The sequence below is a fragment of the Aethalodelphis obliquidens genome, unplaced genomic scaffold (genome assembly GCF_003676395.1).
Source record: "Aethalodelphis obliquidens isolate GAN/ISIS:26980383/991018 unplaced genomic scaffold, ASM367639v1 scaffold75, whole genome shotgun sequence".
Classification (NCBI taxonomy): domain Eukaryota; kingdom Metazoa; phylum Chordata; class Mammalia; order Artiodactyla; family Delphinidae; genus Aethalodelphis; species Aethalodelphis obliquidens.
Genome location: NW_020838019.1, coordinates 6,314,856 through 6,568,948, shown reverse-complemented (window position 1 = coordinate 6,568,948; position 254,093 = coordinate 6,314,856). Strand labels below are relative to the sequence as shown.

Genomic DNA, 254,093 nt, shown 5'->3' with positions numbered 1-254,093 from the left:
CTGGAGGCATCACACTTCCTGATTTCAAACTATATCACAATATTACAAAGCTATAGTAATCAAAACAGTATGCTATTGGCATAAAACAGACACACAGATCAATGGAACAGGATGGAGAGCCCAGAAATAAACTCACACGTATATGGTCAATTAATTTACAACAAAGGAGCCAAGAATATACAATGGGAAAAAGATAGTCTCTTCAATAAATTGTGTTGAGAAAACTAGACAGCCACATGCAAAAGAATGAAACTGGACCACTATTTTACACCATACACAAACATGATTTCAAAATAGATTAAAAACTTGAACATAAGACCTGAAACCATAAAGCTCCTAGAAGAAAACACAGGTGGTAAGCTCCTTAACAATGAATTTTTTGGATTTGACACCAAGAGCAAAAGCAACAAAATCAAAACAAACATGAAGAACTACATCAAGGGACTTCCCTGGTGGAGCAGTGGTTAAGAATCTGCCTGCCAATGCAGGGGACATGGGTTCAATTCCTGGTCTGGGAAGATCCCACATGCCGCGGGGCAACTAGCCCCGTACACCACAACTACTGAGCCTGTGCTCTAGAGCCTGCGACATAAATCATAGCAATATTTTTCTGGCTCTGTCTCTTAAGGTAAAGGAAACAAAAGCAAAAGTAAACAAATGGGGTCTGATTTAACTGTAAAGATTTTACACTGCAAAGGAAACCACTGACAAAATGAAAGGACAATCTACCGAATGGGACATGACTGATAAGTGGTTAATATCAAAACCACATAAACAGCTCATGCAACTCAATATCAAAAAAACAAGCAACCCAGGAATTCCCTGGCAGTCCAGTGGTTAGGATTCAGAGCTTTCACTGCCGTGGGCCCAGGTTCAATCCCTGTTTGAGGAACTAAGTACCCACAAGAAGCACCATGCAGCCAAAAAACAAAACAAAACAAAAACGAATACAAACAAAAACAAGCAACCTGATTTAAAAAATCAGCAGAAGACCTGAATAGACATTTTTCCAAAGAAGACATACAAATGGCCAAGAGGCACATGAAAAGATGCTCAGCATTGCTAATCATCAGGGAAATGCAAATCAAAACCACAGTAAGCTCTCACCTCACACCTGTCAGAAAAGCTGTCATCAAAAAGACTACAAATAACAAATGTTGGCAAGGATGTGGAGAAAAGGAAAACCTAGTACACTGTTGATGGGAACGTAAATTGGTGCAGCCATTATGGAAAACAGTATGGAGTTTCCTCAAAAACAGCAACAACAACAACAACAATAACAACAACAAAAACAAATAGAACTACCATATCATCCAGCAATTCCACTTCTGGGTATTTACTGGAAGGAAATGAAATCACTAACTCAAAAAGATATCTGCACCTCTATATTCATAGCAGCATTACTTACAGTATCCAAGACATGGAAATAACCTAAGTGCTCATTGATAGATGAGTGGATAAAGACATTTGTATATAATTGAATATTATTCAGCCATAAAAGAAGGAAAGCCTGCCATTTGTGACGACATGGATGGAACTTGAGGGTATTATGCTAAGTGAAATAAGTCAGACAAAGAAAGACAAATACTGTATGATATCACTAATATGTGAAATCTAAAAAAAAAAACCCACCAAAAACCAAACTCCTAGATACAGAGAACAGACTGGTGGTTGCCAGATGTGGGCAATAGTGGGTAGGTGAAATGGGTGAAAAAAATGGGTGGACAAACGGTACAAACGTCCAGTTATAAAATAGATAAGTTATGGGATATAATGCACAACATGGTGACTATAGTTAACTATACCATATTGTGTATTTGAAAGTTGCCAAGAGAATAAATCTTAAAATTTCATGTCACACACACAAAAAATTTGTACCCATGTGTGGTTGTAGATGTTAACTAAACTTCTTGTGATAATTATATATATATATATATACACACACACACACACACAACACATATATTAAATCACTATGTTGTCCACCTAAAACTAATACAATGTTGTATATCAATTTTATCTCAATTTTAAAAAGAATTTTAAAAAAAGAGAAATCAATCTCGGTTATTCCAGAGGTTTGGTTCTTGGGGTCTGATTACTCTTTCACTCATTTATTCATTAATTCATTTAGCCAGAGATCTTGTCATCCATCCACTCAAATATTCAGCAAATGTTTAGTGAGTGCCTACTATGTGTCAAGTACTTTGCCAAACACTGAAGATATAGTAGTGAATGGTATATGCATGGTCTCTGCCCTCAAGAGCTTATGATCTCATGGGAAAAACAGACCTAGAACAAGTAATTATCAAGTGTGAATATATTACAAAAAAAAAGAAAGTCAGGGAACTATAGGATTGCATCCCAGAAGACCTTTCTCAGGCACAGGGGCAGGAGTGCCTGGGTGGTTGGAGGTGGACAAAGGCTTTCCCTTCTTCCCCTTCACTTCCCCGAGGAGAAGTCTAAAAGTCATAACTAGAAGAAGGAAAGGGTTCATTTCAGGTAGAGGAAAAAGCTTTTTCAAAGACCTCGAATTGGGAAAAAGCATGGGTGGTTCAGGGAGTTGTAGGAATATGAATGTGGTTGAAGTGTAAAAAGCAAGAGGAACAGGAGGTATGGATAGAGATGAGGTCAAAGCTCTGGTTAAGATTTTGGACTTGATGCTAAAGGTGATTGGATGCCACTTAAGGTTTTAGGGTAAGGAGAACAGTGTCACTCTGTCTCCAAAACCTAGAACAGTGTTTATCACTTAACAGTAGTTCAATTAATATTCATTTAACTAAACACCTAGTTTGACTTCAAGGCCACCACTGAATTCTGTGAGGCCCAGTGTTCCTGAGATGAAATTGACCAGGCGGATCAGACTGATTTCCTCAGTTTTCATTAAAAAAATGCAAACCCTTGCACAGTACAGGGAACTATACTAAATATTTTGTAATAATCTGTAAGGGAAAAGAATCTGAAAAAGAACATATATATATATATATATGTGTGTGTGTGTATATGTGTGTGTGTGTGTGTGTATAAAAAAACTTAATCACTTTGTTGTACACATGAAACTACCACAATATTGTAAATCAACTATACTTCAATTTAAAAAAAGAAAAAAAATAAAAACCCTTCCAGTCATTTCTCTCCTGAGTTACTGTGGTCAGGATGAAATATCCTTCTCCTCCATGACCACCGAATCCTTGTGTGCTCTGGAACTCCCAGCATTTCCTCATATCCCCCAGGCTTCAAGGCCAGGAGCAGGAGCTGTGTCCTCTCTGCTACCCCCTGTGCCCACTGAACCCTTACTCTTCCATCCTCAGGTCATCAAAGCCCATCCCCTAACCCCATGGTCTCCATTTTTCCCCTCTCAGGAAAAGGCAACATCATTCTTCCAGTTGACTAGGCCAAAAAACTTTGGAGTCATCCCTGATTCCTCTTTCTCTCACCTTCTCCATCCAATCCACCAGCTCAGTCTTCACTTACTCAAAATCCATCCACCTCTCAGCTCCTCCATTGCCAGTCCTCTGATCCAAGCTTCCATCTTCTCTTACCAGCATCCTTGCAATGTCCTTCCATCTGGCCTTCCTGCTTCTGTCTTTCCTTTTACCACAATTTCTTCTTAACATAGAAGCTGTGATGGTTAAGTTTATGTGTTAACGTGGCTGGGCCACTGTGCCTAGATATTTGGTCAAACACTATTTAGGATGATTCTGTGAGGGTGTTTATGAATGAGATTTACATTTAAATTGGTGGACTTTAGGTAAAGCAGATTGCTCTCCATAAGAAAACCACATTTCCAAAAGATACCTGCACCCCAATGTTCATTGCAGCACTATCTACAATAGCCAAGATATGGAAGCAACCGAAATGGCCACTGACAGATGAACAGATAAAGAAGACGTGGTATGTACATACAATGGAATGTTACTCAGCCCTAAAAAAGAATGAAATAATGCCATTTGTAGCAACATGGATGGACGTAGAGATTTTCATACTAAGTAAAGTAAGTTAGACAGAGAAAGACAAATATCATGATATCACTTACATGTGGAATCTAAAAATAAAAGATGATACAAACGAACTTATACACAAAACAGAAATAGATCCACAGACATAGAAAACAAATTTATGGTTACCAAAGGGGAAGGGGGAGGGAGGGATAAATTATGAGTTTGGGATTAACATATACACACTACTCCATGTAAAACAGATAATCAGTAAGGACCTACTGTATAGCACAGGGAACTGTACTCAATATTTTATAATAACCTATAAGGGAAAAGAATCTGAAAAAGAACTTATATACAAAACTTATATAACTAAATCACTTTGCTGTACACCTGAAACTAACACAACATTGTAAATCAACTATATTTCAACAAAAATTTTTTTAAAAAGGAAAAAAATAATTTAAAAAAAGACTGGATGAGATCACTTTGGGAGTAAATGCACAGAGGAGGAGAAGAGGTTCCAGAACTCTTGCTTTTCCTCTTGGTCCCCAGGGAGTGCTCTTAGTAGCAGGAGCTGCTAGCTAGTTTGAGCCTCATGGATCAGCAAAAGGGGTAGGTGGAGGGGGGCAGAGGTTTCCACATGTCAGTAGGAGCTCCAGTAGAGGGACAAAGTGGGTACTTATTAAGGATAAAAATTTAAAGATTTTACATTGAGTTTGTACATTTTACTTTCTGTCAGTTTTTAAAAGCAACTTTATTGAGATACAATCCATATACCATACAATTCACCCATTTAAAGTATACAGTTCAGTTGTTTTCAGTATATTCACAGTTATGCAACAAACCAAAATCTGTTTAGAGCATTTTCATCATCCCACGAAGAAACCCCATACCCAGGAGCAGTCCAACGCCTCCAGCCCTAGGCAACAACTAATTTACTTTCTTTTTTTTAAAAAATTATTTAATTAATTTATTTTTGACTGCATTGGGTCTTTGTTGATGCATGCAGGCTTTCTCTAGTTGTGGTGAGTGGGGGCTACTCTTTGTTGCAGTGCACGGGCTCTAGGTGCACGGGCTCAGTAGTTGTGGCGCACGGGCTTCATTGCTCTGCAGCATGTGGGATCTTCCTAGACCAGGGCTCGAACCCATGTCCCCTGCATTGACAAGCGGATTCTTAACCATTGCACCACCAAGGAAGTCCCTCTATTTCTTCTTGATTCAGTTTCACTAGTTTGTGTCTTTCTTGAAATTTGTCCACTTCATCTAATTTATTGGCATAAAATTATTCATAATATTCCCTTATAATGATTTTTATTTCTGTAATATTGGTAGGAATGATGTTCCCTTTTGATTCTAGTAATTTTTTTTTTTTTTTGGCTGCACTACTCAGCTTGCAGGATCTCAATTCTCCAGTCAGGGATTGAACCCAGGCCCTCGGCAGTGAAAGCATAGAATTCCAACCACTGGACCACCAGTGAATTCCCTGGTTCTAGAAATTTGAGTCTTCTCTTTTTTTGTTGATCAGTCTAGCTAAAGGTTTGTCAGTTTTGTTGATCTTTTTAAAGAATTACCTTTTGGTTTCATTCATTTTCTCTATTTTCTATTTCAGTAATTATGCTCTAATCTTTATTTCCTTACTTCTTGCTTTGGGTTTAGTTTGAGATTTTCCTAGTTTCTTAAAGTGCAAAGTTAGGTTGATTTGTGATTTTTTTTTCTTAATGTAGATATTTACAGCTATACATTTCCCTTTGTGCACTGCTTTGGTTATATCTCATATGTTTTGGTATATTACTTGTTTGTTTCCATTCATCACAAAATATTTTTTAACTTCTTTTGAGATTTCTTCTTTGACTACTTATTTATGAGTATGTTGTTTAATTTTCACATATTTGTAAATTTCCAAGCTTTGTTACTGATTTCTAATTTCATTCCTTTGTGGTTGCAGAACATACTTTGTATGATTGAATCTTTTTAAATTTGAGACTTGTTTTATGACCTACCATGTGGTCTATCCTGCAGAATGGTCCTTGTGTGCTTTAAGAATGTGCATTCTGCTACTGTTGGGTGGTGTCCAATAGATGTTTCTTAGGTCTAGTTGATTTATAGTGTTGTTCAAATCTGTTTTCTTGTTGACCTTTGGCCTGCTTGCTCTATTCATTATTGAAAGTGAGCTATTATTCTCCAAATATTAGTGTTGAATTATATATTTTTCCTTTCAATTTTGTTAGGTTTTGCTTCATGTATTTTGTGGCCCTGTTGTTAGATGCACATATGTCTATAATTGTTATATTTTCCTGATAGATTGACCCTTTAATCATTGTAAAATGTTCTCCTTTATTTCTAGTAACACTTTTTTTCTGGTTTTTTCTAAAGTCTATTACTCTTTTATTAGCATAGCTACTTCACTTTTCTTATGGTTACTCCTTACATGATATATTACTGATATATCATGTGTATCTATGATAGATATGGTCTATATCAAAAATACCTAAATAATTCACATATACATATACATGTATGAATTACTTAGATTATGACTAATGCAGGCATGTCAAATCAGTGGAGAGATTATATACTACATGATGCTGGGACATTGCATAACTCTTTGGAAAAATTCAAATTAAGATTCCTATTTTATACTATATGTTACCAAAATAGACTAAAAAAAGAGTCTATTTTTTTATCTATCAAATTGACAGAGACTTTTAAAAAGTTATAATGCCCAGTACTGCTAAGGAGACATAGAGAAGAAAGTAGTTTTATACTCTACTGTTGGGGAATAAAATGATAACAATCAAACTGGTCTTAAAATTTGAACATTATTATATCATGCCTAGGTATTTATTCTAATGAAAAAAATCATTAGTGTATGCAAAGATTTGATTACAAACACATTACTGTTTAAATAGCCCCAAACTGAAAAAAAAAAAAAATAGCCCCAAACTGAAAAATATCTAAATGCTCAATAATTGGGTATTAAATAAATTATGATGCATCTACATATATATAAATGTGGAATGAGAAACCCCTTGAAAATGTGAAAGAGAGGGCAGACAGCAGAAGCAAGAAGAACTACAATCCTTCAGCCTGTGGATCAAAAACCACATTCACAGAGATACACAAGATGAAAAGGCAGACGGCTATGTACCAGATGAAGGAACAAGATAAATCCCCTGAAAAACAACTAAATGAAGTGGAGATAGTCAACCTTCCACATAAAGAATTCAGAATAATGATAGTGAAGATGATCCAGGACCTCGGAAAAAGAATGGAGGCAAAGATCAAGAAGATGCAAGAAATGTTTAACAAAGACCTAGAAGAATTAAAGAACAAACAAACAGAGATGAACAATACAATAACTGAAATGAAAACTACACTAGAAGGAATCAATAGCAGAATAACTGAGGCAGAAGAACGGATAAGTGACCTGGAAGACAGAATGGTGGAATTCACTGCTGCGGAACAGAATAAAGAAAAAAGAATGAAAAGAAATGAAGACAGCCTAAGAGACCTCTGGGACAACATTAAACGCAACAACATTCACATTATAGGGGTCCCAGAAGGAGAAGAGAGAAAGGACCTGAGAAAATATTTGAAGAGATTATAGTCGAAAACTTCCCTAACATGGGAAAGGAAATAGCCACCGAAGTCCAGGAAGCACAGCGAGTCCCATACAGGAGAAACCCAAGGAGAAACATGCAGAGACACACAGTAATCAAACTGGCAAAAATTAAAAACAAAGAAAAAATATTGAAAGCAGCAAGGGAAAAATGACAACATACAAGGGAACTCCCATAAGGTTAACAGCTGATTTCTCAGCAGAAACTCTACAAGTCAGAAGGATTGGCATGATATACTTAAAGTGATGAAAGGGAAGAACCGACAACCAAGATTACTCTACCTGGCAAGGATCTCATTGAGATTCGATAGAGAAATCAAAAGCTTTACAGACAAGCAAAAGCTAAGAGAATTCAGCACCACCAAACCAGTTCTACAACAAATGCTAAAGGAACTTCTCTAAGTGGGAAACACAAGAGAAGAAAAAGAAAGACCTACAAAAACAAACCCAAAACAATTAAGAAAATGGTCATAAGAACATACATATCAATAATTACCTTAAACGTGAATGGATTAAATGCTCCAACCAAAAGACACAGGCTTGCTGAATGGATACAAAAACAAGACCCATATATATGCTGTCTAAAAGAGACCATTTCAGACCTAGGGACACATATAGACTGAAAGTGAGGGGATGGAAAAAGATATTCCATGCACATGGAAACCAAAAGAAAGCTGGAGTAGCAATACTCATATCTGATAAAATAGACTTTAAAATAAAGAATGTTACAAGAGATAAGGAAGGACACTACATAATGATCAATGGATCAATCCAAGAAGAAGATATAACAATTATAAATATATATGCACCCAACATAGGAGCACCTCAATACATAAGGCAACTGCTAACAGCTATAAAACAGGAAATCGACAGTAACACAATAATGGTGGGGGACTTAAACACCTCACTTACACCAATGGACAGATCATCCAAACTGAAAATAAATAAGGAAACAGAAGCTTTAAATGACACAATAGACCAGATAGATTTAATTGATATTTATAGGACATTCCATCCAAAAACAGCAGATTACACTTTCTTCTCAAGTGCGCACGGAACATTCTCCAGGATAGACCACATCTTGGGTCACAAATCAAGACTCAGTAAATTTAAGAAAATTGAAATCATATCCAGCATCTTTTCTGACCACAATGCTATGAGATTAGAAATGAATTACAGGGAAAAATACATAAAAAACACAAACACATGGAGGCTAAACAATACATTACTAAATAACCAAGAGATCACTGAAGAAATCAAAGAGGAAATCAAAAAATACCTGGAGACAAATGACAATGAAAACACGATGATCCAAAACCTATGGGATGCAACAAAAGCAGTTCTAAGAGGGAGGTATATAGCTATACAAGCCTACCTCAAGAAACAAGAAAAATCTCAAATAAACAATCTAACCTTACACCTAAGGGAACTAGAGAAAGAAGAACAAACAAAACCCAAAGTTAGTAGAAGGAAAGAAATCATAAAGACCAGAGCAGAAATAAATGAAATAGAAACAAAGAAAACAATAGCAAAGATCAATGAAACTAAAATCTGGTTCTTTGAGAAGATAAACAAAATTGATAAACCATTAGCCAGACTCATAAAGAAAAAGAGGGAGAGGACTCAATAAAATTAGAAATGAAAAAGGAAAAGTTGCAACAGACACCACAGAAATACAAAGCATCCTAAGAGACTACTACAAGCAACTCTATGGCAATAAAATGGACAACCTGGAAGACATGGACAAATTCTTAGAAAGGTATAACGTTCCAAGACTGAACCAGGAAGAAATAGAAAATATGAACAGACCAATCACAAGTAATGAAATTGAAAATGTGATTAAAAATCTTCCAACAAACAAAGTCCAGGACCAGATGGCTTCACAGGTGAATTCTATCAAACACCCATCCTTCTCAAACTCTTCCAAAAAACTGCAGAGGAAGGAACACTCCCAAACTCATTCTACGAGGCCACCATCACCCTGATACCAAAACCAGACAAAGGTACTACAAAAGAGAAAATTACAGACCAATATCACTGATGAATATAGATGCAAAAATCCTCAACAAAATACTAGCAAACAGAATCGAACAACACATTAAAAGGATCATACACCATGATGAAGTGGGATTTATCCCAGGGAGGCAAGGATTTTTCAATGTACGCAAATCAATCAATGTTATACACCATAATAACAAATTGAAGAATAAAAACCATATGATCATCTCAATAGATGCAGAAAAAGCTTTTGACAAAATTCAACACCCATTTATGATAAAAACTCTCCAGAAAGTGGGCATAGAGGGAACCTACTTCAACATAATAATGGCCATATATGACAAACCCACTGCAAACATCATTCTCAATGGTGAAAAACTGAAAGCATTTCCTCTAAGATCAGGAAAAAGACAAGGATGTCCACTCTTGACACTATTATTCAACATAGTTTTGGAAGTCCTAGACACGGCAATCAGAGAAGAAAAAGAAATAAAAGGAATACAAATTGGAAAAGAAGAAGTAAAACTGTCACTGTTTGCAGATGACATGATACTATACATAGAGAATCCTAAGGATGCCACCAGAAAACTACTAGAGCTAATCAATGAATTTGGTAAAGTTGCAGGATACTAAATTAATGCACAAAAATCTCTTGCATTCCTGTACACTAATGATGAAAAATCTGAAAGAGACATTAAGGAAACACTCCCATTTACCATTGCAACAAAAAGAATAAAATACCTAGGAATAAACTTACCTAGGGAGACAAAAGACCTGTGTGCAGAAAACTATAAGACACTGATGAAAGAAATTAAAGATGATACCAACACATGGAGAGATATACCATGTTCTTGGATTGGAAGAATCAATATTGTGAAAATGACTATACTATCCAAAGCAATCTATAGATTCAATGCAATCCCTATCAAATTATCAATGGCATTTTTTATGGAACTAGAACAAAAAATTTTAAAATCTGTATGGAGATACAAAAGACCCCGAATAGCCAAAGCAGTCTTGAGGGAAAAAAACGGAGCTGGAGGAATCACACTCTGACTTCAGACTATACTACAAAGCTACAGTAATCAAGACAATATGGTACTGACACAAAAACAGAAACATAGATCAATGGAACAAGATAGAAAGCCCAGAGATAAACCCATGCACCTATGATCAACTAATCTATGACAAAGGAGGAAGGATATACAATGGAGAAAAGACAGTCTCTTCAATAAGTGGTGCTGGGAAAACTGGACAGCTACATGTGAAAGAATGAAATTAGAACACTCCCTAACACCATACACAAAAATAAACTCAAAATGGATTCGAGACCTAAATGTAAGACTGGACACTATAAAACTCTTAGAGGAAAACACAGGAAGAACACTCTTTGACATAAATCACAGCAAAATCTTTTTTGATCCACCTCCTAGAGTAATGGAAATCAAAACAAAAATAAACAAATGGGACCTAATGAAACTTCAAAGCTTTTGCACAGCAAAGGAAACCATAAACAAGACGAAAAGACAACCCTCAGAATGGGAGAAAATATTTGCAAACGAATCAACGGACAAAGGATTAATCTTCAAAATATATAAACAGCTCATGCAGCTCAATATTAAAGAAACAAACAACCCAATCCAAAAATGGGCGTTAGACCTAAATAGACATTCCTCCAAAGAAGACATACAGATGGCCAAGAAGCACATGAAAAGCTGCTCAACATCACTAATTACTAGAGAAATGCAAATCAAAACTACAATGAAGTATCACCTCACACCAGTTAGAATGGGCATCATCAGAAAATCTACAAACAACAAATACTGGAGAGGATGTCGAGAAAAGGAACCCTATTGCACTGTTGGTGGGAATGTAAATTGATACAGCCACTATGGAGAACAGTATGGAGGTTCCTTAAAAAACTAAAAATAGAATTACCATATGATCCAGCAATCCCACTCCTGGGCATATACCCAGAGAAAACCATAATTCAAAAAGACACATGCACCCCAATATTCATTGCAGCACTATTTACAATAGCCAGGTCATGGAAGCAACCTAAATGCCCATCGACAGATGAATGGATAAAGAAGTTGTGGTACATATATACAATGTAATATTACTCAGCCATAAAAAGGAACGAAACTGGGTCATTTGTTGAGACGTGGATGGATCTAGAGACTGTCATACAGAGTGAAGTAAGTCAGAAACAGAAAAACAAATACCGTATATTAACACATGTATGTGGAACCTAGAAAAATGGTACAGATGAACTGGTTTGCAGGGCTGAAGTTGAGACACAGATGTAGAGAACAAACTTATGGACACCAAAGGGGGAAAGCCACGGGGGTGGGGTGGGGTGAGGATGGTGGTGTGATGAATTGGGCGATTGGAATTGACATGTATACACTGATGTGTATAAAATTGAGGACTAATAAGAACCTGCTGTATAAAAAAAATTGTGAAAGATTCTTTAATGGTATGGGAAGATTATTATGATATAGTAAATGAAAAGAAGGTTACAAAATGGTATGTACAGTTTAACTTCACTCTTATTAAGATAATACATAATATGTATATGCAAAAAAAAATGACCCAAAAGTTAAAAATTATGTCTGAGTATTCAACATTATGGGTTGTTTATTTTGTGCTTCTCCTCCTCTCTTCTTCCCCATGATTTTCTATAACATCCTGTCTTATTTTTTACTAAGAAAAAGGAAGAATGATTTAAAAATTCATTAAGATGTTAAGATGTGGACACACACACACACACACACACACAGGAATACTACTCAGCCATAAAAAAGTATGGAATCTTGCCATTTGCAGCAATGCAGATGGCCTTGGAGGGTATTATGCTAAGTGAAATAAGTCAAAGACAAATACTGTATGATACCACTTATATGTGAAATCTAAAAAAATAGAACGAACTAGTGAATTTAACAAAAATGCAGACTCAAAAGTATGGAGAACTAGTGGTTAACAGTGGGGAAAGGGAAAGGAGGAGGGGAAATATAGGGGGAGGGGATTAAGAGGTACAAACTACTGTGTATGAAGTATGCTACAAGGATATATTGTACAACATGGGGAATATAGCCAATATTTTATAATAACTATAAGTGGAGTATAACCTTTAAAAATTGTGAATCACTATATTGCACACCTGTAACATACATAATATTGTATATCAACTATACTTCAGTTTTTTAAAAAGATGTTATTTTTGCCTGTTAGTAAAGGCAAAGATGATTTCAAATGCAATACACAGTATTGGTAAGAATTTGGGGTAAATGAGCATGCACAAAATGTATGCTGCTAATAGTAGAAATTGTTACTAATGTCATTGGCACTGGCAACACAAATCAAAAGCCTTAAAAACAGAAGTATTTTCACTTCTAGGGGTTAAGGAAATCATTAGGGATGGATACAAAAAATGCATATATAAACTCAAATGTCCATTTTTAGGTTCCTGGTTAAATAAATTACACCTGTATGGGCAATATATGTATTAAAAATCACATTGCAAGATACTTACTGACATAGAGGCCAGTATATTAAAGGCAAAACAGCCAATATTGTCCCATATAGTACTGATTTAATATGAAAATGTATGTTTCCTAAAGCTAACGTAACAAATTACCACAAACTGGATGGCTTAAAACAGCTGAAATTTATTCTACCACAGTTCAGGCCAGAAGTCCAAAATCAAGGTGTTGGCAAGGCTGGTTCCTTCTGGAGGCTGTGGAGGAGAATCTGTTCATGCTTCTCTCCTAGCTTCTGGTGGTTGCTGGTAATCCTTGGTGTTCCTTGGCTTGTAGCTGCACAGCACCAATCTCTGCTTATTGCCTCGTGGCCCTAACCCTTGTGTTTCTTATGTCCTCTCCTCTTCTTATAAGGACAACAGTCATTGGATTTAGGGCCCACCCTATCTAGTATGACTGCATCTTAACTAATTTTATCTGCCAAGATCCTATTTCCAATTAAGGCCACATTCTGAGATTCTGGGTTGACATGCATTTTTGTAGGACACATTCAACCCACTACATGTATATAACATACATATAAAAAGATTGGATAGCTACATGAACAGTATTTCAGGGTGGGTTTATGGATGATTTAAATATTTTTTTGTTTTTCTGCATTTTAAAATAAATAGCTTACTGTACTGAAGTTGCATTTATGTAGAGATTAAGTTCTTAATTTATTGAATGAGGTGAACATTACTTGTAGTCAAAAATTACTCTCCCCCCAAACCACTTTTTTCCCTCCTACAGCTCAAAATATACAGAATACATCATTTTATACATAGTGTATCTTCTCTCAAAATCATCCAACACAGCCAATTCTTCCTCCAGCAGTGGAACATATTACTGATCCTCTGGGTGAGCACCAGATGAAGCTGTTGACTTAGTTTAGTATATTTTACAAAAAAGAAAGGTTTTCTAAAGCATGGCAGTATAGTTGAATGTGTTCAAGTTAAATGAGGGGTGATGAGACTCCACTGTTCTACTTTTGTAGTTTGAGGAAAAACAAATTTCTTTCATATTTATTAAAAAAACACTGCAAACAACAGTGATGAATTAGGAAGGTCTCTAAGACCAAGGGAAAAAAATAATTACTGATCTTCAAAATGGACTTCTTTAAGAGGTTAGGTATATCTCTGGGTCTTTCGGGATTTTTAAAGGTCCAGGGGAAGAAAACTTCGGGAAATAATAATATTGTGGATATAATTATAGCCAACTTCTGTCTCTTAAAAATTCTTCCACCTTCCTTTTAAAGATTTATGACTATGGTTTCCTTCATAACTGGAATAAGATAAATTATATATAAAAATAAAAAAACATTGTCATGTACAGAGGCTGACATCATGGGTAGTCAAAGAATATGTTTAATAAAAAATAATTAAACTTCCATTTGCTCTATAGAACATCATAGAAAGTAATTTAATAAATTACAAATGACTTTTTAAGACGTTTGCTCAACTACAGAAAGCAAATTCAGACTACACAAAACACAACTGGTAAATATTGCAATGTCCAAAAGAAAAATTGGACTAAGACTTGAATCATGAAACCTGAAACAAGGGCTATAAATACAAGGCAATAACAGCTATAATTCTTTTAGTAACTACCAACACATACTTGGATATCCTTTCAACTGCAACTTTAGTATTATGTAATTCTACTGATTTCTTTTCTTATAACCCTTAACTTTACACAACCATGTTTGCATGTTTTTTTAAGCTGATAGCTGGACAACTTTTCCCCAATCAGTACTAGATAGAAGTGTCTTGAAACCCAAGAGAATGTTTAAAGTTAATACTAGCCTTAATGCTTTGAAAACTGCAACTGCCTTATTACATAGAAAGAGAATCACTAAGATGTTAACCAAATTCATTTGATCATAATTAGGAAAATACTTTATCTCATAAATTTGATATAAATTAGATTTTAGTGACAAGATCTAGGGCTTTTTTCCCCTTTATTTTAAATTGGAGACAGAAAGGAATGAAGATCATGTGGGTATAACTAGGGGGAGAGAAGGGAAATGTGGATGGTGCTGAAATACTTTACCGGCAAACTAAGTTAACTGTGTTTGAAAAACTTTGGCTATCTCATAGGTGTATTCTAGTTAAACAAAGGTGCAATACTGCAAAGGGAAGATACTAAATATGTAATATATCATTTTCATGATGAAGAATTACTACCCACTTCTCCTGGAAGGGCATTATAGTGACTATTGCTAAGACATTGCATAAAGGACTATCAATTCAAAGTACTATTTTGGGAAAATACAAAAATCAATACAATCCCAATGGAACTTATATAATTTTGTAAATACATATAACACTGTCTCTCTAATAAGGGGTTAGTTATTTTACATACAGAAACATAATTTACTGGTAAAGGTCTTGGAAAATCCAATATACTTGCTTAATTCATGACAAAGCAATAGAGTTCCATCAAAACATACTAAAAGTTATTTTTTCTCTGGGAGAGAAGTGGGGTACTTTTCCCCTCGCAAACTTTATCACTGACTTATTTTTAAGTACCAGAAAAACGCTAACACTTGTCTCTCCTTAGGATGTAAATGATATTTTATTTCCAATTCAGTTCTAATTGCTTTAAATGTATATGAAGGTGAACCTGGACCTCTACCTTGTCAGAATAATAGCAGCTTTAGCAGGAGAAATTGTATCACAAATCAAACAGACAAATTTTACATGGTAAAGGGTTCTAAGAAATTGATCAGAAGCCTTTGGCTTCATTTTTTGTGGTTCATAGGAGTAACGTATATTTTTTTGAGATTATTCAAAGTGCATTTTCAAAATGGGCAACTCAGTATATTTAATATAAACTGATAACCCAACACTGATTCTGGGCAACATTTAGTTTGCTTATACGTAGAAACTCAAAATGAATTGAGACTATCTGCATATTACTTTACCCTATTATCTGTTAATTCCGGAATATTTCCATGACGTAAAACACAAATAGAAATCTACACAAATAAAGCAAACAAACAATTTCTTTTACATGAAGTATGCTGTGTTGAAAGTTCTTTTCAGTGGCATTTCATGAGTTTGCCTTTTCTGAACCCTGGAAACAGACATTACTCATCTGAGACAATTATTTCTAATAGGAGGCCAAACTTTGAAGAGCTGAAACTAAATATGTCTAGAGGGTGCCAAAGTTACATGACACAGGATTATTTCATGACTTTACTGATTTTAAGAGTTAAGCTCAGCAAAAAGCAAGTCATATTTCTTGCCAGATTAACATGATATATAGGATGTGTTTAAAAAACCCCTGAAAACAAGTATAGAATTAGAAACGAATGTAAACTTCCTAAACTAACTCAGCTGAGGTAACAGGTAGCCAGTTAAATTGGCTGATTGGGAAACTTATTTCTTCTTTAAAACACACTTGTACCTGAATTGGAAATATCAGCAGTGCATCACAACACTAGAGCATTTTCATGTAATTAAAGCAATGGATGGTGATGTAGATTCTACAGCTTTCATGACATTCATTAGCTGCCCAAATTATTGCTGAGTTTTGATCTGTAAATTATAGGTGTCAAGGAGGCTGTAAAACTATATTCAAATTAAATCAGTAATATGCATAAAGTATTCTGTGTTCACTGCAAATATATTAAATATACAACTCTTATTGAGCATAATTTTCATAAAATTAACCCCCAACAAAATTATAATGCCTTTTGTTGTAATTTTACACCTTTATGTATTTGATAGTACATACGAGTTCAGAAACTTATGAATCTTAAGAAATATTACATGCAAAACGTCTCTGAAAGCAGTTTGCACTTCTAAACAAATAACTGAAATGTTCAGTCAGTAAGTTATTGATGCACTCAACACTGGGGTATTTACAATTAATAATTAAAGAAAAAAAATCCAAAATCAGTTCATAATTTAAGTGCAGTCTGGGAATCAGTCTTCATTACTAGAATCTGAATCCTCAGATGACGATGGTGTACTATCAGATCCAGATGAAGCATCAGCTTTCTCTGAACCCTCATCTGTGCTGTTTTCATTGAGAGGACTCGGTTCAGTTCCCCCTTTGTCTTCCTGATCTCCAACTCTGGAATCTTCTTCCTTTACTTCTACAGACTTAGATGAGCCTAAGTCACTGTTTTTATTTTTCTGTACATCAAAAGTATTGGACTGGGACAAAGTTGGAATATGAAGATTAAGGCCTGGAGTGAGAAGCATCCCTGGATAAAGTATATTAGATAGTAATAGTGGGTTAAGAGCTAACGGGTTGGCAGCTGCAGCTGCACTTAATGCAGCAGTAGAGGATGTTGAAGGAGAACTTGACACAGAGCTTTCACCACCATTCTCTGAATTTTGGCTCTCTGTCCTTTCTTTTTTTCCTTCTAGCTCCGTAGAGTCATTTCCCTTTTTTTCTTCTGTTCCAGATTCTGTAGGCTTTGTCAGGAGTCCTCCCATGCCCAACAGATTTGGCAATCCAGTCATTCCTGACAGCAGCATGGGGAACATGGCAGCCACGTTTTTAGCTTCTCCTCCAGAAGAAAGGCCAGCAGGCATTCCCATCAGCCCTGCAGTTACTTGCAGTGACTGCAAGTTTTGTAGGTTTTGTTGTAAGGCCTGAAGAGTTGTGAGGTCCACACCTGGAAGTAATCCATTGGCTAATAAAGGATTGCCTGAAATACTGGTGGCAGTTGCAGCTGCTGCTGCCGCAGTGGCCTTTGCAATTCCACTTTTAGGCCGTCTCCCTCGCCTGCTTACTTCCTCTCTCACAACGGGACCAGTGAGAATACGTTCATACATACTTTCTGGAAGAAATCCCTAAAAAAAAAAATCCATCAATAATAACCATTTTCAAATAAAATCAATAGCTATTAGTTTGTGATACAAATAAGCTATTAAAAATAGGTAATCATTCATAAACTTATTCTGTATTGATATAACCAATTACGAGAGAGATAACCCAATTTCATCTTAGTATAAGTAGTGGCTTGAAACAGCTCTTTTTCTCATTTTATCTTAAGAGGGCAGAAAGAGGTCTCTGGCCCTCTTTTACACTGTGAGGCATAAGTTAGTAGAATAGTTCTGGAAAACAGAAGGTCCGAAGAAATTTTTTCATGAGGGTTACTACTGCCATGCCCTTACATTTTTCACATCACCCATTGCTCTAGAAGACTAAAGGAGTGTCCCTCTTCTAATCTGGAAGAACAATAAGCAAAGGACAGAAGAAGTAAGTAAAGATTAAAATGAGATGCTTCATATGACTCTTTCCTGACTATCACTTTGGGAGTAAAGGAGACAGAGCCAAACTGAAAAAGATAATCGACAGGGGGGAAAAATCACTTGGCTCAGAACAGCAGTAGCACCTGCAGACTGGGAAGCACCAAGTCCAGGGCAATGGAGGGCAACCTATGCTACTTTCTTGAAATTCTCCCATGATTTTCTCAGGCTCAAAACTCCTAGAAGTAAAAAACAAACAAATGAACGAAAATTCCTAAAAGTTTTAGGAGTTTAGAACCACTAGACCAGCACTGTCTAATAGAAATAATGTAAGCCACGTATGTAATTTAAAATTTTCTAGTAGCCACAATTAAAAAAAGGTAAAATACGTGACACAAATTTTAGCAATATAGTCTATTTAACATAACAAAAACACTGCCATTTCAATATGTCATCTATGAATATTACTGAGATATTTTATATTCATTTTTCCAAACTAAGCCTTCAAAATCCAGAAACAGTGCTTCACACTTACAACACCTCCTACTTCAGACTAGCCAAATTTCAAGTGCTCAATAGCCACATGTGCCCGGTGGCTACCATTTGTGACACTGTAGCTCTAGACAGTGGTTTAAAAGACTCTCATGGGACTATTTTAAAATTTTGTTTTGAACTGATCAACTTATTTGTTCTCTTTACAAAAGCATTAGGGTTCACTACAGAAAACACGACAACAAAAAAATACAAATAAAAATATCATCCATAGTTTCACTGTTCAGAGATAACCACTGCTAACATTTCAGGATGTGTGCTTCCATCTTCCCCTTGTGCATATAAACAGATTTTACAATTCTCTTCACCTCTTTTCTAAAATAAAAAAAAAAAAAAATAGAATCATACTGAACATAGGTTTACTGCCTGTCTTTTTTATTTAGACACCTGTAGACATAATAGCTATTATTTATTCAGCACTTACCACATGGTTAGGCTTTGATACTACAAGAGCTTAACTACTACCCCATTTAACAACACTGTGAACTTTTTCTCCCTTGTCATTAGATGTTCTTTTAAGATATAATTTTTAAAATAGTTGCAGTTTTTCAATATACTGATGGACCATTGGTATATTCCCAATTTTTATTACTGTATTATGATGAATAACCTTACATATATATATCTTTCCCCATCTTTGTTTTCTTAATATGCCTTTTAATCAATCAATCAATCAATTAATTAGGCCACGCTGTGCAGCACATGGGATCTTAATTTCCCAACCAGGGATTGAACACATGCCCCATGCAATGGAAGCACAGAGTTCTAACCACTGGACCGCCAGAGAATCCCGCCCGTGCCGCCCAGTATCTTTGACTATTCATTGTGGTATTGCTCAAATAGTATCTTAGAGATTAAAATAAACACAAATCAGCATATATTGATTCTGCATTCTAACTCAACAGCATCTGAGAAATCTGTAACATATTCTGCAAAACAAAAATTATGAACTAAAAAATACCTTCACATATTCTTGGAATATTTTGTTAATTTTTAAAAATAAATTTATTTTTGGCTGTGTTGGGTCTTCGTTGCTGCACATGGGCTTCTCACTGTCGCCTCCCTTGTTGCAGAACATCGGCTCTAGGCGCGTGGGCCTCAGTAGTTGTGGCACATGGGCTCAGTAGTTGTGGCACATGGGCTTAGTTGCTCCATGGCATGTGGGATCTTCCTGGGCCAGGGATCGAACCTGTGTCCCTTGCATTGGCAGGCAGATTCCTAGCCACTGCGCCACCAGGGAAGCCCTATTTTGTTAATTCTTAACTTAAAATTTAATCTAAGTTATAATTAAATGGCATCTAATTTTAAAAATGATGTCTGAATTATTATTTATGAAATACTCACAGACTGCTTAACAACATCTCCCCATTCAGGAGCTACTCCATATTCTGTATTTTCTTTCAGGAACCGACATAAATCTTTCAGAGGGGGAGCAAAGGCACCTCCAACCTATAAATGAAAAACAGATCGTTAGACACTTAAAAGCACTATTAAATATGAAGACATTTCTTGCTTTTATTCTGTGCTGTACAGAGTTTATTTATTTATTTATTTATTTTTGCAGCACGCGGGCCTCTCCCTGTTGTGGCCTCTCCCGTTGCGGAGCACAGGCTCTGGACGCGCAGGCTCAGTGGCCATGGCTCACGGGCCCAGCCTCTCCGTGGCATGTGGGATCTTCCCGGTCCGGGGCACGAACCCGCGTCCCCTGCATCGGCAGGCGGACTCTCAACCACTGTGCCACCAGGGAAGCCCCAGAGTTTATTTTTTTAAAACACATGTATTCGTTGAACCACTTTTGACAATCTTTATTACATTAAAAAGGACTACCACAATCCACAAGAACTATTAATATACTATATAAACATGTGCTAATGTAAATTTTAAATGTCTTTCTTTCTTTAAAATTAATTAATTAATTTTGGCTGCATTGGGTCTTTGTTGCTGCGGGCAGGCTTTCTCTAGTTGCGGCGAGCGGGGGCTACTCTTCGTTGCGGTGCGCAGGCTTCTTACTGTGGTGGCTTCTCTTGTTGCGGAGCACGGGCTCTAGGTGTGCGGGCTTCAGTAGTTGTGGCATGTGGGCTCAGTCGTTGTGGCTCATGGGCTCTAGAGCGCAGGCTCAGTAGTTGTGGTACATAGGCTTAGTTGCTCCGCAGCATGTGGGATCTTCCTGGACCAGAGATCGAACCTGTGTCCCCTGCATTGGCAGGCGGATTCTTAACCACTGTGCCACCAGGGAAGTCCCTTAAATGTTTTTGAGTTACTGGAACAGTAAAATAAATAACTACCGTTTACTGTGAAATTACTATGTTGGGTAGGCAGTGTAGCCTAGTTAAGAGTATACCCTTCGGAGTCAGACTTACCACCTACATGAACTAGGGTATATCAGTAAATCTCTTTGAACCTCAGTTTTCTGATCTGCAAAATGGAGATAACAACACCTCCCTCATAGGGTTTTATGAAGATAATTCAAGTGCCTCAGCAAAGGTTCTGGCACATAATAAATATAAGCTATTATTATTATTATCATATTACCAACTATTGTGCTAAGGACTTTAGAGTACATAATTTATTTTAGTACTCGCTACATCCATTTGAGAAAGTATTATTTCTATTTTTCAAATGAAGGAACTAAGCCTCAGAGAAGTTATACAAGTTGCCTAAAGCTAGCTAGTAAGTGTTAGGATCAGCTTTCAAACTCAGGTCTCAAAAGCCCATGCACTTATCTATTATGTAAACTGATACCCTAAAAGTATAAAAATATACATATCCCTTTAAATGTTTAAATGATTTGAACCTACCAATTTAATGTTCCTTTGGAGTCTAAAGACACTTCTTGAATAATTCCTTTTTCCACATCTTTTTGAATGAATACATACTATATCTTGTTAGGATATAGACAGGGTTTAATATGGCTAGTTATAATACCTATAGGTATTCTTATCTAGTATTTCCTATAATCTTTACTTAGCCTCTCAAGTTTCTGTTGCCATCTCCTTTTTATTATGACCTTCATTAAGCTCCAGTTTAAACTGGAGGCCCTCTGTATGGTTTATGGGGATTCAGCAAGTGGATCTTTTCCTTAGTAACTGATCAATCCTCAAGTCTGCACTCTAGAAACTCAGAACAATAAAGAAATCTACAAAGTAAAGGAAATGAACAGGACTTTTATCAGGTTACCAACAATGAAAAATAAAATTTAGGGTGTTTAATGTTAAACATAACAAGTAAAAATTTAAAAAATGGTTCCATTTCCTTAAAACTGGCTAAGAGAAATTTATTCATATCTAGAAATGCTAATTTCATTATAAGATGAAGTGCAAAGATTTGTAACACAATCTATGCAAGCATAAAATTAAGTAAAATGCAACTAAAATGTCATCTTGTTCTTCCCCTAATACATCTATGACATCACTTTAAAGCACTAACAAAAGCTGAATAAGCTATCTCTACAAAATTGGGGAAAAATCAGTATTAATTTTAATGAGTTAGTGCATACGATAATATTAAGACAATTGTTATTTTAAAAGTAGTTTTCTTCCAATTTCAATATTTCTTCTGAGAAAGTCAAATGAGTTCATGTATTTTTTTTTTTTAATTTTATTTTATTTATTTATTTTTGGCTGTGTTGGTTCTTCGTTTCTGTGCGAGGGCTTTCTCTAATTGCGGCAAGTGGGAGCCACTCCTCATCGCGGTGCGCGGGCCTCTCACTATCGCGGCCTCTCCCATTGCGGAGCACAGGCTCCAGACGCGCAGGCTCAGTAATTGTGACTCACGGGGCTAGTTGCTCCGCGGCATGTGGGATCTTCCCAGACCAGGGCTCGAACCTGTGTCCTCTGCATTGGCAGGCGGATTCTTAACCACCGCGCCACCAGGGAAGCCCGAGTTCATGTATTTTTATACTAGCAGTGAGGTCATTTAATAGAGAGCAAGACAGAACTAGGGAATTAATGTGACCTATGTAGGGTAATTTAATTTGTGAGTGAAGGAACTCAATGAGAAATTTGCTGTTTTTACTCTGAGGCCATTTCTTCTTTCTTACTTATTTTGTTGCTTGCTCATCAGAATAGAAAACAATAAAAATGTCAAAGCTATGAACTTACAAAAGGGTGCCACAAGTGTTCTATCATTTACTTTAGGAGGTAAAAGAGACATATACCAATCCAAACATAAAACAGACACAATTTGGGAAAACAAATGTTGAGCCACATTTGGTTCAGAAATAGACTTTGGAAAAACCTGACTGTTACCATTCATCAATCAATAAAGCAAGAAGGTAAACACAGGGATACTATTAGTGTATAAGGTACCTTTGTTTAAGACATTTTATTTCCATCTATCAGAAAATTATGTAATATGCCCATTTTGATAGAACGAGGCACTTAACAGCCAAATGATGGAAAATCACGTGATAAATATATAAATCTATAATGGCCATGATGAGAATAGTGTCCCCTTTTCAACAGAGTTTCTCGACTTTTGCACTACAGACATTTTGGACTGGTGTTGTAGGGGTTGGCCCCTGTGCTGCAGGAGGTGTAGCAGCATTCCGGGCCTCTATCCACTAGATGCCATTAGCATCCTTCCCCTGCTCACCACCTCCCCAACACCCACCTCCTTACTCCAAAGTTGTGACTACCGAAGATGTTTCCAGACGTTGCTAAACGTCCCCTGGAGGACAAAGTACCCCCTTTTGAGAACCACTGACTTACATGTAGTGCTCTTGCTCAGGGCCACTGCTTAGGCACAGATAATGTAAACTAACTTGCTTATTTCATTCAACAGCTTAGACAAAGATGTGGGATTTGAAATTAGACTGCATAAAATTGTAGTCCATGTCTTTTCCCGCAAATCTTCTACACTTAACCCAACCAGGTCTGTTAGAAAATACTGCATAATGAAGTAGTGTTCTAGAGATCTCTTAAGCAGTGAATCAACATGAAAAATTAACAACAAATATATAAATACCTTTCTGGCATTTCTTCTGTTAATCAGCTGAACACGTTCTTCTCCAGTGAGACTATTCACATCTAGTTTATTGGGGTTTCTGCAACGATGCCTTTTTTGCTTGGGTCTCCCCTCATGGAGCTGCATTCTCTAAAATACATGGACAAAGGAATGGCTTGAAAATCTAACTGTGCAACTAATACAAATAAGCTGATCCAAGAAATTTAGTCATATAAAATTGAAGATACGTTATAGATAAGATATATTAATACAGTTGACCCTTGAATAGCATGGGTCTGAAATGTGCAGGCTCACTCATATGTGGATTTTCTTCAATAAATACGTACTACAGGACTACACGATCCATGGCTGACTGCACCCAGGGATGCGGAACTGAGGACACGGAGGGCTAACTGTAAAGTCATACTCAAATTTTTGGCTGTGGGGGTGGCATGCATCAGTACTTCTGACAACCATACTGTCCAAGGGTCAACTGTTTATATTATATATTGAAGATTTATATTATATCATATATATTCTATCACATATCTTCAATATATCATATTAAAGAATTTACCCCATAGCTATATGTTAAAAATATTTAAGGTTTAAATATTTTTATATTTATTAATAAAAATGCTGAATAAGACAATGTTACATGAACCTTTTCCTCAAATTATATATTTGAAAAATTATTCAAGGCAATTATTAATAATGATCAGTATTATCTTTCTGTATAAAAGTAGGCTCCTGAAATGAGGAGGACATTGCTAGTTCTTTCCTTAAATGCCCTCAAAGATCACTGTATTTCTAGAGTGTTATTTGAAGGAGTTATCAATAATGCTGGAAGAGCTTCCTCTTTACATTTTCTCCTGATGAATTTCACGTGAAACATCAGATTTTCTCAGTGCTCTGATAGCATTTATATGTGTACTAGTGGCTTTCATTTCTCTTCATCTCACTAATAAACTTTCTTATCTCTTTTCACATAATCCTCACAATACTCAAAGATATTATTCTTTTCTAAAAAAATGTATTCATTTATTTTGGCTGCTCTGGGTCTTCATTGCGGCGTGCAGGCTCTAGAGTGCGCGGGTGGGCTGTACAGCACGCGGGCTCAGTAGCTGCGGTACGCAGGCTCTCTAGTTGCGGTATGTGGGATCTTAGTTCCCCGACCAGGGATCAAACGCGGGCCGCCCTGCGTTGGGAGCACAGAGTCTTCACCACTCGACCACCAGGGAAGTCCCCCAAAGATATTATTCTTATTTTACAAATGGGAATCAAGGCTCAGAGAAGATACCTTCCTCAAGGTCATGCAGCTAGCAGGTGGCAATAAAAACTCTATCAAACCATGCTGCTTACCTCTGTTAACAACTGTTAACAAAGTAAGGCTTGATGTCTGTAGTCATTTCTAAACAATTACAAATTCCAACAGACTAAAGCTCAAACTCTTCAGCATGGCATACCAGTCCCATCACAGCCTGGACTGAATTCATCTTTTCTATCCAATTACTATTACCCCACTCATTCCCTCACATACTCTGGAATATCAGACTAGTCACTGTTTTATGACTATATCCTTTTTAGACTCTCTTCATAATTGTTCTATAATGCCTAGAGTATCCTCCTCTTATCCTGCCTAGAATAAGTAGGCATTTGACCAGTATTAACCTGGTCAAATGCCTACTTATTCTTTTATCATCCACCAGTCATGTCAGCTCTATTTTCTATCTTTTCCCAGATACTCTGCTTGGGCAGAGTAATTATTCTTTTATCAGTTTCCATGGCAGTTTATACATACCACTGGTATAGTACATATACCACGTTATGATCATTTTGTTGTAGAGATACCACAGCAAAGTGTGAGATCCAATATACCATTAATGTAAAGTGCCCTTGGAAATCATACCAGTTGTTATCTTGTATTCTGTACTCCAACAAATGCTACTTATAACAATGTTTTAAAATCTTAATAATAAAGTTATATAAAAAATTAGGACAAAAGGTTTATTTGCAGGGAAAATGATGAACTCCTATAAGTTAAAAAAAAAGTAATAAAGATTCCTTTGCAGTGGAAAGAGAAAGGTATGACAATCTTCAGAGACTAGAGTATAACTGCCATGAGGGCAAGAACTTTATATTGTTCACTGTTTTATCCTAAATCCCTTTAAATAGTAACTAGAACATAATAGTTGCTCAATAAAAATTTACTGACTGAATAAGTGGTATTTTCTAACATGTTAATAAGTATAGGGTTAAACTAACAATTCTCATTATTTTTAGAATTGCAATACTCATTTTATGATTGCTCACCTTACTGACAACCCTTCCCCTCATAATTACAAGAGCTTTATTTGGTGCTTTTTTTTTAAAATCGAAAGAATTAACAGAAAGTTTATTTGAGAATTTGTGGCATCTTTTGAGAAAATTAGGGATATGAAAGGCATTCAAAAGCTAAGACTGAGGCTCCCTATTTTAGACTACCAGGTTATCTCTTGAGGACGAGAATAGCAATGTAAAATATTAAACTAAATATATATTACAGATACAAGTATATAAAAATATATATTACAGTCACATTCTAGGGACTGGAGCTTCTGTGGTTCTTTTGCATGAAAAAATAAGGTAATGAATTTTTTTGTTAATAAAATAACAATCACTTTACCTTTATATAGCACTTTTTAGTCTCCAAAAGACTTTCATTTTTAATTTTTTAAATCACTGACTCAGTAAATATTTACAAGGAGCTAGATACCATCCCCTGTAGCAGGAATTACGTGCTAAGTCCTGGGGATACAAGGTGAATAGGACAGCCCTTAAGAAGTTCATGGGGTAGGGGACGACTTCAATGGGTTATCCAATTAATCTTCATAATGGAAGCAGATAGAACAAACCCACTAACTTCATTGTATAGAGGATATGCCATTACTCTTTTACCTTCTAAAATATATAGAAACATCAAGGGAGACTGATACAAAATTTGGTACATCAGCATCTGACAGTAAAGCATTACAAACTTAAATAATAGATTTCTATGAGTAAGAAAGACATACGCCCGTAAGGTAGTGAGTAGAAAGTATTTCAGAGGATAAGAAAAATGCATATTAATATATCTGTTCTCCTCTTTGACTAATATAAACCATGCATCTGACAAGAACCAGAAGGTGTATTCTTATGAGATCTTAAGTGTAGCAGTTTGAACAGTGGATTTAAGACTTATTAGCTGTGTGGCCTTGCACTATTTATTGGGTTGGTCAAAAGGTTCATTTGGTGTTTTCCATAAGATGGCTCTAGTAGCACTTAGTTGTCTTTAACTTCATTCGAAACAATTTCGTTAGACTGTATTGTGACAGCTGTCATATCAGCGTGCATTTAAAAAAAAAACTTATCAAAATTGGTGAATTTTTGCGTAGCCATTTTAATACTGAAGGTGGAAGAAAAAAAGCAACATTTTCGGCATATTAAGCTTTATTATTTCAAGAAAGGTAAAAACACAACCGAAACACAAAAACGTATTTGTGCAGTATATGGAGAAAGGGCTGTGAGTGATCGAACGTGTCAAAAGTGGTTTGCAAAGTTTCATGCCGGAGATTTCTCGCTGGATGGTGCTCCATGGTCAGGTAGACCAGTTGAAATTGATAGTGATCAAATTGAGACATTAACTGAGAACAATCAACATTATACCACGCGGGAGACAGCGGACATACTCAAAATATCCAAATCAAGTGTTGAAAATCATTTACACCAGCTTGGTTATGTGAATCGCTTTGATGTTTGGGTTCCATGTAAGTTAAGCAGAAAAAACCCTTCTTGATCGTATTTCCGCATGTGATTCTCTACTTAAACATAATGAAAACGTTCCGTTTTTAAAACAAATTGTGACAGGAGATGAAAAATGGATACTGTACAACAATGTGGAACAGAAGAGATCGTAGGGCAAGCGAAATGAACCACCACTAACCACACCAAAGGCTGGTCTTCATCCAAAGAAGGTGATGCTGTGTATATGGTGGGATTGGAAGGGAGTCCTCTATTATGAGCTCCTTCTGGAAAACCAAACGATTAATTCCAACAAGTACTGCTCCCAGTTAGACCAACTGAAAGCAGCACTCAATGAAAAGTGTTCGGAATTAGTCAACAGAAAGCACATAATCTTCCATCAGGATAACGCAAGACCGCATGTTTCTTTGATGACCAGGCAAAAACTGTTGCAGCTTGGCTGGGAAGTTCTGATTCATCCACCATATTCACCAGACATTGCATCTTCAGATTGCCATTTATTTTGGTCTTTACAAAATTCTCTTAATGGAAAAAATTTCAATTCCTTGGAAGACTATAAAAGGCACCTGGAAGAGTTCTTTGCTCAACAAGATAAAAAGTTTTGGGAAGATGGAATTATGAAGTTGCCTGAAAAATGGCAGAAGGTAGTGGAACAAAATGGTGAATATGTTGTTAAATAAAGTTCTTGGTGAAAATGAAAAATGTGTCTTTTATTTTTACTTAAGAACCGAAGGTACTTTTTGGCCAACCCAATATTTAAAATTTCAGTATTTCCATTTCTTTATAAAGTTATAATGATGCCATTCTGATAAAGTTAGGGGGTGTTAAATTAGGTAATCCATGCTAAGTATAAAGCCAAGCACACAGCTAAGTCTCAATAAATGTTTACTATTATTATTTTTATTATTTTAAAACAAACTATTTGTGGGAAAAGATTGCAAGTTTTGTAACTTTACAATATTCATTGGGTCTATGATAGTACTCTGTATATGAGAGGTGATTTTTATTACTTAAACACTTATTGAATGCAGAATGGAAAAATGGAAAATGATATTGTATTGTATCGAAAGATAGTCATTATTTTTTTCTGCTAACTTTCCTAAATCTTGGGCAGAACACATAAGTGGGTGAGAATTTATGCTTCATCATTATAGGTGTGACCAATCATAGAAGTAAAATATACCAAGTTTTATAAGGCATCACCTACAGGAATAAAAGCTCCTAAATCTTCCACATAACCTGGGTGCTCCTTAAGCCATTTTTCCAAATCCTTTCTCTTCGGTGCATCATCGCCTGCAAGTCTTGTCCCATCTTTAAGATTAATAACTGGAACGGGACTTTCTGTATCAGGAATTCCTTGAGGTTGAGTATAGGATAGTGCTGGATTTATCCCTGTAGAAATCTGTGAGGTGGTTAAGCCTAAAGTAACCTGTAGAAAAACATCAAATGACAATTTTATTTCCATGCTTTAGCATTCTGATTTTGGTCCAATGAAGCAATTCTTTTTGAAGAGGAAAAAAAAAGTTGTTTAAAGGTCAGCTAAATCTTTCAAATTTAAAATTTTCATGAATCTCAGCCAGTGCTGGATTCTACTGAGATACAATCTAAAGCTATATACTCCTAATTTTCTAATTATCTTTATTATTCTACAAAACATTCACAAACAGCAATATGTATATTTACTAGAATTGAATTTTGGACTCAAGGATCAGTAGTTTTTAAGCATTACTTTACTTACATGATTAGGTGGTTTATTTCTGTTGAAAAAGAGGATGTCAACACCTTCTACATTCTTCCTCCTTCCCCGCCTTTTTTTGACTACAGGCTGGTTGTCTAATAAAACTCCATTGGCACCAAGGGTTGATTGAATGGGAGTACCTAACAAATTAAAAATGCAAAAGAGTGATAAAAATCTAGTTCTTAAATTAAACGTAATTACTTTTCTAAATACATAGACATTTTGCGGGGGTTGGGGAGGGATGGAGTGGGAGTTTGAGATTAGCAGATACAAACTATTATATAGAGAATGGATAAACAACAAGGTCCTACTGTATAGCACAGGGAACTATATTCAGTATGCTGTGATAAACCATAATGGAAAAGAATATGAAAAAGAATGTATATATAATATATGTATAACTGAATCACTTTGTTGTATAGAAGAAATTAATATAACATTGTAAATTAACTATACTCCAATAAAATAGAATAAAATAAATAATTAATGCTTGTAATGATACTCATGATCAAAGAAAAAGTTTATTTAAAAAAATACATAGAAATTTAGTTCTTATTTTACAAGCAGTCAGACAAAATCAAGCAATTCTTGGATTAAAAATACCACCTCATTTCTCATTTAAAAACCAGGAGAATTGTAATCTAGGTCTCTTTCAAGTTTTGACTTGTCTCCTCAAATTTTTCCCCTGGATAGTCACACATCTTTTCTTTTGTCCCCTTTTCGAGGAAGAACCATGCCTTTCTCATGTACAAGACAAACCTTTCCCCCTTTTTTGAACCCATTAATCCCTACTTTTTCTAAAAGTTTGTTTTATCATTTATCTTTGTTTTTTTGTGCCAAAATATCTTACTCTACATTAGATTCTTATCAACTTAAAAACATGGCCCAACTCAAATAAAAAATAAACTTCTTTCGGCTTTTTCATAACTTTCAAAACTTTTGAAAAGTTGGTTGCTATTATGCTCCCCTTTCTCATGACAACCTCACTCCTCAATTCCCACAGTCCACTCCTGCCCCAGCCTATTTAAGGTATTTTCTTTAAGACCACCACTGTTTCTTGCCAAATTAAACTGACCCTTCTCACTCTTCATTTCAGTAGGCACTCACTAAAAAATGTTTGTAAGAGGTATGAATGAAACAGTACCACGCATTCATTTTTTCCCTAATAAATAAATACACATTTATCAAACAGCTATGTACAAAGCACTATGATGATTCAAAGGTAAGACACAGTTCCTGTCCTTAAAGAGTACGTAATCTAGAACACTCTTATAAAAGAAAATATTAATAATGAGATGTTTGCTTAAAATGGTTCACAGTTTGTAGCGAGAAATGCATTTTCAATCATTCAAGGAGAATTTTTGACCAAGTCCTGTGTGTCCCTAAAAGACATTTCCCTTTGGTTGGCTGTGTAATCTTACGGAAATCACTCTCCTCACATCTCAGTTACAAAAAATACCTTAATTCATAATTAGTAAGGAATAACTAATTACAATGAGTAAAAATTATTTTTGCATATGAAAGCACTGAGGAATGTGACATAACATTATTAAAAAAGAACAGCTTTCATTATTTCATTAAAATCAGATTAACAAAATATTATGAATATTTGAAAATACTTTCACTATAGTACATTTTAACTGTAATAATAGAATAACTTTCCTAAAATATTACTTTTAAAAGTACTATTCTGTTTTATAAGAACTTCTCATGGCTTCCTATTCTAGTATGAATGAAATGCCTTACATCAAGCCTCATTCCTGCCTGACCACCAACCCAATCCCCTCCCCAGCTCACTTTTTGATGCTGCCCATAATCTAGATTTACTTTTGCTAAGCAGTCTCTGACCTTATACAAATATCTCTCCAGTAAGAATTTAAACAGTAGCTAGGTCAGTCTTATCCTAAAACCATACAATTTTCCCAACATCAAGTCTCTGGTTCACGCTATTCCCTGACTCTCTCTCAATGTCATTTTCCAGAAAAACCATTATCTAATCTTCCTCTTATAAATTCTGTTCAATTCTGCCTCTTCCACAGGACTCTGCCTAAGTCTCTAGACAGCAGTGACTTCTCTCTTTTCCAATATTTATTAACTATAATGCTGTGTAGCAAGATATATTATCTTGTTTTTAACGTATTGTCTAATATTTTAACATGTGGGTCTAGTCTACCAAGCAACTGAAAGGCAGAGACTGTCTTAAGTTTCTTTCACTTTCCCTTTACTGCTATCCCAGTGCTATATAAAAAGAAAAGTACTTAATACAATTATCTATGGAAAAACATTAGTATAACACACCAAATTATGTATTTATAAAGAAATCCTACTTGATCATTTGTAAACATACCCAATTTGGCAAATTATATACTCCCTTGACTTCTTTCATTTTTTAAATCAACAACAAACCCAGCTACCTTGACTTCTTTTTGAGAGTGATTTTAATAAACATTACTGATTTATTTTAACCTAGAATCCAAAATGGAAAATTTAACCTAGTCTACTCTATAAAGCCTGTGTTGTCTTTATCTTAGATTTGTAATTACAACAATATTAAAAATACCTTCTTTCTATTGAATGCCTACTAGGTGCCATATTCTGGACTAGGTTTTACAAATGTTTTCTTAAATTACCAAAAACAAAACAAACAAAACACAGAGGTATTAAGCCCATTTTATAAATGTGATCAGAAACATTATGTCTCAGGCCCAATGTCACAACAGTGTTAAATGACAGAATTCAAATCCAGGCTGTTTGGCTCTACCATCTTTTGTGTACTATTCCAGGTGATTTCTGGAATAGGCTCTTTAGTTTTGTCCTCTTATAATTTATGCTATTTTACTGTCCTTCATTAATTAATTTACATTATATGACGTATCTTCACTCAAAGCTTTTAGATAAAATTCGGGGGTGCCCATACAAACATAAAAAGGGCTTAATATGAAGAATTATAATACCAGTTGTTGAGCATCTAATTCTAAAACCTAATTTTAACATCTGTTTAGCATCTAATTATGTGCCAATTTCCATACTAGTCACTTTACATATATTATTTAATCCACCTAACAATGCTACCTCTCCGTTGACCCCAACTCCTCACTTCGCGAACAAGAAAAGGTTAAAAAATGTTAGCAGGTTTCCTAAGAGTCATGTAGGAAGACAGAGCTAGATTTCACATTTACAGGGACTTCTCTGGTGGTCCAGTGGTTAAGACTCGGATCTCCCAATGCAGGGGGCAAGGGATCAATCCCCCACTGGGGAACTAAGATCCCACATGCCACATGGCACGGCCAAAAACAAAAACAGATTTCACATTTGCAATTATCAAGATGGATGAGATACAATTCTAAGATAATTCTATCTAGTTTTAATGTTTTTGAGGCTTTTTAATATTTGGTATAGGTGCAAATTAGTGTTATAATTACTATTGATACTATTAAAACAGTATTATTTACCAAAGAATTACTTATAGGCAAAGACTGTAAAATCTTCAGCTGCAATAGCAGTAAAACGTTCAGATGATAGATGTATCAATCCCACTTTATAGAGTTACGGACTTATCAAGGTACAAGCAGTGGTATTATTAAACCCACTTAGGTTGGGCAAAAAAGCCCAGAGCTTATCTTCCCCATCTCTTCCCATTTTCTCACGAAAAAAAGAGCTCCTTGCCATTGTAAATCACAATTTGGGGGATTTATACTTCAGTAAGAGAACTGTGGCTCATTCATACGTGTCTGAAAGTCCAGTAATTGGAGACTTACACTGAATGGTTAATGAAACCATAAGAGACAAAAGTAAGTCTGATGACTCTAATTTATAATTTAATTATAATTTATAATTAGAAAGCGGTAAGAGCAGCAACTGGAAACAGCAATCAATTTAACACCTATAATAAAGCACTATTTTCCCAAACTTCAGCAATTCCACACATTGTACACAGGCACAGGAGTTCTGAAATGTTTACAAGTTATTGTATGGCAAACGAATTTAGTAGAATACTGAAATAGAGTCCTTAGCCTTATGTATATGGAGGTATAAAGGAAATTCCAGTCACTTACCTGCTTTTAATTGAAAAGTTACATTTTTTACGATTAGTATGCTGTGGTCCATACATTTTAAGACTCAGCTGCTCTTAACTAGAATTATCAGTTCTTGACAGCATACTTTAAGAGGGACACAGAAAGAATTAAAGTACAACTAGATACATCAACAAAATAAAAAAACTGCTTATGGATGGATTCCTCAGTGCCTAGAGAGCACAGAACACAGGGCACCAGTTCAGTATTCAATAAATACTTGTTGATTCAAATAGTCAAAAGGTTAGTACAAAATATCGTCCCAAGGGGAGATATGATCATTGTTTTCTGAATGTTAAGATTATCATGCAGACATAGGACTAGGTTAATTCTCTGAGGCCTTTGAAGACAGAACTCAGTCACTGAGAAGAACCAATTGCAGGCAAAGTTTGCTTCCAAATAAGAAGAAATTTTGTGATAATTAGAGCTTTCTAATAATAGGAGGGCTGTTTAAAGTAGTAACAATCTGGTTCTCGTAAGTATCCTATGAGTAAGTAAAAAAGGATTTGCAAATGATTTTGCATGCTGAGGCAATGATTACTAGCATATTCACCTGATATTGGCATGGATTTTGGAAAACTGGCGAGGCTGGTCTCTGACGCACCTTGAAGGTCCCGAAGTCGAGTGAGGTACTGCTGCTGCCCTAGAGCACCATCTTCACTGTCCAATGGCCTTCTCTGAGCAAGCCCTTGCTTCTGAAATGTCAACTTCAAACCACCTTCCTGTTAAACAAACACCATTAATAAGAAAGAAATGATTAAAAAAAAACTCGTAGTATATTGAGAGAAATCTTTTACTTAGAAAAAGTGAGGTTAAAAACCCTGAAAAGTTAATCATGTTCTCTTATTCATACATCAATTGGAGAAAAACATTTAATCAATTTCTATAATGAATATTAAAATTTCTATCTTAAATGAAAAACATCCAGGTATTACATATACTTTTCTGAGCAAAACAGAGCTTTTCATGTGACTAGCACATTGTAACCCTTTCAGCTTCTGACCTATGTCTCTGTGTACACTATTCACATGACATATTAGAAGATATTACCCATGTTTTAGACACTGAGTAATCAATTTAGCTTCAAAAATCATACTGAACAATAAAATGTTACTGATAACAGGGCATGCTAAATGTTTAAAACAGGAAGTGCACTGACATACCATGTGAATACTATATAAAAGAACCAAACAATAAGAAATTGTCAGACTGTTTAAGAAAGCATCTTGATCTGCAGAAGGACTATTTTCAGAAGTATAGGTAGAAAAACATATTTAATGATGATTCCTCTAGTAGAATATTCAAGTTTAATAACCTGGATATCTAAAAGAAAACAATCCAAATGCCAGAAAACAAGTATGTGAAGGAAGTAAGAGTAAGAGCAGGCAGCCATTTGCAGGAAAAGCATGCTGCACACCGCAATCGCAATCAGGTCCTAGGGCAATAAAAATAAACATACGTCTTTGATTTTCACTGTAAACTCCTTTTCTCGTACATGCTTCTTCACCTTTGACATCTGTGTTGACTGATCGTGTTCTTCTTTAACGCCAGCACCTGCAGGAGTGGGCACGCTGGGCTCACTATATTCTGTAGCTGCGCCAGAGCTGTCCAGCAGCTTTGTGGTATAGAAAGAAGCCACTGCATTGGCATCATAACTTCTTCTAGCTGAAGGCCACTTCCCTTTCAGGACTGTTTGACAAATACTGTCCAACCGGTTGATCATCACACGGTCCTGGAAAAGCATGAACATCAAAGGATAATTTTAATAACTGAGTCAGAACTTTGGGGATCACAGCCTTGATGGATTTAACCCTGGTACAACATATGTGTATTTGGTATGCATACATATTCTCACATACATTTACAATTCTATACAAATTCCCATTGGTGACATTAAAAAATATTATACTATAAAGATATTTTTCTGTTCTTTTGTTTTTATAAGAGTAACACAGGTTCCTTGTACAAAGTTCAAACAACTCAGAAGTATACATAAGAGTAAAGAGTTCTCTCCTCTCCCATTTATTTCCCAACCTCACTCCTAAAGGTAAGTACTCTTCTACTAGCCTAGTCACATACTGGAAGAAGAACTGTCTTAATCCAATCTGAACTTCCACCACTATATGTACATGTACTTAAATGAACCTTTTTTCTAGGTCACAACTGGCTTGGTAAATTTCTTCAAGAACACCCACTTAAAAGCACTTAATTCATAAAGTAGCACCTGAATACTAACTTGTATGTGAACATAAGCATTCATTATCTTTTCTTCTAAATATTCTAGGATTATATTGAGAAACACATACATTTAAGTAGACCTAATTTACTTGATAGAAATATTTGATACTTTTAATGCTAACACCAAAATGTCATTGTACATATAAGTGACTTTTACTACATAATATCTATCATTAAAGAAATATAGAAAAATACTCAAAAAATGACCTATTCCAGCAAGAAATTACTCATTTACCTTTGGCCAGTACGAAGCTGCCAGCATGTATCCACCTTGCAGGATGTAAGCAGACTCTGGGGTCCCGTTGTTCATCTGGAAACTATCCTGGGTCTCATCCTGGGTAGTGCTCAGTGATGCAACGCTTTCTTCATCATAGGCTTTCACGTGAGGGGTACCTTCTGCTAAGAATAATCATAACCAATTATAACTGTTTTAAAAAGACTGCATAACACAATTTTACATATACTTTTCAAATCCTATATAATTATTCAGATATATTTGAAAATGAAAAGTTAGAAGTAAAAAAAAATTCACCTAGAATACAATAAAGTACTCATTATTTTTAAAATTGAAATAAAAGCACAATAAGTGGCATAAAGGAGTTTGAGGAAAAAAAGGTTAACAAAACATCCCTTTCTGCATGAAAATTTGAATCATGGTTAACACTCTAGGTCTGTTTCCCTGGAAATACATAAACTCCTGATTGGTAAACTGTATCTGGACTGGGAGGTCACAAATATTGCTGGGGAGGCTATCATTCTCTAAAGAGGGGACTCTCATAATTGGGCATGTCCCTTGTGGTAACCCTGAAAGTCATGCTTCTGGAGTTGTTACAGGAGATTCTCACTCTTGTGGGTATCACAGTGGCTCCTGTGTCCACTTGATGTTGACTCATTTCCTGAGCTGTTAGACCGCTATAAGGACACCCGCAGAAGAGGACCACCTAACACTACCGACAGGCTGAAGTTCCTATGCTAGATCTTTCTAAGTAGGGCCAAGTAGGGCCTATGATACTCTTGTAAGTCGGACTGGTGGCTGTTATAAAATATTACCTTTATTTGTTCACTGATCAACTTGTTCCAGGCAAGATGTAATACTAAATTTAAGGCAATCACAAAGTGATAAAATTACTGTGCCAAGTCGCTAATCCGGTTTGACTAACCCATTTTGCAACGTGAATACTGAATACGGAGTAAGAACCAGGAATTTAGTTGCGTTTTCAGTAGTCCTTCTCTAAGAAAATCTGTACACATAAAATTTAAATATGCTTAAGTGATCCAAATCAATTCTTTTCATTTTCATGTGAAATGCTGTCTTAAAATAGAAAAAGCACTTTATGCATATACCTCGCTTTTGGACTTCCTCTTCTTCACTGTCACTTTCTTCTGATGAAGATGAGGAGGAGGATGAGGAAGAGGAGGACGAGGATGAGGATGAAGATGATGCTGAAGAACAAGAGGAGGAAGAAGAAGAGCTAGAGCCTGATCGAGAGTGGGAACAAGAAGAAGAGGAAGACGAAGAAGAAGATGATCTGGAAGAACAGGACGATCTCTCAGAATCAGAGTCAGAATCAGAACTAGACTCTGATCCTCTTTTGTGGACTCGCTGCTTCTTAGAAGCTGGGTTTGGAGTTAGAGGCTCTGTTCTGGCTGCAACCATGCGTCTGTCTGTTTCACCTTTTCCACCAGATTTCTGGTCTCCAGTAGCCTGTGGTAAAACACCATTCTTTGGACTTACAGGCTCAGACTTTATTAGTGTCCTGGTTTCCTCAGAAGTCATAGATTCTTCTTCAGAAAACTGAGGCTCCTCTTTAAGGTTTTCACTTTTAACTTTCACATCCTCTAGAATAATACCTTTAGGATCTAGGAGCCTAGGTAGAGAGGTAAGAGGAGAAGCAGAAAGTGCTACTTGATATTGCTGTAAAAGTGGGGTAGAAGTCCTTGAATGAGCCATCTTACTTTGACTGTAGTTCCTTTGAGCTGCCATAAATGAGAGTTCAGGATCACGAAGAATGTGATAGTCTGTTCGGCTCACCCCGTGTTTAGCAGCTCCAATGAGCAAGTCCCTATCATGAGGGCCACACTCCCACCAGACTGGTAAGTCTGGATTTGGATGGCAAAGCTTCAAGCGCTCAAACAACTGTGGATGTCGGAGGGCCTGTTCCCTTACTTTCCTTAGAAGTTCAATGCGATATAAAGTCCTAGAAGCACGTTCTTCTGTGATTGGCTGGATAAAAATATTTGGATCCACCAATTCTACATTGAAACAAGAACAAACATATTACACTCAAAGATACTTCATTATATTATAACAAATAAAGCAACTTCTAAAATGCACCTCTACTCAATATCATTGTATACTTTCCAGAATTTCTTTTTAACGTTTTTAAATGAGGAGAAATATAAATTTTAGAAAGAAGTACTAAAAATCATGTAACATATAACACTGGATCTACAGAAAGTTAAGTAAAATATTAAAGTTATTTTGGAGGTGTGTTAATGTAACTAGGAAGTTACTTTTAAGAAATTCCCTATGAGCTAATGTCATACTATTATGTGTTTTAAAGAGAAAAGCACTCAAATTCATTTATAAATACAAATTAAATCTGTTAAATTAACACCCCATAAGCAAACCTAAGTCCACATATCCTTAACTGCACCGAGGTAACTCAGGGCATTACAGTGAACTCACAGGGACAACAAAGGCTTTTTTAAAATTTGATGGAAACATGGGAATAATCGTCAAACAGTGTATGAACTACCAGCCTGAGATAGTTCAGTTTTAACATCAGACCATACTCTGTTCCTTTTGATGAGGTCTTATCTTTGTGAGCAGAGCTACTGGCAGTTGAGAAGTACTCAAAAAGAGATAGAGGCTTGTTGAAATAATGTAGAGACCACCTGAAGGAGTTACTAATGGCCAAATGTGGAACAATTTGAACATCAAAATGAATTCTGATAGTACTGGATTATAACCTATAGAATAAAAAATAAATACCCACATGAAAAAATACTAATATGAATAAATAATTAAGTAGACTAGGGAGAAGGAACAGCTTTTCCTTGCAGGAGAACTGCATAGTAAAAACTGTTGCAGACAAGATCTACTGATGGTTACTGAAATCAATGGGTGAAAGTTTGAGTAGAACAGGATCTGTGTTGTCTCAAAGTATCTTCTTAAGATATCTGTTAACTACAGAGGAGAAGATAACCATTTTACACTGGAAAAATGCAGCATAAACTAGCTAATCCAAAGAATCAAGGGCAACATCATCAGTAATAAGACATAATGACATCATGAACCCCTTGACATTACATTCCAAGAAAGACACAACATCATTTCTGAGGTATTCTTGCAAAAAAAGGCATAACCTCAATCCAATTGTGTGAAAACACAAGACAAATCCAAATTGAGGGGTTTATGGCAAAACTGATCAAAGGTATCAAGGTCATTAAAGAAAACAACAACTACAACAACAACCCCAAAACTGAGGAACTGTTACAGACTGCAGGAGGCTAAGGAGAAAGAACACCAAATACAATGTGGGCTCCTGGAACAGAAAAGGACATCAGTAGAAAAACTAGTAAGATTTGAATAGGTATTTAGTATGGTATTGTACTGATTGGGCTAATAATTATACTATAACTATAGTCATGTAAGATTTTAACATTAGGGAAGAGTGAGGGATATATGGAAAATCCCTACATGGGCTTCAAAAACAATAAATTCACCCCAGAATAGTCCCTTAGCTGAGCATTAGCAGCTCTGATTGTTTTCGTTTCGTTTTGTTTTTTTGAAGGCCCTGGGTGTTTTTTTCCTACTAAAACTCTTTAAAATGTCTTTTGAGTGGAGGCCTCACTTCTTGCAAAATTACTTGTGTAAATAAGCCCTCTAAGCACAGTTCCTATAAGATGGACTAAAAACACACGTTAGTTCTGTTTACCAAAAGCTATCCTTTATCTTCCACCTCCCACAATCATAAATCTAAATCTAATAAAAACACTATTTTCTCAAAATTAAATGTGTACCTTTATTCTCTTTAGATCTCATTTCAATAGTAGAATTAAGGAGTAAAGGATCTTTGAGCAGAGTTTATTTACAATTCAGAAAAACTGGTGAAATGTTGAATTAGACAGTACTAAAATAAAATAGCTGGAAATTTCTGAATTTTACTAATTTTGCTTCTTTGATTGAAACGAGGAAAAAAAGAAATTTTATACATACCATCTTTGGAAGGAAGACGACAAACCCTCCGACACATAGACATGAATGCATACAAATATTTCTCCAAACTATTATCAGTTTTCTTATGTAGCCTAGCCATAGCTCTAAATTTTGTCCAATCAAATTGGCCTCTGTCAGGATCAAACACCACTCCAAATGTAGATACAACTCTATAAAAGTCAGCTTCTTCTCTTCTTGTCCATCTATTTTGAATAGATTAAAGAAAAAGTCACATTTCTCACGGAAGTAAATAAATATTAATGCAAAATACAATGACTATAATAAAAATTTAAAACCATTTCAAGTACCTAACACTTCAAAGGATTAAATCCAGGGCTATTTCCTTAGAAATAGATTTTAAAATGCCAGCTGACTCATCTATCCAACTGTGCTTCTTTTCCTTCAGACAATAATAGTTTTTTGCATACTTACTGTGCAAAAAAATATGCATGGGATACAAGATTGTATAGGATATGACGACCCTCCCTTTGGGAAAAAGATAAAACATTTCAAACATATTTACAGTATAAGGTAGCATTTTACAGTTGTATGTATTATAGAAACCATGAATTTTAGGACAGCACAGAAGATGGAAGGATCTGTTCAAACTTGAGTGATGAAGAAGGGCATCACAGAGTAAGTGGCATTTAAGATGGAACACGGTTAAGATTAAGGGAGGGAACTAGAAAGAGGGCACAGAATAAGCAAAGTAGGAAGTAATTTACATTTTAAGGGGATGATGACTATTCCAGATTGAAAAGGAGAAGGCTCATATTGGGGACAGAGGAAGATAGCCTTGGGGTCAGTTTATAAAACACTCTAAATGTCTGGCTAAAAATAGTCTCTATTCAGTTGCAAGTTCCTGAAGATACTTTAAGAGGGTAATATCCTCACACACCATAGATCTCCAAACACAGTAGAATCTTTTCCCTGGTTAACAATCACAAGTTTGTTGTGTAATGAGAAAAAGCATATGAGAAAGACCTTTGAAAAACATTAACAGGCCATTTTTATCATGATGATACATTAAGAAGGTTAATGATGATGTAAAAATAGTCATTCTGGGAAACGAACCAATCAAGTCATATGAACCTTGTACCTGAGTGATAAAGTAGGAATGGAAAAGAAAGGATAAATTCAAGGATTACATAGGACACAAAAAAATATGACACCTACCTTCAAAGAATTTACAAGTTAGAAAGGTAAGACATGGAAAGGAAAAGATGAATGCCATTACAGTATCTTTTATTATTTTGAAAATGACTAGTTTTATTTAGATAAGTGCTATATGAGTGCAGAAAGCAGGGAGAATACTGTGAGCTAGTCTGGTTGAGAAAAAAACTAATAGAGGAGATAGAACATGTGTTGAACTCCGAAGGAGTAGTAGGGCAAGGTATGGACTAAAAAGTAGGAAGAAGGGTGTTCTGGGTGATAGCAACAACTTAAGTAGAATACTGAGTCAAGACTCAGTGGGGCATTCAGGCAGAGGGAATAGGAGAGAATAAAATTAGTAATGCATGCTGAGGCCTAAATTGAAGAGACTCGAATTAATTAAGAAGTTAGATTTTATCCCTATACTAAATAAAGAGCCACTGAATATCATGATAAAACTAGTACTTTAGGAAGATTATCCAGATCTGCCAGAGCAAGGGAAAATGTATGCAGTAGATTAAAGATGGTCACAGTCTTTGCCACAGTTCGCTTTGAGAGATGCAACCTATTTTCCTTTCCCTTAAATTCTGGTTGGCCCTGTGATTTTTTTTGACCAACAGTAGGTGGCAGAAGTGACACTCTGTAACTGCAGAGGCTGGGTCTTAAGAAATCTGCAGCTTCTGCCTTTGCCACTTGGAATGCTCCCTCTTAGAATCTGAGCTCCCAGCTGGCAGTCAACACCAACTGCCAACCATGTGAGTGAGGCCATTATGGACCTTCCAGCCCTCACCTCCCTCCAGCCAACACCATGGGAAGCAGAAGAACCATCTGGTCAACCCACAGAATAGTGACAAACAAAAAACTGATGTTGTTTTTACGTCACTATGTTTTGGGGTGGGTTGTTATGCAACGATAGATAACTGAAACAGTAAATTTACATAGGTAGGAGTATTTGAAGATTACGTCTAGGATAGCGAAAATCTTAAGTGTCAGACTAAATTCTGGTTACAATGAATGTGTTGCAAATGAAACAACGGAACAATGATTTATCTTTCAGAAAAAAATTCAAAGATCCAGGTTTAATAAGGACGCCAGGTTATTGTTAAACTTTCTTATTCTTTTCCATATATTCTATCCTTTTTAAGAAGTTAAAGCTTTTGGGATGAGAGAAGTTTGCTTGTCTTCCTAACAAGCCTCTTGAAGAAGTTCTACTACTATTTGTTCCCTTTGACATCAGTAGTTTTAAGGGTTCATCCTCTGTAAAAAGCATAGATGAACTTCTCTTCCATACATTCTTATATTTCATTAATGTCATCATGTAAAGTAAGATACAGTGGAATTTATTTCATATAATTTAAACATACGTTTCATTGATAATTTAATTCTTGAGTTTGCACCTTCATTTTTCCCCATACCTCACTGTTCATAAACATGACAAAAGAATGATTAAATATCAAGTATGGACTAATAACTATAAAATGCAATAATCTGTATTAGCTTAACCATATTTGTGTGTACATATATTTATATACATGTGTAGGTATGCATAAAGCATTTTGCTTTGACCAACTTCTCTACCTACATACGTTTTTCACAACGTGAGATAATCGTACCCTAACAGACTTCAGAATGAACACTATATTTAGATACTATATATTAAAAATTTAGTGCTATTGTCTTACCTCTGCTGTCTTTCTATCTTGGCTGCCATTTTAGGATTAAGAGTGGCTTCTTCATAAAGAGGCTGCATAACACTGGCAGGCACTGAGAAAGTAGGTTGTATCTGCTGGATTTGTCTGTTTTTATTAGTACGCTGATATGCAGTGATGAGACGCCTCAAACGTGTGGTTAAAGCTGACTGAGTAGGCCAATAAATTTTATCACCCTCCATCAGTTGACCATCTACATTTAAAGAAACTCATGTCAATTAAAAAAAAAAAACTAAAACCCAAAAACTACACAGATACTGTCATGAAGTTCACAAAAGCAGCAAAATTTCCCTACTTAAAATTTTTTCTTCCAATCTGATTATATGAAAAACAAAAACAAAACAAACCTCTCAAAAAAGTTTTAACTATAGCTCTAAAAATTACAACAAACTTTAAGAGCAAGCTCAAAGAGTAGGTCACGGTGGAATAAAGAACTACAATGTTATATATTGAAAGAGAACTTCATCTGCACAGAAAATACAACTCTTGCATTTCCAGGTCTAATATATCTTACTGGAAGGCAAATACTCAATGCCTTAACTTAAATAAATTAAAAGTCCAACTGAAATCCATTGAGAAGTTGAACACTATAAACTCTTCAAATTAAAGCTTTCTGTATTAAGTTTATCTCAATTTAATTAGAATGAAACAGGTAAAAAGTCATCAGGGAAGAACATATATTTTAAAAAATTCAATATGACAATGTTATAACTTTTAAGTTTTCATTCACCTAATAAAAGTGCAAGATCTAACTCTCTATTTCTACAGTGTAATATAACCATATATACCATAATCAAGTGGTAATCATTCATGCGAAGGAAAAACTACTCCTTTATTCCTAGTTGAATTACAGGAAGGTGAGGCACTATTCCCCTTGGGTACCAGCTGGGAATGAATGTACTCTAGTGACAGTACGTTTCTATCTTGATATCAGAAGGAAGGAGAAGCAAGACCGTGTACAGAAAAGCCTGTAGAAACTGAGTGATAAAAGAATGTTTCTCAATGTGTGTATGAACAAATAAGAAACGGATTATTAAATTAACACTAATGGTGTGTTTAATGGTGAAATGTCACATACCAGTGTAATAATCAAGCCACAAAAGCATCAAAACTCCTATTCTATAAAAATTCAGTGAGTCACTGCGTAAAGATTTACAACTAAAAATATTGTTAAATTTCCAATCAACTATGTTCTATAATGATTGCAACTGTCTTCAATAAATTTCACATACATTTGAGACATACAGAAGTGTATTAGTTTACTGATCTCATGGTATCATGGGAATGTTAATTTACAATAATACTAAGTAAAGAAATAAATGCTATTTACCTCCATCTGCTATAACAAGATCTCCTGGTGAGGAAACATCATCCTTTTAAAAGAAAACAGAAATTTGTCACAGGGTAACTGGGTCAAGATATAATAAGAGAATCGATTTTCTTTATAATAGAATACTTTCTTTTGCAATAGAATTTTAAAAATTCAATTTATTTAAACTAAAAAAACCCAAACCAAAAACATTTCACCCATTTCCATCCTGCCTCTAACCTCAAGCCTCTGGCAACCACAATCTATTCTCTTTATCTATCAACTTAGTTAAAAAAAATTTCTTTTTAGATTCCACATATAAGAGACATCACACAATATTTGTGTTTTTCTGACTTATTTTACTTAGTACAATGCTCTCAAGGTCCATCCATGTTGTTGCAAATGGCAACATTTCATTCTTTTTAAAGACTGAATAATATTCCATTGTGTATATATACACACACACATATATATGAATATACGTGTATGTGTGTGTGTGTGTGTGTGTGTATATATATATATATATCACAATCTCTCTATCCATTTGTCTATCGATGGACACCTAGGTTGTTTCCACATCTTGGCTACTGTAAATAAAACTTCAAACCACATGTGATCAGGCTGCATGTATCTTTCAAATGAGTGTTTTCATTTTTGGGGGATAAATACCCATAAGTGTGATTGCTGGGTCATATGACAGCTCTATTTTTAATTTTTTGAGGAACCTCCATACTGTTTTCCACAGTGGCTGCACCAATTTACATTCCCACCAACAATATACAAGGTTCACTTTTCTCCACATCCTAGCCAATACTTGTTATTTCTAGTCTTTTTGATAATAGTCATTCTAACCGGTGTGAGGTGATATCTCATTGTTTTTTTGACTGGCATTTCCCTGATGATTAATGATGTAGAGACTTTTCATGTACCTGTTGGCCATCTATATGTCTTCTTTTAAAAAATGTCTATTCACATCTTCTGCCTATATTTTAATCAGATCGTTTGGGTTTTTTTGCTATTGAGTTGTATGAGTTCTTTATATATTTTGGATATTAGCCCCTTATAAGATGTATGATTTGCAAATATTTTCTCATATTGAGTAGGTTGCCTTTTTCTTTTATTGATGATTTCCTTTGCTGTGCAGCTTTTTAGTTTGACGTAGTTGCACTTGTTTATTTTTGCTTTTGTTTTTGGTGTCAGATTCAAAAAACTCATCACCAAGACCTATGTCAAGGAGCTTACCAACTAAGTTTTTATTCCAATGACTACTAGTTTCTACTTTTGTTTTAGAAAGCCCTAAGTTAGAATTATCATCATTCCTTTGTAGGTGGGTCTTTTTCCTGTGGTTGTTTTAAAAAACATCTTCTCTTTGTTTGGTATATCTGTAATTGCACCAGGATGTTTCTTGAAGTGGATTTAGTTTCATTTATCCCTGCAAGATTCACTTTACTTCTTGAATCTGAGGATTCATGTATTTCATCAAGTCTGAAGAATTCTCAGCTGTTAACTCTTAAAATAGGGCTTCTCCCTTATGCTCTCTAGTCTGTCCCTCTGGAATGCCTATTAGACATACACCGGACATTATCATGCTATATATACTCTTCGTATCTAAAAAGATTTTTTATATACTCCATTGTACTGGTTTTCGGTTTGTTGCCTCTCAACTCTAAATTTACTGCCTCTCATACCTTTTGCCAGCTCTAAGAAAAAAAAAAAAAACGGATCTAGGCTCTTTATTTTTTCTTAGCCAGCCAATGTGATATTAAGCTTTGTCAGTAGTGGGAGCTGGAGAAGAAAGGCATTTTACTTCCTGGTTGCTGTGAGCTCCTCCACTGCTCAGCTCCTACAGCACATGCAGCTTCCTCAGTGCCCAGCTCTTGCAGTTCATGCAGTTTCTTTAGCACCTCTTGCCTGGCAGCTTCTCCTGAGCAACCTCCCCCTGGGTGGTTTTGTAGTGGAATGCCTCCGGTGTGACACTTCCCCAAGAAAAGCTTGGCAACCCTAGAGGGTGGATTTCCAGCAAGTTGCTCAGGTGTGGCAGCACAACAACTTTTCTTCCATCTAGTGAGCTGTGGTCATACCCTCCCCAAAAGGTCAGAACCTCAGCCCTGGTGGGCACAGGACCCTTCCTTGGCTGCTGTATCTCAGCCTTAGGAATAGTGGCTATTCCTATATTCTTTCAAGTTCTTGCCACTCAGTATTTCAACCCCCCTATTATAGTCAATAGCTCTTTACATTAAACTTTCCTGTTCAAATTACTATGTGGTTTTTCTCTCCTGATTGGCTCAAACTGATTCATCACGCTACATTATGGATAACTTCCTCTATTTTCTAAATAATTTCTTCTCTCGTGAGCTGTGTCTAATCTGTTTCTCCAGCAGGATGTTTAACTTATTTGTTGAGTTTTAAATTTCAACGACAGTATTTTCCACCTTTAAAGTTACATATAATTCTCTTTCATATGTCCATCGTCATTTAAAATCTTGTCTTTCTTTTTTTCCTAGTTCTTTCTTTAATGTCTTTAATCATTTAAAATTTTATTTATTTTCTATTTCAGGAGATATATTAACAGAAATTCTTAAAGATCTAATCTTGTTCTTTGTTATAGTGCTAACATTCACTCATGGTAAATTGCTCCTCATAAATTAAAAATTTTTGGATTTTGACCTCATTTTATGGAGGGCTTTATCTTCAAGACTCAAGTGTAATCTAGATTGAAGTCGTTTCTTCTAACTGTTCTTTTTACCAAGTACCTCAAGGGTATTACCAGCTTGGGATCTCTCTTTATATTACATTTTTGCCTTGAGAGTTCCTGGACCATGCAGATTAAGTAAAAGAAATCAAACCATAAACTCAAGCGAAGGCAGGCCTATGGCTATGAATTCTCAGGGGAAACAATTTTCTCCCTACCCAGAAACCATGCTGAGATAAATTTACTTGTTTCCCTGTGCTGTTTGGCAGAAGGTACTACCCTTTAAGGGTTCTGACTTTACTGGATTTCATTCTCACTGCTACACACTGGCCTAAGCCTCATCTTTCTTCCTCAATATCCAATTCCCTTGGCAACCAAGACCAACAAACCCTACCTGACAGCCATAGCACTGTCTAGTCTTTACTATATTCTCACAAATATTATAGAAATTCTTCTCCTCTTTTAACATCATTTTCCCAACCCAACAGATTATATTCTGTACTTTCAACCAACTCTTTTTCTTCCTTTTGACTTTCTATAAACAGAACACTTAGAACTATGCTTTAGCAGCTCAGAATTCCTCTGGGCTCCACCTCTACTTCAGATCGCTTTATCTGTTGCTGTGTACTTTTAGTATCTAGCTCTTATTCTGCTTTGAGATTTTGCCCCTGAACACTGTGTTTCTCTGGTTCCTAGCAGTGTAGCATGTTGGGAATCCCCATTTCATTCATATGTCCAAACCAGCCTCCAGCTTGTCTAGAAGACGAGATCAAGCAAATTCTGAATGGTTATTTGTGATGTCTGGCAACCTAAGTTAGTCACTAACTTAGCTAATGTTCTAAGAAATGATGCATAATGAAAATGTATGAAGGAAAAACATACAAAAGAAATAGCAAGCAAAAGAAAACATGGATAACTAGATTCGAGGATTTAAAATCATGATCCAAAGCATACCTCTATATCATCTTTAAAGATAGCTGGGGCAGGTTTGTATTCTGGATCTTCCACATCCCTGTTAAATACCAACAAATGCTATAATTATCGTACTGAACTTCAAATTTCTCGTGGTAGGATAAACAAATGGGGTATTGTTGGAAGGACTTCTTCGTATGTTTTAATGGTCCGACTGAAGTCTCTTCTTCAGCCAGAGGAGCCCAAGCCTAATAGCGTGAAGGTTATTTACATGGCAAGTCAGAAGAAAGCTAGTTCTAATTTACTCTTACTCCCAAGTTCACTTATAAATGTGGTATTAACCTTAACATAGTCTCTTACTTTTCTCTTTTGGTAAGAAAAGAAAGGTAATAAAAAAGGCCTCATAATAGGTATAATGAACATCATCATATTTCTCTTCAGTTGTAATATGCTTAGCTTTCTTCTTCCCTCCTAGGTCCCTAAAATTTTGGTCTTAATTGCCATGACAATTAAGAATGGAAAAACGAAGGACTCATCAAAAGAATGGGTGTGGGGAAGGTCCGGTCTCTTCCTTCATTGCACTCTGTTAGACAAGTGCTAACTTATTAGAGTATCATTAGCTCTTTTGAATTGTAAACTCCAATTCTCGTACTGCTACATTATTTAAAGAGAAACATCACCGACACAGAATATGCTGATGTTGATAGAGCTATATGGAGAATTCATGACTCTGAAATCCACGTACCCATCCATATAATCGTTCGCCCTCTGTTCTGCAGCAACTGCTTTCTCATCAGGTTTTCCCACTCTTTCCAAGAAGCATAATGCCGGGTCTGCTCGGATAGTGTTATATTTTTCATAACCTAGAGGGATGACCAATTATGAAAGTAAAAAGGATAAAAAGAAGAAAAAAATATAAATGTAAGCATTCCTCATATTTATGATGAGTGATATTTCTGGACTGAAGGGACCATATATTAAAATGACATAGGTTAAACATGTTTTCTAGAAATTATCACAAACATTACATGGTCTGGCAATATGTATATTTAAAAATCTAGATTAAATATATCAGTTAAAAGGAAAAGAGGAAAAACTGACCACACATAACATATTTCACATAAAAACTCTTCTTGAGAGGGGACGTTATGTGAGACTTACGTCCAAGAGAAGCAGTTCACATATGCCACCCATTCATGAGGAAATGTAGTGACTGACAAACATAGCTTGGGAGTGTATGCTTTATATGATGTATATAATAATATGGGTGTTACTGGAATAAAGCTGTAAGTGGAAATCAATAAATTGAGAAGTAGCTGAATTACACTATACGTAGATGAAGACTCTACCTATCTTACTTCTCACTTACCATGTTTAAAAACTCCAATAAGGAGTGACTTATCAGCATCAAAATCCCACCATTCAGCAGGAACTTCTGAGTGGTCTGGTTCTGGGACCCAAACATCAATGTCACTTAAAAAAAAATCATGATATGACTTTATGAGTTACTATAAACAAGTCTAAGAGGGGGCAAAATTTTACATAGCTTCTAAAAAGCATTGTGGTTTTTAAGAAAAAGAGGATACAATTTTATTTCATTTAAAAAAATTTTCCACAACTACCACATATTAAAATTATAAAACTGCACAATAACAACAAAGGTACCATAAAATGAATTGATATTCTTAAGTGCAACAGAAGAAATAAGTTTCAACAGGTTTACTTTATTCTTAAGGAATCATATTCTTTCCACTAATTTCCTTCAGATATAGACAAAAGGTTCTATCAGAAAGCAGAGTCTTATGTCAGCAAACAACTTGGCAAAAATCATCTGGGTCAAAAATATCACTTTGTATATGAGGAGACTGAGGCCCTAAAAAAGCAAATGAATGGCTCTAGGCTGTAAAACAAGTTATGTCTCTTTTAGACCACTATTGCTAGGAAAGTCACACTGAAAAATTAAGCACTGCTTACCAGTGAAGGAAGCCTAGCAAAGAGTTAATAATGTTTGACAAGGATTAGCAAATAAGTATCATTAATTTTGATATAAATACACGTCATTCTTATATTGTATTCAACAGTCAAAGAGATTGGATAGGGTAAATTACCTCAGGGAATCAAATATTCTACTTGAGATTTTCCCTATGACATTAATGTATTATCAATTTCCAAAGAATCAGAGATATAATAAAAAACTTAACACAAATTATATTAAGTAGAATTTCATCTCATCGTGGCACCATAAATTTTATAAATTAAGAAAGGACTATAGGTGTGAAGAAATGGAGCGTTTCTTATAACTAAGTTGTGTGGCAAAAGTTCATCTGTAAGTCGGTTGTCTTTGGGAATGCAAATAAATTTTCATACAGATATAAACTGATAAATGGTCAATATGTTCCTGGGCTAGTCCACAAGAACCCAACAGTTAACCACTAATATAGTTGAAATCAAAGATACTGACAATTAAAAAGTTTTAAGTTTTATAAGTAAATAAAACATAAAAAATGGATTAAAAAATTACTTTTTATTTTTCCTAAGTGCTTTGCCAGGAGACAAAAAGAAAATTTTCAATACTCTAAACGCACACCTCATTATACTTTATTTTGCTTAAAAACAGAAGTGTCACAATCACAATATTTCTTAGCTTAGTGCAGAAACAGAGAAAGAGGAAGAGAGATTTTCCGGTGATATGGCAAAAGCTGAAAAATAGATGAGGAAAAATACAGTTAAAGAAGATATTTATTTTTTATTGCATTCCTGGTCAGGATTAAACAAAGCAGAAGCACAGAATGACAAAAGAAAGAGGAAAGAACACCAGAGACAGGATGCCAAACAGGGAAAAATAAAGTGGGTCAGATACTGTACTTCCTCTTACCAATCATCAGGTAGCACTCTAAAGCTCAAAATATTGTGACTGTCATCTGAGGTGGAAGGTTTTTCCTGTTTTTAGAGAGTAAAAGGCACTAAATATATACCTCATGGGTTTTAAAAAATATATATTTATTTATTTTAACATCTTTATTGGAGTATCATTGCTTTACAATGCTGTGTTAGTTTCTCCTGTATAACAAAGTGAATCAGCTATACATATACACATATCCCTCCGTCTTGCGTCTCCCTCCCACCCTCCATTATCCCACCACTCTAGTTAGACACAAAGCACCGAGCTGATCTCCCTGTGCTATGTGGCTGCTTCCCACTAGCTATCTATTTTACATTTGGTAGTGTATATATGTCTATGCCACTCTCTCACTTCCTCCCAGCTTACCCTTCCCCCTCCCCGTGTCCTCAAGTCCATTCTCTACATCATCTGTGTCTTTATTCCTGTCCTGCCCCTAGGTTCTTCAAAACCATTGTTTTTTTTTTTTAGATTCCATATATATGTGTTAGCGTACAGTATTTGATTTTCTCTTTCGACTTACTTAACTCTGTATGACAGACTCTGGGTCCATCCATCTCACTACAAATAACTCAATTTCATTTCTTTTTATGGCTGAGTAATATTCCATTGTATATACGTGCCACATCTTTCTCAATTCATCTGTCGATGGACACTTAGGGTGCTTCCATGTCCTGGCTATTGTAAATAGAGCTGTAATGAACATTGTGGTACATGACTCTTTTTGAATTACAGTTTTCTCTGGGTATACGCCCAGGAGTGGGATTGCTGAGTTGTAGGGTAGTTCTATTGTAGTTTTTTAAGGAACCGCCATACTGTTCTCCATAGTGGCTGTATCAATTTACATTCCCACCAACAGTGCAAGAGGGTTCCCTTTTCTCCACACCCTCTCCAGCATTTATTGTTTGTAGATTTTTTGATGATGGCCATTCAGACTGGTGGGAGGTGATACCTCATTGTAGTTTTGATTTGCATTTCTCTAATGATTAATGATGTTGAGCATCCTTTCATCTGTTTGTTGGCAATCTGTATATCTTCTTTAGAGAAATGTCTACTTAGGTCTTCTGCTCATTTTTGGATTGGATTGTTTGCATTTTTGATAGTGAGATGCATGAAATGCTTGTATATTTTGGAGATTAATCCTTTGTCAGTTGCTTTGTTTGCAAATATTTTCTCCCATTCTGAGGGTTGGCTTTTCGTCTTGTTTATGGTTTCCTTTCCTGTGCAAAAGCTTTTAAGTTTCACTAGGTCCCATTTGTTTATTTTTGCTTTTATTTCCCTTTCTCTGGGACGTGGGTCAAAAAGGATCTTGCTGTGATTTACGTCATAGAGTGCTCTGCCTATGTTTTCCTCTAAGAGATTGATAGTGTCTGGCCTTACATTTAGGTCTTTAATCCATTTTGAGCTTACTTTTGTGTATGGTGTTAGGGAGTATTCTAATTTCATTCTTTTACATGTAGCTGTCCAGTTTTCCCACTACCATTTATTGAAGAGGCTATCTTCTCTTCATTGTATATTCTTGCCTCCTTTGTCAAAGATAAGGTGACCATATGTGCGTGGGTTTATCTCTGGGCTTTCTATCCTGTTCCATTGATCTGTATTTCTGTTTTTGTGCCAGCGCCATACTGTTTTGATTACTGTAGCTTTGTAGTATAGTCTGAAGTCAGGGAGCGTGATTCCTCCAGCTCCGTTTTTCTTTCTCAAGATTGCTTTGGCTATTCAGGTCTTTTGTGTTTCCATACAAATTGTGAAATTTTCTGTTCTAGTTCTGTGAAAAATGCCAGTGGTAGTTTGATAGGGATTGCACTGAATCTGTAGATTGCTTTGTATAGTAATTTTCATGATGTTGATTCTTCCAATCCAAGAACTTGGTATATCTCTTCATCTGTATGTATCATCTTTAATTTCTTTCATTGGTGTCTTATAGTTGTCCGCATACACGTCTTTTGTCTCCTTAGGTAGGTTTATTCCTAGGTATTTTCTTTTTGTTGCAATGGTAAATGGGAGTGTTTCCTTAATTTCTCTTTCAGAGTTTTCATCATTAGTGTGTAGGAATGCAAGAGATTTCTGTGAATTAATTTTGTATCCTACTACTTTACCAAATTCATTGATTAGCTCTAGTAGTTTTCTGGTAGCATCTTTAGGATTCTCTATGTATAGTTTCATATCATCTGCAAAGTGACAGTTTTACTTCTTTTCCAATTTGGATTCCTCTTATTTCTTTTTCTTCTCTGATTGCTGTGGCTAAAACTTCCAAAACTATGTTAAATAATAGTGGTGAGAGTGGGCAACCTTGTCTTGTTCCTAATCTAGGTGGAAATGGTTTCAGTTTTTCCCCATTCAGAACGATGTTGGTTGTGGGTTTGTCACATATGGCCTTTATTATGTTGAGGTTAAGTTCCCTCTATGCTTACTTTCTGGAGGCTTTTTATCATAAATATGGGTGTTGAATTTTGTTGAAAGCTTTTTCTGAATCTATTGAGATGATCATATGGTTTTTCTCCTTCAATATTCAAAATGGTTTATCACATTGATTTGCGTATATTGAAGAATCCTTGCATTCCTCAGATAAACCCCACTTGATCAGGGTGTATGATCCTATTAATGTGCTGCTGGATTCTGTCTGCTAGTATTGTTTTGAAATTTTGGCATCTATGTTCATCAGTGATATTGGCCTGTAGTTTACTTTCTTTGTGACATCTTTCTTTCTTTGTGATACCACCCTGTCGTATCAGGGTGATGGTGGCCTCGTAGAATGAGTTTGGGAGTGTTCCTCCCTCTAATATATTTTTGAAGAGTTTAAGAAGGATAGGTGTTAGCTCTTCTCTAAATGTTTGATAGAATTTGCCTGTGAAGCCATCTGGTCCTGGGCTTTTGTTTGTTGGAAGATTTTTAATCACAGTTTCATTTTCAGTGTTTGTGACCGGTCTGTTTATATTTTCTATTTCTTCCTGGTTCAGTCCCAGAAGGTTGTGCTTTTCTAAGAATTTGTCCATTTCTTCCAGGTTATCCATTTTATTGGCATATAGTTGCTTGTAGCAATCTCTCATGATCCTTTATATTTCTGCAGTGTCAGCTGTTACGTCTCCGTTTTCACTTCTAATTCTATTGATTTGAGTCTTCTCCCTTTTTTTTCTTGATGAATCTAATGGTTTATCAATTTTGTTTATCTTCACAAAGAAACAGCTTTTACTTTTATTAATCTTTGCTATTGTTTCCATCACTTCTTTTCCATTTATTTCTGATCTGATCTTTATGATTTCTTTCCTTCTGCAAACTTTGGGGGTTTTTTGGTTCTTCTTTCTCTAATTGCTTTAGGTGTAAGGTTTGGTTGTTCATTTGAGATGTTTCTTGTTTCTTGACATAGGACTGTATTTCTATAAATTTCCCTCTGAGAACTGCTTTTGCTGCATCCCATAGGTTTTGGGTCATCATGTTCTCATTGTCATTTGTTTCTAGGTATTTTTTGATTTCCTCTTTGATTTCTTCAATGATCTCCTGGTTATTTAGTAGCATATAGTTTAGCCTCCATGTGTTTGTATTTTTTACAGGTTTTTTTTCTGTAACCAAGTCTTACAGAGTTGTGGTTGGAAAAGACACTTGATATGATATCAATTTTCTTAAATTTACCAAGGCTTGATTTGTGACCCAAGATATGGTCTATCCTGGAGAAAGTTCCATGAGCACTTGAGAAGAAAGTGTATTCTGTTGTTTTTGCATGGAAGGTCCTATAAATATCAATTAAGTCCATCTTGTCTGATGTGTCATTTAAAGCTTATGTTTCCTTATTTATTTTCATTTTGGATGATCTGTCCATTGGTAAAAGTGGGCTGTTAAAGTCCCCTACTACGAATGTGTTACTGTCGATTTCCCCTTTTATGGCGGTTAGCATTTGCCTTGTGTATTGAGGTGCTTCTATGTTGGGTGTATAAATATTTACAACTGTTATATCTTCTTCTTGGATCGATCCCTTGATCATTATGTAGTGTCCTTGTTTGTCTCTTGTAATAGTCTTTATTTTAAAGTCTACTTTGTCTGATATGAGAATTGCTACTCCAGCTTTCTTCTGATTTCCATTTGCATGGAATATCTTTTTCCATCCCCTCACTTTCAGTCTGTATGTGTCCCTAGGTCTGAAGTGGGTCTCCTGTAGATAGCATATATACAGGTCTTGTGTTTGTATTCATTCAGCCAGTCTATGTCTTTTGGTTGGAACATTTAATCCATTTACATTTAAGGAAATTATCGATATATATGATCCTATTACCATTTTCTTAATTGTTTGGGTTCGTTATTGTAGGTCTTTTCCTTCTCTTATGTTTCCTGCCTAGAGAAGTTCCTTTAGCATTTGTTTAAAAGCTCGTTTCGTGGTGCTGAATTCTCTTACCTTTTGCTTGTCTGTAAAGCTTTTAATTTCTGTCAAATCTGAATGAGATCCTTGCTGGGTAGAGTAATTTTGGTTGTAGGTTTTTCCCTTTCATCACTTTAAATATGTCCTGACACACCCTTCCTGCTCACAGAGTTTCTGCTGAGAAATCAGCTGTTAACCTTATGGGGATTCCCTTGTATGTTATTGTTGCTTTTCACTTGCTGTTTTTAATATGTTTTCTTTGTATTTAGTTTTTGATAGTTTGATTAATATGTGTCTTGGTGGATTTCTCCTTGGATTTATCCTGTATGGGACTCTGTGCTTCCTGGACCTGTTTGACTATATCCTTTCCCATATTAGGGAAGCTTTCAAGTATAATCTCTTCAAATATTTTCTCAGTCCCTTTCTTTTTCTCTTCTTCTTCTGGGACTCCTATAGTTCGAAGGTTGGAACATTTAATGTGGTCCCAGAGGTCTCTGAGACTGTCCTCAATTCTTTTCATTCTTTATTCTTTATTCTGCTCTGTGGTAGTTATTTCCAGTATTTTATCTTCCAGGTCACTTATCCATTCTTTTGCCTCATTTTTTCTGTTACTGATTCCTTCTAAAGAATTTTAAATTTCATTTATTGTGTCGTTCATCATTGTTTGTTTGCTCCTTAGGTCCTTGTTAAACGTTTCTTGTATTTTCTCCATTCTATTTCTAAGACTTTGGATCATCTTTACTATCATTACTCTGAATTCTTTTCCAGGTAGACTGCCTATTTCCTCCTCATTTATTTGGTCTGGTGGGTTTTTACTTTGCTCCATCATCTGCTGTTTATTTCTCTGTCTTGTCATGTTGCTTAACTTACTGCATTTGGGGTCTCCTTTTCACAGGCTGCAGGTTCGTAGTTCCCGTTGTTTTTGGTGTCTGCCCCCAGTGGGTAAGGTTGGTTCAGTGGATTGTGTAGGCTTCCCGGTGGAGGGGACTGGTGCTTGTGTTCTGGTGGCTGAGGGTGGATCTTGTCTTTCTGGTGGGCAGGACCATGCCTGGTGGTGTGTTTTGGGGTGTCTGTGAACTTATTATGATTTTAGGCAGCCTCTCTGCTAATGGCTGGAGTTGTTTTCCTGTCTTGCTAGTTGTTTGGCATGCGCTGTGCAGCACTTTACCTTGCTGGTCGTTGAGTGGAGCTGGGTGTTAGCATTGAGATGTAAATCTCTGGGAGAGCTTTCGCCGTTCGATATTATGTGGGGCCGGGAGGTGTCTGGTGGACCAATGTCGTGAACTCGGCTCTCCCACATACAAGTCTTAGGCCTGACACCCAGCCGGAGCACCAACACCCGGACAGCCGGCTGGAGCACCAAGACCCTGTCAGCCACATGGCTCTTACATGAGTACTTGGCACACAGAAAGCACTTGATAACTGTGAACTAATATTGCTATAACTGTAATTACAGGCACAAGCTGGGGGAGCGATTCATCTTCCTGCTAGTGTTAGATGGTCTCCTGCAGAGGTGGGGGCTGGCTGTGGCTCATCATGGGGACAAAGACACTGGCAGCAGAAGTTCTGGGAAGTACTCATTGGTGTGAGCTCTCCCAGAGTCTGCCGTTAGTCCCACCAAAGAGCTACCTCACGGTTTAAATGTGCCATATGCATGTTAAGTGTTAAGTGTTCCTTAACTGCTAGGGAAAGGAATACAATAAGGTGCATGTACTCCTATTGTTGATTTCTGCTTTGAGAGATTCAGTTCATGTGCTATCTCTTGCATAAAGCCTCTAACTTCCCCAGGCTAGATCATCCATTCAAAATAGATTTTTTAATCTATTTTGATTTAAATATTCATTTTGATTTAAATATTCACAGTATTCACAATGTGCCAACAATGGCAATAGTAAGACAGACATATCCTTGCCCTTTTGAAGAGGTATCTGCAAAACCTCTTCAATGCCTGTGATGAGTGCTGTGACAGGGCACTCTGGGTATGTGCTTTACCCAGACATGAGAGGACAGGGAGGCTGAGTTGATGCTGGCTGAGCAGTAAGAGAGGGAAAATGAAAGAAAATGGGAAAGAGAATGTTCCTGCAAGAATGCAAAGGCCTGGAGGCATTAGTAACCATGGCATATTTGATAAATGCAGATCTAAAGTTCAGAAAAGAGATGTGGGCTAGAATTAGGTTCGGAAGTCATCAGTATGGAAATATAAATTGATGCTGCAGAAAAGATGTGAAAACCCAAGAGTAAGTGATGAGAGGGCCTATGTGAACACATTTAAGGGACAGGTGGAAGAGAAGACTGAAAATGAAAAGTGGCAAGCAGAAAGCTAAAAAGAAAGTCTACAGGAGAATGGCATCACAGACACATTCTAATAATATGGAAGTGATCAATAAAGGTAAATAAGATAAACACTATGATATATCCATCAAATTTAGCAGTGAGAATGTGGGTGAAGAACTTCTTAAAGTAGGTGATGGAGTGAGGGGGTAGAAGCTGAATTGTAGTGGAATGTACAGTGAATGCGAGAAAAGAAAAAGAGGACAGCACATACAGATACTTCTTTAAAATAAGTTTGGCTGTGAAACCAAGGAGAGTAATAATATGGTAGTCTGAGGAGAACTGGGTGCAAAAGTGGTGTGTGTGTGTCTGTGTGTGTGTGCATGTGTATGTGTGTTGAGAGAGATGTAAATATCTTAAAATCCAAATGAGAAGCCAGAGAGGGTAAGAATAATGAAAGAGGATAATTCATAGATCACAGTACAGTTCCTGGGAAATCACAAGGGGATTGAATGCAGTCAGACCAAGGAAAAAGAGGAGCCAATTAGTCAACAAGTATTTACTGGGTGTTACTATTTCCCAGATTCTAGGGGCTGGGAACACAATGATCAATAAGACAGATAGCATACTTCACCTTCAACCAGCTTAAATTGTAATGATAGGGGAAATACAATTTAAAAAATAAATATAATTTTTAATACTAGTAGGCAACATGAATGAGATAAAATAAGGTTAAGTAATAGTGGGTGACTGGTGGGCTGCTTTAGCTAGCGTGGGCAGGGAAGGCCTATCTGAAGAGGTGAAACTTAAGCTGAGACCTGCATGATATGAAGGGGCAGTTCTGTGGAAGATTAAGGGAAAGAATATTTGTAGTAGGGGGAACAGCACAGAATGAGCCTGACATGTTGGAGGAACATCGTGGATGAGGGACAGAATGGAGGAAGAGATCCCAGAGTTATGTAGGGCACTGTAGGATTGGGCTTTATTCTAAGAGAAATGAGAAGCAACTGGAAGGTTTTAAGAAGTGCCTTGGCCTGATTTTTGCTTTAGAAAGATCACTCTGGCTGCTGTGTGAAGGTCCAACTGTAGAGAGGCAAAATAAGAGGCAAAGATGGGAAATCCCTGGTGGTCCAGTAGTGGTTAGGACTCTGTTCTTCCACTGCAGGGGGCCTGGGTTTGATCCCTTGTCCGGGAACTAAGATCTTGTATGCTGCGTAGTGCAGCCAAAAAAATACCCAACAACTCTTGAAAAAGAAGAGGCAAAGAGACTCACTTAGGAGGCCACTGAAAAAGTCTAAACACGAGATAATGGTGGCTTGGACCAGGGAGTTAGCAGAGGAGAGTGAAAAGTGCTCAGGTTTGGCATATACTTTGTCAAGCTAACAAGTCTTCCTGTAGGGTTTGAGGGGAAGAGAAGAATCAAGAATGATACCAGAGCAACTGGGTGGTACATTTAGTAGGATGGAGAAGGCTTGTATGTGCGAAGGTGGGGAGGAAGGAATAGGAGACAGATTTGGGAGATACACGGGAAGTTTGAGCTGTTAATTAGATTTTTCAAGTGGAAATGTTTAGAAGCAGCTAACTCAGAGCTTAGAGCTGAGGGGAAACGTCTGGGATGAATATGTAAATCTGACTGTCACCTGTGTAAAGATCATATTTAATATGATGAGGTTGCATTAGTTTACTGAAAGGGAAAGTACAGATAAAAAAGAAAGCTGAGGACACACGTCTTGGTCAATCCAACATCTAGAGATCTATTAGAGGAATAAGAGCTAGCAAAGGAAAATGCAAAGGAAAGACCAATATGGAAAAAAGGACAACCAGGTGGTAGCAGCAAGGATGTGTACTGAAGACATCACTTCAAGAAGGGAGAAGTAGAATAAGTTGAGAGAGTGATCTCATGGTAGGTTATTAGTGGCCTGATTAAAAATCATTTCAGCGGGAGAGTGGAGATGAAAGATTAATTGGAATAGATTGAAGAGAAGATGCAAGGTAAAGAAGTAGAGACTGTCAACACAGACAACTCTTTATTTTCATGAAGGGGAGTGGAGAAATGGAGTAGTACGATGTATGTATGATACATGATATTAAGGAATGTATATACGCCAAGAGAATGATTCAGAAGGTGATTACAGGCGTAAAGTCCTTAAAAGGTAAGAAACAAGTTCCAAGCATAAGGGTTGCTCTTAGGAGGAGGAGGATTTCTACTTCATCCCAAGGGAAGGAATAAATAGGGGGACACATACAACAAGTAGAACTGAAGGTAGCTCTTGTCTGATTGTTTCTGTTTTCTCTGTGAAATATATAGCAAAGTCATTACTGGAGGGTGATGCTGGTGGGACAGGAAGATGGCTTGAGGAGAGAGGTGTGGAATGGTCCTCTTGAAGAGTAGGTAAGTGAACTTCCTAGTCATGGTGGTTAAACAGCTTACTTGTGTTTAATTTTGCTTGAGATCAATGCTCATCAATTTGAAGTTAGTTATTCGGCAGGGTTTGTGTGATTTTCTCCAGCCATGTTCAACTGCTTAGGTATAGGCAAGGGGTAAAACGATTTTTCGGTTTAACATGAGTTGGGGTTGTGCCACGAATGTAGAACAGAGGGGAAATCAGGCAAAGAATCTCAGTTAGTGAGTACACTGCTGGACTACAGAATGCAGGTTTATAATGAGGAGAGAGGGGCATGAAGGTGGAGATGGATAAGATGGGGGACATCGTGATGAAATTAGAGAATGAGAGTGAAAAGTACCCAAGTTAAGTGAGTCTGAAGGAAATAAGTGACAGCTGAAATGCAGATTGAAGAGGTAATGCTGTTACTGGTGATAGTAAGATTAAGTATATGATTGTGTGCGTGTGTGGCTGTGGTGGAGAGGAAAGAAGACGATTGTAGATAAAGGTCAAGGAACTGAGAGACTAAGGTGCTGGATGGATCATATGAGGATGTAAAAGTCACTGCAGTAAGAGGGTGGAAGGTTAAGTTTTAGATTTGGTAGCAGGAAGCTATTACTAATGCTAATGTTATTATTCTTATGATAACTTTCAGCGACAGAGCCAACGATGAGATTAATAGACGAAAGGCAACAAAATGGCAAGGGTCACTCTAAGTTTGGTAGATTTTTCTTCCTGTGAATTTCACTGAATAAGCATTCACTTAATATACAATTTTCTGGTCATTTAACTTTTGCCTCATTACGTTGCTGAAGAATAAACATGCTATTTAATTTACCTTGCATCAACTCCATCAAACACTTTCTGGCACTCATTTCCAATGACTTCTTGCTTTAGATAATACAGCATTCTTACACGAAGCAAAACTCTAAAAATGAGGGGGAAAAAAAAATCAAAAGACACAAAGACATTAATCATTAAAGAAAATTCATCCATGGGGTTAAAATTAGAAAAGAATTTGTATACAAAATTTTTATAATGAAATAATGATAATTACTTCTGATTAAATAAACCTCATTACTATCATATATATAAAATAGGTTTCTTCAAAATCTTTACAATCATCATTATTTAATATCCAAGTAAGATATAATGAGATCACTTGGAGGCCAGTTTTTTTTCTCTCTCTGCTGATGAAAAGTGACACAAGAGGTACCATGATTTGCTGAAGGATACCCTGGTAAGAATAAGATTAGGATTGGTCCTAGACCACACTGTCTCTGTACTCAGAATCAGCATGCTTTAAGATTGTTAATAAATTCAGAAGTAAACTTGCAATGGGTTGTGTTAAAAATACCCTACTACCTACTTATTACAGTGGTGTTTTATATGTTTTTTGTAGCCTTCATCTTGAAGTAGCTGCTCAGGATTGTATTTTCGAAGCCATTCTGCTTTTTGTATATCAAATGAGCTTGTTTGAGTCTTTACTTTCTTCCCTTTTCGACCTCTGGGTACAGGGGCTGACAGACCTGTTAAAATGAGAAGGACAAATGAAATCAGGGATAATTTGTATAAAGACGGTCAATTTAAAACATTTTTTCAATGGAAGAAATTTCTGGAGACTTTCAGAGGTCTGTGTAGGCTATACAGAGATCTTTGAAAAATTAATGGTAAAAATATAAACTCAATCACAAGATAAGTCCACGATACCACACACATATTAACACAATTTCTGCCAACCACCCAATTTCATATCCCCAATTAATCATTCTGATTACCTCTATGTTGCAAAACATTTTTTTTCCAAATGTAAAAACTGAAAGATCAAACCTTTCCCTCTGCTTTACTTTTTGCTTCCTTAGTTACAAAAATACAAGTTGTGGCCTCTTGATTTTCAAAACTGATTGTTACTAATAACATGGATTAGGTTTTGTGGGGTTCCTGTTTAAGAGAGCTAAATTCATTTGATTTCACTCTTAATCTTAACATATTCCATATTTGGTCAGTTTTTAAAAAAAATTTATTTATTTATTTATTTATTTTTGGCTGTGGTGGGTCTTTGTTTCTGTGCGAGGGCTTTCTCTAGTTGTGGCAAACGGGGGCCACTCTTCTTCACGGTGCGCGGGCCACTCTTCACCACGGCGCACGGGCCTCTCACTGTCGTGGCCTCTCTTGTTGCGGAGCACAGGCTCCAGACGCGCAGGCTCAGTAGTTGTGGCTCATGGGCCCAGTTGCTCCGCGGCATGTGGGATCTTCCCAGACCAGGGCTCGAACCCGTGTCCCCTGCATCGGCAGGCAGATTCTCAACCATTGCGCCACCAGGGAAGCCCTGGTCAGTTTCTTATTAAAGGAAATAATACATAAAGTCCAATTCACTCTTTCCTTCCCAGACATAGTCACTACCCTGAATTTGATTTTCATTTCATACACGTTTATACTTGTGTGTTGGAGAAATATTCAGTATTTAAGCTTTCATTACATTATACATGCAATTCTGTAACTTATTTATTATATTTAATTTTTTTCTGAGATTTATAAATACTTGCTGATTCATGGAGGCTCTAATTCATCCATTTTAACTGCTGTGTAAAAATCTATTCTATGACTATATCACCTGCATATTATTCTTCAACTATGCTGGAGTTGTTTCACTTACAAGTTTTCACGATTACAAATAATACAGCTGTGCTTCTTCCTTTCAATTCTTGTCTATCTTTTCCCTGCCATATTCTACCAGCTAGGAGTTTCATCACAATGGTAAATAGAAGCACTATGTAGGTTTGTCCCATTTCTCCTTAGGATTTTGGTGGGTTTTGCCTTTATATTTTGATACTATTTTGTTCAGTGCATACAAGTTCATTTTGTTATATCTTCTTTTATGGATTAGTTTTTTTTTATTATGTAGTATCCTTTTTTAATCTCAATTAATGCTTCCATCTTAAATTGCATTTTAGTCTATGTTAATAATGCTCTGTATTCTAGTCCTCCTGACCCTTGTTGGTTTGGAAACTAAACAGTGCATATTTAAAAATACACATATTGAAATTTTCCTAATAAAATATGGAGATGTTTTATATTTTTAAATTTCTCCAAAAAAAAAAAATTTCTCCCTACCATAATTTCCTCAGATTCATCATTTAATCCTATTTTCTTTTTAATGTAACTGCATGTTAATTTTTACATGTTAATTTGTAATTTTTAAGAGGTCTGTGTCTTGAATGTTTCTACAGTACTTTCGTCTTTTTTCAAAATCATAGTATATCTGAAGTATCTTTGCAGATATTAATGATATTTTTTAAAAAGTTGTCTTCTCCTTTCACAGTCTTTGTTTCCTACAAGTTCATTTTAGTGGTTTGTTTTTAGTCTCTCTCTCATGTTGGAGATGTTCCTCAGATGCCTGATACCCTTGGTTATTTGCTCATATTTAAGAATGACAGAAAAGTTGATAGACAGGCTGAATGAGTGGAGGTGACTGTCGACTCTTTGAAGGGTAATCCAGCTGGTTTTTTCCTGTCATTATCTTTAGGTTTTGGTCTGGTCAATTCACCAAGGACAATTCCTTAGTTTTCTTCCTTGAGTATGACACTGTCCAGTATACATATTCATTTAACAGCCATTTAGTAGCTCCATGTTGCAAATACCAATGAAATGCAGACATTCTCTATTTTATCTTCTCCAGAGAATAAACATTCAGTCAGTCTTCGCCATGGATACATGGAGTTGAAAAGGGTATTTAGGGATCTGATCCCCCTTTTAAACAACTTTTAATCAAAGCCCCTGTCCTTTATATCCACTTTCAGAGGTCACGGATGTCACAAACTCCTGAAACTTTTAGATAATCTATGAAGCAAATCAGTTGGTTGTTGCCCTTTCCTACTGTTGACCTAAGTTTCAGCTCTCTCTGGTTGGTTAAGTTAGTCATCACTAATCTAATGCTTCTAGGTTCCAAAATTCCTTTTCCATTCTCTCTACTTTTAAGGGTTTATCCTTATTTATTTTAAAATTATAGAATTAAGCATATACAAAAATAAATGGAATAATATGATGGATCACAGATCCTATCATCCAACTTCATTAATTATGAATTCATAGCCAATTTGGCTTCATCTATATCCTGTTTGTTCCCCAACCTCCAACACTATTTTGAAATAAATCGAAGACAACCACCACTTCATTAATAAATGTCTGAGTATCTTTTAACATATGTAAAATATAAGGCTTCCTTAAAAACAAAACAAAAAACTACAATACCATCATCAGCCCTAAGAAATGCAATAACACGTACTTAATATTTACTATTCAAATTTAGAATTATCTAATAAAGATAATAGACAAATTTCTTCTGGGTTGTTTGCTTCAATCAGGATCCAAATAAGGCCCACACACTGCAACTGGCTGAGGACTCATAAACATCTTTCAGGTTATAGCAGGGTTTTCAATCTTGGCACTATTGCTATTTTGAGCTGCACAGTTTTTCACTGTAGGGGCAGTCTGTGCTCTTGTGGCCTCTACAAACTAGATGCCATTAACATGCTCAAAGCTGTGACAACCCAGGGTGGGAGCAAGATTGGGGCACAAGATCATGTCTGGTGTGAGCCAATGGTTTATAGATACCCTCCCCATTTTCCTCCCCTTCCACTATTTACTTGTTAAAGAAACTAAAATTTATACCTGTACAATTTATAAAGCTTGATGCCTTGAATTTTTTTCCCTTTATTGACATATAAGTTGGGTTTCAAGGAAGAGTGAAATTATATTTGTGTGAATCTTCCATCTTTACCAGAAATCAGCTCTTCACATTAATAATTTCATTGTCTCCTATTAAGATAGACCTCCAGTGACCACCCTAATCTAAACTAGGTACTTTCTGTTGTTCTCAATCTCAGTACTTAGTTTATTTACTTCACAGTACTCATCATAATCTATAATTATTTAGGTAATTTATCTGCCTTCTTATTATGTCTGTCTGCCTGACCAGGTTCACGAGCTCAGGGATCTTGTCTGTGTTGTTCCTTCTCATCTTCCCAGTACTTTGCACAAGAAGCGCAGAACAGGCACTTTAACAGGTATTTGTTGATTAAATAGAATAAAATTGTAACACCAATTTAAGGGCACAGTAATCTTTTTATCTTTATAGAAAATTCAATTATTTTATGCAAAAAAGAATGTTCGTAGGGTTATGGAGCAAATGCTACTTGTATATATCTCTGATGGGACTATAAATTGACACAGCCACATTTGACAGCAAATTAAAACAGTTATAACAATTTTAAATGTATATACCACAGTGTTCCAAATTTTAATATACATACTAATTGCTGAGGAACTTGTTAAAATGTAGATTCTGATGTAGTAAGTCTGAGGTCTAAGATTCTGCATTTCTAAGAAGCTCCTGGGAGATGCTGATGCTGTTAACACACAGACCACATTTTAGGTCCTAAGGACGTATATATGCTGTACCTCAACAATTCCATTTCTTGATATTTACTTTAGTGGAAGATTTATTCCTGTGCACAAGGAGGAATGTAAAAGGATCTTCACTAAAACCTGTTTTTCAATTATCTAAAATTGGAAACATCCTAAATGCGCATCATCAAAGGAGATGCTAAATGAATTAAGAAATATCCATACTATGGACTACTAAGCAGGAGTTTAAAAAATAAAATAGATCTACATGAATACAGATGGGATGACCTCTAGGACATACTACTGGGTCAACAACTTGTAAACAAATACACGTTTGATAACAGTATATAAAACCCAACCAAACTGATAACACTAGTCCTTTCCAACATGGAACTTGAATTAAGAGTGAAGCTTAAGGGTTCTTTACTATTATCTGAAATGCTTCAATATTTTATAGGGTACTATGTTAAGTGCTACTTACATAACTAAAACTAAATTTAAAAAGGAAATAAAAGAATGTTCTTACCTAGATGATTTTGTAGCTCTCGTGTCTGCCCATCTTCGGTTGGAGTAATGAGATCCCATATGAAGCCTTTAATTTTCTCATCTCCTCGGTAGTGAACAAGGCAATAAGCTAAGAGGGCTCGGCAAATTATTTCCACATCGTGCTCATTTAGCTGCCTTTTAAAACGGCCATGAGACAGAATCTCTCGCCATCGGCCCCACCTAGTTAAAAAAAGGTATATTTATATTAATATTGGGTGAAATCCTAGAGAAAACATAACTCATGGATAAAAGGCCTGAAACCTGCAAAAAACACACTTTGTCAATGATAGAATTTACCTACTAAAGTTTTTTCCCCCATAGAATAAACTGCAGAGTCATGGTATAGTAATTTCTAGTATATTTTATTCAATAATGGATAAAAACATTATCCATTTTGTGTTACTGAATATGCAAATCTAAGAACAAGGAGTTTGATATTAGCAATACATTTATAATATTAAAATTTAAAGATATCTCATCAATTGCTATTAAGTATATGTTAAATATATAAATTCATGGTACTTAAAAAATACATTTTATTGATTCTAACAAGATAAAAAGCATATTAGAATATAGTATATGTTTCCCATAAATTTGTACACCAGACTACTAACAGTAAACATTAAAAATAATATTTTACCCATAAACTAGCAGATTTTTCTCTACTCTAAAGCATTCAGTTCTTCCATAGCCATTCGAACGCTCACAGGGTCTCCGGAGTTTGGGCTTTTCATCTCCTTCACTTTCAGCTTCAGATAATTCAGCCAATTCATCTTTTGTAGCACTGAAGGGTCTTGTTTGCTTCCTAATTCTTGGAGTGTCAATAACCAAGCTGTTCTGTAAAATTTAACAGCTATTACTTGAAGGTCCTTTTATTATTTTGCTTATAACAATATTTTACATTTTTACCTTTCAAACTGTACAAACAATAATTTTATAAAACCAGAACAAATTACTAACAATTCCACTGACCTACCAAATCAACATAAAATTTTTTTATTCCTTTAAAATCCTTATTACCATTTGTCATAATTTCATATTACAATCATAGGATAAAAAAATTTGGTATATGGCTTTATTAATATGAAAGTTACTGTATTGTGCTTCTACAACAACTATAAACTATATTTTAAACTGAATTTATGCATCATAATTTTCTTTACCTAATTAATTCATAATGCAATTTGAATTAATACAAATAGATTGTTTTAAATTTTTAAAATATATAATGCTAAAAAGTAAATCTTTGTAATCTAAGTTTATCCTAAAGATAAGTCCAAAGGAAGTGAAATATCCAAAAATGGAAATATTGGTCAAAGGGCATAATTATTTTATGGATCCAGAATCATGTTTCAGTGCTTTCCAAAAGACTTACACTAATCTACAACAAGCAAAGTAATAAGTATATGAACCTCACTATGGTCAATGAAGTCTAATTCATTCAAAACAACGTAAGTTGACAAACTTTAATCTTTATTGACCAATTTATCTAAGTTAGGTACTATGTTATGGGCTATGACTAAGATAGCTTTCTGCTCATGAGAAATTCACAGTCTTGAGGCTCAGTTTAATGTGTAAACAAATAAATGCTATTCAGGATGCAATATTTTATAAGATGAGTGCCATAAAAGAAAGATTTACAAAGTAGTGATACTAGAAAGAGATCTTCAAGAATGAGAAGTAGTTTGCTAGGCATCCAAGGAGGAGATGGCATTATAAGTGAAGAAAACAGTAATGGACCTGAAAAGGTATTCTATGTTCAAGTCCTAGAGCAGGAGATGGTAAACGCTAGGAGGGGAAGCAGGGACCAGACCATGTAGGTTCTGCTGTCCCACAGTAGTATGACCACAGTGCACTGAACTTAAAGGGGTACATAATGTTAATATGTCTTAATACTGGTGACATTAGCCTTCTCTATTAAGTTTTTCCACTGTAAACTTACTAGTTTTCCTTTTGTAATTAATAAATATTTTGGAAGATATACTTTGAAGATATATAAAAATTCTGTTTCTCCTTATATTCTACACACTAATTTTAGAATTCATCAATGGGGTGGATTGAGATTTTCTATTTCTCTTATTCCTTCTACATTTATTAATTGGCACCTTCTATATAAGAAAGAGTTGACAAGGACCTACTGTATAACACAGGGAACTATACTCAGTATTCTGTAATAAGCTTAAAAGAATCTGAAAAAAAATTATGTATTTATAACACTTTGTTGTACACCTGAGACTAAAACATCGTAAATCAACCTACTTCAAAAAAAATAATTACTTAATTAAAAAAAAGAAAGAGTTGTCCCTTTCCCTGGTCCCAACTTAAAAAAAAAACAACCATAATTGTATTTTCTCTTGAGTAAATTTTCAAGTGTTTTTTGCCCATAATCTTTTAAGATTTTGATTTATTTCTACTTGTGATCAATTTACATTAGCTTTTATATAATAAAAATATTAACTTTCATATATACTTCTGCTACAAATAGTCACCAGTCTGATTGCAATTTTATTTTTCCATTACATAATTTTTAGTCATATATTTGAATATGCCAATTATTTCCCTTTGTGGTTTGTTTCTAATTTAGAATGTTTTCCCACCAAATATTTGATAAAATAGAAATCTATTTTTACTATTTTTTCATGCTTTGTTTCAAAAATAAATTTTTTATCACAAATTGGAGTTTACTTGGCATAGAGTATATTATTAAAATGCTTCCCCAATGCTAACTCAAATTTTAATCATGATTATTAAATAACCCCTTTTTCTCTAATGCTATTTCTTTATTTATATCCTATAATTTGACCTTCTCCTGTTCTTATTCTATTCTTTGCTCTGTATACATTTCTCTCAGTATCATGGTTCCTTTATAATATGTTAATATGCTTTTATGTTTTAACATATAGTAAGTAATGCCAATCTGTCTTCATGGTACTTCTTGTCAGAAAATTATAAAATTTTTGAGAAGTACAAATTAGAAAACATAGCTGCAAAGTATTACATGACTATATGCTTATATAAGTTTATTTATAAAATCCATAACTCCTTAGGATAATCTATAAGACCCTATTGAAATGAGCCATACCTATCATCTTTGACCTAACCTGTCACCACTCTCACTATCCCCCTCCATTCTGACACAATGCCATTTCTATTTCTGGAACACTGTAAGCTTATTTCAAACAATGGCTCACTGCCATTCCCTCTACCTTGAAAGCTTTTATCTCATGTCTTTACACTGTTGGCTGGTTCTCATCATTCAAGTCTCAGCACAGATGTCCCCTCAGAGTGACCTCCCTTGACCACTTTTCCTAATGCTATCTACACTCCTCCAGGCATTCTCTACCATCTTAACATTTTATTTTCTTCAGTCTCAGAAATTATCTTATATATTTGTTTACTTACCCACCAGAATTTGTAAGCTCTATTAAGCAGTGCTTCATCTGTCTTGTTCATTTTAGCCCTAATGTGAGAATGGTACTTGGCTCACAGTGTGCTCTAGTTGGATTCAGCACAAATGTACGAGTGTCTGCGTATTACCATTATAATACTTTTGAAAAATCATAAACAAACATCACACTGTAAGTATTGTTCTATTTCTCTCTCTTTTTTTTTTTTATTGTGGTACACGGGCCTCTCACTGTTGTGGCCTCTCCCGTTGCGGAGCACAGGCTCCGGATGCGCAGGCCCAGCGGCCATGGCTCACGGGCCCAGCTGCCCCACGGCATGTGGGATCTTCCTGGACCAGGGCACGAACCCATGTCCCCTGCATCAGCAGGCGGACTCTCAACCACTGTGCCACTAGGGAAGGCCTCTCTCTTTTTAAAGTTAACTGTCTTGTCTTAGAGCTCTATGTGAGTACATAGGGATCTACATGATTATTTTTACTTACTGCATTAGACAGTATAAAAGTACCAATTAGTTTCTAATTTTTTTCTAAAATGAAAAATGTTGCGATGTACATCACTGTACTACATTATCATTGTACATGTGTGATTATTGCTGTAAGACAGATTCCTAAAAGTGGATTTAATATTGTTGAGTATTTATTCTTCCAGGGTAATTTTAGATTTTGTCTGGTTATATGAACAAATTCTTAACATTTTGATTGGGGCTGCATTTCTATGTTTATTAACTCAACCTACAAATGTTTAAAATATGTAGTTTTTCTTCCCAATTGACAAATCTCACAATTAAGTTTGGTAATTTACTTTACTGAAATCATATACGTCCAGTAGGTATTCCCCTAAGTGTTCTAAATCTTTTTTTCTACTACGAAGTAGACTTCCTCTTCCATATATTTTTCTACTGCTGTTAGTACTGATATTTAAGAAGGCTAAATGGCATATTTATCTTCTATCAGTTAATTCACTAATTCATCTATTAATTTATAGTGGTTTGCAAATTCCATTGACTTTTTAAGGCATATAAACATGCCAATATGAAAATAGTAATATTTTAATAAATATCTCTTTCTAATTTACTTTTTTATAATGTTTCATACAGAATTATACATATTTCCAAAATATATTAAATAATAATTATTATTGGGCAGTGGCATTATTCCTCATTGTAAAGTTTTACATCTTATAAGGTTATCTATTAAAATAGATCCCATGCATCAATGCTTAATATAAATTTCTTTTAATCATTTAGCAGTTATTTTGGAAGTAGGTAAGGCTCACAAACATTGATTCCTATAAATTATCAGACAGGTAGATGTCTTTTGAAGTGAACAGTTACGTTATTATCAGTTCCATGAATTCTGTGCTAGCTTTTTGGCCCTTTCTTCCTTAACTCCAAGGGATGTTATAAAAGAAACAGTTTAAAAATGCCACTTTATTTTTTAAATTTCATAATATTTACTAAGCATAGCTAGATCTATGTACGTAAGTAGGACTGGATCTTAAATTTTTTATAGTTCTTTGTCAGATTTTGAAGATGCCACTTTCTTGACTGCTTTTTTTTTCTCCTTTTGTATTTGACTAGATCATTAATGGTATCTGACACCAAAATAACAAAAAGAAGGTTAAAAAGCGAAATAAAAGTAATCCGTTATAAGACATTTTAAAAATTAAAAAACATATTATAATTTTAAGAACACAAACACCCTCCAAAATTAAACTTTAACCGTATTACAACCTATCACAACAAATATCAGAAGAATTAAACAGAAGCAGTGCCTGACTCAATGTTATCATTCTACAGCCCTGTATCAATTTATTTATGCAGATTAATTTATTTCAGTCAGTACACAGTGGAACACCTTAAAATATTATAATAATATTACCAAAGTATTCCCACAGGTAATATTTTTTAAACGGAAATAAATACTTACTCTACCACTGATGGCATCTATATCTATTTCTGCCTTTTTCGCCCATTTTTGCCAGAAGTTGGGATCATCTAAGGAAATATCTGTTCGATTTCCAGATGCCACAAAACTTGCCTGAAATACATAATGGTAGTTTTTCAAAATGTTTTGAAACGTAGAGGAAAAATCTATCAAAGTATATCTAAAACCTTATCTCTTCACATTTAGTGTGGATAGAATTTGAATTCAGCATATACACACATGCACTCAAAGTACGTTTCAAACTACAATGGTCTGAAACATAGCACAGCATCTGCTTAAGGCAAAAGGCTTAATACCAACACAGGCTGGAGTTTTAGGAGCAAAATTAAAGAAGTTATTATTGTTGTTTGACTTTTAAACTTTGGGTAAGCAGGGATCAAATCGTTTTAGTCAAAAAACCATACAGGATACAATACTGCATTTTAGAAATACTATACAACAACACAGCAATCCCACTACTGGGCATATACCCTGAGAAAATCATAATTCAAAAAGAGTCATGTATCACAATGTTCACTGCAGCACTATTTACAACAGCCAGCACATGGAAGCAACCTAAGTGTCCATCGACAAGTGAATAAAGAAGATGTGGCACATATATACAATGGAATATTACTCAGCTATAAAAAGAAATGAAATTGAGTTATTTGTAGTGAGGTGGATGGACCCAGAGTCTGTCATACGGAGTGAAGTAAGACAGAAAGGGAAAAACAAATACCGTATGCTGACACATATATATGGAATCTAAAAAAAAAAATGGTTCTGAAGAACCTAGGGGCAGGACAGGAATAAAGACGCAGACGTAGAGAATGGACTTGAGGACATGGTTGGGGGGAGGCTAAGCTGGGACGAAGTGAGAGAGTGGCATGGACATATATACACTACCCAAATGTAAAATCAATAGCTAGTGGGAAGCAGCTGCATAGCACAGAGAGATCACTCAGTGCTTTGTGAGCACCTAGAGGGGTGGGATAGGGAGGGTGGGAGGGAGATGCAAGAGGGAGGAGATATGGGGATATATGTATATGTATAGCTGATTCACTTTGTTATAAAGCAGAAACTGACATACCATTGTAAAGCAATTATACTCTGATAAAGATGTTAAAAAAAAAAAGAAAGAAAGGAAATACTACATGAATAGGGATTTCCCAGGTAGTCCAGTGGTTACACCTCCGCACTCCCAACGCAGGGGGCCTGGGTTCAATCTATGGTGGGGCAACTAAGATCCCACATAACGCAACTAAGCTCGTGCACTACGAGTACTGAACTCGCATGCTTTAGAGCCCTCACGTCACAAGCCCGTGTGCCACAACTAGAGAGCCTGTGTGCTACAATAAAGATCCAGTGTAGCTAAAACAAATAATTTAATTTTTAAAAAAATGAATATTAAGAAATTAGGTTACAAGAAGAATTTCAAACCTATTTGCCCTAGACAGTTCATTTTCTGGTATTCTCCTACTTTATTTCCATCCCATTTTTACATAGATATGTCTCCTAAAAAAATGCAATACAGAATATAAGAAATACAGAAAAATGAGTCATTGCCTATCTTTATTTATTTTTTTGCGGTATGCGGGCCTCTCACTGTTGTGGCCTCTCCCATTGCGGAGCACAGGCTCCGGACACGCAGGCTCAGCGGCCATGGCTCACGGGCCCAGCCACTCCGCAGCATGTGGGATCCTCCCGGACCGGGGCACGAACCCACGTCCCCTGCATCAGCAGGCGGACTCTGAACCACTGCGCCACCAGGGAAGCCCCCTGCCTAACTTTATTTTGAAAACTTTTTTCCTTACAAAAAAAATACTGCATAAGCATTGTAAAAACTTAAGAAATTACAGAGGAATAAAAGAAAATATAAATGATTTATTTTCTTAAATGTTGCAGAAATTATAAAATCTTTTCATTGGACCTAATTTTAGACATTACAGTTCAACACTGTGATTCATAAATAACCATTATTTGCAACTTAAGTTCCTAAAAATAGATACGCTGCTTCAAAGAAAATTTATCAAAGTGCTTTATAAAAATGAAATACACAGAGAAGATATATAATGCTTTAACAAAAGGGCTTGAAAGATGCATGCTAAACTTCTATAGGGATAAATGGAAGGAGCTTCCAGGTGTCCACTCCTCTGGTGAGATGGAGTCGGGAGATGCTCTCCTCAGCTCCTTGCCTGGGTGGAGAAGTCAGGCTATAGGGCTGGCAGAAATCCTTGTTTGAGGGCCCCACCAAATTCCCCAGTCAGAGTGTTGCAGCTGAGCGGAGCGGCTGCTTGGGACTACTGCTCGGGTGCTGCAGAAACCCGTCTTGGAATCTGACATGTAATCAGTTTGGGACCGTTGGCCAGCTGCTCCTAACCTGGCCACATGAAGGCTCAGACTGTTCCAGTCTCTGAACTGAAGAGAACCAACACTATCAGCATATCTCTCACCACCATGAATGCAAGGTATTTCAATGAAGAGTATCAGGAGGACATATACAAATCCCAGACTGGCATGTGCAAGTTCTGAGGAATGGTGGAATAACCCAATGTATCTGGGTGACCTTTGGAGACAGCTGAGACAGAGCTACAACAGGCAGTGGCTGACACCCAACTCATAGCCCAGTTTCGCCAGCCTTGTGGCTGACAAGGTCTTGGTGCTCCAAGCGGCTGTGAGGCCTGAGCCTCTGAGGTGGGAGAGCTGAATTCAGGACACTGGTCCAGCAGAGACCTCCCGGCCCCACGTAATATCAATTGGGGAGAGCTCTCCCAGAGATCTCCATCTCAACGCTAACACCCAGCTCCACTCAACGACCAGCAAGGTAAAGTGCTGGACACCCCATGCCAAACAACTAGCAAGACAGGAAAACAACCCCACCCATCAGCAGAGAGGCTGCCTAAAATCATAATAAGCTCACAGACACCCCAAAACACAGCACTGGACACAGTCCTGCCCACCAGGAAGACAAGATCCAGCCTCATCCACCAGAACACAGGCACCAGTCCCCTCCACCAGGAAACCTACACAACCCACTGAACCAACCTTACCCACTGGGGGCAGATACCAAAAACAACGGGAACTATGAACCTGCAGCCTGTGAAAAGGAGACCCCAAATGCAGTAAGTTAGGCAAAATGAGAAGACAGAGAAATAAACAGCAGAAGAAGAAGCAAAGTAAGAACTCACCAGACCAAACAAATGAGGAGGAAATAGGCAGTCTACCTGAAAAAGAATTCAGAGTAATGATAGTAAAGATGATCCAACGTCTTAGAAATAGAATGGAGAAAATATGAGAAACGTTTAACAAGGACCTAGAAAAACTAAAGAGCAAACAATGATGACCAACACAATAAATGAAATTTAAAATTCTCTACAAGGAATCAAGAGCAGAATAACTGCAGCAGAAGAACAGATAAGTGACCGGGAAGATAAAATAGTGTAAATAACTACCACAGAGCAGAAAAAAGGAAAAAGAGTGAAAAGAATTCAGGACAGTCTCAGAGACCTCTGGGACAACATTAAACACACCAACACTCGAATTATAGGGGTCCTAGGAGAAGAAGAGAAAAAGGGACTGAGAAAATATTTGAAGAGATTATAGTTGAAAGCTTCCCTAACATGGGAAAAGCAATAGTCAATCAAGTCCAGGAAGCACAGAGTCCCATACGGGATAAAGACAAGGAGAAACATGCCAAGACACATATTAACCAAACTATCAAAAATTAAATACAAAGAAAAAATATTAAAAGCAGCAAGTGAAAAGCAATAAATAACATACATACAATGGAATTCCCATAAGGTTAACAGCTTATCTTTCAGCAGAAACTCTGCAAGCCAGAAGGGCGTGGCAGGACATATTTAAAGTGATGAAAGGGAAAAACCTACAACTAAGATTACTCTACCCAGCAAGGATCTCATTCAGATTCAATGGAGAAATTAAAACCTTTACAGACAAGCAAGAATTCAGCACCACGAAACCAGCTTTAAAACAAATGCTAAAGGAACTTCTCTAGGCAGGAAAACAAAGAAGAAGGAAAAGATCTACAATAATAAACCCCAAACAATTAAGAAAATGGTAATAGGAACATAAATATCGATAATTTCCTTAAATGTATATGGATTAAGTGCTCCAACCAAAAGACACAGACTGGCTGAATGGATACGATAACAAGACCCGTATATATGCCATATACAAGAGACCCACCTAAGACCTAGGGACACATACAGACTGAAAGTGAGGGGATGGAAAAAGATATTCCATGCAAATGGAAATCAAAAGAAAGCCGGAGTAGCAATTCTCTTACCAGACAAAACAGAATTTAAAATAAAGACTATTACAAGAGAAAAGAAGGACACTACATAATGATCAAGGGATCAATCCAAGAAGATATAACAATTGTAAATATTTATGTACCCAATACAGGAGTACCTCAGTACATAAGGCAAATGTTAACAGCCATAAAAGGGGAAATTGACAGCAACACAATAATAGTAGGGGACCTTTAACACCCCACTTTCACCAATGGACAGATCATCCAAACTGAAAAGAAGTAAGGAAACACAAGCTTTAAATGATACATTAAACAAGATGGACGTAAATGATAATTAGAGGCCACTCCATCCAAAAACAACAGAATACATTATCTTCTCAAGTGCTCATGGAACATTTTCCAGGATGGATCATATCTTGGGTCACAAATCAAGCCTTGGTAAATTTAAGAAAACTGAAATCATATCAAGTATCTATTCCAACCACAACGCTATAAGACTAGATATAAATTACAGGAAAAAAACTGTAAAAAAACACAAACCCATAGAGGCTAAACAACACACTACTAAATAATCAAGAGATCACTGAAGAAATCAAAGAGGAAATAAAAAAATACCTAGACACAAATGACAATGAAAACACGACGACCCAAAACCTATGGGATGCAGCAAAAGCAGTTCTAAGAGGGAAGTTTACAGCAATACAATCCTAGCTTAAGAAACAGGAAACATCTCGAATAAACAACCTAAACTTGCACCTAAAGCAATTAGACAAAGAAGAACAAAAAACCCCAAAGATAGCAGAAGGAAAGAAATCATAAAGATCAGATCAGAAATAAATGAAAAAGAAATGAAGGAAACGATAGCAAAGATCAATAAAACTAAAAGCTGGTTCTTTGAGAAGATAAACAAAATTGATAAACCATTAGCCAACTCATCAAGAAAGAAAGGGAGAAGACTCAAATCAATAGAATTAGAAATGAAAAAGAAGTAACAACTGACACTGCAGAAACACAAAAGATCAGGAGAGATTACTACAAGCAACTCTATGCCAATAAAATGAACCACCTGAAGGAAACTGACAAATTCTTAGAAATGCACAACCTGCCAAGACTGAATCAGGAAGAAATAGAAAATAGGAAAACACCAATCACAAGCACTGAAATTGAAACTGTGATTAAAAATCTTCCAACAAACAAAAGCCCAGGACCCAGGCTTCACAGGCGAATTCTACCAAACATTTAGAGAATAGCTAACACCTATCCTTCTCAAACTCTTCCAAAACATAGCAGAGGGAGGAACACTCCCAAACTCATTCTACGAGGCCACCATCCCCCTGATACCAAAACCAGACAAGGATGTCACAAAGAAAGAAAACTACAGGCCAATATCACTGATGAACATAGATGCAAAAATCCTCAACATAATACTAGCAAACAGAATACAATAGCACATTAAAAGGATGATACACCATGATCAAGTGGGGTTTATCCCAGGAATACAAGGAGTCTTCAATATATGCAAATCAATCAACATGATACACCATATTAACAAACTGAAGGAGAAAAACCATATGATCATCTCAGAAGATGCAGCGAAAGCTTTCGACAAAATTCAACACCCATTTATGATACAAACCCTGCAGAAAGTAGGCATAGAGGGAACTTTCCTCAACATAATAAAGGCCATATGTGACAAACCCACAGCCAACATCGTCCTCAATGGTGAAAAAGAGAAAGCATTTCCACTAAGATCAGGAACAAGACAAGGTTGCCCACTCTCACCACTCTTATTCAACACAGTTTTGGAAGTTTTAGCCACAGTGATCAGAGAAGAAAAGGAAATAAAAGGAATCGAAATCAGAAAAGAAGAAGTAAAGCTGTCACTGTTTGCAGATGACATGATACTATACATAGAGAATCCTAAAGATGCTACCAGAAAACTACTAGAGCTAATCAATGAATTTGGTAAAGTAGCAGGATAGAAAATTAATGCACAGAAATCTCTGGCATTCGTATACACTAATGATGAAAAATCTGAAAGTGAAATCAAGAAAACACTCCCATTTACCATCGCAACAAAAAGAATAAAATATCTAGGAATAAACCTACCTAAGGAGACAAAAGACCTGTATGCAGAAAATTATAAGACACTGATGAAAGAAATTAATGATACAAATAGATGGAGAGATATACCATGTTCTTGGATCGGAAAAATCAACATTGTGAAAATGACTCTACTACACAAAGCAAATACAGATTCAATGAAATCCCTATCAAACTACCACTCGCATTTTTCACAGAACTAGAACAGAAAATTTCACAATTTGTATGGAAACACAAAAGACCCCGAATAGCCAAAGCAATCTTGAGAATGAAAAGCGGAGCTGGAGGAATCAGGCTCCCTGACTTCAGACTATACTACAAAGCTACAGTAATCAAGACAGTATGGTACTGGCACCAAAACAGAAAGATAGATCAATGGAACAGGAGAGAAAGCCCAGAGATAAAGCCACACACATATGGTCACCTTATCTTTGATAAAGGAGGCAAGAATGTACAGTGGAGAAAGGACAGCCTCTTCAATAAGTGGTGCTGGGAAAACTGGACAGGTACATGTAAAAGTATGAGATTAGACTACTCCCTAACACCATACACAAAAATAAGCTCAAAATGGATTAAAGATCTAAATGTAAGGCCAAAAACTATCAAACTCTTAGAGGAAAACACAGGCAGAACACTCTATGACATAAATCACAGCAAGATCCTTTTGACCCACCTCCTAGAGAAATGGAAATCAAAACAAAAATAAACAAATGGAACCTAATGAAACTTCAAAGCTTTTCCACAGCAAAGGAAACCATAAACAAGACCAAAAGACAACCCTCAGAATGGGAGAAAATATTTGCAAATGAAGCAACTGACAAAGGATTAATCTCCAAAATTGATAAGCAGCTCATGCAGCTCAATATCAGAAAAACAAACAACCCAATCCAAAAATGGGCAGAAGACCTAAATAGACATTTCTCCAAAGAAGAGATACAGACTGCCAACAAACACATGAAAGAATGCTCAACATCATTAATCATTAGAGAAATGCAAATCAAACCTACAATGAGATATCATCTCACACCTGTCAGAACGGCCATCATCAAAAAATCTAGAAACAGTAAATGCTGGAGAGGGTGTGGAGAAAAGGGAACACTCTTGCACTGCTGGTGGGAATGTGAATTGGTACAGCCACCAAGGAGGTTCCTTAAAAAACTACAAATAGAACTACCATATGACCCAGCAATCCCACTACTGGGCATATACCCTGAGAAAACCAAAATTCAAAAAGAGTCATGTACCAAAATGTTCACTGCAGCTCTATTTACAAAAGCCCGGAGATGGAAACTACCTAAGTGTCCATCATCGGATGAATGGATAAAGAAGATGGGGCACATATATACAATGGAATATTACTCAGCCATAAAAAGAAACGAGATTGAGCTATTTGTAATGAGGTGGATGGACCTAGAGTCTGTCATACAGAGTGAAGTAAGTCAGAAAGAGAAAGACAAATACCGTATGCTAACATATACATATGGAATTTAAGAAAAGAAAAAAGTCATGAAGAACCTAGGGGTAAGACAGGAATAAAGACACAGACCTACTAGAGAATGGACTTGAGGATATGGGGAGGGGGAAGGGTGAGCTGTGACAAAGTGAGAGAGTGGCATGGACATATATACACTACCAAACGTAAAATAGATAGCTAGTGGGAAGCAGCCGCATAGCACAGGGAGATCAGCTTGGTGCTTTGTGACCACCCAGAGGGGTGGGATAGGGAGGGTGGGAGGGAGGGAGACGCAAGAGGGAAGAGATATGGGAACATATGTATATGTATAACTGTTTCACTTTTTATAAAGCAGAAACTAACATACCACTGTAAAGCAATTATACTCCAATAAAGATGTTAAAAAAAAAAAAGAACCCATTTTGATGGAACTTTAAAATGCAGAAAATTACACATAGGAAAGGTAATAAAACTATTACAAGCAAAGAAGCCATTTATGACATTCAAGATAACTGAAAGTTTTAACACTGGGAAATTGATGATATCAGGAATTAGTGTTGGGAATTCCCTGGCGGTCCTGTGGTTAGGACTCTGTGCTCTCACTGCCAAGGGTGTGGGTTCAATCCCTGGTCAGGGAACTATGATCCCAGAAGCTGCCTGTTGCGGCCAAAAAAAAGAAAAAAAAGGAATTAGTGTTAATTTTATGTTAAAACGTGATTAATAGTATCGTGGTTGTGTTAAAGAAATCTTTATCTTTAGAGGTACAGATGGGAACATTTATAGAAGTTGTGATACTGTGCCTGGGGCTTGCTTTAAATTAATATGATATGCAAACTATTATATATAGAATGGATAAACAGCAAGGTTCTACTGTATAGCACAGGGAAGTATATTCAATATCCCATAATAAACCAAAATGGAGAAGGTTATGTGTGTGTGTGTGTGTGTATATATATATATACACATATATATATATGTATATATATATAAGTGAATTACATTACTGTACAGCAGAAATTAACACAACATTGTAAACCAACTATATTTCAATAAAATAAATTTTAAAAAATAAAAAGTAAAATAATATGAAAGATGGGTAGGGTGGTGATGAAAGTTTAGTATGAGTAAATAATTGTTGAAGCTGGGTGATAAATACACAGGTCTCATTATACTATTCTGCCTATATTTGTAGTTTCAATGTTTATAAAACATCTAAAAAATTAGTAGGACAGGACTTCCCTGGTGATACAGTGTTTAAGACTCTGTGCTTCCATTTCAGGGGGAGCGGGTTCGACCCCTGGTCAGGGAACTAAGATCCCACATGCCATGCGGCACGGCAAAAATAAATAAATAAATAAAATAAAAAAGGAGTAGGAAAAAAACTAAAATCCTAAATGCTTCTTGCTGAACTTTGCAATGTCTGTTCATGACATTGCTTACCAAGTAATAAATACATTCATTCCATCATTCTTTTGAGACTGGGTTAGTAAGATGCTTGTTTATAGGAAGTATTTAACTATTATAAATGTTTAAAAATATTCATTTTCCTGGCATATTTTTGAAACAAGTCACAGAAATAAATGCTTTAACAAAATGAATTTAAATTCTGTTTTTTTGTTTGTTCTAAACTATAGCTTTATTATTATGAAACTACTAAAAAAAGCAATTTTTTATTTCTTTGAAATGATCAGTGTGGTAGGCTGAATAATGGCTTGCAAAGATATTTACGTCTTAATTTCTGGAACCTTGTGAATGTTAGTTTATATGGCAAAAGAGCCTTGGCAGATGTGCTTAAGTTAGGGATCCTGAAATGGGGAGATTAGCCTATATTATCAAGGCAGGCCCTAAATTCAATCACAGCTGTCCTGAATGCAAGAGGAAAGAAGAGGAGATTTCACTACAGAAGAGGAAAAGCCTGTGTGACAGCAGAAGCTGAGACTGGAATAATGTGGTCACAAGCAAGAAATGCAGGCACTCTTAAAAGCTGGAAGACATTAGAAACTGATCCTCTCCTAAAGCTTCCAGAAGAAATCAGCCCTGCTGACATCTTAATTTTAGCCCTGTAAGACTCATTTTGGAGTTCTGGCACCCAGAACTATAAAAGAATAAATTTGTGTTGTTTTAAGCCACTAAATTTGTGGTAATTTGTTACAGTAGCAACAGAAAATAATACAGTGAGATACCTCTTAATGACAAACCACATAATTCTAAAAACTCATCATCAACTTAAAAGAGTAAAGGTTAACTAGTTTGATAAAATGAAAAGTAGATAGCCATCATCACCTGCATAAAAGTATATGATGACAATTCATCAACATGGTATGAATATGAGTAACAGACATCTTAACTATACCCAAGTAATTCCAAATCTAAGAGGGGACTTCATTTTGTTAATTCAGAAATGAATTTCTCCTAATTGAGGACAAACAATATCCACATTTTCAAATCTTCATTAATAGAAGCTCATGAATTCTCAGGAACAATGAAAAGTTCACTGAAGTTCACAGGGTTTTATTTTGTCCTACAGTTTCATTGATATATGCCTCTTGAGAAGCCATTAAATATGAAAAGTCACTAAAAGGAAATAATTAGATTTTTGAAACATACTACTTTATGGTTGCTTACCTTAAAAAAATGTTCTATGTTACAGTAGAGAATCAATTTTGTGCTGCTACCTTATAACTGTTGATAATTAAAATAACTTGTGCAGAAGAAACTATACTTCACAATTAAATGGCTTTTAAAATATATATTCATTATAAGAAAAATGATAAATTCATTTTTCAATCTTAAAAATTTTTAATATTTGTAGATAATTCCAGATGCTCTTGTTAACTGACATATAACCTACTTTCAAGATGACATATAAAATTCTCAAAGTTCTTTTTTTGGGGGGGTCGCGCTGCACGGCATGTGGGATCCTAGTTCCCTCTGCAGTGGAAGCACGGAGTCTTAACCACTGGACCTCCAGGGAAGTCCCTCTCAAGGTTTCTAACGATGGATTAATGCCTACAGAAATGAAATGCCTGTTGTAGAAGTCCATCAAGTACTGGTTTACTGCCTACTTTCAAATGTTAAATCTTAATATCCCAGTTCCCCTCAAAATATTTTTCTTAAAATGTATTCGTTTAATCATTAAATTCCTTTATTATTTGCAAGGGAAATTTTAAATGGTGAAGTCTATCTTCCTATATCGGAAAGTAGCAGAAGATCTTAGGCACCAAAGAAGGGCCCTTATAAGTAAGCAATCCAACTGAAGCTTCATTTAGACCACTTTGTTTTCTTTTTGTAAATTAAGCAACTCAAAGCCTTTTGTTCTACACCAAATTTAACATCAGACCAGAAACTTTTCTGTTTCTAGGATCCACCTAACTGCCCTTATGAAAATCTCTCAAAACAAGATTTACGTGATATAACCACTTGTAAATGAGGTTACCAATAATGAGTTAATCGATGGATATATTTATTAATTCTAATTAGTCTTATTATGCACCCTACTCCATAAATGTAGCTTCTTATCAAAAACTCTTTGATAATACGTAGAAACATGGATTGGAATGACATTTACCAAAACCACTGAAAATAACTGCTCAGCTGAAGTTTCTGGACATTCCAAGGAAAAGCAAAAAATAGTATCAACTTTATTCCTTTGGTGCTACTATATAGTAGTGCCATATTCCACTATGCCAAATGCCCACCATGTAGTGGCATTCCCACACAATTATGGAAATGAAAAAATTATAATACAAGTACAGGTTTATGTGGTACCTCTTCAGCTACTGCGGTACCTTTTCAGTAAGCTCTCTTTTCAAATGCAACAATTACTCCCTGGTCTGAGGGTTTAAAATAGATACTTAAGTGCTTAAGTATTCACATTCTTAGAGTATAGCTGATTATGATTAGAGCATACCTGAGTAAAATAATACTCACATAGCACTTTATAGTAAAGTAGGAAAGGTCAAGCATGATTATCATGCTCTCCTTTTTCAGGACAAGAAAGACTCATAAAGGTTAAGTTAACTGTCCAAGGTCACTAAGCTCATGAGTCAGAATTCAAACCCTGAAGTTCTGACTTTCCATGATTATTATCATTAACATTGTAAATGAGGATATGCCTTCATTAATTAAAAAAAAAAAAAACTTTAAGGAGACTATCCCTATACTTGGCCTAATCAACAAAGGTGATTTCTGTGACTAATACCTTTTGGTTAAATTAAATTTCGGATAATTTCAGGCATGAGGGGAAAAGTATCTGTACATAGTGTGTTGACAACTTGAGTAAGACCAAGGAATCCAAAGGAAACAAGATTTCTCAGGAAAGAAGATAGAGCCAGGGTGTATCTATCCAATCGTGACTAGTTTTAGTTCTCAACCTTATACTTTACTTCTGCAGTATTCCTTTTGTTTCCACAATACTACTTTCTTCTGCTTTTTTATTAACTCCCAAATCTGTATCTAGCCAACTCTCCTGGACATCTCCACTTGGATGCCCTGTAAATGCCACAAATATAACAGCTCCAATATTTTATTTTCTCCATATAAACTTCCTTCTCCTCAATTCTCTATCTTACTTAATGACACCATGACCCTCCTAGCTACTTGGGCCAGAAATCTATCTTCAAGTTATTTTTGACTCCTCCTTCCACAAATTTCTAACTGGTCATCAATTCCTGTTAATTCAAGTGGGTCTCCAGTGCCCTGGTTTGCCTATCGTCACAGCCTATAGAAGCCTCTTATCTGGTCTCTATGCCTCTAGTCTTTCTCATTTCAATCTCATTCTCTACACTGCTGCTAGAGTTAAATTTCTAAACCAGAACACATTATGCCCATTTTCTGCTTGAAGGGATTTCAGAGCTTTTTAATTGCCTCAGGATCAAGTTCAAATTCCTCACAATGGAATTTTTTGAGCCCTTCACAATTTGGGTCCAACCTCCCTAACCTTCATATTCATCTCCATTTAATTTACACTGTGCATCCATACACGCCTACACCATAGTTCTTGAAATCTTCCTTGTAGGTTAGTAACATATAATTCATTTATGTGGCTTTCTCTTTTTGTAACACAACGAAATTCAAACTTCCTTCAAGACTCAGCTCAAATGTTATCTTCTCTGAAAAGGCTTTCTTGATTTGCTGTCCTCCCATTTTACGCAGAATTAATACTTTCTTTACTTTTTTCAGCGACTAGAATCCTTTCATTTTAGTGTTCCCAACACTTAGTAAAGTACCTAACACAAGATTACATTACTTTCCTGAATGAATGCGAGAAAAAAATTTCATATTAAGATTGGTATCATTACTTTTGGTGTAGCACCTGGACTACCTGCTCTATACTACAGTGCTCTCCATAAAGATGAAGAAAGACTTCTGGGTTGGAAGTGGAGAGGGGATGAATGAAGAAAATGTAGAAAGGAAGTAAAGTGGAAAGGAGAAAACCTGTATGAATCAGTGCAGGTGGGACAGAATACTGCAATAAAAAAACTCTTCAGATGAATGCAAGATATAGGTTTACCATGTCTCTATTGGGGGTTGGGGGGAAGAACATACAGGCAGTTAGTAAACTTTTAAAATGTTTTCCCCAAATAGGGGTGATACAATTATTAATATTTCTTTTCAAGACAAAAATTTCATTTTATCCTCCCCAAACTTGATTTAAATATTTAAAATTAGATTAGAAGTACTTTCCTTGAAGTACTTTAAATTATTATAAGTTAAGGTAAGATGATTTAACCTCCTACATTATATTACTTATATTTTGCTCTGACTTTGGCATATATGTTCTTTTTTAAAATATTTATTTATTTATTTATTTATTTTTGACTGTGTTGGGTCTTTGTTGCTGTGCCTCGGCTTTCTCTAGTTGTGCTGAGCGGGGGCTACTCTTTGTTGTGGCGCACGGGCTTCTCATTGCTGTGGCTTCTCTTGTTGTGGGGCACAGACTCTAGGCACATGGGCTTCAGTAGTTGTGGCACGTGGGCTCAGTAGTTGTGGTGCAACGGGCTTAGTTCCTCCGCAGCATGTGGGATCTTCCCGAGACAGGGCTCGAACCCATGTCACTTGCATTGGCAGGCAGATTCTTAACCACTGCACCCCCAGGGAAGTCTGGCATGTATGTTCTTTGATTTCTAAATTTGACTTCAAATGTTCTACTCTGATTAATACTTAGAACCATTTCTAGTTATTACTCCTACTCCATTTCACTAGCATCAGAAGAGTACATGTGAAATTTGATGTGAGAGATCAGAAATAAATGAAGGAAAAGAATATATTACCTACTTCTTTTGAGTAATTCAGTTTATTTAAACATTAAGTAGATGCTCCTCAAATAATTAGTAGAGTAAGAGACAGTTAAATTTTTTTTACGAGAGAACATTACAGGGTTTTTTTTTGTTTTTTTTTTAATAAAATATCACTCACTGTTACCTTGGCAAATGTTGACCCACGTCCTTCTGATTCAATTGTAATGGTTTTTGTACGACGTAGTAAAATCTGATCAATATCTTCTTCACAGAATTTAGAGCCTTCATCTTCTTCTTCCATAATGGCACCATAAGCACCTCTTCGAAGCAGATCTTCTATTTCCTTTTTGGAAAGCTGTTGAATCTAAAGAGACAAAATTTTGGTAATAGTTTTTTCAAGTTCATAAAATGAGAAAGTATCCCTAAAGAATGTTAAAGAACACAGAAGTCATGTTTAAATTGCATTTGGGGCTTGGGATGTACCTGAGAGAATTCTCTAAAAGAATATATTGAGGTTGTTGACTCTTTACTATCTTTAAAGTACGATTTGCCATTTGCCTAAAGTAACTCCAGTTAAAACAAAACCTCTGGGGCAGGTAACCTCTCAAGGTTCTTTTTAGTACTAGGATTCGAGAATTGTTATAAGCACAAGATATAAATAAGATTTTGAGGGGAAAAAATGCCAAAAACATCATTTATAGCAAGAGAAAGCCAACGTTAATAGTTTGGCCCTAAAAAAACAATTTGAAAAACTGTTTATAGAAAAAATGCAGAAAAACACAAATTCTACTTTGCTGTGCCATGGAACAAATGTCCTGCAAGGAAGAATTTCTATTTGAAAACACAATCTTAGAATTTACAAGCATTGACATTATATAGACAGAACAGTTTCCAAAAGTACTAACTAAATGTAGCTCTATTCTGACATTCCTCCTTACATAAAAGTATCTATCTACTGCTTAGTATGGATCAAAATTAAATAATATGCTATCTGAGGTTTAAACTAAATGTAAACAAAAACAGAAAAACTCTAGGTGAAGAAGAAAATATACATACACCACCAACATTACTTTCTCTTCCACTCATGCTCTGTAATACAGCCTTATCTAGACCCAGTTTCAGACTGGCTCGGTCAAACATCTCTCTTTCATATGAGTTACGAGTTACTAGTCGGTAGACTTTAACTGCTTTATTCTGACCGATTCTGTGGCAACGAGCTTGGGCCTATAAAAAATGAGAAATTATAGGTTAAATTAATTTATAAAATAGCACAAAAGGCATTACGCATTAAACTATCTTGATGGAATATAAAAGTATGTGCAAGAATTTTTAGACACTCTTGCTGTTGAATTGCATATAACCTTTCTCTGGAAATGAAGGTAGAACTTATTAAAATGAGACATGATTCCACAATCAGAAATAAATTAAAATTTAAACATATTTCAGAGACTATAAATCCATGAAGAAATACTATTTTTTAAAGAGGGTGTCATCAGCATAATTCTAGACAGGAACATAAACTCTGTGAACAGACTTTTTTTAGCCTCTGGCTTTAAACTTAAAATCTAACCCTAAATTTCTAATTTTTTTTCTACATTATCAACAATCTTTTCAATATATTTTAGTTAAGCTGGGTAATTCTGAGGGGAGTAAAAACCTAAGGTGGACAACTCTGGAGGCCTAAATTTTATTTAAACAAAGGAAGAACTAATTATCTAATATGCAGACATGTTGGAAGTAGAGACATCAGAGATTACATAAGAGCTTCACATTTTATCTTGGGTTCCTAAACTTAAAATTTGTCTGATAAATTTTGAACTAGATTATACACATGAGAGGTTAAAACATTATCTTTTATTAAGCCAGGTATATTCTCAAGAATAATATCAATTACAGTACTACTGAGACTATCATGAACAATAAAAGAAAAATTTCTCCAATACTTTGTTCTCTTCTCATATCCTTCCTAGAAACACATTTTCTGTAAACTTTGACTCACTCTAATCACTAATTAATATTCCTATGTTCCAACGAAGTTCAAGTAGTCTTAATTTATATGTGTACATTAATTTTCTACAGAATTTCATAAAAAGGCAATATGTCTCAATTCCATGCATACTCTATTATGTAATGATTAAGAAGATGATATCAGGATAAGCAAGTACTTATTTTTTTTTTTTTTTTTTTTGCGGTATGCGGGCCTCTCACTGTTGTGGCCTCTCCCGTGTGGAGCACAGGCTCCGGACACGCAGGCTCAGCATCCATGTCTCACGGGCCCAGCTCAGCGGCATGTGGGATCTTCCCGGACCGGGGCACGAACCCACGTCCCCTGCATCGGCAGGCGGACTCTCAACCACTGCGCCACCAGGGAAGCCCACAAGTACTTATTTTTAAGGAAGTAAAGTAAGTTATTCTTAAAGTGTAGGCCTTTCTCAAATTTACATGATATACTTTGAACAATACTGTACTTGAGTAGGTAAACCTTTTTTAGAAGTATGATACGTAACCTAAACAAGTATTTTTTATTTTATTGTCATTAAATTAAAATAAAAATAATTTCACCTATTTTATTTGGCATAGATATTTCTTAGGGAAACATACATGTTAGTTTGTCCGTATAAAAGTAAAACAGGTGGATTATCAAAGATAGCTATGGGAATTAAAAAAAAAATTCTCTTAGCCAAGGAATCTGTTTACCTGAAGGTCGTTTTGAGGATTCCAATCAGAATCAAAAATTATACATGTATCAGCTGCAGTTAAGTTGATGCCCAAACCACCAGCTCGGGTACACAGAAGAAAGACAAATCGATCTGAATCAGGTTTACTAAATCGATCTATAGCAGCTTGTCGAAGATTCCCTCTGACTCTTCCATCAATTCGCTCATATAAATATCTATCAAATGAAATGCAATAAATTTAGATAGATGAGTATAATGAAAATGAAGGCATTCTATCAAATGTGACAGACACATATCTGTTTTCCAGCAACATTATGTTTTCTACAAAATTAAGAAGTGATATTACCCCAACTAGTTTCTATGGTTTTATTCTTCTCAGTGTTGGTGCTAAGTAAGAAACACAAAGTAACACAAAGTTACAAAATCTCTGCATTCCTGGATGTATAGGTAAAATAGCTTTATAATTAATATACTTTATTGATCTCATTGTAACAAATGATTTTTTTTTTTGGCAAGAAGTAAAGACTTTCATAAAACTCGATATAAGAAGCTTAAAAACATTTCTCTCAACTGATATACTATTCTCTCAACTGATATACTATTCTCTCAACTGATATACTTGCTTGTAAACTATAATTTATTAAGGGCAAACTATAATGCTAATCCTTTATAGTCATCACTGCCAAGCAATTGAATTTTAACTTCTTGTATTCTTCCTCATTTAACATCAATAAAAATAAAATACATAAAAATTTAGGAACTAGAAGAGGAATACACATGACACTTGCCACACCTCTTCAAGACACTGGTTCAAGACACTTCTTTCCACCTATAATTTACTAGAGTCTCAGCAGCAGCTCCACTGTTATCTCTAGTACCTGTGAAACAGGGGTGTGACTTCTAATAATGTTACTTTTGACATTACTTTTGACATTAAAGAAATTTGAGGTTTTCCATGAAATTCATAAGTCAAATTTATCTTTAGCTTACAAAGTTCTTCGTGTAAAGACATCAAGAAAATGCAAGAATGGCTATTTTAGGAATACTGCAATTTAATCTACTTATGTGGTATAAAACTGAGAATAATACACATTTTGGAATAAGACTAAATGAAAGGAACACTGACACTAAAAGTAGAACTAAAAACAAAATGAAAAATAAAAATCAACTACAAAATCTCTGATAATATAAAGTAGTATAGACAGATCTTTTACTTATTAATAAGGATCAAAATATAGTAAACTACAATTACAGCTGAATCTTCAGATTCTCTCTTGCATTAATGTGCTGATTTCTAATTGGCCCACAAAGTGCTCTGATAAATATCTTATGATAAATATTCTATTTATCCAAATACCGATTAGACATTATTTAAGACTATCTTACTGTCATGCACCAAAAAACCAAACCAAAACAAAAAACCTACATTAAACACATCAGAAAAAATTAAAACATGAGCAAGTATTATATAGTGTACAATAAGTTAAAGTGCAGCAAGTTCAGGTTCTAATTTTAACAATGAAAAAGATCTGAAAAGGATCTTGAATCATTTTAATTTTGAAGATAGTTATAAATCCCTTTAAAATGTTGCTACTACAAGGCTAAAAAAATCAAATAAAATGTACACTAAAAAACCTATTTGTAGGTCAACAAATACCTGTCAATTTGCAAAATTTTCTTAATCAGTCTCCTTAGCCCTGTTTACTATTGCAACATATATAGGTTAGGAAAACACCTGACACATAATCTTAAACAATCTTTATGCAGAGATTTAAATGGATTCTTACCTAGATAAAGAGGAAGATGTGACTAAAGTTGGGTTACAGTACAGTGCTGTAATAAACTTAACAACATATACTTAGCATAATTCAGTGGTGAATTATATGCCTTACCTTTTATGTATAAGATAGTCCTCCAGGATATCAAGGCAGCGTACCATCTGAGAGAAGATGAGCACTTTATGACCTCCTGCTTTCATTTTAGGAAGCAATTTATCAATAAGGACCAATTTACCAGCAGACTGGATCATTGCTTGAAGATGAAAATCAGAAGCAGCTGGATTATATGTATCTCTAAATTCTCCAAGTATTTTCTCCTCAGCACCTGTCAAAGAAATATAAGACAGCATCAGTGCACAAATGCAGATGACTCCCAACTACTTTCTTTTTAAATAGTGCTCCTCTGTGCTTCTGTAACATTAAAATTTTCTAATGGTAGGTACACTGCTTTTATTAGAATTATTTATGTTTGTGGCTAAATCCCCACCAACACCAGCCTGTAATTGAGGATATGGACAGTGTCTTAAGCATTTTTTATCTCCCAAGACACTGGGCATAATGTCTTATATAAATTTTATGTTTGCTAAATGTTTAATGAATGCTATTAGGAAAAGTATTAATGAAAATGTGGTTCTAACTTAGGTGAGTAAACACATATTTTTAAATAAACATCTAGTATTTAAACACCAATATAACAGTGATCATGATTGAAAGGTGATCATACTTAATCTGGATGGGCATCTTGCTTGCCATCAAAGCAAACAGACAAGAAAAATTAAAGGGGAAGTCAAGTTACAGGTCTTTGACCATACTTCTTCCAGAGTCTAGATTAGCATTAGAGGCTCTCTGCTTTCCTTCAGCCTGTCTAGCTATAGGAGTACCAGGATTGCAAGTGAGTTAGTTACTAGTCTAAGAAATGGCTTGTCTTGGATAAAGTTAAGAGTATATTCCCAGGAATAAGTGAAAATACCCAAATGTTGTACAGAGAGACTATTAGCAGAGAAGCTGACAAAACCTTAAAAAGTAATGTTACTAGAACACAAAAATTGAGAGACAATAACTAGGGTATCCAGACTGAAAAGAAACCAGGAAGAAATATGTAAATTCGGAGGTTCAAAGACAGGCTTTGCTGTCTTTGTCCATAAGGAGGATTAAACTGGAGGAAGAATTACAGCCCACGTTAGACTGAACACAACTCCTGCTTTTGTAATCTGGTGATGCTAACATGGGACACTGTAATGAAGTAGCTCACACTGCCCCTAACTCCAGAACACTTGTAATCCCTCAGAACACCAGGGTGGAGAGTTATAGGATCACCGCCTCTCTTTATAACAGCCACTACAGCTGTAGTGGTGGTGTGTTATTTTTTCATGAGTATTTGTTGAAAGAAGAGAATTTGTTTGCAATCCTTTTAAGCTACCTTTGATAAGATATGGGTGATTACAGCACTTCCTGAGCTCCATCATGGTATTGACCAAGTTGGGTACATTAGTCTGCCCTGCTCCTTTGGATAAAAACGAAAAGTTCTTCTCCAGAATAGCCCGGTAGTATTTCTTCTGAATGTTAGTAAGTTCCACTTCAATGATGGTTTCTTCCTTAGGTGCCAACTTCTTTTCCACGTCTTCTTTCAATCGTCTCAACATCATTGGTTTCAAGATAGCCTGAAGTTTCTGCACCTGCATAAAAAATGATGAAAATATATGTAGCATACATATACATAAGTACAATGAGAAGAGATTTGATGTGCTTATTTACAAAGACCAATAGGATACCTGTTCCTCTGTTTTCAGATCCCCAAATTCTTGCATGAACGTTGATTCAGAAGGAAACCTTAAGGGTTCCAGAAAGTGAAGAAGACTGAATAGTTCTTCAACTGTATTTTGGAGAGGTGTGCCAGTCAAAAGCACCTTGTGCTCCTATATAAAACAAGAATAACATGTCAATAACATGTACTAAGTGTTCATGTCAAACACCACAGTACTAAAATTATACGAAAGCTGACATAGGTTATCAAATGTTTCAGTGTCTGAAAAGCAAATCTTTTTCCGACCATAATTTTCAAGAGTCAACCCAATACATCTCTACCCATACATCATCATTAATTTACTTTCTCAATCACTTTTTAAAAACTCTGTATCATTCTCATAATAGTTTACTTTGTCTGCTATTAATTCTTACCTATTGCTTTTGAAAGAAAAATTCTAAATAATTAAGAAGCATATTTTAGGTTTTTTTTCAAGGAAACAGACATTTTAAAGAACAAAGAGGGCATTTTGGGGGTTACTCAACCATTCTTGGTATGGTAATTTGTATAGAGAACAGCGTTCATTCTTTATAATTTGGCAGATCATCACTTGACTTCTTACACACGAACAAATTCTTAAATCATTAAAACTACAAACCAACAATGTGAAGGGCTGATTGGAATATACTTCTGAACTAGAATTGCATTACAAATTAAACATAATAGTAACAACAGGAAATAAAATATTTTTAATGATAATAGCACAAAGTATTTGAAATTTGATTTGACAGTACCTCTAAATTCCTAACCTGAATATTTGTATATGTATCTGTATGTCTGCATAAGTATTTAATATTAGGAAACAGTCTAGACAGATATATACCAATCTGCAAATATTGGAGTAAGGAGGGGAAGAGAATGGGTGGGCGTGGATGAAGAGTAAGAAGGAGCACTTTAGTGTTTTACTGTATGTAGTCCTTATATCTTTGAGTCATTTGTTCAAGTGCTCATGTACTAATTATGTGATGTTAATTAAATCAAAATATTAAAAAACACAAAATGCTTTGATTTTAAAGCAAACACACTAATGACTTTCAAAAATCCCATTAATTATAATAAATATATGCTAAGTATGTAGAATTGTGTAGAAACTTTATCCCTCTATCACAAATGATCTGAATAATATAACTTTGGTGAAAGGGCTTTTTATTGAGGAATTTCTGCCTTAAAACTTGTAGTTTTATTTCTTTCAATAGGACACTCTACAGAGGTTTCTCTCTCTCTTTTTTTTAATTCCAGCAGTTAATTACTAAAGCTTTTTGGAGGAAAGAACTAAAAAATTTAAGTCTTAGAGAACAGATGAGATTCTTTCCCCCTTACTAATTAATTAAAGCAAAATAATCTTAATTATCACAGATAGAAATCAGAAATCTGTTATTTTAAAATAAAAAAAGGAATAAGTTTTTGGCATTAGCTCTTTTTACTATGTAGCTAAGAAACAGAAGTCATAAAAATGACATTAAGTTACTTACCAGATTCATGAGTTTCAGACCTTCTAGAAGTTTACAATTTTTATTTTTTAACCTATGTGCTTCATCAATAATCACACATCGCCATTCAATTGCATTAAGCTCTCCACAGCCTCCAAGAATCATTTCAAAAGTGGTGATGATGGCTTGGAATCTGTAAGCTCCTCGAATGATTCGCCCCTAGAAATTTATTACCAAATACAATAATTTGCTAGAATGTCTTGATCATAATTTTTAATTCCTGTCAAGCAGCATAAAAATCATTTAATGACATCTGCTATAAAACATTTTCCACTGGAACTTTTATGTATGCACAGACACTCCCTTAAAATGAGGAACTTTAGCATTAAAACTGTATTAGATTGCTGTCTTCAAGAATGTTAAAAATTATACAATTAATAACTATATCCAAATAAGTATTCCTTGATAAAACATTTTATAATTTTTAAGAGTTGTAATAACAATGTTAAGTCAAAAAAGAAATGGTTATTATAAAATCTAGCCAATGAAATTTCAGTATTAATGCTTATTACTTATATCCGTGACTCCACACATATAATGGCAGATAAGTAGTTAATATAAAAATTGGCCACTTATGTCATTTATTCAGCAAGTATTTATTGAGTGTCTCTGATCTAGTTGTTGGAGATATAGTAGTAAACAAGACAGACAAAAATAATTATCCAAGTGGAACTTACATTCCAATGACTCAAATATAGGACATAGCCACTAAGAAAAACAAAGAAAAAACCCACCAAAAATTAAAAAAAAAACTAAGAAAGTAACAGAAGTCATAGACTAAAATAAAACAGGGATGGGGAGTAGGAAGTATGGGGTTGGAGGTGACCATTCCCATTTTATTTAGAGTGACTGGGAGGCCATCATTAAGAAGTGACATTTGAGCAAAGTCCTGAAGATGAGGGAGGAAGCCATGTTAGTATCTAGAGATCTGCAAGAGAAAGAATTCTTGGTAGAAATAGAGAGTGTGAATGCTGTAATGTGGGAGTACCTTTGGCAGTATTCAAATAATAGCAAGAAACCCAGAGTGATTGAAATCCAGTGAGAATGGAGGGGATGAGGCTATATACGGCCTTAAAAGCTGTGGTAAGGACTCTGGCTCTTACTGTGAGCAAGAAGCTATAGGAGGGTTTTGAGACAAGAGTATCATGATTTGACATATATTTAAAAAGAATCCCTTGGCTGTTCTGGTAAAAATAGTCTGACAAAGGCCAAGGACAGGATCATAGAAACCAGTTAAGAGGCTGCTGTAGTAATCCAAGCAAGAGATCTTCAATGGAGGTCATGAGAAGTGCTCAGTTCTGGATTTAACTGGAAGGTAGAACCAACAGGATTTACTAATGGATAGGAGTGGAGTGAGATAAAGAGAGGATTCAAGTTTGACTAAACTTTTTCACTCAACTAGAAGTTGGTGTTGCCATTGACTACAATGAAAAAATGCAGGATTTTGGTTTTGGACATGTTATGTTTGAGATTAGATATTGTCTATTAGATATTCAAGTGGAGTAATTGAGTAGGCATTTGCATATGACTCTGGAATTTAGGAAAGAGGTTAGAGTTGGTGATATAGATTTAGGAGTTTCCAGCAGTACAGACAGTAATTAAGTTGTGTGACTGAATGAAATCTCTGATGGAATGAGTATGGATATAAAAAGTCTGAAGACTGAGCCCTGGGTCACCCCCAAGATTAGATATGGGAAGACAAGAAGAAATTGGTTAAAGAGGGCTTCAGAAGGAATAGGTGGTGACATAGGACAGTATAAAGTACTGGAATCCAAGTGAAGAGAATGTTTAAATGCGACTGAAAATTATAAACTATTAGGGATTAGAAGAAATGAATGGTTAAGAAGGATCATGTGATCTGATTTAGATTTTAATTCCTATCAACTTAATTACACTAATTTTAGAATAATTCACATTGATTGCATATGCTGGCCATTAAGATGAACAATAGCTCCAGTAGAATATTATTAAAATATTGACAGTTATAAAGTATAAGTCTATGGTATTTACACAGCTCTAAAAACCTGGGATACAATGCATTCAGTTAGAGTAATATTGCAGTGTTTAAGAACAACGGCTTGAGTCTAACTGATTTGGGTTTATTAATCCCAGTTTTGCTCTGTGATTTTAGGGGAAACTACATCACTTCTTTTTGCCTTGGTTTCCTCATTTGTAAATAAGTATGATATTATCACCTATTTACAAGGTGATAAATTAATCTTTGATATTACAAACATTAAGTGAAATACTACATGCAAACTGTTTAGCATAATGCCCGGCACATGGTAAATACTCAATAAATGCCTGTGGATATTAGTGTTACTATCTGTTACTTTTTCCAAGGCAATTGAGAAAATTACAACATAATTTTACTACTTATGTGATTTCAAGCTTATTTAATAACTTGGAAAAAGCAGAAGTTAAATGTTCATTTAATTTATATTAAAATATATTTGAAAGAATTAACTGAAAATTATTTCTATGTTTGAAGTATAGAGCTACTTAGCTCATTACAAGACATCTTTACCTCTTGAAATTTTAAACCCTTCACATAATATTCTTCTAGAATGCGTAACATTTAGCATAAAAATATAATTTAATATATACTATTCAGTTTACAACACATCAAGAATCTTTCAGCTTCTGGCTCACATTTATACCAATCTCATACAAGACATATATTAAAACTGTAACCTTGTTAAAAATCCTTAAACTTCCAATATTTTAACGTACCTTTAAAAAATGAGATTGAACTAAATGATTTTAATGATATCATAGAGCTCTAAAATTCTATAAATGTACAATTAAGAATAATAAAACACTATGGAAGGAAATGAAACTATAACTTAACTAAGATGTCATAGGCTCCAAAGGTGCAAGGGTAATTAATTTTCAGTACAACTGATTGTAGACATACTTAATTTCATAGAAATCTAATTATTTCAACCATAGAAGGGAAATGAGGTTAAAGGAAAATATCAATTAATTTTATTGATATTCAGCCTCAAATAAGTAGAAAATCAGTTGTAATTGGGAGGCAAAAGTAGAAGGCTATGCACTTTACCTTACCTTAACCTGTATCATATCCCATGACCTGGCCATATGTTATAATGGTCCTTATAAAACAGAAGAATCAGTGAAAGAAAATAAAATATTAAGGTGCTATATTGAGGCAGAGTGCCATAACCTTTTCCAATGAAAAAGTACAATTTTGTGTGAGTTGTTTTAATTAATTTTGTTTCTTATTTCTTAATAAAAGTTTTACCTAAGAGTCAAACTACCACTCAAAACTGCAACTCGGAACTTCATGTTTTCTAGTCTTAACCTTCTGCTAGGGAATTCTTTCTTATAATGTCATCTCAATTTTATGATCTGTGCATTTAGCAGAAAAATAGGTATTCCTTCCTAAAGAGTAATTGGCCAAAGTAAAATGGAAAATGTGCCCCTAGGATATAGGGAAGAAGAAAACCATCAAAGCAATAGAGTAATGAAATAACCAATCCAAAGGGTAGAAAAATACAGACGTATGCTTGTACCAATATACAAAACAAACCAAATTTTTAAAAACCGTCTAAAATCAAAATTCATTGAACACACAAGAGAACCTATGGTTTCACCTCAAAGGGCATTCAAACCCATGGTGGTCACTGAAGATGTAAATTTTAAAATGGAGGAAAAAAACTGGAGGATGATCAAAGAGACACATTATTTTTAAAATAAATTTAATGTGTAGTTGAAAACAATTAGTAAAACAATTATTCTAGTTGAAAAATTACGTATACAATCAAATTTGTACATTTGTATAAATCAGCATACTTCCAGTGAACTAGAGCATGAACTTGGCTACTTCTGTCATTTTTCTCTTCAGCTACTAAAATTTATTGTAAAATAAATATGATGAATAAAGAGATCAGATTAAGATTTAAGTAGGCAATTAAAATCTATCATAAATTTGAAAGTAATTAATATGTAATGCTTATCTTTTGCAAACCTGACCTTTCAAACAACAAAAAACATCACCAATAACACACCTGTGAGTCCCTGAAGTACATCTCATATTGCTGTATCATTTGTCTGCTAATCAGGCTCCCATGATAAACCACAACATTAATATCAGTCCACGTACGAAATTCTCTCTCCCAGTTTGCAATAGTAGAAAGTGGAGCAATAATCAGGAAAGGTCCTCTTATACCAGTCAGAAGGATTTCGTAGAGGAATGTAATTGATTGAATGGTTTTGCCAAGACCCATTTCATCTGCTAAAATGCAGTTTCGTCTGAAATAAACAAATATATTACCCATGTAGATTTTGGGGTTTTCTGTATACTACAATGTTTTAAAAGATAAATATTAAAAAAAATAACCAGTGATCAAGTTAAAATACTTGCATTTATAACGTAGAAGTTGCTGAAGTGCAGATTTGGCTAAAGATTATAATTTTATTATAATATTGCAAAGGGACAACTATAGGTTTTTGTAGCTCCAAAATAAAGATACCACCTGTTAGATACCTGAGTTTTTAAAAGAACGAAATGGCAAGAGCAAGGCAAACTAAATATGTTATTTATTCAGGAAACATTTATTAAATGCTTTCTGTATCTCACGGATAGTATGAGAAGATGGGATACAAAAGAAATAGAACATGTTCTCTGCCTTCCAGGGGCTTGTATCTATTAGAAAAGCAGACATATGAATAAATAAATAAATAGTCATGCAATGTGCTATCACAGAAGCACAAATAAAGAACTGGTTTTTGACTCTAGCTATACATTGGAACAGCCTAAGAAACAGATACCCATGGCCTTCTCCTTTACATTCCAATTCAATGTGCATGGAGTAGGATAAAAGCAACTGTAATTTTTAAAATAAGCTGCACAGATGATTATGATATATGGCCAGTTAAGAATTATCAGTGTTTATTATGGAACCTCAGAGGAGTAAGCATCTAACCCTGGCTAGAAGAGATGAGAGAAGATAAGACTGCCTTCAAAGAGAAGGACAGTAATGAGTAGGATTTTGCCAGAGGGCAGAGCAAAGGAACATAAGTGTAAAGAACATGATCAACTGGGAGGCCACAAGTTATTTAATATGGTTTTGAGGGAAGAGTAAAGGGAAGGGATCTTACTAAGATAAGCAGGGGTCACAAATAAAGGTTAGAAATCATTCTACAATATTATGAATGAGAGTCACTGAACATTTTTAAAGAAACCTGATGAGATTAGGTTTGTACTTGAAATTTACTCTGGTGCCACTGTGAATATTAGAAGGTGAAGTGACTTAAGTTTGGACAGTAATTGGGAAAGTACCGCAATAATGCAGGAAAGAATGGGTGGACATTTGGACTAAGGTAGGAGGAATCAAGAGGAGAAAACTGATCCCAAAGTTAATTACATGTTAGAATGATTTGGACTTAGTGACCAATCCGATATATGGAGTGTAGGATGGCAGTCAGATTTCAGTTTGGGTGACTAAATAAGTTGTGTTATTATTAACCAAGATGTAAAATATTTGAATAAGTTTGATATGCAAGAAACAGGAAATAATAAGGTTAATTTTGAATATGCTGCGTTTAAAGAATCATTGAGATAGACATTAAGGTAGCCAGAAGTAAACAAATATGGGCTTGGAGTTCAAGGCCTCAGTTAAAGATGTTACTGATAAGTGAAGACACGGGGGAGTAGAGTTTGGCTTACGGAGAACAATGTAATATGAGAAGAAAGTAAAAAACAGAACTTTGGGAAAGAAAAAAACCAACAACACTGAAAGGGTAGGCAAGGAAGAAGAACCAGCAAAGACTATTGAAAGGAATAGTTACAGAGGTTCTGGAGAGCTAAGAGTCACACTGTGGAAGCTGTTGGGAGAATGGGGGAAAAGTTTAAAAAAGGAAGGACTAGCAACTACTATCTAACACAGCAGAGACAGCAAATTAGGGCTAAAAAATATCTTGTGGATTGGAAAATTAAGAGTTTCAGAGATGATACAGAATCAAAAGTCAAACGACAGGTTTAAGGAGAATTGGAGATGAGAAAATGGGAAGAGTTCATGCAGGCTATACTTCCTAGACCTTTGCCTAGGAAGTTACAAAGAGGGATCAATGTAGCTTGAAGGAAAAAAGAGAGCCAAGAGAAGGTTTACCCTTTCCTTTCCTCACTTTTATATATAAGTTAAACCCAAATTTGTTCACAGACTGAAGGGATGGCACTAGTCTTAAGAGATAATTTGAAGATATAACAGAGAAGGATAATAAGTGATTGAAGTGAGGTTCTGAAAAGATTGGATTAGATGCCTGTCAAGAGTTGAGGTGGTAGCATTAGTCTTGGTTCTGAGGAGGCACCTTTTCACTTCTGATATGAGGACAGAGGTAAGAATGGCTAAGGATGGAGATACATTTGTAGGCTTGGGTGTGAGGACAGGCAAGAACCTGAATGAATTCACCGACTGGCCCTAGGCTTCTCTATGAAGCAGTCATATACAGAGAGTGAAGGGGATAGGGTTGTGATAAAGTGCTTGAGGAAAGTGGTACAAGTTTGAAACAAGTAACTGGGAAAGGGTATTGATAAAAGACAATTAAAATAAAATTTTGTTAACTATTTTACCAGGAAGATTCTCTTGGGAAAAATGATTAACATTTAGAAAATAGAAACCAGGGGAAAGAGCACTGTGTGGAATAACAGGTTTTTCCTAACTCCACCTGATTGAGTTTCATGACTCACCATTACTTAGTGAAACAGAAGAATCATGTGACAAGTAAAAACACAGAAAAATGATTTTGAATACGTCATAAAATTTTGCTATTATTAATAACAGTACCTTCGTTTGCTCTTTTATATACACTATCAGACTTCTTTCTCAATCAAGATACCATTTTTTACTTCTTTTGCAATTAATTTTCCATCTCACTAAAAAAAGGTGAGATAATATTCCAAAAAGCATTTTGAACAACTTGGAAAATTAATAATAAATGGGGGTAATTCATTACTAGGTTCTTATATTTAGTATTCTATTCCTTATCAATTGCTGACAATCTGCTTCCTTGAAGACGTACATGACAGACCTATCTAATTCTTATAGATGGAACTGCTGATATCTTACTAACTAGATTCAACTATTGGCAGACAGTAGTGTAAGTTGAAAAACATTCTGTAACATAGCTGACGTTTGATGATGTTAACAAAGGTATTTCAAATTTAATTATGAATTAACATATCAACTTTCTTCTATTCTCATTGGTACACATTAAAAGGAAGCAACTATATTCAAAATCCTAAATTATAATGTACGTATCTTCTTGAGCTAACCACAACTTCATTTTCAATAATGAACACTCCATGACGGTAATAATGTAGCAACATCAGTACCAATTTTACTTAATGTATTTTGGAACACATAAAAAAACACACATTAAATTTTTTTCTATTAATACATACTACATACCTATTGTACCAGTTGAATAAGAGCCAGTTGAGTCCTTCCAGTTGATATTCCCTGAGTTGATTGCCATTTTTATAATCCCTGGATTGATCTATTTTTTTCCAAATATTAGAAGGAGGACGGTCCTTTGTGGAAAAACAAAGAATGAATGATGTATTTTAGATTTTTTGATCTTCCCTATATCTCATACATGGTAAAAGCATTGCTTTTAAAATAATCAGAAGAATAACATTATATGACATTATGATGAAATTTTACAAACATCTGAACACCAAGTAAGTTCTACACGAACTCTTCCAGAAAACTGAAGAGGAAAGCATACGTCCCAACTCATTCTATGAAACTGATACCAAAATCAGACAATGGCATTACAGGAAAACTAGAGACCAATATCCCACATGAACAGAGATGAAAAATTCATAACAAAATTTTAGCAGATTGAATCTAAAAATATATAAAAAGGGTAATACAGCATGACCAAGTGGTTTTTCCCAGGTATGGAAGGTGGATTAACTTTGAAAATTAATCAATGTTGATCAACAGACTAAAAAACAAAAATATGATAATCTCAGCAGATGCAGAAAATGGAAGAACTAAATGCTTTCTCCCTAGGATCAGAAAAAGGCAAGGATGTCCACTGTCATCACTTCTATTCAACATTGTACTACAGGTTCTAACAGGAGCAATCAAGCAAGAACAAGAAATAAAAGTCATTAAGATTGGAAAGGAAGAAGTAAAACTTTCTTAATTTACAGAAGACATGATTTGTCTACATGGAAAATCCTGTGGAATCTAGAAAAAAGATAAAGAAGTGATTTTACTAACATTGCATGATATAAGATCAATATACAGAAAACTGTATTCTATATTGTAGAAACAATTATAAATACATTTTAAAAATACTATCTTATAATGGCATCCAAATATGAAAAATTTAGGGTTTACTAAAAAAAAATATTTCTTAAATGGTAGCCAATGAACTTTAAAATAATTAACATATACTATTGCTCTAATTATTGTTTAAAATAATTTCCACATTAATTAATATTCTCCATAATTTTCTTTTTAGCAATCCAATCACTGTTTCCTTAGTTTAGGCCAGGAACAAATTTCATTTGATCAAAGATACTTTACATGTTTTATATGTTATTTTATTTAATAATAATAGACTGGCAAAAAAAATCACTTACCTCCTACATTATTTGACTTTGATAAACCAGCACTGTTGTCAAGTTGATTTTACATTAACTGAGGGGATTAATTTTATTGGCTGAGTCCCCTTTACCAAGGACTACATTACATATCTAAGGCACTGGCTCTTCCCACCATGTGCTTCAAAATCACCTTTTTAATGACACCTGGGGTCCACTCTCAGATATTCTGATTCTGGAGCCAGGATATAGAAACTAGGAATCCCTAATTTTTTAAAAGTTCCAAAAGTGATTCTGATAAGCATCTCTGACTGAGAACCACTGATCTAAAAAAATAGCTTACTTAATGAGGCTAAAGATCAGGTTACTACTGAAGCATGGTCCCCACCCCAAAAACAATACCTTTCCCTTTCATAATATCCTTTAGACTACTCCTCCCTGAATTAGTTAATTAACACTTTTGTTTCCTGGCTCAAGGAAAGGTACTTAGAAGTCAAAAGGAATGGAGGTGAGCTGCTGTGTTTTTGGTAATAGATGGTGGGTATTATTGGGAGATAAACTAAGAAGACCAGAAAATAAGAAGACAACCAGAAAAAAAAACTGTTATAAAAACAATATGATCTCTTCCATGGAACAATTCATTCATTTCCTTCTCTTACATCACATCTCCACATTTTTCATGGCAGCTAATCATTAGCTCTGGTGCTAATCAAAAAGTGATCTGTTCTTGTCTTTTCATGCATAAACTCCCTCTTTAGTGAAGTAAGAAATTTCTATGACCAAATTATATTTGAAAGAGGACTGGCCAAGGGCTTCCCTAGTGGCACAGTGGTTAAGAGTCCGCCTGCCTATGCAGGGGACACGGGTTCGTGCCCCAGTCCAGGAAGATCCCACATGCCGTGGAGTGGCTAGGCCCGTGAGCCATGGCCACTGGGCCTGCGCGTCCGCAGCCTGTGCTCCACAAAGGGAGAGGCCGCAACAGTGAGAGGCCCGCATACCGCAAAAAAAAAAAAAAAAGAGAGAACTGGCTAAAATATTTAATAAAATCATAATATGTCTCTTTAAAGTGAATTTCTTTTGGTTGGCTCCCCAAATTGGATTCACATGAAAATAAAAAAATATATAATTATTAAAATATCACAACTTGCCATCGCCTTCCAGAATTCTACAGTCTTTGTACTAGAAAAAACAACTGACTCAAGTTTTTTTTTTGAGCAGGGAAGAGACAGATGTATCAATAAAAAAATCAGTGTACTTAACTTATCTAGGCCTTTTTTTTTATTGGAGTATAATTGCTTTATGATGTTGTGTTAGTTTCTGCTGTACAATGAAGTGAATCAGCTATATGTATACCTATATCCCCTCCCTCTTGGACCGCCCTCCCACCTCCCCCCGTCCTACCCATCTAGGTCGTCACAGAGCACCGAGCTGAGCTCCCTGTGCTATACAGCAGGTTCCCACTAGCCATCTATTGTACACATGGTAGTGTATTTATGTCAAATCTAAGCTCCCAATTCATACCACCCTCCTCTGCTCCTCTGTGTCCACATGTCCATTCTCTACATCTATGTCTCGATTCTTGCCCTGCAAATAGGTTCATCTATGCCATTTTTCGAGATTCCACATATATGTGTTAATATACAATATTTGTTTTTCTCTTTCTGGCTTACTTCACTCTGTATGACAGGCTCTAGGTCCATCCACATCTCTACAAAAGACCTAATTTCATTCCTTTTTTATGGCTGAGTAATATTCCATTGTATATACGTACCACACCTTCTTTATCTAGTCATCTGTCGTGGACATTTAGATTGTTTCCATATCCTGGCTACTGTAAATAGTGCAGCAATGAACATTGGGGTACATGTGTCTTTTTGAATTATGGTTTTCTCAGGGTATATGCCCAGTATTGGGATTGCTGGGTCATATGGTAGTTCTACTTTTAGTTTTTTAAGGAACCTCCATAGTGGCTGTATCAATTTACATTCCCACTAACAGTGCAAAAGGGATCCCTTTTCTCTACACCCTTTCCAGCATTTATTGTTTGTAGACTTTTTGATGATGGCCATTCTGACTGGTGTGAGGTAATACCTCATTGTGGTTTTGATTTGCATCTCTATAATGATTAGTGATGTTGAGCATCTTTTCATGTGTTTGCTGGCAATGTGTATGACTTCTTCGGTGAAATGTCTATTTAGGTCTTCTGCCCATTTGTTAATTGGGTTGTTTGTTTCTGGATATTGAGCTCCATAAGCTGTTTGTATATTTTGGAGATTAATCCTTTGTCCATTACTTCATTTGCAAATATTTTCTCACATTCCGAGGGTTGTCTTTTTGTCTTGTTTATGGTTTCCTTTGCTGTGCAAAAGCTTTTACGTTTAATTAGGTCCCATTTGCTTATTGTTTTTATTTTCATTACTCTAAGAGGTGGGTCAAAAAAGATCTTGCTGTGATTTATGTCAAAGAGTGTTCTTCCTATGTTTTCCTCTAAGGGTTTGATAGTGTCCCGTCTTACATTTAGGTCTTTAATCCATTTTGAGTTTACTTTTGTGTATTGTGTTAGAGAGTGTTCTAATTTCATTCTTTTACATGTAGCTGTCCAGTTTTCCCAGCACCACTTACTGAAGAGGCTGTCTTTTCTCCATTGTACATTTTTGCCTCCTTTGTCAAAGATAAGGTGACCATATGTGCGTGGGTTTACCTCTGGGCTTTGTATCCTGTACCACTGATCTATATTTCTGTTTTTGTGCCAGTACCATACTGTCTGATTACTGTAGATTTGTGGTATAGTTTGAAGTCGGGGAGCCTGATTCCTCCAGCTCTGTTTTTCTTTCTCAGGGTCTTTTGTGTTTCCATACAAATTGTAAAATTTTTTGTTCTAATTCTGTGAAGAATGCCATTGGTAGTCTGATAGGGATTACACTGAATCTGTAGATTGCTGTGGGTAGTATAGTCATGTTCACAATGTTGATTCTTCCAATTCAAGAACATGGTATATTTCTCCATCTGTTTGTGTCATGTTTGATTTCTTTCATCAGTGTTTTATTGTTTTCTGAGTAAAAGTCTTTTGCTTCCTTTGGTAGGTTTATTCCTAGGTATTTTATTCTTTTTGTTGAGAAGGTAAATGGGATTGTTTCCTTAATTTCTCTTTCTGTTTTTCAATTGTTAGTGTATAGGAATACAAGACATTTCTATGCATTAATTTTGTAACCTGCAAGCTTACCAAATTCACTGATTAGTTCTGGTAGCTTTCTGGCAGCATCTTTAGGATGTTCTATGTATAGTATCATGTCATCTGCAAACAGTGACAGTTTTACTACCTCTTTTCAAATTTGGATTCCTTTTATTTCTTTTTCTTCTCTGACTGCTGTGACTAGGACTTCCAAAACTATGTTGGATAAGAGTGGTGAGAGTGGACATCCTTGTCTTGTTCCTGATCTTAGTGGAAATGCTTTCAGTTTTTCACCATTGAGAATAATGTTTGTTGTGGGTTTTTCGTATATGGCCTTTATTACGTTGAGATAGGTTCCCTCTATGCCCATTTTCTGGAGAGTTTTTATCATAAATCGGTGTTGAATTTTGTCAAAAGCTTTTTCTGCATCTATTGAGATGATCATATGGTTCTTATTCCTTAATTTGTTAATATGGTGTATCACACTGATTGTTTGCATATATTGAAGAATCAATGCATTCCTGCGATAAGTCCCACTTGATCACGGTGTATGATCCTTTTAATGTGTTGTTGGATTCTGTTTGCCAGCATTTTGTTCAGGATTTTTGCGTCTATGCTCATCAGTGATATTGGTCTGTAATTTTCTTTTTTGTGATATCTTTGTCTGGTTTTAGTATCAGGGTGATGGTGACCTTGTAGAACGAATTTGGGAGTGTTCCTCCCTCTGCAATTTTTTGGAAGAGTGTGAGAAGGGTAAGTGTTAGCTATTCTCTAAATGTTTGATAGAATTCACCTGTGAAGCCATCTAGTCCTGGGCTTTTGTTTGTTGGAAGATTTTTAATTCCAGTTTCAATTTCATTACTTGTGATAGGTCTGTTTATATTTTCTAATTCTTCCTGGTTCAGTCTTGGAAAATTGTACCTTTCCAAGAATTTGTCCATTTCTTCGTGGTTGTCCATTTTATTGCCATATAGTTGTTTGTAGTAGTTTCTTATAATCCTTTGTATTTCTGTGGTGTCAGCTGTGATTTCTCCTTCTTCATTTCTAATTTTATTGATTTGCGTCCTCTCCCTTTTTTTTTTTTTTGATGAGTCTGGCTAAAGGTTTATCAATTTTGTTTACCTTCTCAAAGAACCAACTTCTAGTATTAATGATCTTTGCTATTGTTTCCTTCATTTCTATTTCATTTATTTCTGCTCTGATCTTTATGATTTCTTTCCTTCTACTGACTTTAGGTTTTCTTTTTTCTTCTTTATCTAGCTGCTTTAGGTGTAAGGTTAGATTGTTTATTTGAGATTTTTCTGGTTTCTTGAGGTGACACTGAATTACTATTAACTTCCCTGTTAGAAATGCTTTTGCTGCATCCCATAGATTTAGGGCTTTCCTTGTCATTTGTTTCCATGTATTTTTTAATTTCTTCTTTGATTTCTTCAGTGATCTCTTGGTTGTTTAGTAGTGCATTGTTTAGCCACCATGTATTTTTGTTTTTTACAGTTTTTTCCTGTAATTGAATTCTAATCTCATAGTGTTGCGGTCAGAAAGGATGCTTGATACAATTTCAATTTTCTTAAATTTTCTGAGGCTTGATTTGTGACCCAAGATGTGATCTATCCTGGAGAATGTTCCATGTGCACTTGAGAAGAAAGTGTATTCTGCCACTTGCGGGTGGAATGCCCTATAAATATCAATTAAATCTATCTGGTCTACTGTGTCATTTTACACTTGTGTTTCCTTATTTATTTTCTATTTGGATGATCTGTCCATTGTTGTAAGTGGGGGGTTAAAGTCCCCCTATTACTGTGTTGCAATCTATCTCCCTTTTTATGGTTGTTAGCATTTGCCTTATGTATTCAGGTGCTCCTGTGTTGGGTGCATATATATTTATAATTGTTATGTCTTCTTCTTGGATTGATCCCTTGATCATTATGTAGTGTCCTTCCTTATCTCTTGTAACAGTCTTAAAGTCTATTTTATCTGATATGAGTATTGCTACTCGGGCTTTCTTCTGATTTCCATTTGCATGGAATATCTTTTTCCACCCTTCACTTTCAGTCTGTATGTATCCTTAGGTCTGAAGTGGGTCTCTTATAGACAGTGTACATAGAGGCCTTGTTTTTGTATCCATTTAGCCAGTCTGTGTCTTTAGGCTGGAGCATTTAATCCATTTTCATTCAAGCTTATTATTGATATGTATTTTCCTATTACCATTTTCTTAATTGTTTTGGGTTTGTTTTTGTGGGTCTTTTTCTTCTCTTATATTTCCCGCCTAGAGAAGTTCCTTTAGCATTTGTTGTAGAGCTGGTTTAGTGGTGCTGAATTCTCTTAGCTTTTGCTTGTCTGTAAAGCTTTTGATTTCTCCATCGAATCTGAATGAGATCCTTGCTGGGTAGAGTAATCTTGGTTGTAGGTTTTTCTCTTTCATCACTTTAAGTAAATCTCCTGCCACTCCCTTCTGGCCTGCAGAGTTTGTGCTGAAAAATCAGCTGATAACCTTATGGGCATTCCTTTGTATGTTATTTTTTGCTTTTCCCTTGTTGCTTTTAATATTTTTCGTTTGAATTTAATTTTTGTTAGTTTGATTAATATGTCTTGGTGTGTTTCTCCTAGGGTTTATCCTGTATGGGACTATCTGCCCTTCCTGGAGTTGGGTGACTATTTCCTTTCCCAAATTAGGGAAGTTTTCCACTATAATGTCTTCAAATATTTTCTCAGGCCCATTCTTTTTCTCTTCTTCTTCTGGGACCCCTATAATTTGAATGCTGGTTTATAGTTGTCCCAGAGGTCTCTGAGATTGTCTTCAATTCTTTTCATTCTTTTTTGTTGATTCTGTTCCTAGGCAGTTATTTCCACCATTCTGTCTTCCAGCTCACTTATTCGTTCTTCTGCCTCAGTTATTCTGTTATTCATTCCTTTTAGTGTATTTTTCATTTCAGTTATCGTGTTGTTCATCTCTGTTTGTTTGTTCTTTAGTTCTTCTAGATCTTTGTTAGACATTTCTTGTACTTTCTCAATCCGTGCCTCCATTCTATTTCTGAGATTCTGGATTATCTTTACTATCATTACTCTGAATTCTTTTTCAGGTAGGTTGCCTATTTCCTCTTCATTTATTTGGTCTTGTAGGTTTTTACCTTGCTCCTTCCTCTGTGACATGTACTTTTGTCATTTCACTTTTTTTGGTTTTTTTTTTTTGATGGGTGGGATTGTTTCCTATCTTACTGGTTGTTTGGCCTGAGGATTCCAGCACTGGAGTTCGTAGGCTGCTGGGTAGACCTGGGTCTTGATGCCAAGATGAGGATCTCTGGGAGATCTCACTCCAATGAATATTCCCTGGGGTCTGAGGTTCTCTGTTAGTCCAGTGGTTTGGACTCAGAGTTCCCACTGTAGGAGCTCAGGCCTGATCCCCAGCTTGTGAACCAAGATCCTGTAAGCTGTGCAGGGCAGCAGGGGGAAAAAAAAAGCCAGAAAAGGCCTTGGCTGTGGGGGGCAGGGCTTAGGCAGGGGCAGGGTTTAGGTGGTGGGCGGGCCTATTCTTAGGACCCACAGGGCTGGAAAAGGCCATGGTGGGTGATCAGGCTTAGGTTCAACCACAGCAGGAGGGGCCCAGGAGTGCCTCTGGCCTTGGAGGGTGGAGGACCAGGTCTGGGACCCCAGCAGGCTCCCTGGGCCCGAGTAGGCAGAGGAAATAATAGGCACGTTCCCCCTGATCCTCCAATCACAGGTGGTGCTCTCCCTGTTGGCCTCTCTTCTTCTTCCCCACCCATGCCCCTAGGACCCACACGGCCAGAGGGGGCCCCCAGAAGGCAGGGGACCAGACCGGGAAGCCTAACAGGCTTACTGTGGCTGAGCGCAGGGGAAACACCCAAGGCACTTCCCCTGATCCCATGGTCCTGGAGGGTCCCTCCCACTGCCTCTCCTCCTCCCTCCCTCCTACATCCCTAGGACCCACGTTGTCTGGAGGGGGCCTTGTAGGGCCGGAACCAGCCCAGGAGACCAGCAGGCTTCCTGGGGCCCGATTGGGAAGGGGAAACGCTAGGCGCACTCTTCTGATCCTCCAAGCCTCTGAGGGTCCCTCCAGGCATGGGAACCCCTCCCCTCTCCTAGCCACCCCTCAGGGGCCCCAGTCCTGTCCGGCTTCCACTTCTCCTCCCCCCTCACAATCCCTCACATCCTACCCAGTCACTTGGGGGTTCCTCCCGTCTCCTTGGGTGTTGAGGTCCCCCGCCAGCGTCTGGCAGGTGCCCTAGTTGTGGGGAGACGCAAACTCCATGTCCTCCCACGCCGCCATTTTGACTGTGCCCCACTATGTAGGCATTTAACAATATTCTATACAAAAGGTTTTTCTAAAAATAAAGCTACTATGGAAGTAGAAGAACTATTTAGTTATGAAGAAATAACTGGTTTACAGAAAACAAAGGAAAGGTGGATATAATAAGGATTTTTCTTTGATAGAGAATTCATAACTCTGCTTAGAGCTGAAACTGGTATTCTTGACATTTTTATAAATGACCTGAGAGAAAAAGCAGTGGGAAAGTTTTAAATTCAAGATGAGGTAGAAGTATTTGCAACTTTTCCGGAGGGAAATTTAAAAGGAAATACTTATCAAACTTTTGAATGCATGTATGTTCTGACCAAACAATTATACTTCTGATTTATCTTACAAGGGCTCAATGTTCAATGTAACATTGTTTATAAGAGCAAAACACTGGAGTATCCACTAATGGAGGAACAGTTAAATTAATATATATAAGATATTATGTAGTAATTTTTAAAATACAATATTAATTGCATACCAGACTAAATTAAAATTTCAAAAATTAAAATAAATCTGTTGAATAAAGAAGTGCTAAGATTTTATGATGCTAAGGCATGTTCTTACCAAATGTCTTGTGTCAGGCCGTGAAGCTTGCAACTGTTCAAACTCTTCTATTTTTGCAAGATCTACATCTTCTTTTAGTTCCCAAGTACTATCTTCATATGGTAATGAGCACCACTTTACTAAGTAGTAAATAACAGGCTGTAAAAAATTTTTTTTTCATTTTACCATTTTGAAAAAGAATAGTAAGAAATAGTTTAAATTGAGAATCCCCAGAAATAGTTTAAATATATTAACCTACATTGGTAAAAACTTATGAAACTTTTTTGGTGTTTTTAGGTCATTAACTTTAAAAAAGTAATGCTTTATGCCCCGGTCCGGGAAGATCCCACATGCCGTGGAGCGGCTGGGCCCGTGAGCTATGGGCGCTGAGCCTGCGCGTCCGGAGACTGTGCTCCGCAACGGGAGACGCCCCAACAGTGAGAGGCCCGCGTACCGCAAAAAAAATAATAAATAAAAATAAAAAAGTAATGCTTTAATATTTGGAAGTCTTTAGGTTTTTCTTACTTACTTAGAAAATATTTCTATCAAATATTTACTTACCTCACCAGTATCTTTATCTTCGCAAAAAGAGACTTCTAATACTCTGTCTACTTCAACGTAGTCTGGGTTAAATGGTTCTTCTTCCATCTAAAATTAAAAAGTAACTTAGTTGATATATGATAAAGAAGTAGAAAGATGAAAGTGAAATAAAGACAAATTTACTAGCTATTCACTATAGAACAAACACATAAGTTTGATTTTAATTAAATTTCCAAAAAATGGAATCCTTCCATTTTAATTCCAAAAAGATTGCTAGGATATTTGTCTATATTATGAATCACCATGTTATATATAAAAAACTCAACTAAACAACACTAAAAAATAGGTACTCCAGACAAGTAAGTTACTCTAGAAGATGTGTTATTTAAAAATGTCCGAAAGGTAGCCTCTTTTGGAAAGAGGCTCTCCTTTACCTCTGTAAAGGTACTACTTTCCTCAAGTCCAAGAGTTGAAGACTAATCACCCGACCTGGAGGCTCCTGTCTCATCTGTATCAAACACTCTATCTACTGATGGTTCTTGTGCTCAAGACCCTCTTACCTAACTAAACGCAAACTCTCTGAGCTACCTCACATTCGACTGCGCTCATTTACTCTTCAACCTACACTTCTTCCTATAGTTTCTAACTGGGTTAACAGTAACACAGCACCAACTTCACACCCTACTCCCAGTTACACAAGCCAGCAATGGAGAAGTCATCTTAGATTCCTTCTCTTTTTTAATCTCCCACATCCCTTAACTCATCAATTCACACAGATCCTACTTTTATCTGTAACTCAAATTGGTTCCTCCTTCCTCATTCTCACTGCTTCATCACTCCTTACTTGGATCTTTACAAATAACTTCCTAACTAGTCACCAACTACTGTCTTGCCTCCCTTTAATTTATTTTCACACTGTCCCCATAGTACTCTTTCTCAAATATAAATCATATATTGCTCCCTGGCTTCAAATCCTTCAATGACTCTCCCAGATTTCATGCTTTAGAGTACAAAAACAGATGCTTTTCAAACTCCATGTTCTGTCACACCTTCATGGTTTTATACTAATTTTTCTCTCTTCTGAATAGATTGCTGTTCCTTCTCTTGTCTGCTTGGCTAATTCCTACCCATTCCTCAAAGTCTTACTTCCAAAAACCCATCTCAGCTATCTTTGCTGCCTCTCCTCCTCTGTTTAACCTCTAAATGTTATAGTACTCCATGGCTCTGCCTTTAGTTCTCCTCACTATCTTAATCCTTTCCTGAGCAATACTATCATCTCCATGTACAGGACACACTTGTTAAAGAGCACTGCCCAACACCAGAATGGTAATAAGGTATTCTAAGAAAATCTGCACAGCTCCAGTTTATCTTGTACCTGAGTCATGAATGTACCTAATCTTCATGAAAAATTAGAAGATTATTAGTTAAGTACTTCTAAAATCTTCAGCTCATTAGAAACTTCTATATCAGAGTGAGGTAGTGAGAAATTTTTGAGGACCTCCCAGCATCCATAAACTGATAGGTCATTTCAGAGTCATCAAATTTTTGAAGTAGATTTTATAATTACAAAGAAATAACAATAGCTTCATGGTGAAAAAATCTGCCATAAGATATCAACCATTATCTAGTGATTAAAGTTAACACCACCAGTAATTGGGCAAATAGGTATCGTGTACCTCCTGATATGATACACTGAGAATGCTGCTGCATCATCTCTGTATGTAGTGTTCTTTTAAATAATGCATGACCTGAAGCTGAGGAAACATCAGATAACCCCAAACTGAGGGATGTGCTACAAAATAAACCACCTAAATTCTTTAAAAAGTGTCCAAGTAATGAAAAACAAAGAAATATTGATAAAGGAGACATGACAACTAAATGCATTATATGCTGCAGGATTGGATTCTAGACCAGAATAAGCATACACACTCACACTTTTTTTTTTGCTATAAAAATACTAGTGGAACAATTAGTGAAGTATGAATAAAGTCTATAGGTGAGATAACAGTACTACATCAATGTTAATTATACTATTATTATGTAAGACTGTTTCTAGAAAATACTGAAATTGAGACTTAATTTTCAAATGGTTTAGAAAAAAATGTATGTGCATGGGAGAAAGGCAGAGGCAGAAAGAGAGAGGGGTGCATAGTGACAAAAGGAGAATTAATGTTAATGACAAAGCAAACATGGTAAAATGTTAACATTTACGGAATCTAGTTAAAATATATGTGGGAATTTGTTGTACTAAATTTTTCAAATAAAAAGTTAAAAAAATTTACATGAATCTAAAACTGCTCTAAAAAAGTCTATTAAGGGACTTCTCTGGTGGTCCAGTGGTTAAGACTCCGCGCTTCAAATGAAGGGGGTGCAGGTTCGATCCCTGGTCAGGGAACTAAGATCCCACATGCTGTGCTATGCAGCAAAAAACTTAAAAAAATAAAAAGTAAAATAAAAAAATTCTAGTCTATTAAAAGAAAAATGAAAAAAAAATTTAGAGCAGGAAAGGACATCGGACTTTTTAGCGAGGCCTGGAAAGGTTAATGAATTTTTCCAATGAGGTTCTGTTCATGCATACACAAAGATGATACAGAAAATATGCAATATATTTCACATACTGGAAAATCTTCTTTTCCATTTATTTGCTATGCTACCATTTCCATTTCCTGAAGAACTCTACTGATAAAATACTTTAAGATATTAACACACTCACATTCAACTCTAAAAAGTATTGAAATATATGCTAATTTAAAAATACAAGAGTTAGCTACCATTCTGAATTATCACTGTTCCTGTTTTAGCTATTTTCCAAGCTAAATTTAGGGAAAGAAAAAATATGTAGATAGCATTTATATTCAAATATCGTAAGAGGAAGCCTAAGAATTAAAATTAATAATACTTAAATTTTTGATACATAATACTACATGTGTTCAGAGTTCAACACATAATAGTCTTTTTTTTTTCCTTACGTCTGCAAAAAAATGTGCTCTTTGTGCTTGTCTCAATTTGAATCGTTTGATTTTCTGCTGGATCCTTTTATCTTTCAGAAGCTGCTGTTCTGTGGCCCACTCACAGTGAAGATAGGAGCTAAAATTTTTATAAAAGCAATATATTAGAATGATATAGAAAACGATGTTTTGAGTTTTTATAGATTTATTTTTAATCACAGCCTCTAAAACAAAATATTATCTTCAACTTTACAAATAGGTAGTTCATCATTTCATTTAATGTCAATAGACTCCATATAATTACTAAAATAAAGCCACTGTGATCTAAAGGTCTGCAATTTGCCATATGGAAGCAGAATGGTAAACTGAATCATAAGGGTAACAAAATATGACTTTTAGTTTATTTCTTCATTATAATCATTTTGTCACGATCAGAAAGCTAACTTGTTTTGAAACCAATGTTATTTAAAATACCTCCCTTCACCAAAATGTTAGAAAAAGTTGAACAAAATCTGAAAGTTCGACAATATAAATATGATGGATAATGTCTGTAATTTGTAAAAGTGTAATGTATAAATATTACTGCATTTTGATGTTTATAAGTAATGTTTTCTGGGAAAAAAATAAAACACTCAATTTTAACATGAAATGTTTTCAAAATCTTTTCGCTTTTTAATAATTTTTAAGTTTATGAAATAATAAGTAAAAAAATATTTTAAAATGCAGATAAAATAAAAATCATAATTTAACTTAATATACTTAAAATATTAATTCATATTTAAACACCTTTCTCTTATTTTTCTAACTCAAATACTTACTAATTCTTGTATTTTACAAAAAATTCTTCTGTATCAATCATCACTCCAGGTGATATCTAAGAAAATAAATTCAATAATTATGACTTTTATGATCAGGCCACGGAATATAAAGTGTAAAATGTAATATATCATTACTTACTTCCTTTTTTATAATTCTAGAAGATAGTATTTTGTCCACAATTGCAGCATCTTCTTCACTCGGATTCTCCTATGTGAGGGAAGAAAAATGTATAATGACACATTCTGAAAACACTTTAGTTGCCACTGTTTATGAATATACTAAAATTCAACAAACATTTATTTAACACGTTCCAGGGACCATGTTAAATGTTAGGAATACGAAAATGAAAAATATCAATTGTTGTTACTGTCCTCGTCATCATTGGCATCATCATCATAGTAAACATATGGTGCTTTTTAATGTGTTAGGCACTATTCTAACCATTTTACATATATTAACTAATTTAATCCTTACAAATACACTATAAAGTAGGTACTATCTCCATTTTGCAGATTAGGAAGCTCAGGTATAGAGAAGATAAGTTCTTGTTTAAGGTGCCAGATCCCTCAGCTGGCAGGTGAGTGGTTGGTTTACAACCCAGACAAGGGAGAGTGAAAGAACTTTACAAAGAGGAAAATGCATATGCAAAGACACAAAGGTGTCAAAACATGGCATTTAGACAACTATGTTCATAAAACCAGAAGACTGAGTGGAGAGAAGTGGAAGGACATAAGGCTAGAAAATCCATACAAAAGGCTTTATAAGTTATGCTGAAAAGTGTATTTTCATTTTTTTCTGACTTAGGACACCGTTAGAGGAATTTTCAGTGGAAAAGTACTGTGATTAGGCTTGTAACTTAGAAATATATTGCGAGAAGGATAGAGCTTGGAGGAGTTTTAGGAATATATATCTAGGAGGTGAAAAATGTAAAAAATTGGATGAAGAAGCAAAGATAAAAAAAAGAGAGAACAAATCCCTAGGTTTCTGATCTGAATAACTAATGGTTCTATTAACTACAGTACAGAATCTAGGAGGAAAAGCTGGAGCAGGTTTTAGGAAGAAAGATAATGAAGATATTTTTTAAAATTTACATGGGTTTAAAATGTTTTTTGTCATAATTCAAAATCTGTCTTACCACAAATAACTGTAAAGGCTGTTCACCAGGTAAAGGAGCTGAATGCTTTTTTATTTTTATAGAGCCTTTAACCTCTTCTTCAGATTGTTTCCCTTCTGCATCTTCTGCATATTTTTTTCTTTTAATTTGTCGATTTGATCTTCTTTTCTGTAATGAACGATAAGGAGCATATATATGATTATATTAAAGGAAAAAAATTATTTCTAGTGTGGCAATTTTGTACATTAAATTTTCAAAACTGTATTCAACATTCATCTTTTCTAATTTTTCCTTTTAATTAAAGGAAGATTATAATTTGCCCTTTGCCAAAGGTTTACAACCTTTAGTTTTACTTCCTAAAGTGTCAAATAACAATGATTAACAATAATACCTTTATTACTTTTCTTTAGAAATTGTTAAGAATAAAAAGGTTTCTTTTTACTTAACTATTTCACAGCTTGGGAAACATATTTTAAACTATTAATACTTGCACAGTTTTTGCCCCCAAACCTAAAAAGTACATATCAGATGAATGTTGGTTAAATAATTAATCAGGGGCATAAACTAAAAGAAGAAATTAAATAATATTTGACACAAAACCCATGAACTTGTGTTTAAAACAGATTTTAAAAAACCCAAAATAATATTAAATGTTTTAAAAAAGATACAGAAAATAAAGTATGAAATCTACCAAAAAATTAAACGTGAATGGAGGAACCAGTGTTTTACTACCTTTACTAGCTTCCCTTAAAAATAAAGAACACCACTATCATAAAAACAGAGGTAAGCTTTTCAGATAGTATTATGTGTAGCAACGTAATTTTAATAATAATCTGAATGATTTAAAATCAGGTATCAAATGCGCATGGCTTTACTTACCTCCCTAAATATCAAATATTTGATGTTCCCACTATAAAGACAAATCTCACAATGGCTTGAAAATCCCAAAGGACTTAGGTTTTGCTTTTGCTCACCTCCCTAGAATCTCGTGGATGGAGGCATCTCAGCCAACTGTTCTACTGCTCAATATTCCTTCTTCCTTTTACTATTCTTCTGTGTATTTAGTAACTCCCATGACATTCCCCCCAGATGCAACCAAAAGAATAACCCATGTGTTCTCCTTTTGGTTTCTGCCAATGTCTTCAATTTGGGAGGTCTTTCATACTTCCGTTGCCATGACAAAACTGAATCAGTGCAGCAGTGTGGGTACACAGTTATTTGCATCCAGAAAGGATGCAGTGCCTCTTTCTCTTGAGAGTAGTGGAATATTGAGAGAAAGAAAGGCACTACTGTGGTGAGGTAGCTCAGCCAAATGTAGTAGAAAAATTCCATGCCTCAATTAGGATGGGTCACCATCTCTTAGCCATGAAGATATTTACATTTTCAAAACTCAAGGTAACAATTTTGTCATTATGGGAGACAGGAAGGTGGCATACAAAAGTTATAAAAAAGGACTTCTTAAGAAACCCAATTTTCCCACATCCTATTTTGGAAAAGATATGAAATATTTATTATTCCCTGGGAGGGAAAATTCTATGGATCTTGAATCTAATACTAGGCTAAAGGAATGTTTGGAGTTCGATTACAGGAGTCATATAGTTCTTAATGCTCAAGAACAGTTTAAATTAATAACCATTCATGATATTTATTATTCTAACAATAACCTATATAACAAATGTTATGTCTCACTAGGCACAAATCTTTTAAATAATGAAGTTTGGGAATAATTCAGTACACTTTTAGAAGATTCTGTAGATGATTTCAGCATTAAAGTTTCCTTTCTGGTCACTTAGGCATCTACTGGAACTTTGAAATGCCACACAGTTCTTAGTAAGTAGTAAACAAGTGGCCTGAAAGAATCCTTTCAACTCACAAAAGTGCACATTCAGGTAATTTTTCACAAGACAGAATGAGAGCTACTTACTGTAAACTGCTCCCTCATTCTATGAAGACTTTATCTGTCTCTGAGTAATTAAACAAACTCTGAGTTTTTCAACTCTATGAGCTGATTTCATCATAACTTACATTCCACTAGAGCATACAGTTACATATTAGGCAAAGCCAAGTAAGGTACCACTCTCACCAATTAACTTTCTCTGTCATACAATAGTTCTACTACTTTAAAAATACAAAGCTAATTTGAATGTCCGCATTTTAGGCTAATGTGGATATTTTTGGCTTTCTTTCTTCATAATGTTTTTCGAAGGACAATTTAAAACAGTGACAAATTCTTTCTTCATATTTCCTTTTTCTAGCTTTATTCTTCTTATGTCTTAAAGGCTTTAATAGATCAGTCAACAGCACTTCACATAAGAGGTCAGAAACATTATGCTTTTAAATGACTGAATAGTTCGTTATGATATCACTTGTTTCCTATAATAATCCTAATAAAATGTGCTCTAGGGGCTTTTTAAAATAACTTAAGTCTCTAAATATAGTTAGACTACCGCATTACTCTCTATTAGGTAAAAAATTAAGTATGATAATCATGTTTTCAGATTTCCACCTGACTCTAAACCTTACATTACTTTTCAAGCCTTCAAATTTTGACAATCCATTGTGGTTGAAAGCTACTTTTATATATTTATACAGCATTTATATAGTAATATATTTAAATATATCAATAATATAGATTTATAATTGTTTATGAGAAAATTCTTTTTTCCTTCCCCATTAAATTTTTTGTGTTAAAGCAACACATCTGTCAAAGCAACCTAATTAACTACAGTGAAAAGTATGGAAAAAATGTGCATGTTAACCTATTCTACCATTTCATTGTTTGTTAATTACATAATGGAAAAATGGCCAGCATTATTTTAGTAAAAATTTAACTTAATTTTCTCATGTTGAATAATTATAAGTTTGCCTAAGTTAAGGATAACATATGAAGAAAAAGCCAGGCCATATAATATTAGGAGCTTTAGTCACTGCCCTTACCTCAACTCTTGCAGCAGCCCAGGAGCCTTGAGCCACTACTCTCCCATTGGATAAGAAGCTGCATAAGGAAGAAGAAAGGCCATTCAGGGGCTTTCTGGCCCCATAATGCAACAAATGCCACCACCCCTACGGCCTATAGTTGTACTTTAATTATTAGAAAGCAGAGGGTGGCCTGAATTATTATGACCTTCACTATATATATATATATTTATATATATAGTTTTTTAACTTCACAAGGTTATTTTGAATATATAGCTATTCAAAAACAAAAAGAAAGAAAAAGGAAAATGCACAGTATTTTTGTCTACATTAGGGGATTTTTAATATAGTTGTTTATCTTTTCTTCAATAGAAGCAGACCAAAGGAATTATTTCTAGGAATGATTCAACCCATTTGCTTTATCATTTGTATGTGACTTTTAAAATTAATATCTCCAGCATTAAATTCATTCAAAAGTACTCTATAAGTATAGGATAATATCACTGGATACTTCTCCATGTTAAAAGCCACGAGGGACTTTGGACTGTTACTTAAACTCTCTGGGCTTCAGTTTCATTATCTGAAAACTGAGAGGGTTTGGAGAGGATGTGTAAGTTTCCTCCCAGGTCTAACATTCTATGGGAATACTACTAGGACCATATTGTAATAATGCTGTCATACAAGTTCTACCATACAATAAAATGTATTTTTACCACTAAACTATAGTATAAATACCCATAAAACAATATTATGCTATCTAAATAATTCTGCCAGTGCTTCATTTCTCAGAAAAAATTTTAATACTCACTTGAGAGTCTTCCTCTTTGAATGCATGCTGTGGCACCTGCTCTGCATCAGATATTTCATCTGAAGACTCATTCTTTCTTTTTTGTTTCTTACCCAATGTAATAATGAGTTTGCTGTTTCAAGAGAAAGAGAGCAAACAGTAAGATCTCTTTGTACTTTTCCATTTTGGGGCAAATTAAGATTCCCATGATAAACTTTTTTCCATTTTATATCACTTGAATGTCCAACCAAAGATGCTATTTATCATGAAATCCATAATGACATTTTCACACGATAAACTCTATTCCAATGGAACAAATACAAACCAGTACTACAGTTAACATATTTCTAAGCAAAGAAAGGCAGACAAATTCTATCACTTGTTTCTTTAGGCTCAAGATTATTTTTCATAAGAAAAATATCAGGTGATATAACTATTTAATAATTAAAGTAATCCATTTATTTTATTATCTTGTAGGTTTGGAATGAGGGATTTTTTTCCTTCTACCTATTTATTTCAAATTCCGCTCAATTCCTTTGAATCCCGCCTATTCTCCAAAAGCCTCTATACTTCTTTCTACCCTATAGTAGTTTCTACCTTACTTAAAACACTTTACCAATTGATTGTTCTTTGATTATTTCACTTACGTTAAGGCTTTTCTTAGCTATACTGTATGTTCCTAAAGAGTAAGAACTTTCTTTTATTTTTTTATATTTCTATAGTATGTACATGTTTACATTCTCTAATATATACATGTATATATATGTATGTTAACACACACTGACTCTAAATGTCTAAAAAAAAAATGTGTTTTCTATGTTTTTTCCTGATCAAAGATAGAAGTACATCCCACATTTCCATATCTGGTTCAACAGATGAGATGGAATGATTGTCAAGCGCCATCAGGAAAATTCTATTTTATTTTATTTTTTTTAAAAGATTTTTTTTAATGTGGACTATTTTTTTAAAGTCTTTATTGAACTTGTTACAATACTGATTCTGTTTTATGTTTTGGTTTTTTGGCCCCGAGGCATGTGGGATCTTAGTTGCCGACCAGGGATTGACCCTGCACCCTCTGCACTGGAAGGTGAAGTTTTAACCACTGGACTGCCAGGGAAGTCCCTGGAAAATTCTACTTTAGATTTCTGTATTTCAAACATAGAAAACTCCCCAAATATTTACTTTCAGGTATGATATATCAGAAATATATCAAAATTTTTTTCAATAATTATTTACTAATGTTGGAGAACTTGAAGGTTAAGAGCATGCACTTTGAAATCGTAGTTTCAAAGATTTAAAGCTTGATTTCATCATTTACCTATCTGTGGGACACTAGGCAAATTATTTGATAGCTTCCTTGCCTGTGAAATAGGGATATTACAATAGCTAGTTCTATTGTTGTTGAGAATTAAATGGGATAATACATGTCTGAGCACAGCCTTTAACACACAGTAATTTCTCAACTAATCTAACTGTATAACTATATCTAACTGTGATATGCCAGGCACTTTCCTAGGTTCTAGGATTTGAAGATAGAGTGGACATGGTTCCCAACCTTAACACATCATTGTTAGAATATGATCCCAGCTAAAATGCTAAAGAGGAAGTTAGCACAAGATGTAATGTGAAGACAAAGGGAGAAATCCTTATGTTTACTGAAGAGTAAAGGAGGCTTTACAGAAAAGGTAAAGTTTGAGATAGGGAACTGAATGATGAAAGAGAGTCCAACAAGTAATGAAAAGAAAAGGCAGGGTACATTGCAGAAGAATGAGAATAAGCAATGATAAGAGCATGTCAGTAACACACAAAGTACTACAGGAGGAGATGGGTCAAGATCACAGAAGACCTTATATTACATGCAAGGACTTAATGTTTTAGTTTAAGCTCAGCTTTAAGCTCCACATGGCAGGAATTTAAAAGAAATCTGTCTAGTTCACGACTGACAACAAATGGCACTGAGATATTTTTGAATGAATGAAAAAAATAAACCAATTGGAAGATGTAAGAATTTTAAACATTCTAGGGATGTAAACAGCATGGTGACTATAGTTAATAATACTGAATTATATATTTGAAAGTTGCTGAGTACATCTTAAAAAGTTCTCATCACAAGAAAAAAATATATAACTATGTGAGGTGATAAGATGTTAACTAAACTTATTGTGGTAATAGTTTCACAATATATACACACAACAAATCATTATGTTGTATACCTTAATCTAAGACACTGTGATATGTCAATTACATCGCAATAAAATTGGGGGAAAAAAAGAATTTTAAACAAGGGAGCAATGCAACCAGAAGGAAGTGAAATGCAAGTCAGGGAAACCAGCGATAAGACTGACAATTCAGGTGAGAGAGATGAAGAGTGAAATATAGGGCCATGGTAGTATGGGTGAAGAGGGAAAGAAAGATACAATTTTTCATTTTGGAAGCAGAAACAACAGGACTTGGTTATTGACTGGATGATGAGAGGTGAGGAAAAAATCCTAGAATGATTTATCCCCAGGGTATTCTCATATTGGTTTGATAGCCACCTTCAACAGTATAATGGTAACTCTTACTTGGTATCTCACTTGCACTTTTCTGAGTATGTGAAATAAATACGAGCAAACATATAGCTTATGTTGGAACCGGGAAATCAGAGGAAGTACAAAAAGATACTCTGAAACAACATTAAGGAACCAACCATAGTTATACGCTATTCCCTCTCCCTGCTTTCAATGGTCATTTCCTCAGTCTTCTGGTCCCTTTTCCTTTACTCTGGTTTCCCTACTAAAATAAAAATCTCCCTTGAGGTCATATCTACTATTAGATACCACATGATGGTCCTCCTCCTTACCCACAGTTCTCAAAGAAGTCATCTATACCGTTTCTTTCATTCTTCAACCCACTATAATCTGAAGTCTTAAAACTACTTTTCATATTCATAGCTTCCATTTATTCAGTGTTTACTGGGTCAGCCTCTGCTGGTTTTATATGTGTTCTCTCACTTCATGGTCATACAACTCTGACAGGCAAATTTTATAAGAAGAGGAAATTGAGGCTTAGAGAAATTAAATTACTTGTTTAAAGTCATACCATAGTAAGAATTGAAATAGAAATTAAATATGCCTCACTAAACTCCTAATATGTTTCTGAACTCCTAATGTCTAAGGCCACAAATGACCCCTGTGATGCCAAATCCGACGGAAATTCTAAAAATTTTATCTACCAACACATAACTAATCACTTTTTCCTTATCTGCACCCTTGGATTCATGACACAACATTCTTCTGGTTCTCACTAAACTTCTTTGGCTCTTCTTCTCTTAGTATGTTGATTTTCAGCAAGATTCACTTTGTTCTGCCAGTCCCTTAAACTTTGGTATTTCTCAAATTTCTGTCTTCAGCCTTCTTCCCTCTCTATATACTATTCCAGGAAATTTAATTTAATCTATTCTTAACAACCACTTAGAAGTTGAAGATTTTCAAATCTCTTATCTCCAGTTCAGACCGTTCCCCAAATTTCAGATTCATTCAATAAACCAGCTGTTTATTGGACACATCAGTATGGATATCTCAGACATTAAAATCTCTAAATGGCCCCAAATGCAATCCCTCACTTCTCCTAAACTAATAGTATACTAATATTACAGTATAATGTAAATTCAGAAACGTGCACACATCAAAAGAGTACATACAGCTCAGTGAATTTTCTCAAACTGAACATAAATAGATAGCCAGATCCTAGATCAAGAAACAAGACATTACTGGTTTCCCAGAAGTCTCCTGTCATGCTTTCTCTTCAAGTAACAACCTCCTCCTTAGGGTAACCATTATGCTACTTGTGGTTATTTAATATAACCTAAAGTACTTGTGCAGATGATTTTCAGTGGCAAGGTAAGGGATAACTCAAAGTAAAATGATAGGTAAAAAAGTTTTCATGCACTCCCCCATTTGCTATCCATCTCCAAACCTAAATGCATATTTTAGACTAGTTTGCAGATGAGGATAACACTAGTGACAGGAAAGTTCAGTTACTTAGATAACAATTTCCTATGAAATACAGATCAAGGTTTGTTAAAACCCATCAATATACTGATTAAAAAGGAATTTTCTCAGTGTCTGGTAAGCTAAATAAATTCTGTATACATATTCTGATATGGTATCTGTGTGGCTGCTTCAAGACTCAAATCCTACTGATAAAACTTCAATGAAATCAGGAGCAGAGATATTTAATTTTTTGTATTTATGACTATGAAGAGGTTGTACTTTTTCTTTCTAGTAGTATAAAGTAATTAAATGAAAACTCTCTAAGGACAGTGGACTAAGCTGCTTAAACAATATTTTTATAAATAAACATTGCCTAAATACTAGGTTCTACCAAAGCAATCTTAAACACTCACCCTTTTTGGTAGAGGTGGGTAGGTTAGATATAAACGTTTCCTATAATACCTTAGATAAACCTTCATTATATTATTTGAAAATTGTACTTAAAACAAAAAAAGATGGACTTCCCTGGTGGCGCAGTAGTTAAGAATCTGCCTGCTAATGCAGGGGACACGGGTTCGAGCCCTGGTCCGGGAAGATCCCACATGCTGTGGAGCAACTAAGCCTGTGTGCCACAACTACTGAGGCTGTGCTCTAGAGCCTGTGAGCCACAACTACTGAGCCTGCATGCCACAACTACTGAAGCCCGCCTGCCTAGAGCCCGTGCTCCGCAACAAGAGAAGCCACCACAATGGGAAGCCCATGCACCACAACGTAGAGTAGCACTCACTCGCCACAACTAGAGAAAGCCCGTGCGCAGCAACGAAGACCCAACGCAACCAAAAATAAATAAATTTTTTAAAAAGACCTCAAATCTTATTTTTCATATATTCTGTATTTTCTTCCAATATTTTCCTATAGACCTGGAGTAGCATCTTATTTCATAAACTCATTAACTATCCTTAACCCATGCAAAAATATTTTTCAAATTGTAACTTTGTAAGAGCTATTTCAAATGTAACAGTTTCCTACTAAACTTCTGAAATCCAAAATATTTACATATGCCCATTCTGTTCAAAAAGGCACATTTCCATTATAGGAAAAAAGTTGATTCTAAAACTTGAAGTCATTCTTGATTGACATAATTCTGAGTTAAAAAAAACCAATATATCTATACACACACACACACATACATACATACATATACACATACTATGGTTACTTACACAGAACATTGATTCTTGGAAACAATGAAGTCATATCAGTTTATTATATGTTCTAAAATGGTATATAAGTGAAACTACAAATAAGAACAAACATTTGGTTGGTATTGATCAGTAATTCCTAAATCTGTGAGGCAGGCTTCATTAGAAGCTTGTTTGTTAAAAATACAGATTCCAGATGAGAAACATAAGACAAACTCAAATTGAGAGACATTCTACAAAATAACTGGCTAGAATGCTTCAAAGTTGAAAGTGTCGGGCTTCCCTGGTGGCGCTGTGGTTGAGAGTCCGCCTGCCGATGCAGGGGACACGGGTTTGTGCCCCGGTCTGGGAAGATCCCACATGCCGCGGAGCGGCTGGGCCCGTGAGCCATGGCCACCGAGCCTGTGCGTCCAGAGCCTGCGCTCCGCAACAGGAGAGGCCACAACAGTGAGAGGCCCACGTACCGCAAAAAAAAATAAATAAATAAAAAATAAAATAAAAAAGTTGAAAGTGTCATTAAAGACAAAGACTGAAGAATTATTCCAAAATGGAGGAGTGTAAGGAGATATGACAACAAAATGAAATGCAGGATCCTTAACTGGATCCTGGCTCCCAAAAATGGAACAACTGACACAATTTGCATGAGGTCTGTAAATCAGTTAATAGAATTGTGTTAAGTGTTTACTTCCTGATTTTGATCATTGTGCTTAGGTTACATAAGATATTAACATTTGAGGAAGCTGGGTGAAGAGCCTAAAGGAACTCTGACCTATTTTTGCAAGTGTGAGACTAGTTCAAAATAGAAACTAATAAAACCAAACCAAATCCCAAATTTGTAGGTTCCAACTCCAGAATTCTGATCTAGTAAGTGGGATCCCAATCAGACTGTAAAAAAATTCTCACCAGGTTTGGGAACCACTGGCTCAAAATAATTAGTGAAGAAAACTCTAGGAACAAATATTTAGGATAATAAAACTATTCTATACTTATAGAACACTTAAAATTTCAAAGTGCTTTTGTCTATAATATTGTTGATCCTCATAGGCGAGGCAGACATTGGTCCCACCAAACTAATAGGGAAACTTTAGCCCTGAAAGATAGAACAAACTGCTAAAATCACAAGTCCAGTAAAAGACAATAAAGGTCTCTCTACTCCTGCTCTACTATTTCCAACATATCTTATTGATTTTAAAATAAAATGACACTATACTTCAACCAGTCAATAGATATTTAATATCAATAAATATAGTTTAATGAATAAAGAGAATTATGAAACTACATTATCTTTAGAAAATCATTAAGGTTAAAGTTTATTGACTTTTGAACAACCAGAAATTTCTATTGCCTCTACAATGACAACTGAGAGCCATAAATGTTATCTGAAGGAAATCAGATGATCCAAAAGTAGAAGAAATAAGATAATTTCAGCTCAGTAAAATACCCAATTACCAAAGAGCATTTCATTCTTCCATCATGAATTACAAGTTTACTATATTAAACTAAAATAAAATTCTAAAATAAAATTTCATTATATGTACATTCTACAAATAAATTGATCGTTTGCTATTCTTAGAAATATCACAGAGAAAGGAACAAAATAATACAGACTGTATTAATAATAAAGGCTTTATGCAAGTTTTGTTTTTTAAAACATGAAAGGGATCTGTTATCAATGTTAGTGAACTGCAGCAACAGATATTCAGGCATATAAATGAACTAAATATTAAAACATAACTTATTTCAGACAGCCAAGGGCAATTTCAAACTAAGTATAAATATAAATTTGAAATGTTAATTCATTTGACAAGTACAGGCACTAGAAAACTTCAGTGTTTATACTTGACGTTTATATTTGATTTTCAGATGCAATTTATGCCCTCATCTAAATCCTGCCCACATGTTACTCATGGAGGCTGTGTAACAAGCTGCATCCTACAGTGTCAATCCGCAGTTGCCCCCTGTAGATTCTCTCACTGCAATATCCAGACAAACAATGAATCTTATCCAATTAGTCCATTTGTTGTAATTAATACATCCAATTCATCATAAGTAAAGGAAACAAGCAAAAATACTATTTTACACTATAATTTTTTTTCTCTTTGCAAGCCCAGTGGAAGGCACTGAGGTTATTTTTAAAGCCATCAAATATATGTGTGTGTATTTTTTTTTTTTAGAAGAAGAAACACATTTAACTTGATGCAATCACTCCAGTTTAAAGTTCAATTCAAGACTCTAGCTTAAACTCATCTGGAAAAAACAAGTTTTAAAGTGGTTCTTTATTTTAGTTAATCCTTAAATTTGTGAAAGCAGCATTGTATTGTAAATTTTTGGTAACTTGGATTATAAATCACTTCCTGTTTAGCAAATTCCTTGGTGGTCCAGTGGTTATGTCTCCTGTGCTTCCACTGCAGGGGGCACGGGTTCAGTCCCTGGTCGGGGAACTAAGATCCCGCATGCCGGGTGGCACAGCCAAAAAATAAAATAAAATAAAGTAAAATCAATCAATCAATCACTTCCTGTTTAAGACTGGACATCATGTTTTTCAAAAAGTTTAATTCACTGAGTTGTTTCATATAGCCACTAAGGTGAAGTATTAGCTAAGTATTAATCATAGGCAGTATATTTATCAGCACAGTTTAATTTTTATTCTTTAAAAAACTTATTTCTTCTTTCTTAAAAAAGAAAATGACATTTAAGCTTGAAAATACTGACAAAATAGGAACATTAAAATCAAATACTTTACTTCAGTGTCCTAAGATACACATTTTACCCACATGTTAACATCTATGAAACAAACGTTCACCTAATAAACAAAGATATGCCATAGTTTTAACTGGCAATATATTTTTTTCTTTCTTACTGACATATAATGGTGTGTCTTATAATCAATGACATTTTAGATTCAATGAAATAACAGCACATCATTTATTAATGATAAACCTTACTAATACATCTTATGTAAAGGTATACATCTTAAAAATGGACCTGTAAATCTTAATTAAATTCATAATAATACATAATGTATATATCAATTCTCTCTGCAGATGAATATGTTTCAGATTTTCACTGACTTTAAGTTTAGACGTAAGGAATGAAATCAATAAAACATTTTATCTTCTTGGCATTTAAAAATTATAGAACTTACATAGAGACTACTAATGGCATGATTAATAATTAAAATATATATAATAAATTTATACCATATATTTTTCAAAGTGCTTTTTTATCATATGCCAAAAACAATTAATTAATACATTTATATTTTATCCAAACAGATACTAAATTCTTATTATTTTGAATACTTGCAATCAGGGTCTCATCTGTTACTTTATTAACATGGACTATAAAGGGATTATTCCCAATTTCTGATGATTCATCTTATTTTCCCTTCAGACTTTGTTCACATTATTTTTCCCTTACATTATTATTTAGATGTGTCTCTCTAGACATACATGTGGACATACATGTTTGTTCTGTTTAAAAATACACATGTACATATCTATGTATACACATGATGGTAGGTAATTAACAAATGTTATTTTGCTTCTTCCTTCTTGGGGGTTCAGAATGACTATCGCAAAGAAGGGCACAATATAAGTTCCAGATCTAATTTAATGTCTTACTGTTTTTCTTTATAACATGACACCCTTAATTCCAACTTGATTTGATATTTCCTAACTTAGATGTTTTCTGCTTTAACTAAAGAGAAAAGCTACTTCTAGCACCTGATAACTCCCATTCTTGTAACAAACAGAAAGAATAATTATGAATAATACAAAAAAGTATTTTTTTACTTTTAATCATGAAGTACCTTTACTGATTAAATTTACAGGGCCACAAGAGCATTTTAAAGTGTCAAAGGCATTCTACTTGTCAGTCTGATAATCTAATGCAAGAAGTAAATTATAACTGACAACATGGAAACATAGTTTAAATGTCAAAGTTATAAAACATAAATCTAAAAATGCTTCAATCAAATCATGTGATATTTTATTATATAATCTAAAACAGAAGAGAGCCAAATAAGAAAATTCTACCAGAAGTCTTAGAATGAATTTATTTTAGAATTTAACTCTCTACTATTACTAAACCATTAGTTTTGTCCCTGTAATTTAATGAAGGATTACCTTGCCACTTCTAATCTTGATTTAACAAATCAAACACAACCATTTGGCATCATTTAATATTTAATCTTCCATTCATTCATTCATTCCATAAAATTCATTCCCTCCCATTCATGGAGCATCTATTACGTACCAACCATTATTAAAGAAATACCTGCTCTTCTACTTGAAAGGCAGCTTGTTAGAACCTGACTGCCAAGACCATGAAAAACATCAAAATAGAAGAAGGTTGTTTCCAGTCCTACCTCACTCTTCATTTTACACCGGCCATTTCCATTTCAACTTACACTCTTCCACATAACCATGTAATTCCTTTCAAACTCCAAGCATATTTCAAAACAAAATTTACCTGTCCTAAATGCTACTCTAGCTAACCTGATAAACAGAGGCATTCTCATATAAAAAAAACAAAAACATTAATAGGTTAACCTATTATCCTTCTTACCAGGTAGCAACTGTTTGTTTTCATTTGTCTGCTTGATTTTTAAATTCATCTTATTAGGAACAGGGCCTTAATGGAAAGAGAACCTAGGCAGATAGGTGAGAGTTTAGGCTTGAAAGAAGGGGCATGGCTCCTGGCCTTGGCTTTTTCCTTAAATAGCTATATGTTATTTATATTTTCAGAAAATAATGGCTAACATTATTAACAGGTATTGTTATATATGCTTTAAGTGTTATTAAATCATTTCATCCTCAAAATAACACTATAAGGCAAGCGCTATCATTATCCTCATTTTAGGTCTGAGGAAACTAAAATTTGGAGAGGTTAAGTATTTGTCCAAGGTCACACTGCTTGTGACAAAGGGGGAATTTGAATAAGTGCAACTGGTTCCAAAGTCAAAGAACTTAACCACATTATCATACTGCATGCCCAATTTAACTCACAGAATTGTTGTAAAGATTAAATGAGACTATATTAAAGCCTCTGAAAAGGACACTCTATTCCTTGTATTAAAAAAAATTAATCTATGAAAGTGACAGAAAAACTGAAAAGGTTTCAAGCACACTAGCAAGCAGAGGCAAGGCAGTATTGGTTTTCTTCAGATTAGTATTCCTAGATTATATCACATCACATACGTGGATTAAATAAACACCAACTCTGACTATATATCAACCATAACTTATTGTCTACAAATCTAGTTACTTTTGAAATTTATATTTCACATTGCTCATGGTTAAGTTCCAACACACACTCTCTTTAATTTTATCTGATATAAATCATCTGATATTAGCAAAAGTTCAATTCTTCTAAAACTCACAGAAAAACAAAATCTTTACAAGAAAACATTTAATACATCATGAAATATTATTAATTAAAATGATGCAAGTTGGGCTTCCTTGGTGGCGCAGTGGTTGAGAGTCCGCCTGCCGATGCAGGGGACACAGGTTCGTGCCCCGGTCCGGGAGGATCCCTCATACCCCGGAGCGGCTGGGCCTATGAGCCATGGCCGCTGAGCCTGCGCGTCCGGAGCCTGTGCTCCGCAACGGGAGAGGCCACAACAGTGAGAGGCCCGCATACCGCAAAAAAAAAAAAAAAAATGATGCAAGTAAACTTAATATTTAAATGATGCTTCTTCGCTGAAAAATTAAAAATGGTCAATTCAAAAATGTAGTGGCTTATTGGAAAGCACAGTAATGAAATATTTCAAGTGACCAATATAGAACTCTAGACTGTATATGAATTTCATTTCCAACCATACTTTTTCCTCCAACATGTTAATAATCTTTGGTTGTCTGATAAAGATGATCAAGAAACTGTTTCACTCCAACAGCTTAATAATATATGGCAAGCTTCACTTTTACTTGCCTGCAACTTATAAATTCCTCTATCAAAAAGTCATCCACTCTCAGCAAGTTTTTTTTCTGTCAATTACTTAATACCTCGCCATGGAAATATGTTTCCAATACAATTCTCACCTCTTTTCTCAAGAATGCTATCTCTAAAACCAAATACTAAATTGATCATGCTGTGCAATATTAAAATAATTTACTGTTAATAATCTACCTATTTCTAACAAAAATACAAATATCACAGAATACGTCAGATACTCTACTGTATTACTATTCCCTACATATTAATCCACATTTTTCAAAAATCCATGTTTCTCTATTACAATTTAATTATTTCTAATTTCCCCTTATATATTGTTTTTTCTTGAACCAGGTTCACTTCTGTTATCTTTTGCCTCTAGTTATCTCCCCCCCACCAATTTAAACTTACTGTTAACTCTTGAGGGTTCTCTACCTATTTTCTCTTATTTTATGCATTATTTTTAAATACCCTTTCAAATGGTACCACTACTCTGCCTGTATTTCTGTATAAGTTAAAGCTGGAAAATTTTAATAACAGTAACTTTTAATACATTAAAGGATTAAATATGGGGTTTCCTAAATTAAAACTAGACAAAATATTGAAAAAATAAGATACTTTCATACCAAAACGTTTAACTAAAAAAGGAGAAATCTAACTTTCAAATTTTATCTTAGCTGTCTGCAAATGAAATGCAAAATCAATAATATTAATTATTTTCCCATTATAGCAAGAGAGCCCATGTTATTTAATGGTTTGGAGTGAAAGGCATCAGGACCTAATGATATAACTCAGTTTGGTGGCTGCATTGAAAATGCTGTGAATTGTTTACAAATTTGTGTTAGTTCTAAATATATGTATAATACATACATAATTTTATAAGCAAATGAAGATTTTTATAATAAGGGAATTTTTCCTAAAACAGATTAAATACTTGATCTAAAATTTCATATAAAGCCTTCAAAAATAACCAAATATTCCTGCAAAACCGATTCTAAACTATGTTGGCCTTAGATTATTTTTACCCTTGCATGCAAAACAAACATACATATAAAACAAATAATAACACTTATTATATTCTATTTTTTGAAAATGTATTAGGTATGTAGTCAAATAAAAATACCTAGGATTAATATACCCTCCTAAAGCAATTCTTTGTCCTTATAATTCTCTTGGAGCATTAATCCTCACCTGGCCTCTTTATTACATAAAGTAAATCAGAAAGACTGTAAGGGAGGAAGTCTGTAAGAGCCGAGAGCTGCTTATTGTTGATTTAAATGGTCTTAGTTTTCTTGCCATTCCATTTAGTTCAATGTTGTGGGTTTATGAGAAAATATGGTATTTCATGTTTCCAAACTATAAGGTGCCCAGTGAAGTACAACTAAGAGGTAAAGAAATCTTATAAAAAATTTCAAGGCATTTTTTTAATAAAGAAAGTACATTAGGAACTGGCACAGCAATATGGGTTTTGTTTTGTTTTTCCTTTTCCTGTTTTATATATAAAATGTTCTCCTATTTTAAATTCCTTTTACTAACATTAATATACAAAAAAGTATGTTCATAGACTAGTAACATTTAGTAAATTCTGGAATATTATCTAATTCATTCAAAAAGGCAGTAAGATACACACAGTATCTAACAACTTAAAACTCCAAAGTGGGAGTAAACACATCATACGCAAATCAAAAGTAGATTAGACAGACTGAACTTTACAAAAACTTCAAAGGAAGAAGATTTAATTCTTAACCAACTTACCCAATTTTTGTCTTCTCTTTTAACTTAGAACAAGTTTTTGTTTTTTTGCTCTCTTTGTCCTTTGGCTTAGATTTCATCCTTCTACCTTTCTTTTCCTCTTTTCCTTCAACTGAAGCACTAGGAAAGTTTTCAGGGCTCATTACTCGTGGAATATTGCGTTCCCCACGCTCCTTTGCTTTTGCTATGGCCTCTGATATTATACGATTAGCCTTTTCTTGCTTGCTTTCTGATTCCACCTTTTTTCTCTGCTTCTTCTCAGACATGATCCTCACCTGGGTATTCTGCAACTTAGTATATGTCCCAGGACCATCACTCTTCTTGGAAGATGGAGGCTAGAGAAATCAAAATAATTTTTATACAACATACCAAAGTACATTTAAACAATTAACATAAATAACCAAAAATTTAGAATTAAACTTTAAGAAGTAAAATACATAAGCAAATATGAGTGCTACAAACAAATTTAAAATTAAAACATTTTGCTGATCTAGAAATTAGTGTAGGTATAAAATAAAAAGTTCAACTACTGCTTTTAAAAGTGAAAGTTAAAGGAGGATAATATACATTCATTGATATTTTCATAGCATTCTTGATTAGTTGATTCAAATTTTGTCCTATAAATATAGCTAATTCAAATTTAGTCATGTAAATATGCTGGGCATTTGGAATAAGTCTCTTCTTTCCTCTTCATTCCGGAACTCTGAAAATTATTAATAAATTTTAAATAGCAATTTTAATTTAGAATGACTACTCCCCATAGTTTATTATGATTTTTAGAAAAACAAAGCCTCTCTGCTTTATAAGAAAGTGGAATGAGAACCTGAATTCATTTAAATCATTTTAATGTGCAATCTATGCAGCAATGTAGCTAGTCAACAGACATTCCCATACTTAAAATTAGAGAAAGTTTTAGTTTTTCTGTGAAAGAGTTAAATGAGGATTTTTTTTCTCTTTCTATATCATAATATTTTGCTCAAGCAATTCTGGAAAAAAACAAGTTCTAGTTTTACGTTAAAATTATTAATATTTTAGCAATATCACAGGAAGCAGATCAACAGCATTTTAAAAAGAATATTCTCTTTAAACACGCATTCATCCCATATTCTTAGATCACAGTTTTGTTACGTTCTTACCCGTAAACATGCCTCTGACTACAGCAAGGGAAAAAACCACCAGGAATTTCCAAACACATTTTCATGCTGGTTCCAGTGTGCTTCACTGGATATCTTTTCTATACCTGCCTCATCAAAGGTTTCGTAGCAGTGCTACAGCACTGGGAAAGGAGGGAGGGCTTAGAATCGCTTACTAAAATGCCACCTTAAGGCCTACAGGCTATAACAAATAACCAAGACGCGAGAAAACAGCAACAAGCTCAAGATGGCGATGCAGTACGACTCCGCAGCAGCAGCCAGTAATAAGGAAGGTTATTCAATCCCATTAGCCTTTTAGCCCAAAGAACCCCTCCTCCTCCCACTCATTCAGGCTTTCACTTACCCTTCCTCTTGGCCTCTTCACTGAAGACATTTTTGGCGTCAGACAAAGGCTTGCCCTCTGCTTTTTCACCACCCCAGGCAGTGCTCAAGAAAAAAGCATTGAAAGAAGATTCCTAAATGGCCTATTTAGCAAGCTGCAACCAAGAGATGCACAACCCTCCACAAATACACATTGTGATGTATCAACACATTTCTGCCTTGGCAAGTTTATATCCACTGTTCATTCTATTTAGATATGAAAAAGACTGTAAACCCGTCCTAAAAAGCTGAGTTTCCTCAATAGCTGTAAGCAGATAGCCAGATTCCAACAAAGCACAGAAAGAAATGAATGCACAAAGCATCAAAATGCATCAGCATGAATATTAGAGATGTCGTTAAAAATACTGACTCCTTCTGAGGAAGTAGGCCAGCAGATGGTGCTACCAGTTATTATTCCATTAGACTCTGCAATTTAACCCCCAATGGACTGTTCTTCCCTCCATGTAACACATTAACTCTCACTCTACCATTTCCTGTAGTAAAGTTTTAAAAAATATACGTAAAAACCTGATTTAAAAAAATCATCTGAAAATGAAAACTGTAGTTAAACGGCTTTATGTAGCTATCAATATTAAAAAACAAAGTCCAATGCAATTTCTACCAGAGAAAAATACTTTTCTCCGTGATACTCTAAAATATTTAAAACATAAACACATCTGAAGACGAGCAAAGGGTTAAAGAGGAGGTCATGCAAATGAACCCATAACAAGTGACTTCTCTTTAAGAAATTAGATAAGGTCTCTTATTATTCTTCTAACAAAAAGCTAACAGTGTCATTTTTAAAATTGAGAAATGAAGCTATTTTCATTTAAATTCCAAAAAGCTTAAGATTTTGAAATGAACACAAAAGAGCTGTCTATAAAAAAATAACTAGCCGTAGTTAAATTATTGCCTTACTTAAACCTGAATAAATACATTAATTTATTTTCCTAACATAAAAAAACTCCTAAACATTCCTGACCTTTACTCCTCACATTCTATTTCAACTCAACTGTTGTTTTTAAGATAAAATTTTAGTTTTAGTCCCTTGCTAAAAATAACTAAGTAGCAAGTCCTCCTGAATTTGATCATTATATACCTATACTTTTCATCTATAAAATATTGAGACTATTTTAGTAAGCAACGACCTTAAGTACCTAAAACAAAATTTTCACTGCCTCAAAATTCACGTTTACCTCTTTCATTAATACCATTTTTAAAAAATTGGTCTTGGCAAGTCATCTGATATCTGTATTAAAGAACCTGTTTTTAGTTTTTTCCTTTCAGGCATCAAAGGTCTTGAAATGGAGCAACATTATATAAACAGTGTCCTAGAAAGACCAATCTAAAGAACAGGAGAGGAAATTAAAGGCATAGGACCACTAATGCAAGAAAAGGATCTTACTGACCTGGAGGTCATCTATATAAAAATCATAATAACCAATAATAAGGGCTAACACTTACCAAGTGCTTATTAGGTGACAGGCACTATTCTAAGCATTTTACATGTAATAATTAATTTAATCCTGAATAATAGGGTAACAGTGATAATGGAGAGGAGTAACAAATGGGAGAGATATTCTTACAGCAGAACTGCAAAACGATAGAACAGACCTAAGCACATAAGTTTTTAAAATCATAATATAATAATAATAGCTAACACTTATTCCCTACTATATTCTAGGCACTATTCCTATTATGACACATACATGAACAACATGGACTGTGTGGGTCTACTTACATGCAGATTTCTTTCAATAATAAATATTACAGTGCTACATAATTCACAGTTGGTTTCATCCAAGGATGTGGAACCACAGATATGGTGGAATCAAGAACTACAAATATGGAAGAATCACATATATCGAAAACTGACTATAAATTATACTTGGATCTTTCAAGTAATCTCTAATCCGGCATTGTTCAAGGGTCAACTGTATATTAACTCAATTAATCTTAAAAACCCTGTGAGATATGTACTACTGTTACCCTCATTTTATAGCTAAGGATACTAAGGCATAGAAAAATAACTTGCCCAAGATCACATGGCTACTGAAAGATGGGGTAGGGATTAAGAGGCAGAGAGCCTCATAATGGAAACCGTGCTCTTAACCACTGTATTATACCATATTTGTTTCAAATATCATAACTTACAGAGATTAATTTGAACACAAAACAAATTAAATGACTTTCTCAAAATCTCAGAGATACTAGTAAGGAAGCAAGAACAAAATTTAGTTTTTTTCAGTGCCCTTTCCAAGAGGTAGAAATCAACTAGATATGGGTGGGTTTGGGCTGAAGAGCAGGAAGAGTCAATACTTGCTTTCTAGACCAAGTACTGGTACAGGAGGAGATAAAAGAAATGTTGAGAAAGGGTATGTATGTGTGCATAAGATTAATTCTTTCCACACTGAGTTTGAAATGAAAAGTTTTGAGTAACTGGAAATTTTGGACTCGATCCTTGGAGAGGTCAGGGCTGGAATATAAGATGTGGATTCTCTTGCTGTTTTCTTTGAATACCCTTAACTCACTGATACTATCCACAGAAACTAGGGTGATTTCCAAAATATCTCACTTCTCCTTAAAGCTTTTCAATAGATTCTATTACTTGATTCAAAAATCCCAATTATTTAACAATAAATCTTAACAGTAGACAACCAAATATTTGTGATCAAACATTTCTGTGATCAAATATTTCTTCTACTCTTAGGATATAGTATTTTAACTCTATATTCCCACAAAACATCAACACTGAGGTGTTAACTAACTAATCATTTTTAATGTAGGTGATTTCCCAATTTACACAGACACAAACATACAAAAAGGTAGTTAAAAGTAACTTTTCTCAATGTTACAATTTTTCTCTTTTTCACCTACATAAGCAGTCAACAAATTCTGTCCAATCTACTTGTGTTTTATTTTGTTTTCTTCCTCTCAGTCCCAACAGCTCCTGCTGTATTAATTTCCCACTTGTTATGGTTACATTACAGTGATGTAGGAAAATATCTTTATCTGTAGGAAATATATCAAGTCATTTGGGGTGATGGAACATCCGGTTTGCAATCTGCTCTCCAATTTTTTACAAAGTAAAAGACTTTCTTTGTATTTCATTTGTGATTTCTCTGTAGGGTTTGTCAAAATTTCAAAACTCAATTTTTAAAATAAAGGCAGGGACTTCCCAGGCAGCCCAGTGGTTAAGACTCCCCCTTTCAATGCAGGGGGTGCAGGTTCAATCCCTGGTCGAGGAGCTAAGATCCCACATGCCTCATGGCCAAAAAACCAGAACAAAACAGAAGCAATGTTGTAACAAATTCAATAAAGACTTTAAAAATGGTCCACATCAAAAAAATCTTTAAACAAATAAATACATAAAGGCAAAGGCCTTGCGCCCCAAGGACCTGTATGCTAAATGAGAAAAAAAAAGTGAAAGAAAAGAAGGCACATATATTAATAACATATCCAAATATTTATAAGAAAAACAAGTCACAGCAAAACATAAAGATGGTATCATATGTGATATATCAATTATTTTGATAGCAACTAGAAGAATATATGAAAGACCCTGGATGTCATATTTCAATACTAGGGAAACTCAAGGATTTATGGTATGCGTGTTTTTCAAACCAAAGGTCATGATCTAATAACAAGTCATGATATAAATTTAGTGGGTTCAGACCAGCACTAAAGAAATGAAATATAACAGAATGAAAAAGAGTGGTACCTAACCTGTATGAATGCTACCTCTTAAAAATTAGATAGTTTTAATACCATGGTCACTACTCCTCTTTTCCTTCATGAGAGAAAGAAGCAGAGATTTGAGTAAGAAATTAGAGGTGTTAAAACAGGAGTGGGGACTCAGTTCTTCCTCCTCTTGGTGGAATAATTTTCCCACATACCTACCCACTCACACTGGGGAATTCATCCATTTCAAATATTTTAGTTGCATACAAATAATTAAAAAATTTGAATCACCAGTGTGTAGACCTGAGTGGAAATCATAAATTTTCAAAAAGAAGGGGAGAATGATCTCATGGCTACCATACATCTACTATAGAGCACAGGTTCTACTATTAGGGAAAATTATAAAAAATTTAAAGTTCTACTTCACACATTTTAAAAACAATATGAAGGAATAAAAAGTCTCAAATAATAAAACAGATATAATTCCTTAGTAATAATAAAACACAGAACAAAGAATTTTCAACAACATATATAAAACTGTATTATAGCTAAAAAAAATCTTCCAACTTTTCTCAGGAGAGATGACTCTCAGGCTTCAGACCTGGGGGACTAGGTGAATGGAACTTGCAATGGAAGAGAATACAAAACAGAATAGAGATAGCAAGCCTTGATCAAGAATGAGTTTTACTGCCTAGAGAGACAATGCTGAATAAGAGAAAAGAACCATTAGTGAAAACCCAAAACACCAAGTTCTAAAGAGCTAGCAGATGAAGAGGAATTAAAGAAGGAAAACAAAAAGAAACTACAAAAATGGTAAGATGAGCATCAGGAAAGAGTGGTGTCATGGAAGCCAAGCGGAAAGAATAAAAAGATCTGCCATCAAAAGGAAAGTAAATATCTGAGAGTAATTTGATATTATAAAGCTAACTTAGAAAGCATTTTAGTTCTGTTGAATTGTTTATAGTAAGCCAGTATGCTAGTTTTTAACATTTTTATTTTAGGAAGAATCATATAATTATGTACTTAAATATTCAAATTAGATAGCTAGTGGGAAGCAGCCGCATAGCACAGGGAGATCAGCTCGGTGCTTTGTGACCACCTAGAAGGGTGGGATAGGGAGGGTGGGAGGGAGAGGCAAGAGGGAGGAGATATGGGGATATATGTATATTTATAGCTGATTCACTTTGTTATACAGCAGAAACTAACACACCATTGTAAAGCAATTATACTCCAATAATGATATTTTTTAAATATTCAAATTAAACCAACCTCTAAAAACAAATTTGTAGTTAATTTTAGTAATACGTGTCAAACATTAGTGGTAACTTCTTTTGCATTTATTGCATATAACATTTTTTTCCACAAGGTACCAATAAAGACTTGCTTTTAAAGAGAAGAAAAGGAGGAAAAACTGATCCAAATTATTACCTGTCAAATCCTCTGAGTTTTACCCTTAGATTTGTTTTCAGAGTTTTTGATGTATCTGAAGCAATTATTTTATTTCACTTTCTTCACATTTGTGAACTCACATGTTCACAAATTAAAAGGCTTATTTTCATTTTGTGACTTGTACTAGTATCCAGGTTTCCACTTTTAGCTAATGATGACATTCCTTCTTTTTTTCTAAATCTTGAATTTTACACTGATACGGTAATACTATTAAAAGTATTCCCTCTATTTTAATCGTCCACATAGCAGTTCAGGCAAATAGTACATATTCATAAAAGTTGTTTTTTTAAAAAATAAACATTTATTATGTGACTTACAGGAAATACAGAGAGAGAAGAATATGCTAGAGGATACCATGGGAATGTAATCAGCAAAATCCAGAATGTGGGAAATTCTAAAGAAAAATGACTGTTTCTTCAGCAAAGAAACAATAAGAAACAAAACAAAGAAGGGTAATCATAGATCAAAAGAGGTTTAAGACTAAATGTAATGCCAAAAAAAAAAAAAAAAACAGAAAAAAGTAAGGACACACACTTAAAATTCGTATCAAATGAATGCAATACATGGCCCTTGTTTTGACATAGACCTGAACAAGTCTGTAAGACTACATTTATTAATACTAGGGAACTTTAACTTTGATTGGGTATTTGATTATGAAGGAATTACAGTTATTTTTTTAAGTGTGAAACTAATTTTGCAATTGTGTCTTAAAGCTAAAACCTTTGTCTTTTAGATACACAAATTGAAATATTTACAGATAAAGTGATATCTGAAATATTTACAGATAAAGTGATATGATTAAGGTGTGTTTCAAAATAGTCCCTGAAGGGACTAATAGTCTCTGTATGATAGTCAGAGGGTCGTATAGATGAAAAACAATTGCCTATAAACTGATGGCTGTCGTAGCTGGGTGATGTCTACTCTACTTCTGTGTACACTTGAAATATTATATAATAAAGAAATTCAAACCGTTATATTCTGGGTATAACAGGTAATTTGGCATGACAAGAAAACTGGATTCATGTGGAAGAATGATAAGCAATAAAGACAGAAAGGTAGTGGGTCAGATTATCAAGTGTTATAAGTTATGCTAAAATATCTGGACTTTACACTAAAGTGAATTGGGGAATCAATAAGTGATTACATACAGAGAGGTAACAGGATCAGATTTTTAGATTTAGGGCTGCTAACTGGTTTCAATAAAAATACCCAAATACTTCATGGAAACTTTTGTATTTACAAAAAGGCCATATATGATATAAAAACAAGTAATATTTAACCTTCTATTTTATATTAGTTTGTGTTGCTTTCTCAATGCTGTATTTTCAAAACTTCATCTTTTGTTTCCAAACAAATCAAAAGTGTATTTTAAAAACATTAAACCACAAAATCTCACGAAGTTCCTTACTTACTGACAACATTAAATATACTGAATTCATCAGTCCATAAATTACTAATGATACTAAAAACTGTTCTCAGCATAATGTTGTGATTAAAGGAAAGGGCTTTGGACTCAGCCAGCCCTGGGTTTCATCATCTGTAAAATGGAGATAATAATAGTGTCTACCTTCTAGGGCTGTTGTGAGACCTAACAGATAAAGCTTGTAAAGTGCTTAGTACAGTGTCTGGCATACAAATACTCAGAAGTGCTAGGTACTATTGTTATTGCTGTAATGTGATATTGTGCCCACCTCTATGCATCATCATATCAGGGGATACAATGATGTCAGTATGTCTTATAACTGGTACTGTTATCTTGAAAAAAATTTATTTTATTTTTGGCTGTGTTGGGTCTTCGTTGCTGTGCACGGACTTTCTCTAGTTGCATCGAGCGGGGGTTGCTCTTTGTTCTCGTGTGCAGGCTTCTCACTGAGGTGGCTTCTCTTGTTGCAGAGCACCGACTCTAGGCCCGCAGACTTCAGTAGTTGTGGCTCGCGGGCTCTAGAGCGCAGGCTCAGTAGTTGTGGCGCACGGGCTTAGTTGCTCCGTGGCATGTGGGATCTTCCCGGACCAGGGCTCAAACCCGTGTCCCCTGCATTTGAACGTGGATTCCTAACCACTGTGCCACCAGGGAAGCTGGGTACTGTTATCTTTGATCCTTTGGTTACAGTAATGTCTGCCATTACTCTCTGCTATAAATTTCTCCTTTTATAATTAACAAGTATCTTATCAGACTATGCAAATATCTTGTTCTCATATATATTTGCCTAGTAATTTTAGCATGCATTGATGGTTCCTGCCTATAACAATTATTATTTGGTTATTCACCTAATGGAAATTTTTTATTTCCATCATTCCTTCCACATTTTCTACTGGAATTCTACTATAAACAAAAGTTGCCTATTCTCCTTATTTATTTATTCATTCAGTCATTCATTTATTCATTCAATTATTGATACTGGTATAGAGTTACAGATATTTATTTTATTCTATGGGTTATAATCTGATACTATGATTATGTGTTATTCAAATTGTCCCAGCTTTCACCATATAGAGCTCCTTCAAGTTGGTTCCTGAACCTTGTTTACCACCATCATATTTTGAACACTTCCTTACTTTCTGGCACTGTAAGATATTCCAGGTTCATGGTAAGAATAGTTTAACGGAGTGGTTGAGGCGGAAGCCATATTATAGTACATTAAGAAGTAAATTGGAAGAAAGGAAGTAGATACAGTGTTAAACACTTTTCCTAAATAAATGAAGGGAAAATGGCAGGCTACCGTGGAATTAGAAACTTGAGTATGTTTATTGGCTATAGAAAAGAAGTCAGTAGACTGCTTGAACATATGAGAGAGAAAGAAAAGCTAGAGAGTGAGTTTTATCACAAGTAGAAAATTTAAAGCATCTTCCATATAACAATTCAAAATTATCACACCACCAATAAAAAAATTTAAATATTATATATAAATATCACCTTAGTAAATAATATGAACTTCCCATAGCACCTTTTCTAAAATGCTTCTTAGGGGAAAAAAATTTTTTTAAAGACTTCTTGAATATGTTAATTCAAAAACCATTTTCCTTCACAAAAGTTTTCACAATTTCTGGTGTATTTTTAAATTTGACTTCACAATATTCCTATTAATCAAATTATTAAAATTAATCAAATATTAATTATTCCTAACTGCAGATGAAAGAGTTGCTATTATCCATTTTCTCCAGATTAAGAGAGAGACTGGAGTGTGGCAGTGACAGTGTGACAAAACCAATAGGTGAAATACACTCTTAAAGTCTTGAGAAGACCTGATAGAGTAGAAGGGCAACAGTGTAAGCAAATTAACCAAACAGTTGCATAATTCGGTGGACAACGCTAACCATCATATTCTAAATTCTTTTCGCAATGTTTCCAAAAGTATTAATAAAACAAATACAAAGGAAAAAACCTCTTTCAAGTCTTTTAAAGGGGAGATTGAGAGTTGGTTCTGTTGAAAGACACTGTTTTTTTGTATACAATGCATTATGAAAAATCAATTTTAATTTTCAGAATTCTGAGATTATATATAAAAAACTATTTGAACACTCAAGTAATTACTAACATAAATAAAAATGATGTTAAGGGAAGGCTAACATAAATACATTTGCAATAAGGAAAAAATTTAAAATAAGGTATTTGAACTTGATTTACAGTTTTAGGCAAAAGAAAATCAAATGCTGAAAAGTATCTATATATAAAAAGTCAAAAGCGTTTTAGAAATCACAAAATATACTTAATTTCATCATATTAAAATTTCATCTTGGGGCTTCCCTGGTGGCGCAGTGGTTGTCAATCTGCCTGCTAATGCAGGGGACACGGGTTCGAGCCCTGGTATGGGAGGATCCCATGTGCCGCGGAGCGACTAGGCCCGTGAGCCACAACTACTGAGCCTGCGCGTCTGGAGCCTGTGCTCCTCAATAAGAGAGGCCGCAATGGTGAGAGGCCCGCGCACCACAATGAAGAGTGGCCCCCGCTTGCCACAACTAGAGAAAGCCCTCGCACAGAAACAAAGACGCAACACAGTAAAAATTAATTAATTAATTAATAAACTCCTACCCCCAACATCTACAAAAAAAAAAAAAAATTGGTTGAAAAAATAAATGCTTAAAAAAAAAATTTCATCTTGCAGAATGCAAAGGAAGTAATGAGAGTCACTGCATCTCTGGATGTAACTCTGACCATAAGAAAAAAAGTTATTTGTGGAAGTAGAAATGATGGGAATTACATGAAAAAACTAAACATGACCTTTTGGTGTCCATGACAGGTCTAGGCATAGTAGCTGTGTGTCAATAAATGTACGCCTTTTGAAGTTAAAGAAAAAAAAGTATCATCATATGGCCTGAAACTTACAAAAGCATAGACAGATCAATAAACTCAGGAAATATAGTTCAACAAGTCAGGACTCAAAAATAAAATTCCAACAATTCAATAAGAAATGATTCTAACAACAAATGTAGTGTATCTAAAAATATTGGGTGCAGCCTTACAGATTTCAAAAAGTAGAATACAAAAGACAGATTTAAGAAGAATATGAGAGGGGCACTGACCTGTAACAATAGTGCTGGGAAGTCCACAATGAGTTAAGGAGGGTGTAACTCCAATGGTGGGTATGCACCTGGGGGAAGTCATGCTACATTTTTTTTAAGAATAGGAAGAGGCAAACCTACGCATGTCAACTGAGCTCTTCCAAAATTTGTACAACAGAATCTACTTCCTCAGCTTGTGCTAAACTGCTCCAAATGAATATTTTCAGTTTAAATTTGTGAACTGGTGCCATCTGGTCAATCTTCTGGGTTCCTACTAGCCTTTCACTTGAGCTTAAAATCTCTTCAGCAACCCTACCATTAGTTCTTAATTAGCATCCCTCTTAGATCATACACAAAAATGCTGATTAAAAAAAAAATCTTATGAGGCTGAATCTATAAATGGGTATTCTTGTGTGCAGGCGTGGACACACACACACACACACTCCTACCTACTTAAAAAAAAAAAAGTACATGCCTTAACAGCAGCTCATGTGAAAAATACCAGGGAATTTTAGCTCACTGTAAACTAAATGAGTGTATGGTGTAATGAGCTTGCCAAAAAACAAATGCAATCTTACATTGCACAAACAGAAATGTGGTCATAAGGAACAAGGGAGGTGATAATTACAGTATACTCTAGTCTCACCAAAAGAAATGTATTCTGTTTTGGGTTTAAGAGGAATACAAACTAGATCACTCATTCAAGACTTATTATTTGAGTACATACTACCTGCCAGACAGATTGTTATAAGTACTGGGAATAAAACAGTAAACAAGACAAAGTCCCTGCTTTAATGGAGCTAACATTTTAGAGAAGGAGATAAACAAGAAGGAAAAAAACAATAAACCCATCAGGTAAGGGTAATGGCTATGCAGAGAATGAAAATAGGATGACGTGATTAAAAGTGATAGGGTGACTATTTTAAAATGGACTCAATGAAAGTCTAACTGAGGAGGCCACTTACACTGAAATCTGCATGAAAAGAAAGAACTAGCAATGTAAAGATGTGATGAAAGATGAATCAAATTATTCTCAGCAGCCTAGAGAGATAAGCAACAAAGCACAAAGACCAACATACTGGGTTTTATATCTTAATAAGAAGTTTCCCTACTGGATAACATTTGCACCAACTACGCTATACATCTGGAGACTACTCCATGGAAGTGCACCTCAATTCCTCTTCAGATCTTATCTGTTCAGGTCCTACAGTTTTTAAGCTGGTTCCTTCTAGTAATGAGCCATCACTATTCTCGATGGTCTGATTTTCTAGGTCAGTGTTTTTTAACTATGAACTAAAATCTCACTACAAGCCATCAATTCAGTGGATAGCCATTAACATTCTTTATAAATGAAGTAGACTAGTGTTTTGAGAAGCACTGGTTACATCTTAATACATAATGCCCCTACATATATACATTCATAAACATTTAAAAACACGTCTATGCTGGGTCCCAGATAAAAACTTTGAAAAACACTGTTCTAAGAGGTTAATGAATACTTCCATGTCATTTCATAGGAGAGTTCAATCCAGACTCTTATTTAGGGTTGGAGGGCTTTGAGTCACCTGGTATTAGTCAACCTGGAGGATGGGATCAACCACATTGGGCAATCAATTAATCAATCAGTTACATCTATTTAATGGAGCACCAATAAAAACTCTGACACTGAAGCTCAAGTGACATCCCTGATTAACAATACCCCATGCATACTGTCATGCATCAATGCTGGGACCTGATTCCAAGGAGAGAGCTTTGTGTTGAAACCCTCTGAGACTGCCCTATGCATCCCTTCTTTGGCTAATTTTAACCTGTAACCTCCTCTGTAATAATCTGTAACCACAAGTATAATAGTTTTCAGTGAGTTCTGCTAGCCTATTATTGAAACTAAGGGTGGTTCTGGGAACCTCCAGAATTTGTAGTTGGTGTCAGAAGTGAGGAGAGTCTTGGGACTGTGTTAGCTTTGCAGTTTGGCTATCTCTTGAGTAATACTCTCCAATGAAAACAAAAAGTTTAATGAGAAAATGAGAGATCTTGATCTGATAACTATCTTCAAATGTTAGCCAACTGCTAAGATTTTCAAGTTTTTGTAAGATGAATAAAACTAAGACTGCAATGATTCCATTCTACTGAAGGCCTATCTATAGGAAATCTGGACTGAGAAAACTGCTTCCTTAAATATTCCTATGCAAAATCTTAAAAAAAAAAATCTGTATACAGGAAAATATCCATATAACAAGAAACTGGGTAAAGAATACACTAGACCTAGCTGTACTATTTTTCACAATTGCATACAAATCTGCAATTATCTCAAAATAAAAAGGTTTAATTTTTTAAAAAAAGAAGAGAGCTTAGGCCTTTCCTGAGCTCAGAGACAGTCTCCTTCTGGCCTTGAAGAAACGAGCTCCTATGAGTTCTACAGCTACAAGGAAATGAATTCTGCTGACGATCCCATTAGCCTAGATGAGGGCTGTGAGTCTCTGATGAGGTCACAGCCCCACTGGACTCGCTGGATGCAGTCTTGTGAGACCCCAAGCAGAGAATCCAGCTAAGCTGTGCCTAGACCCTTGACCCAAGGAAACTATGAGATAATAAATGGATACTGTTTTAAGCTACTAAATATATGGTTAATTTGGCACTACATTCACATACCCTACAATTGAACAATTTCACTCCTGGGTACATACTCAACATAAATACATATAAAGTTCAATAACAGGTAAAACTAATCTATGAGGGTAGAAGTCAAAATGGTGATTACCCTTAGGGTGAGAGCAAGCAGGGACTAGTAGGAGGCCCAAGGAGATTTCTAGGATTGTGATAATGTTCTATTTCTTGATCTGGATTGGTGAAATAGATGATGTTTACTCTGTGAAAATTTATCAAACTACTTATAATTTGTGTACTTTTCTGTATGTATGTTATACATCAACAAAACTTACATTAACAGAAGTTACATTACATAACCCTCAAACTGAAGACTATTATTTAACTGTATTATCATTAATCTAAGTAAACAATTCATTACAACCAGATTTTAAGGAAAAAACCATCTGTTCTAATGCAATGATGTCTTGACACTAAAATTATTTTTCTTTATTGTGTTAGCATGATATTTCATGCTTTTCATCCAGAAAAATAATTTTTAAAAGGGAAATATGATATTATATGTTCCCTCAATAAGAAGAGAAATCTACAAAATGCTGAAAGACAACTGAGAGCTAATTCAACCAATATTATTAGGGGAAGGTAGGAGCTAGAGGAAAAGGAAGTTTTTTAAAACCCACAATCAAAATGTGAAGATTTTAAACAGAAATAGAATGTTTAAGTCTATACTCATTTTAGGTTGTTACGCTTCTGAATAACATGATCATCTTCTCTCTTTCCAGTTATACCTCCAATTTTTTGTTTTACTTTATATTCTAGCAACACTGAAACAATTTTTTTTAAAAAAACAAGTTATAATAACTTTGAATTTACTGTTCTAGTTGTCTAGAGTGTCCTTTCTCTAAAAGGTAGCCTAGCAAATGTCTATTCAAAACTAGGGACTTCCCTGGTGGCACACTGGTTAAGAATTCGCCTGCCAATGCAGGGGACACGGGTTCAATCCCTGGTCCAAGAAGATCCCACATGCTGTGGAGCAACTAAGCCCGTGTGCTACAACTACTGAGCCTGTGCTCTAGAGCCCGTGGGCTGCAACTACTGCAGCCCGCGTGTCGAGAACCCATGCTCCGCAACAAGAGAAGCCACTGCAATGAGAAGCCCACGTACCGCAAAGAAGAGTAGCCCCAGCTCGCCACAACCAGAGAAAGCCTGCGCGCAGCAACGAAGACCCAATGTAGCCAAAAATAAAAATAAATAAATAATTAATAAAAAAACAAACTCAGTGTAGATATCACTTCCTTTTTACAATATGTAATTTTACTGCTATATTTGCCATAGCATATTTTAGTTATTTATAAGTCAAGGTCATATTTGATTTGTACCTCTAAAATCTATCCAGTGTTTGGTACAGTTGCATCATCTATGCAACGAGGATAATCATAGTATCTAAAGGTTCTTAGAACAGTATCTGACACATAATAAGCACTCAATAAACATTAGTATTAATTATTATGATAAAGATTAATGTTCCTTATATAAAGAAGTCTCAGAACTCCATAATATGAAAACAACTATTCCAATTTTAAAAATGGGCAAAATTTTTGGCAGACACTGCCAAAGATGATAAATGCATGGCAAATAAACACAAGAAAAGATGCTCACATTATTAGACATAAGGGAAATGCAAATTCAAACCACGAGATACCACTACACATCTATTTGAATGGTTAAAAATAAAACATGAACAATACTAAGTAGGAAGAGGAAGAGAGGATATTGAGAAACAAACTCCTACACTGCTGATGGAAATGCAAAATGATACTGCCATTTTGGAAAACAGGTGGTAGTTTTTTACAAAGTTAAACATACATTTAATATATGACCCCTGGCAATCCCACTCTGATACCTTTACCCAAGAGAAATGAAAACATATGGTAACATAAACACCGGTACACAAATGTTTAAAAAGGCTTTTATTCATAAATGCCAAAACCCGGAAACAATCCAAATGTCCTTTATCTGATAAATACATATACAATCTTTGGTTCATTCATATGATGGACTACTACTCAGTACCATGAAGGAACACACTACTGATACATGCAACAAAAAATACATTATGCTAAGTGAAGAAGTCAGACTAATAAGGCAACAAGATATATGATTCCATTTATACAACATTCTCAAAAATGCAAAACTATAAGGAAAGAAAATTAATCACTGTTTACCAGGATCTGGGGTTGAGGGAAAGGCTGAGTACAAAGAAGCACCAGAGGATGTTTTGGGATGATGGCAAAATTCTTTATCTTGATTGCGGTGTGTTTATACAATGTACATGTTTGTCAAAACTCACAGAAATGTACACTAAAAAAGGTGAATTTTACTAGATATAAGTTATATCTCAATAAACTTGAATTTAAAAAACGATTAATGTTCTTTAGGTCTCAATTCCCATATTAAGAAGTTAATACCACTAGATTCTAAATCTAGGTTAATGTCTTGATATCCCTTTTCCTTAATCCCAGCACCTGTCCCTGAAGCCTTATGCTATGATAATTATCTAAATCTCTAGACATTGCCTATTCCTAGATTTCTAGATGCTATTTTCTCACTTATCTGCTTTGAGGAGTCTGTGTTATATGTGGCTAGACCTCCTTAATCCCACAAAATTGCCTAGTTAGACTTCTTTCTATAAATGACCGGGTCTTACAACACAAACACACATGCGCACATGCACGCACGCACACACACACACACACCTCTTTACCAGGTCTTAGCAACATTAGAGAAATTGATCTCTTCCATGTCTGGCTGTGCAAAAGACTTCAACAGACTCTTCACAGAAGAAGATATGCATTTTTGGACAATAAGTCCATGAAAAGATGCACAGTATCATTATCCATTAGGAAAATACAAATTAAAACTATAATGAGATACAGTATACAGCCAATCAAGTGGCTAAAATTAAAAAGACTAACACCACTAAAGACTGAAGAAGAGGGAGCACCTGGAACTCTCATACACTGCTGGTGGGAGTGTAAAATGGTGCAACCCCACTTTTGAAAACAGTTTGGCAGTTTTTTATTAAGTTAAACATACATTCAACATATGACCCAGCAACCGCATTACCTTTGTATGTATCCAAAGAAATGAAAACATATGTACACAAAAAGACTGAACTTAAATGTTCACTGAAGCATTATTAAAAATAGCCAAGGTCTTCCCTGGTGGCGCAGTGGTTGAGAGTCCACCTGCCGATGCAGGAGACACGGATTCGTGCCCTGGTCCGGGAGGATCCCACATGCCGCGGAGCAGCTGGGCCCATGAGCCATGGCTGCTGAGCCTGCGCATCCGGAGCTTGTGCTCCGCAACGGGAGAGGCCACAACAGTGAGAGGCCCACGTACCACAAAAAAAAAAAAAAAAGCCCAAAACAAGAAACAACCCAAATGTCTTATCAATAGGTAAAATGGGCAATTGTGGTGTACTCATAAAGTAGAATGCTAGCCAGCCATAAAAAGGAGCAAACTACTGACTCACCCAACAACATAAATGAATCACATACGCATTGTGCTGAGTAAATAAAGCCAGACTCAAAAGGCTACCTACTGTATGATTTCATTTATATCACATTCTCAAAAAACACAACAAAAATATAAGGGCAAAAATCAGTGGTTGCCAGCAGCTGGTGGCTGGGGGAGGGACTACTACAAAAGAATATGAGGGAATTTTGAAGGGATAGGGAATCATTCTGTATCTTGATTAGTGGTGGTACTTACATATATTTGTCAGAACTGTGCACTAAAAAGAGTAATTTTTTACTGTACTTAAATTATATCTAAAAAACAAAACTACTGATACATGATATAACATGGATAAATCCCAAAAATATCATGTAGAATGAAAAAAGCCTGACACAAAAGAGTACATAACATATGCTTCCATTTATAGGTAATCTGAAACAAGCAAAACAAATCTATAGTGACAGAAAGTAGATCACCGATTGCCTGGGGACCAGGGATGAGAGGATAACTGCCTACACAGGAAAAAAGGAAAATTTGGGGGCTTATGGAAATGTTCTATACTTTGATTGTGATAATGATTATATAGGGTATACATTGTCAAAAATCATCAAATTACACTCAAAATGGGTATATTTTATCGTATGAAATTATGCCTGAATAAAATCAATTTTGTAATGTACTTACCCAGTGAACATAAACGTTAACAGGATAAATTTTACCCTGACTTATCTATTTAACAATTCCTCTTCTTTTATTAGGTTTAATTATGTCACTATAAACTAAAGTTAGATTATATTATCTTAATTTCTATAATTTATGTTCGTCCATTGGCTGGTGATAACAAATTTAGAAATATTTGCTAAGAACATATTACATACAGGTAATATGTTCAACAACAGACTCCTTGGAGAACAAATAAGAAATATGAGCGGGTGATGATGGTGGGATGAATTGGAAGATTGGGATTGATGTATGTATATACACTAATATGTATAAAATAGATAACTAATAAGAACCTGCTGTATAAAAATATTAAAATTCAAAAAAAAAGAAAAAAGAAACGCTGTCTACAAAAAAAGTTAATATTTTTATTGCAGAGATGTATCTCTGCTTTTACTGCAGAGATTACATAGCTATATCTATACCACATTTCATGTATGACAAAAGGAAGAAAACAGTAAATAATCAGTTTTTTGAGGGAACAGCTAAATCAATATGGATCACAGAGGAAAAAGAGACGTGATCTGTGTTGCCTAAGAATAAGTTAATTTTTAAATGAAAAGATAATGAGAGGGCTTCCCTGGTGGCGCAGTGGTTGAGAGTCCGCCTGCTGATGCAGCGGACACGGGTTCGTGCCCCAGTCCGGGAGGATCCCACATACCGCGGAGCGGCTGGGCCCGTGAGCCATGGCTGCTGGGCCTGCGCGTCCGGAGCCTGTGCTCCGCAACGGGAGAGGCCACAACAGTGAGAGGCCCGCATACCGGAAAAAAAAAAAAAAAATGAGAAGATATTCAAGGGAGTGAGCTAAGCACGAGTAAAAGCATAACAACTGAAATAAAGATTTACAAAGACCAGCATTTCACAAGCTATATTCTAAGAAATTGTGGATATTAAACCATTCATATTCCTATAAAATTCTGAGAAGCTGCCTTGTATTTACCTTTCTTGGAGCATTACAATAAAGTGTAATTTATTAAAAGCTCACTCTGAGAAGTCCATAGAGAACTAGTAGTAAATGACCTTGCATAGAATCGATAGGGCAAAATTAAGAAATACCTTTGATTCTTAGTATAGATAACAACTCTTTTGTATCTTTTAAAGGCATCATTTTTAAAGTACAAAATGTTGGAGGGGGAAGGGTAAGCTGGGACGAAGTGAGAGAGTGACATGGACATATATACACTACCAAATGTAAAACAGATAGCTAGTGGGAAGCAGCTGCAAAGCACAGGGTGATCAGCTCGGTGCTTGTGACCACCTAGAGGGGTGGATAGGGAGGGAGATGCAAGAGGGAAGAGATATAGGAACATATGTGTACGTATAACTGATTCACTTTGTTATAAAGCAGAAACTAACACACCATTGTAAAGCAATTATACTCCAATAAAGATGTTAAAAAAAAAGTACAAAATGTTTTTAAGAATTGAGAAATCAGGTTTGTCACCACCTATCTCCACCAGACCACACCCCTCCAGACAGAAAGCCATATTATAAACTGCTATAATTTTTGGCAGCAAGAGAGGGATTTAATCAGCAATTTATCTTTCCATATTGAAAGGAAGCCTTAAGAAAGAGTTTGGGGGGACTTCTCTGGTGGCGCAGTGGTTAAGAATCCACCTGCCAATGCAGGAGACACAGTTCTGTCCCTGGTCTGAGAAGATCTCATATGACGCAGAGCAACTAAGCCCGTGCGCCACAACTACTGAGCCTGCACTCTAGTGCCTGCGAGCCGCAACTACTGAGCCCACGTGCCACAACTACCGAAGCCCATGTACTTAGAGCCCGTGCTCCACAACAAGAGAAGCCACTGCAATGAAAAGCCCACACACCACAATGAAGAGTAGACCCTGCCTGCTGCAACTAGAGAAAGCACGAACACAGCAACAAAGACCCAACGCAGCCATAAATAAATAAATACATAATTTTTTTTTTAAAACAGTTTGGGGATCAATGTGTACCAGAAGTTTGTTGGTTCTATTCTAATTGCATCTGTGTGTGTGTGTGTGTGTGTGTGTGTGTGTGTGTGTGTGCGCGCGTGAATGTGCATATGGGGATGAGGGAATATAAACCACAGTTCAATATGGCATTTTGAGAATAGGCAAGAGTATTTTAAATAAGAGGGTGAGAGAATAAAAAATTTAATGTTAAAGTATATCCCTGTAATACAAATACAAAAATAAAAGTACATAACTGAGTCTATACCACAACACAATATACCATCAACATTAATTTTTAATCTATTTTATTGATCCTAAGTGTTTAAAAGAAAAATTAATTTATCTTTACTTACACCTCTTCTATACGTCATCCTTTAAGACATGGAATAAACTGTAGTGACTACAAATGCACTATATTCTAACAAAAGCTGTAAAAATATTTTACTAATTGTTCAGTTTAATGCAATCATCCATGATGACCTATTAAAGCCAAAAAATAAACAAAAAAACAAACACTGGTATAAATAATGAATTAAACTACAGACCAATATCCTTATCAATATAGACACATATATCAATGAAATGATATACAAAAATATAAACATCATTTATATTATCAATGCAAGGTTATTTTAATATCTGAAAATCAATTAATGTAACAATATCAATAAGGAATTAAAACCACATGATCATATTAAGTGACACAGAAAAAGCATCTGACAAAGATGATCATCTCTTCATGATAAAAATCACTCAACAAACTGGGAATAGAAAGGAACCTGATAATGGGCATCTACAAAAAATCCACAGCCAACATCATACTTAATAGTAAAAGATGGAACGCTTTCCCTAAGATCAGCAACAAGAGAAGGATGTTTGCTCTTGCCATTTCTATTCAACATTATGCTAGAGAGCCTAACCAGGCAATTAGGAAAGAAAAAGAAATAAAAAGCATATGGGCTTCCCTGGTGGCGCAGTGGTTGGGAGTCCTCCTGCCGATGTGGGGGACGCAGGTTCGTGCCCCGGTCTGGGAGGATCCCACATGCCGCAGAGCGGCTGGGCCTGTGGGCCATGGCCGCTGGGCCTGTGCATCCGGAGCCTGTGCTCCGCAGTGGGAGAGGCCACGGCAGTGGGGGGCCCACGTACCACAAAAAAAAACAAAAAAAAGAAATAAAAAGCATAGATTGAAAAGCAAGAAACAAAACTATATTTATATGCAGAATACATATACATGACATGATTAATTTTTTAAAATCCTAAGAAAAGATTTGTAAGTGGTATCTATAAGGGATTTATAATAGATAAAGAATTCCTACAACTCAATAATAAAATGACTACATAATCCAATTTAGGGTCTTCCGTGGTGGCGCAGTGGTTAAGAATCCACCTGCCAATGCAAGCGACACGGGTTTGATCCCTAGTCTGGGAAGATCCCACATGCCACAGAGCAACTAAGCCCGTGCGCCACACCTACTGAGCCTGCACTCTACAGCCCACAAGCCGCAACTACTGAGCCCGTGTGCTGCAGCTACTGAAGCCCGCGTGCCTAAAGCCCATGCTCTGCAACAAGAGAAGCCACCACAGTGAGAAGCCCGTGCACTGCAATGAAGAGTAGCTCCCGCTTGCTGCAACTACAGAAAGCCCACGTGCAGCAATGAAAACCCAACACAGCCAAAAATAAATAAATTTATTTAAAAATAATCCAATTTAAAAATTGGCAAAAGAACTGAATAAGCATTTCTCCATAAGAATGGCCAATAAGCCCATGAAAGATGTTCAGCATCTTTAGCCATTAGGGAAATGCAAATCACAACCACAATGAGGTACCACTACACATCCACAAGGATGACTATAATCAAAGACAGATAATAACAAGAATTGGCAAGTATAGAGAAATGTAAACTCTTGTAATAGTTCCACAGTTCTGTGAATTTACTAAAATTTATTGACTTGTATACCTTAAATGGGTGGACTGTACAAAATGTAATTACATCAACAGAGCTATTATTTTTTTAAAATAATGAACTCTATAGAAGTAAAATAACTTTATTCTCATTGCTTTCTTGCGGATTACAAAGTTTCACTGAATTTACATTGTGACTCTTGTAAAATATTGTTATGGTCATTTAAATAACCATTTTCTTTTTCCTAATACATTCTTTTACTTAGTTAATCACTTAAATGTCAAGCAATTCCCCTGTTAATTAAAAGAAACTGTTTCACCCACAGGGCCTTTCTACATAAACTTTATCTCAAATTAAAAGTTGTAACTTACTCAAGCATATGGTAAAATCAGGCAGACTATACAAAACATGGAGATTAATTTCTTCTGTATAAATATTATCATTATATATTTTCTAAGTTTGCCAAAATAGTAATCAGAAGCTTACTGAAGCTTCAGATTCAGTAATCAGAAGCTCAGAATGTGATATATTTAGTAAACGATGTATCACATTCCTGAGTTGATTATATATTAACATTTAAAATACTCATTTCTATTTTTCTCATCTTTTCAACCTTCAGAAATACTTTTATTTTTCCTCTCATATCTAGACATCTCAAGATGAACATCATTGTGTATTTATGAATGATATGGTTATTGAAACATGGGTATCTGTAATGAGTATGAGAGCCACAATTTCTCAAGTTTCTTATTATAGAATTTTAATTTTTGGCTGAAAGTGGAGATAAATACATTTTACTTGTCATGTAAAAATTCTTTAGAACAGTAATTATTGCCATGCAGGAATTCATATGATATACTTAAGCAAAAACTGGAATGATTACATGAAACTTAGTTCTACGAATGAGCAGACCAATATTAATACTAAAAAAGATTAAAACTAAAAGAATATATATTTTTATTCATTTATTATGTAAACTAAGTTTGGTGTTTTTTTTTACAGTAGCTCAGATGTCTTTTTTTTTTTTGGCTGCGTTGGCTTTTGACTGCGGCATGTGGGATCTTTCATTGTGGTGTGTGGGCTCTTTGTTGCAGCGTGCAGGCTTCTCTCTAGTTATGGTATGTGGGTTTTCTCTCTCTACTTGTGGCACACGGGCTCCAGAGCGCATGGGCTCTGTAGTTTGCGGCACACAGGCTCTTTAGCTGAGGTGTGTGGGCTCAGCAGTTGTAGCGTCCGGGCTTAGCTGCCCTGCAGCATGTGGGATCTTAGTTCCCTGACCAGGGATCGAACCCATGACCCCTGCCCTGAAAGGTAGATTCTTTACCACTGGACCACAGGAGAAGTCCCCAGATGTACTTCTGAATGTTAAATTGGGTTTAATGTTAGCAAGACAAAACGCTTCTTTTAAATTTTTTTCTGTATGTAAAAGAAGCTTAATGTCTCAGCATGATATTAACATCTCAAGCAGTATTTAATTCCTCGGGTTGATAGTAATAATCCTGAAAAAGTTGTTGAGGACTGGTGTCTCTAATTAAAAGTAGTAAAAAAAAAAAAAATTTTCTACTATGCATGATTAAGCATGTACACTATCATTGCTATGTTAATTTAATTATATCATGGTATTTGCTTTTACCATGAAAAATTTTATGTATTTAAAAGGCTTCACTTTGTTTTTATTTATTAATTTTATTCTTAGTTGGTTAGTCTGACTTACTGTAACTTCAGAGGATAATCTTTTGGAGACACTTTCATGGCAACTGACATTGTCTGGGGAAAAGGTATTGTTAAGGACTCTCCATTTGGGTTTAACACAATTTCTGTTGTCACTTTCGTAGTATATTTGAGTTAAGTTCCTTATGTTCTAGGTGAGCCAATATTTTTTTCAAATTTCTGATGTTTAAAAACAACTTCATTAATCAGATTTCAATACTTAATTAAATATACATAAGAATTTGAGCTATAAAGAAGAAATCTAGCCAATTAAATGAAAAATAAATTTTTTATGATTATTTTAAATGAGATTTCACATACATGTCCTTAATTCTATTAATAAAGCACTAAATGTATTAATAGACCTACTTTTCATTAAAATTTATTATGCAGAGTTATAAATCCCAAGTAAGATTAAATATTTTAAATACATGTATGAATGTACAAATACATATGCACAAATATGAGACTATAAATTAGCTAACTTTCTACTTGCTCTATGAACACAGTCCTTTCAATAATACTCTCAACAACCATCCACCTCCTACATAATACTTTTTTTAAGTTATTAAAATCAAAATGATTTAGCCATTTAAAAATATCAGTTTCTAGGCTACGCCTTGAACACTAATCTATATGTTGGTACTTTTTAAAAACGTAGCTGTGCAAAAACATAAAAGTGTATAGAAGTATTATACAAATACCCATAAACCCACCACCTAGGTTTAACAAACATAATATTTGTTGAAAATCTGTTTTTTTTCCTTAGATTTGCAAAACAGAACATACTTGAAAACTACTGAAATCCCCAGTCCCATTCCTCGCTTTCTAGAGCAAACCACTATTCTGACTTTGTCATGTTATTTTTTCAGTATGTGTTTATGTAACTTCATCTTAGAGATCTGTATCCATTAACATCTGGGGAAGGAATGAGGAGAGGAATAGTTATATCTGTTTATTTAAAAGACAGAGATTTGAAGTAAATATGACAAATATTAATATCTACTTAATCTCACTTCATGAGGGTTACCTTATTTTCTCTATGTTAAAAATAGTGTATAATTAACCATTAATAATAAAAGAAAATAGTGACTTTGGAGTTAGGCAGCCTTGGGTTTCAAACTCCTTTCTGCTACTTACCAGCCATGTAACTTTGGGCAAGTTTGTTAACCTTTCCAAACTTTAGTGTCCTCATCCATAAAATGTGGATAATATTGGTACCAGCTACATAAGATTGTTTTCAGTATTAAAATAGGCTAATCCATGGAGTGCATAGCGGGATACCTGGCTATAATATTTTTTGAGTGCTTATTTTCTAAGCTCTTTACAAGTATTATCCTATTCAATCTTACATCTATCAGTCACTAAAAGAGATAGGTATGGAACTATCTCTTTTAGTGACTGATATCTATACAAAGGGTTTGTATGTAGTGACCTGTGGTTAGATTGTTATTTTTAAAGAAAGGGAAACATTTTATTATAATGAACAGGTGATACTTATAGCAGTGAGAGATTTGGGAAGTTAGCTGGGTGCCATTTACAAGGCTTTGAGTGCCAGGCTAAGTGAAGACTTCGAGCAGGGAAAAATCACGATAAAAGCTATACCAGATTAACCTGATATTCAAGTGGAACAAAGCAGAGGCAGTAAAACTTCTTTTGGTGAAGAGGTCTACATTCAACTGAAAAATGTAAAACTAGATTTAAGAAGATATGTATTTGGGGAGTATCTGGTACAAAGTTATAGAAGAAGGTATGGGACATCCTAAGATAACTGAAGTAGAAAATATAGAGTGAGAAGACAAGAGAGCTTTAGTCAGAATCTTGGGGAACCTGGATTAATGGGGCAGGAGAAAAAAAGAACCAAGAAATTAGAGAAAGAATAATCAGTCTAAGACTTTGTAGCATCCCTGAATCCACAGAAACAGATTCCAGAAAAAGTGATAAGCAATAGTGTCAAAAATTGAGTAGCTATGAGAAGTAATTGGTATATCCCTTTCTCCACATTTCAGTAAGTCTAGATCGTTTCTCCTTACCAAAAGTACTGTCATCTATATTTCCCCTTAATATATTACTAAAACAAATATTTTCTAATATTTATAACTCCTCTCATTCTTCTCTTCCCTCAAGATAGAAGAAATTTAAAAGAGATCGTAGCAACTCACTTGTCTTCATCAAATTATGCAAATCCCTTTAATTTATCCCAGTTTTAGCCAATGTTTCCCTGAAGGAAAAAGTAAATTTAGAAGGCACATTAAAACAAAGGGAAAAAGTAATGGATTTGAAAAATGTCCGAGAGAATTCATAGCTGTTTACAGACCACTGCTTCGCAAAGGACATCCTGGCAACTACAAAATATACAAAGTTTGTATGGCAGGATTATTTACTAATTTTTTTAAATGACAAAGCAATAAAGATTTGGGTACATTTTAAATTCTCAAGTCATGATCAAAACTACAGTGTTAAAACATTTCATTAGGATATTTTAAGTGAAAGTGATAAAAAAAAACAACTCAGTGATTTATCCTAACAATTGGAGAAACTTGAATATGAATTAGATTTTAGATGAAATGTGGAGTTACTATTAACTATCTTAGGTGTGATATTAGTTGTGTAGAAGAATCTATCTCCTCATGCCTTAGGAGATGCAACATGAAGTATTTAGAGGTAAAGTCGCATGATGACTGGAATTTACTTTCAAATCATAGAGCCTGAAACAAAAATATATGTATCTATCTATAAATAAAAACAAAGCAAATATGGCAAAGTGTTAACACCTATTGAAATGAATTTATTTACTATTCTTTCATTTACTCATTTTATTTACTTTTTTGGATACTGAATATTTTTCATTACAAAACCAGAGAAAATAACTTGTCCTGATCTACTGCCATACCAACAACTCATTGAGTGGAACACACACATATTAATAGGACAATTTCACTTTAATCCCAAGAACACAGACAACTTTGTTTTTAAGAAAATTTTAAAACTATATAGTCATCTACAAACTTTAATTCATAAATCAACAATACTTGAACTGACAGACACAAAGCCCAACGTATGGATAATAATGATTTCCATAGAGAGAAAATCTTTCTCTTGGTCACAGACAAGCTAGCGACCTACATCGCTCACTAATTTACCAGCTCGCACGAACTAACTTCACAAATATGTGTCACTGCTCATAAAGAAAACACCTTCCTTTACATCAGGCAAGAGGGGTCCCTCTTCCTTGAGCTGCACAATTTAGAGGGTCTGGTTCCTGTATCACACCCCTCCTCAGGGCCAAAAGAATCTACTACCCCTCCCCTCTTCTAGAATATGCTCCAGGTACACAGGAATTCCCTACCTAAGAGAGTCTCACACTCACTTGCAGAGCCCACCTTGGGTCTATTCCTTAGGTTTGTTCTCTCAAGGAAGTACTTGTATGGCAAGGAACACATATTGCCAGTATGTGCATGGTTAGGGCAAAGAGATGGCAAGAAGGAGGTGGAGCTTGGATATGCAGGCTGAGAAGTCCACACATGTTCATGAGGCCCCTCAAGGTACGGGATGGAACCAGGGGTGGAAAGAGTGGTAGAATGGCTCACTTCTGCCATATTCTGGATGTGGAACTCCAGAGAGCACAAGACCTCTAAATTCAAACGAGTGTTTCTGTTTGTCAAGGAAGAATAGAACATATTTAACAGTTTATTGGCTTTATTTGCAACTTTTATATATTTTGACATACAATTTAAGAGCTTCCAATTGTACTCTTTCCCTGGGACTCACAAATATTAGGGGCAAGCCTGCATAAAAATGAGTTAAGAAGCAGTTACATAAGAAAGGGGGGGAGTATAAAACCAAAGAAACAGTTATGTAAGAAAAAGAACAATAAAAGGGAAATAGAAGCAGGGGATCTCTTTTAGATCATGCCACTAAAAAGCTATGTAGACTTTGTATCTGGGCCTCAGTTTTATACCCGTAAAATTTTTAAAAGTTGATTAATAATTAAAGGTCTTCCTAGTTCTAAAAATTTTTTTAAATCCTTAAAGCAAGGAAGCATTATTAAACAACAAGCTGACTTTACAATTTACAAGGCACTTTCAAATTTATTGTCACATTTATTAATCAGAAATGCTAAAAATATACAGCCACATATTACAGATGAGAAAACTTGCCTAAGACTACTATGATAGTAGATAGAAGGGCTAGGACTTGAGCCTAGTTCTCTTCACTACAAATTCAGTGCTTTTCCAACTTTATCAAAGAAACTTACACCCGAAAAACCACCTGCAAAATATTTATTATCCAACACTGGAACTGAGAAACAAATGACAGATACCAATAACAGAAATGAAAACTATCTAATTCCTTTTCTCCATAAATAGCTCATTTGTCTGATGACAGAAATTCATGAATTCAACTTTCTAGTAATTATGGCTCAATTCAGTAAGAGATACAGCCACATGAGTAACATTAAGAAAGTGCTGATGGAGCAACTAAGCCCATGCGCCACAACTACTGAGCCTGCACTCTAGAGCCCATGAGCCACAACTACCGAGCCCGCGTGCCACAACTACTGAAGCCCGTGTGCCTAGAGCCCTGGTCCACAACAAGAGAAGCCACTGCAATGAGAAGCCCGCGCACCGCAACAAAGAGTAGCCCCCACTCGACGCAACTAGAGAAAGCCCATGCGCAGCAACGAAGACCCAATGCAACCAAACATAAATAAATAAATAAAATTGATTCTTTAAAGAAAAAAAAGTGCTGAAAGCATAAGTTATAAAGAAAGTCAAAAACAGCATTTTTTAAAACATCTTTATTGGAGTATAATTGCTTTACAACGTTGTGTTACTTTCTGCTGTATAACAAAGTTAATCAGCTATACGTATACATATATCCCCATATCCCCTCCCTCTTGTGTCTCCCTCCCACCCTCCCTATCCCACCACACACACAAAGCACCGAGCTGATCTCTCTGTGCTATGCGGCTGCTTCCCACTAGCTATCTATTTTACGATTGGTAGTGTATATATGTCAATGCCACTCTCTCACTTCATCCCAGCTTATCCTTCCCCCTCCCAGTGTCAAGTCCATTCTCTATGTCTGCATCTTTATTTCTGTCCTGCCCCTAGGTTCTTCAGAACCATTTTTGTTTTTAATTTAGATTCCATATACATGTGTTAGCATACGGTATTTGTTTTTCTCTTTCTGACTTACTTCACTCTGTAGGACAGACTCTAGGTCCATCCACCTCACTACAAATAACTCAATTTCATTTCTTTTTATGGCTAATACTCCTTTGTATATATGTGCCACAACTTCTTTATCCATTCATCTATCGATGAGCATTTAGGTTGCTTCCACGTCCTGGCTATTGTTAATAGTGCTGCAGTGAACATTGTGGTACATGACTCTTTTGGAATTCTGGTTTTCTCAGGGTATATGGTCAGTAGTGGGACTGCTGGGTCATATGGTAATTCTAGTTTTCGTTTTTTAAGGAACCTCCATACTGTTCTCCATAGTGGCTGTATCAATTTACATTCCCACCAACAGTGCAGAGGGGTTCCCTTTTCTCCAAACCCTCTCCAGTACTTATCGTTTGTAGATTTTTTGATGATGGCCATTTGGACCGGTGTGAGGTGATACCTCATTGTAGTTTTGAGTTGCATTTCTGTACTGATTAGTGATGTTGAGCATTCTTTCATGTGTTTATTGGCCATCTGTATGTCTTCTTTGGAGAAATGTCTATTTAGGTCTTCTGCCCAGTTTTGGATTGGGTTGTTTGTTTTTTTGATATTGAGCTGCATGAGCTGCTTGTATATGTTGGAGATTAATCCTTTGTCAGTTGCTTCGTTTGCAAATATTTTCTCCCATTCTGAGGGTTGTCTTTTTGTTTTGTTTATGGTTTCCTTTGTTGTGCAAAAGCTTTTAAGTTTCATTAGGTTCCTTTTGTTTATTTTTACAAAAACAGCATTTTTACAAAATAAAATACAGCAACACTTTGGAAATCGGATTATCTGATTTAAAAAAAAACAGTACTAATTACTTGTGGGACCTTAGTTCCCTGACCAGGGATTGAACCTGGACCCTCAGCTGTGAGAGCTCGGAGTCCTAACCACTGGACTAACAGCGAATTCCCTCTTTATCTTTTCTCAATATCTAGTTTTCTCAAATCTGTGTTCGAGTTTTAGGTCTGTGACTTATAAACTGTGGTACCTTGAGTTTGTTTTTTTCATTTATAAATTAAGGTGCCACAATTAACATTATAAGATTACTATGAGGATAAAATGTGATGACATATAAAAAGTATCCAACACCATCTGTATGACCCTGAGCAAGCTATGTAACTATCCTATGCTTCAAGCCAGTATCTGTAAAAAAGAAAAGATGATAAGATCTACCTCACAGAGTTGTTCTGAAGATTAAATGAAAAAAATATATGTAAAGCTATGAACTTAAGTATAACTGCTCAATATTTTTTGGCTATTTGTATTTTTATTATTATTCATAATTGTACTAATTTTCAACAGAAAGTTTGTACATTTACCTTGATTTTCTAGGACTCTGTATAATCACAGGTACACACAATAATTTATCTACAAAAATATTCATCATACTATCTAAGAAAAATAAACTGGCTATATAAACCATAGTATTTCTACATTATACATTATTATACAGTCATTAAATGGTGTTTTAAGCCTTCCACTTAAGTCCAAGATGGAATAATAGGAACTGGATTTACCCTCATGCTTAAAACAACCAAAAAACCAAGCACAATATATAAAACAATAATTTTTAGACACTGTACATCAGTCAACCCATGACAGTAATCTCTGAGAGAAGGGAAACAATTGAGCTAAGGCTATTATCCTATTTGGAGAATAAGGAGGATGCTTCCAAGCTGCAGAACAACAGTGATATCAGGAAGTCAGGTAGAATCTCACAACCTGTGTTGAGGAGACAGAGCTGGAGGTTCAGGGGAGCCAGAAAGACTAGTTTGCAGGGGAAAGTTCTGCAGAGGAGACAGCTTCACAGGGAAAGACCTCCAGAAATCTTCAGTAGGTCTCCTCTCAAGGCTTTAGATAAGTACTGATCAATACTACTACTTTGTGAAGAAACTGCCCAAGGCCCAGAACAAACCACGTGAAAGCAACTGAGATCATACACTAAGGCCAGGAATAGTCCATCTTTCCATCAGCCAGACTGGAAAATCTTGCATTTCACAAGGAATTGGACAGAGAACTCACAAGGCTATTTTGTCAGTAGTGGGGGAAAATTAGTCCTAAATATTGTCCATCCGAACAAAGCTTGGAAACAGATCTTGTAAGGATAAACCAATTTCCAAGTAACTTACTGTATTTACTGTATCCCAGAACAAAACTCAAGAATATTTACAAAAATGTAAAACTTTCCAGCACTCATCAGGGTAAAATTCACCATGTCTGGCACCTATTCAAAAATTATCACGCATGCAAAGAGGCAGGAAAATACAACCTACATTAAGGAGAGAAATAAATCAATAGAAGCAGGCTCAGAAATGACACAGATGATAGATTTAGTAGACAAGGATAAGTAACATAGCTAGTATAATTATATTCCAAATGTTCAGTAAATTAGAGGAAAGATTAAGCATGTTAAGTAGAGACATGGAAGACATAAAATTAATGAAAATGAGATTTAAAAAATACATTGGCTGGAGTTAACAGATTACACAGCAGAAGAAAAGAGTAGTGAATATATATTAATAAAATCTATCCAAACACAGAACAACAATCAAAACCAAAGACAGGGAAAAGGCTAAAAAAGAAAACACAAACACACACACACAGCATGAGTGAGCTGTGGAACAACTTCAAGCAGCCTAATCTACTTGTAACAGAGAACAACAAAAATATTTCAAGGAAAAATTTCCATGTTTGACAAAAACTATAAGCACAGATCCAAAAAGCTCAACAAAACTCACGCACAAGGAACATGAAGAAAACCACATCAACAAGTATCAGAATCAAATTGCTTAAAAACATTAGAAGAGAGAAAATGCATAAAAGTTACCAGGGAACAAATATATATTACATGCAGAGGAACAAAGATAAGAATTACAGAAGTCTTCACATCAGCAACAAGGCAAAACAGAAAACAGCAGAGCAACATACTTAAAGTACAAAAATAAACATAAAAACCACTGGCAACCTAGAATTCTATATCCAGCAAAAATATCTTTCAAAAATAAAAGGGAGGGCTTCCTTGGTGGCACAGTGGTTGAGAGTCCGCCTGCCGATGCAGGGGACGCGGGTTCGTGCCCCGGTCTGGGAAGATCCCACATGCCGCGGAGCAGCTGGGCCCATGAGCCATGGCCGCTGAGCCTGCGCATCCAGAGCCTGTGCTCCGCAACGGGAGAGGCCACAACAGTGAGAGGCCTGCGTAAGGCAAAAAAATAATAAATAAATAAATAAATAAATAAAAGGGAAATGAAGACCTTTTACTTTATTTATTTGTTTGTTTGTTTATTTACGGCTGTGTTGGGTCTTCATTGCTGTGCACAGGCTCTCCCTAGTTGCAGCGAGTGGGGGCTACTCTTCGTTGCGGTGCGTGTGCTTCTTATTGCCATGCCTTCTCCTGCTGCAGAGCACGGGCTCTAGGCACACGGGCCTCAGTAGTCGTGGCATGAGGGCTCAGTAGTTGTGGCTCGCAGGCTCTAGAGCTCAGGCTCAGCAGTTGTGGTGCATGGGCTCTACAGCGCAGGCTCAGCAGCTGTGGCGCACAGGCTTCATTGCTCAGCGGCATGTGGGATCTTCCCCGACCAGGGATCGAACCCATGTCCCCTGCACTGGCAGGTGGACTCTCAACCACTGTGCCACCAGAGAAGTCCCAACACCTTTTAGACATATAAAAGTTGAAAGAATTCATGACCATCAGACCTGCACTACAAGAAATGTTAAAGGAAAGTTTTTCAAGCAGAGAAAATGATATCAGATAGAAATTGGCATCTACATGAAGAAATGAAGAACACTGGAGGGACTTCCCTGGTAGTCCAGTGGGTAAGGTTCCGTGCTCCCAATGCAGGGGGCCCGGGTTTGATCCCTAGTAGGGGAACTAGATCCCGAATGCATGCCGCAAGTAAGAGTTCACATGCCACAGCTAGGAAGCCCAAGTGCCACAACTAAAGATCCCACATGCTGCAACTAAGACCCAGCACAGCTTAAATAAATAAATATTAAAAAGAAAAAGAACACTGGAAATGGTATATATGTGGTTAAATATAAAATATATTTTTTCTTATTCTTAAAAGCTTATTCAAAGATAATTGACTACTTAAAGGAAAATTAATAGAAATTTAGTGTGGAGTTTATAACTTCTATATAGAAGTACAATATACAACAACAAAAGCACAAAGTCCAGGATGGGGGAAATGGAAATACACTGTGATATCATTCATATAATATATATGAAGAGGTATATTACAATTGAAGGTAAACTGTGATAAGTTAAAGATGTATACTGTTAATATTAAAGCAACCACTAAAATAATATGTCAAAAAGTACTAAATAGTAGCTCAACAAAGGCTTACTTTGTGTGCCAGATGTCAATTTTCCACCTCTCAGGTCTAAATCCATACTTCATTGTCTGCTCCTGCAATAATGGAGTTGAAACCTGTACACATTTTTCCTTTGCCAGTGGCATAACGTCAAGCTTTGTTAGTAGGGGGCGCTGGAAGATTACTGGAACATGAAGGCATTTCAAATCCTGGTTCCGGTGTGTTCTCTTCAGCAGGCTACAGAATACAGCAGCCAGCAGGACACAAAATCACCCCATGGTTAACTTCATATGACACCTTCTTAGGCAGCTTCAAGGGAAGTTTTGAGTCATAACATCAGTCTATGGGCACTGTCCGCCCCCACCCCGCCAGTACCTCACAAAGCAGATGCCCAATGAGACTCACTAACATGACACTGCAGCAAATTTCTCTAACATGTGGTGCTCCATGGCTATGCCCCCTCTAATGAAGTCTGGACTGCAGCCCTGGTGAGAGGTGCATGTCCAAGATTTTTTCCTTCCTTGAGTACTTTGTGTCCATCCTAGAGATTGTGGCTGCCCCATTTATCTGCTCTTTTTTGTACTTTTTTTTAAAAGATTTTTTTGATGTGGACCATTTTTAAAGTCTTTATTGAATTTGTTTACAATATTGCTCCTGTTTTATGTTTTGTTTTTTTGGGCATGAAGCATGTCGGATCTTAGCTCCCAACCAGGGATTGAACCCACACCCCCTGCACTGGAAGCAGGAGTCTTAACCACTGGACCACCAGAGAAGTCCCTGTACTCTTTGAAATCTTCTTTATGCCTTAGTAGTCAGTCTCACATTAGACCAATCCTGTTTCAGTTAATAATTATTAATTAAAATCTCCCTGCTCATATTAATGTATAGTTTCTGTCGTCCCACTGGACCATGACCGACACAAATGAAATCATAAAAATTACTCTGTTAATCCAAAAATAGGCAGAAAATAAGGGGAAGAGGAATAAAGAATACTCGGGACAAATATAAAATTAATAGCAAGATAGTAGGTTTAAACATATCAATAAAATTAATCACATTAAATGTAAATAGTTTAATCACCTCGATTATAAAACAGATTGTTAAGTTGGATAAAGAAGAGAAGAATCAATTGTATGTTGCCTATAAGAAAGCCACTTTAAATATAAAAACAAACGGGTTAAAAGTAAAAGGATGGTAAAAGATATTCCATGCTAACACAAACAGAAAACAGAAGCGACTATATTAATACCAAATAAAGCAGATATCAGAGCAAAGAATATATGTAAAGCCATGAACATAAGCTACAGAACAAACCTAAATAAATGTAAACAAATTCAAAACATAAAAATTTGTTCTCTGATCACAATGGAGTTAAATTAGAAATCAATACCAAAAAGGTATCTGGAAAAAGATTCAAATATTTATAAATTAAATAAACATTTCTAAATAACTCACCAGTCAAATAAGAAATCAAAAGGGGGAATTCAAAAGTTTTTGAAACTGAATAAAAATGAAATGCACCTAAGACAACACTTAATGGCAAGTGTATAGCATCAAACATCTATATCAGAAAGGAAGAGTTCAATGAATGACTTCAATTTTTCAGTTTAAAAAAAGTAAATTAAACCCACAGTAAGCAAAACAAATAATAAAAATATGAGAAATCAGTGAAATCTAAAGCAGAAAATAAGAGAAAATCAATGAAACTCCATAAAACTGATAAACCTCTAGCTACACTAATCAGGAAGGAAGAGAAAAGACATTAATTATCAATGTCATAAATGTACTCTATTAACTGTACATTGAAAGGATAAAAATGAAAACATTATGCCAAAAAATTTGACAACTTAGATGAAATTTAAAAATTCTGAAAGGCACAAACTACCAAAAGCTCATTCATACATATAACCTAAGAGACATATGTTTATTAAAGAAATTAGATGTGTAATTAAAAACATTCCCCAAAATAAAAGTTCAGGTCCAGATGGCTTCAGTATTGAATTCTACAAACATTTAAGGAAAACAGAGAACTTCTACATGAAAACATAAGAAAAAACCTTGATGACTGTAGGGTAGGCACAGATTTCTTAAATATTAAACAAGCACAGTCTATAAAAGAAAAGTAATGAATAGGAGTTGTTCAAAATTAAAAACTTTTCCACTTCAACATATACTATTAAGAAAAGGGAGGGGCTTCCCTGGTGGCGCAGTGGTTGAGAGTCCGCCTGCCGATGCAGGGGACATGGGTTCGTGCCCCGGTCTGGGAGGATCCCACATGCCGTGGAGCGGCTGGGCCTGTGAACCATGGCCGCTGAGCCTGCGCGTCCGGAGCCTGTGCTCCGCAACGGGAGAGGCCACAACAGTGAGAGGCCCGCGTACCGCACAAAAAAAAAAAAAAAAAAAAAAAAAAAAGAAAAGGGAAGCCACAGACTGGTAGAAAAGATTTGCAAAACATATATCTGACAGCTAGAATACTACAACTCAATAATAAAAAATAACCCAATTTTTTAAATGGGCAAACAATTTGGACAGAAACTTCACCAAAGAAGATATGTGGATGGCAGTAAGCACATGAAAAGATATTCACATCATGAATGATTAAGGCAATGCAAATTAAAATCACAATAAGACACCACTACCCACTCCTTAGAATGGCTTAAATTATTTCCCCAGTGGTAATAAAAGTATTTACTTGCAAAGACTGTACACAAATGTTCATAGCATCTTTATTCACAGTAACCCCAAACCAGAAACAATATCCACCAACAAGTGAATGGATAAACAAATTGTGGTGTATCCATATAATGGAATACTACTTAGCAACTGAAAGGAATGAAATATTATACCTGCAACTACTGGATGAATCTCAAAATAGTTATGCTGAGTAAAAGAAGCCAGATTAAAAAAGAGTACAAACCATATTATTCCATTATACAACATTCTAGAAAATGCCAACTAATCTACACTGACAGAAATCAGATCAGTGGTTGCCTTGGTGGGGGGGGGGGGGGGGGAGTGGAGGATGGAAGAAAGGATTACAAAGGAACAATAGGGAACTTTTTGGGGTGATGAATATGTTAATTATCTTGATTGTGACGATGGTTTCCCAGGTATATACATGTCAAAATTTATCAAATTGCATACTTTAAATATGTTCAGTTTATTATATGTCAATTATACCTAAATTAAGCTGAAAATTTGATATAGAAACAAATAGGTAAATGGTTATAGAGTGTAAGACTAAAAGCATATAGCCCCGGGCTTCCCTGGTGGCGCAGTGGTTGGGACTCCGCCTGCCGATGCAGGGTACACGGGTTCGTGCCCCGGTCTAGGAGGGTCCCACGTGCCGTGGAGCGGCTGGGCCCGTGAGCCATGGCCGCTGGGCCTGCGCGTCCGGAGCCTGTGCTCCGCAACGGGAGAGGCCGCAGCGGTGAGAGGCCTGCGTACCGCAAACAAACAAACAAACAAACAAACAAAAAAAGCATATAGCCCCAAAATATAAAAAGTGATTATTTCTAGTTCATGAGATGAGGGGTGACTTTTCTTGTTTGTGCTAAATTTTTTCTAAATACGTTCAGTGGACATGTTTCACTTTTGTAGCTGTCAACTACATCTCTTCACATACTAGGCAGTCAACAGATGCTTAAACTAAATCACTTTCACTGATAAACTTGAAATATTATCAATTCTCAAAGGAGAAACACATGTAAATATCTTACAAAGCTAGGTAAAACTTTAGTATTCACCATCATTTTAGATCATTTATATATTATGTCTAAACATATAATACTGGAGGTTCATGCATATTTGTAATATGGGTCTTATCTCCCTCATGAGTTACAAGAAAAGCAGAATGCCTCATATATTGTCTTACATATGACAGGTGTTCAAAATGTTTACTGAATTCATAAACGAGTGTCTTACAGACAAAGCTGTCTTAGAACTACAACTACATCAGTGCTTAGCACAGAGTATGTTCTCAAAATTTTGTATCCAACTTTTAAGAAAACTTAAATCCCTCTGTTCAATATGAGTTTAACCTAAATTAAATACCAAGCAAGGACCACTTCTTATTTCATACATAGCACAGCACCATACGAAATCATAGATGGTGACAAAGTACTTCTGAAATTGAATCCAAAATTTCTGGAATCACAAGCTTCCAACACAAAAACACAGCTAAGAAATTACACAACAGTACTCAGATCCTGTGGCATTACACAGGATAAATAAAGCAAATGAGCTCCTTAAAGAAATGGCTGATTCCAGGTCTGAGGCAAGGAAATTAAATACCTCTTCTTACACCAGAAAGTAGAAGTACTTAGAGACTAATGAGGACATGTTAGAAGGGCAAGAGTTGGCTTGCAAAGATTCCCACTGGCAAAATATTCAAAAATAATAATAATGGCAACGGATTATAACATATTCAATGTTTTTTTTAAATCCATGGGTCCAACTCTTTATAGAAAAATCCCACCTATTAATTACAAAGGGATGAAGGTACTTTTACTAAGTGATAAAACTTAGCATCACCAATAATGGGACAAACTAAAATCATGTCTCCTAATGTAACCCAATAGAAGTATACAAAAATCATCTATGTGGCACCCTCACCAAGAAATGTTTAATTTGAATTATGACCAAACAACTAGACAAATACAGACAACAGGTCTGGACTTTTAAAACAATGGTGATGTCAGGAAAGAACAACAAAAAGGCATGAAAAGCCTGTATTAGGTTAAAGAATATTAAAGAGACATAACAACTAAATGCAATGCCTGACCTTTGATTGGATTCTGGATTTTAAAACAAACATCTATAAAAATTATTAGGATAATTTAAGAAATCTGAATTTGATTATACGATTTTCTGTTATTGATGTTTTATCACTTAGTAAAAGTAACTTTTATTTAAAATAAAAATAGAGTGAGAAAGCAAATGTGGCAAAAAATTAACAGTGAGTCTATGTGAATGGTATATAGATGTCCACTGTATTATTCTTTCAACTTTCCTCTAAGTTTAAACTTTTTCAAAATAAAAAGTTAGGAAAAGCAAATAATGCTTTCAATATAAACAGTTTGAAGAAATTCATAATATTGATATTTCTAATATTGCTTAAACTGACTTGAAGTCACCTTTTTTCTTGTAAAATAAGAAAAATACAGATTTGCAAGCCTAGCCTTAGAAGTAAGTCTCTCTGTATTTGTAATGTCAGTACCCAGCACAGTACCTGATATATAAGTAGAAGGTGCTCAGTGAATATGTTTGTTGCTTATGGTCTTATGAGTTGATACGGTAGAAAACACAGTGAATTTAGAGTTAAGTTTCTGCTAAACCATTAGTAGCTGTCCGGTTTTAGACAGGTCACTTTCCCTCTTGACACCTCAAATACTTGATCTGTAAACTCTAAGAAATAATACCAACTTATATATACCCCAGATTATTACTAAAAAATTCAAATAATGTAAGTAAAACCACTTAAAAATACTATGCAACTTGTTTTATTATTTCTATCTCTAATTACACTCTCAATGTTTACCATATTAGTTTTTAAAAATTACTTCTAAATGTCTTACTTTCATTTGAGGAATTTAAAGGAAAAAAATCCTGAGAAATTTATTTAGCAATATAATCGTTTAAGTATATCTCTCAGTAACTAGTCATTTCTCTTTTGACAAAAAAGTAGTGCTCAAAGTTGACTCACATAGCACAGGGGTTTTTTTGTTGTTGTTTTGTTGGTTTTTTTTTAAAAAAACTTTTGTAATAGTTTGTAATAAATTTAAGTAGATTAGAAGCTCAAAAGAAAAGGGCCTTCTTTCTTGACTCTGCCATTTACAAGAGCCACTGGACCTTAGACAGTTATATATTATATGTACACATATTATAATATGTATATAAAATATATATGAAGGATCAAGTAAGTACAGACTGCCAAAATGTCATGAAACAAAGGGCTAATCTAGAAACTTAGAGGGATACCTTCTTTAAATTGGATGGATCAAAGAAATTAATTGTTTGTAATTATCACTCATTCCAAATCACGTACTTGGAAAGCTAAGGGAAAGTGCTAGAAACCTCTATCAACTGAAACTGAATCACAAATGAAAAGAGAACCCCTCTGAAATTATAATATAGATCAATGGGAAAGTATGACTTAATTTTCAATTTGAGTTCTTCAAAGGCAAAGGACCATATCTGATTCATTTTTGTAACTTCAGTGCCCAGCATAATCTCTTACACCTGGTAGACATCTAATAAATACCAAACAAATAAAAGCAGCAAAAATGCAACTTTCCAAAACACAGAGGTTATATAAAATTCATTCATTCACACATCTACAGTTTATATCTACATTTGACAGATACAATAAGGGTGCACTTTTTAACACTAAAAGGATAGTTATAAACTGAAGATACGTTGAAAGGTATACATGGAAAAAAAAAACACACAAAAAACACAAAACCCAGCAACTCAAAGATATTTCTCAATTTGGAGACAACCAGTTGTAACTGTATCTTACAACACATTAATTGTAAGTGCCTCACCATAGTGTGGTATCATTCTCGCTTCTGAACACCCTTAAAAACTATAAAAAGGAATGTTAAGCAGTTATATGACAGCAAGCAAAATGACCTAACACTGTTTTTGCTTTTTGTATGAGGATAGAGTAAAATATTATCCAGCTCTAAAATTCTATGATTCCATGAAATGTTCAATGTAAACTTGTACTATTTTCAGGTATACAAACATATTCATGTAAGGAAAAACTTTGCTTAGAGATTGGTTCTTAGCCATTATTATCTTGTAATAGCTTTAAATGGAATATAATCCATAAAAATATTGAATCACTATGTTGTACACCTGAAACTAATAAAACATTGTAAATAATACAAAACTTCAATACAAAAAAAAGATTGCCCTTTCATAATTTGTAAGGTATTACTTGCATAATAAATGTGCAAGTTATTTGCATAGTTGACCCGAATAAATTATCAGATTTTATTTAACTGAAAACTGCAGTCTAAGCTTCCTAAAGCTTAGACTGCAGTTTTCAGTAACCATGCACTTTCTCTTTCCATATATTACCCATACCATATTGTGTTAAAATATTTCCTTAATTTAAAATCATTTCAGTCCAATTACCCAAACAAACCTGATCTCCCATATTTAAGTACTCCAAAACAACTGTATATTCATATTATCGTAATAGGAATAAAGTTTGATGGCTCAGTAGCCCCTAACACATTTTTTTTCAATTTCAGATATTAATAATGATAAGTAAATGACTGAGTGGTCCTAAGGTATTTGGGAGTGCACCTCATCAATAAAATTAAATACAATATACACCTGTAACTTATATACATCAACCATACTTCAACTTAAAAAAATAGCAAGGGTAAAAAAAAAAAAACTTAAATACAACAAAACTTTGTTAGACCTACTTTGAAGTTTGGCTTGAATCTCATGCGCTTCACACACTGCACTATTTCTCACCAACTGCCGCCTCTTCCCCACCCCTGGAATTCACTTCCTGTTCACCTCTCACCCTTAAGTATGCATGTCAGAAGTCAACAGCCTTAAAGCTACTGTTAACAACTAGAGTTTCTGTTACTCAATGCAGAGATCAATCCTTCTACAATATAGTACACAGTTTAATAATTAAGATCATATTTTAGAACTAGCTAATATTCCAGAAATTCCCAGTCCAAACAGAACATTTTAATCTAGAAGATTTGACAGAAATGTCAAAAACTAGTCCACTATAACTGAAAAAAAGCAACTAAAAGGGAAATTCCTGCATAGAATTTCTATTTTGTGTTTTGGTTTTGACAGCAAAGAATTTTGAAACTTCTTATAAGCAATACCTTGCCAAATGCATAAAGATTTAAACAAATTCTGATAAACAGAGGGATGTTACTTTATAAAAATTTAAATTATTCAATGAAACAATCTAAATATTACTTAGGTAGTTTTTTCTCTTCTTTTTGTCTAGGGCATAAGCGGAGTGACAAGTTTTTAAATTATTCGTTATCTGTTGATTTTTTGATGTGGAAAAGTTATGACTATTAAAAAAAAAAAAACCCCCAAACCCAAAACCAAAAAACCAAAAAAACTAGCAAAGAGCTTGGGATCCTCTGAATTCAATGGGTATGAGCAAAGTATAGCAAGTTCCTTGCTTTAGGTTTACATTTAGTTTTAGAGAGGTTTTCCTCCTTTTTTTTTTAATAACAATTTCACTTACAGGCAAAATCAGCTGTGCTTCTGATTAACATAACTTTCAAATATCTTATGTGTTCCAGTAAATTCTTACTTAAGTGAGGGTCATTCCTGGAGGTGTAACAATAACCATAACAAATTTGAACATACAAGACCTCCCTATAAAAATCTAAGATTTCTTTTCATCTTTTCCTAACTGATCATTCTACCACCATCACCATCACCCTTGCAGGGGGTGGGGGGGCAGGGAGCCATATAATTAAAGATTTTGATGCTTAATAGAATACATTTCAACTATCTGGAAAATTTACCCATCTATGATAAATAATTCCCTGATGTTCCTGGATAGCAGAGAACTTGTCACATTTCCTTACCTTTCTTCCTTATTTGTAATTGCCACTCAGGAGCTAAACAGGCAATATGAATGATATATCTTACAAAGAAACCCAAAATTAACAACCATAGAATCTTAAGAGTTGAAAAGAACCTACCAATTTAGTCCATTTTCCATCCACTGCAGGAATTCCTTCTGTGACACATCTGAGCCATTCCATCTCCCTACTTTCAATGAAAGAGCTTTACTTCAAACTTCCTTATACTAATCTGTTCTTCTGTGACTTCCACTTAGTAGACCCAATTCTGACCTCTAAAGTCCTTCAAACATCTGAAGATAATTATCAGGTTTACTTTTAGGGCATTTGTTATCATCTTAAACACAATCTTATTTTAAAAATGTCAAAACACTTTTGCAAGCAACAGTTATTTCACTTTACTTTTGTTCTTTGTTGTTTTGGCGTTGTTTTTCCCTCTGATAATGAACAAACTATCTGCCAGAAAACATGAGATGAATGGTCTTCTCCACTTAAAGATTCTAAAGCAAGTTTCTGCCTCATCAGTAAGGTAGATTTTTAAAGGGGTGGAGGGTGAGGTGAGAAGCGAGAAATCATTTAGTATATTATTGTTATACATTACACTGCATTAATAATATACTTTGAAGTAAGTGAAAGTAGTTAAGACCATATATAATGGAGTCAAATCTGATTTGAATCCAGTCTGGCCACTGGTTGTCTCTACATTGGCTGTGTAACTTGCGGTATATTACTTAACTTTTCTGTACCTCAGTTTCCTCCTGTGGAAACTGAAGGAAATAACTGACTCCAAATAAAAGGACTGTTGTGAAAGATCAATGTGTTAATAATATATGTTAAGTATTTACAACAGTGGCACAAACATAGTGCTCTATCATAGTGCTAGTTATCCTAATTTTTGCTTACTACTCTGTACCTACTTTAAATTGAACTATTATGGTAATAAACACAACAAAAATATAAACATATTTTAATTACCTTGATTCAGATTTTTCCAGATCTCAATAATAACTTTACTGTTATAACGTATTTAGCAACCTTACAATATGGCAAACTTTTAGCCATTCAAATTCATTTTCAGAAAAATATTTTATGACATGAAAAATGTCTGCAACATATTAATTGGAAGGTTAAAAAAGCAATTTGCCAAACAGCATAAACTATGTGATCTCGACCTTGTTTCTTAAAAATGCAAAAATATGTAGGTGGAGGACAGGGAAGAGACAGACAACAGGTCTCACTGAAAACTTATACAACAAAATGTCAACAGGGATATAGTGATATTACAAGTAACTCATTTTTCATCTGTTCTCTATGTGGTCCAATGTTAAAATAATGATTATGTATTAAATTTTTCATCAGAAAAAAATCCAGTATTTTATTATTTATTTATCTGGCCGCACCGAGTGGCTTGTGGGATCTCAGTTCCCTGACCAGGGACTGAACCCGTGCCCCCTGCAGTGAAAGCGAGGAGTCCTAACCAATGGACTGCCAGGGAATTCTCAAAAATCCAATATTTTAAAATGTTCCTTACATTGGCTGTTCTAACCTTTCTCTAAGTTTCTTTTTTTTAAACTAATAAATAAGTTTCCCTACCTTCAGGGGAAAAAAAATAAAAATTCAAGGTATTAAATAAAGTAATAAATTCATCAGAATACAAAAGCCAACAAGGAATTATGTACAATTATATACATCATAAAATTCTATCTCCTGTGTTGATTGCTATTTTAGCTATCCCACATATCTTTCACTGCTGTAGAACTTTTACAGTAAATTTAATTTACAAATATTGAGAGATCGCACACTGCTCCATAGTGTTTCCACTTTACAAATCAGAAGACAAAAATGAAAGATTTTGTGTTACAAAATAGCAGTATGTCACAAAAGAGCAATGAAAAGTTGATAGTATTATTCTCTCAAAATTCCTTTGCTATAAAAGTTAGAGATGAAAATAAGCTAGTATTTCTCTATTATGGTTTGTGAGTATTTACATTTAGAAACACTTCCTGTTGCTTCTCACCTTTTTTCTCTTCTCTTTTTTAAATGGTAAAATTCTAGAGTCAATTATATAAGAAATGTTCTCAGCAATATTCACTGTTTTTAATGATTGACACAGACTCTAAGACATTTGAAATTATATCCACAAACACCCTACCTCAGTTGGGGAATAATAAAAAGCAAGGCTTAGAAATATTCTTTACATATCCAATATTCTCAGTGAAGCTTTCTAAAATTCTAAATAGAGAGCCATCCGTGAGTTTTCAAACAGTAGATTAATAAATATCTTATTTTGGCTATAACAATATGTGTCCTTTTTTAAAATTTTGATAAACCAAAAATTATACCACTTTATTCTATACACATATTTAACAATGCTAATTTAGTCTGAAATGAAATTACTACGTTTAAGAGAGTTAAAAAAAAAAAAAAACCTAGGAAAAAAATTCTTTTCATAGAACCTGGGGAAAACTGTAATAGTGTAACATTCTGTCTACGTCGTAACCATAACTGTTCAGAAAATGCCAAAAATTACACAGATAAAAGACTTATATGTTCTGCCACAATTTGTCATAAATTATAAATATTAAATAATTTAAATTTCACATATTTAGGATATCTGACATAATTCTGTACATATAACACCTATATGCAATCCATATTAATCATAATCAATCTCCTACCTTCTCTACCAATCCATCTCTATTTTTCACCCCGACAATGAAAAATGTCCAACTCTAAGTCTTAACACTAAGAAATAATAGGAAACTTGAGAACAGACTTTCAATAAGTCAGATAAGTATTCAAAGCCAGCTGCCCTTTATCAGTTTTTAAACATGTAACAAAAAGAATAAGAAGTTAGTAAAACAAAACAAACTCTGAAACAAAAAGGTGAGTAGATTTAAATAAAACCTTATGAATGTATCAGTGTAGATAAGATGATTTATTAAAGGCTGCTACTGTTGGGTCTGAAAAAAGTTTCTCTCAGATGGTACTAAGTACTGATACCTAAATATTAGTATTAAGTTTAGTACTAATATCTAGATATTAGTATTAGGGACTACTTTAGATATTTATAATTATCCTCCATTCATTCCAAATCTATAAAAGGGAACCTGTACTTCTTTTTAAAGCTCGTAGAACATGTTTAGGAAAACATGAATTAAAAAAAAAAATCCTCAGAAAAATACAATTAAGAAAAGAAGTTAATAAATTTCAGATTTTATAACTTCAATTATATGCTGGACAAATTAATTAGTCAAGGTAGACAGATATCTACATAAAAAGTAGATAGATGACCCTAGGTTCAATCAGTAGAGGTTTTTCCCCAGGGTCCTTCTAACTAAGATGCTTGATCCTCTTCCAGCAGAGGGAGCAAAATCATAATATTATTATATTCAGGCCACAAAAAGAAGGGGAGGAGGAGAGTTTACAAGTCCCTTTTAAATATCTTAAATCTATCTAGACAATTCAAAAGCTGTACTGAAAATATCATGATTCCCAAAGGAAAAGAAAAAGATTTTATCTTTTTCAAACACTTCAAAAATGGTTCCTAAATACTTAGTTTCAAGAACCATGGTATACTTCATTGTCCTCCAAATCTCTCAAGTAAACAACGTACTGAAGCGTTTTATAAATCTTTAATTTAACAACAAACTTTCAGAAAAATGATAAAAATATTGCATTAAATACATTTAAAAAAATTTTTAAAGTAATACATTCACATGACAAAAGCTATAAAAAACAAAGGAAAGTGTAATTGCACTACCCTAAAATAATCTATTTCCTTTCAGTATTTTTCATATGTATATTTTCATACTGCTATGAAAAATTATAATTTTAATTAAAAAATTAAATTTATACTTATAAAAACATTTATTAAGTGCTTATTATATGCTAGGCATGGTTTTAAGCACTTTTACATGTTACAACTCTCTTCATCCTTATCAAAGCCCTTTTATTTTCCTTATTTAAAGATGAAGCAAATGAGATGCATAGAAATTATGAAATAGCTAAAAGTCATGCACCAAATAAGTAACATGAGCCAAGATTCTAACCCCGGTAGTCTGGAACCAAAGCCTGTACTCTTAACCACTTTACTGTGATCTTAATTTTGAATTATGCTTTTCCCCTATCACTAACATATTATCAAAGTCTTTTTAATGCCTATAATAGTCCATCTAATACGGATATGATAACAAACTGTGCTGTTTCCAATTTTCCCTTATAGATACAGCAAGATAAATACCTTTGGGTATATTACTTTTGCTATGTTTGGGTTACTGTAATAAAGTATTTGTATACTCAAACATGCCACCAAATTGCTTTCCAAAATATCTGTATCAATTACAAAGCTATGTAAAAGTTCCAATTTCGCCATAAATTTGCCAGTGTTAAGCATCAAAATTAAAAAATTTTTTCTGGGGAGGGGGAAGGGTAAGCTGTGACAAAGCGAGAGAGTGGCATGGACATATATACACTACCAAACGTAAAATAGATAGCTAGTGGGAAGCAGCCGTATAGCACAGGGAGATCAGCTCGGTGCTTTGTGACCACCTAGAGGGGTGGGATAGGGAGGATGGGAGGGAGGGAGACGCAAGTGGAAGAGATATGGGAACATATGTATATGTATAACTGATTCACTTTGTTATAAAGCAGAAACTAGCACACCATTGTAAAGCAATTATACTCCAATAAAGATGAAAAAAAGAAAGATTGCTCACAAAAAAATAAAGTCTATTAAACAAAAACAAATTTTTTTCTAGTAGGTAAAAATGAAACCACACTGCAACTGAGTTATTACTAAAGTTGCATATTATTCTGAACGTTATGTTTACTAATTCTACTTCCAATTTCTGTGAATTTCAGCTTTTATGTTTTAACCAATTATCAACTGAGATATTATCAAATTATATGAGTTTTTTATAGGAATATTAACTCTACACCCATTATATTTGCAACAAAATGTTCCCAATCTATTGTTTTCCTTTTAATTATGGTTAAGTTTTTGTTTGTTTTTGATAATAAATCTTTCTGTTAAAGGCAATCATAATTGAAAGTTACAACAGACGTCTTAATACCTTATAATTTTCTAAATATAGAAGTCTATTGCTTTGAGCACATCAATGAATGAAACTTTCAAATATGAGACTACTGAAAATAGAAACCTTTATCAAAATATACATTCACCTGACAGAATGACTGAGTTTGAGAAATTCTGAATATGTCTCATATGAAATTAACTCAATGAGTAAAAACTCACCCCACCCCAAACCACCAAAATTAGAGCTACATACCTGTCGCTGTAAACATAGGCGATTTCTGTCATGTAAATGCTGATGATTAGAAAGTGATGAATGCCAACTCCGAGCCTGAGTATGCAACTGAGTTTGAGCCATATCAGAAGGCCGTGTTACGAGATGTGAAGTAAATTGCCGATCAAGGTCATGATCTAAAACATGACTTGAATTATCTTGTCCAAATGCTGACTCATCAAATTGGGGAAGGAGACCCTCCTGAAGGAGGTCTTCTGGGTCAAGTCCTGTGAACGGCTCAGTTTGAGATTCCACTTGATGAAGTAAATTCTCTTCTAAAGATGAAAAGCCATTAGTTTCTACATGATCATTGAAATGGCCCATTTGAGTTCCTGAGTCAACAGGATCCGGGAAGTTCATGTGAACAGGAGATAATTTTGAATTGCTGTAATTACCCTGAGGATGTGATGAATGCAACATTTGGAAGTTATTTGAATGCAGCGATGTATTGGGATTTAGCATATGCTGAGTCGATTCTTGCTTGATTCCCCTATGAGGTGAAAAGGAATTACTCCCAGTAAAATCAGATAAAGTCTGATTTGTATGATTAGGTGCAAGAACTGCAGAGGACTGAAGAAGACTATTTGGTGACACATGATTACTGGAAAAGGAATAATGTGAAGAAAACTGCTGTGAATTACTGACAGAACAAGAAGTCATATTTGGAGAAGGTCCATTAAAATTTCCTTCTTGATGATTGCTACACTTCAGGAAGTGTACTGAAGGATTTGACGTTTGAGAAAATTGCTGCATCGAAAGGGACTGCTGTGAAGTAGATGCATTATTAATTTGTGGTGGATGGTTAACACTGACTCTGTGTGGACCAGAAACATTAACATCCATAAAATTTTTAGACTGGCTAAGAGAATTTTGCCCTGGGTTAAGATTATTTCTGTTTTGTTGTGAGCGTAGCGAAGTGCACTGTGTTTGTTGTTCATTGGCCTGAAATAAGGCAAAGTCATGGTGTGCCACAAAGCTTTTAGTTTGATGCATAGAGTGAGAATGTCCTTGTTGGTGAAAAGGAGACCCATTTTGACTTGAAATGCTAGTAGCTGTCTGATGGCCCCACATTGGACTGCCATCTGCTACATCTGGAAACAAACCATTGGGCTGGTTCTGAGGGTGGATCGGAGAACAGTTAAACTGAGAGTGTGGAGATAACACATGTTCAGCTGGGCTACCAAAAGACTGATTAACTTGGTGAAATTTCATTGAATCAAACTGATTTAACTGTTCATAATCAGTCATCTTCTGATGTGTTGGAGTACCTTGAACATGGTTCAGTGAGTCTATGTGCAAAGGTTCAAATTCTGCACCCAAGTTCAATTCATCAACTAGTGAAACAGGTCCTGGTTGTACAAATGCATCATCTGACAAACCTTCTAAGGTCTCACCAAACAGATTGGCATCATCAAAAAAGTCCATCATTGGATCTGTCATCTTGAAAAATTCAATAACAAACTGGGCTGTTCACTCCAAATGGAGTATATTCAGCTTCTCTGTAGTAGATATTAATGGATCATTTCCAAAGGTCATCAACTAATCCGAAACAGGTCAATGTTCATTATTGCTCTAGATAACGACATGTCAGGAAGTGTCAGAATCCTAGGAAATAAGAACAAAAAGTTTGATAATGAATATTCATTGAAGTTTTACAAACAAAGTTTACATATGATTTAAAAAACATAAAATCTCAGTGTACAGTATGTTTTGGTAGAGTAATTCATTGCAAATAGCTCATTAATATTCCTTACAAGGAATCGACATATATACACTACCGAATGTAGAATAGTTGGCTGGTGGGAAGCAGCAGCAGAGCACAGGGAGATCGGCTCGGTGCTTTATGACGATCGGGACAGGGCTGGGACAGGGAGGATGGGAGGGAGGCTCAAGAGGGAGATGTGGGGACATGTGTATGCATATGGCTGATTCGCTTTGTTGTGCAACATAAACTAACACAGTATTGTAAAGCAATTATACTCCAATAAAGATCTATTTATTTATATATATATATATATTCCCTACAAGGAAAAAATTTCTAGTACGGGGACATGACTATATACATTTAAAAGTAATGATGTATATTACTTCATTTTGAAGTTCACATGTTATAATGACAGAATGTAAAGTAAACTTGAGAATGGAATGTCAGACTCTCTCCCATACCATGAAATGGCCATCACTCCCCAGCAGCTCTAGCATGTATAAAATATATATGTATTACATTTTAATGTTATGTCTTGCTAAGATAACTGACATCAGAATCCTCTTAGATTAGCAAATATGCTGTGATCTTTTGCTCTAGACCTCTTGAGCAGATAAAGCTACTATTTCATATGGTATATGTGGAACTACATCAAGAAGAGCAACTGTATGAGGTCATGATAAGCTGGCCCTAAATGAGATAAAAGTTAGCCATCTGGTCAGCTGACAGACAACACAGACATGTGCTATGTTGGGGATGTTGCAATATATTGCCACCATGGTCCTCTTGTTCATCTACCATGGAAGATCAGCCTACTGACAGCCAACTGATTTAGACATCTGTGTAGCAAAACCAAGCACCTTTCTGTTAACAGTTATATTCGTTACTCTATCCCTAAGAGGCCCACCATTAAATCATTTGGAATAACCCGTTGCTTATTATAGCTACTAAACTGTGCAAATAAAGTGTATTGATAATCAAGCTGAGGCAAAAACAAACAGTAGCTTAAGCTAAGCAATAAATTAATCTTACGATAATATCAAGAGAAAAAAATGATAACATTTATACACACACACACCTCATATACATACATACAATTTATGTGTGGAAAGGATCTAATAGGTTACTTGCTAATCTAATATGAAATGGCTGGCTAATTTTGTTCCAGGCTGGACTCATTCCAAACATTTTCAACAAAGGTAATTAAGGGTTCTGCCCCCACTGTCTTACACAGAGAACCACAAATGGAGATACTTGCTTCTCTACATATTAGTTTATTCAAAAATTAGCAGAGGTCTAAGAAACTTTTCCAGAACTTCTATTTTGGGAGGTCCATTTTAGAAAATATAAATATCCTAAACAAAACGTCTGTTCACTATTTAAATGAAGAAATACTTCTGAAAAATTCTGAGAAGGAAAAACTACCAAAATCTATATTAATTTTACCTAGAAATGGACTTATCAATCACAATGGTATACAAATGCTTTAACAAACATATAATTTTAAAAAAGGTACAAATGCAGAAAAAAAGAAATTATTTTTCCAGATTTTATAATTGTGAGACAAAGCAGATAGAGTACTATATGTTCTGAACTGAACATAGCATTAACCAAAATAATAATAATAATAAAGTAGGTTAAGTCACTTCTCTGGAACATACCTTATATTTAGCTATAGACTCTAGACAAGGGAACATCTATGTATACCTAACCCAATAGTCAGAAAAGCAACGTCCTATATATTTTTTAATGGACGTATGATTATTTACCAAGAGGAAAAAAGAAGAATTACAATGGAGGTTACCAAATCCAGTATGTTATCAAATACAAAGTACATTATTAGCTGATGTAACATGAAGAAATAAACTATGACATTATACCACTTTGAATTTTTATTTTATAATCTGTGAAATAACTTTTAAGAACATTTTTAGACTTAGACTTATTCCAAACGATTTGAGAATTTCCTCTCCCATGAAGTACTCTTTTTGGTCCATAAATACCTGACTGTTGCTCTGTAAGAAAATGTAGAATTGCTGTCATTTCTTCAACAACAAATATTTGCTCCACTAATATTAAATTTATGCTCTGCTACTCTGTCTCTGTGCCTCTCTGCATAATCAACAACTTTTTTTTGAAGCTGAATAATAGTGTATCTTTTTAGAGACATTTTAAGTAATTAAACATGTATAGTACCGATGTACATAGCCCAGCTGAAGTGATGGCAATATAAAATCTATGACTAAGTTTTTGTACACACAGGCAATGACAACTACTTCCTGACAGCCACCGGGCAGACAGTGACTGAGACACATCCTGATATCAGAGATATTAAAAGTAGAAAAAATATGTATCTTAGAATTGATTAATTTCCTGAATATTCAGAATGTATTACTTCAAGAGTTCAGAACCCAGTACTACAAAAAACTACTGCCCAATCGAATGCTGAAGGTAAATTATCTGAAGCATATGACTTTAGTTCATATATTCTTAATTATTCTGATAACAGTGAACATAAAATATAAAACATTCTGAATTTATACTGTGTACTACAGGCTTGTACATTTGTTTTATTCTTAAGAAATAGTTAAATGTTTTTTAGAACACTGTTCTGGAAATACGTTTATGATGTATCAGAGCAGTAATATTCCATTTAGGAAAGAAATGGTATAGTCTTTGAATTTTTGTACATTATGGTAGATTATGCTAAAGCAAAGTATTTTCTACATTTATGTAACCCGAAGCCTACCGAAAATATGGGGAGAAGTAAAAAGTTTAATTAAGAAAGCAATTTTGCTATCTACTTTTCCAACAAACATTTATTGATAAACAACTTCTAGGCACTAGGATGATGAATAACTGACCTCTGAAGGGGGATACAGACAAGTAAACAGACCATTACCAATATAATACAATATTTGTGCTTTTATAAAAGTACAAACAGAAGAGTAACATCTAATGAGGGAAATGAATATAGACACCTTACTATACTAAGAAGATATACATTTCACATGCAACAAGGTACATGTAAGTCATTAACCTTAGTTATAAAAATAGAAACTAAAGGTGAACTATGAAAACATGCCCATAAAATCTAAAAAAAATGGTCATCTTTTCTGATTTGAACAGTTTATTCTACAATTGATTAATTTCTTAATTGATTAATCAATTAAGCCCCTCTTAAGAGCTATCATCTTATTTCATTCTAGTAAATGTACTATTTTCCAACTTTATAAAAACATCACATCAGTCCGATTTTAACTATTTAATTAAGCAAATATTTATGGACTGTCCATTACATCCAAAGCAGCTTTGTAGAAACTACAAAAGCCCCTGCCCTCAGGAAGTTCAGAATCTAAATGGGGGAGATAAGGAGTAAATGGCACAAGAAAAGCACGTCATATACTGAATAAAATATGATAAACGTGGCCTGAGAGGCACAAGTTTATCTATAAGGTGATTTATAAAGAGAAGAGAGCATACTTGGCAAGTTATTCAGGAAAAGCTTCTTAGAACAATTAGCATTTGAAGGGGTCTTAGAAAAGGGATTGGAAGGAAAGGCCAGGCAAAGAATTCAGGAATAAAGAAATGGCAGGCAGGAAGGAAGTATATTTAGGAAATAGTATGACCACTGCAGAGTATATAAAAGGAGAAAAGTGGAAAATAAAGGTGGAAATACAAGTTGGAGCAATGCTGTAGTGGGCCTTATCAATTAAGTACATTAAATTAAGACATTTGGGGGACAGAATTCTTCTAAAGTTAAAACAAGTATTTAGAATCAAAAACAAATTACTTATCTATCTTCATTTCTACAGTCATCCGATGCCAAACATGATGATGATCATATAAAATGGATTCAATTATCAATAGGACAGAATCCCTGCCTTCAAAAAATTCATAATCTAGAGGGGAAGAAAACACATAAACAAATAATATGATATACGTCTTAGCAGAGATGTATACAAATCACTATACTGTGGTAGTACAGATCGGATAGCAATTAATTATGTCCGGAAAAGATCAGGAAAGGCAGAGAGAAGAGGTGATATTTGAACTGGGTCCTATGAGTAAAAATAAGACCTCTAAATATGTGTTCTATAACAGAATATATATATATATATATATATATATATATATATATAAACTTACTTCAATGGTAAATTTACTTTCCTTAGTGTCTAATAGTTGCTTTTTCTCCAAGACATTTCTATATTCTCTAAGTCTCTCAATAATTTTGAGACTAAATGAATTAGCCTTCCCAGTAATTTCCACACATTAATAGCTTTTCCAACTTAATACAACCATTGATCCCTACCAAATTATTCAGTCCTCTATTATAGTCATGTCTGCAACATTTCTATACAGTATTAAATTTCTGCTACATTAATTTTTACTTTGTTTATGAGCTACTTATAGCTATTTCATATTTGTACCTGGAGAAAATTCAGTTTAGGATTCATCTCCTATAGAATGATTCTGCCTACTCAAGCCTGTCTAGTAATGTGCATATGATAAATAATAAATAATATTGCATTGTGATAATATATTACCTTTTCTCTCCAGCAGACTCTACACCCTTGGAAAAAAGGAACACCTTTATAATCTTTGTATCCTTAGTATGTTGCCTAGCATAGTAGGCATGCAATACATTTTTGCTAAATCAGTGAATGACTACACAGGAATTAGAAAGAACATGATACTTTAAACAAACACTAGACCTGAGTCCTGGCTCTACTACCTTCTAGCTGTATGACCTTGAGAAGATCACATATTTTTTGTTTTCATCTGTAAAAAAAACCCAAAGAACAAAAGTAACTATACAAAATATTAACTACAATCCTGTCTGCTCCAAAGATGAAAGGTAAAATACTCTACACGTAAGCTGTAACCTCTATCAGGGTAGAGAACAGGTCTTTTACAATCCCCTCACTCTCTTGCATTGTACCTAAAACTGGCAAGAGCACAGAGGGAACACTAAAGAAATGCCCAGAGGTGAGCCAGGACAAGGCATTTTGGGAACTACTCAATATCATAATGTGGCCAGAGCATGCTATTAGCCCAATAGAGAGATGTCGAGAGGCAAGCAGAAGTCAGATATCCAGGTCTTTTATTAGCCATGTTAAGAAATGTGGACTTTATCCTAGAGGCAATAGGGAACTATTTCACCGATTAAAATTTCTTCTCTGGCTTAACACTTGACTAACATTTTTACTGTGGCTACTAACATTTGAAGTTATTGTTAGATAGCAAATATCACCTCTTCCAATGACAGTGACCAAAACACTTAAAGTTGGACCCAGAAACATTATTTTAAAAAATTAAATGATAATGACAAGGATATTAGTCATTTTAAAGAATATCCTGGGAATTCCTCTCTGTTTGCTAGATGGGATGCTGCCCAATTCATGAATCATTTAATAAAGCCAATTAGATCTTTAAAATTAAAAAGAAAAGAATATTCTTACTTGGCAAAATAAAAAGCTGGCAAACTTGAGTTTGCCATTTCTTTGTTTAAAAAAAAAATGTTCTGTATACTTCTAGAAACAACTCTTGTTAAGGCATTCAAACTAGGCTTGAATACCTATTAGAAAGTTCTTCTTTACATCAAGTCAAATTTCCTCCTTCCTTTCTAGGCATTTACTTTGAGATTGTTTAAAATAAACCTAATTGTGACAAACCTTCAAATTCCTGAAGATTTATGTCTCCCTTAAAGCTTCTCTTTTCAAAGCTATAGGCAAAATATTCCCCATTTACTGAAATGGGAAAAATTTTATCTAAAACGGTTAAAATAGAAGTTTAATGTTAAAGGGATAAACCTTCAACTATTGGTCCCATATTACTAATTTCCCTAGGGTTCCTATAGTGCGTCTAAGTACATGACAGGTAGATAGTACAGAATTTACTAGCTTAATAAATTATGTGACAATATACTAGTAACCAGGTAAAACCACCCTGAAATAGTACTAATTAATTTTCCAATAGTGTACTACAGAATTTCTATCATCAGCTTGTCTGGTTCAGCTTAAATGAAGGTGATTTTAAGTTGGAAGGCAGACTTAATTACCATAGTTAACAGAACCAACATACAAAAGAATCTCAAGAGAATGGAGCAATGGATCAAATCTAATAACTTTTAACTATGGGGTTCTGTTTTCAGTACAGATAACCAATTCTGCAAGTACATTCAGGTTGCAAATTCTACAGAGGCCAGGCCGGTAACATAAATGAGTGAAGCTGGCCAGAGGAGAACTATGGCTGACTATAAGTACAAAGGGGCGGCCACTAGTCAGCTTCAGTTAATTGTTGTTTCTAAGTTTTAAAGAGGAGCTGGAAATTCCCTGATTTTTAATGTTGATAACTACTTCATATTCTTTATATAAAATGCTCTTAGATAGAAAACTATGTCCATATTATAAATGAACTCTCAGTATACTATTATAAATATATGAACTCTCCATACACTAATGTCTGAAATTAATGTGGCCTCAGTAAAAATTCCAGCGGTTTTTTCCACAGTCAGACAAGGTGTTTCTACTTAGACAAAAAGCAAAGCCAGGAAAAGATCTGAAAAAGAAGGACAACCAGGAAGAACTAATCCTACTAAATATTAAAGCATTATAAAATTTCATTTATCAAAACATGGTGGTATTGACATATGAGAAGCCAAACAGATATAATAGAAAGTAACTTAGTATCTCAAATTGGGGGGAAATGAACTATAAAATAAACAAGACAATTGGATGGCCACCTGAAAAAAAGAGTTAGATCCCTATCTTGTTCTCAAACCAAGAAAAATTACAAATGGATCAAAGATATAAATGTCAGAAATGAAAAACCATGAATATACTAGAAGAAAACATGGACAGGGTTACCTCATTTTCTATTTATGGAACAAAATCTACATGTCATTTAAAGAATCACTAATTAGATTACACAAATAACTTTATGAAAAGATTCATAAATTAGGGAATTCCTTGGTGGTCAAGTGGCTTTCACTGCCAAAGGTGCAGGTTCAATCCCTTGTCAGGAAACTAACATCCAGCAAGCCGTGGCCAAAAAAAAAAAAAAAAAAAAAAAAAAAACATAAACTAGATTACAAAAGAAAAGTAGCAAACTGAGAAATACTGCAACTCATTTACTGATGAAGTGCTCTTTTTTTTTAAAAGGCCTTGCGGTGTAGGTTGCAGGATCTTCCCCAGCCAGGGACTGAAACCCAGCCCCCTGCAGTGGAAGCGCAGCATCCTAACCACTGGACAGCCAGGGAATTCCCTGACGTGCTCATTTTTAAATATATCAAGATTTCCTACAAAATACTAATAGCCTAATAAAAAAATGGGCAAAGGATACCAAGAGTCAGTTCATATTCTCATTCAAAATAAGAGAATGTCAATCAGAACCATACTGATATACCATCTTTCACCTATCAGACTCACAACAATTCCAAAGTCTAATAACACATATTAGTGAAGTTGTTGGAAAAAAATACTCTCGTATGATCGCTGTGAAGTCTAAAATGGTGAAATCTCTAAGGAGAGAAATTTGCCAATATCCATAAAGATTTCAAGTGCACATACCCTTTGACTGAACAAATTCCCTTCTAACAATTTATTCCATAAATATGTTCATGTATGACTGAAATGGCAGATACAGCTATTTATTGCAGCATTATTTGCTCCAGCAAAAGACTGAATACAGCCTAGATGTCCATCAACAGGATGCTGGTTAAACAAAATGTTATATTCACTTATGCTGGTCACACCAAATCTGGGTATAATATTCACACCTGAGTGTTTAATTTAAAGAAGAATACAGACAAAGTGGGACATACTCAGAGGACAGCAAGCAGATTGGTGAAGTTACTTGAAACCATGCTTCTTAAAGTTTCTCTCCTCAGTCCTCGCCTCAGTCTAGATATCCTCCCTGGGTAAGCTCATCCTCTATCATCTACCTGCTGACAACTTTAAAATTTTTATGTCTAGTAGTATCTTTCCAGCTGCCTCCTGGACTTCCCCATAAGTATAAACTCAACAGGTCCCAAACCAATTTTTCTTCTAAAATCTTTCTCCTACATTTTTTATTTGGATAATGGCAGTGTATAAATAAAACCGACCTTTCTGCCCAAAGTTATTTCCCCACTGTAATCTATCGTGCACACTGTGACCAGAGTTAAGTTTTGTGAAACAGAGATTTGATGATGTCACTTGTCAAAGGAAACCTATTGTTCCCTAATGCTGACCATGTGCCCTTCAAATTTTTTCTCATCTCCAGTCACCACCCCACCATCTCTCCATATCCTCTACAATCTAATCACACCAATCTACTTGTTATCTTTCTATAATGCCCTATTGTTCATTTTCCACGCTATTACTCATGCTATCTGTAGGACCCCAAATGGCAGATCTAGAATGATAGGTTACCAGAAAACTATAGGGGAAATTATTTTGGCTCAGTTTAAGAAAGGAATTTGAAACAGAGCTATCCAAAGACAAAGATAATGAGTTCCTTATTACTAAAGTTACATATTCAAATTTTAAACAGGCTAACTGAGACCTCAAAAGAGATTTTGTAAAGAGGAATCCAGCAGCATATCGGTAACTGACTAGTAAGACTTAAAGTTCCTTCTGATCTTGATATTTTATGAATCCTGGCACTTGAGAACTCTTGGCTTTAATGTAGTACCTCAGAGTTACTTATTAGTGGGTTTCAACAAGGTTTATAGGCATATAGATAATCTATACTACATCATTAATTGATCTAAGTATTTCACAGTAACTACCTCAAATCTGAAGATGCTATGAAACTGCAAAAAATTATGAATTTAAATATACTTCAAAGTAAGCCTAATAAACTGGGGGAGGGGGGGATCATCCTATTCAAAAAATAGGATGAAATGCAATACTAGAAAGGTTAAATTCGAGTTGATATAAACCTAGGAACTAAAACTGTCACTTCAATTATAGAATGGAAAATTATTCACAAGGTACAAATTAAACACAGAGAAAAAAATGGAAATAAATAGCTAACCAGAGTCTAAATATGCATCCTCAACACAGCTTTAGGGAAGCAAATATAATAAAGCTATTAAAAAGCATATACTGGGGCTTCCCTGGTGGTGCAGTGGTAGAGAGTCTGCCTGCCGATGCAGAGGACACGGGCTCATGCCCCGGTCCGGGAGGATCCCACATGCCACAGAGTGGCTGGGCCCATGAGCCATGGCCGCTGAGCCTGCGGGTCCGGAGCCTGTGCTCCGAAACAGGCCACAACAATGAGAAGTCCGCATACCGCAAAAAAAAAAAAGCATATACTACCTTATAACTATAGGAATACACAGTATTATATAATATGTGCCAGAACATACTCCTATATTATTTAGACGGTTACTAGAGTCTTTACTTAAGCAAAATGAGAAAAGTTTTAATAGAAAAAAATGAGCATCATCAAAATTAAAAATTTCTGTACTTCAAAGGATATGAAGAAAGCGAAAAGAAACCCCATGGCAGAATGAGATAAAGAGGGTGACAATGTGAGAAAAATTCTGCAAATCATGTATTCGATAAAGGACTTATATCTAGAATATATTAAAAAAATTCCTACAACTTAATAGTAGACAAATAATCCAATTAAAAAGTGGCCGAGGGATCTGAGTAGACATTTCTCCAAGAAGATATACAAATGGCCAATAAGCACGTGAAAATACAGTAAACATCATTAGTCAACAGGGAAATGCATACCAAAATCATGAGATACCACTTCATATACACTAGGATAGGAGGAAAATAATAACGGAAAATAACAAGTGTTAGTGAGGATGTAAAGAAGCTGGAATTCTCATAAACTGCTGTTAGAAATGTAGTCACTTTGAAAAACAGTCTGGCAACTCCTCAAACAGTATATACCCAAAGAAATTGAAAGGACTCAAACAGATGCTTACAAAACAATGTTCATTGAAGCATTATTGATAAAAAGAGGAAACAATCCAATATCCACCAACTGATGAATGGTGAAATAAAATGCAGTATATTGATATAATGTTATATTATTTGACAGTAAAAAGAAATTAAGTACTGATACATGCTAAAACATGGATGAGCTTTGAAAACAAGCCAAATGAAAGAAGCCAGTCACAAAGGACTACATTTATATGAAATGTCAAGAATAGGCAAATATATAGAGACAGAAAGCAGATTAGTGGTTGTCAAGGGGTGGGGTCAGAAGGATTGGTGAGTGTTGGATACAGGTTATGGGGGTTCTTTGGGGGACAATGAAAATGTTGTAAAATTACTTTTGGTGATAGATGCATAACTGTGAATATACTAAAAGTCACTGAATTATATACTTTGGGTGAATTATTTAGTATCTGAATTATATCTCAGTAAAGTTATTTTATAAAGAAAAAGTTATATGGGCAAAATTATTTTGAGTCTTCTAATTTTCTGTTATCTCTCTTAAATAAGGATGAAGGTTATAGTGGTCAATTAAAATTTTATTTTCTTCAACCTCATTATCAACTAATTTTACTTGGCAAGTGTTTGCAAGGCAGATTCTTTTTTTTTCTGAGAAAAAATAAAGCAAGTGAACTTGCTTTGAAAGCTTTAGTCAAGTTACAATGGAAGTCTGTTAGTCTTCTCAAATAAGATATTTCAGCTATCCAATGTAATTTTGAAACTATGGCAGTGTTAAAATAAGCAAGTAATGGTAAATACAAATTATACTCTTGTAAAATTTTAAAATAAATAAGAACTCTAAAATAAACATACTTTTAAAATGACTCAAGAAACACAGCTTTTGAAAATAAGCTATTGTGATTTTTTTTTTTTTTTTTTTTTTTTGCAGTATGCAGGCCTCTTACTGCTGTGGCCTCTCCCGTTGCAGAGCACAGGCTCCGGACGCGCACAGGCCCAGCCGCTCCATGGCATGTAGGATCCTCCCGGACCGGGGCATGAACCCGTGTCCCCTGCATCAGCAGGCAGACTCTCAACCACTGTGCCACCAAGGAAGCCCTATTGTGATTATTTTAATCAAAATTTAAAACTTCAATAAACAATGAAACTAAACTGATCCTTTCTGATGCTGTCACAAATGATAAAACCTGTTGCCTATCCTACACACTTATACTTTCCATGTAAATGCAACATGTTGTTTTATTATCATTAAAAACAGTAAGTGATGTTAGAACTGAGGAAGAGTTTGCTTTGGAATGTCACATGACAACTCAGAAAACATCAGCATAATATTAATGAAAATCAGAATTTGAAATTTAATTATCTAGAATTTTTATTTTTTAAAAGGTAGGAAGTCCAGAGACTTTAAGCAACAAATACTAATTGAAAGGATGTAAATAATAAGTTAGTATGGAATCAATATTGCCCTTCAATTATATAGAGCTGGCCCTTTAAAAGGTAACAAGGACTGCCAAGTTCTGTACCTAATAAGGATGAAAGTAGGGGAGCAACTGTACTCCTCCCATCCAGGTTTTTATATTCATTTCTAGATCTACTTTCCTCTCCTCTTCTGAGGACCTTACTGATAGGATACAGATACTCATATACCAGAACAACAATCTCCCACTCACAAGCCAAACTATTTCTGATCAAATTCCCAACCACATCACAAATAAATCTGAAAAATCACAGAAGACATTACTTTTCAATTTCCTCTGCTTTAGATTTTTTTTAACTTAAAAAATGTTTCATTTTTGTAACAAGCAGTAAAAAGTTAATACTCCCTTTCCTCTGCCTTCCTTCTCTACTCCTACCTGCTGAAGGACACTGTAACAGTCACTCTTACTTCTGTCTCCTGAGTCATCAATTTTTCTCATTCTACTAGATCATTTTCACAGGCATACAAACAAGATGTTATTATAGCTTAGGAAATAACTAAAATATATACAGAAAAGGGAAAAAGGGAATCAAAATGGTACACTACAAAAAAATCAATTGAATACAAAAAAAGAGCAGGATGAATGGAGGAATCAAGAGCATGTAAGACATAAAAAGGCAAATAGCAAAATGACAGAAATAAGTTCTTCCTTATCAGTAATTACTTAGAATATAAATGAATTAAATTCTCTAGTTAAAAGGAAGATATTGGCAGAATGGATAAAAACAAAATCAAAAACATGATCCATCTGTATGTGATCTACGAAAGACTCACTTTAAATACAAAACCACAAAGAGGTTAAAGATGAAAGGACAGAAAAAGATATCCCATGCAAATAATAATCAAGAGCGCTGCAATAGCTATATTTTCATCAAACAATGGATTTTAAGTCAAAAAGGTTACAAAAAACAAAGAACATCATTATATATCAATACATGGTTCAATCCATCAAAAATATGTAATAATTATAAACATGTATGTGTCTAACAATAGAGCCACATAATCTATGCAGCAAATATACATAGAATTGAAAGAAGAAACAGACAGTTCTACAGTAACAGTTGGAAACTTCAATATCCTATGTTCAATAGTGGATAGAACAACCACACAAAAAGTCAATAAGAAAATAGAGGATTTGAATACTATAAACCAATTAGACCTAAAATATATATACAAAACACTCCACCTAACAATAGCACAATGTTTATTCTTCTCAAATGCTCCTGAAACATTCTCCAGGATAGACCACATAGTAGGCCACATACACTTTTAAATGTATTAAAAGTAGACCACTTTTAATACATTTAAAAAGATTGAAAGTATACAAAGTATCTTTCTGATCCCAACAGAACAAATCTGGAAATCAATAACAGAAGCAAAACTGGAAAACTCACAAATATATGGAAATTAAACAAAACACTTTTAAACAACCAATGCATCAAAGAAAAAATAACAAGGAAAACCAGAAAATACTTTCAGATGAATGAACATGAAAACACAACAATACCAAACCTAATGAGATGCAGTAAAAGCAATGCTCCAATGGAAATTTATATCTGTAAACAACTACATTAAAAAAGAAAGACATCTGGGCTTCCCTGGTGGCGCAGTGGCTGGGAGTCTGCCTGCTGATGCGGGGGACATGGGTTCATGCCCAGGTCTGGGAGGATCCCACATGCCGTGGAGCGGCTGGGCCCGTGAGCCATGGCCGCTGAGCCTGTGTGTCCGGAGCACTGCAACGGGAGAGGCCACAGCAGTGAGAGGCCCGCATACCGCAAAAAAAAAAAAAAAGAAAGAAAGAAAGACCTCAGAGCAATAACCTAACTGTACACCTTAATGAAATAAAAAAGAAGAGCAAACAAATCCAAAGATAGCAGAAGGAAAGGAATAATAAAGATTAGAGATAAGTGAAATAGAGAAAAGCAATAGAAAAAAAAAAAAATCAATGAAATCTATCCTTAGTTCTCTGAAAAGATCAACAAAATTGACAAACCTTTAGCCAGATTGGCTAAGAGAAAAGAGAGAACATCCAAATTATTCAAAGCAGAAACACAAGAGAGGACATTAATACAGACTTTACAAAATAAGGATTATAAAAGGATAATGTGAACAACTGTACACCAAATTGGATAACCTAGATGAAATGGACAAACTACCACAAAAACTACCAAAACTCACACAAAAAGAAATAGAAAATCTAAATAGATCTATAAGAAATAAGGAGATTGAATCTGTAACCCAAAACCTCCCAATAAAACAAACATACCCCAATAAAATAAAATTTAAAAAACAAAACAAACAAAAAAACTCCCAACAAATAAAAGTCTAGTACCAGATTTCTTTAATGGTGAATTCTATCAATTATTTATAGGATTGACACCAATCCTTCTCAAACTCTTCCACAAAAGTGAAAAGGTGGGAACACTTTCTAACTCATTCTGTGAGGCCAACATTACCCTGATACTGAAGCCAAAGGCATTACAAAAAAACAAAAACAAAAAACCCAAAGAAAAATAACCCTTATGAATACAGATGAAGAAATCATCAACAAAATACTAGAAAACCAAATCCAGCAGATTATACACATATATATACACACATATACAACATATACATCATGACCTAGTGGGACTTATCCTAGGTATATAAAGGTAATTAACATATAAAAAACCAATCAATATCATATATCTTATTAACAGAATGAAGGAAAAAACACAATATTAACTCAATTGATGAAGAAAAAGTGTTTGACAAAGCCTAACACTCTTTCTGATAAAAACACTCAGTAAAACAGGAATAGAAAGAAACGTCCCCAGTTTGATAAAAGCCATATATGAACAACTTACAGCTAACATCATACTCAATGGTAAAAGAATGAAAACTTTTGCCCCAGTATCAAGAACAAGACAAGGATGCCCATTTTCACCACTTCTATTCAACATAGTACTGGAAAATTCAGCTGGACAAAATAGGCAAAAAAAAGTAAAATAAAAGGCATCCAAAGTGGAAAAAAAGAAGTACAACTATCTCTATTCACAGGTAACATGATCTATAGAAAACTATAAATACACACACACACACACACACACACACACACACAGAGTTAGAGCTAATAAACGAATTTATCAAAATTGCAGGATACAAATCTATGCAGAAAAATCAGTTGTATTTCTGTAAGATAGCAATCACCATTCCAAAAAGGCAATTAAGAAAAAAATTCCATTTACAATAGCATTTAAAAAAATACTTAGGAATAAATTTAACAAAGGCCATGTAAGATGTGGGCACTGAAGACTACAAAACATTGCTGAAAGGAATTAAAGTATATCTAAATAAATGGAAAGACATCCTGTGAATAATGAAATCTAAATAAATCAAAGACAAGGGGCTTCCCTGGTGGCACAGTGGTTAAGAATCCACCTGCCAATGCAGGGGACACAGGTTTGAGCCCTGGTCTGGGAAGATCCCACATGCCACGGAGCAACTAAGCCCATGCGCCACAACTACCGAGCCTGTGCTCTAGAGCCCGCGAGCCACAACTCCTGAAGCCCGCGTGCCTAGAGCCCGTGCTCTGCAAGAAGGGAAGCCATCGCAATGAGAAGCCCGGGCACTGCAAATGAAGAGTAGCCGCCGCTCACGGCAACTAGAGAAAGCCCGTGCACAGTAATGAAGACCCAAAGCAGCCAAAAATTAAATAAATAAATTTATTAAAGAAAAATAAATCAAAGACATAATATTGTTAAGATAACAATACTACCCAAAGTGACCTACAGATTCAATGCAATTCCTATCAAAATTCCAAAGATGTTTTTTTGCAGAAATTCATATGGAATTTCAAGGGACCCAGAACAGCCAAAACAATCTTGAAAAAGAACAAAGTTGGAAGACTCACACTTCTCGGTTTCAAAACTTACTACAAAACTACAATTATCAAAACAGTGTGGTACTGGAATAAGGACAGACATACAGACCAATGGGATGGAACTGAAAGCCCAGGAATAAACCCTCACATCTATGGTCAATTGACGATTTTTTTTTTTTTTTTTTTTTTTTGCGGTACGCGGGCCTCTCACTGTTGTGGCCTCTCCCGTTGCGGAGCACAGGCTCCGGACGTGCAGGCTCAGCGGCCATGGCTCACGGGCCCAGCCGCTCCGCGGCATGTGGGATCTTCCCGGACTGGGGCACAAACCCGTGTCCCCTGCATCAGCAGGCGGACTCTCAACCACTGTGCCACCAGGGAAGCCCTGGTCAATTGATTTTTGACAAGGGTACCATGACCATTCAATGGGGAAAAACAGTCTCTTCCACAACTGATGCTAGGAAAACTGAAGAGCCACCTGCAAAAGAATGAAGCTGAACCCTTACCTTATACCATATATAAAAATTAACACAAGCAGATCAAAGATCTAAATTTAAAAGCTAAAATTCTAACACTCTTAGAAGAAAACATGGAGGCAAATCTTCATGACTTTCGTTTTGGCAATGATTTCTTAAATATAACACTAAATGCATGGGCGAAAATAGAAAAAAATAGATAAATTGGACTTCATAATAACTGAAAACTTGTGCATTAAAAGACAGTATCAAAAGAGTGAAGACAACTCAATACCCAGAATTTATAAAGAATTCCTACAATTAAATACTGTAAAGACAACCCAACTTAAAGAAATGGCCAATAAACACATGAAAAGTTACTCAACAGTCACTAAGGGAATGCAAATCAAAATCACAATGAGATATTTAATACCTACTAGAGATGCTATAACATAAGGGAAAATAACAAGCATTGAGGAGAATGTGGAGAAACTGAAACCCTCCTACACTGCTGGTAGGAATGTAAAATGGGACAGCCAATGTGGAAAAGAGTGTGGTGGTTCCTCAAAAAGTTAAACATAGAATTACCATACAACCCAGCAGTTCTATTCCTAGGTATACACTATACACCCAAAAGAATTAATAACAGGGACTCAAACAGATATTTATACAGCAATATTCATAGCAGCATTATTCACAATAGCCAAAAGTTGAAAAACTCTAAGTGCCATCAACGGATAAACAAAATTTGGTATAAACATAAAATATTATCCAACCACAAAAAGGGGTAAAATTCTGATACATGCTACAACAGGGATGAACCTTATAAACACTGTGCCAAGTATAAAAGGCAGACACAGAAGGGAAAATGTTGTATGATTCCTCTTATACAAAATATCTAGAATAGGTAAATTCATAGAAACAGAAATATTAGAGGTTACCAGGAGCTGGTAAGAGGGGAAGTGGGGAGCTATTTAAGGAGAGTTTCTGTTTGGTGTGATGAAGAAAATTGGAAATAGTGGTGATGGTTACACAACACTGTGAATGGAAATGCCACTGAATTGTATACATAATGTTTAAAATGGCAAATTTTATGTTTATATATATATATATATTCACAAACACGCACAAAGCCAAGCATGCTCCTACCTCGGGGCCTTTGCACTTGCTGAATACACTCTTCCCTCATTTCCTATAAATTCTTTTCTCAAAAGTAACTTTCTCGGTGAGGTCATTCCTGACCAACCTATTTAAAACGTCATCGTTCTCCTCCAATACTTCACATCTCTGTCCCCCCACTTTTTGCCTTAGTATTAGCTAACATTCTATATACTTTACATATTTATTTTGTTTAAAGCTTATGTTACCCAGAATATGTAAGTTCTAAGAGGTCAGAAATTTATCCTTATCATATAGTAAGCAGTAAAAAAAATACTTATTCATGTCATATACACACAAAACTTTCTATCTGGGTAGGCGGCAAAGAAGGAATTCTACGTAAGGCAGAAACTGTTTTTGCCCTTTTAAAAAATCTTACGTGAAACTTTCTTTAAAAATGGCATTAGGGGTTATCTGGACATTAAGCTTATGACCCATTTAAAAATATTTTTAATTTTTTTCTTCCAGTGTTACTGAGATATACTTGACATACAGCACTGTGTAAGTGGAAAGTGTACAGCATAATGATCTGACTTACACACATCATGAAACTGTTATCACAATAAGTTTAGAGATCATCCATCATTTCACAGATACAAAATTGAAGAAATACAAAAAAAAAATTTTGTGATGTGAACTGTTAGGATTTACTCTCAACAACTTCCATATATAACATTCAGAAGTGTTAATTCTATCATGTTGTACACTACATCCCTAATACTTGTTTATCTTATACTTTACCTTGTACCTTTTGATGGCTTTCATCCAATTCCCCTCCCCCCAGCCACTACTCCTGCCTCGGTAATGACAAATCTGACCTCTGTTTCTATGAGTTTGTTTGTATGTTTGTTTTTGAAGTGTAATTCACCTACATTATCTTAGTTCCTGTTACACAAGAGTCTTTTTCTATACATTTCAAAATGATCACCATGATAAGTCTAGTTATGATGTCACCATACAAAGATATTACTTGGTTATTAACTATATTCCCCAAACTGTACCTTTCATACCAGTGATTCATTTATTTTTGCAACTGGAAGTTTGTACCTCTCAATCTCCCTCACTTCTTTCTTTCCTCTCCCACCCTCTTTCCTCTGGCAACCACCTGTTTGTTCTCCGTATCTATAACTCTTGTTTCTGTTTTGTTATGACCTTGTTTTGTTTTTCAGATTCCACATGCAAGTAAAATTATACAGTATTTGTCTTTCTCTTATTTCACTTAGCATAATACCCTCTAGGGCCATGCATGTTATTGCAAACGGCAAGACTGCATTCTTTCTTCCATATATACCACATCTTTTTTATCTGTTCATCTAATGATGGGCACTTGGGTTGCTTCCATATCTTGGCTATTATAAATAGTGCTGCAGTGAACATAGGGGTGCATGTATCTTTTCAAATTAGTGTTTTTGTCCCCAAAGCACAAAATATTTTAAAGTTTTAATTGTGGTAAAATATACATAAAATGTACCATCTTAACCATTTTTAAGTGTACAGTTCAGTAGTTTTAAGCATATTGACTGTTGTGTAACCAATCTTTAGAATTTTTTCATCTTGCAAATTTGAAATCCTGTACCCATTTATTTAAACAACTCCCCATTCTCCTTCCTCCAATCCCAACCCCTGGCAACCACCATTCTGCCGTTTCTAAAGAATGTGACTACATTAGATACCTCATCTAAGGGGAATTATACAATGTGTTTGTGTGTGTAAGTGGCTTATTTCACTTAGCATAATATATTCAAGGTTCATCCATGTTGTAGCATATGTCAGAACTTCCTACCTTTTTAAGGCTGAATAACACTCCATTGTACGTATATTATGGCCCATTAAAATTTTTTCCAGTATTTTTCAAGTTCTTTTTGAACAAGAAGCATGATATGCTATAGAATCTATCCTTCAGTAGTATACTTAGCTATTTTATGGGAAGTAGAGTAAAAGATGTCTGGACACCAAATCCCAAACTGCGACCCAATTATCAGACCTAACCTGCTGAGAAAACTTCTAACCAAAATACTATACTATGAAACTTAATTCTTTAATATGAACATCAACTGTCTCTCCTTAATTTACCTGATAGTTACTTATAAGCCTAAACAGACATGTTCAAAGTAGACTGAAAGGATCCAAAAGAGAAATTTCCTTACCCAATATTATAGACTAAAACCTATTAGTATTATTTGTTTTCCCCCTACCAGGAGACCAAAATTCTAATCTCTGTAACTAACTGAAAGTGTGACAATATACTTAACCGTCTGGCCCCCCAGTTACCTTGTCAATGACAGGTTTGGACTGAATGCTTGTGAAGGTGTCTTATAACTCAACACTGTCTACTTGGTTTATTTTCTACTCACATATTCTCAAAACACCTACCCCAACCAAACTAGAGATATCAGGAAAAAAAGATTAAAATCCTCATTAAGGAATAAATGCAAGATAAAAAGTAGTGGGCTCTATATTCTAAAATAAATGCTTATGAGATTTAACTTTAAAAATACCTTTTAACTTAAAAATAAACATTTTTTCCTCTTGAAGACATCAACCATAATGTTCTATACCTAAAATTCTAAAAAAAAATAATAACTATTATGTTACGATTGTTCTATCCTTCTACTATTTGTAGGAGTATCACTGTCCTCATTTTAAAAAAATTTTCAGGCTAGTATGACCTTAACATATAACAACATGAACACCAGCAACAACTAGAACTTAACAGAGAAATAAACTAATTTGTAATAGTTATCCAGAAAAACATCCTTCAAAATTATTCCCAGTAGACAATTTAAGATAACTTAGGTTGTTTTATTAATGTACAATACACAAAATCATCACAGAAGTTGAGATAAGAAGCTTTACAAGTCATGTATTCCAATCTCTATTAACATTTGCGTATAGAACTCTATTAAATCCCATCCTTATGTCTATTCTATGTTTTCTTGGTATGTTTCAGATTAATCTAACTGCATAAGGTATCCATCCAGCTGATTAGTTATAAAATAAATTAGATCACTAGTCAATAAGAAAAATATCTGGCAAATACCAATCAGCCATGGCATAGTTGAAGAAGCTCAGGCGTGAGTTCAAATTCTGCCATCTCTAAGCTGTATAACCTTCAGCAGTTCTTTTAAATTCTTTTTCCTCACCTGACCATCTACACTGCAGAGCTGTTACAGAGTTCAGAAGAATAAAGTCTAAAATATAGTAAGTGCTCAACAAATATGTATTTCCCTCTCACTGACCTATAGAACTAAGAACATATATCAAGATTCTACGTTGGCTTGCAGAAAAATTACTAAGAGCCTGTTATATCTGATTGTACTTAGTTTCCAACTCGTTTAAAAAATATTTATACTAACCAGCAATTTCATCAATATGCCAAAACTCATCTTTGCCCTCCCGATATATATGCTTGCTCATTTTATTCCCTTACTAAAGATATCAATGCCTCTCTACCCATTTTTGCTTCGATTCCCCCACAGGTAATCCATGCCTTAACCATATTGAAATGTTGCCTGAATTCATCAAACTTTCTCACGTCTCCATTAATACATACAGGAAGTTCTCTTCACCTATAATATCACTTCCCACCACCCCTGTTACTCTATTTAGTGCTTCTGATATTAAACTCAAGTTCTACCATCTCTAGGAAGCCAGTACACACACACACACACACACACACACACACAACCCGGCCCTCTGGAAAGGTTAAGTATTCATTAATTTATTTTTTGGCCATGCCATGCGGCATGTGGGACCTTAGTTCCCCAACCAGGGGTCGAACCCGTGCCCCCTGCATTGGAAGTGCAGAGTCTTAACCACTGGACCACCAGGGAGGTCCCAAGCATTCATTTTTTGTATTCCACACTGTACACACTATATTATCATTCTTGGTCTACTTGTCTGTCTTCCCTACTAAACAAGAGGAGTGCAGAGAATGGTTCTTATTCATCTTTATCCCTAACATCTACTAGTATAATTCCTGGCACATAGTAAATACCCAAATGTTTTCAAGAATTCAATGTCATAACGTAAAACAAAACAAAACCTCTCAATCCTTAATAGTAACGCCAAAAATTGAGATTCAAAAGCATTCTTTGAAGCAACAATGTACCATTTTTAAGACTTGAAGTATGCCTCCACTGAAATGCACTTAAAAATGGTTAAAACAGTATATTTTAGGCTATATATATTTACCCTACACACACACACACACACACACACACACACACACACACACACACACACACACACACAGAATGTCTCAGTGATCCAACTGAAGCTTAATTCCTGGTTATCCCTCAAAGAATTTTGCTTTCATTGATAAGTTATTCTACAAGGGACCTATAGCATAGTGGTTAAAAGTAAGGGCTCTGAAAAGAGACTGGTAAGCTTTATCACTTGTTAGCTATGTAATCTTAGGCAAGTCCATCATTTTGAAGCTCAGTTTCTTCATCTGCAAAATGGGGATTGTAATAGTACTGATCTCATAGAACTGTAGTAAATAACCCATATAAAGTACTGCGTAAATACTGTTTTCAAACTGTGCTCCCTAGATTGTTGGGTGATCCTTAGCCAAAGAAAGAAAGGACTTTAGACCACCCCTTCCCCCATTTCTTCCCCTATAAAAGATTTCACCCTATACATTCTTTTACTTTACAAATTGATCTGTCAAGTAGGATTTTTTAAAAACAAAGCATTCCTTGGTTTAAAAGAACTGAAACCACTAATCTAATAGCACTCAACTGATGCTCATATTAACATCTCAGTCTGTAGATCGCCACTTACTAAATTCAATTATTGAAACTTACTTTGTTGGCATTCATACTTAATTTAGCTTTGCTTTGCATCTCACAGAAAGGGAAATCTTTAAAAATACAATCTCATCTCTACGCTCGGTAAAAGCTAACTGGGAATAACTAATTTGGGGCTGATATTGAAGACAGATTATAAGTTTCCTAGTTGCTACTGAGTCAGGTCAAGTTGTTTAACTGAAGTGGTCCTGAACATAAATCATACTCATAATCAAATTAAGAGAGTGTGTGTGTATACTATTAACATTAAAAACAGGAAACTGATTTAAGTGAAGAATTCTCCAAAGTTTGAAATACACTAAAAACTGAGACCCAGGTTGATTATCACTAACTTGCAAGGTTGTTGCAGAGTTTAAAAATACAAAGTTCCTAAAATATAGTAAGTGCTTAATAAATGCAGCTTTCCCTCTCATACCTGTCATCTCTTTTCTGACTTCGCAACAACCAATAGTCATTCAAACCTTCCCATGGCTGTTAGGCTTTTCTAGACCTCCTCAGACTCTTTCACTAATTATCTCCAATGCTGTCCTCTCATCACCTTCAAAACCCTTGTGTTCTTTTTCACTCACTCAACCCACCACAGTTTATTAACATCACCACTGTAATTTTACTTCCTTGCCTCAGTCCAATTCAATGTTTCTGAATATCTGTAATATTTATAATATTTACTATTTGCCTGGAACCAAACCTTTACCTTCAATGTGGTCCTTCCTTTTGTTTAATGTTTAAATTCATTTTCCTACGCTTCTAGGCTATCTCTTTGCAGTTATTTGTTTTCTCTCCTCAATTCTTCAATCCTAAGTTCCACATTCTCACCCCAAAACAATTTTGCCTCTTACACTTCTGAGGTTTTCCAGTTGAAAGTCACCAATCATCTTTACAGAAGCCATGTATCTGTCTTTGCATCTATCCCTTTTTTCTTCTATAAATACTATTTTCAGAAGAGGAAGCATGACTCTTCCCCAAAGATAAATCTTTCACCTTTTAATACCTACCATTCCATCTAGCCTTTCAAAGAGACTTACACCCATACATTCCACCTCTCTCGAGGATCTTTAATCACCCCCTGCAATTACCTGCTTTCCTTCTAACTTTAGGCATCAGATCTCTCCTACCTCAAAAATGTAAATGTACAAATGAAGTCATCTTGTTTCTATCCTATTCAAAGACAAATATTGAAAATAAATTATCCACTGCCTCCATTTTCCAAATACCCATTTTCTTGTTAACCTCCTGTACTTTAGTTTCTGCCCCCATAAAATTACTGCAACTCTTTCAAAGATAACTAAGAAAATATAGAGAGAAATATATTGAATTCAAGTCAGCTAATTCCATGGGAAAAAAAATTTTAATTTACTCAAACTGTAGTAAAGCACAAAATTTTAAGATAAAACAAATTTTATGCAAAATATATGAAACTTAATCATTGTCCTCACCATTTTTTCCCTCTTATAAAAGAACTAACAAGATATATTAGCAGGTTTCTTTCAGAAGAATAACCACTGATTTCCAATATTCGTTTGTTTTTTTTTGGCCACATGGCTTGTGGGATCTTAGTTCCCCAACCAGGGACTGAACCCAGGCCTTTGGCAGTGAAAACATGGAATCCTAACCACTGGACTGCCAGGAATTCCTCTAGGATAAAATTTAATATGCTTTACAGGGTTGCTGCTTACTCAGGTAAACTAAACTGAAATAACCAATGGCCAAAAAAGATAATCTTTCTTTCCCCCCAAATTTCAAACCATGTCTGTTTGTAGCAATAACAGTGTCTAAAATTACTGGTTAAAAAAGTTCTAAAGCATAACCAAAAAAAACACACAAAAAACCCTTAGATATTCATTTAGCTAACTACATTTAATTATGCCAAATTACAACAGAAACATCAATATCTACAGCTATTTGATAAATAATAGCTACTAATGACAGAAGCTATAATTTTTACTCATAAGCACCCGAAGCCTCATTTAAAATGATACATTTAATATCGGACTGCCTACAAGCTAATAACTTTCAGATTGTTAATTTCCTGAGAATATCAAAAAAACAAGACTTTTCTATTCCGCACCATCACCCAAGTAATACATAAACCCATCTAATACTACGTTCTAGTTCTTTTTTTCTCAAACCTTCATATTTAATATAATCTATATTAAGATATTCACAAATAAACTTTCAAAAATTGAAGTACATTGTTAAAAAGTAAGATGATTTCAGTTACCAACTTTTCTAACATAAATAGGAAGCCCAGTCTTTTGTCTCAAAACGCATTCTATGGGGACTTTCCTGGTGGCACAGTGGTTAAGAATCCGCCTGCCAATGCAGGGGACACAGGCTCGAGCCCTGGTCGGGAAAGATCCCACGTGCCGCGGAGCAACCAAACCCGCGTGCCACAACTACCGAGCCTGCACTCTAGAGCCCGTGAGCCACACTACTGAGCCTGTGCTCTAGAATGCGCGAGCCACAACTACTGAAGCCCGCGTGCCTAGAGCCTGTGCTGCGCCACAAGAGAAGCCACCGCAATGAGAAGCCCGGGCACCACAACAAGGAGTAGCCCCCGCTCCCTGCAACTAGAGCAAGCCTGCGCACAGCAACTAAGACCCAAGGCAGCCAAAAATAAATAAATAAAATTTTTTTAAATAGAAAAAAATGCTAAAAACACATACTATGAATATGTCTTAGTGTGCTGTCACACACATAGCTAAAGCTATCCTCACTGAGAGTCAGCACTCAGATAAAACCAGTCCTCACCTTCTGAAGCACTTGTCTATGGATACTGTTCAAACCTTGATTTCTCACCAATCCTTTTTCTCCCCCTATCTTCTTCTCAGTACATCTCACCATCATCTACCTAATTCCTCAAGCCAGGAACGTGGAGATCATTTTTTTTTAATTAATTTACTTATATTTTATTTTGGCTGCGTTGGGTCTTCGTTGCTGCACGCAGGCTTTCTCTAGTTGCAGCAAGCAGGGGCTACTCTTTGTCCTGGTGCACAGGCTTCTAATTGCGGTGGCTTCTCTTGTTGCGAAGCACGGGCTCTAGGCACGTGGGCTCAGTAGTTGTGGCTCGCGCACTCTAGAGCGCAGGCTCGGAAGTTGTGGCGCACAGGTTTAGTTGCTCCGCAGCATGTGAGATCTTCCCGGACCAGGGCTCGAACCCGTGTTCCCTGCATTGGCAGGCGGACGGATTCTTAACCACTGCGCCGAAGTCCATGGAGGTCATTTTTGACAGCTTTCATTTACATCCCATTCATCATGCAGTTGTCAACTGCGCCACCATTCCCATCTCCTGTCTCTATCAAATCAAATTTTATATATACATATACACATATATCCTTTTCCATTCCTTCATCTCTACAGCTGCTACCCTAGTTCCAGTTATCATCATGTCTTACCTCAACAACTGTACTAGCACAATGTCTTTGCTTTTACCCTTGCCTTTCTCCAATCCATTTTCAGCCAAAGTGATGTTTTAAAAATTTTAAGTATATTACTCCTCTGCTTCAAAATCTTCAATGACTGCAATGTCCTTAGTAAAACCCAGAAGTCTTTAACATGTCCTTCAAGGCCCTGCATGGCCCCGCATGATCTGCTCTCTGCCTCTCTCATTTCATCTTGCACGGTTTCCCTCCATTATTATCCTCTTGCCACCCTGAACTTCTTTTATTCCTTCCAACATATTAATCTCTCTCCTGCCTTCATACGTATTTTTTCCATTCTAGGAAACTCTTTTCCTGCCTGGTTTCTTATTCTTTATGTCTTGACTTAAATATCACCACCTGAGAGGCCTTCTCTGACCGTACAAACTAAAACCCTCCCCATTTTTCTCTCATAGCACTCTTTTCCCTTACTGAATTCACCCCAAATTGTAATTTTACATTTATTTGCTTGTTCATTATGTCTTTCCACTATTATGCTGTAGATTCTACAAAGGCAAGGATTACACTACATATAATAAATTAATAAGTAAAAGGATCACTTAATAAATCTACTTAGTGGATGAATGAATGGATGTGCATGACCTAGAATCCAGGAAACAAATTACAGCTCTAAGTGGCTTCCCCTCCTCTGGGTCTCCCATCGTCACGTGATCAACTTTCCAACGGTTACCAAAAGAGAGGAGCAAAAGGTGTTCCTGCAAACTCAAAGGCAATACAATAGGAGGAATGCCAGGAAATTGTACTCGATGTCTAATAGGTGAGACAAATAATGGTATGATTTCATGGGAAGGAGAAATACTTAAGGGCTACAATGATGAGAGATGATTTTATTCACAAGGTGGAATTTGACCTGAGTATTCAGACTGGTAAAATTTGGAGAGGTAGAATGTATGGGGAGTGAAGCCCAAATAAGGAATTAAGAGACACAAAGTGTTAGAAGACAATAATAGAACTGGAATGTGGCAACTTATATTTACAAAGTAGATAAGTGTAAAAAAACTAAATCTCTCATCATGTAAGAAATCTGTATTTTGTTAAAACATGTTAATCACGTTAAGACCACAACATCTACAAAACATTTGAAAGGTTACAATAAAATCATTCTACCTCAGTCTCCATAAATCCCTGCTAATTCTAATCTTTGGCTTTTAAAGTTTTTCAAACATTTATGACAACACACTCTCATAATTAGTTTTCATAACTCATTTTCACTCTGACCAACTACCTCAAGTTTCCATATTCTTATCACTGTGTTCTTTATTCACTATACTGACACCTGATGAAATTTCCCCAGTAGATCTACTATTTCAATCATATTTATTTTTCCTTTATAGCCTTTGATCTCTCTAGAACTTCATTTTTTTCTTCTCTGTCGAAGTAGTTGACTTTTTCTTGTTCTACATTTATTTCAATGATCTAACTCTTCAGAAAATCTAAAATATTCATATGTACCAACATTTTAATTTTACTATTGGTAGAAGCTTCAAAAGATTTTACTTCTAAATCTGTAATGTTACTTCAGTTCCTGCCTCCTAAATTTACACAAGCCCCTCCTTCAGTTCTATCTTGTTTCCATAGGTAAATTATCAAGGTCTAGTTCAATGCCTTATGGAAGGCATTCAGTTATATTAGATAAGGGGTTTGCAGTTAAAAGTTTCTAGAGATACTTCCAAATTGAAAATGTTATGATTTCATTAATCTTATCTTCTCATGGGCTTTTTCCATTGACAACACTGCTTATCTTTATTCATGCTTGCCTACTTGAGGTTATTCTAAAAATGTTTTCCGGTTAAGGCCAACTTACCTGAAATACCAATATACCACTATTTCTTTCAAAACCTCTGCTTTTTCTAACACTTAAATCCAAGCATAATTTTTGCATTTCAGAGGAGGATCTCAGGATACTTAGAATCACAGAATTGTCAAACTGGAGCACACTAAGGTTCACAGAATTTAAGAAACTTGACTACATCTATATAGCTAGTGAAGTGACAAACTCCTGATTCTCTCTAATCAGCACTCCTTCCAAGTCAAGAAGGCTTTACTGGTTACTCCAGCACAATGTTTTCTTCCTAATGCTATTTCCTATGTCCTTAGGACATCATCTTCTCCTAGTTAATCAATCACAACGTTTTTGTTTTTTAACTCTCAATTACCCTCACTCTCCTAAAACCGTTCAAGGATGACAGAGATACCAGAAGCAAAACTGGGAGGCAACTACTTTCCTTTTTCTCAGATCATTTTATGTCTATATTATATGACCTGCATTTTATAGGAAATTCCCCAAGGAGTGAGACCTGCCAATACGTTGTAGTACACTACAACGATTTAATGTGAAGTGCTAAGGCAATGGAAGCATAAACAGAAAAGTCTTGGAAGATACATGGTTTTACTTGCTTGGAGCAATAGATATTTTTCATTTAGTAAATATTTATCAAATATCAATCATATGGAAGGCTCTGTGCTACCTATTAGCAAAAAGTCACATTTAAATTCAAGTACTGTAAATCAAACAGAAAAGAAACACTATGTTCATCCTTTTGCAAAAACAAAAACACCAAAAACAAACACAGCACAACCCTCCCTCTGTAAAGTGGAATCCCTCCTTAAGTTCACCTTCTGTATATTCAAGTGTTTGTAGACCTAATGGTTCTAAGTACCTGTACAATTATACAGAGTTTAGATAGAGTAACATTACAAAACAAGCCCTCTTTCCTTTTCAAGATCATAGCTACTTAAGTAAAAGTGGTGAGACTGAAATCAGAGAAAACGAAACGCTGAAAAGTGGAATGCAAAACTGAGAAATTAAACTGCGATAATGACTGCATTAAGGAAAATAAACTTTATTTAACGGGGGGCGGGGACTCTGAGGTACTTATGAGTATTTCACATAAACTGATAAAAGTCACAAAAGCGTCAAATCCCAGTCTTCCAAGAAAGTGACACTGTAAATATCACCATTAAAAAAACAAGTTCTTGTCTACTTTGTTCTGAAAAGTTTTATTTTCCTTAAAAACAAAACAAAACCAGAAAAAAGCAAAACAAAACCAAAAAAGGAACAAACAGAAACCACTCTGAGCTGGCGACTGCGACAGGCCAGTCAGACACACAGGCTTTCTGGGTCGTGCCTGGCTTTGGGATGCATGTCCGCGAAGAGAGCCCTGGAACCACCCATCACGTCCCACACCCAGATCCCAAGAAAGCAGCAATCGCGGCGAAGGCCCGACACACACAGGGGCTGGTGGGGTCCGGGGTCCGGGCCCTGCTGCAGACATGGAGAGGCCCTCGGGACGGAGAATAGCAGAGAGGCAGCGCGGTCGTAACCCGGACGCCTAGGCCAGGAAAAGCGCCGAGGGCGTCCAGGGCTCGAGGGCACCCAGCACTCGCGCGGGACGCCTTGTCATGAGTCACGGAGGCGAGAAAGCAGGCGGGCGGGGGAAGAGGCTGCAGGATGGAGGGAAGCCCGACCCTCGGGAGGGAAGCGAGCGGACGGGGAGGCCCCGACCTCACACGGGGCAGGGAAGGGAGGCTCTGCCTACCCACGCCCGGCCCGCCCTGCCCTCACCTCCATCCGACGCAACAGGCGCTGCGGCCGGGTCCGGACCCCGGGGTCTGCGTGCTGGGGGGCGGGGGCAGCAGCCCGCAGCCATGACAGGAGCGGGGCTGGCCGCGGGCGGGCTGGGCCGCACGTGCGGGCAGCGGCCCCTCCCCGGCCTCCCCGCGCTCTCGCCCGCCCGCCCCCGGGGGCCAGCCCCTCACCTCGGCGGCGGCAACGCGGCCCGGCCTGCCCCGACCCCCCCACCTCGGCGGAGCGGCGGCGGCACGTACTCACCGCCGCTCACGGGTTCTCGGGCTTCGCCATGACTGAGGCGCCCCCTGCGCCCCCCGCTTCGACCGAGACTGACACGCGCGGCTGGTCGGGCGGGGGCGGCCTCAGGCGACCACCCGGCTGACAGAACCCGCCCCCGCCTCTCCCCACCAGTTGAGCAGCGGCCACTGCCCTGCGGCGCCCCCAGGCTTCCTCCCCACGCCTGGGGCGGCGGGTGGCAGCGACAGGCAGCTGCGGCACTTACCGGCGGCGCGGCCAGGCCCCCCTGTCAGCGCGGGGCCGGGAGGGAGAGGAGGGAGGAGTGAAGGGGCACCGCCTCCCCCGCGCCGCCACGCACCCGCCTGATTGGCCCAGTTCACTCCCCCAGCGCGACCCCACCAGCCCCTGCGAGCGGCACTCCGGCAGCACCGGCGCGTCATTTGCATACTTGTGCCCGCGCCGCTGATTGGCCCGGGCTCGGAGGGGCGGTGGAGACGGCGGCAGCTCCCGCCGCTGCTCCCGCCGCGTCGGGCGACCGAGGAGGGAGGATCCTCTCTGCCGCTCCCCTTCCCTCACGGCCCGGCCTGACCTGGGGCGGAGGGCGGCGGGAGGCGGGGTCGCCGCCCGGCTCCAACATGGCCCCGCGCGCCGCCGACCCAATCGCCGGTGCGGTTACTCCGAGAGCCCTGGGCGGCCTCGGGGCGGGGAAGTGTTGGGGCCGGGCGCCCTCTGGCCGGAGCGCGGGGCAGTGCAGTGGCCCGGGCTCCCGTCGCCGCCCCGCCGCGGCCGCCACGTCAGGCCGCGCCCTCGCGGCGGCCTCTCCCCTCCCCGCGGCCCGGCCGCCACGTCAGGCCCGGCAGGCATGCCCTAGCCGCGAGCTGACCGGTGGCGGGGTCGGCGCCGAGGTCACTCACACGCTGGGCCCGGGGCCGCCGAGGAACCGCGAGAGTTTCTAGAGCCTCCCTCTTGACACGGCCGTAGTCTTGGACCCTGGTTCTCACTTCGCTCTGAGACTGCGGTGGCACACGCCTGTGCTTTAAAATCGGGAGCAAGGAGAGTGTCGCCGCGATGATGCAGCGATTCAGTCCAGGTGCTAAGCACCTGCCGCGGAAAAGGCACCAGGCTGAGGAGAGATCCAGCACCAAGCCCTAATCTAGAGAGAGTACGCACCTCGAGTGGTAGAGAGCTGGGGCTGACACACCTAGTCATCTCCATGGTCAGGCCCACGTTCTAAATTAAACAGCTATGAAGGGAAAGAAAGACCCCCCCGCCCCCGCCAAAAAAGAAGGGCGGGGAAGAAGGTGACGTTGGGCCAGAAGCAGGGGGCGTATAGAAAACCGCGGCCTAAGAAGGCGTGGGGAAACCTGGGTTCCCTCTCGCTCTGTCACTAATTAACTGAGTGACCTACATTAAATCATAACGTGTCCCAAGGCCTCGGTTTTCCCTTCTGTGAAATGAAGAGGCTGGACACATTTTTCTAAAAGCCTTCCGATTCTAAAATTCTACCGGTCTCTCTTTCAGGCCCTGAGCTGGCTTTAATACCTGACTAAAACTTCAGCATCCATATTAGAACGAGAGAAGACAAAATAATGGAACATTAGAACTTCAGCCAGCCTCCCTGATGTTTGTTCGGAACTGTTTACCGTTTCAAATCCTAGGAGGGTGATATCTAACATTCACTTTACAGTTGACAGAAATCTCTTGACTTTCTGTCTTCACAAAGAAGCACAGAGCAATGTCACTGTGCTTGTTTATGCCTCACCAGAATGGAATGGCCGCGGTATACAGAGTGCTAGTTGCCAAGTAATTTCATTCTTCATATTCCGCGTGAAGGCTCTCCAGAGTAGAACAACACAACTCTATTTAGCTGAGATACTGCAAGGGTTAGGAGAAAACCCTGCTGAGAGAGAAGTTACAATTACAGTTTCGATTCCCCTCAAGGATACTTAACAACAACTACACACTAGGATAAGAATGCACGGAAACCGTTCATCTCTGAGCTCGCTACACTACTTATTTGAATACCACTTTAGTTTGCAAATCCAACCTGTTGAGTCAAATCTAAGGCCAGTAACATCTCATTTATCAACTTTACCTACTTGACAGAACTTTTCTCCCCAAGAAAACTCACGTTTTCTTGAATACAGCCCTTTGAAAAAATAAAGTTTGGTGATTAAGGAGCATCATTATCAACACTATTGCAGTTTATTATGACCAATGAATGCCCTCAAAATTATGTAGATTTGTCCCTATAATAATGACCTCTAGAATGCTGTTTTTATGATTAAATTTACATCTGTTTTTTTTTGTTTGTTTTCGCGTTTTTTTGTCTCCTTTATCACTCCTGGGCTGACACTTCTCCATTGTCCTACCTAACAACCTTCTTTCGTTGTTTTTTTTTTTTTTTTAATGCTTCTATTGTACTATGAACCTAGACACATAAACTTCTATTAGTTTAGACTTTCAAGATTTGAGTAAAGATTTTCTGTGGGGTTCTCCTGTGAGTTAAGCACATGAGGTTTTTTGGGTTTTTGTTTTTAATTAATTAATTTTGGCTGCGTTGGGTCTTTGTTGCTGCACACGGGCTTTCTCTAGTTGCTGCGAGCAGGGGCTACTCTTCATTGTGGTGTGCGGGCTTCTCATTGCAGTGGCTTCTCTTGTCGCAGAGCACGGGCTCTAGGCGCGTGGGCTCAGTAGTTGTGGCACACAGGCTAAGTAGTTGTGGCACACGGGCTTAGTTGCTCCGCAGCATGTGGGATCTTCCCATACCAGGGCTCGAACCCGTGTCCCTTGCATTGGCAGGCGGATTCTTAACCACTGCACTTCCAGGGAAGGCCGTTTTTTTCGTTTTTAAAAATATTTATTTATTTACTTATTTGACTGCACCAGTCTTAGTTGTGCCATGCGGGATCTTCTTTGCTGCATTAAGGATCTTCGTTGCAACATGTGGGATCTTTATTTGGGGCATGCGGGATACAGTTCCCTGACCAGGGATCAAACCTGGGCCCCCTTTATTGGAAGCGCAGAGTATTAACCACTGGACTACCAGGGAAGTCCCCAAGCACATGAGGGTTTTTGACATTTTGCTCAATGACGAGTTTTTGCTTACTTCTGAAATCTTAGTAGTAGTATTTTTTTTTTTTTTTTTTTTTGTGCGGTACGCGGGCCTCTCACTGTTGTGGCCTCTCCCGTTGCGGAGCACAGGCTCCGGACGCGCAGGCTCAGTGGCCATGGCTCACGGGCCCAGCCACTCCGCGGTATGTGGGATCTTCCCGGACTGGGGCACAAACCCGTGTCCCCTGCATCAGCAGGCGGACTCTCAACCACTGCACCACCAAGGAAGCCCCTTAGTAGTATTCTTGGTAACTGAGTTTTCTGGATATGTGCACTCTGGAAAAACCATTGCAAAGGATGGCTCTAAATCCCAGAATTTAGAGGCTACATCAGTAAACACTACTCTTTGCAATTTAAATTAATAAGAATCAATATCATCAACATCAAAATCTAGCAACACTGGCCTACTAGTTCCATCAGGCAATGGAATGTCCAGAACCAGGTGGTAGCAATGCTCTCTCCAGGATCCTCTATTCCACTCTAGAGTAAAATTGGGTCCATTCCTACCCAAAGTCTTTCAAACCAAAAAGACCCCCATATCTGTAGACACGATGTTTCAGGTCACTAGGAAGCCTGTGCTATGTCAGAGAGCCTTTCTTCACAACCCGAATGAAGCATTCTACAAGTGTCTCCAATAGGTACATTTACTGAAATCTAACTAGTCCCAAGTACTGTGTAAGGGTTTATAAGGGTTTAGCCAAGGAAGCCAGCAACTTCCAACTTTGTTATAGTATTGCATATTTGTTATTTTAATTTACCTTCACAGCGACTCTATGAGAAAGGGATTATTTTCCCCATTTTACAGATGGAGAGGGTTCAAAATCTTGCCCTGGTTACACAATCATTGAGTGGCAGAGATAGGATTCAAACTTAGAACTGATTGGCCCTAAAGCCTGTAACTCTTAACCATTACACTATATTCCTCCCTCAGCCTTAGTTTCCAATTCCATGTTTATCAAGCAAACTTTTATCAACTAATTTGGCACCTTGTAAGGGGGAGTTCCCTGTATAGGCATTTTGGTTGAGGTTACCAAAAAAGGACTATCTCAAAATGCATATGGTATATCAAACTTGGCACTTTCTTGCAAGTTTGAGGGGTATGAACCAATGCTCTGGTACTGTTCACTTTGGGGAAAAACTGATACAATCAAGATCCTAAAACTGCAAAACTAAGGATTAGACCCTACTTCAGTGAGACCTACAGAAGTGATGCCCACAGAATAGTCAAAACAACCTTGAAAAAGAAGAAAGTTGGAAGACTCACACTTCCTGATTTCAAAACTTACTACAACACTACAGTAATTGACAGTGTGGTACTAGCACAAGAATAGACACATAGATCAATGGAATAGAACTGAGAGTCCAGAAATAAACCTTTACATTTATAGTCAATTGATTTTCAACAAGGGTGCCAAGACATTTAAATCGAGAAAGAAAACTATATTCAAACGCTAGAGAATGAAGTTGGATCCCCTACCTCACACCAAATACAAAAAATAAATGAAAAGGGATGATAGAACTAAATGTAAGAGGTAAAACTATAAGAGTCTAAGAAGAAAACATAGGAGTAAATCTTCAGGAACTTGGGTTAGGCAATAGTTTCTTATATATGATACCAAAAGCATAAGCAACAAAAGAAAATATAAATTGGACTTCATTAAAATTAAAAACTTTTGCACAAGCAACTAAAGAAAAAAATAAATTGAATATCAAAATAGAAAACCTTTGTGCTTCAAAGAACACCATTAAGAAAGTTCAAAGAAAAACACCTACAGAATGACAGAAAATATTTTCAAATCATACATCTGATAAGGGTATAGTATCCAGATGTATAAAGAGCTCTTACAACTCAACATTTTTTTAAATATCCAATTTTAAAATGGGCAAAGTATTTTTGAATAGACATTTCTCCAGTGAAGATATACAATGGTCAATATGCACACAATAAAATACACTCTAATAATCATTAGTTATTAAAGAAATGCAAATCAAAACCACAATGAAATACCACTTCACATCCATTAGGACGGCTATAATAAAAAAGACAGGCAATAACAAGTGTTGATGAGGACATGGAGAAGTTAGAACCCTCATACTTTGCTGGTGGGAATGTAAAACGGCGCAGCCACTTTGGTAAACAGTTCTTCAAAAAGTTAAACATAGTTATTACATGACCCAGAAACCCCAAAGAAATGAAAACATATGTCCACACAATAACTTACACATAAATGTTCATAGCAGCATTATTCATAATAGCCCCAAAGTGGAAACAACCCAAATATCCATCAACTGACAAATGGATGAACAAAAGTGTTATATCCATACAAAGGAAAATTATTCAGCCATAAAAAAGACTGAGGGGACTTCCCTGATGGTCCAGTGGGTAAGACTTCGTGCTCCCAATGCAGGAGGCCTGGGTTCGATCCTTGGTGGGGGAACTAGATCCTGCAGGCATGCTGCAACTTAAGGGTCCGCATGCCACAACTAAAGATCCTGCATGCTACAACGACGATCCCACGTGCCGCAACTGAGACCCAGCATAGCCTAAATAAATAAATAATTTTTTAAAAAAGGATTGAGTACTGCTACATGCTACAACATGGAATAACCCTGAAAACATTATGTAGAATGATAAAAGCCAGATACAAAAGGCCATATATATGATTCCATTTATATGAAATGTCCAGAATAAGCAAATCTAGAGAGACAGAAAGTGGATTAGTGGGTGCCTAGGACTGGATTGGAGGGAAGGGGACGAAGAATGGAGAGTGATTGATAATAGGTACTTATGGGGGAGTAATGAAAATGTTCTAAAATTAGATTGTGGTGATGTTTGTACAACTCTGTGGATATACTAAATACCACTGAAGTGTGAATTTTATGCTAAGTAAATACTATTTCAATGAAGCTGTTTTTTAAAAAGTAATGCATAGCCAGCAACTTCTTTTTATAGTATTACATTCATTAAATCCATATATTAGGTATATATGTGTATATATATACACACACACACATATAGGAACACATGTTGAGACAAAAGGAACACATATATTTTAATTATATTTATATTAATTCAGCAGCAAATAATTTTTTTAACCTGAAGACTGTTGGAGTGGCACTGTTATTTCTCACATTGGGCTCACCAGTTTTGTGACTTTGGTATAATTTACCTTACCCTCACCATGTATGTGTACCAGACTGGGAGCTGTGTTGGCTACAGAAGAAGGGATTATTATTTTCATATAAATAATATTAAATTATTAATAATAAAAACTGGGGACTTCCCTGGTGGCACAGTTAAGAATCTGCCTGCCAATGCAGGGGACACGGGTTCAACCCCTGGTCTGGGATGATCCTACATGCCGCGGAGCAACTAAGCCCATGTGCCACAACTACTGAGACTGCACTCTAGAGCCCGAGAGCCACAACTACTGAGCCCACGTTCCACAACTACTGAAGCCCGTGTGCCTAGAGCCCGTGCTCCCCAACAAAGAGAAGCCATCGCAATGAGAAGCCTGTGCACCACAACGAACAGTAGCCCCTGCTTGCCGCAACTAGAGAAAGCCTGCACACAGCAACGAAGACCCAACCCAGCCAAATATAAATAAATATATTAAAATAATTAATAATAAATACTGAACAAATGTGTTTGGACAAAATATCTTCTCATTCATCTTTATTGACATTCATTCACAGGTTGAGGCACTAAAGAAAATGTTGTTTCACAGACCAAAGGTAAGTACTTTAGGAATGCTTTTTTAATCTCTTACACATTTTATGTACATTCATAACTTAAATGTTTTATGCCCCATTATATTATGGAATATAACATGATTTGCATCTTTCTGCAATAACGAATAGTAGCTTGAAGAGCTTAGATACTTCTCCACTCTAGGAAAAGAATCTGAAAGTTGGTTCAGTAGTGAATAAAAACTAACTTCACTTTAGCCCCTGGGTGTTGTGAAATTTCCTTAACTCAGTGGAAAACATAGGTTCTTTTTAGAAGAAAGGGTAAAGGATATCATTAGAAAGCTCTTCAGCCTCCCTTTTCAGACTCTTGTTCAAGCAAATAGAAAAAAGGGCAGGCTTTCAGTTGTAGCTTAGAGCACCTCAAAGATCAATTAAAAGCATGTTCAGCACTGTTTTCAAATCTAGTGGCTGCTGATAACAACATCCAAAGGATGTGTTCAGCCAGGCAGCTATTCTTCAGACTCTTATCTTAGGCCTACTTAATCAGGGACAGATCTTAAGAGTCTCTAAGTTGTATCTATTTTATCCCCTGCTTTTAGCTAGAAATATACTTCAAAGCATGATCCTACTTGGCAGTTCAAATTTTCCACTGTTTTGCTTTTATAAACAGTTGCTTGTCCTGGGAATTCCCTGGCGGTCCAGTGGTTAGGACTCCGAGCTCTCACTGCCAAGGGCCCGGATTCGATCTCCAGTCAGGGAACTAAGATCCCACATGCTCCATGGTACGGCCAAAAACAAAACAAAACAAACAAACCAACAAACAAAAGTTGCTTGTCCTAACCTTAAAAGGTCTTCAGAAAAAAAAAAAAGAGGTTTTGCTGTTTTCCTTGATAAGACATCCCTGAGCACCTTATTCCTTCTCTTTGTTCATCTGCTTCTCTTTGGGTAATATAAGCATTCCTGGAGAAGTTATAGCTAAATCAAGTTTGGGGAGATGAAATGCATGATGTGCAGCTGCAATTTAAGAAATTAATTCATTCAACAAATATTTAAAGAATATCTCTGAAAAGGAATTCCCTGGTGGTCCAGTGGTTAGGACTCAGCGCTTTCACTGCCGGGGTCCGGGTTCAATGCCTGGTCAGGGAACTAAGTCCTGCAAACGGTGTGCATGGCCAAAAAAGAAAAAAGAAAAAAAAAAAAAGAATATCCGTGAAGTGTCAGGTACAGTGCTAGGTGCTGGGAATCCAACAATGGAAAAGATAGCATGGTCCTTTCGCCTCATGGCAAGTTTTGTCAAGTAAATAATACCCACTAATTAATTATTTTTATTAATTTATTAATACTTAACTTTCATTTACAGGTACTGTAATTGGTATACTAAAAAAACCACGTATGCTCTATACCACAGAGCCTAAGGACTAATGGAAACTGTAGACATGTATTTTTCTAATCAACTGGTTTGTTTTATAGGCATTATGGGCATCTTATTTCAAGGAGAAATCCATCCTGGTGCAATTTAAACCCATCTTGTCTTGTTTAAGCTTCAAAAAAGAGAAAATTGCACCAGGTTTCCTCTGAATATTTCCTGATTTGTTCTTCCTCGTTAGTTATAGCCATGACTATAATTTGGTCACCATCTTTCCATAATCCCATCGGCCAGGTTTCACGCTCCTTATTCTGTCTTGGAAAGAGCTTATAAAACTCGTATATTATTGTTAGGAATAAAATAAATCCTTTAACCATTACATGGTCTTGCATTTTTTTTAAATAACTGAGTGAGTTTTTTCTTACCTCATATGGATTTCTTAAGAAGGGCTATCTTTCTTATTAATATCACCTTTTAAAGCACTCTTTTTTTATCAGGGCAGCATGCGGTCTCTTACGTAAAAGCATGTGGAGATTATTGGAATTCCTGGACATTCTGATTGAGGATGCATATTCATTATAGTTGTTTTCTCTGCACTGAACCCCATGGTTTGTTTTATAGAGGAAGAGTGACAACATGCCAACCAGGAAAATTAATTCCAGGTTATATGACTGAAAAAATTTTTTTTAAATTCAAGAGCAGAGAGGCCTTAGAAAATTTTGTTGAAAGTAAGTCAGTGTAGCTTTCTGGTTACCATTAGATGGTAAGCAGTTAGCGACCCTGCACAATTTCTTTTTTTTTTCTTTTTGGCCACGCCACATGGCTTGGGGGATCTTAGTTCCCCAACCAGAGACTGAACCTGGGCCCTTAGCAGTGAAAGCACGGAGTGCTAACCACTGGACTGCCAGGGAATTCCCAGACCCTGTGCAGTTTAAGTAGAAGTCTTGTGTGGAAACCAGGAAAGGAGCTGAGTCAATGTTTCTTAAAACAAGAAATTCATAGAAATTGTCTCCTACAGGCACATATTTGATTTCTCCAACATTACAAATAGTTGACAAACGTTTCACCTTCCAGAAAGTTTGGCTGGGTAGAGACCTCAAAACTAGTATATCAGAGAACTGAATTTCTTCCAAAACGGGGCCAGTTCTGCCTCGCTGATTGGCTGTATTTGAGTGATGGTTAGCAACAAGATAAAAGACCGAAGCATTAGGCCAAATCCTCTGGCTATCAAATACATAACTGAATTTTCCCTTTTCTCACGGTCTATCTCAGTGTCATGGAGGACTGCCTGACTTTTTCGCATAGTCAGCAATTTTTGGCTAATCCCGTGGAGCCGTCTTCGTCCAGCACACAGTATCCTGGCTCCTAGAAGACACTTCTCCTTGTGTTCCCTTTTCAGAATGTGTACTATTTGGCAAGAATATACGGAGTGATTTGTGGAAACTGTAAGAAATGTCAGGCTGGAGCTTGCTCATTCTCTGGCACTCCTGTTTGTAGATAAACAAAAGTGACTGCAGTATTTTCTGTTCCTCAAACATACCACCCTTCCTTGTCTCGGGAACTTTTCACCCTCTATTCCCTCTGCCTTTCCGTAGGCTCTAGGTATGGCTGCTCCTCACAGAGGCCTTCATTGACCCCTAATTACTCCGGGTGGTTTCCTTGTAAACACCACAGTCCTGTGTGTGTGTGTTTGTCTCCGCCCACTAGAAACCAAGCATCTCGAGGCCAAGGCAGGCTCAGTCTTGTTCCTGGAAGTATTCTCAGCACCTAGAACACAGGTGCTCAAGAAGTGTGTATTTTCACCACTATATTTATAATAGATAACCAACTAGGACCTACTGTATAGCACAGGGAACTCTACTCAATATTCCGTAATGACCAGAATGGGAAAAGAATTTGAAAAAGAATAGATACATGTATATGTATAACCGAATCGCTTTGCTGTACACCTGAAACTAACACAACATTGTTAATCAACTGTGCTCCAATATAAAATAAAAATTTAAAAAACACTCTCACTTAAAAAAAAAAGAAAGAAAAAAAAAGAAATGTGTATTTTCCACTGAATGAAATGTTCACCCAAAATACCTGTAATGTCCCGGGAGAAAGAACTGCTGTCATTTGGGGTTATCTCACCTGGTTTTGAATAAGATATTGGAAGCCTCAATGAGAGATTCTCAAAGCTAACTGCATACTAGAATCACCTGGGAAACCTAAAAGTTACCTTTGCTTAGACCCTGCCCCAACCTAGGGGTGATGGGTCTCAGGCACCAATATGTTTTAAAACCCCTTTGTGTCATTGCTTGTGCAGCCAAGGTAGAAAGTACTGCTCTAAGTAACACGAAACTGAATAACTATACAACTACCGTGTTCTTTATCCTCTAGGTGAGCCGTTTCTGTGTCACCTCTGTCTAGGGCAACCTAAAGTGTTCTTCAGACTACCCTTGGGGCTTCTGAATACCTGCCTCGCTATCGCAAAGGGGCAGAATTAGGCACAAACCAAATGAAAAATTAACCTCCCAGGAAAGAAAGAGAAAAGGCACCCAAGTAACTGAGGTTCATCTGTTAGGACCTGCTCTCAAAACCTCAAACTCAAACGGGAAAGTTCCAGCACACTTCTCTCTTCCTTCATAAAAGAAAGTCATCAACAAACCCCTTCATATAGCTGTAGAAGTCAGAGGTAATCAACCAATCACTCAAGTGCAAAGTGAATAAAAAACAATGCTCCCAGAGGAATGTGTCCAAATTTCATCCTCTTTCTTGCAGGAAACAGAGACCAAGTAGTGGTGGGCTCAGAAACATTTGTCCATATTTTTTGTTATGGCAAACTCTAAATTTGAAGACCTTATGAATAATTGGGACCTCTACTTTTTTTTTTAAGGAAAAGCAATGGTTATTGATATTTTTCTCAAGCTGTGCAATTAATAAACTATTTTTCCTTTATTTTTCAAAATCACCATCAGAACTGTTAACAAAACCTAGATTCATGCTGAAAGTCAATTGGTTTCCCCTCCAGTTAGAAAAACCAAATGACTTTAGTAAAATGGAGCACACAGGATTACAAGTAGAAATTCAGGCCCTACCACTTGCCAACTGAATGAATTATAAGCAATTTTTCTTGCCTGTTAAATGAGAATCAGAACATCTATGCTCTCTGCCTCACATTTCTGTTTCTTACTAATAATGTTCACAAACATTATTCTCTGAAAATGTTGCGGTGTGTAAATGAAAATTACTGGTCTACTGTCTTGTAGGTGAACATTTTTTTATAAGCTCCTTTTTTAAAAAATTATTTATTTAATTTATTTTTGGCTGCATTGGGTCTTTGTTGCTGCACGCGGGCTTTCTCTAGTTGCGGCGAGAGGGGGCTACTCTTCGTTGCGATGCACGGGCTTCTCATTGCGGTGGCTTCTCTTGTTGTGGAGCACGGGCTCTAGGTGTGCGGGCTCCAGTAGTTGTGGCTCGCGGGCTCTAGAGCGCAGGCTCAGTAGTTGTGGCGCACGGGCTCAGCTGCCCCATGGCATGTGGGATCTTCCCAGACCAGGGCTCGAACCCGTGTCCCTTGCATTGGCAGGCAGATTCTTAACCACTGCGCCACCAAGGAAGCCCATGTAGGTGAACTTTTAAGCAAATAAATAAATAAGTAAATAAATCCAGTGGTTACTGTCATTAGAAATACTGACCTAAGTTATACTATGTGCCCAGCAAAGTGTTGAACAAAAAAGTTGTCCACTAGGGAAACTGAATCCATTAGACCAGAACAGTATGTAGATCACCCAACAGGGAAAGCCATTTCTTTTGCAACAGGAGAAACTCAGCTTGGCCAAGTACAGACATAACACGATAAATCCACCTATTCATCCCCAAAAGTCTGATCTAAAGTTCTTTCATCTCCTACAGAAGATGTCCTGGCTATGCAAGGGACTATTTAAATTCAGAGACCCTCTTATTAGTAAAGATCAGGGCACTAAACTTGAATGACTATGAGTTAACAAAACTTAATTCAAGAGTTTCAGTAGCTAAGAGGATCTGGAAAGTTGCAAGTTGACAGCAGTTTTGCAGTTGATCCTAGGACAGCTTAAAACAGAAGAACTCCTGCCTCCTAACTTCTCAAGGTTAGAAGCGACCTTTGAGGTTGTCTGGCTGAGAACATGCTGGGACAGGTATGGGTTAGAATCCTATGTGGTCCAGGTAAGTCTTTAACCTCACCTAGTTTAACCTCACTTAGTTTCTTTATTTATTAGTAAAACAGAGATTAAAAATATCTCTTTTGCAGAGCAAATAATCTGAAGCTTAGAGATGATATACCTAAAACCGGCACATATTAGATTATCAATAAATTATAGCTAATTTTTAAAAGTCAGTCGAGTGATTTTCAGATTTCTCCCAGTGTCAGAGCCCCTGGAAGCTGCAGATCACTGTGAAAAGTTGCTATAATTTACCAAATCATGTGAACCAGGAAAAGCTTATTTAGTAGCAAATATGACTCTATTTTATAGGTATATATAGTATCACAAAAACAACACATCTGATCACCAGAAGAAAGATTTTCTTAAATCCCCCCCAAACAATCTATTGAACTGGGTCATGTGTCAGATCTTCCTAAACTATTTGTTGGCCACTTGTTTATTTGATTTATGCCTGAGGTGGGAGCTGGCAGCAGCTGTAACCAGACAAGCAGTGGTAGACAAATGGAGAAAAAACCTATCATTTCGATTAGCTGCACACCTCATAGAGTTTGCAAACCTCAACTAATAACATATTATTGATACGGATAAACTAATTCAATGATTTTGAAACCTTTTTGAAAATGAGGAAACGCTTTCTTTAAAAAGATTTTTTTTTTTTTGCAGAAGCTCAAGATCTAAAACACAGAAAAGCAGAAGTCCCGAATGAAAAAACAGAACAAAAGCTGAGCAGCCTTTCTGTGAGCTTTGGGATGCCCTGCCCTTCTCCACCCCTTGAATGCATGTCTGAAGACTTCCTGGGCTTGGAGGGGGACATTCTAGAAATCCGTTAAGTCCAGCCCCTCATTCTGCAGATAAGGGAATTAAACCCCAAGGGACTGAGAGATCCACCCAAGGTAGCATCCTGAGTTTGTGAAAGAACCAACACTAGGATCCAGGCCTCTGAATTCTCTCTTCAGCATTTTCTCCCATGCCACCAGGACGACTCCAAGGTTCCTAGCTTTGGATTCTTCAAATAGCACACTTGGGAAATTTTGATTTATTTCCCAAGATAACTGGTTAAAGAGATGAGGCAGAACCTTGGCAAAGTAGTCAACTCCCTAAAAAATTTACCTTCTCAAACTTGCAGGTTGATCAGATGTCCCTCCTCTGCCTACCTTCGCTATTGTGTTCCATAATGTACCAAAATTCTCTGTTTATATCAGACATCATAAATGGCCTGTACAGTGTATCCAACTGTCTTGGACTGGTTGCCAACATTTAAAAATCAGAAGATTTTGCCTAAAAATTTGGATTTCCACCTTCTGTTGAAAAATGAAAAATTCTAGCAATACTGAACTTTCATTCCCAGTTGATAACACTCCCAGGAGCTGAGGAGAGGCAAGCACTCTCCACTGTGTCTCGGTCCCCACCAATCCCTACCTACTCGTGTCCATTATTCTCTGGTCCCTGTAGGCATTTGAGTTTGTGACCCATGGTCTAAAGCTTTTGTCTATAGAAGGATTTTTTGAGAATGGGACTTATAGGAACAAAGGTAAACCTAAGATACAGACATAGGGGATAATCTCATTTCAAAAGATGAGGTGAATGTCATCATACATAATGCTGCTTTCCTGCATTGATTAAGGAGGAAACTTTCAGAGTTTCCTGACTCGTTTATTTTTCTGAGAGCTGTTAAATTAACCATAGACTAATAGAGCTACAAGTCTCAGACTTGCTTTCCTGTGTGTCCCCTTTTACACGACTGTCTGCAGCACAACTCCAAACACTCTGCCGAGCCCCCGGGGAGATGTTATTAAACCACCCATCAGCCTGTTTCCTGCATCCCAGAGCACCTCCCTTAGCACTATGGTCAGGAGGAACTGGCTGAGAACCCCAGGATCAGCCCCAGGACTGGGCAACATGGGTGTGGACACAGCAGGCAAAATGAGAGCAATTCTTAAGAAGGATTCAGTCCTGCTCCCAGCGGCGGCAACCCAGGCCCTTGTGTCACATTCTTGCCCCTTGCACATCCTCAAATCTGTTATCACTGCACATACCTCCCCCTGTTCAATCACCTTACTCTCCTCCATCGCTGAAACTTACAAAAGTATCAGATAAACAAATTCACCCAAAGGTTTTAATAGTTCAGAATTGTGTATTTTTTATTTTAGCATCTTAACCTAAGTGTGTATCACTAATAATAGAATTTTAGGAATCATGATTAGTTGGTGAAAAGAACATTTGGAGATAAAAAGGGCTTACCCTCAAATTATACCACAAAGGAGGTTTATTTACTTTGTACCTGAAGGGCCACCATTATATCACCCCCCTCCTCCAGGACTTTGTTCAAATGCTACTTTCTCAGTGAGGCCTTCCTTAACCTCACAAATTAAAATTGTGACCCTCAGACTTCCCTGGTGGCACAGTGGTTAAGAATCCGCCCGCCGATGCAAGGGACACGGGTTCGAGCCCTGGTCCGGGAAGATCCCACATGCTGCGGAGCAACTAAGCCCGCGTGCCACAACTACCAAGCCTGTGCTCTAGAGCCTGTGAGCCACAACTACTGAGCCTACGTGCCACAACTACTGAAGCCCGCGTGCCTAGAGCCCGTGCTCCGGAACAAGAGAAGCCACCACAATGAGAAGCCCACGCACCGCAACGAAGAGCAGCCCCTGCTCACCGCAACTAGAGAAAGCCTGCGTGCAGCAACGAAGACACAACGCAGCCCAAAATAAAATAATTAATTAATTTTTAAATAAATGTGACCCTCCCCCCTCATCCCCACACTCCCTACTGCGTCCCCTGCTTTATTTGTCCCCATATCACTTAGCACCATGTGATATACTGTATCTTTTGCTGTTGTTTACTGTCTCTCCGCCTCCACTAGAACATAAGCCCCATGGGATAAAGATCTCTGTCTGTCCACCACATCCTCAGTGCTGTGGCAGTGCCTGGTCCACAGTATATACTCAATAAAGGTTTATGAAATAAATGAACTTGTCACGTATCATGCTCAAGCCTCGGGTGACAATTATTTCAATAGATAACAGGGGACTTCCCTGGTGGCGCAGTGGTTAAGACTCTGCACTCCCAATGCAGGGGCCCAGGTTCGATCCCTGGTCAGGGAACTAGATCCCACATGCATGCCGCAACCAAGAGTTCCCATGCCACAACTAAGGAGTCCACGTGCCGCAACTGAGGAGCCCGCCTGCTGCAACTAAGACTTGGGGCAACCAAATAAATAAATAAATATTTTTTAAAAAATAGTTGATAGAAAGGAGAACTTTTTTTTTTTAATATAAGTTTATTTATTTTTGGCTGCATTGGGTCTTCGTTGCTGCGTGCAGGCTTTCTCTAGTTGCGGCGAGCAGGGGCTACTCTTCATTGTGGCGCGTGGGCTTCTGATTGTGGTGGCTTCTCTTGATGCGGAGCACGGGCTCTAGGTGCGTGGGCTTCAGTAGTTGTGGCTCACGGGCTCTAGAGCACAGGCTCAGTAGTTGTGACGCACCAGCTTAGTTGATCTGTGGCATGTGGGATCTTCCCGAACCAGGGCTCGAACCCGTGTCCCCTGTATTGGCAGGCGGATTCTTAACCACTGTGCCACCAGGGAAGTCCAAGGAGAACTTCTTGATGATGAGAGTGACTACATATTTTAACGCTGGAAGGTTGCTCAGAAGTTTTGATGTAATCTTTCCTTTATATACATATATATTTGGTGGAACGAACGTACGTATTTCCTTTCCTAAATATTTTCAAGGACGAAATACAGTCTTTTTTTTTTTAATATTTAGAATAGATGTAGGGTAGCCCATCTGGGAAGCGGGATGCTAAATGAGATTGTTTTTTTTTTTTTTCAAAATGCTACAGTGTAACCACATCATATGTAAGGTGTGGGGTGTGGGGTATGGTGATGGTGGTGGTGTGGTGTGTGTGTGTGTTTATTGTGGCAGTTGCATCTTTAACTAGATTATGAACCTTTCTTCTTTTCCTCTGAGCTAACAATGATGGAGTTTAGTTCTTTATCTGAAATGTGTCCTAGTAAATATATGTAACAAGACCTAATTTGAAAAAGCAGCAGAGGATGTTCCTGGCTACTTAACTTTGCAGCACTGCCTTCCAGCTGTCCTTTGGGAAATAACTGTTTATCATTTTTGTTGTTGTTGTTGGTATTTATACCTTTTTACCATGCTTCTTTGAATTCTTCTAACAGCACACTTGGGAAGCTTTGATTTATTTCTCAAATACAAACAGCATGAAGCCTGAACTTCTGGTTCAAGTGTTCTAACCTGGCACCAAGGTCAGAACACAAATTGACTGATGGGTCCCAGACCAGTTTAGATTCATGGTAGCAACACAGGTACTATTTGTTGAACTAACCTGCCAATGTTCTGAGCAGAGGTGGGCACCAGAGACCAGTGAGAAACAGACCATCTTAGCATGAGAAAATGCTGAAAAGTTCTTTCATCACTGCTATGACTGGAGATAGCACCAGTGAAAATTTAAAGACCTAGAGCATGTAAGATTAGGTTACCAATCACAGATCAAAGGAGTGTAGAACAGAGGCAAGGAATGACCTGCCTTCTAAGTACCTGAACTTATGAAACCTCCCGGACATAATCTCATAGTAGAACCTTAATTCTGGTCTCTATTACAATCTATCCTAAGGAATAACACACGTACAGGGTTATTCATTACAGTACTGTCAGTAAAGGCAAAAGTTTAGAAACAACTTAAGTGATGACCCTGGGGACCTGGTTAACCAAATTATGGAATACCCATACAATGGAATACAATAAAATCATTCTTTAAAATTTGAGAGTACTCTTTATGAATGGAATTAGAATGATTTCAAATACAAAACCAAGATGTGGGATAATAGAGTATGCTATCATGGGGAAAAAGAGGCAAAACAAGAATACATGCATACAATTATATTTTCTTGTATACATATGAAATATCTCTGGAAGGGTACATAATAAACTGAATCATTGGCTTCTTCTAGAAAAGGACACTGGATAATGGGGGACAAGGTTTGGGAGAAACTTCTCACTGTATATCCTCTTGAATTTTGAACCAGACAAATGTAACTCCTAGGCAAAATAAATAAAATTAACATTTTTAAATAAAAAAATTACATTAAATAAGGCTTTTAAAGTTAATTAACCCTCTTGGCGGGGGCCGGTACAGGAGGTGGGTAGTGGGAGGTACAAACTACTGGGTGTAAGACAGGCTACAAGGATGATATTGTACAATATGGGGAATACAGCCAACATTTTGTAACAAATGTAAATGGAGTGTAATCTTTAAAAATTGTATAGAAAATTAAAATACAAACGTTAAGGAAGCCCTTCTTAATCTATGACGCCTCATTCTTGCACCATTTCCATGGGTTTGAAATTTTTTTCAAAATAAGAAGATCAAGTAAAAACAAACGAAAAAGAATATGCTCTGCTCTGGGGTAGTAAGTTGGGTGCCTCCAGCTTGAGGCTGTCAAGGAAGGGGAAGTGCCAAAGATAATTTGCTTGCTTCAGAAGTATACTTATATTGGCCGCAGAGCTGAGCGCAGAGTGGAAACCCTTTCTTTGCTGCCATCATGAAATGGGTTTCCAACACTGGCCATGCAGTTTCTGATTGCGCCATCAGAATCAGGCACAACCTTCTTTAACTGAAAATGGCCAACTCCCCCTTGGGTTGGTTCAGTACAGGGGGGAAAAGAAAATGGCACAGTTAACCCTTTCTCTCCATGCTTTGGTAACCGAGCAGATAAAATGCCAAACATGTAGTAAAGGACTTAAACGAAGTCAAAGCTTCGGTTTTGGAAAAATTTTCTTGGCCGACCTCTGGGAAGAGAGGCAGTCCCTCAGGGACTCATAGCAAACAAGGTATTTCCTCTGTGTGGGCTTAGCAAGAGTAAACGTGCAGTGAGGTAGTTTATGATGGAGGGATGCTTGAATGAAAAGGGAGAAGAGTCAACAAATCGTGTTTCAGTCCTGACTCTACCTCAGCACTTATCATAGGATCTTAATTTTTACAGCCTGAGTAGCCTCCTCTATAAAATGGAATCATAATCACTGCCTCACCCACCTTCCTGGACCAAAAGATATAAAAGGTTACAAAGCATTTTTAAAACTCTGTGGCACTAGAGGTGAACGTTAGGGAAATAAACATAAGACAAAATACCTTTTGGTGATAATTACGAAGTTTTCAGAGAAGCAAACATATCTTTAGGATCCGATACATCATAACTTTCTAGTCTTAAACCTACATCTGCTGCATTACCTGGGACAAGTCCCCTAGCCTCTCTGAGCCTTAGTTTCCTCACTGAAAAATGCTGTTAATGCTACCTACTTAACAAAGTAGTTAGCTATGAGAATTAGGTGGAGTAACCTATACAAAATGGAGAGCTCACCAGTTTCTTTCCCATGTACCTTGGGTAATGAATCATGGCCTCAATCAAAGGATACTTCATTTGCTGATTTGCTTCATTCCTCAAACTCTCTGTACTGTCTCTCAATTTTTCTGTAAATCTATAAGTGTTCTAAAAAATAAAATCTATTAGTTTAAAAAAATATGTATTTAAAATGTAAAGTGATTGAAAAGGGGGACTCTGGAGCCAGACTGCTTGAGTTTGAATCACAGCTTTGCCGTGTACTAGATGGATGACCTGGGGAAATTTAGTAACAGCTTTGTACTTCAGTTTCCACATCTATAAGCACTATGTAAATTTTTGCTATTAATATAAAATAATACTAATTATTATTATTATTACATTGCACTCAACAATGAGAATACAGTGATGAACAAGGCAATTTAAGCAAAGCCCTCTGAAAGCACCCACCGTTATCTTAAATGTAGACCCAAAGAGGTTAAGTTACTCCACCAGGGCCACATAGCTAGTTAATGAGAGAGGACTAGAGAAGACCAGCCAGGACTAGTTAGAGACTTCCAGATTGCAAGCCACTGTCTTTCCACTGCCCCATGCTATGCAATCAGATTCAAATCTGGACACTGCAGAGTCCTGGAACTACCACAGTGGATTCGGGAAGTCAGTTGGAATTGGCCCAATAATTCTGTGCATTCCTGACCTCCACCCTCTTTCTACATCCCATTCCTTAGGGTGTTGTCCTCGCCTGGCTTACATGTGGATCTTCCTGCAAATTTCAGAATTGGAGTTCACGGTGGAGACAACGTGGAAATGCCACATCCCCCATACCACTTGCATTTCTTTTGTGCTTGTGAATCTTATACAAGAACAAAGGTTGAGTCTCTCAGAGACGTTCTGGAAAGGGACAGATCCAGGTGTGGTGGGGCCTGATGTGTATACAATACTGCGGGCTCGCTTTTAGGAAAGGAATACGTAATTACAAATTAAAAATTAGGTACCAGGCCTTGGAATGCATGCAAATGAAGGGCCCTGAAATTTAAGCATTATTAGCTTCCTGGTAAATCCAGCTCTGCTCCTACAGTGACTAATTCCCTTCTTTCCCTCTTCCCTTCATCTTTGCTTCCACCCGTGTCACTTGCACCTGCCCTGCCATCTAGCACTCACTGTGCCCCAGGCAGTAACTTCTTCTTAAGTTTACATTCTGATTTTAAAAATGAACTTTGCTCCAGTCTGCAGATTATTATCCAAATTATGATACAGGCACAGCTTTTCTTGATATGAAAGAATAAAATGATGTACAGTTAACCTGTGGGTGGCATGTAATCATGCTCCACGGGGCTGTGCATTATTAGACTTGATAGACCACAAAGTAGCCAGAAACTTCTGTTTTCTGTTTGTGAACACACCCAGGGCCAGGCTCTTCTATGTCTGGGACATTCAGCAAATAAAATGATCCTCTCAGAAGGGGCTGGGGCTGGGGCTGGGGTTGGGGGTCCCTGGCGGTCCAGTGGTTAAGGCTCTGTCCTTTCACTACAGGGGGTGCGGGTGTGATCCCTGGTGGGGGAAGATCCTATGTGCGGCAGGGCGTGGCCAAACAATTTAGAAAAAAAAACAAAAAGAAGAAGGAGGGAATGATATAACAATCTAGAGAAGAGAACATCGTATAGTTACGCATAATTATGCATGATTAATAGAATACTTTTACACATGCCATCTGACCTAACGCTCACACCATTTGATGTACGTAGTGTGGTTTCATTAAACCCCTGCCCCCGGTGACAGATTGGAGACTGAGGCCTACAGTGACTGAAGTTTGATTCTGAACCCTTCCCTGCTGATTTCCTTTCCCACAGCACCGCCCCCATTATCCTCACATTCAGGGGACACAAAGAGTGCACAGGCCGCAACTGCACAAAGAACCCATAGACAAAGTAAGTCGAGGCTGTTTTGTGGGTGATTTGGGGACGGGAACTTGTTCCTTGTGGGTAGGGGTGGGGTGGAGCTATTTTCTCGGCTGGGATTATCCCGATGAGTCATCTAGGTTGATCCCATGGTTTGCATAGTTCCTCACCTTTCCCCTCCCCTGGACAGCAGTATCACCCAACCCTGGAGCCGGGATCGCATGTGCCCTTCACTGCCCTGCTTGTCCCCGGCAGCCGGCTCAGTCGGGGCCTGGCACGGAGCCACCAGCCTGAAGCAGGAGGGGAGGAGGCGTGTGTCTCCCAGTGGCTGTCAGCTTTCCCAGCTGACTCAACTCGACACCTCCCTCCCCCCGCCGGGCACACAGCCTCCAGTTTTCAGGCTTGTCTGGTGGTTCTCAGTGGGGAGCACCCCCTTCCTACTGCCCGGGGCGCCTGGTCTGCAGCCTGGGGCTGCCGGCAGCGGCACCAGGGCCCCCTGCCCGCTGGCCTGGCGGGCCCTCTCTCAGGACGATTCGAACCTGCTGCAATGGAGAGTTCAGAATATGGGTCAAGGTGCTCTCAGAAGGGCCCAGGGGAGGATCACCTGACCGGGAGGTGGATGACTCAGCGGGAAGGGAAGGGGTGCGGGCTGGAATCTCCTGGCCCACGGGGCCTGGAGGAGGAAGGCAAGTTGTCTCCATCTGGCTGCCTGCCAGGGGAGGAAGAAGAAGGACGGAAGGAAGGATAAAATGACCGCGGGTGACCCGACTAGGGTGGAGTCCAAATCCTCCCCAGAGCAGGCTGTCGCCCTCACGGAGCTGAAGCCACTCCCAGGTCAAACTGCCACTGTGGCTGTAAAGACCTAATTAGCTGCCTCCCCTGCCCAAGTGGGAAATCAAAAGGACAGAGCGCTCATCTCTCCAGACTCCAACCACCCAAGGCCCCTACAAGAAACCCAAGCCACCGGCCTAGCATGCAAAGGCAGCCGTCCCTCACAGAGGCGATTTGGTTTCTCCCTCAATTAATCCCGAATGTGAAAATTACTAACCCATTTTATTTTACATCTCCACGCGTTGGGGGCCTCCTTTCAAGGGTGTGGCAGGGGCCGCAGTTGCTGGAACAGCAGCTGCGCTGTCTGAGCCTCACTTCCTCTGGTTCCAGCTGCAGGTTCGTCAGGGCCAAGCAGGGAGTTTCCTCATTCTCTGGGCTTTCGGCTTTTCTAGGCGGCCACCCGCACCTACCACCCTCCGCAGCTGCTCGCCCGCCCTCTGTGGGTAGCGAGTTTGGGACTCCCTGGTCCCATGAGTCAGAGCCAGGCTGGAGACAGACAGCAGGCTTCCTTTATTAAATCAGCCTCCTGCCCTGTACACCACAGAGGGAAGCTATAATTACTCGTTTGGCCTGGCTCTGAGAACTGAGCCACAAATGCTTGACTAGGAGGGATGGTTCCTGATTCCTGCATTTATCTAGTGCACCCCAGTTTGGAAATACAAACAACAGCCAGGGGTTCAAGCCTGTTACGCATATGTCAGATGTTTTGCACATATAACAGCGTGCGCTGGACCTGGACACTGATGGAGATTGCTAGAAAAATTGCTATATTAATGCTGCCAGGAATTTTTTGTTTTGTTGTGTTGTGTTTTGTTTTTTTAATGCGTCCTGCCTTGTTGCCAGTCTCATTTGAGGCAGGCTGCTCATTGCTGATGTTGGTTTTTAAGAGATAAAGGAAGAGGCAACAAAACATTGTTTTGGATCCTCAGGACTGTTTTAGCCATCTGGCATAGAGACACAAAATCTCTGGCCTCCCAGGGCCTACAGAAGTGTTTGAAACCTGAACCCTGAAAAAAAGAGTTGGCTCTAAAAGAAAAAATTAAACCACCAAATGAAAATAATATAGCCAATCTTCATTAACTGTTCAATTTACTATTCGTTGGCTTATTCACTCATTCATTCATTCATTCCTGGAAGCGTACATTTCTGCCATTCATTCACCAAAGATCTGCTGAGCTGTTTCTCTGGCCAGGTATAGTTTCAGGCACTATAGTTTCAGGGCTACATAAGTGCTAAACCAATTAAAGATATAGACAGAACTAAGCAAATATTCCTGCCCTTGTGGGTGAATAACAGACACAAAAATAAGCAAATTATATGGTATGTTAGAGATAATAAGTGTGATTGATAAGAGGAAAAAAATAGAGCAGGGTTAGGGGAATTATTGGTAAAGGAGAAATTCATAAACATCTCATGACATTTAAGAACAATTTGCAGGTTAGAGTTCTCTCACAGTGAGAGTTCTCAAGTCTGCATAATAATTGCTGAGAAATTATAACCAATCATAAATGAGTTACATTTGACTACAGTAAAATTATAAAAATCTTCTAAGCTTTGTTTAGAACCAAAATTTGGGTGCATGTTAAATATATCTGATGGGAGATAAAAAGTAAAAGTGCCAAGGCATCTGACCCTGCCTCTGGGTACCGGTAAGTAAAGGCACTTCGTTCAAGTATTACCGGATACCTATAATATAGTGGTTAAGGGCTTGGGTGTCAGATGCCAGGGTTCAGGTATGGTGAATGGATCCATCATTTACTATTTGTGTGATTCTGGGAAAGATATTTAATTTCAGTTCCCCCTCTTTTATAAGAGGGTAATATAGAACCTACCTTATAGGGTTTCTGAAATGATGAAACAAGATAATAAAAGTAAAGGTGTTAGTTAGGATAGCACCTGGCACTTAGTACGTGCTCAATACCTGTTAATCTATTATTATCGTTGCGGTTAGGATGATCACAGTGATGATAACAATGAGTTGCCAGGCACCGTGCTAGGTATTGGGGACCCACAGCTGAAGAAGACAATGACATGGTCCCAACTGGGAGAGACTTTGCAAGCATGTTGTGCTTCATTAAATCTCACGGCCCCCTGGCAGGGTGATCCCCACTGCACCACTAATCATTGTTAACCATACTTGGATGGCCGATAAAAACGAACAGACCACAGTGAGACACCATTTGATAACCTTTCAGTTGGAAAAAATTAAGAAGCCTGATAATGCCAAGTACTGGAGAGGAGGTGGATCAATAGGATCTTCACACGTTCATTGCTGGTGAGATGGTAAATGGGTACATTCACATTGTTTTTCAGGAGATGTGTGCAAAACGTTCAGCTCAGCATGTTCAAAGGAGTGGAAAGCTGGTAACGACTCAAATGTTCATTGACAGGAGAATAAATTTATACTTGTGGGGCCTCTCACCTTCTGAGATGGCCCACCCTCTGTCTGTGGAGTGTGTTTCTCCCAAGGCAGTTTTCGCCTTTTGAGATGGACCACATTCTTTCTATGGAATGTGTATCTGTCTAAATAAATCCACTTCTTACCTATCAAAAAAATAAAAAGTACTCATGGGATGTGATAAAGAGGACAAAGGGACCATACATAGCTCTATGCTACAATATGGATGAATTTTAGCAATATAATATTTTGAGGAAAAAGTATATTTCAGAAGACTACATACAGCAGAATATTCTCTTAAGCAAGGTAAAAACAAGATCTAAGCAATGCAACTTTTAGAAAAATATATTAAAATTAATTTTTAGAAAAGCAATGAATGGTAAAGTCAAGATTCAGGATGGGTGAGGGAGGCAAAGTGATGGGAAGGGCTGAAACACATAGGGAGAAGTGGGTGGTGGGTTCACAGGTGTTTACTGTATTATAAATAAATAAGTAAACATAAATAAATAATAAATAACCAGATGCATGCTGTGCAGGGTCCAAATGAAGACGAAAGAATGTCATGAATCAAAGATTATGAATGATCCTGTGTACTTGGATTCAATAAAAGAGAAAATGAAACTCTACTCTTGGGATGGGTGTGAAGCACACCTCGGAAGGGTGTGGGCTTGTCAAGACAGAGTGGATAAAGGACCCTGAAGAAGGGCAGGGGTGTGTGAGTTTCCATGAGGATTAGGCAGCATTGACCTTGGAGGTGGGGGACCCTTCACCAGTCACGTGCTGCTGTGCCGGTTCAGAATTGTCACCTGCAGTCAGAGGGCAGGAGCAAGTGGTCACTGTGATGGGGGCAGCAAAATGTCCCTGGCAGAGCCCTGTTCACGTCCTGGGTCTATCCACGTGGTGGCTGGCCCTCAGTGCCCTCTCCCTGGGGTCTTTGCCAGGCCTGCCCTGGATAGACTTCTAGTTCCTGTGTGTTGTTCTCTCTCTGCCCGGCCTGGCCCTGACTTGAGGGATGCTGGCTGTGTGCAGAGAACCCCGTTCCAGCTGGGAGTCCTGGCACCTCCCCCAAGGAGATGCAGTTTGGTCACTGAACCCACAGTCCTAGCCCTTCTCTCTCTTGCTCTGGGGGGAGCCCAGGAGGAAGTGCACTCAGACAGCTAAGATGCCTGCAGTCATGGCCAGGCCCATGGGTCACAGGCTGGATGGAGCAAGCACGTTTTCATTGATAAAAAGGCCCCGGAAGCTGGCACCAAGCAGAGAAAGCTTGTTAGGCCCAGGTGATTGATTTCACGGACAGAACTAACTGGGATTCTCAGAGGCACACGGAGGGCGGTCCTGTCTCTCTTTTGTGCTACTGCTGGTGGGGTCAGGGCTTTCAAGTTCTGGGAGCTGCTCAAAAGCCCCTCACCCAGCCCCACGCTCCAGAACAATCATTGATACCTCAAGAGACTGGAATCAGAAAGACCCTAGATCAGGTTGTAGGTGGGCAGTTTCTAACTGTCTCATTAGTTTAATTCTCTAAACCTAAACAACGGGGAAAATCATATGGTCATTGCCTGACTAAAAGGCATCAGTGAGGACCACATGACATAACTGAGAACAAAGTGCTTATCAAACAGAAAGGTCCAGTACGTTTGTGTTAGAACACACGCCCGTCGAGGGTGGGAACTGTGTCTGACTCCTTCTCTGCTGGACTCCCAGGATCAAGGACAGTGCCCGGCACGTAGTAAGTGCTCAATAAAAATACTTCTGGAATGAATGAATTGGAGTATTATGGATTAGAGTAAAACTAATGATGATGAGGATCATTCCTGACCATGATATGAAAATTAATTTCATCTTGACTACATACCAGGCAAAACGCTAAAAGCTTTTCATTGATAGTTCCATTTAAGCTTCACAAAAACCCAATGAAGGAGGTGCTAGTATTATTCCCATCCTGCAGGTCAGTTAATGTGATCCAGGGAAGTTAGTGATTTTCCCAAGGCCACACCCTGGCAGAACAGGTTATTACCCAGGTGACATATTTAGGGGGTTCGGAGAGGCTCGTTCCCCGGAAGCGGAACACAGGCAGCCTTGGTGCCTGAGAGGCCACCATGATATCAGTGGATTCTGACACCTTGAATGCCGCAAGATTCCAAATGAAAGTGCAGACACCTCTGAAAAACAGTTAAACCTAACTGTCTCATCAGGGAATAATCTGGCTTATCTGTTTTCTTCCTAAGTGTAGATGGTGGGGTTCTCTTGCAGGGATGGGATTCAGGGGAGTTTCCCCGAGTGAGTGGGGATTACACATGGCAGACTGGAGGGCTGCTACGAAGGGGGCTGAGAAAGGGTCCAAGATGCATGTTGGCTGTTCTGTTGAGAATTGGCCTAGGACTTCAGGAGGGCAAAAGGGTGTTTGGGTCCCCAAATCGCCTTTATGGGGTGTTTTTACAGAGCAGCTGGAGGACACTGGAAGAAGGCTATCTCTGAGAGGGGTAGCAGTATTGGGGAATTATCATAGGAGCCTTGCTTTTATGTTTGAATTTTTTATAATAAGAATATATTCACTTACTACTTGTGTGGTTAAAAATATATTGAAATAAATGAACAACTAAGTGAAGCGGGGGTGGAGGAAGGTTGAGAAAAGGTCATGGGTTGGATCCTCCAAAGGAACGCAGCTTCCAAGACTGCAGAGCCCGCGCCAGGCTGCAGCTCTCCAGGGCTTGGCTGATTTACTGGAGATGAACGGCAGCCCCCAGCATTCCCAGGGCATGGCGGCCAATGAGCCTGATCCACAGCTGGGGGGGGGGGGGGAAGTATTTGCCTTTGCAGTTGGCAGCATGTCTGTGCCTCTGAGCCTTCCTCATGAGAGACTCATTATGCAGTTTGGTCACATGCCCTATGCATTTTAATGAATGAGTCAGGGGACAGACTCAATTTGAAAGAGGAATCGAAGCTCTCTAGGCTGGGTGAAGGGCTCTCAAGGGATGCTCTCACAGCTTGGATTACAAGAAAAGGAAAGAAGGAAGCTATTTCCGTTTAGAAAAAGGAAAGGAAGGTCAGAAGGAAGGAAGGAAAGAAGGAAGGAGAGAGGAAGCAAGGAAGGAGGGGAGGAAGGAGGGAGGGAAGGAAGAAGAGAAAGAGGCAGAAAGAACGGTGTAGAGTTCAGAAAACAGTCCTGGAACAGATGCTGCTCACCAGACACTCCCTTGCTCTTTACCCTCCACCTATTTACTCAAAACATTCAGTGCTTTTTAAGTGTCAGCTACCATGTTAGGCAGGGGAGTTACAAGACAAATGAGATAGAGTCCTTGCCCCAAAGGTCTCTGCAAAAACCAAATGGGTTTGGTCAAGTCAGAGCAACTACACAGGGGTCTAATTTGGGAGGTGGGGTGGGCAAAAGAAGGTCATGTTCACTCCCTTCCTGGGAAGGGAGGTCCCTTACTGATGGTCAAGGGCTATCATCTCTCTAGCGCTTCCTGCTTGCCAGACACGGGGTGAGCAGTCCACGGTGAGCATCTCACTGAATCCTGGCAATAATCCCACGAGGCAGATCCTGTTACTGTCACATTTTTTACAGAATAGGAAACCGAAGCAGAGTGAGCCGCCTGCCCAAGGTCACCCAGGGATTTGAACTCAGGTCTGTCTGACTCCAGAGCTCTTGGCAGTTCAGGTCTCCGCTGTCAGCCAACCACTGGATGGGGAATGCTGGGGAAGGCCTTTCCCTTCCCAGGCTGCCTTCCAAGAACACTCTGAACCCCCAGGAGGAAGAGGTTGGTGTGAATCCAGATGCAGTCAGCGCCAGGCAGCCTGGGAGTGGATCTGAAACCTCACTGAGCGAGGCTGTGTGTGAGACTCAGAGCCCAAGGGCAGCGGGGAGAGGAAGGAAACGCAGCCTCACGGCGGTCAGTTGGGGCGACGTGCCCGTTCCCAGCCTCCACACCACAAAACACAGGGCAGCAGATGCTCGGCAAACGGGTGTGTGGGAGTGAGCCGTACCCTTAGATGGCGGTCGAGCAGGCAGTATCACTGAATTACTCAACAAAGCCACCTCGGCTTTGAACTTTGAGCCAGGCTCTGCTGGAACAGGGCCTGGGGGGAGAGGGGGGCTCTCACCACTGTGAAGAGGATTTCTGCCATCCCCCTGCCACCCCCAAGTGGGAGAACACAGCCTGGGAAGAAGGCAAGAACTGAAAAGCCACGGCACACCCACATTCTCATGAATTTTTACAGCTGGAGAGAAAGAGTGATACACAAACATAGCAGGACACAGGGGCCCTGGGCTTCGTGCTGGAGAGAAAAGCAAGGCCACCTGCCATGAACCTGGCCTGTACACAGAGACAGGCAGCTTTTACTGAGTGATTACTACATGCCAGGGCTGTCATACACATTATTCCCTTGGACCCTACTGCGTCCTCGTGAGGGAGGTACTGTCATCATCCATCGTACCCAGGAGAGACTGATGCCCAGAGAGATGAATAACGTGCCACTGTCTGTTTTTCCCCACTTCTGGTTTCCATGAGAAGGGATTTTCCCTGAACACACTTTTGGTCTTGACTCTCACTGCCCATGCCCATGGAATGACGTCTGACTGGAAAGCTTGGGAAGGCTATCCGCAACGTTCTGCTCTGCTCCCTCCTCCTTCCAGGCTGTTAGGAAGCCAATTTGTTCTCACACTAAGCTACATCCCCCATGCTAGCTTTCGTGATAATTAAGGTGGTACCTTGGCTCTCTGCCATTCCTTTGTCCTTTTTATTCAGTGTGTTCAGAGCCGGGATGTAGAAGAGGGGTGCTGTTTTTTGGAAGGCTCTTTGGAGAGCCCAACAGCACTTAGGAGGATCCCAAGTGCTCTGGCCAAACCACCCCCATTTAACTGGGGATTCTGCTCTCTCTCCATGTCTTGGCAAAGGACACTCTTGGGTCTGGGACCACTTTCCCTTGGGAGAAGTCAGCCTGGCAACAAACGCGGCCTTAACCCTCCCCCCAATGTTTTTTGGACTGGCACCTTTTTTCCGGGACGAGGAAAACTAAGTCCTGTACCCAGTTTCTTGTTGTACATGGAATTGGTCATGAGAGGGTATCCCTGGGGTGGCAGGGTCTTGGCCTGTGTACCAGCTCTCTCCCTTGCCACCTGCCCGGGCATCAGTGATGGGTACTTGACCCCACCCAGGCTGCTGCCAGTCTAGACTGCTTACTCTGCAACAAACCTGGGCAGCTGACCCAAACCCCCTGTCAGGCCCTGATTAACCCATACACTGTATATCTCAGTTTCCAGTGCCAGTGGATCTGCCAGGGGATTCAGAGCCAGTTATGTTATGTGGCACCAGCTGCCAAGCCCATATTACCTGGCTGTGTGACGAGGGGCAAAGTCCTGACCTGCTCTGTGCTCTGATTTCCTCATCTGTAAAAGGGGATAGTACCTGTCCTCCTGTCTGTCTCCCAGGACTGTGGTGAGATCAAATATGTAGAACATAGTTGAAAAAGAACCAAAATACTCCATGAGATAGAAGGGAATTTTTAAAAATCATTTTTATCAGCTTTTATAATGTGCCCAAAGACTTATGAAGCATCTATAGCAAACATATTCGGCTTTGTCATCAGGGCTGGGCCACCTTCGTTTTGGTAACCTTGCCCAACTCCCTCTGCAATTTCCCTCTAAGAATCACCCCTCCCCTTCCCCTCAGTCATACAGATCCAGGGACTCCGCCTAGGAAAATGAGTGCATCTCATTTCTTTGGACCACAGTGATTGCTTCACAGATGGTCATGTGACCCCATGAGGATCAGTGAGACTTTTCCTAGGACTTTTGGAAAAGAGATTCTCTCTGGAGATCCTGAAAGGATACAGGGGCTAAAGCGGATGCTGTCATCTTGTTTACCACTTTAACCCAAAACTCAAATTGAAACATAAAATATGAACCAAGAAGTAGAGAGAAACCAAGTCCTGATTTTGACATTAGAACCCCAAACCCAGCCAGGACCACCAGTGATAACGTGATTTGTAATAAGCAATAGAAATATTTGGTCTGGGCTTCCCTGGTGGCGCAGTGGTTGAGAGTTTGCCTGCCGATGCAGCGGACACGGGTTCGTGCCCCGGTCCGGGAAGATCCCACATGCCGCGGAGCGGCTGGGCCCGTGAGCAATGGCCGTTGAGCCTGCGCGTCCGGAGCCTGTGCTCCGCAAGGGGAGAGGCCACAGCAGTGAGAGGCCCGCATACTGCAAAAAAAAAAAAAAAAAAAAAAAGAAATATTTGGTCTTCCTCCGTAGTTCTTGGCACGGAGGTCCTAAAACTCTTGGAATTTCCTTAATGAACAGAGCAGTAAAGGTGTCCTTTGTTATGTTCATAATGCGGGTTTTGGAAAGCACCTAAGGATGAGGGCCGGTTACCAGGAGAACCAAACAAGTGATCAGAAGGTTGGAACTTTCAGTCGCACCCTTGCCGACCTCCCGTGAGGGGTGAGGGCTGGAGATAGAGTTCAATCCCCAATGGGCAATGATTTAATCCATCATGCCTATGTTATGAAGCCTCCATAAAACTCCAAAAGGACTATTTTCAGAGAGCTTCCGGGTTGGTAAACACGTGATCTGGGGAGAGTAGTGGGCTGGGAGAGGGCATGGAAGCTCCGCCCCTTTCCCCATACCTTGCCTCATGCATCTCTTCCATTTAGCTGTTCCTGAGTTATATCCTTTCATAATAAACTGGTAATCTAGTAAGTAAACTGTTTTTCTGAGTTCTGTGAGCCACTTTAGCAAATTAAAGGAATCTGAGGAAGAGGTTGAGGGAATCTCTGATTTACAGCTGATCGGTTGGAAGCATAGGTGATGACCTGGACTTGTAAATAGTGCCTGAAGTGAGGTGGGCTTGGAGTGAAGGGCAGTTGCGTAACCTGTGGGATCTGACAGGTATTTCCAGGTAGGTGGGGTCAGGACTGAGTTGAACTGTAGGACACCCATCTGGCATCTCAGAGAATTCCTTGGACCACCCCCTCCAAACCACACACTGGAAAGTGGGTACAGAACCCTCTCACCAGCCCTGGACTTCTCAGTTTAAGGTAAGGTGCCAAATTCCTTTTTTGTCCAAAGGCATCTTGGGTTGGATTTTCTGTCCCTGGTTACCAAGAGAATCCTAATGGACACAGTATTACCTCGTTTAATCTTTTCACCAACTGTGAGCTAAGTATCGGAACCCCTAACTCTACAGATGAGGAAGAGAAACAGGCACAGAGAAGTGATGTGATGTAAACGGTGCAGGCAGGATTTCAACCTGGCCTCCTGGCCCCTGGAGCCCGCATTCTATCCACTCTGCAGGGGCTTGGGAGTACAGCTGAGTCTCATAGTCATCTCTGTCACAGACTTCAGTCAGCAGTAGAGCATCTGCTGGCAGAGGAGAGCCCTGATTCTCTTGCAGCCAGTGGCTGAAGGAGGACCTAATTCACTTGGTGTTCTCTGCCACATGTGCCCTCTTCCTGGAAGAAAAACACCAACAGAGGAGGAGCTTAGTCAATTCCTACAGGGTTTAAGCTTGATGTCAAGGGCCTGGAGAGCTTGGAATGGCCCAATATCTTCTCCTTCCAAGGATTGATGTTCAGTGTCTACATTTTACAGTTTTGGTTTTTTTTTTTTTTTTGGCCATGCTGAAGGATCTTAGTTCCCTGACCAGTGATCGAACCCATGGCCACTGCAGTGGAAGCACGGACCCCTAACCACTGGACCACCAGGGATTCCCTAGAGTTCCACTCTTTTCTCTGAAGATACCAGACTCTGGTAAAATGCAAATACCTCTCAGGACTCCAGGGCTTACAACCTGAGCTGCTATCAGTGGTGACAGTTTTGTAGGAATAATGGCTTTGAGAGGGGTTTAGGGTACCAGGTGCATGGCTGGGCTGGTAATGGTGGCACTCTGGAAGAGGAAAAGGGTGCAGAAAGGGACATCTGAGAATTGGATACGTTTCAGTTGGTTAAGGGAGCAGGTCATCCATGTAAGTGTGATAATGGGATCAAATAATACGCTATCTGGGATTTGCTGCAAAATAACAGGGGGATGGGGAAAGTAGGTGGAAATATAGATGAAATAAGATATATACACTAATATGTATAAAATAGATAACTAATGAGAACCTGCTGTATAGCACAGGGAACTCTACTTCATTTCGCTGTACAGTAGAAACTAACACAACATTGTAAAACAACTACGCCCCCCCCCAAAAAAAAGGATTGGCCATTAGTTGATCATTGTTGAAGCAAGGTTACCAGTACATGAGGGTTTATTCTGTCTACATGAGCATATGTTTGAAATATTCCATAGTAATATTTTAATTATGAATAATTAAAAAAACATGATTTAAAAAACATGTTTTGTGCTTTATTCTTTATATCTTGTATGCACCTCACAAATGTTTTCTCCCCATTTTAAAGATGGTAAAACTGAGGCTCAGAGAGTTTAAGTCATTTATGCAAGGTGGAATTGAGAGCTAAACCCAGGCTTTCCAACTCCTGTATCCCAAGGTTAGTCTGGGGCAGAGGGCAGCAGAGGCAAGTTGGCAGCCCCTGCTTGACGGGGGCTGACAGGCAAGGACCGGAGCTAGGTGAGCCAGTCTTGTCCACATCCAAGTCTTGCCGAGAGGCAGCCCAGCCTGTGTGTAACTGGTGTGGCGAAGACCCCGGCAGGGCCTCACGGATTCATTGAGCGCACGGTGGAAAGCTCCTGGCCACTGATTTCACATGCTTCTCGGTAGTTAAGAAAACACTGAGTCCAGCACAGCAGGCTCTGGCTCTGGACCCTTTCATGGGCATCCTGAGGACTGCTGCCTGAACATCTGGGTCTGATAAAGCCCACGTGGGCTTCCCTGCCGCCTTTGCCATAGCTATTTCCGCACGTACCCTTGAAGCTCTGTGCGTGTGGAGGGTCTTTCCTTTTCTTTCCTCCCAAACATATGGATTCCCAGCTCCTATTTCAAACTCAAATACTCCTCTGCTATAAACTCCCCAAAGCTCTCAATTTCCTTTTTCCATTGCTCATTCTTTCCTGAAGTGCATGAAAAAGCCTCTCTTAGCTCTGTTCCAATTTCCTTGTTTATGAAAGAAGGGCAAGGAGAACAGTGATTTCAATGATCAAAGTTAAGCAGGTCCTGATTCCTTCCTTAGGAGAGCACACCCCAATGACCTGGGAGATCCCAACTTACCAGGTACGAAAACAAATCACAGGAAAGCCCTGACTCCCCCCAAAACACTCATCCTGCAGGAGGCCTGATACAGTGCCAGCTGCTTCCTTTATCTGGCTGAAACGTCCTCTTTGAAAACCACTAATGGAATAGAAAGAAGAAAAGAAACGGGCATGATTCCCAGAAGGTTACTGCTGGAGTGGGAGTGTGTTATCTGGGAAGGGAAGAACAGGTCCTTGCCTGCTCCTTAGCCTGTGGCCTTGTGTTTCTTCATGATGATGGCAACTCACAACTTAGAGGCAGAAAGAAGCCAGTCCTCAGCACTGAAACACCGGACACATCAGCACCAACAGGGTGAGGGAGGAAAAGGGACTCAGTGCATCATGAAGTACCTGGGGGACAGAAGGTTCCCCACCCAGGGAGAGACCCTCAGGTGCCTTCACGGGGCCCAGCAGGTAACATAATGATAAAAGGCAGTGGACATTGGTTTCAGCCTGGAGGAGCCCTGGGTAGCAGCAGCGGGGCCTGGAGACAGCAAGTCCTCTCTGGAGGGGGCAGCAGCCATTCACCTCTGGCTGGTTATTCTTGTGGAAGAACGTGAGCCTGGTGTTGCCACATCTTCCATTTTTCCAAAGACGTGGAGATCTGGATTTTACATGAAGTCTCCCAGTTTGGGAACTGATTTTGATGGAACATATTGCAAAGGCTGACATTAGGAGCTCAATAAGATCTGTCTCGCAGTGTGAGTTCACCCAAGCAGCCCTGGTTTGCAGCCCAGACCTAGTAACTGGTCCTCTACACCTGCAGCGTGGTCAGCAGCGCTGGGAAAAGTAGCCAGGAAGAGGTCAGAGGCAGCCATGGGGCAAAGGGCATCGCCTGGCACAGGAAGGAGGTAGCCCTGCCTGCTGTTCCCGGGCGCATAAAACACTCGCAGGCTTCTGTCATTGTTACCACGCTGGATCTGCTACCAGTTGGGTCCTTACCAACAACGCTCCTATCCCCTTTAGAAATTCTCCTCCTCCCCAAGGCAGTTCATGTGGCTAGCTCAGAACTCTTTCTTTGGGGGAGGCAAGTCGACACTTCAGCCTCTGACCACATTCAAGATAACCTTCAAGACAACTTAAAATTCACCTGCCCATGGAAGAAGCAAGTGACACCTTCCTTCCTCTCAGGGTTGACAAAACCATGACCAGCAACTCTGCATCCTTAAGGAGCTCTTTCTTTCCCCCCAAAAGTCACATTGTGCTTTGAGGACAACTTCTGTTCCTCATCTCTGTGAGAGAGAAAAGAGGCACAGAGCTGGGAGCTATTTGCCCAAAGACACACCTGGGAGGACTCCTAATAGCTGGCAGAAACATGCACTAAGCTATTTCTTTTAAAAGTTCAGGTGTCTTCCTGATTTGTACATAATAACGGTAAGTAAAATTTCCTCACAATGGGATGGTGCAGTAATCTAGAAGGCAGAGAGAGATGAGAAAAGCTTTTAGGCATGGGAACTCCCTGGTGGTTAGGACTCCGTGCTTCCACTACAGCGGCCCGGGTTCAATCCCTGGTTGGGGAATGAAGATCCCACAAGCCTCGGGGTGTGGCCAAAAAAAGAAGAAAAAAAAAAAAAAGGTACGATCACGGAATCTCTTTCTCTGGCATTACCTTTACTCTACCAGGTAGGTTCTTTTATTCTTGCAATTCCCTGTATACAGGGAATGAGAAAGATGCGTGGGAGGAGATGACAAGAGAGAGTTTCAGAGCAAGGGAAAGTACATTGCACAAGCGATTGCCTGCAGCAGGGTGTGCGCGTGAATCTCTGGGTCTGGATTTGCATGCTTCGCCTGCGTGCAAGCCATTTTGGTAGAAGGAGAAGTGTTGTTTCTATACTTCAGTAAATACAATACCCTCCTAAGAGAACCTTCATGACTCCTGTCTCTCTCTCTCTCATTTCACCAATACACTGTTGCTCTTCATCTAATCAATATATATTTATTGAGCACCTTCTCGGTATCTGACACTGTGATATGCGCTGAGATTACATTGATGAACAAGAAAGACACAGTGTTTGTCCTCAGGGGACCCACTGTTTATGAGGGAATCAGACAAGTGAATGGGAAGATGCCATTCAGCGGGGTTAAGCCCTCAGATGGAGGAAGTGGACGTGGAGAGGGCACGGAGGAGGAAGCGTGACCTGATAGGCTGCGGGGGGAGTGGGGGGAACGTATTCTGGGAGAAGTGAGGTCTAGGCTGAGATCTGAAGGATGAGCTGCAACGAGACAAGGAAAAGGGAAGGGGAGCATTTCAGGCAGAGGAAACAGCATGGGCAGAGATCTGGAGGTCAGATTCTCCCTAGCACCGGATGAAAAGCTACTGTTTGTGCTAAGGCAAGCTCCATCCTGGGGAGGGTTTCAGGGGAGTTCTGGAGCCAAGTATGGGACCAACGTGGCACTGGTCATAAGCCAACCTTAAAAATCATTGTTCTCAAAAAAAAAAAAAAAAAAAAAAAACATTGTTCTCTGATTTAAACTGCTCAGTTAAAAGCATTTAAAATGGTCTCCAGTCCTCAGGGTGCTCAGAATATAGGATGGAGAACTAAGTGCTCAGGGGACACTGGAATATAGTCCCTCCTCCTGAGGAAGGACACAAATACTAAGGGTAAAGCATAGAACCTGAGAAAAACTGACTTTTTAATTCTAGTTTACAACAGAGGACAGAGAAAATTCATACTTTTGTCCTCTCTCTCTCTCTCTCTTTCACACACACACACACACACACACACAAGCACTCTCCTGGTGAGCTAGGCAGGTTAGATTTTTTATGTTATTTTTTACAGAGGAGGAAACTGAGGCTCAAGGGGCAAAGCATCCAAGGTTATTGGCTCATTCATTCACTCACTGACTCAACAACCATTAGTGGAGCACATGCTGCCAGCAGGCTTGCACACAGCGGTGAATGACACACGTACTCCCTACTCATGGGAGCCAGGGTTCTAACCCATTTCTTCCGATTCCCACCCCAGTACTCCATCCAATACACTGAACTGCAGTTGGATACGTGTTCTCTGGTGCAACACGCCAGTGGACGGGTGTTTACGGTCCTGTGCCCTGTCTTTGTCAGCACTACCCCCAGCCCCAAACATGCCATCGAGGCAAAAACAGCATAGTTGCTATGCAAATGTATCTTCAAGACAAGGTGCAGACCCAGATTTTCCCTGTAAGTCCCTCTTGTATAGAAACTGTACCAACCAAAGGTTGTCCTGGCCCTGGTGGTCTTTGAGTCACTGGGAAATTTCCCATTGCACCTCCGCCCCCTGTACTAGCCCAAAGCGAAGGCTTTTAAACCCTCACCTTTTGCAAGTCTTCCCTCTAAACCCTGTCCCATGGAAGTCGGGATGGGATAAAGGTTCTTTCAAAGCAAACTGGGGAAGATTGAAGGGGAGGAGAAAGCAGGCTGTGAGCAAGGGAATAGGAGACACCAGGCCCACTCTGCTTCCCGCACAATTGTGCCGTGAGCCAAATCTGGCCAAGGTCGGAGAGGACTGGCAAAACCCAACCAGACAGACATCCCTCAGAGATGCCTGGGAGAGGCTGGTGTATCGCCCCAGAGCCTGGGCAATGTTATTTCCTGGGGCGAAGCAAGTCACAAAGGATGAAAGCTGATGACTGAATGTCTGGGGCAGGGTGGGAGGCTTTGCCAGGAGGTGGAGGTGGAGTGGTGGAAAGGGAGGAGGGGAGGAGACTTGGCTGGTTTTGCACAGACACATCTCTTCATTTTTCCAGACTGGAAAAAGCTGTTTGCACTGTGCACATTTGCAGAGAGTCACAGTATTTACTACGCTTCCTGGCTCGACAGATTTCTTTCTGTCATTCAGTCAAACGCAGCTTGTATTTTTCATAGCCAGAGCCGAACAGACCGTGGAGGCTCTTCCCCCACGTTGTGTTCAAAAACACAGCACGAGTGACTCAGAAAGCCCGGCTCACGTGGGCAGCGGGAGCGGGTGGTGGTAGCATGTTGTAGAGATAAAGACCCATGTTTAGAAAAACACTGTCTTCCCCTTGGAGGGGTTTAATGACGCTCCTTGTTTTCCCGGCACACATTGTTTTTTGAGCAGCCGGAAGAAACAACTGCTGTACTAGAAACTGATTCCTGCCCTTTGCATGTGACTCTCGGTTATCCATACTGACAGCGGTGGGTAGTTCAGGGGAGTAGGATAATTTTTAAAAGTGGTTAATAATAATATAGAAAATCCTTTCTTGCCAAAATCTGCCTATCCAGGGAAAGTTATCTGTTGAACCACTGTATGCTTGCTAAGAGATAATTCAATCCAACAAACATTAACCGAGTATGCCTCATGTGCACGGTATGGTGACAGGGGTGGATGTGTCCAAGCTGACCACAACCTAACATGCACTTTACCTTTTTAGTAGAAAACGGTGTGTGAGCCCAATAGCATTCACAGCCAGTGGTGGAATTCCAGGCACTAGGGATGGGCCAGGTCAGTAAGGAAAGTCTGTCGGGGGTAGGAGAGGGGAGAGCTATCCCAAACCCCTTCACATCATACTCCTAGGTTCCTGTATGTGTAATATACCAGCCAAGCCACCACACTGGGAGTGTAGTCATCAAATCTTGCTCAAAACCTCAGAGTCATGCTGCCCGCGAGTCCGAGAGTGGGTGCCTCATCTTCAGAGGGGACATAACGACGTATTCAGGCAACCTCTGACCTCGCCAGCCAGGGGGAAGGTAAATAAACAGTTACCCTTGATGACACAGGATAGCATCACCTGATGCAATGGAATAGAGCCTCTAACTTCATCCTCTTCTTGGGTTGGCAAAGCACAGAGTCCTCTTGCATTAATTTAAAGAGAGAAAGGGCCCACCCAGACTTCTCCTCAAACCTGCTTTTGAGCCAGGAGCCTTGGGACTTGGAGGGGTGGAGGCAGGTGGAGGAAAGTAGGGGAGGGTTTTTAGGGGACCAAGGGAGTCAGGGGAGCTAGAAATTCTGTACAGTCCAAGTTGATGATGCCAGATGTAGCTCAATTTTTTTTTCTTTTAAAAGACTATTATGGGTTTCCTTTCCAAAGTGGAAATGCAGGGATGGAAAAATGAGTTTCAGTTGCTATGGTAATAGGAGTTGGCTGGGCCTGTAGGAGCAGCAGCTGGAGTAGAGCTAGTGGCCGGGAACCTGGCCCCATGACAGAGGGAGCTTCCGGCTGGGGATAAGATAACAACAGGCTTTAGCAGGAAGGAGAAGGAGGAAAGATGAGAGAAAAGGAGACAGAAACTGTGTCTCCAGACATCGCAGCCTGTGAATCCTGCAGACATTAGCAGGGATACACAATGGGGTTTGTGTGTGCATGAGTGTGAGTGGCTGTGTTGTATGTGCATTCCCACAGGCCAAAAAAAAATGAGAAGCAAAATAAATCCAATGCCTGAAAAAGAATGGCCGAGAAAGCCCTAAGACAGCTGAATGACTGAAGAGGAGAGGGCGGCCATTTAGGAGCCTTCCAGGAGGCTGTGGGAAATGCCTGAACAGGGACTGGCCCTCACATGCTGTGCTCCCTCACCTTTTGTCCTCACACAACTCCTCAAATTGAAACTAGTGTGGGCCAGCAACACAGCCGACAAAATCCCCACAGGGTTAGCAAGACTACGGGTGTCGGTAAGCTGGTTGTTCTATTTCATCTGCACCTCTAGGTGACTGTTTTTGTTCCGGGTAGAAAGAATCCATGACCCTGGGACTCTGGGGTCTTCTAGCCTGGGGCTTTGAAAGGGTCTGGATGTTCTCAACATCACATTCTGGAGAGATGTTTTGATTAGGCCTATGGTGACTTTAGGCCTTTGCTAGATCCCTCAGCAGGGCCCACCTGAGAGAATATTATGCCATTCCCACTCCTACCCCAGTAACAGGGACCACTCAGGCCCTCTCCTCCCATCACGTGGTGGTAAATCGATAGGGAGACCTCACATTTATGAAGGGACTCCAAGTTAGGCTTTTGACACTATATAATCCTATCACTCTCTCTATATATGCTGCCCCTGAGAAACACTGAGAGGATCATACAGTTTAAATGGACCACCACTCTGGTATCTTGTTTTGTATTTCTTCATTTTGCAATGTATCAGGAGCCTCAAAAAGTAGAAGTGAGCGCAAAAAAGAATAAAATACTTAGGACTAAACTTAACCAAGGAGGTGAAAGACTTGTACACTGAAAAATGCAAAACATTACTGAAAGAAATTAAAGAAGATACAAATAAGTGGAAAGACATCCCATGTTCATGGATTAATAATAAGATGACACTACTACTCAAAGTGATCTACAGATTCAGTGCAATCTCTCCCAAAATCCCAATGATGTTTTTTGCAGAAATAAAAAAATCCATACTAAAATTCATAAGGAACCCCAAACAGCCAAAACAATCTTGAAAAAGAACAAAGCTGAAGAACTCAAACTTCATGACTTCAAAACTTATTACAAAGGTACAGTAATCAAAACGATATGCTACTGGCATACAGACAGACATATAAACTAGTGGAATAGAATAGAGAGCCTAGAAATAAACCCTCACATATATAGTCAAATGACCATTATGACCTTATTTCAACAAGGTGCCAAAACAACTCAATGGGGAAAGGACAGTCTTTTCAACAAATGGTGTTGGGAAAACTGGATATCCAAGTACAAAAGAATGAAGCTGGACCTTCACTTTATGCCATATACAAAAATTACGTAAAATGGATCACAGACCTAAACATAGGCTCTAAAACTGTAAACTCTTATGAGAAAACATGAAAAAAAAAGCCTCATGTCATTGGAATTGGCAATGATTTCTTGGACATGACAACAAAAGCACAGGCAACAAAAGAAAAAACAGGTAAACTGAACTTCATCAAAAGTAAAAACTTCTGTTTATCAAAGGACACTACTAACAGAGTGAAAAGGCAGACTGGGGGAAAATATTTGCAAATCACATATCTGATAAGGGATTAATATCCAGAATACACACAGAACTCCTGACTCAAAACAACAAAAAACTCAAACTGATTAAAAATTGGGCAAAAGATTTGAAGAGACATTTCTTCAGATATTCAAATGACCAATAAGCATATGAAAAGATGCTCAACATCCCTAATCATTAGGGAAATGCAAATCAAATCCACAATGAGATCCTATTAGAACTATTAATGAAAAAACAAACAAAACAAAATAACAAGTGTTGGCAAGGATGTGGGGAAATAGGAACCTTTGCCCATTGCTTGTGGGAACGTAAAAAGGTGCAGCCACCGTAGAAAATGGTGGGCGATTCCTTCCTTCCTTCCTTACTTTATTTATTTACTATTTTTGGCCATGCTGTGCGGCCTGCGGGATCTTAGTTACCTGACCAGGGATTGAACCTGTACCCCCTGACTTGGGAGCACAGAGTCTTAAACACTGGACCGCCAGGGAAATCCCAGCAATTCCTCAAAAGGTAAAATAGAGAGTTACCTTATGATCCACTCTGGCTATATACTGCAAAGAATTAAAAGCAGAAATATTTGTACATCCATGTTCATAGCCATATGATTCAGAATAGCCAAAAGGTGGAAGCAACCCAAACGTCCATCAACAGATAAATGGATAAACCAAATGCTGTATATGCATACAACAGAATATAATTCAGCCTTAAAAAGGAAGGAAATCCTGACGTATGCTACAACATGAATGAACCTTAAAGACATTATACGAAGGGAAATAAGCCAGTCACGTAAGGACAACGATTGAACGATCCATCCTTACATGTAAGGTACTTAGAGTTGTCAAAATCATAGAAACAGAAAGTGGAATGGTGGTTGTCAGAGGCTGTAGGAAGGAGAAAATGGGGAGGAAATTAAATTAATTAAACAATTAAACCCATTGTTTAATGAGTATGGAGTTTCCATTTAGGAAGATGAAAAAGTTCTGGAACCACCTGGAGATGGACTGTGGTGATGGCTGGTTTTATAACAATGTAAATGTACTTAACGCCACCGAACTGCGCACTTTAAAATGGTTAAAATGGGGGCTTCCCTGGTGGTGCAGTGGTTAAGAATCCACCTGCCAACACAGGGGACACGAGTTTGAGCCTTGGTCCGGGAAGATCCCACATGCCGCGGAGCGACTAAGCCCATGCGCCACAACTACTGAACCTGCGCTCCAGAGTCCGAGAGCCACAACTACTGAGCCCGCGTGCCACAGTTACTGAAGCCGGTGTGCCCTAGAGCCTGTGCTCAGCAACAAGAGAAGTCCCCGCAATGAGAAGCCCGCGCACCGCAACACAGAGTAGCCCCTGCTCGCCGCAATCAGAGAAGAGCCAGAGTGCAGCAACGAAGACCCAACGCAGCCAAAAATAAAATAAATTTAAAACAAATTTTAAAAAATAAATTAATTAAATGGTTAAAATGGTAAATTTTATGCCCTGCGTATTTTACCATAATTAAAAATATACATATACAGGTACATAAAAGTGGAAGTGACTAGGGTCAGCATCTCGACCTCTGAGGAGTCCAGTTAGGCCCAGTCCCCACCGAGGAAATGGCCCTTCCCCTACTTCTTCTGTCTTGTCAAAACTTACCACAGGTGCAGACAAGACCACAGGCTGGTGTGGGAGCCCAGCATGCGCAGGCGGGAGAGAAAGATGAACACAGACAAGGAGTGCTGAGGAGGACGCAGGGTCTGAAGTGATGAGGGCCTTCGGGCAGGAGTGGACACAGCTGCCAGGAGCTCTGGCGGTTCAGTGGAGGAGGGAGGCGGGACTTCTTGCTTGGCTGCTGCGCGGTGTCACAGAGGAAGTGGTGTTTAAGGGGGGTTTGAGGGAGTGAGGACGTGCAGCTGTGTGAATTGGTGGAGGGCATCTAGGTGAGTTGTTTGTTTGGCAGGCGTGTGGTGTGACTGAGAGGCGGAAGTTGGGAGAGGAGGCTGGGTCGGCAGGGAGGGGAGGCGACCTGGGAGAAGGGCACCCCGTGCAGGAACTTCTCTGCCACACCAGCCTGTGGTCTTGGAAGGGAAGCACTGTAAAGGCAGACTTGGCCTTGATTTGGAGCCTTCTGCAGCCAGATGCCGACGGATTGTGAACTGACAATAATAACAACTTCTAGCGACAGAGTACTTACTAAATGCATCTTAATAACCCTAAGCGGCAGGTAGCAATCTCAGCTCCACTTTCAGCTGGGAAAACCGACGCCCCAGTGATAAAGCAGCCTGTCAAGAGAGAGCGCGCGCGCGCGCGCACACACACACACACGCGCGCACACACACACACACGCGCGCACACACACACACACGCGCGCACACACACACACACACAGCCAGTTAGTGGTGGGGCTGGAGTGCGAACCCAGGCCTACATGGGTCCCAAACTGGAATACATATAAGAAAGCCCTCAGGAGCTAGTTTAAAAACATAAATTCCATTCCCAGTAGCCAAAGCTGGAATAATTTGAGCAACGAAACAAAGTAGTATTGGATGATAGCCTGGGGTATAAAGTAAAATCCACAAGTCCATACTATTACAAATTTAAAAAAAAATTAATCATTGGGAGAGAAGAGCCCAACCTCCCATGAAGAATTCTAAATAAATTATGTAGACACATGACCCTAAAGTACGGGGGACAGACCGCCCACTCCCTTAAGCGTGGGCTGCACATAATAATCTTCCTGGGCTTCCCTGCTGGTCCAGTAGTTAAGACTCTGCACTTCCAATGCAGGGGGTGCGGGTTCAATCCCTGGTCGGGGAACTAAGATCCCACATGGTGCACAGTGCCGCAAAAAAAAAAAAACCTTCCTTCCAAGAGAACAGTATGGAACAGGGGAAACAGAGTAACTTCACAGAGAAACCTGACAAATGCTACCTCAGCCAGGTGATCCAAGGTAGTAGCAACAGTGGTAAGTCATGTTTATATTATGGACACGTCATGTGATGTGATGAAAAAAGGCACTTTATTTCTGTGGTCTTCCTCTCCAAAACCCATAGTCCAACCATGAGAGAAATATCACACAAATTCCAATAGCAGGGTATTCTACAGTACATCTGAGTGGTACCCCTCAAAACTGGCAAGGTCATCCAAAACAAAGGAGTTCTGAAACACTGTCACAGCCAACAGGAGCCTAAGGAGACATGACAACTAAATGCAATGTAGGACACTGGACAAGATCCTGGAATAGAAAAAGGACATTAGGTAAACACTAAGAAAATCTGATTAAACTATGGGCTTGTGTTATTAATAATGTATCAGTATGGTTCATTAATTATAACAAATGGACTATGGGTTAACAAACGGTTAGTAGGGGGACCTGGGTGTGGGGTATATGGGAACTCTCTGTACTATCGTCTCAATTTCTCTGTAAATCTAAACTGGTCTAAAAAAATAAAGTCTATTAAAAACAAACAAATTCCTGGGTTGACCCTCAGAACCCCTGGCCTTCTGGTGCGCATTTGCACAGCTGTAGTGGAGCTGTGAATGAAGTCAGGCGCACCACCTGCCTGAAGACAGACTGAAGAGAAGCAGCAGATACAGCAGAATCTGCAGGGAGGGAGACAGTTCACTCCAAGGACACTGCATGCCTCTCCTCCATCAGACTCCTCGAGGTTAGGGACTGTGCCTCTCTCATTGGACTGGCAGCCTTCCTAATGTGCGAAGTGGATCTCCCCTGTCAGACTGGGCAGCCCCTGAGGGGCAGGGCCCACTTTTCCTCTTGAGGAGCTCAAGCAGGCCTTTCTCTGCAGCCCCAGGAGCCACAAATTCTCCATATGCATTTCATCTTCCTTTATGTAAGTCAAGGTTCTTCCTATGAGTGGGAAAAGAGGTTACGCACAAAACGTACATTTTTAAAAATCGAAGTAGAGTTAATTTACAATGTTGTGTTAGTTTCAAGTGTACAGCAAAGTGATTCCATTATACATACGTACATATAGGTGCGTGTGTGTATATATATATATTCTTTTTCAGATTCCTTTCCATTATAGGTTATTACAAGATATTGAGTATAGTTGCCTGTGCCATACAGTAGATCCTGTTGTTTAACAAAATGTACATTTTTTAAAGGCTGGCAAAAGGTCTGCTTGCTCCAAAATAACAGGACTCCTAACTCTTTGGATAAGCATAACCAATGCTCATAAGCAGCAAACTCAATAATTTGGATTTAGTGCCTTAAGCCTCCTCTTCCACCCCCTCCCTCTCCAGTGCCACCTGTATCCCAGTCCTCAGGAATAGACGAGGGATAACAGTAGTAATAGCTTAAAATTGTGATGCTGCCGATTCTATAACGGAGCAAAACTCTATATCCCAGAAAGCTGCTTCTTGGTTGCAAGAAGCTGTTACTTGGAGGTACACAGCAAGTCACCCCAAAATGTGGGGACACTACATCAGTAGAATGCATACAAAATGTCTGTGATGACTGATCTGCAAAAGTTCTTAAGCACAGGACAGGATGTATCTCTGGACAAAGCAGGAAGAGCAAGGCCTGGAAATCAAATCAAGACTTGACAATGGAAAAAAAAAAAAGCCAATTGTATTAACATAAGCTGAAAAATATTAGGTAGAGAGCAATGGTGATGTCTGAGGAGCTGAGAAAAGGGGGTAAGAAAGAGCAAGTCTTTGAGAGTCTATCGTCTCCCACATTGTCCAGGGTAGTGGGAATCCCTTGAGCATTCCAGCCAGCTCAGAGCTTCCCAGAATTCTCTCTTGATAGGGATCTTAAGGTTGGTCCAGGGAGCAGTAGGAAGGCAAAGATTCGGTAATTGATTAGTCACGTCTATCATGAGCACAGAGATGGGGAATCAGGCCAGTAGTGCTGCCATTCTGGACCGCTGTATCCCTCAGAGGATACAAATATCTTAGGCCATCCTGGCTATTAAAATCATTCATCTTGTTCACCTTGTTTGGATTCCAGGAATGCCAAGCTTCTAAGTAGAATCTGGCATCCCCTGTGACTTTCCTACAGGGGAAAGAATGTGCTGATAGGCTGACATGAAGTTTTCAGGCTGCTTCACAGTGCTTGTCCCATTGTGATTTAATATATTTGTGGTCTGGCTTCCTCACCAGGCTGCTGTGAATTTGGTGATTCTGTCCTTGCTAGCCTGATCAGTTCCATGTGCACGAAAGGCACTCCATCTCCGACCTGCAAAGAATGAGCAGCATCTCCAGCCCCCAGCCCTCGTCACATTGGCCCTGAGGGGTGCTTCTCCTGACACTGCTAGCCAGCTGCGCTTTGCCACGTCAACCACCCCGACCGCAGCCGTCTACCCTGAGCCCGGCATGAGCTGTGGGAGGCCTGCAAGAAAAGTGCTACAGCGACCAAAATAAGTTCTG

At 37.0% G+C, this 254,093-nt stretch overlaps 1 protein-coding gene and 1 non-coding gene across 18 annotated transcripts; one reads left to right on the top strand and one right to left on the bottom strand.

The window, feature by feature from the left end:
• Nucleotides 1-14,420: 14,420 nt before the first annotated feature.
• CHD9 (chromodomain helicase DNA binding protein 9) lies at nucleotides 14,421-250,566 on the bottom strand. 17 transcript variants are annotated; one of them, XM_027092208.1, is made up of 40 exons: nucleotides 209,048-209,146; nucleotides 183,666-183,774; nucleotides 178,150-179,772; nucleotides 131,212-131,543; nucleotides 118,368-118,479; nucleotides 114,665-114,811; nucleotides 113,668-113,736; nucleotides 113,529-113,584; nucleotides 112,732-112,849; nucleotides 109,784-109,870; nucleotides 109,244-109,381; nucleotides 100,048-100,169; nucleotides 96,646-96,889; nucleotides 92,597-92,773; nucleotides 91,093-91,236; nucleotides 90,741-90,996; nucleotides 89,435-89,645; nucleotides 87,562-87,757; nucleotides 85,921-86,088; nucleotides 85,049-85,228; nucleotides 70,800-70,910; nucleotides 66,105-66,301; nucleotides 65,445-65,644; nucleotides 60,882-61,041; nucleotides 60,351-60,440; nucleotides 48,977-49,080; nucleotides 48,353-48,470; nucleotides 47,650-47,707; nucleotides 44,025-44,067; nucleotides 42,668-42,887; nucleotides 39,834-40,036; nucleotides 36,956-37,864; nucleotides 35,847-36,010; nucleotides 34,833-35,105; nucleotides 33,978-34,095; nucleotides 29,301-29,440; nucleotides 28,770-28,991; nucleotides 23,804-23,932; nucleotides 20,183-20,287; nucleotides 14,421-17,887 (listed from the first exon to the last, which is right to left on the bottom strand). In XM_027092208.1, the coding sequence occupies exons 3-40, from the start codon at nucleotides 179,605-179,607 to the stop codon at nucleotides 17,009-17,011; spliced, it is 8,658 nt and encodes a 2,885-aa protein (XP_026948009.1). In that variant the 5' UTR covers nucleotides 179,608-179,772; nucleotides 183,666-183,774; nucleotides 209,048-209,146; the 3' UTR covers nucleotides 14,421-17,008. The 17 variants fall into 17 exon arrangements, with proteins under 17 accessions (XP_026948009.1, XP_026947997.1, XP_026948006.1 ...); XM_027092196.1 differs by having other exon boundaries at nucleotides 33,927-34,095; nucleotides 209,048-209,145; XM_027092205.1 differs by having other exon boundaries at nucleotides 33,927-34,095; nucleotides 34,881-35,105; nucleotides 209,048-209,145.
• Nucleotides 224,178-224,249, top strand: TRNAG-CCC (transfer RNA glycine (anticodon CCC)). Its single transcript has one exon. It is a non-coding gene; the product is annotated as a tRNA-Gly (tRNA).
• Nucleotides 250,567-254,093: the final 3,527 nt, after the last annotated feature.

Bases quoted from the DNA above. Each gene is read 5' to 3' on its own strand.
- CHD9 (XM_027092199.1), bottom strand. From the start codon at position 179,607: ATGACAGATCCAATGATGGACTTTTTTGATGATGCCAATCTGTTTGGT. The intron at 131,544-178,149 runs GTATGTAGCTCT...TGATTTCTCTAG, and splicing joins GCCTATGTTTACAGCGACAG to CCTCCATCTTCCAAGAAGAG. The intron at 44,068-47,649 runs GTATGCTTTGGA...TTCTTTTAAAAG, and splicing joins TCTTTAAAGATGATATAGAG to GATGATGTTTCCTCACCAGG.